This window comes from Poecile atricapillus, chromosome W, assembly GCF_030490865.1.
Source record: "Poecile atricapillus isolate bPoeAtr1 chromosome W, bPoeAtr1.hap1, whole genome shotgun sequence".
Taxonomy (NCBI): Eukaryota; Metazoa; Chordata; class Aves; order Passeriformes; family Paridae; genus Poecile; species Poecile atricapillus.
The window spans coordinates 21,462,175-21,750,532 of NC_081288.1; the positions used below are offsets into that span (position 1 = coordinate 21,462,175).

Consider the following 288,358-nt stretch of genomic DNA (forward strand, 5'->3'; position numbering starts at 1 on the left):
GGTTGTGGTGCGGTCCTGCATAGAAGCTGAGAAGTCTTTATGGATACCACCTGTCTGGACACTAAAAACTCCGGCATCACCCATGTATTATTATTTCCTGTTACTTAGGACCTTTCCTTCTCCTCTTCTTCACCTCAAGTAAAGGGGACCTGTTGATTTATTCATGGGTGTAATACCTGCTGGTCCTGGTAGAACTTCTCTGGTTCATTGTACATTAACATTGTTGATATTTTTTTATGCATACGCAATTAATGAAAATTGGGCAAAGCATTAAAGCTTTTGCAATATTCTGGACAGATTATGAATTTTTTTGTTCTCTGTGAAGTATTGTTAAAATTTTCTACCCACAAGGATTAACTACTAAGAGCAGATTTTACTCTGAAAGGAGAACTTTCTCTCATTTGCACAGCCTTGTGTTAGAAAAACAAACATTCACAGTTAGGCAAATAGGGCCATGCTCCCAAAGGTTTTTTTGGTGAGTCTCATGGCATTTAGCGATCCTATTGATTTCCCAAATTCAGGGCAGCAGTCACTGTGTGAGAAACTTCACCCTCAGTTTTCAAAAGAAATGCCTAGCTTTTAGGGAACAAATGCCTAAATGAACACTTGAACACAAGGTAAAAACAGAATATGCAGTTTAGGCTCACCTTGCATCAGTCCATCAAAGGTAGCTTGTGAACTGAAAGCCTGAATAGGGCAAACTAATTCAGAATAAAGCAGTGTTAGTGTGAAATACATGTCCAGCACAGGAAAGGAGAGTTATGCAAGAGAAGCTACTCTGCAGCAACACCCAATGTGGATAAGCCCTTAATTACTTTTAAAATCTCATCATTAGTAAGCCATGCTTATAATTTCTAGAGGCCTTGAGTTTCTGGAACAACTGGAGTATGAGATTCAATTGCATGCACTTCAGTGGAGGATACAGTTAAGTATCGGCACGTTTGCAGACTTGAGGCCAGTCATTAACTAATTAGTGTATGGGAACATTTGAGTTTTTCCCATCTGATTTTGCAAAGCTATTCAGCAACACTTGCTTATGAGCTTTCACTTTTCACTTTTTCCCTTTTCCCTTCACTGCAAACCAAAAAAACCCCACCAGAAGCAGAAAGACAATTGGAAGTACACTAACTTCCCATTTCCCCCTTGCTGGAGATAAAAATATTTGCTGAGTCTTGTGCTTTTTTATTTGTAATGCAGACATACATACAAAGACTTTTTATAAAAGAAACGTATTAAAGGTCTCAGAGTGTTAGCTTCGTTTGCGACCATGCAAAGCCTCCTTTCCCAGCCAAGACCACGTCAGCCGGAGCGGCTGGGGGTGATGGTGGAACTACAACCCCCAGAGGGCATAGCGGGGGGCAGCCCAGGGGGACGGGGCAGGGAGGCGCGGGGACTCCTGGGAGTTGTAGTCCTGCGGCCCTGCCTGGCAGCTGTCCCAGCACCTGTCTGTTCTGAGGGAGGCGGCGATGGCTCCGCGCCCCACTGCTGCCCTCAGGCTGCTTGCTGCAGGGCAGCTGCGGCTGGCACCCCAACCAGGAACCGCTGCAGGAGGCATGGGAGACCTCTGAAGGTAAGGATCTCCTGGGGTTTTCTGTGTAAATCCTGATAGGGTCCATCCTAGTCCTCCTTGCCCCGGGCTTGTGGCTGGGAAGCTTTGCCGTGCCGGTCCTGTGGCACATCCTTGGGCAAAGTGGTGGGAGTTTGGCTTGGCTGGCAGCGCTGTCTGCAGTGTCAGCGTGTGGGATCGGGGAGAGGTGCCATCCTCCCCCGCAGCCACGGTTAGATGTGTTGGCTCCTTTAGGTAAAGCTTAGTGGGACAAATAATCATTCAGTCTTAGAAAAAGTGAGGGTAGGAATCCCACTCCCCTAGAGGGGCTGTAAATCTTTCTCTAGTCAATAATGGTCTTTATAGCATCCAGTTTTCTGTTGAATTTAAGCTTGCTTTTTAAATATTTTTTTTTTCCTTTTAAGTTGACTTCCTAGGTCTTAGTAGAGGGAAATTGACAAATACACATTTTGCATATTTGGCTGCAATAGACTCTGCCTGTGTACATTTCCTTCTTCCAGTGTATCTGCTGTTTGCTCAACTGGAGGTAACTCCAAGTTTCGGGCTGTTCAGACCACTACAGTGAAAATCCTTGGGAATGCTTCTGTTTTACCCTGCTGCTTAATAAAACAGAGCAGTGGTCAGATAGCAGAGGGAGAAGAAATGGTTTTGTGTGCTTCCTGGGTAAGGTAAAACGCTTCAAACAATTTGGCTGTGATCCTCTGGCAAGCAGGCACCTGGGAAACTATTCCAGCCTTGCTGTGGGTCCTTACACCTGAGTGTAAATTTGCCACATAGCTGTGGTAAATACCTAGCAAAAGGATGCATTGCAGACCTCCCAGGGCTAAGTGTACATGAGATAGTAATGCCCAGTGCATAGAGACTTGGTTCAATGACACAATTATACCCTTGTGGTCCTTTCCCACAAATAATTTACTTATTATTCTGAAGACCATAGATTCATTGTATGCATTACTTATGGTCAGGGTCACTGGTTCTCAGCTACTGCTTCTGAGGTGAAGCAGCAGGCAATGGGCAGGCTGAAAATTGTGGGAGTAGAATGGGAGTTTTTAGCTATGGCTACTGGTGCAAGACCCTATCTATTAAAAAAAAAAAGGTGGAAGTGAAGATAGGAGACCTTCCAAGTAAAGGTGTCACCCAAGAGAAGATCTGAAAGGCACTTCTCAGTTCTGCTGGGAATTTCGTTGCCCTTTGCTGCTGGTCTCTGCAGAGGCTGCCAAATACTGAGCTGAACAGGTCAAGGAGGCAATTCCCTTCCTGTTGAGAGGCTTGGCAGCTCTGGGTCAGTGTGAGGCACGGTTTTGGGTGTGTGGGGTTTGCACACCATGGCGTCAGAACTGCTGTCATACGGAAGGGCAGGAACAGAAAACAGAAAAGCTGGCGTCCTTCATGAATCAAACATGCAGAAAGGTTAAACACAGTGCCCTCAGATCTGAAATGAGGATGATATAGCTAGTGTTAGAGGTGTTGGTAAGAAGTTCTAAACCTTCAACCAATTAATCAATTTTTGTAAAAATCCCAGCAGCTGTAATGGGGAGGTCTTATGGGCTGCTTTCCAGGTGAAGTTTTTCATGTATATCATAGGCTGATTATTGGCACTGCTGATATATTTGTAATAGAAAATAACTTATGAGCACATCTGAATTGGAATAAAAAATAATTTGTAGGGGCATCTCAATCTGAAAGACTTCCCTACAGATTCAAAAAACTTTCTTAAATGTAAACAGCACTGATATGAAAAACAGGGATCATACCTGTGTGCAGCCTTGCTGAGCTTTGAGTGTTTGTCTGTACATGGACAGTCCATATGGCAAGTTAAGCCAGGGTGTCAGAACTCCTGCAAGAATGTCTCCAGGGAAGTGTGACGGCTGGGGATGCCACTGAAACCCTGGGGCAGGGCGGGAGACCAAGGTGGAAGATAGTGATGGAGGCACGAAGCCCTGTGCAGGCAGCAGCAGTGGTGGGAGCCTCTGCCCCCTCCCTCCTGGTACTGAAGGAGGGATGGACCTCCCTACTCTATCTTTCCCCATCTGACAGTCAGGCTGCAATATTTAAAACAGGCATGGATTTCCCTGTTTACCCAACATCAGCACTCCTCCCAAACGGCAATTGTGTTGGTTTTGTTTTCCTTTCCTCATACACATCAGAAATCACACAGCGTGGTATGGCTAATGGGATTATATTGACCCACCTCTGCAGTTGCTATTAATATCTGAAGAAACCTCCAAATATAACAGTGGTAGCACACTTGTCTGCGCATCTTTCTCTTGCCAAACAGAACAGGGTTTTTTTACGTTAGCAGATCCAGTAATTACAAGTCCAAATTTTGCTTCTTGGTAGTGTTAAGAAGATAGGGACCAGATTATATACAGAAGAGAATATATATAGAATATCTGTTTTTGAATGGGTAGCAAGCTGATTTACAATGTCCTTTAAACAGCATCCAAACAGCCAAGTCTTTTTTCAAAACAAAGAAGGCTGAGGGGGTTTGACGAGGCTCATGTCTTTTTCTTGCTGACCATAGGAATGTAACCCACCCTTTTCTAAAAAAACTGCATTCAAAATTCAGCCTTGCTGCACAGGCTACTAAATTTCAATTGCTGGGTTTATGTCATCATTGCAGTTGCAGTAACTCTGTAAAACACAAGATGAAAGGTTGCTCTTTCCACTCTGAGCTCTTTCCATCCTCCACCTTTACAGCAAAGGTTACCCTGAGTGCGTCTGTCTGTTGTAAGTGTAGAAATACGTATTATTCATAACTTGCCAAGTGTATGCTGGAAAAGCTGAATTTATAGCTGTATTTCCTCTCTGCTGGGGTTTTTAGAGTTGTGTGTTTCAGCATTTCCATTATAAACCCCTGTTTTCTGAGGTTTATAACAGTCTTGAAGAGTGGAGTGGTCTTGAACCATAATAGAAAGCGTGTAATGTTGCATTTACGGTACAGCTGTAACTGCACATTAAGGAGTGTAATCTTCTCAGCGTACCCTCACTGCTTCAATAAGGTTCATTGGAGTTACACATACTGAGAGAAAAACAATATTTTATGTTTGGAGTTGGTGCTCTCCATCCACAGAGCTGAGTGCATCACACGAGGACAGAGGGCATCTACCTGCACCAGACTTTCAAAAATTCTTTGCTATACCCTTAAAATACTCACATGCATCTGCGGGGGCCCCTCTGAATTACAGCTCATCATAACCTCCCTTTGTCCCTGGGAATTCCTGAGCTGCCACAGACAGAGCTGGGGCTCCTGAGGAGAAAGTTCCCCATACCCTGAAAAGGATACATACTCCCTTTTTGTACTAGCCCAGCTACAATATGAGGCTGAGCTTATTTGCCACTTGGTGAAAGGCATCAGAAGGTAGCAAAGAAGCTGGACACTGTAAACTTTAGGCTCAGATCCCAACTACAGTACACTTTGAGAGATGAAGTTAAAAGGAGTGTCAGCAGGGTTGAAATCTTGTTTGAGGCTAAGTTTTTCTTGCTGTTTCAACTCATAACGTCAGGTTATTTAGTCTTCCACTTAACCTCTCTTCCCTTGGCTAATAGGTCATCTTATTGGGTTCATGCCCTTTTACAAGTACTGCTAACCTCAAGCATTCCAAAATCACAGATTTACTCTCAGATCCATGAGACTTCAGGAAAAACATGCATTTTTTTTTAATTGAGAAATTAAAATAGTTTAATTAGTATTTTAGCCCTGATCCTTTGAGTTTCACAGCTTCTGAGCACTTTTTTCCTCGCTTTGAGCTTGACAATCCCTGTCCCCAGTAAAACTGGTATTTATCACAATTGCACAAATGAACAATCAGTGCTGTAGCAAAAAACTCAACTAAACCAAGAGTTCAGAAAGAGCTTGAGATTTGGAAGTGTTGGTTTTGTGATTGCGTAATTTCTTCCCCCCCCTACCCCCCAACTTTTTTCATCCCCCTCACTGGTTATGCATGTCACTGTTACAGCTTTGCTGCTGAGAATGAGATAGCTGAAGGGATTCCTGATTTAGTGAATTAGTGTACAAGTGGTCAGCAGAAACGTCTGCAGCAAAAAAGTCCAATGAATGGGAAAGTACAAAAGGATGAACCAGAGTAAATCTGCCCCTATGTTGCATGTGCTTCTCTGCCACATATAAGGGGGCTGCAACTTGCATGTTAGTTAGCTCTGCTCCCTTTCATATGGTAAGAAGCCCTTTGGGAATATTTGGCATGATCTACCAAGAATTATTCATCATGTGATGCATACATTTAGGAAACAAATACACTCTGCATGAGTGAAAATAGGACATTTCAAGGTACTTTATATTGTCCCTGCTTTTGCCCTGTAGTGTGAAGGTTTGATGTGTCTTCCTCCCCCAGCTTTGTGTGTTCCAGCACCCCACACATTTTGTGTTCTTACTGTCATCTGAGAATATTCATCATGGTTGTTCACAGTGCAGTTATTGTCATTTTGAAATGCTTGTCATGGAGAACATTTTCAAAGGCACGAGAGGCAACAGGGCAACAGCTTCCCCTTCCACATCTGCTGGAGTCAGAGCAGCATTACCAAACCCTGCACATGGTGATCTCCAGGACAGTGTCCTGTGAAGGGATGTTTCTGCACCTTAAGAAGTGGTTCTATAGATGCCACTAAAGAATTGCTGAAGAACTGGTCCTTAGTGATTTCTTTTGCTGTCAGTTTGAGTTTCTTTGCAGTTGGGTTGCATTTCTACATGTGGATGTAAGCTAAGAGCTTCTGGGCTTCTTGAGGTATGAGAGCCATTGCCGTGGCAATAGTATTAGTCTGACTTGCTTCATTGCCACCTTTATTTTTCCTTTTTGCCTGTTTACTGCTTTTTCTGTGCAGAGACTCGTGGTGGTAGTGCCTGAGATGTAGTACCTGTTCTGGTTTTGGCATGTTTGTATCATCTAATGCATTGCACATTCATTTGCTCTCGTTTGCTGTCTTGTCCATCTCAGAGGGAGAATTGCATCCAAACCCTCTGGTTTTAGACAGAGATAAGGCATAAAGGGACAGCTGATACTGCCCGTGGTTTCCAGATGGGAAGAATTCTAAAGAATTCTACCATTCTTGTCAGGCTGCAGGCCATAGCCCATGGGGACATTCTCCATTCACATCTGTGGAGCTTCTTCTGGGTGCATGAGATATTTGAAAAAAACTCTATTGGACCTCAGGTGAAAAATAGTTCTTTACCTTGTCTGAAGTTCAAGTTTTTTGAGACATTTGGTGCATTTCCTATTTGTCATTTTGAATTTTGACAAGGTACTGATAAATGTATTGTATTAGTCTGTAAGTTTGTTTAATTAAGTTATAGAACAAGGTACTTCTGTTGAGTTTTTCACAGTTCTTTTGACCTTTGATCCACTACCAACATAGTTTTGATAATTCAAGCCCAGAATTTGTTATTTAGAGTAGCTTTTCAAACAGACAAAGAAGGTTAGGTATTTTTCAGGTATTTAAAAACTGAGCTCCAGAAAAAAAAAAAAATTACAACTTAACAGCTCTTACCATAATATTTTTGCAAACATTTGTATGTCTCTCTGCAACTACAAGACTAGTTTAGGCAGGGTTTTTTTTGGCTTTTGCTGTGAATGTGGAGCTATTGATCTGTGAACATAAATCCTTATTTATCTCCAGTCAAGTTTATAGTACAATGAAATTATAGGATTGCTTAAATCAATCAATGTTTCTAAAGCAAGCTATAGAAATATAAACAAGTTACCAATTATTTAATAAAGTCAATTTGCTTAGAAATGCCTGGCAACGGGCAGCAGATGTTATACTAATTTCTGCTTTCTCTGGAATTTCACAGGAGCTGCAAGATCTTAATGTCACTATTAGCAAAGGTAACTTTATTTTAGAAACTCATTCTGAACTCTCACAGCAAGAGGAAGAAACTGTCATTCTTTTTGACCACAAAATCTGTGCTATTTCTAAGAGGAGTTCTTTGAAATAACTAGGATATCTCACAGCTTGTTGCTTTAGAGGGGACTTAGTACAGTGGCACTACATATAGTTAGCATAATGAGTTTTTTAGCCCCTAAGATACTCACTGTGTTTGAAGTACCATAACTTTTGGGCAGCTAAGATTAAATTTGTTAGTGAAGTACAAGCTTGCATAGTATTTTAGCTTTCCTAGAATTTTAAACTGTATACCCGTTTCCTGAGAAGCATTTAGGTTAATGTAACCAGCTTCTGACTTGGCAAAACAATTTAAGTGTAAGAGTGTGTCTTTCTGCTTCTCAGTTGGAAGTGCCATGAAGGTGCCCTCAGTGTGGTTTTACAGTTACTGTGTTTGCCTTTTGAGATCCACTTTAATGGAGTGATTTTATTCAAGGTGACTCAAGAATCTCCCATGAGCTCATGGTGTCCTTTTGGTGCTCTTGTCTGTTTTAAATGTAGACAGGATCTTTATTAGTAGGCTCTGATGCCTTGGTGGTCTGTCTGTTGGGTAGTTTGTCATAGTTTATCATGCAGGAGTACAGAATCATCTGATTAAACTGCTTAATCAATCCTTGAACAGGGATAGCAATAATTAAGTCACAGATGGCTCTGGTAAATCCCTCTATTCCAATACATTATTATTCCCAGTATCTTGAATATTAAGGTTGTTTACAATAAGATAAAAAAATAAAAGAAAATAAAATAAAGAAAATCTCTGTGAAATGTGCCTCTGGAATTTTTTGGGTTTTTTTTCATTGGTCTGCCTTCAAGAGAGTTGAGAATTCATTTTGGGTCTGGAAAGGTTTTTGCTTCAAGATAAATGGTCATCATATATACTTATACATTTTGTTACATGGGCTTTGTTAAAGCTTATACATAAACTAGTGCCTGATTAATCTCTTTTTTAAGCTGTTCTGTGGTATTTTGTCTGCGGTATTTTGTGGCTAAGCTGTCTGTAGCAGAATTTTGTTGATCTAAAGACTGTGCTATAAATTTCTATAGACACAAACTGCTATAAAATTAAAATGTAACATCTTCCTGGACTTCCTTCATCTATCATAAAGTTGGTGTGGCTCAGCCTTAATTAGATTATTATAGACCTAAAATATATGAGGTAGAATAGCACAGGAGGAATTGAATTTGGTCATTAGCAGGAGCGTGTGGTTCATCTAGCTGGTGTAGTCAGTAGCTCCTGAAATACGAGGCTGCTCTTTCCATTTGATATGCTTTGAAGACAGTCAAAATCCTTAACGTGATTTAGGTTTACTGGGAAGGTCTATAATCCTGCTTTTTAATAAACTCTGTATTCCATGTTGGAACAATACTTGTTTATGTCAAGCATTGCTGAGGCTCACAGCCACGGTTGTATTCCTTTGGAAGTTGAAATGCATTGTTTTGGAAGAGCATTTACAGAAAATATTACTGGACTCAGACAGGGCTCTAAGGCACAAAGGCTTCCTGTAAAACCTGGATTGTCTGGGTGCCAGCTTTTTGTCCTTTTTCAGTTGAGAAACAATTCAGCCTCTCAGACTGGATGCTGTTGTGTACTTCCCTGTTTAATAGCTACTGCTGCGAGTGTGTGTGTGCGGGCTGCAGCTCTGGCTGCTCAGCACTCAACTCCTTCTGCCATTTCCCGGGGAGCTCCCAGGCAGTGGTGGGGAATGAAGGATGAGATGGGTCTCTTCAGTGCAGGTTTTAGTCAACATCTGCTTGTGATGAACAAGGTGGTGATCTGTGGATTTTAATTGCTACGGAAGAGAGGACCGTGGATGGCACCGTGTCAAGGAGCTGCAAACCTTGGTAGATGCAATCTTGAGGGAAGCCTTGTGGATGCAAATGCAGGCGCTGCTGCTGACTCACAGCAGTCTGACAGGAAAAGTCTCTCTTCTGCTTGCCTCTGGCTTCCTCCAGCGTGTGGTTAGGGAGGACTTTTTATCTGTCTCCCTAGTTCTTACTGTTACCATGCTGGCCAGCGTGACTCCACAAAAGGAACTTGGAGGTTGGTGAAAAATATCTGTGTTATTAAGTGTTAATTAGGATGATATTTCTCACGTAAAAAACTTGTAAAGAGAGTTCTCAGGATTGATAAATAGCTTGTTTTCATGGCTCTCTGCATCCCTGACTCCTTCTCCCCCCACAAGTATCATGTGGATTTATGTGACTCTTCACAGAGCTGAGGTCCCTAACTCCAGGATGATAACTGTAAGTGCCTCTGTCTGTGATGAGAAGTGCTCCAGGCAGGTTTCAGAGTCAATGTTTGCCACCCTTCCTAATGGTTGGAGGTGCCAAGTTAAAATCCTTCAGCAAGAAACAGGTGATGAAGCATAAAAAGTAAAACAAAAACCCCCACCATCAACAGCAAAAAAGGATTAAAAGAAAAGGAAAAAAAGCTTAATTATGTGTTCTCGTCCAAACTGGATTCTGATGTGAGACCCTATTTTCTTTCTTAAGTATATGTTTAAGAACTATTCATATCTCCTGTCTCTCTGTGTGACTGGGAAAAGACTCCAGTGCTTCTTTAAAAACAAGTGAGGTCTGTACTTGATCTGTGTGTGCTGATAGGAGTTGTGCAGTTGATTTTAATAGGAGAACATCTGTCCTCTATGTGCAGAAAAATGTCTTTTTAATAAAAGACAAATAAATTAAAGTGAAATTGGAATATTATTTCTTGTCTTCTACCCTTGTAGTGGTTGCTTTAGTTTTTACAAAAGACTTTGGTGCATATCAATGTTTGAATTTTATTTTTTAATTCTGAAAGTCCCTCAGGATTGGTTGCTAGTTGGGATTAGCTTGTGCCCACTGATTAATTCCTTGTGTCACTGGTCTTGAATCTTGTTGCAGTTGTTCTTGGAGAACTTGCCAGCAGCAGCAGTCCAGCAGAGCTGTTATTGACCTAGAATAGGAGTGGAGTTGTTATTACATGAAGAAAGGTTTTCTGTGAACTACGTTGCTATTCTGTGGAGCTGATGAGCTGGTTAACACCTTTTACTTATTCTGTAAGGATGTGAGGCTGGAAAGGAATTAATGCAGTTGTGAAGCATGGAGAACCAAAATAGCAGTGATTCACTTAGAGCAGAGCCAAATCTTCTTAAAATTAAACTCCATTGTGTTAGAGACTTTACTTTTTTGATACCTATATTATTAACTTCTCTGATAAAAGCAGGAAATGTAATACAGTGATATTGGAGAAACCTTGCACATTAAATCTAAGCTATTGTCTTGGGGTAGTAAGAAAAGAAACCACTCTTCATCAGGTGTGTTATGAGAATCAGATTTTACAGAATTTCTGGTTCTCAAGGTTACCATATAATTCACAAACCAAGTTTTTGCATAGCATTGATTTCCTTATCTTTCAAGTAGGTTGTTTAGGATGGGTGGAAACTCTGAAGCACATAAATGAGAATTTATGATTTCATAAGTAACAAGCAATACTGGGCAGTTCAGTTCAATTTTTTCATGGGCAGAGGTGTTTACTTGCAAGCTGCTGCTTCTGATGTTGTTGTCCTGAAGATTTTTTTGATTATGGAATTTGGTCACTTTAGTGTACAACAGGTTGGTGGACTTTTCTCGTAGAAGTGCTTCAAGGTGTGTTCTTTAGTTTACCTTTCTAATTGGACTGGATCAGATGCTCAAAACAGGCTTGAGGTTTTGTCTCCTTGCAGGCAGGAAAATATGGAATAAAGCTGAAGAGTTCCTATCCAGTGAACAAACCATTTCCAGAACTACGGTCAAAACTTGATTATTGTGTGCAGCTTGTTCAAAGGGCTATGGCAGCCCGACTGTACCACAATAGAGATATAGTAAATTTGACCATATTGGTGTAAATCTGATACTAGAAATACGAAGTAGGGGTAGCCAAAGTATCTCTGGAGAGAGTGGTTAGTGATACCTCCAAGGGGGATAGTGCACTGAGCCAGGAAAATTTGCTGTACCCTCAGGAACTTGAGATGATACAGCCAAACAGCGCTGTTGGTGTGGACTCACCAGTGTGGCAGATGCTGACTTTTGGATCTGGTACTTCTCAAAAAAATTGGGGTTTTCTGCTCATTAGTTCCTTCTTTATATGCATTCTAGAAGTCACATTAGACCAGCTTTCCTCTAATTCCTCCTTTTAGTTGTGGTAATTTAAAGTTTACTTTGTTCAGTCTTTACAAGGTATAAGCAGCTTGGAAATTAAGTGCCAATGAAGTTTTATATTGCAAAAATGCTCTATTTTAGTTACTTTAGGGAACACCACTGTTTGTATGTCAGGGCACACCTGAAGTGCCTTTATATTTTTCTTCTGTGATCTGTAACATGGTCAGGCTGTCTGCACCATTTCTTTTCCCCACACATTCCCCAGCTTCCCATACTTGAGGTCTGAAAACCTATTCAGCAACACTGATGTCTCAAGCGGTGGGTATGTAAATATTTACTGGCATGACAGTCAACAACAGTGGGAGGGGGGAAATTGCTACATTCTACCATTCAGGGAACCTTCGAGTTCTGTCTCAGAGTGTGCAGTTGATGAGAAGAGGAAAGGTTTGCAGTTTGTGCTTGACATGTTTTTACTCTCTCGGTTCCTGTTTTGTTGCAGATGTCATTCATTTAGCTGTGGAAGGCTTTATCAGCCCTTGAGGAGGCTTTCCCCTGCACACAGCACTCAAGGCTGGAACTGCAGAGGAGGAAAATGGAGCCTGTAGATCTTCTGGCACTTGCCTCCCTAGAAATGAACAGTACCACAGTCACCCTGGCTTTGCTGGCAGTCTTCCTGGTCCTGCTGTATTGGTAAGTGATAGCAGTGAGATGGGTTGCACATCAGACACAAACCCTGCTGAAGCACTGCCCGCATCTGTAGAGTCTTTTATCCATGAGGGGAAACTGGAAGGTAATTTCCTAGGAGGGAAATGGAGGGGGAGTTGGTTTGGATGAAAAGAGTGCAATAAATACTCACAAAACTCATGATGCTTTTAGAGAATTCTTTCCTTGCAATATTGTCTTGTAAGTGCTTTACCAACTGCTAACAAAAGTTGTCTTCTAAGTTAAGAACTTATTTGTTGATTTCTTAATAATTTCTTTGGCCAGCAGTAACATTGGTCCAGGTCAGAAAGAAACCAAGTATTTGCTGGACCTCTTCTCTCTATTGTGCTGCACGCTTATTCTTTGGCTTAAGTGTACAGACACTTTAACTGCTGCTTGAATTTCCTCTCTTGTTCTTTCCACACTGACTAGTGGACACAAATCAGAATAACAGCAGCCCTAATGGTTAGCACAGTAGGCACTGCAGTGTGCTGTGCTGAAATAAAAGAAAACCCTCCCCCCTGTCCTGACAATTTATTTCAGAAATTAAATTAGCTGAATTGGGAGTGTTTTTTCTTACTTTTTACTTGCATATCTCTTAAAATCCTGCCTTCCAGTAAAAGAATGTTTTTTTTCTGCATTACATGAGTGTTCAAGAAAAGGTTTCAGGGACTGTTGCAGAAAAAAACATCCAGCAAAAATCCAAAGCTAATCTAGAAGAGAATAGGGATGGCACCATGAGTTTAGCACAATTGTTGTAGCAATGTAAATGATGGACTGCTTTGCATATATTTTGTCATTCTTTCACCCTGTTGAGCTTTGTTCAACTTCCTTCTGTGTCCAGGGAGGATCTAGAGAAACCAAAGAGTCAAACCTGTATTTGATGTGTGTTGCTGTATAAAATAGGTGGCTGAGCCTGCTTTCTTAACAAGATCTGCCCAAATCATCACAAACATCCAAGTCCTACTTCCTCTGAATTTTACTGGGAAAAAGAACGGTAGCTCTAGATCATTAAGTAAGACCATGCTGTTTGCTGTAGACCTGTGCATCTCTGGGAGCTTAAGGGGGAGAGAGGGAGGAGAGAGGCACATCCACCATTCAAAAAAGCAGCAGATCAGCTGGTGAGATCTGGCCACCTGTGGTTCGTTTGAAATAGCCTGATGCTTCCACATAGCACATGTTCAGATGTGCCGAGATCTCCCACGACCTGGAACTGCTCCTTGTAAATGTTAGGTACTGTCTGGTGTGTGCTTGCCCAGGACCTCATTTTATGGTTCAGTTTGGGAAAGGCTGTTCCTCCCCTTGAAGTTAAGACATGGTGGTTTAGTGCACATTTGGTCTTGCCATTAACAAACCTAACTCTAATTGCAGAGTTAAACCAGACTCGTGGTTGTGGCCAGTTACTGCTGAATTGAGTGCCTACCATAAACATTTCAAAAAGTTCAACTTAGCAGTGAGGTGGGAAATTGTCTAACACTGAGACATCCCATTCAGTGTGTGCTTTCCTGAAGGTGAGTTCTGTGAAAACTTCAAGAAAAGGAAGCAGAAGTTTTAGATGAAACAAGTGTTTTATACTTGTAACTGCCAATGGTTACTACTAACCAATCATTTTGATCTACAGATTCAAGATTATTTTTAAGTAGCTTATTAAGTACAGGTGCTTATAGATCACTCTTCCAATGGGAAGCTGGTGACTTTTAAATTTGCAATGAAATAAGTTATGGGCTGTTGGTAGGTTTGCCTGGTGGCTGAGCTGTTCACATGTATTTATCTCAGTAAAGTGCAGTGCCTGAGCCTGTAAGGTTAAAGTCTTGAAGCACATATGGAAGTGTAGTAGTTGCTCAGACTTGTCAACTTTCTAATTTGAGTCTCTTTTGTTAAAGTTTTTTATATTGCTTGTGTGTTTAAACAAATCAGTAAAACTCAATGCGTGCTCACATCTTCCTTTATTCATGCCTGAAACCTTGAGTTCAAGGAATTATTTAAACAGTGAGTAAAATGGTTGCTAATAGAAATACAGGTCTCTAATTCTAGAGAACGTTTTTATTACAATCGTGTTGCATACCTGATTATCTGGCTCTTCTAGGAGTTAGAAAACATGAGTGTTGTGTATGGCAGGAGTAATAATAAAGTAATATCTCTTAAGGTTCCTTTGAGGTTTTCTTTATAAGCTTCATCCTATTTTTTTAATAACTACTGAATTATTATTTTCTTAGCTTTTTCTGTCAGGATTGTCTTTTCAGAAGGGCAGTCCTGGGGAAAGGGAGGAATGAATATTTGCTGTTGTAAATTTTGTTATGGTAGTAGTGTATGATTGATTGGGGTCACGTTGTGTCAGCTGTAGTGTGAATACAAAGAACAGGCATTTTGTCCACCCTGTTGGCTGTAAAAGGCTTAGTAAGGCTCAAAAGAAGGCAGTTGCAGGTAGAGGAGAGAGTCAAAAGATCTCATGCACACTAGAATAGGAACGTGGTGATGGCAGCATTCGTGTTATTGAGGTCTTTCCTTAGCACGATTTTTGTGGCTGGGGGTACTCAGTGGTTTAAATGATGGCCTTGAGCTGCTGTCCATCGTTTCAGCCTCAGTCCCTGTTAGTCTGTGTGTTGTAAGGCCAGCTGGGATTTGTCACAGTTCAGCTGGCAGGTGGTATCTTGCTAAACTGTGATAAGACCAATCTCTTCACAATTTTGGGTATGGTGAGGTCATATGAAAGAGAGAGAGAGAAAGGGTTGATGGGGAAAGGGAGGAGAGGCTGTAGCTGCATAAAATAAACGTATAGGGAAGATGCAAGTCTTAGGAAGAAACTTGGATGAGTGGATAATTTTTTGTCTGGTATTTATAGTATTATGAAGATCATCAATAACTCTTTATAACAAATCATGTAATAGCACATCTTTGGTTTCTCATGTGCTTTCATCAGTGTAATATGAAGGTGGTGCTTGTAGTGTAATGTGTCAATTTTAAATCAGTGGAAGCAACTATAACCTCTCAGTGCTTGTGTTCTACATGACCTTAAGTCAGCTCTACGGAGAGGCTTTGTAAGGTAGTTGATTTAATGTTGGGAGTAGAAAGCTTTTCAAAGTAGAAAGGTTTTCAGGTACATTGTCTCATAGTCTCTTTGGATTTGAATGGGAAGTTGCTTTTTTGGTAATCTGTTAAACTGGGAGGATGCTGAAGCTTCTTTGCTATCCCCCATTCCTGAAGGATTTAGTCATCTGCTACTCTCCCCATTCTTGCTACTTGTTCTCTGTAGGTAAAAATCTCTTCTTGCAGACTTCTTATATTGTATTCTTGGATGTCTGTTGCTATATCATTGTTATTGTGATGGACAGGTTACTGCTTTATTGACCACAAAAAGGCATAATATGGCTGACTACCAAAGTTCAGTAATACCAGTGACACAACACTTAGTGTCCTCCCCTGTGATTTCTTCTACCTAAACTGATCAGAGTTTCTTTTAAGAGCTCTTTCTTTTTTAGTTGCAATGACTGCTGTCTCTATTTGCCTAATCTCTGTGAATCTCAGGGGGTTTTTTAGGCATGAAATAAAACCAAACTCTTAAGGGAAGAATGAGGTTAACTTTTACAAATCCCAGTGATATTCTCTATTGAAAAATACAGTAGTTTATCTATGCAACATATTGTTCATTTTCATTTCAAACATATGCTGAGTTGGATATCCCATGCTTGGCTGTAGCTGCAGACATTGCTTTTTGTCTTTCTTTTTGCTGTCTGGGTAGATGTTTGATAAAATGAAAGCAGGAGTTTATCTTGCTTTAAAGTTTAATGTACCATAAGCTGAGCATTATGAAGAAGCTGTCACAGCATTCAGATACCTGTGTTCAAACTGGATTATCAACCCCTTGTCTAAACAAACCTGGGGATTTTTAGAAACATGGAGGTTGGATGGGAGTGTTTGTTTATGTTTGTAAGATCCGTGTCTAATTGCATGCTTTCAAACATAGCAAAACATAAACTAGTGGTGTTCCTGCCTGTTTCTGAAAAGCTAAGTAATTCAAAAAGATGTCATTTTTATATTGAAGTAATATTAATGATTACTCGTGCTAGAGACAAGTATAGAGAGACTAAGAGATTGAGATTGATCTACCTTCCTAGATCAAGGTACTAGCCACGCAGTGCAGAACAAGTCATTCCTGACCCAAAGAATTTGCAGTCTCTGACAAAAAAGAATGAAAACTAAACTTAATATTTTTTCTCCTCTGACCTTAAGTTCGTTGCATACAGTTGGATGGGGGACATACTTAGACAATGGGGCACATGTGTTAGAATTCATCATTTGGTCCCATACCTGTACTAAACCAAATCAGAAGTTGATCTCAGGGCAAAGTGGTATTTTCATACAGGTGACTTCAATATCATTGCTTGTTTGGCATTACTTTGCATCTGTAGTTTTGGAAAGGGCTCTAAAGGGAAAGTTTAGAGGTAATCTTTCTCCAGCAAAAACTTCATTCTGGTTTTGCAGAACCTTGCTGTTTGGGGTTGAGTTAACTAAAACTTCCTTTTTTCTGAAGTGAATGCCACCTAATACTAGATCTTGGACCAATTTTTGCCCCTCAAAAGATCACTATTTGACATATCAGATATTTGACAGCTACAGCTCTAGCTTTATGGTCTGAGTGCAGGCATAAGGGAAGTAGATTTTCCCTAACACATCCAGATAATACTTCTGGACAGACTCAGGGACAGGCAGTACAAAACTTGCATACTTTCTGGATAGGTAGACCCAGATTTTCCACCTGCCACTGCTGCCATCAAGAGCACAGGGAGCACCAGGCCTTGGTGTGGAGCATCAACAAACACTCAGAAGGACGTACAGATCTGCTCTTACATCAGGCTCTTCGAGGTGAGAGGTTCAGAGAGGCATCCTAATGCTCAGGTGTCAAAGCCTGCTCATTTCCCTTTCTGGCAGAAGGCACAGCTTTGTAGACACAGAGTGCTCAGGGGCTGGTGCTCCTGTACTGCTGCTGGACTCTGGCTGCTGGACTTGTCTGTCTCCCACATTCTTTTGACTAGCAAAGTCTGACCTCTGAGCTGGGATCTCAGGTTATGGTCCCTAATGAGACTTCCCCTAATACAACCTTGTAGCTTCTCAGTTTGCAGTGAACCCAGCATCAGGTTTACAGGGTCAGAAGACTGGAAAGTTTTGGAGTTTTTAATATTCTGTTAACCCCAGCTGGTGGTTGTTTTTTTAATTTTTTTTTCCCTAAAATGATCATTATCAGTGGAAATCATTCTTCTTCTCTCCTCTTCATTTGAATGTCCCATTAGAAAAGCTAGAAGGATCTGACTCAACAGGAAACATCAGCAAACTGCTGTTGATGACAAAAGAAAACCCAAAAGATTCTGAATTGTCTTTGTCATGCAGTTTCACATCAAGCAGTTCTGGAATTCCCACTAATGTGTCAAACATAGTTTGGTTCCACAGCTGTGCAATGTATGGCCTTGTCTTTGAGCTAAATCAAGCATCTCTAGGTAAGCTCAAAAGGAGCAGAATAAATTACTGAATTATAATTTGGAAAAGTGCCATATCACATATGACTGAATACTTTATTTCTCAGAAAACAAAGTAGATTTGTGTAGATTTGATCATCCAGAATGAAGTTCAATCAGTGCCCTGATTATGTTGCGTTTAGGTAAACAAAGTTATCTTACTTTTGGAGGAAGAAGCAGAACAGTTTTCTCTTGTTGCTATTGCAGCTTCAGATCCTTGGATTCTCTGGGATATCCTCAGAGGCTGTTGTAACACCTTGGTTATCCAGACAAGTGTTGAGCTTTTCGTGCAGTGCAGTTTTGGTTTTGCTTTCTTGCACTGCGCTGCAAAACTCAGAAACCACCTCTGCTCAAGTTTCGTTTTGTTTTCAATTTAGAGATTACATGTCCAGCAGTCTTTGTTTTAAGGCCCTCAAGTGGTTGCTGAGTTTTTTGCTTTTGTGAAGGTGCACTTCACCCTAAAAACTGTGTAAAAAAATCAGTCTCCAGCCTAACCTTGTGGTTTTTGTTTTTCGCTAAACTTTTTCATGCCTTTCCCCATTAAATCCCAAATTAAATCATAGTTTGATTTTAATGAGTGGAGATTGGAGCCTTAATAGTATGTAAAGGCAGACCTACAGGGATAGGATGGCTTCCTATCACAAAACACGTATATTTACCTGTTTCTACTATCGTCTCCAGATCCATGTCCAGTGGAGTGAGCTGCAAAGCTGGATAATGCACACAAATAGCTCAAGAGTAAACAGGAGCTGGACTCAGCCCCTGAGCCATCCCATTTCTGCTTTCACCTCCTGCAGGGCTTGGAATGGTCTGGGTCTCGTCTCAACTGGGTTGCATAGGCAGGAGAGACCAGCAAGGGAGGGAAGTACTCTGCAACTTCTGCCTGGGAGCCTGCTCTGGAGCTTCACTGAGCTCTTCTGGACCAGAAGTTTGGTTTTAACTTTTGACCTGGTCTTTGCCTTCGGTCAGTTTACTTTGTTTAAGTTGGGGATAGTTGGGCCCCTCCCAAAGTGAGTTTGGGTACTCCAGGTTATCTTCTAGGAACTCCTGCCTCCATCTACTGACAGTATTAGGAATATGAGGAACTTAATACCCAGCTGGTGGTGCTTTAAATGGAATTGAAATTTGATGGTGGGAGAAAGCAATGTACACAGCTTCCTCAGAGACAAGGCCCTGCAAGCAGCGCAACACTTCATCCATTGCACGGGGCTGTGTGTTTAATTGCCAGGCTCAGAGAGGCCTCTCAGGTCTGCTGCAAAGTCTTCAAACACTGCCATGAGCTCTGCTCTTCCCTGAACCCCAGGGGTGCATTCTGCAGTTCCTGTGACTGCCCTGCCCTGGGGGGAACTTGTTGGTTTTCCAGTGCTCCAAGGTGCGTGGATTTTTGTCACTCCACTTTCAGATAGCACGCAAAGTGTCCTGCCAGCCTGCCTGTGCTCCCTCTTAAATGAAAAGTTAAAACAGTTTGTATTTTTGACAGGTTAGAACTCCTTAGAGTGGTGAAATATAGATCTGTGTTCTTTTTTCTTGTCTCCTTTAACATTGTTCCCATAATTTAAAAAGAAACTGCCCATATTCTTCTTCACCCTTTTTTGTCTTTGCATTAGATTTCACCCATACCAATGTTTGTTTTGTACTCACTGCTGGCTCACAGGTAATTTATGCCTTTGATTGTCATGCCTTGCTCTTCTGTAGGGAAGTTTTATATAGAATTTAATGGAGATGTCTAAAAAATATTTTAAAATATTGGCATGTTATTGAAAGATTGTTCTTTATCAGTTCCCCTTGACATACCCAAAATCTTTAGATGGATTTTTCTCTCTCTTATCTCCCTAGTTCTGTTTTTGGTTTTTTTTCCCCTATTGAAAACAAAGTTTACTATTCCATGAGCTCAGTATGTGCTAACTGCTGTGAAACAGCTGAACGAGCTCAAAATATTTTCTGGTTTGGGTTTGGATACGCATTTATTTCATTTTCCCAGGAATAGCAGAGGAGCTTGAGAAAACGATTTTCCATGTCTGCCTCTTCCTTCCCTTGCTTTGTATGCAATTGCTTACACTGGTGACAATTTCTTTTAAGCTTTACTTGTTTATTTGACATGTGTTACCTATGATTGGAGTGATGGGCAGGTCAACAGGAATACAAGAGTTTTAATGAAGGGATCATCTAGCATGCGGGAGATTCTCCATATCCATTCCTTTGGTAGTTTCTTTCCTGGCTAGGTGCTACTTTCATGGTTCTGCAGAACCTGTGAAGATGTTGGGGGAGCAAGGAAGCAACAAACAAGGAAAGGGGCAAAACTTGTTATGCTGGTTTTTTTGCTTGGGTACGAAAAGAAGCTGGATGCCCAGCAATGGCTGGGAAAGGACTGGAAAGAATGACTGGGAACAGCAGGATATGTCTCCATATGAATTTGCAGTGGGTTGTTATAGATTGAAGTCAAGTATGTATGGGCAAATTGAGGTTGGAAGAAAGGAACTGAACTGAGCTGTATGTTGGGAGTAGGAAATGAGACATTGGCTGTGTGCTCGCTTGTATGGACAAAGTAAAGTCTACTTCCTTGGAAAGAATAGTTTCTTTCATTCACTAAAAACCTTGTGATGTTCTTTATGAGTTGAGGGGCATGGGAAGGATGAAAAGGCAGTGGACTTTAGAGGAGATGAGTAATTGGTAATTGTATGATCACAAGCTCCTGCTGAATGAATGCTCTTGGATGAGAACTCTTGGCAGAGTTCTGAACCTGTAACCCTCAGTATTGTTTTAACTTACTTGGTGGCAATAAATCTGATGTAATCTGTGCATGCATGTTTGTGGTTTCTCATCCAAAAAGCTCCAAAGAGCTTTTATGTAAACACCCTCTCAGTAGAGCTATAACAATTGAAGAGGTCGTCGAGGCATGTGGTTTGAAATGTGGGAAAGACATGAAATAAAGCCATCCTGGGAGAGGAAGAAGCAGCTAAAGGATCTTTGGTGGGTTGCATGCTAGCATGACAGACAGAGAGTGATGGTGGTCAAAACTGCAATGGCCCTCTTCCATCTTTAAAATATCGACATGATCTGTTTGTTCTCCAAAGACTTTAACAAATCTCTCTTTTAAGATGTTCTGAAATACTCATCATGCCTTGAGATGAAGCAATCTCTCCCAACAGAGTTCTCAATATAAGCTTCATAGTAGCAAAACTGAGAAGCTGCATATTTATGTTAGGATAGATTTCAGTGTGTGTAACACTATTGTACTTGATTGATTAATGTCTCTGAATGCTACAATGAACTGTACTCAGTATGGGACCCTGAGCTGACCAGTAGCTGCTAAGTAGCCATTCAGGTCAGAGCTCTGGCCAGCAGCTTCAGGAAGAGCAAACACCTCTTGGTGATTCCGGAAAGGCTTCAGATCCCCTCTTGTAGCTCATGAAACGGGACTGTTCTGGAATAACATTCAGCAGCCTTCACTTCCATGTATCTGGCTTGCTCTCTCTCGTCTCTTCTTCAGAGCTAGGAATAGCTGTTACAAAGATAAAGAATCCTCAGTTTTATGAGAGCTATTACTAAAGATGGCAACAAACCTTGAGCCTTTCCTATTTCAGAATAGTATTTTAAAATTTGTTTGTCTATTAGAAAGTTTTAGACATCAGGCAATTTCTCACAGATTGTGTAGTTGTGTCTCTCGGTGGTTGTCTTTTAAAATTTTTAAAAGTTTAAATTTTTAGCAGTCGTTAAGGATTCAGTGGCTTCACAATATATTTTCTTTCCTGAGACGTAACTTTTGTTTAGTATAAATGGAAGGGCTCTCAATTTGAGTGGAAAAGCAGCCATCTGGTGTTCTTCTAGGACACAGAGATGTTGTCTGTTATTAACTGGAAGAGACCATCAGATCTTGGGTGTCAGGCACAGGGGAGTGAGGAACCTCCCCAAGCAGTGCTGCACAGCAAGCTTGGAATTTTAATGGTGCACACAGTGTGGTGGAAGGACTGTAGGAACCTGTGCCTTCTCAGGCCATGGATCTTATAAAGACTGGTGTATTTACAATGCAAGTATGTTCATCCTGCCAGGACTCAGTTTGGGATTTGAGAATTGGGATTTGGGCAGTGTATACCTAACCTGCCTTCTTAGCTTTAGGAGACTCTAACCATTAGCAAGCATCGTAAGAAGGCCTTTATTTCCATGGTAGCTTGGTGACTTAGTTCCTCTTTCAGGCTTTAGCTGTGTCACTGGTGGACATTTTCTAATTAATTTTTGACATTGCTAGGGATTCTGTGCAGTAAAGCCTTTTTTCTCCCTCCTTCTCCCCCTTTTTATTTACGTTCCTGAGTGAGAGCATAGCCAAGCAGTGAGCTCAGTGCCATGGAAGCATTTTATATTTTGAGCAGAGATAAAAATCTCATTCCTTCTATAAACAAAACAAATCAACAGATGATGCCCAGGAGAACCATTTCTCTATAGCCATTTTCCTCCAGCTGCTTTCTATTCCGTGCAGCTTGCAATGCACCATGTGAAATACGTGTGTGCCTTTCTGTGTGTGCAAAGCACAGGTTTCCTCCAGACAGTGGCAGCTTCATCATAGAAAAGAAACAAAAACCACCAAAAACCCACACTTTTTTTTTCTTTTACAATACTGTAATAATAAGATTGCTAATAAAGTTGAGATGCTTGGTTGTTTAATAGTGTGTAATTTAGCAATGCTAGAGGATATGCTGGAGGAGCTCTGCAGTCACAGCCACTGCATCTTCCCTCTGAATGGGTTTGGACTATTGTCCGTGGGAGGATGAGGGACAGAAATAATCTGAGGGAGGCTGAGTGCCTCATAAACATGGCTGAGATGAGAGTATAATAAAAAAAGCTCATTTGGAGTTTGCTGCCCTGGGTGGGTTTGCATGTGTCCCTGTGTCAGTGAGGAGATTCTCTCCAGTGCTGCAGCATCTTTGTGGCTGGGCACGAGCTTCTTTCAGGCATGAGACTGGTGGAAGGCAAGAGGAATTGGCCCATTCAGCTTGTTGTAAGCATTTGGCTGATGGCACTTCTTTGCTTTCCTGCTTTAGTTTGGCCATGGTGAACAGCTCGAAGGCTGAAGTGGATGGCCAAAAGGTGCAGGGGGGTGGGGTTGAGACCCCGAGGCACCATGGAATGAGATCATGCAAGGGAAAGAGCAAAAGGTTGTCTGGATGACGATCTGGTAGGTAAAGTGTATGGCAAGATCTCAAGAAGCTTGGGAATAGTTGCAGGTCAGTCCTTGGCAGAGGTGCAGCTGCAGGGATATCTTATCTCAGCAGAATCTTTCTGCTCACCTCCCCCTCCTGAGACGTGCTTCTGTACAGGAGGAGGGTGGCTAAGCCAGATGTTCCTAAGCTGGAGCCTGAGGGAGTAGTATCTATCCTTGCAGGGGCAGAGAAAGGTGATAAAAGTTTGAATATCACTAAGTTAATGGGCTATTTTTTTTCCATAAAGAGTAGCCTCTGAGATGTGAAGGAACTAGCAAGGGGGACAGGAGGGCAGTAAAATTTGGCAATTTTACTTTTGGTTGTCTTGATGAAGCACGGTTTAGAACTGAAGGAAAATATTGTGGTTTCACATCCAAAAAGCTCCTGAGAGCTTTCATGTAAACAACTTGTAAGCATCCATGTATGTATACATTTACACTTAAATATAAACACATAGCAAGTGACTCAGAACAAACAGCTTCTAAATAAGCAGCCAAAAGTAACTGATCTGATCATTGGATAGATCATGTTCAGAGCCCAAAGCAAACCCCTTATCCCATCTCTGGCCAAATGACTCCTGGCAGCTAAGGAAATAACCTTGGGTAAAACCAATAGAATTTTTATAACAGAGACGTTAGCTATTGACCCCGAGCGTATTTTATGACACTGCCTCGGTTTTGCCTTGTATATCTTCATTCTGGTGTTGATGTGTTGTTCTGTGTTTTTGAAAAACTGCAGTCTCCCCTCAGCACTCCAGGATCTGACACTGCAGCACCGGGCTGCGGGTTCACACTCATCAGCTCCGGATCATTCTCTGAGGCAGAGCTCATCCAGACAGGGCTGGGCACATGAGACAATTTGATTTATTTAACTGGAGTGCAAGACAAGTAATTGGTACCATTTCTGCTATGCTACTGGGAGAACAAAGGCACTACCTGATCTGGTTTGAAGGTCACTTTCCCATATTAACAAATTTCACTTCAAAGAACTTTTTTCTACCACATCAATTCTTTGTGTAGTATGGCTGAGATAGTTTTGATCAGAGGCTTCTTGCCCTAAACCTGAGTTTGCTGAATCATTAAAACAGGGTCTCAAACTTGTGTGAGAACTGAGTTCTGTTTACTTTGCTCAATTGCCCTGGTAAAGTTAGGGAGCAGCAAAAAATGTTCAGTAGAAATTTCCCTGACTGACAAGTGCACATGAATCAATTTTTTTTTTAAAAAATATTGTATTTATGAAAGTGTTTCCCAAGGTGATTTGCTTATGTCTGAGCATTTAGGCTTGCAGTATCTATGGAGCTTGAACTCAGAGCTTTAAGGAAATTAAAGCTATGTTGTAACATAGCTGACATTGTTGGGTTTTTTTCCCCTCAAAGAAGTAAAATATTTTAGGTCCTTAGTTCTTTTGAAAAATCTGGATTTAAAGGAGGTAGTTAACAATGGGAAATCTTGCCACAATTTTTGGTAGCAGTGTCTGATTGTTTTTCTGGGTGACACTATTTTGGGTCGAGTTATAGAGCTGACTGTAAGATGTGAAACCATTTGGGTAAAGTTTACATGGACAGCCTGTCTCATTAATTATCCAAGAAATTCTGACCTCTTAAATAACAGCTCTAAGCTGATTTACTAGTGCAAGCCCTTTAAATTCATGGGCTGAATTTGGCTTGCATTGCTTAGACCAGTGATAAAACAGTATTGTGGGGTTTTTTCTTTCTTACCTGAGAACATAATTCTCCCACCATTCAACTTTCACATGGACACTTTTTCTGACCAAAAAATGTTGTTAAACATAATATTGACACAGTAAAAGAGCAACCCACACAGAAACCCAAGCTGCATCATAAATCCTTCTCTGAAGTTGCTCACACTGGTTATGTAAATAAAAGAAAATTGATGCTGTTTGCAGAATGTGATGATATAGGGAAAATTTCTCTTATGTGAGAGAAATTGTGTATGTCTATGTGTGCCCCTGTACCTGTCTCCCCACCCAGCTCTTTTTGTTTTGGTTAGCTCTGTAGCTGATATAGACACCAGAGAACCACCCCCCCCGAGGCGGAAAATGTCCTTTCTCAAGGTTTCACGGAGGATTATTACAGTGATTGTTTTGTCTTTTTCTTGCTTGGGAAAGACCTTTTGACTGAAAAATATATTGCTCAGTTCAGGACGAATTACTGTATGTAACCAAACACTAATAACTTTCCTTTGAATGTGGTGGGTTTTGGTTCCAATTCCAGATAATGAATTGTATCTCCACAAACTAAGGGATGTTTCAACCCCTGTGACTGTTGATCCCCAAGGATGCAGCTGATCCATCTATGGGGGTTTTATTTGTAAATTGCATTGCATTTGTAAATAGCTGGTGGCCAAAATCATTATCATTGTGTTAATTTAAAGATCAGTCAGCATTTTCAAGGGCTAGGCAGTTTCAAGAGCTTTCTCTGAGCAAGTTGGAGGCTTTGTCTTGTAGGCTGTGAGCAAATTGTTACAAAACACAAGAGAGCTGGTAGGAGTTTATGGAATCATAATTAATTGACAATGGTTTTTCAAAAATGACATTTTTCAATTTAAAATAAGCTGTTAAAACAATTTAGAAGAGTGTTGTGATAGTCCCTTGACACATGTGGGGAGCTTTGGGTTAAACATATAAATAATGCTGAAAAGACTACATTTAGTTTCAGACTGATCCAAGGACAACTGAAAAATTGAAGGTCAAATAACAAAACGAAGAAAAGAAAATTATAGCCCTCCTTGTTCTGTTCTGCAGCATGATGCTTGGCAGCCGTGAAGGTTCAATACTGGGGAATTTGTCACATACAACTATTTATGATTTGTACTTTAGGCAAAGCAAGTAAGCGTGAAGTGTATGTACTTATTGACAGCAGCACATCACTGAGTCCTGTCACACTGAATCTGGAGAGCAGCTCTGGAGTACTGCAGGATTTTGGGGGGCTGGATATCAAAAGATCTATGAAAACCCAATTAATTCAATCAGTCACAGCTTTCCCCATTCTCTGTATTGACCCTTAGGCTCTAGCAGTTTCTACTTGGAACTGAGCTGAAGTGTAACCAGGTGCAAAATGGTGGGCCAAGACCAGTGCTTATTTTACTATTTTTATTCATACAAGCTTTTAAAATTATGGAACAGGAAGAACTTCAGTTCAGTACTAGCTTGGGAGAACTTTCAGTCTGTGTTTGAGCAGGAATTTGTTATACAGCCAGCCCAAGTGTGGAGCTTCCAACAGCAGAGACAAGGCCATGAACTTTGACCCATCTAAGTTGGGTACAATGGTGGTAATGGTTCTTTTCCTCCCTTGTGGAGACACCTCGTGCATTGCTGATCTGGTCAGGATCCAAGGTAGGTGCCAGCTGTGTTCACTTCTCATGAGAATGGTATCCCACTTGAGTGGCTGCAGGTAGCACAGGCACTGTTGGAGACACAGGACCACAGCTCAGCAGGTCATGCCTGTTTATTCAGCTGAGGATCTGTACAAGGACAGCAAAGCTCTGGATGCTCAGCCTGCTGATGCATTGATGGAGATTGTCAGTGATGTGATTTCTGCAATCGTGTTTACGCGATGTTTCACTTGACCTAATCTTGCCAAGCCTGATCATGCCTGCCTGTCCTCTTGCACAGCTCCCAGCATGCCCAGAGCACTTTCCTACTGGCCAGCCAGGCCACAGTCCTGGGGCCAGATCCCTTCCCTGGAGTATCTGCTGGCCACTTTGCTTCAGACATGTTCTGACTGTTCTGTTTCTATTAGGAGATTCTGGTAGTACATGGTGTAATTAATTATTTCAGAGGCTTTATTTCTTTTAAACTAGTCTCCCACTAGCCTCCCTCTTCTTGAACTGCTTAAGAAACCTTATGCAGTTGAAACTGCAGGGTATTATCTCACTGAGTAGTACAGTTTTCAAATTGACTAATATGCTTTAAATTCAATGTGTGCATTGCATGAACAATGTCTATTCAGACAAAGCTTTGGCTACCAGTTGTGTGAAAATCAAATGCATTTTTAGCAGTGTTAAAAAACGACTGGGAATACATATGGTGCAACTTGGCTAGCAGCATGTCCCAAGATGAGTACGCTCAACTCTGAAACTGCAACATTCAGAGAAACAGTCTTCTTTTGCTTAGATGGAAACCACGTCTTGCATAATTTGTGTTTTTGCAATTTCACTTTAAATCTAGGCTTTGCCTGTCAGAGATAATGGGAAACAATTATTTCTTTCAATTACTAGCTGGCTGTTGTTTACATTTCCTATGAGCATCTCTCTCTCTCTCTCTCTCTCTCTCTCTCTCTCTCTCTCTCTCTCTCTCTCTCTTTCTCTCTCCCCTTTCCCTCTCTCTCTCCCCCTCTCCTTCCCCATTCCCTCCCTCCCTCTCCTCCTTAAAAATATTTTTGTGCATGCTATATCTAAAAAAAAAAAACCATCCAAGTGGAGGCCCAGTAATTGGGGTTATTCCTCTAGCAATGAGTTAATGTCTTTGCAGAAGCAAAAAAAAGAAATTGGGATTGTACTCAGCCGAAGTCCCAGATGATGCATCGTTTTTGGTCTGGTTATTTCTTCAGCTTCTGAATTTATAATATGTTTAATCTTGATTGTGTTTCTGAATAAGGTGTAAACTCAGTTATGGTTTAGAAGATTGGTTAAAGTCTTATCCTGGTGAAGGCAAATATAAACTGAAATGGAAATTTAGCCAAAGGAAGTTGTGTAAAACACTGATTCTTGCAAAAGTGCCTCTTAATAGACACGTTTCTAACAATTGTTTTCCCATTCATTTTTTCTTTCAATATTACAGGGAGCAGTGACATGAACAGTGTATCTTTTCAGTAGTTCATTTGTTATGCTCTTCATTTATAGCTTCATTTCCTTTACCTCCAACTTATACACATTACTTACAGACTAATTCTGAGTTCATAAACTTGGATATGTAAGCGTATGGTTTTTTGGTTATTTTTGTTTTGTTTTATTTTGTTTTGTTTTTTTAACCACCAAGATATTTATGATTTATGTAAGGAATCCCTGGGTAGAATGGGGAGTTCAGCAGTGGCTCAGGTGAATATGGGTACAGCTCTGGCTTTTCTTTAGTATATGAGGTTTGGCACTTGGATATGCATGCACAAGAAGATGGAGATAAATTACTGAAACCATAATTTCCCTTACTGTTGACTACCAAAAAAGAAATTTAAAGGGAATTCCTAGCCCTCACTAGATATGGAATGTCACCACAGCATATTTTGGAATTGTTTTTGAAGGATCATTAACTTCACTATCTAAAAGCAAGCAAGCAACCAGCATTCTTCTAGCTGTCAAATACAAGTTAAATTATTTATTTTAAATTAGTTTTTGTCTCTGAAGAACATTTTGTTGTTTATGCTTAGTCTGTAAGGGTGCTCACATGCCTCAGTTAAAGTCAGAGCCAGCCACATCAGGAGAAATAATCTTTACACAATGTGGTATCTAGCTACGCATGCCTTTGTGATGAGAGGAATATACCTTTCCCAACATGATCAAGTAAGAAATACCTTAGCAGCATAGAAGTCTTGATTATGATCTTTATTACCTTGCTGTAAAGCAAGAACAGCACCGCTGAACTCTGTAGAGTTGCCCTAAATTGAAGTGTGAACTCTGAAATACAGAGCAGAATAAATTCACTTTATGCACTTTAACTTTGAGAAGACAAGTCAGTGTGGCAGTCCCAGCAGGGTTACCCTGCATTCGATCAGTTTCAGGGCTTCTATATCCCAGCATTGTAGATAGGCTTGGGAAGCTTAGTTAGCAGCAGAAATGTCACTGCTCTTCCACAGAATGCTCTGGTAACAGCCAAACCTCCTAAATAATCATCATCCCTACTGTTCAGTGTGTGAATGCTGGGAACAGAAGTGTTGGGGGAATCTTTCGCAGTTCTGGCAGGAAACGTCTCTCTTGGAGAACAGGAGACTTTCCACTGGCGCAAGTCCTTGCTTTTCAAGACCTGTCTCTTTGCTGAGACAGCCATCTGGCCATCTCAGAGGGCTGGCAGTTTGCGGTGCAGTGCTGCTGGGGGTGGGTGTTATCTTTCCAGGTGGCAAGGAAAGCCTCTCATGCTTGCATGCCATTGCCATCGGCAGAATGCACAACTGTAGGGTTTTGAATGCTTAGATTCATTATTCAAACTCCAAAATATTGTGCAATCTTTTTGCAGGTTTTTTTTTTTTTTTTTCCTTGGCAAGGAGCAGGGGTAACCCTAACCCTGGTGACTCCCATTTTTGCTGTTCAAGCCATATGCATGTCTTTACTTGCTCACAGCTTTTAGGACTTTGAGATTGCTTTTGGTTCTACCAAGCAATGACAAGCCTAGAAATGAGCTCTGGTTAGGGCTCTTTATCTGTGCCCAAACTTCACTTCCTTATGCAATCATGCAGTTTTAATATTGATGCTTTCAGAAAAATCCAAATAATGAGGGATTCACGATAAAGCTGTGAGATTTTGTTGCCAGGTTTATTCTTGTGGAGCAGAACTAATAAAATTTTCAGGAAGAAGCCTTAGCCAATTTTTTAAAAGTAGGTTATTTTTATTGTGAAAAACAAAATTAAAAACAAAGAAAGAAATCCAAAGCTTGGAGATTAAAACTCAAATTAATTTAATTTGTGTGGCCAGTGTAGACTTTTTGGTGAGCTGGAACCAGGCAAACACCTGTCAGGTGCATAGAAAACAAAGTAGTATCAGTATGTTGGCTATGAACTGATCTTGGCTTCCTCCTCCTCGCTTGCATGATATTAGAATAAAAGTTGGCAAAAGGAAATACAATTGCACGTGATTAGATGTTGACAGCCGAGGAACCTGACTTTCGGTTTACAGAGGGGAAAATGAGAAAAAAAATCAGCAAATAAAGCTTCCTATGTGTCTTTACACAGTCCTGGAAAATATGAGGTAAAAAATGTAAGACAGGCTGTAATACCAATCTGATTAAAAAAAACCAAAACAAAACTCCAAAATGCTTTAATGAAAAAATGCTCTAATTCAAATTGCAAAGGAAAATCCTTAGTTCCTCCGTGTGTGTGCTGTATTCCAAAACAATAGAAAAATGCATGCTAACAGGAAAGGGGGGATGAGTATTTGTCTCTCCTGGACTTTTGATATAATTATTTAGCCAACTCTGAGAGAATCTCTGCATACTCTAAAACTCCAGTCACTTCTGAAATATTGATCTGGGAAGGTCACTAAATTCCAGAGCTGGTGAGATCAGGGTAATGAGATCAGGTGACAGGCCCAGTGGTACCCACTGATTTAGTTGTTTAGATACTGTAACCAAACCATGACCTTCTTGATCCACAGCCTCTTTGATCTAACTGTGTGAAAACACAGCTGCTTTTACTGGTTATTGCATGTTAGTGTGCATGTAGGCATTAGGGAAACTTCTCGTGACATTTATGTTAATTATTCTGGTGTCAGTTTATAAAAATGAATATTTCCCACTGGCTGGACACTGGAATGGGAAGTGGTCACAGCACCAAGCCTGACAGAGTTCAAGAAGCATTTGGACAGTACTCTTGGGTGCATGGTGTGACTCTTGGGGATGTCCTGTGCAGGGCCAGGAATTGGAATCCATGATCCTTGTGGGTCCCTTCCAACTCAGCATATTCTGTGACTAACCGGGGATCAGAGTCTCTTCTGATAGATGGGTGACTTCAGGTCACTGTGGCTCATGTGGTGTGCACTAGCAGAGGACCCTCTGGCTCCCAGGATTTGCATGCAGAGACTGATGGATGCCCCATTCCCATACTCAGTGCCAATTCCTCAATGCCTGCTTTCCTCTGCACCTCTCTGTGCAATTCAGCCCACATTACTGCTCTTGAGCAAACAGAGCAAAGCCTCCAGTGTGGGACCTGGGTCTGCCCTGGGTTCCCCTTCTGTGTAAAACTGCCTGTGGTCTGGGTCTGTTCAGAGATGAACCTGTGCTTTGCTATTTTTTTGTAAATCTTTATATTTCTCTCAATTTTGGGCAGCTGTTTGGTTTTCAACATCTCTATAACAGTGCTTCTCTCTGGAGATACTCTGCCGTCAGCTCTCCACTGCCTGTGCCAGAGTCCACATGGCATTTCCTTCCCCAGCAGAAAAACAGGTATGGAGCAGAAATTAAGCCTGCTAAAACTGTACCATGCTCCCATGGAAATATATGCCCAGATCCATATGAGATCATACACTGGAGCCCAGCTGCTTCCTGCCCCCAGCTTAAATACCGTGAGCACAATAGTAAAGTTCCATGATGTATGGATGTGACCTGGAATCACTTAGAGCAGAGGAGCGGGATGGAGAATTTATGCCTAGCCTAAGGCAGAGCACGTGGGCTGCTGGCTATTGTGTACAGTTGCCTTTTCACTTGCACACAAGCTTATCAAAATGTTTTTGCAGGCTTGCTCCAACTTTCCTGTGCAGCATTTAACTCTTCATTTGGGGATCTTTGTGAACTCAGCAGCAGCAGGCAGTGCTCAGAGAGGGTGAGTAGTGAGAGCTCAGTCAGAGCCAGGCAAAAAAACCAGGCTGCTGCAGAGCTTGGCAGGAGCTGGGAGCCCACAACGCTGTCTCTGCAGGCATGCTGGCTTGTCTCCTTTCCCCACAGGCATAAGAGTAGAACATTTAAAAATAAAGAGGAAGACAGTGTGGGATGCCAGTGTTGTGTCCCTCTGAACATGATTTGAAAGTATATTCTAGAGAGGTTTAAAGCTGATTAGACATGTGGACTGGCATTAGAAATAAAAAGTGCATCCAAAGAGGCATCACAACTCCCTATAAAGTCAAGCAAAAATAATCCCATGACACTTTTTCTCCCCGTAAACAAACACTTCCATGGAGACTGTCCATGGGGTAAGCAAACCTGGCCCCACAGCACTGAGTGTGAGTACTGAGAACAGAGCTAAACTAAAGATGAAAAGATGGTTGTTGGCTCAATAATCTTGAATACATCGAAGTGAAGGTTAGTTCATACTCTCTTTCATGTGTACAGTAAGCAGTGAGTTACAGGTCCTTAAAGTATATTTTGTGTTTAGTAGAGAGATGGTTGTGTTTTTTGAGGAAAACAGACAATACCTCAAGCTTTCATCCAAACTGAAGTAAAGAATTGAAGCACCTCCTTTTTATGATTTTTCTGTTTGTTTTTAAAAAATACTCTCATCCAATTTGTGTGTAGCATTTGCACAGTGCAGGCATAAAAAGTGATCAGGAGAACAGTCTCTGCAGGCACTGGCAGGTTTTTACAGTGTGCACAAAGCTCTGGAAGAAGCACTTCTGGGAACGTTTTCCCCTGGCCACAAAATAGTCCTTAGCTGCAGAGAAATAAATTACTTTAAGGTGGGAGCTTTTTATTTTTTTTCATGAGTGTTTTATGGTAAAATTAAGTAATTGAAATGCTCTGTTGTTTTGGGGTTTTTTTTCCTGCTTTATTTCTTGCTGTGGTTACCTATTGAGCACCAAACCAAATTGCTAAACATAGTACAACACCAAGGCAAAACTGCCAAACATAGTCCAAATTCACAGCAAGACAACAAGTAAATTTTTTTTATTTTATTGTGAATATCTGAGGAATCAGCAGAGCACTTGTAAAGTACTTGTTTGAGCTCTTTTCAGGATGGCTTCTAATGTGGTTTTATATCAGAATTTGTATTTTGAAGGAGTGTGGAAGGAATTATTTCTGCTGCTTAGCATTATCTGTATGAAATACTCACCTAGAACAGAAGACATAGTCGAACATTTCAAAGAAAAATAGCTTTCAAAGTATGCACTTTCTCTTCTAGGTTAAAAGAATTATGTAGAGGCTTAAGCAGTTAGCTGTATTCTGCCTTTTCATATAATGCAGTAGGGAATGATAATTTACTTTTGTGTTTAATATTATGCAGCTGTGGGTTGGCTGTAAAGTCTGGAAACATGCTTACACCCATACAAGAGGCGTGCTCCACTTCCACTGTCTGTTAGAGAGATGGAAGAAGTATTGCTAGAAAACTCCACAGAGTGCTATAAAGCTGTGTCAGGGGTGTGTTGCTGCAGGGATCACATAACTAAACCTGCAAAAAGCTGCTGTCTGTTTTTCGGGTAGGATGAACGTAGATAATAGCGTATTTTTCAAAGAAAAAATTTAAAAGGCCAAATTTGGCTGGGACTCTAAAGTCACCTTGAAAAGTAATGAGCACTTTGTGTTTACTTGCTTTATTACCTGTATGCAAATTGGGTATGCACACATATAGCTGGAAGGGTACGGCCAGCACATTTTCACATGCGACTCTTGAGGTGTTAAATCAGCCAGCACCTGCAGGGCAGGAAATTGGAGCTGGGTCCTGGAGCAGTGCAGGCTGAGGCTGGGGTGCCTAGGGGACTTCTCACTGGAGTCAGATGGAGCTTTCATGGAGCTCTCTGTAACACGTGGTATCATGGCATAGTATTAGTCAAAGAAATGGATTTCAAAGATTGTATAGTCAAGGGAAAATTGGGAGAATCAAGAAAGGAAGGAAGTCAGTCAATACTGAGGTGCCTGAGCAAGTCACTGAAAAAATGGTGTTTCAGTAGAGGGTGTTGGGTAACTGTGGGGAATGCTGGTAGTATTTTCTGCTTTACTAAAATGGAAACAGTTAAATTTAAACTCCTCTAACTTTCAGCTATCTGGTTCTTATAGCAACCCTGAAGTGCACATGTGATATTGAAATGGATTCGATGGGTTGTGATGGAGTCCGTGGGATTAGAGTTCACTTTCCCACAATTATCCTCTCTCTCTGGGCTGAATTCTTGCAGCCAGTACAGCTGTACTTGGCTATGGACATGCTTTTTCTGAAACTCTCCCTGGAGTTCAAACTGCCACAGTCTTGCTGGCATAACACTGCCAGCCGTGGGCATGTGTCAGCCCAGCAGGATGTTGGTATACCTCCTTTTCTTGGGATCCTGGTGCTAGGCAAGAAGTAAACACACAGTGGGAGTCAGGCAGGAGAGAGAAGGATGCTCAGGAGAGAGGGTGATGCCATGAGAGGTCACTTTTCTGTAGGTTTTCCTGTACACTTTGTTCTCCCCAGTTTACAAGCTGTGCTGGAGAAAAGGGCTGATGTACAGAGATGTCAGATTGTGCCAGAGCAGAGCTGTGTTCTTACATAGCTCAATATAATGCTGTATCTGGGAAGAAAGCCTGAATTATTCACTCACTTGCATAACTGCATGTAATAGTGTTTATAATCAAGGACTTGGGCTCTGTCCATATTTATGAATGACCAGGGCTGAGTCTGGGCGTAATTCCAGCACTGATACTGTGTGTGAGTTGCACAACTGTTGTGAATATATGACATTGCTGCTCCATGCGAGGCCATGGGATGGATGGGACATCTGGCAGAGTTTGTGCTCCCTGCTTTGAGCAGCTCGTGCACAGAGGGGACCGCTACTGTACAAGCGCAGAACCCAGCACACTTAAAAGTCCTTCCACGGATTTAGCCACTGTCTTTGGCCAAAGCAGAGATCCTTCTCCTCCAGACATTTTAAGTAGTTATGAGCCACCCCTTGAATTTACCAGGAGCCTATCTCCAGCAAAAATAATAATCCCCCCCACTCTAATTTTTAACTCCCTTGAGTACTAATTGTTCACTCTTTTTGACTTTTATTAATGGCATATGGATATTGGGTCCTTACTGTAGTTGATGAAATGTTGGGCAAAGTGTTGCAATTAGCTCCCCAGCTGCTTTGGTCATTGATGTGAAACACTTGTACTTCTCTAGAGGCCACTATAAATGGGAATCCGATCCAGACCATTATTACCAACCCCTTTTGCTTTCACCTTCAGGTGAAGGAGTTGAAGCCTTGATGTTACCTTGGGGAGAAAATTAGCAAAACTGCCGTGTTTGTTTCACTCACACCTCAGGATTCTGCTCCGTAATGTGCTCCCACACCCCAACTGGACTCCTCTCACAGGGGATCATTCACCCCCTAGTTACCACTTTGCAGTGATCTAGTCACAGGCTGTCTTTTTGTTCTGTTTTCCTCCTCTTCAAGGTCCCCTGTGTCAGGTGACTGGGTCAGAGCCCTTGCTGACAGGAGTAGTCCCAGAATGGGTCTCCAGTCCCTCCTGGAAGTAATGAGGGCCCTGTCAGGCCCCTGTGTCTGACTGTGTGAGGCATGAAGCAGCAAGACCTTCCTGCTCTGCAGATCCTGTGGTCTAGAGCAGAGGACTGCTGCTGCTGTTGTATTCACTATCAGCCAGTAGCTGCTGGCCAGTGTTCTGGATGAAGGCTCTGCCTGCTGTACTGACATCCATCCAATTTGGGTAAATGCTGGATTAAGCAAGAGCGGCAGTGAGAAAATGTCATGCTGATTTCCCAGGAACAGCGTGTGATGTATAACTTCCTTGCCTCATCCTAAATGAATTAACACTGCTGTAGAAAATGGAAAAAACCCAAGCTTCTCTATTCTTTCTCATTGTACATAATAGGAGAGGGAATTTGCCTTCCTGACCACATGCTGGCAGGTCAGTAGATCCCTTCTGAAATTACACAGAATTAAGGATGTAAAATAATGTTCCTGTGGTTGCATCACATACTCTAATTTCACTTCCCTACCCAAACTAATCTTTTTTCTTAGGAAATGGAGTTTTAAGTTAGTGAGAAGTTATCTTATTTTTTTCTAGCGACTATGTGTAACTCTGGACAATGTGAGGAATTTGTTTTGATGAGGAAGCTTGGTTCCCAGTTGTAACATGTGATGGGGCACTTGGTCATAAAAATATTCTGTTGTTTTCCTTTTGGAGATACAACAGAGTTCCCTCTGTTGCTTCTAGAAATGGGCAGATGCAAAACACACAGCAACAGAGCTCTGAAGGAGTTCACCTTCCAAACCAGTTGCTTATTCAACTCCTTTTCAATTATATTTTTTTCCAAAGCCGGGACACAGCACGTTGTTCATGAGCTCTGCTTGAGGAGTTAAATTCCTCATCATTCCCCAATGGCTGGACCAGGGCAGCATGTTGTTGTATGCATCTGGCAGCAAGAACACAGTCCAGCTCTAAATGGTTAACTTCCTTGGGATAGTCCGTCACCAGTTACCAGGAATGGCACTTCTCTTTGAAGACTAAATCTCTTTGGCAGGAAGATGGTGGCTGCTGTTTGTAGAAAGCAAAAAAAATGCAATTACCTTTACCGAAGGAAGGCAGCAGCTCTAATAGGATTTTTTTATCAGACCATTTTTTTAGACTATTTGAGTATTTCAGTGATTATTACTACACAGCTCTTTTTCCTTAGGGGATACTAGACTGTTCCAAAAGCATTTGTTAGTTTACTTAGGCATTAAAAGGGTCCTTATGAATTTCTATTATCCTAAAGTACTTCAAAGTGTCCCTAGAGGCTCAAGCTGCTTTGAACTTAACCTTTTCTGCCCAGTCTTGTCATATGTGTGAGCCCAAAGATTTTAAGCAAGAGGTCAGTGATTCTCAGTCTTTTTAATACTTCGACCCATGTTATAACAGGAAAAAAAAAACAAACCATATTCATTCTAATCTACCCAGGAAAAAGAGAGGAGATGGTTCCAGTGGGCCTTTTGTAACCCTCTCCTTAACCTGCTAGCTCTCCTGACCCATTAAATAGAACAAGCAGGAAGAAAAAAAACTAAGAAACCCCAACTTTTAATACTCATTGCCTTGCTTCTAACAGCTTTTCTTTAAAGTGTCTTTGGTCCTCAGGGCACCTTGAGATCTTAATGGTTTCTTTATATAAAATTTGAATAATGAAGCATGTGAGACACTTGCGATTGGAAAAATATGAACTTTAATAAAGCTGGTCACGCTGCTTGTGAGCTGTGTATATCACACAAAAATATGTGGTGAGATCCTCCACTGGGACTGTTCAAAATAACTGCAATGACTCCAGCAGTGCTCTGCTGATTTATGTGAGGTGAGAATCTGGCTCACATCCCGTATTATCTTGCAGTGTGACTGTGAAGCCGTAATGCAATCTTATTCAGCTCTTTGGGTTCGGGGGTAAAAGGAGTGCTCATGGTTATTTTTGGAAAAACACGTCATCAGAGAGGTTCATGTGATTCTCTCATATACTTATTTTTTATTGCTGTTGACCTGTTGTTGTGGTTTAACCCCAGCTGGCACTTAAGCCCCAAGCAGCCACTTGCTCCTTCCCCACTGGTGGGAATGAGAAAAGAATCAGAAGAGTAAAAGTGGTAAAACTCGTGAGTTGAGATAAAGATAGTTTAACAGGTAAAACAAAAGCCATGCATGCAAACAAAGCAAGGCAGGGAATTAATTCACCATTTCCCATGGGCAGGTGGGTGTTCAGCCATCCCCAGGACAGCAGGGCCCCAGCACACATAGCAGTGACTTGGGAAGACAAACACCATCACTCCCAACGTCCCCTCTTTCCTCCTTATTCCCCCAGCTCTATGTGCTGAGCACAGTGCCCTATGGCATGGAATGTTCCTTGGGTCTGTTGGGCTCAGCTGTCCTGCCTGTCCCCTCCCAAATTCTTGTGCACCTCCAAGCTCCTTGATGGTGGGGGGTTGTGAGGGGCAGAAAAGGCCTTGACTCTGTGCAAGCACCGCTCAGCAGTAACCAAAACATCCCTGAGTTATCAACACTGTTTTCAGCGCAAATCCAAAACACAGCCCTGTGCCAGCTACTGTGAAGAAAATAAACTCTATCCCAGTCAAAGCCAGCACACCTACATGAATTATTTTGGTGTTTGGAGACTAAAAAAAGACTACTTCAGTATTTTTATTCCCTTAATGGAGCTGGATAATTTGTCTTTTCCTCTTTCTATTGCTTCATGGTGTTGGTAGCTATACAGGTAAGGCAGTATTTTGCACATGATGCAACACAGCTCTTACTTTTCTTGAAAGGTATGCCTGACCACACCTCTTTTCACTTTCTAGGTGTCTCTACACAGCCTGCATTCTCCTTCACTGTTTAAAATAGAAATTGGCCTGCTTGAGGGTTTTGTGGGTCACGTACTTCTTATTTCCCCATCTGAAATCTGAGCCCTCAGACCTTACAATCATCTTGGCTACAGATAATTCTGACAGTTCTTTTTCCCATTTTGACCCTTTGCCTCAGTCCCTGGGCTAAAACAGAACATGAGGGCTATTGGCGTCCTTGGTATCAGGGTCTGCTACTGATCCAAAAACCCCCTGAACATATGCATCCTGTTTATATGCCAGTGTCTCCTCTGATAGCGTTAGGCAGGAGGAAATTTGGAAAGTCAGTTACTTTTATAAGCACAAAGCGCTGCCTATTTCCCTGTAAAGCACAAGCAGCTCTTAAAGAATGCTTGGAAGCATGAAACAACAAGGTACAACTGGGAGTTATCACCAGCATTCTTCTTTAAACTATTTTTATTTGCATGCACTTTATCGCCAGCATTTCTCCAGTCTGAGAAGATCAAGCAGACTCCACATGTACCGTGTAGCCTAGACAGCCAGATGATACAGTACCGTTTTGATTTGAAAGTCAGACTTCTGCTAAGCATCAAGGGGCAAACCTTTATCTCTGTACATAGTGCTGAGGGGTGTAGGGAAGAATTCATTCCCTCAGTCAGTGGAGCTGATCTGGATTTTCCATTGCAGTCATGGACTGCAAGTCTACTTGCTACAAGGCTCTTTTCTCCAAAGCAGCTCCCAGAGCCTGCGACAAAATGGTAGATCCACCAGCCTTGTACGGGTTCCTCTCCCTCATCTATTTCTCCTATGAAATTTCATGGCTGTGAAGCATGTGCAGAAGCCTCCCGTTGGTGCTCACATAAAGGCAAATGAAAAGGCTTTGCATTCTTTCACCATCCTACATCCTTATGAAGTGCAATCGCAACCTTGGTCTTCTGGAATGAAGATTTCCAGTGCCCCACGTTACTGGCTTGCTCCCAATAAATATGTAAAGTGTAAAGGTGGTTCTTGAAATGAAGAGCTTTGAAATAAGATATTATCAGATTGTAATGTATTTAGTCATTTGGACTGACATAGGTTCTGGGTTGTAGCTTGCTGTTAAGGGCAAAGTCTTGTCCCTTACAAAAATCCTTAAAATAAAATTTATTTTCAAAGCATGAGGTCATCTAATTCTGTGGAAAATTTGGTTCATTTGTCTTCCCTGCTTCAAGGTGTGCATAAATCAGACTGTGTTATGATAGAGGTGCTCACTGAAACAAATTCCTAATAAAAGAATAAACATGGAAGCAATCCATCTGTACCCTCCACATTCCTTGGTGAAGCCTTCCTAGAATCACAGCCTGGAAGGGAACTGGTGGGGTTGATGGAACATACCACTTGCTAGTAAGGACAGAGAAATTAGGAGATAATTTTAAGTCAATTATGTTTCCCAGAAAGTAAATCAGATTCCCAGTATACTTTTATTTTGCCAGCCAGACTAATCCAGCCCCCACAGGTCTTTGCTTTCACAAGCTAAAAGGGGGAACTAAAGCAATGTGGAAACCTCCTTCTATTAGCTCAGGTGTGTGTCATCTGGTCTTGTTGGTTACAGTATAGTCCTGAATTTAGCTGTTGAAGCTGGCAACCCAGCATGTTTATAAATACTTTTGTTAACCTCCTTCCCTGCTTCTTCTTTCTCCGCTTCCAAGAAAATCCTGCTGTCAAAAAACCCCACCTCTTAGCATGTCCAAATACAAGTATGCCATTCTATCTAGGTTAAATTTTGCATAGGCTTTGCCTGGGTTTGTTTCTGGATTGCAGTCTGTCTCATCCAACCAGATTATATTTAAATAACACTTGATAAATGGATACTTATGACAAATGTCAAGAACTTACAAGGTATTCCTTGTAAACCATGGAGGAAGCATAGCAGAAGCTTGACCAGTTTCATCCACATTTCCAAGTTATTGATCCTAAAAATTAAATTGAATACTGAAAAGTGTTTAGATTTGAAAGTGTGGTGATTGAGAAAAAAGAGAGAAGTGGTTGTCCTTTAGGGAAGAGGAGTTACTCTAAAGGAGCTTTAGCATAGAATTGTACTTCTTATGCAGTGCCTTTTGCTTTAAGACTGCTAATAGACAAACCAGGAATTCTTGCAGGAGTGGGGTTTTTCCCATCTAAGGGTAGGAGAGCTTGTACACTGAGAAATTATGTGCCACTAGTGCACAAGCCCATGTCAGAGCTAAGAGTTTCAGGCTTTCAAATTCAGGCTTTCTTGGCAGTCTGCTAGCTCTTAAGCACCATATTGGGCTTGTGTGAGGCAGGAGTAGCATGGAGCTATCTCTCCTCTCCATGTAGCTGCTGTGCTTCCTGCACATTGACAACAAAGTGAATCCTCTATAATAAATTCCATAAACCTTATGTCAATTGTTCTGTGTATAGTGATTACAGAATGAGGGGAAAGTTGTGGTAGCAAAGAATGCCTTGTCACTTTCCAGAAGCTGCCTTGTCTTGTCTGTGCCTTTCCTGCCCTCCATCATAAGGACTCAGGCAAGTTCCTAGTGAGTTTGATGCATGTTTGGTCCCTATGCAAATGATGTGAACTGCAAGGAAGAATACACTGTACTCACCCCAACTTCATGCCCATCCTGGGCTGTTTTTTGAAAAGGCATTGCCAGCATTAAATGGCTGCTGTTAGAGAAAACAGATTTTTCTGATGTTTCACTGCCTGCTCATCTGCTGCTGCTCTGTGCAGCTTGTTTCCCCATGAGGGCCCCCATGTTGAATGATTAACACAGGCATTTGCCCTCGCAGTCTGGGGCAGGTTCCCAGAAGAGGTGGTCTGGAACTACAATGGGAAAAGGATGAGGTTGTAGCCTGGGGTTTGCTGGTGCAGTTTATGCTTCTGCACCCATGTGAGTTGCCCAGAGGAGCCTCCACGGACCCTCCAAGGTGTCATTTGTGCCATGTCTTTGTCCTTCCTGGCTCTCAGCTCTGGCACAGCAGTGCCCATCCCTCAGCACTGAGGTGTGACTTCCAGCTGGGCGTGAATCCTGCCTCACCAGCTCCTTTCTTAGTAGGATCTTCTGGTGCACTTCCAGCCATGCCTCACAGTACTGAGAAACCTTTCAGAAACAGCATCTGTCTGGGATTGGGGGGTGTGGAGGGAGAGAGGGGGGAGGGTTGTGTAAACTATCTCTAAATAAAGATTTGCTCTCGCTGTCTGTGGTTAATATTGATTTAACATATTTTTGCTACAACTCAATTTAGTCTTTAGTCTCATCCAGCTGTGGGAGCTCTGGTTTGCAATTGCCTGTGCGATTAATCCTTTTGTGCATTTCTTTCATTGTGTGCATAGTGTCAACTCTCACCTAGCACATCACGTGCTGAAAAAATCCAGAAACCTGCCTTGTTTTCATTTTCTCTGTTGCATATACACATCAGTGTTTTGGGGTTTTTTTCCCAAAAAAAATCATCCATGAAAACAATGCTGTAGTGTTAAACTTATATCCCTCCTTCCTTCCCCTTCTCACACACCCTTCCATCCTTCCTAAACCCGTTAAAGGTATATATAATCATTTGGCTTTCCTGGCTTACTGCCCTATTTTCTACATGAACAGCAAGGCACAACAGCACCTGTGAGCTTTATAAAGGTCTCATTCATCTGATGGGCTTGTGCAGCACTCGGCATGGAGAGGAGGAATATATGCAAACAGAGCAGGAGGAAATACTGAAGGTGTGCTTATGGGAGAAACTATGAGGAACACGGGAGGTAGGGTGAGGGTTTTTTTGAGCTGAAGCCTTCTTTGTGTACTTTCTACTGACTGATGGAGTGCTCAACCCAGGCATCACCCTTAATTCTGCCACATACATGCACATTTGTGTCTGTAGATCATTTCCCCCTCTTGTCCCGTCAGCTCTGACTTCTGTCCTGTGCCTGCTGGGCAGGGACTGTCCTCTTGCTGCCTCTTGTGCTTGAGGGAGGTGGCAGTGGGACACAATGTTTGACTTCATGTGCACAGTCATGCTGGTGCGTCAGCAGTCAAACAGGGCAGTAATATTTGTTGTGTTTTACTCTTCCCTTTTTTGGCAAATAAATAGGGGATCATATGGACAGGAAAAACAGTTTGTGGAAACTTCCTGTGGATATGCACATCCTGCACGGGTTTATCTCAAAGTTTGACGTTCTTTATGCGGAATTATTTTAATAGTTGCACGTTTTTGTTAGTAATTTTGAGGAAAGTTCTTGAAATTATTTTTGTCTGTCCCTTTAAAGAAAGCCAAAATGGTGTAAATTAATCTAGCTATGAAGGTTCCCATACTATCTTGTCTGTAATGAATTTAATTAGTGAAAGTTTCATGTGAAGAACAAGACCTATGAAAATTAAATGCTCAACACTCCTCCTGTATTCTGCTTTGCTCTCACTGTTTATATGCAGGTGACCCTTGTTTTAAGATTAGCGAGATTCTCTTGCTTGCAGAGAACATGATTAATTAACTGAGGGGCAGTTATTCTGTAATCAGTAACCAGTGCAGCATTAACAGCCCAGATGAGTCAGCCTGGTTGTTCATCTGTAAAACCACCATCGTGGGCATTGCTCCTCTACAAAGGGAGGCTGTGCTGGTGCTCTTGGGCACAGAGTCCATTTCTGGAAGGGGCAGTGAGAGCTTGTGGTAATGAAATGCCCGAGAGAGACACTGGCTTTGCCAGTGGGAAGCTGGGCCTGAGTCTGAAGCTCTGCAGAGTTGTGTCACCCCTCTAGTATGAGTTCAAACTTTGATGGAGGAGTACTTTAATTTGAGGCAAAGTGATTAAAAGGACTGGATATTTCTTCCCCTCTGCCAGAAGAGAAGCACCATCTGGCCAGGGTAGGATGTGTCCCACCTTTTCATGTCAGTGCTCCTATCATGCTCTTGGAGAAATAAACTGTATGTATGATTCTGTACTACAAGGTGGTGATGTGCAGGGAGGATGAAGATGTGTGGTCCTTGATGGATGCAGCTCTTCTGTCAGAGTTTTGAGTGCTCTGGTTCCCATAGCAGAGTTCCCCTTGGTCGTGAGCACGGTGGCTTTCCTATGCTGCAGTGGGACACAGCTTTGCCAGGACAGGGTGTGTGGTCATTTTGGCATACAGGTAGTCCTGTAACAGTATGGATTTTGTCCTACAATCATACTTTTGCCACTACTGTATACAGGACAACAGGAGAACAGTGTAGGTTGCCTCCTCTCCCAGCCCAGGGTCAGGCCAGCTGTAGTTCTGGGTTCAATCCTCGACAGGAAAGAGGAAACTGCTTAGCACAGGGAGTTAGATAATATGAGGTTGTAGAGTTTTTTGAGAAGCTGTTATGTATTTTTTTTCCTTTAAAAACATATCAGGTGATTTTTTTTTTTTTTTTTTCCTACAGAAGTCAGTGCAGCTCTGTTGCTATAAAATCATATTAAGGAAGATCATACTTGAACTCTGGCTTCTGGTATTAGTGGGGCTTTTTTTCCAGGTCTTAAGATTGTGTTTCTGTTGGTATGTCAGTAACAGATGAACATTTAGAATCTCATGTAGTTTAAGAAGCCCTGAAGGTATTTTCCACTGGATAAGGTCTGTTTTTGAGAACATAATGTGTTTATCACAGGTTATCAGATCACATCCCTTATAACTTTCTCAAAAAAAGATCAAATTCTTAGAATAAAACAGCACTGAAAAAAAGCATTTGAGTGTTTCCTATTATAGTGCCCCTTAACCTATCAAAGTCTTTTTTTCCTCGTAATATGTATTTGCATAGTGCTGAAGTGCTGAAGTGCATTTTCCTAGTGTTATGGATTGCATGAAATGTAACTAAGTGCAGCACACCTTCTACAAAGGCTTAATACATGACTTGAGCGCTACTTGGAGTCTAATGTAAGCCCTGTTTTGATGGGCTGAAGTAGGATACCTGCTGACTCTTTGCACAGTGATTAATTTTACCTCTGAGGTTGGAGTCGCAATTGATGTTAATAAGGGGATGGCTTACAGGGAAGCAGACAGCATGAGGACAAGTGCGGAGGCCCTGCCTTCAGCTGGAAATGGTAATAAATGTGGTGGGCTAAATTTGACACGGCTTTTTTATAGCTTGTGAAATATAGGAATGGGTATGGTTGTGAAAATATAAATGAAGGCATGTTTTCTGCTTTCCACTCCTTAGAATGCAGCAATAAACAGCAGTAAGAAAGTCAAAGGTGTGGATGAGAAAGAGAGTGTCACGGTAAGTCTGGGAATCTCCTGAGATGCCGAGCTCAATCCCCAGTGACTGCAGGCACCTAAGTCTTTCCATAAACTCATAAAACTTTAAGGCTCTGTCTTATTAGGTGAATTGCATAGCTCCCCTATGCAAATAAGCTCAGTTAACACATGCTTGTCTTCGTGCCTCAAACCTCATTAATTTGAGGCAATTTATTTAGGAGACCAGTAAGAGATGTGGTTAGGAAAGAAGTAAAAAGTCCAAAATATGCAGCATAGTGGGCGGATTTTGTGAAAACTTTTGCAGAGTTGTAGATTTCATTCTCATATCTATGGAAACAGGAAAAAAAAAAATGATGGGAAGACTGATGCCTTTAGTAGAAAAGAGACAAGACACAAAAAGAGAGTAAGTGAAAGATGTAGGAAAGTGTTGTGTGATTTTTCAGTCCATAAAAACAAAGATGAGAAGACTTAAATTTTTAATCCCGTTTGCAGAATATAAATAACATGTTGAAGGGGAGGGGGTTTTTAATTCACTGATTATAGCTGGAAATTCAGGCACAGTCTCATGAAAGCTAAGCGCTAAGCAGAAGCCAGCACTGTGGAGCAGTTGTGTGATATGTGACAGCCAGCAGATGCAGAAAGCAAACATCTGTTGTATTGCCCAGCACCCATGAGCAGCTTCGTGCCTGAAGAACAGGGCAGAGTCTGCATGTATATGATAAGGCTTCGAAATGTCACTGGCAGTGGGGAAGGGAGTATGTCTGAGACTTCTATGTCACCTCCATAGATTACTACCAAAGTGGGGAGCATACACCCCGAAGGATGTGCAAAATAATCCATTAAAGTGCACAAAGAAAATACTTTGTACCTCTAATTAAAACAAAACAAAACAAAAAAAAGGACTAATGCATCTTTATCTCACCCTTTCTTAATTTCCGTTTTTGCATATGCTTTATAATGTACATAATTTGTTAATAAGGTTCGACATGTATATAATTTATAAATATGTACATACCATATGTTGGGAGGATGTGATCAGAAATGTTCTACTGAGAAACAGAAGAAGTAACTAATTGATAAGCTACAAGTTGGACAATGCATTTTTTAATGCAGATCTACAGTGTGCTGTGAACATTACTTCTCGGAAAGCATTGCATAGGGATGTTCATCTGTCAGAGAAGGCCAAAGCTAAAAGGGCTTCTTCAAATTGTTTTGGGATATGGCTGAGCCCAGCAATGAAACTGGAACACTGGCATTGTACATTTCTACATCTGGTGCATCAGTGTTGTCACAGTAAATTTAAGAAGTGGGTTAAAACACTTATTTGTTAATTAGTAAGAAATATTCATGTTGCCCAAATTGTTCACATGCTTCACCCTCCGTCACTCTACCACCTCTACACCAGGGGCAAAATCCATATATTGCCTTTATGATACTAAAGCTTACTGCTGCTTTCCAGAAATCAGATTTTGTCAGCCTTTCTAATGCTGTGCGATACTTTTTTATTCTAGCAGTACAGCCAATTAACACAACCATATCAAATGAGATTATGTGCAGGGTGGGTCTGATCCAAACCCCACTGAGGTCAGCGGAGGAACTCCCGTGGTCTTCAGCACATTTGCTGTAAGGCCCAGGATAAAGAGCTTGTTGAAATAGAGTAGTTGAGTGAGTCCCTATCCCTTTTCAATAGGTTTGATTGAGCTGTGCTAACAATTTTGCCCCAACTGGGAAAAAACAGATAACAGCATGTTTGCATACGCGCTTGTGCTCCCCTCCTTCCTCTCCCCCTCCTCCCTGCGGGCACATGTATTTAGCACAGAGGCAGACGCGTGGTTGTGTCAACTCTCTGACATGAAGCAGCGTATCTCTGATAAAACTGGGACTCTGTTTGATGTAGTTGCAGTCAAATGTGCTTGATTTGAATAAGAGATTTTTTTGAAATCTATTTTTATGCAGATTTTTAAAGCCTGTAAGGTAATGAGTCAATAAGACAGCTATTAACACTTCAATCTTTCTGCTACCCAGAATAAGAGAAAGAGATGGATGAGATCTGGCTGTTGTAGATTTAGGCAGCTTTTCATGCTTCAGTTCAGTTAGCCCTCGTTTTATATGCTGAGTTTTATATGCTGAGTTTTGTGTTTGAGTAGTTCCAGATTTTTGCAAATGTGAGGTTCAACTACATGAAAGATGGTTTAGGTGTGCTGAGATGTGCATCCTCCCTCCATTTCCACTTTTATATTTCTCTCATAATGTTTGTTTCTTGAGACAATCGCACAATAACTTTCAGTAACCTAAAATATCATGTGATAGGACTGCTGCTCATGACTGTCCTCATGTGTCATTGGATTCATCACAGCAGGCTTGAATAATGAGCTTGAATTTCTCTGTTCAGTGCAGGCCATGGAAACACTGTATCCAATTATTTGAAAGAAAAAAACCCACAGAAAACACTTGATGATATATTTTAGAAAGAAATTTTCTTTTTTTTTTTTCATCTATGGTCCTGGCATAAATGACAGACACTAAATCTTTTGTTTATTTTGCTTGCCCCTTTCAGGGTATGATCGTAGTTATACTCACTGGGAGTTGCCTGTGTACAAACACAGGATGCTACTGAATGTATGAAGTCTGCCTAACATTCACATATTGATGAATACTACATGTTCAGATTCACTAATTACACATGACAGTGCAGATAATTAGGGGTTTGTGTAGGCATGCTCTTGGTAGAATGGTACAGACAGTTGTGAGTTTCAGCTGTGTGAAAATTGTGTCTCCACTCTTCAAATTACAGCTTTTGAGGGCTAAAGAAATTTTACAGACAGAGCAGGTAGGGCCAGCCCAGCAGTTCACTTGTTGCCTTGCAGACACAGAGCAGACAGGCAGCAGTCTGCTTCCTGCTGACTCAGCGTTTCTCAGGGGTGACCTACAGGCCTGTGTGTTGGTGAGATGCTCTCTCAAAGCCCTGTCCTTCTTTCTCAGATGCAGACAAATCCCTCATTGTTCATCTCATGCTTCCTCTCTTACATTTTCCCTTCCTTCTATACATTGTTATTTCTTCCTGTCTTACTAGTACAGCAGCCAGCAGTTTCAGCTGGGTTTCTCTCAACTCTTCTGGCCAATGTGATCAAAAGTTACTTCTTCTGCTATCTTCAGGTACCTGTATTTGGACACATACGTGTACCTAATGTGATGATTTCTTTTTTTCTTTTGAAAGAGTTGCATGCCTGCAACTTTCTTGAGAATTTCTGTGCAATATCTGATCGGGAGCCTCTTTATTTGGGTAGCTGAGCGTAGATTTAGGAGCTTTGTCTTTTGACACCCAAGTTTTAAAAATGTGGCTGCAGGCAGCTATCCAAACTATATAATCTTTCTCCTTTATTATGAGAGAAACACTGAAATACGTTTCTAATAAGTGGGGATAATGTGATGTGGAATATGTAGCCTCTGGGTTATTTCTTATTGTTTTTTAATTAAATCCAGGAAAGTTTGTTTTGCTTAAGATCTTTGTAAGCTGAGAATTGTGGTGTACCATTTGTGTGCAGAACTGCTGTTTTGCTGCCTGAACAGGAACAAGACCGCCTCCAATTCACTGGCAAGGGGGATAAGCTGGGGCAACTAATATGGATGCTGTAATTACTGCATACCTGGGGTTCCTTGGCTTCCTGAGCTGCCATGCCATCTTCCATAAGCACTAAATTATCTCTAAAAACAAAGAAAAGCTGCCACACGCTCGCAGCATTTGAGAGATGCAACCTATTTTATCACCAGCCACAACTTGCTAATGGAACAATAGGAACCACAGTAGCCTCGGATGACTGGTCTGAGGATGTTTCATAGGGCCTCTGAGTCATCTCCCATCTATTTGCTGTAATGTTTCACCAACCAGGTGCAGGCAAGTCCCAGATGCCCTTTGACCAACATGCCAGCAGCTGTAACTGTAAAAAACTCCTTTTTGTAAGCTGAGCCACAAGCAATTCAGATCAGCCAGTCCCCAAATTTGGTCCCATTGCCATATACTGCCATCAAACTCTTCCTTTTTTCCTTCTTAGATGCTTGTTTCTAACATCACAGGGCAGTCTTTTACTGCTGTGCTCCATAGCAAGAAAAGCTGTGATAGGCTGGGTGTATGTATTTGAATGCCTGTGCCAGTGCTCAAGCAGCCAGGGGCACACCTGCAAAAAAAGGACTGTGCTCTGCCATAAAATACAACTGCGTTCAAACAGACTTACTTCAGAATCAAAAAGCAACTCTTCTTCTGCCTTTGACCTGTCAGGAGAGGAGCGTAATAACTTTAATTTTCAGGAGGTTTAAGCCCACAGATGGCCTGGCCATAGTAACAAATCTCAGGTGCCATATATGCAGTAATGGAATAATTAATCCTGTTTTCCTGTGTCTCCTGGAGTAGTAAACCAGTGCAGGCATGGCTCCTGAAGGGTACATGGTCTCCTCTGGATGCTCATGTTTTGAAGGTGAGACTAGGCCTTCAAAGGTATGGTATTAAAAGCAGGTTAGACAAATGTGCTGTTTCTTAGTTTGGACAGGAAACTTTGTTCGAGATTCACGATATCAATATGTCTTTTAGAAAGTGCTCTATGTACTGGAGAGTGTGTTTGGGTGGCTGACCTTGAAATGGTAGGTTTTTGCTACTTTTTTCCTCCTTCCTTAAAAAATGCTTTAGGTTACTGGCAGTTACTGTAAGTTGGAAATTATTCTTTACAGTTGTTCATACATCCAGACATGCTCATTCCTCTGTACATCTAGAGGGTGGCACAGAATCCTCTAATGATGGTGTACTGGAGTTGTAAACATCAAAATGGTGACTACATTGTGGTCTGGTATCTCTGTGTCTGTGCTCTTTAATAATAAATATTCCACTGTGAGCATGAAGAAGTTTCTTTTGCTTTTTCCTGTTCAAAGAATTACTATTTCCAGTAATTTCCTGTTTGTGTTTTTGGTTTTTGGGTTTTTTTTCTCAAATTTTTTTATTTGATAGTTATTTTTGTTTTATTTTTTAAAGGAGTAAAAGATTTGTGCAATGATTTGTTTCCCAAATACACTTTATTTGGTATAAAGAAGAAAGACTTTCCTCACAGATGTTTTTGTGTTGTTTAGATACAAGGCTACCTGTCCTAAAATATATTTAATAAAATTGTGTGATAGGATAAGGTAACAAATGCTGGATTTTAATAAACATTTCAATACAGAAAATCCTAAATTAGTCTGGGACTGCTTGGCTAATTGTTAGCTGGCTTGGTGTCTTTGCTTAGGCTTCCATTCAAAGAGGCAAAGTATTTGTCTTTGCAGATAAGCTGTGGGAATTTTCTATCCAAAGCCTTTTTGTAGCTGCTTTTAGCTGTGTGACTGTATTGCTGTGGAAGGGGCCAGTGCCATGACTTTGTCACTGCTTTGTATTGGTAGCACAAATTTCTCCCTGATGGTAGAGGAGGAAAATAGTCCCTTTTCCATCGACAGCAAACAACAATTAGAGCAATAGTTAATCACTTGTTTATTTATAGACCAGAATGAGCTATGCTCCCGTCTAGTTTGACTTCCTGTTTTTTAAGGTTCTGTATTTTCATTTAGACTTTGTAGGGGGAAGTGCAGTGTGGCATGGGGTCTTGTTTGGTTGTAATTTTTTTTTTTTTTAAAGAAATAAAGAGAATGCTTCTAAAAGCTGAAAGCTGCAGTGAGTCCATTAGCTTTCCTGGTAGACTGTTTTAATCTTTACATGCCCTCAGCCCCAAGAAATGGCATCTGAATTCAGGATTTCATTTCTGAAATGCATATACCCAACTCAGTGAATATTTTGTCTTTGTCCTGGAAGATGGGGAGCTCCTTGTGTCAGAGCTTTTTCCAGTGTAAGTATTTGTAGGCAGCAGTCAAGGAACTTCTCAACTTTCTATTCAATATACTGCACTGACATTTAAAATCTTGTTTTATTTTCTCTTCCCCATCTTTAGATCTCTTTCAAAATGTCCTTTGAGCTCCACCCACTACTCCCATGTCCTTCCTGAACAGTACTTTGTGTAGCAGTAGAGTAGTTGTTTCACCAATGCTCTGCGTGTTGTTTCCTCACTTGCACCTGGTGGCCCCTTTTTGAAAGGAGGTGGTGGTGGGGTGGGGATCAGTCTGTTCTCCCAAGGAACAAGAGATAGGACATAAGGAAATGGCCTCAAGTTGTGCCAGGGGAGGTTTAGGTTGGGTATTAGGAACAACTTCTTCATCAAAAGGTTTGTCAAGCACTGGAACTTGCTGCCCAGGGAAGAGTCGTCATCCCTGGAGGAATTTAAAAGGCACAGACATGGTACTTAGGGATACAGTTGAGGTTGGAATTGGTGGTGGTGGGATGGATAGTTTGCTGGTTTAGTGGCTGGATCAGATGAACATAGAGAAAGTAGCAAGAGGGAGTATGTGAGGTGGGTGGTAGGGAGAAAGTTACAACTTTTTTCAGCAGCTAGTCAGCTCTCAGATTGTCTCAGCTGCCTCCTCCAGTCCTACTGTAATAGATGACCAGCCTGAATTGTACCCTTAGAAAAGCCATGGCCAGGGTGGATTGATCACTACTCAGGTGAATGGAGTGGGACCATTGCTGGTAGTGGTTGATGCCCAGTAGCTGTCAAACAGCTGATGGAACAGATTTCTGACAATCAAGTCCTGTGACCATGCCTATGGCCACAGCTTTATGGCAGCAGGATGCTACAGAGAGGCTGTGGACACATTCCTTCACACAGAAAATCTGGAGTCAGATTTAAGTACCTGTAACTCATCATTCCTTTTACTTGTAAGTAAGAAACTATGTCTGTATACCTCATGATTAGGGGTCACATTTTGTAGTCAAGCATTGAGCCAGCTTTTGGCTTGTCTAGGTTGGTTTCACGTTAGTTCTCTGTGTAGTGTGTAAAGTGTCTTTCAGGCAAGATGTTATGTGGTCTAGTGTTTCCAGCACATTGGTCTAGCTCATGCAGATCCTGTTGGGAGAGTTGTATTTATCATCCATACCTGTACACCTGTCAAGAAACGTAACTCTAAACCCACCCCAACCCAAAATGAAAAGCTTGTTTGACAATATTGAATGGCATTTAATTACATTATCCTCAATTAATTCTTCTTAAACTTCTTGTTAATGGCATTCTAAAATGATAGTTCCATTACTTCACAGAAGGATTATGTCAGGCTTATTGCTACCTCTGTTTTCCTCTTGCCCCTTTAGATTTTGGATTATGCTGGTCATCTTCCAAATGTTCTGAGTTGTGCTAAAAATCAGTATTGTTGGTACAGAGTGCCTTAGCCATTTTGTTAGGTGTATGTTACGTGATGCTTCTTAGTTTTTGAAAGTTTTTGAAAGTTTTGAAAATGTTCATCTTCAGCAGGATGCTGCCTTGTTTTTTCTTCAGTTATGAGTCGTACCTTTTCTATTGTACAAGTACAAACTATTTTTGGAAGTTTTGTCTAAGTACTGATGCCTGTAGATACAAAAAGAGGAATCAGTCAATCTTCTAAACCAATTTATTAAGTCATCCGCCCAATTCCTTCCTCACATAACTTCCTTTTGCCCCTTTCCACTTCTGAGAATCTTTAAGGTTTGTTATCTTTTTTTTTCTTTTTCTTCTTCTATTTTATCTCGAGGACAGGGAAATTGCTACAGTAGGGAACCTTTACTCCAACTTGCAGACTCCTAGGCTAATGTGTAGTCACGGTTGGGTTCTGGTCCTTTGCATGGATTGGAAATATCAGGAATTGAAAAGGATTAGGTTCTCCAGTGGGCAGCCCAAATACTAGAATAGAACAAAACTGACTGGAACTGGTGGGAACATGGAAGATCTTCAGCCTTGCATATGAATCTTTCCTTGAGCATTACTCAGTAGGGGAGCTTCCCAAGGAGGAGGAAATCAGTCCATTCTGGAAGGGGATGGTGGGAATGATGTATAGCAGAATGTCATCTACACCTCTGCTGCAGATGCATCTGTGAGGGATAGATTAATGTTAAGGATGGGTATTCAGAGTGAAAAACCCATCAGTGGTGTATAGTAACCCTTATGGAAAATGACCAGTGTCCAAAACATAACAAATGGTTGAGTGTTAATTTTGCTCTGTGGGAAAATGAACAGATTTAGTGTACACATAAGCACATGAATGTTAATATATGGATATATAAATAAATATAGAAGTATGATTTCCTAAGGGATTCAAAAGTATCTCAGCTCGACTTAGCTATGCCTAATATAGTGTTAAAGTAAATAAAGCAGCCACTGTGCAGTGTGGTGTGCCAGTATGGGACTGCACCACCTTATGTGGGCTTTGTCATTACAACCCCAGTTTTCACTTATCACTTGGAAAAGACATTAAAAGTAAAGATTATTATTGGAGCTCTGGCAGTGGCCAGGGAGGGTCACCTTTTTCCAGGTTGCACATGGTGTATTACATCTGTGCATCACTGTGCTTTACATGGATTGATCAGATTTTGTTAATGCTTTCCTGAGTGTCTTTTTTCATATTCCTTCAATTCAAAATTTTCTATCCGTTGATTTTTTATTTTTTTTTGGCCATCATTGGATCTTCCTATCTAGCCTCTCTTACAGAAGGCACTAAATTTCAACTCCCCAGAGATAAGTAAAAGTATTTTTCTTCAGGCATCCAACTTCACGTCTTACAGTTAGCTCCTTGGAGACAAAGTAAAGCTGGAAATAATGATGCAGATCTGTAATGAGCCTTAAAAAAAATTTAAAAATCATTGTTTCTTGTTAGGACAAGAAATATACAAATTCGACTGCAATAATTAATGTATTTCATAATATCAGAGTCTCTTCCTCATATCTTGCTCAAGGTGGTGTTGAGATCTTGTGTCCCCTATCCAGTAGGTAGGTGACTTCTCCGAGACTTCATCTGCCTAAGAGGCCCTTTCCTTTCCCTCAATGAGCCTCTTTCTTCCTGCCAGGATTTCTGTCATTTGTATCACATCTTGCTCTCATTCTCTTCTGCCTAGAACTGCCTAGTTCTGTTGTCAGCCCTTTCATTTTTATAAACTTTCTAATCTCTTTTAAAACCCCTGTGTATCATCATCTAGTGTCTTTGTTCTGCCTTGGAAAAGATCACTGATCTGCACCCAAGTGCTTGCAGAGACTGTGAAGAAAATCATCTTCTCTGGGCTTCAGCTCTCCTCTTGCCTCTCTTTGAAGGTGAATGGCTCATGCTAATGACTCGCTATTATTACTTCCCTGTGGAATTTTAGTTTGTTGTGGTAGTTCAAAAGTAATCAAATGACAGTGCACAGGACTTCCCTCCACTTTAGGGGACCTGGTGCTGATGATTTATTTATCGTTTCTGTTTCAGCAGGAGCTGCGAACCCCTGTCAAAGATCAGGGCTCTGCTGTGCACATGAAGGGTGTGCAATGTAATGGAAAGATGGTCTCTGTCTCAGTGAATTTGCAACTGAGGTGTTGAAGCATTTTGCTTTCATGTGCCAGGAGCGTTTGAGGCTGTTTCACTGGAGGAGGACAGGGGTGCAATAGCAGGTCCTTTGAGAGATGATGAGAAGGGGGTCTTGAATGGATTCACATGCCACATTACTCATGCAGCGGTATGTCAGATGTTAAAAACCCCAGAGTCAAAGGGACAGGCGACAGTAATAGACTTTTTCATTGTTAGCAGGGAGCAATGATTACAAATTGCATCCAGGAGCCTGCCAGATAAACAGGTTGAGAGAGAACACGACCAATACAAGAGCAAAGACTCTTCATTAAAATTAGTTCTTCCTGTCATGTGCACAACTGCTTCACAGAGAGGGGGACTGCAGCTGTCTGGATTATGGAAGATCCAGACAAGTGGGCTGCAGACTAAGCTGTCATGTGCTATGACACCGAGTAATGCAAATCAACTCTGTTCCAGGAAAGCCATTTCCATGTCAGCCTCTACATGAAAATTATCTGACTTGAACAAGGGTTTCTTTATGAAGTTAAGAGATTCCTAAGGATTGGAATTTGTCTCTGTCATGGAGAAATGGCCAGAATGGACTTCAAAGTGCAGTCAAAAGATGAGTTAATGTGAAGCAAGCACTTTTTTTTTTTTTTTAATAGCCAACAGCCCAGAGAGAGGAACATATCAGCTTAAAAAGTATATTTCTGTCTGAACCCTCCAACCTGCTGTTTTACAAGTAATGCACAGCGTTACTGCATTTTTCAGTAATTAAAGAAGGAAAACACCTCTCAGTCCATTCTGCTCTGGGTTTGACATTTCATGTATACCCAGTGTTGCTATTCCTGTGTGTAGTCGGTTGCTCAGTCTCCTTAGGCTTGAATGGGTGATTCAGAGCTCCAGGAAACCCCAATTGCCTTTGTTTTGCTTTTAATCTGGATGGCACTTGGGAGTAACACTTGAGCCTGCTTTTTTTAGGCAGTTTTTCAAGTTCAGAGGATCTCCTTGAAGTTTGCTTCCTGCAATCCTTTCATCCAGTCTGTTTGAAATTCTGCTTTTCCTTTGGCTTTGTTTGGCATCTATTCAACTATCTTCTGTTTTGTAGGAATGATTTTCTGCCTTTGTCAGTGGCCCACGATATCTTACTCGGGGTGGTGATGGTGGTGGACTGCTCAAGCACACTGAAAGGTGATGGAAATAATTTCACTGCTCCTCCTGTCTCATGCCTGTGGTTGCTAAAGAGTATTCTCCTTGTCCTTAGGTAGGGAATATGCTATGCATATTCCTTGCTCTGTCCTTATAAGATGTGTCTCTTTATAGCATGAACTCACATTATGGAAAGGACTGAATTACTTGTCTTTCTTGTGAACTCAACTCTTGCCAGTCCACAGGTACTCAAATCATGAATAAGATGCAAAGGAAAAAAGGAGGCTGAGTTTATGTTTTGTATTGCTACAGGGCTTTGAACCCCACTTCTATACTTCCTCTCACTGTTCATGTGTGCATGAGCCCTGAGGTTGGAAGGATTTTCTCTTCTTCCCTTCAGAAATTAATGATGTTTCTCCCTGGTGACTCCAGTTCTGTGCTTTGCTTTTCATGAAAGGAGCTCCAGACACCCTTTACTTTAATTCTAGTGATGTTAAATCATGCAGGAAAGCAGAGCTCTGGATTTGCACTATTTAGGTACATGCATGGTAACTACTCTTGTTCAATTCTGAGGCTTTGCAGCCAGGACCAGTGCTACTTTGTGATGTAGCAGATTGTCATTTGTAGCTTGAAGCAGTCTCGCTTCCAGTGGGTCTTCCTGTGCTGATTTGTGTGCCTTAGTCAGTCACCTGCCAGGACATGGGATCACTCATCCAGAGGTGCTTGTGCTTCCTCTGTACCCTAAAGATTTGAAAATGAAACATGGCTGTGTGAAGTACAATTTAATAGTTTGTGGTAATGTTTTGTTTTGTTTTTTGTTGTTGTTGTTATATGGAAAAATGAGAGAAATGAGGGAATGTAAATTTGAGCAAGAAAGATAAAGATCTTATCTCCTCATGGCATCACACTACTCCTGGTTTTCAAGTCATGGGAAACTGGCAGTGTCTCCATTACTGATTTCAAGTTTATCATACGCTGTCTGGTATGTACAGACGTTATAACATCTTTCCTGTAATTAAGGGTCAGACAACGTTATCTTTGTCACCCCTGTGCTATAATGGATTAGACCCTTCATAAAATAACTAGCCATGAGCTGAGATTTTATGTGTGCTCTCAGACTGAGAGCCAGCACTTCCTCTATTTTAAGTCTGGCTTACTTAATTATAGGTGGGTCTATGAGCACCACAAATTAAGGTTGTGTAATGCTTCCATTATACAACTCTACTTTAAATTACTTATTGCTTTATCAAACTCCAAGAAGCTAGGATTGAAGTTTTCTGGGGATGCTGTCTATCTTAAGTGGAATTATTGAAAAATTTCTGTTAAAATGAGCTCCAAAATTTCTGAGACAAATGCTAAAGAAAATTGTTTGGTTTTATTTTGGAATTCACTTAGGGGTTGGGTTTTTTTCATTATTTTATTATTCTTAAGTGCTATTCTGATTTTTATATTATCTTTAAAGCAGGGTTTCAATATTTGGTGAGAGGAGGTGAGCTTTTACACATGGGTGTACTTTTTGCCTGTCTCATGCAACTTTGGGCAAATTGTAAGTCTGAAAAATTACAGTTATCATACATTCACTGGAATATCTTCTGTTAATATATAATTTTAAGCTAATGTTTCTGATTCTGTCTTTGCAGTGCATAGTCCCACCCTTTGTGTGTGTGGAGGGCTGACCAGGCAGCAGGTCCCTGAGAGCATTTGGTTGCTCTGAGTGCAGGGACTGAAAGAAGCCTTTCTCTAACAGGACTGTGTTGGGGTGTCATAGCAGCAGTGAGATTTGGGCACAAGAAGTGCAAGTGGGGAGCCTGGGGAAACAGTCCGATAGGAATGAGGTTAGACAAGGAGAAACTGGGATAAATTGCTGCATGAAGGAGGGTGAATGGCTGAGACAAACCGGTGTGGGATTGTTGGGAAGGGATCATTCGGGGAGCTCATGACAGGAGGTGATGCAGGGTCTGGGTGAGGGTGGCAGTGCAGTCAGCTCCAGTGGGAAGCAGAGGCTGGGGCTGGTGGCAGGTCCATGCATGAGGAAGAGCAGGGGTGTGGCAATAAATTCCAGAAGAGCAGACAAGGACTCGCTGGTTAGATGTCAGCACCCAGAAAGAAGCCTAACATTTTGGCTTAGGAACTCTTCGATTTTGCTGTTTTTTCTTTCTGAGGAAGTATTGAGAGACTCTCTGGCAGGCTGTGCCTCACAGCTCCCTTGTGTAAAGGACAATCTGCCTCTTCCGTCAGCTCTTCCATTAGCTCACTTGGCAAAGGTCTCTGCCATAGTCTAGGGTCTTTTGATGACCCCTGTGGATGTAAAATGATGCGATGTGATGTATTTTTAATGAGATTTTTTTCTTTTTTTTTAAATGAGAACTTGCAAAGAAAATTGCATTAAAGACACATTATTGAGGTTGTGAAGTCAAGGCCACACCAGTTAGAAAATGCCAGAACAAAGTCAGGCTGTGGACCATTAATTCAGGCTCTCTGAACACTATGAAATGATCTCTGGTGCTCTGATCACGTATGTCTCTGGTCGATAGGACCTCTGCCACGTTCAGTGCACTAGATGGATGGTGGCTCCTTGGTGTTAACTTAAAAATAAATAAATAGAATTAGCTTATATGCTGTGTAATCATGAGGTCTGAGCATTTATCCAGAACTGTCTTTAGGGAGGTGAATTGTCCCTGCAGTCTGTCACTGCTGCGCATTTGAGGTTACAAGGGGGAAAATGATGGAGTTTGCTCCAGTTACTTTGTCCCTGCTTTGGTACCTGCCACACGTATGCTGACAAGCTGGTCCCAAAAAAGGGGATAGGACTGTGTTCCCCACCTCACCTTCAGTTAAGGGAGATGTCTCTGGCCCTAAAGCACTGGGAGGCATTGAGCCTCTTGAAGCAATTTTGTTTTTCCCAGGGCTTTCCTGGCAAGGTGTGATGCCATGTAAACCTTGTGCCAACTGGTTCTTAATGGCACTGAGTGGCTCTGCATGTGCTGTTGCTGTTGTGGAATGTGGCACAAGCACTGAACTCTAAAACCAGTTCCCTGACAGCAATAGACACCAGGCAAGTTGTGTGATAGACTACAACTACACGGAATAAAATATGAAAGGCAGCTGAGGTTGGTGGGCTCTAGAGGGAATGCAATGCAACTTTGCCTGCACCCACACCATTAATTGATGTGTTGCTAAATAACATTTTGGGAGTTCAACCACCATAGCACTGCAACCCCTTTTTGGCCCTATGAAATAATGGGCCAGTGGCCTAATAAGTACCTTCATTATGTCAGTGAAAAGCCACAATGATCAGGCTCCCAAACAGACTTTTCTCCCTCAATTTAAATATGAAACTGCTTCCTGCATCCATACAATTCTTCCCAGTGTGTAGGAACAGCTGAGGTGCATACAAAAACTGATGCCATGTTTTCTGCAAATGGAGTTGCATCACTAAGATATGAACTTGCATAACAATTAGGAAGGCTGATAAGGTTGGAACTTCATGTCCTTTTAATTAAGATGCCAGTTTGCAAAATTAAGAGATGCAATTAGTTGAGGAGAGAGAAAAAAAAGTAATGAAATTTTACTATTGTTTCTGAACACTATGTTTCTAGCAATGCACCTGTTTTTGCAAACTTCAGTCTTCCTAAAACAAGAACATCTCTGGCCTTTGGGTGGTACCATTTTCTTCTGTATGCCCCACAATATCTGTCTGAATAAACAGGCAATTGAAGAAAGTACTCTTTAATAAAGGTGGGGTACCAGTGGTCCTAGGGAGTTGAAAGGACGGTTTGGTGTGGGGTTAAAGCAGCAGGGCTGGGACATGAGCTGAGCTCAGCTATCAGCTCTGACCCAGCTGTTCCTGCAGATGTCATGTATGGCCTCATGGATGCACCATGCCTCAGATCTGCTGTGGACAATCCTTCTGGTGAGGAGACTCCTCTTTGTGGTCACGTGGGATGGCGCTCCCACCTCCTTTCCCATGGTTATATATTGCCAATAGCAGTATATAACAGCCAACAGCCTCTGCTGCTGTTGACCTCCATCGTTTTGTTTAAAGGTGTTGAGCCAACAAAGAAGGCTGAAGCTGTGGATTTATGACTCTTGTTCATTTGCTCTTTATTTGGAAAAGTCACCGCCCAGTGTGAAGGGGTTGCACTCTGAGAGAGGTGATGAAATATTGTCATTGACCTGCTGTACAGACCATCTGTCTCTTGCAGGGCTACTCTGGAATATGGTGAAGAGTGTTGCTTCTTCTGTGTGGGCTTTTTCATTTAATTGGCCTTGATTCACTGCTAATTTTTTAGAACTTAAATCAAAGCAACCCCCAAAACTTTAAATACACTGTGACAACCTGAAACTTTATTATAACCAATCTCTTGAGACTCTCAGTTCTCTTAAGAGACGTGAAGGAAATTGTTTGACGGACCAGAACAGTATGGATTAAAAGATGATTGTTAGCAGATATATGAGGCATAAATTTAATATTGGGCATATAATCTTGCCTTTCTGCACACTATTCCTGATGTATTAGCAAATACAATAATGCCCTGTGATAATTTAGGTTTTGCAGCTGGGAAACCTCTGCCCCTGTGGAGGCAGATGGTGCATGTTTGTGCAATGTCTTTCCTTTTCTTGTGCAATTATGTCAAAATTAAGGCTCTGCGAGTGCATGCAAGTGATTAGGAGAGCAAGTGTAACATGGAAGTTCTGATTATCCCTGAAACTGTTATTACAGCCCTACAAATTCATGGTTAAAAAGTGTAGATTTGTTGAGCTTGAAAATTAAATTGCAGTACTCAAATATCCTTATCCCAAACTGAGTAAAGTGTCTCTTGAAGATTAATTTCAGCTCATTCTTAGAGGTATGCTTGTGGATATTCAGGATCTCTTTTTGGAGGTATAGTAATAATTCCATACTCTGAGCTTGACATTCTACACATCCAAGTGTATTTTCATTCAGCAAATCCCTCCTTTTCCACCAGATGTACTGCTGGGTAACAGTAAAGGGCAGTTTGGTATCTTGTGTTGACCAAGGAAGAGGGATTTACTTTCTCCATTTTTCTCTCTTCTGCTTTCTGAGATTTTGGGGATGGACAGCTGATTTAATTTTGTGGTTTTGTTTTGTTTTTTTCTTTCAGTGAGTACACTCTCTGGAGGTAATAATCAGCACAGGTTGCATTCTTCTGGGATGGTATCCACTTTGGCTGCAATACTTACCCACTTGCAAGACCTGTTTCCTGTGTGTTCCTTTGTCAGAATGGGAGCTGATAATGATTTTCTACCTTAAATATCCTGAGGAGCAGACAAGAGGAAAGACTTATGTGATGGCAGCTCTCCAGTGACCCTGCTGCAGTATTCATAATGCAAAATTTCCCAGAGAGGGCTGAGAACTGAAAGTCTGTAGCCAACTTTGGGAGATTATGTTTTGGTGAGACTGGGCTCCCAGGGATGCTTGTATATTTTGTATACTTTTTCATGAGCCATCATTGTAATGCTGGGGAGGCTACCTTTATTTTGTGCATTATCTCTACTTTGTGAGCAAAATGCATCCCACTGTTAACTGGAATCTGGTATGGGAATATGTAAATAGAGGCAAATAGGTAAAAATGCATGGCGATTGTCTCTCGTTTGGCAGGAATGATTTCCATTATCTCAGCAAAATACTTTGTTCTCCCTGTCAGTCTTGCAAAATAATGTACCTCCCAACTCCCAACAAAGAGATTAAATAACATCACGGATTTTTTTATCTCTGTGTCCCAGTTTATAGCTTTTTAGTTATTATTAGGTTGTGTATTACTTAGATGTAGAAGGAATGATGCACTTTCTGTACTGGGTGAAATCTGGGGTAATTTCAACAGGATGCTGAGCTCCACGATGCAGAGTTGGAAACTCTGTAGTCTTGTCTGCTAAACAAATTGATGACCCTTAATGGTAGACTGCATAATACTTTTTCTTTCAGTAGTGACCTGACTGGACAGATGGCTAGTTCTGTTGATAATATATCCTTCACAACTTACATTACTTATATTTCTTTATTTCTTTTTTTTCCCCATTGTGTTTTGTGGAGAAAAGTTAGTATTTAAGAGAGTTTGTGTCTGCCATGCTGGCCTGCAGGAATGTGTTTGGCATGTTAACATTCTTTTAACAGTTGTGTTTAATATATACAGAGAGCATTTTGCTCTCAGAGGCCACCTGAATGCCTTCAAAGGGTTATTGAATTGTTTATTGATCTACTTCATTGCTGCTGTTCCTCTGGTTCTTTTTGATGTCTTGTCACTTAATTCAAAATGTAATGCCAAGCTTTTAAATTCAGGGTTGTGCAGGAAGCCTTACTTGTGTAAATATTAGGGTATGTTTCTCTTTTGAGTGAGAATGTACTAGATTGTCCAGTAAATATTGCTGCCATCAGAGTTTTATCCTTTTCATGCCCCTCACTTCACATAGACTCATCCCTCTCTTCCTCTTAAGAAAGCTGAAGTGTCTGGGGATATATCTTTTGGGTTTTATAAAAGTCTAATCTCTTATTATGCAATTAGAAGCTTACAGACTAGTTCCCTGATTAAGAAAATAAATTTGATTAATTTTCTTTCCTTTAATATTTTCCATGTATTTCTCTTACATTTGTTAAATTTACTAGCTAAAAAGTGTCTGTTGATTCCCTCCCTCTGCCTCCCATTAATTTATTCTATCACCTTTTGAAGCTTTTTAAACTTATTTTTAAAATCATCAGTGGCAAGGAGTTCCATAGTTAGTATATTTATTTCTTGGAAAAGTGTTTAATTTTTAATCCTGTCACCCGAATATTCATTTGTGGACTTTCATACTATATTTTAAATTTTTGGGTAATAACTCTTAATTATTTTTTAAGCCTTGCATGATATTAAATATATTTGTCATAACCTGCTTCAGTTGCTTCTTTTTTCCATGATTAAGATTATAGCCTTTTAGCTTATTTCTTCCTTCACAGAAATGGTTCCATATCTTTGGTTATCTTGGTATCTCTTAGTATATCTTCTGTTTCTAGATTTTGCATTTGATTTAGCCTTTCTGGTCCATTGGCTGATCTTCTACCATCACTGTGTACCCACAGCAACAGCAGGGGGTTTCCTGATACCAGATTAATTTTTGTGATAAAGTAATGTAGAAGTGTGTTCAGTGGCAGAGTGAGAAATAAGACTTCCCACTGGCGATAAGGCAGGTTTGGAGCTGTTTCATTTAGGTGTACAGCTTCTCCAGACAAATGGCTTTGCCAATGAGGCCACCCTGCCTGTTTGCACTTGCCCTGCTTTTAGCCCATCTTCCCTTCCCATAAAGGAACAAAACTCAGCCACTGTTTTCCCAGTGCACTTAGGATGCAGCTCTGAGTTAGTTACTGGCCAAGTGTGTGTCATGGAGGTGCTGAGTGACCAAATCATATAAATTGGCCTGTTTGAGGTATCAGCCTCATCTGGCTCAAAAGGCAGAGGTTTGTGCCACAAAGCTGTCAGATTCATATATTGCTGGTGTTCACTCTGTGAAATGCAGGACAATTTTTTCTTTTTCCTTTTCCTTTTTTAAAAGAAGTCCATAAGCCACTCTTTCCTCTCTTTGCCCCCCACCCAAAATAATGAGAATGAGCAGCAATATTGCAGAGATTGGGGGGGGGGGGGGGGGGAAGTTTTTAATATTTAAGGCTGCAGAAAGTAAGCTGTTGCATTAGAAATGGTCAAAGTTAAGGCTACGTGTGCAATGTTAGATCCTTCTTTTGTGCATGCTGCCCCGTCAGTCTTTGGTCACTTGCATACTGTTTTCTTTTCTGTAAAACATCAGGTATTTCAACAGCACCAGAAATGCTGTAAAATCATAGAGTAGAGCTAGATGTCTTTATTGATGAGATTCCTGCTGGCTTCACCCTTTTGTTATTATATTTCAGTCTGTAGCTTGATGACACTGCTTCTCTCTCCCATCTCATTGTAAACTGTCATTCCCTGCCTTTCGAAAACCTGCTTCAAATGTAACTGAATAAAAAGCAGTGGAGAAAACCACATGAGGAGGGGGAAAAGGAAAGGAAATCCTCAGCTGTATGAAGCTGCCACTAATGTTCAGAAGCTGACAATGACGAACTGTTCATCTAAGTACAAATAGTCTTCACAGTCTCTGTGTTTCTTGCCTTGTGAAACAGTACTCATTATTTTTATTTTTTTTTCTTTTTAAATATTTGGTGATCACATCATTTACTTTGTCTAGTGTAAGCCTCTGTTGCAGTCACTCTTCACTTTGCTGTACATGAAAATCAGGAGTCTGTAGACTGGTGTGCAGTGAAATGAGCAGTTAGTTGTAGCCCAGCCTGGTGTTTTGTGATCTGCCATGTATTTTACAGTGAAAACATCAGGATAGGATACTGAAAAATTGACAGGTTTTCATTGGCAGGGATTTTAATCTTTTTCACTGTTTACATACTGAAGATGAGGACTTTGCTATGACACAAAGACACTTCAGGAAGACTTCAAACAGCAGCAGCAGCAAAAAAAATATTCTCTTTGGGGATGAAAATGTATCATGTAGGCTGTTTTGTCATTTTAAAGTTAAAACATTTCTTTTCCCAAGAGTATTAGCTGAGGAAAATCTCATCTTTTTTAAAGCAGTTAAGTAGCCAAGAAGTCAGTAATATGTATAAAATGTGTAATAAATGTTGACTTCTGTGCCTTTACTCCATGATACCTTGTCATACTTGACATAGTGTCCGTGCATAGACTGAGGACTCATCAGTTCTATTGGGTTTGTGAGAGGGCTTGTGTTTGTGACCGTTTGTACTGCCCCATTAAAAAAAGAAAATGGTTGCTATTCAAAAATGATTAAACCTCTATCTCCTGATTATGATTTTTTAAAATACCTTCACAAAAGAAAATCCATTAAGAAAATAGGTACTGTGCTGTAGGAAATCTCAGCAAACAGAAGTGCACAACGAAAGTTGTGTCTTTGGGTAATCAAAGCTGCTGCTGCTAGCTCCTGCTCTTTCAGGTTTCACTAATTGAAGTCGATCGACTTAAATCCATTGTTTGTATTAAGAAAGGGGGAGGGGAGGAAAAAGAAAGGCTCTGGGGTTGGGTTTTTCTTATTTTCTTTTTTCTGGTATTGTCTCTGTCAACATGCCACAGTTTCATCTGAAACAAGGGATGCATGAAGCTTTTCAGTCTGGGTTTTGTTCCCCCATATTTTTTATATTTGTTTAATTTGCTGACTGGCAGCTTTAAAAAAATCACTTAATCAGCATATCTGGCCCAAATACTAGGCTTGACTTGAACATACTGACAGTGTCTTGGCTCATGGACAACTGAGACTAGTTTGAATTTTTGTTCTGTGATCTGTATAGGTAGAGGTGACAGAAGAAGAAAATAATAATCTGAAAATCTGTCTTGCTCCTTTTCTAGCAATGCTGCAGAAGTCAAGCCCCAAATACTTCTTTTGATCTCGTTTGTAGCCTCATGTAGCTTTGGAGAGTCACTTCTGACTTTTAAGACCCTCTGTGGGAAGAGGAGCAGCTCTCTAATTCCACTGCTCAGTTTTGCAGGCTTGCGTTTGAGTCACTTGGTCCTTTTGCCCTCTCTGAAGCAGCAGTATATTGCATTTACTTTTGTGACCTGAGGAGCTGCCAACCAATGTCATCGCATTGGAAGTTCTGTCTGACCAACACAGAAAGCATCTTTTCCCTCTCTGAATCCGGGGAAGTTATCTGAACTATTACTGTGACAAGATACAAAATTAACTTACTGCCTTATTGTTTTCTAGGTACTCCACATCTGCATTCTCCAAACTAAGCAAAGCAGGGATCCAGCATCCTCCACCTCTTCCTTTCATTGGAAACCTGCTCTTTTTCCGTGAGGTAGGGTATGTTTTCCTTTGTATCAATCAAAGTGATGGGAAAAGTGGATAGGAGGCAGGAGGAATTGAAGGGAATCCTACAGTTCACTGGTACCACCTCTTCAGGCATGTCCCTCTGGAAAGGACAAGCAAAACAGCTTTTTGAATGAATTGGTAGAAACACTTGTGTTTAAGCAGCTCTAATACCAGGGTGAAGTACTTGCGGGAAAGAAAATGTGTAAGCTCCTGCAGTTAATTACTTGAGCTTTTCCAAGAAAGTTCATGCCCTCAGTGAAACAAACTTAGTTACGTGAATAGAGCAGATTATGTTAACTAGCCCCAACTGGTTTGTTCTGAGTGGTTTTGGCTCCTACAACCTTTCTGTTTGTTTGCACTTTTGCTGATTGTACACATGTATTTTAAAGCCTTTAATGTTGCTTGCTCCCAAGCAGTAACTGGAATTAGGTACTGCTGAACTTTGTTGCTCTGTGACACAAATATTAGGGCTGTGAGGAAGAGGAAATGGGGTCATTTTGTCTCCAGATTTTATTCCCTTATTTTTCTTACCCATACTCTTTCAATAGACTGCTGATGCTATGTTTTGTTCCTTGTTCCATTTCAGTGGTATTGCTGAGGATATCTTAATAATGAGGAGCTGCCATTTCTCTGGTTGGATCTTACAGTGAAATCTCTCCAGTGTGTCTCTGTTCCAGCCCAACAACTTTTCAGGAAATCTGGGCCAGCTCCAGCTGCTGCCCAGTTTTCCCTTTTAAGTGCATGGTCATCAATATCCATGCTGAGATTTGAATTATTAACGAGAATATATTGCCTCTTACCTTGGTCTTCATGGTGATTGTTCTGTCAATATCTGACTCATTATTAGATAAAACCTTTTTAAATACCAGTTTTACATGTACATCTGATTTCATTTAGAAAATAGCATAAAAGGTAGACTTAATCTGCTCTAGATTAATTTGAACTGGAATTGGCAGGGTGACTTTAACTTACAAGGGATTCTGATGGTGTAGAATGCAGACCAGTTTACTCTTTGGGTTTCAATTCAGCTGGGTGGCAGAAAGCCACTCATTCTGTAGCTCTTTAGTGGTGAAATCTAGATATCATTAGTTACCTGCTAACACTTGCTGTTAGGTAAAGGTGCCTAGAGACTAAGTTAATTTGGTATGTTTTAGATGGGCTTGCCCTGTACCAGCGTAGAAGTGTAAAGGTTTTGGGAAGTGACCCAAAATGATCGTAAGATCCGTTAGGCAAATTTCATTTTTAGAATAGCATTCATTAAGTTAACTTAAATAAGACTAATGCAAAAGACCTTGATTTTTCTACCCTTTAGGAAGAAAAATAAATTAAAGGTAGCTGAGAAATTGTATTTTGGGATACCAAGAAATAACCATTTTGGAACAGAGTTGAGTGGTGCAAAGCCACAAGCACTGCCAGGCTGTGTGTCCAGCACTTTGGCACTTCACCACCCATCTTCTCTACCATGCTATCGCTGCCAGTAGGAATGGGAAGAGAGGAGCTCAGGCTCTTGGTAATTTTTCTTCCTCCCCTAATGTATTTTAGCATTTTTTCTGGATCTGCTGCTGAGGCTGCTTTCTTAGAATAATGCCCATAGCAATGGGCCAGTAATGGGAGCCCTGCTTTTTATACTGCAGGCTCTTGTCTATGAGAGCACTTTCAGGGACACAGATGCTCTCACTGCAGTCAGCAGAGGACATCATCCACTTTCCCTTTCCCAGCGTGGGAGAACCATGGCCTGCCCATCACCTTACTGGAAAGAGGGATGGTTTTAGGGGCTTAGCTGCAAGGAGCACAGCTGTGCATGAGTAGCAGCATGTTGGGGTTGGGTTTATTATTATAAATATATATATATATATATATATATAAATACGATACATTTTTTTAAGAGGAAGTAAAAAAAGGTTGATTTGTTTGTTGCTCCATCTATAACATTAAGAAGTTCTTGCCTCTCCATGTTTATGCAACCATTCTCTATTCCACCCCCGAAATAGCAGTTTGGAGCGTCTCCCTTTTAAACAGGCTGGCTCTTTCGTAGCATTGCTAATCTTGTGCAGGAAAAACATGAGCCACACTCCCATTAAATCATCAAACTAGCGCTTTCCAACCATGAACATTTATTTCAAAGGAATTAATGAATGGTGACTAAGAGGAATGAATTGATATGTGCTGTGTGGGAATCTGCATATGTGTAATTCGTGCATTTCCTGTGTTGAATTTGGTCTGCAAATTAACACAGGTTGAAAAGCCCTGCACACAAGTGAAATCTGGAAGATAATAGGAAATCAAGAAGCTTCAAAATATAAAGCCTTGCAGTCTGAAAAATGTCCTCATCTCATGGATTCAGGCTTTTCTCCTAGAATACGATTGCTAGAAATGTAAGGAAAAAAATAAAGCAGGAGATGAAGTCCCTTTGACATAATAGAGTAAATCTAGGACCTGGGAATTTAAGAAAGAACATTAAATGTCCAAAAATCTCAACAAAGTTGTGTAAGCAGTATTTTACAATTTTTAAGGGTATAAATTCAAGGGTTTGCTTGTCTTCTCCCTTACTTGTGTGTAAGTCACTTCCACTGAAATAAATGGAGTTTCCTATTTTGCTGCACTGTGCATGTAAACAGAGCTTCAGGCCTTACCCTTTTTTTGCAATTCTTTTTTAAATGTGCCTGAAAACAAGGGAACTGTGCAAGCAGGATTTGACCAGTAGTGCTGGGTTGTGGGGTATTTAATAAACTTTCAAAGGTATTTAAAAAAAAAATAAAAAAAAATTCATGAGATTTTTATTTTTTTTTTAAAGAATTATTTCAGAGATTTCTTGAACAGTGTATTTTCTTTGAGTAAAATAATAGTAACTGTTAATATAGTGTCTCTGAGAGAGGAAAAGGAAGTGTGCAAAGGAAAGGGGCTAAGGAGAATGCAACAGGAAAGACCTATCTCCATCACAGAAAAGGAGAGTTTAAGAGCTGGCTTGGGGAAAACAAAGTTATTTTACTGTAAGTCACTCCTTCTCTCTCAAGTAAAATAAAGGGAGATAATCACACTCTGAAACTAAAACATATCCAAGTTAATCGGCTTATCTCAACAATGAGAAGATAGGAAATTATTGCAGTTCTGCAGCTGGGAAATTATCTGAGTCCAAGATATTAGATTAAAAATTCTTCCATTGCATGAGAACAATTTGTGGTGGGTAAGTCTGATGTAATAGTAAATATGATTAGGCTGCTTAAAAAAAGCAGCATGTTCAATTTTTTCCAATAACTGAGCAGACTTGCAGCCAACAGACTGCTGTTTTGCTACAAATTCCTGACTGCTCACCTCTCCATGTGCTGCATTTTTCCTATGAGTCTGGAAAAATGTGAGGGTTGTGATAGCTGTGTAATGGTTGATGCAGGGGTATTCACAGCATGGACTTTCACACATGGATCTATATGGGCTTTATAGCAGTAGGTTGCAGAAAAATTAAACCAAACTCTTTTATCAATTCCCAGGCTAATGATTTTATTACGTGACAAATGCTCTGAAAACTGAGAATTCACATACCTGCATCACCTTTTCTCTCACTTGACCTGTTGCTATGGCTGTGCTGTGCTTTTCTCCCCCTTTCCTATTCCATTTGTAAAATGACAGCTATACTGTTTTTAAATGTCATTGACTCTGACATTTGCACGGCTCTGGTCACCTGGTACAGTACCTGTGTGCACTGCTCCCTACCCAGCCTCCTGGAGAGCTGCAGCAGCTTTGGGGCTGCCCCTGATGTTTTGGGCTGGTGGTAGGTGTGTGGGTTGCTGCCTTGTTTTGCTCCTCAGTAGGTGGGGATGTGCAGTTGCGTGCAGCTGAGTGATGTGCTTTGGGTCCTTACAATGGCGTGATCATGTGTTGCTTTCCTCCTATTACTCCTAGCAAGCTCCAGTGATGCTTTTGACTGTCTGTGTGCTTGCATCCCTGCCTTGCATGTTAATGAAAGACATCACTCTCTTTAGCCCCTCTCAGCTTGGACAGGATACTCTTTGTTTACTCTGTTTATTTCAGTCTGGCCTACTTGTAGATTCTGGGCTACCCCGGGGCGGCCCATTTCTGCTGAATGGAAGTGGGGGCTGTGTGGGTGCTTTGTCTTGCTTTCAGTTTGGGATCTGGCTGGGCTGTGTTGTTTTATGGCTGATGGGTGGGAGTGAAAAGGGGGGAGTGCAGGGAGGAAGCAGAGAGCAAATATTATTTTTTTCTTTGCTACGTATCTGCCGAAAGCATCCTTTGAGTTGGACGTAAAGGAAAATATAAGGCAGAGTCCTTGCAGGAATGAAATTACCCCATGTCTAATTTTTAGCCTAGAAAGCACTGTGTGGGTGCTTAGAGAGAGAGGCTGCAGTGTTTACTGCTCTGGAATTTAATGACACAGCATTCAAACCTAAACAAGGTTGAAGAGAGGCAAACGGTGAGGGGAGCAAAAAGGGGGGAAAGGGAGGAAAAGGAGCTCTCGGCCTCTGGACCTGGATTGAATTACAAGAATAATATGACTTATATTGACAGTGAAAGCCTGCATATGGTTTTGTGTTTCTTTGTGCAGATAAACAACAGAGGAATGAGATAGGGAGTGTGTGTTTTGCAACTTGATAGCTATTTGTGTGGAACCAGAAAGGTTGGCTGTGCCATCACCAACCAACCTGTCTTTGTCTCCCCCAGATGCCTGTGTGCATCTGCTGTGGGCTTCTGACTGCCAGAGCAGACCTCTTGGGGTGATCCAGGTCTTCTCTTATATCCTGGGAGTGCCACCACCCTAGACTGGGAGGCATGTACATGCATGTGGTGCAGATCTAAACCTTGCCATTTCACTGTCTGCAACATGACAGAAAACCTGCAGTTAGATGTGGATTTATGTGTATATTTCTACATCTATAAAGCCAGTCTTTCTTCCCTTTAAAGATGTTTTTTTTCCTAGTTTCATCTGATAGTCTGTGTTACCTCCTTTGATCAGATGTTAGCATTGTCAGATAACCTGACAAAGTTGGTGCAGTGTCTTTTTGTGGGAACCTAAAGCAGGAAATCAAGACATTAAGACAATTGGCTGTCTCCCACTTGACTAAATGCTGTTTGCAACCTTCAGCGATAGTGCAGCCTTCAGCCTCAGTTTCTGAGATGAGCATCAGGTAGAGCTGTGCTGTAGCTCACCCCAGCTTCTCCCTGCAGTGGTGGGGGTCTCAGCAGGGTGAGCCTGTGTCTGGGGGAGCACTGTGTGCACATCAGAGACCCTTCTGTAGAGACACAATGTCCTCAGCTTCTTTGCACTTGCAGCATTTCCCATAACTGTGTTTGCAAGATACACCTGAATGTGACGTCAACTTTAAATAACGTTTATGGATGCTGAGACAGTATTAGGGTGCACAAAGCACTGGCAGATTTCATGTGATAGAGAAAGGGGATGAATCCTCTCTGTCTTGCTGGTAAATAATGGTGACTCATGCAGTGAAGGTGGTAGTGGTCACGACAGATGCCTTTGCTCTTCTGGACTATACAATTTTTCCTTTGAGGGAAGAAACAATTCCTTTTTGTATTACAAGGAATGGTGTGCTGATGATGTGGCTTTTTCCTAGAGCAGCTCTAACATTTATTTTTGTGCAGGACTGTGTGCATGCTTCCCATAGACCACGGCAGTTGCCACTAGAAGGAGATGCAGACTTCACTAATGAGCATCATCATGTTTTTGGTATCCCTTAAGCCATGATTTGGCTGTTCTTTTTGACACACTTTATACTTGCCTTCTTAAATGCTGCATGGGGGGTGGGGCGTGGTGGGAAGAGGCAATGGTTGAGGCAGTTGGTAGCTCTGAGGTGGAAAGAGGATGATGTTTTCTGTGGCAGCACAGAAAGTGAGAAGAGACTTCCTAATCATGCTCCTGGCTTTCCTCAGATTCTCAGTGTGGTTTTCGGCAAGTCTGACTGGGGCAAAGGTTTCTTCTTTTCTGGGTAACCAAATCTCTTTCTTTTGCTTCTCCTTGGGCCTCTTTTATCCACCTGCAAAACAGTAAAGATGGTGTTCTTGAATACATAGGTTTGCTTTTTGATCAGGTTATGGTGAAACATTTTGGACAACTTCTCTGGAGCCTGTTAGGTTTGGAGAAGCTGATATCACTGTCTTGAATGGACTGGGACACTCCCAGGCCAGAGGGAATTTATATGTTTTTGCAATATTCTCAGAGCAACTGGGGCTGTGAATGAATGCCAGACCTGAGTTCTGGCCTATGAATGAAGGTATTTGAGTGAGGTGGTCCCCAAGATAGCAGTGCTGAAGGATACTTCTCTTCTATATCATCCTTGACCACTGTTCTTTGATGGGTTTCTGGTGGCAGCTGCCAAATGACTACCCAGGATCAGTCAGAGCAGAGGTCTGCATCATTAAAATGACACCTGGCTTGTGAAAATGGTGTAGGGAAGTTTGCCACGTGTTATATCTGATGCACGTTCATCACATAACCCTCTGGAATTTGCTATGCAGCCTGCTCTTCAAGCAGCGTGTACTGCTAAATTAAGGCCTGACATGCAGCAACAGTGAACCCAAACAGCTGAGCACACAGTGTTTGGGCTGAGAGAATGGGATAATGTGTAGTTGCAAAGGTAGTAGCATAAAGGTAGAGCCAGTGTAGTCACAAGCCAGACTTTACCTTGGTCTCCAGAAGTAGGGACCCTCACCTTGAAAAGCAGCAAAGTAGGGATATGTTTGAACAGGGGAATTCCAATAGCTGTTGGAGTAAACTCAATGGGCTTTTACATGTGAACTTATATAAGCAGGACTACTTCTTGGGTGTGACTGCCTTCTCTTCAGTTTTGCCTGTAGTTGCATTGGCCTGGAAGGAGTGGGGTTGGAATAGATAAAATCTTTTAGTCCTTGAAATTAAGAAAGAAAGCAACAGTCAGAGATATGATGAATAAGACCAATTCTTGTTATTTTACATGAAATTGTAATTTGCTCACATTACCTGTCAATTTGGAGTTTGGAAACATCCTATGTTGTTCACCTCCTTATTGCATGTGGAGAACCCCGCATCCAGAAATCCAGTACTTCTATGTCAGCAAGACAAGTACGTATAATAATGGCCAGGTATCAGTTGTAATGCTAAAATTATAGCAGGCTCAGATTGGGTATTGTGAACAGTTGTTATCCATGAGCCAACAAATTTAGCAGAGTCTTAACTTCATTAGCAGTGTCTAAATGCATTAGCCATATGCTCCTCAGCATATGGGTAAATACATAACAATTTATTTTCATTAGGGTTTTCTTACAAGTGCTGCTAACCCAAGCTCCACTAGAAATGTTTACAGCACGACATGTCTTTTCAGATAAGAGGCTGGCTTTCTGTACAGCAAGTCATCCTGAAAGGGTGACAAGCAAGATACATCCCTGTCCTTTCTGGGAATAGGCAGGTACAGCTGCTGTGGGTCTGATCCACTGCATATAGATAGGCTTGGTTTCTGTAAGGCTTTATATTAAAATGAAGGCTTTGAAGAACACCCTGTTAAAACATGTGCTGGTAAATCCCTGGTATTCATTGTGTGCTGCCTTCTGGTTGCCTGCAATGCACCTTGGATGGCATCAGCACCTGGTAGCTTTGTAAGACTCATGACCTTCTGGGTTCTTCCCACTTTCCCCCTTCCCAGGCAGGATGTAGAGTTGAAATATAACTTTCCCTAAGAGGGACTGAGTGTGAAATCAGGTCATACTCATGGCCTGTAGTCAAATGAATGTGATGGAAAGGTAGGGAGAGTTTGTAGGGTAGGCACTGGGCAGGACTGTGAGGGCTTCAGTAGCTGCAAAGTGGCACTTGTAACTTGGCCACTGTGTGCTCAGCATTCTCCTGATTTCTCAGAAATAAATGAAAAGCTACTTTCTTTACAGCTTTTTTTCTGAATTTTTGTTGGTTTTTTTTTTTTTTTTTGATAAGCATTTATGCAGCTTGATCCAGAAGAACAAGTTGCCTAGAAAGACATTGAAGAGTAAGAAAGGGCAATCTTATCAGAGAGGTAGAAAGTTCAAAAGTTAAACTGTTTCTCCACAGCCTCAGTGGCTTCGGTGCATGTCTAAATTTGGATGGTAATGTGAAACAAGAATCAGCTAGAGTTGGAATCTAATCAGGGTTTTTTGAGACCTGACTGGATTTTTTATTGTGGTTGGGTGGTTTCTTGGTTGGTTGGTTTTTAGAAAAGAAGGATCAACAGAAAGTCTAAACAAACCTGTGTGCTTTAAAAAGAAATGTATTTCAAATTGCTGTATTTTCTTTCTGACTTTGTCATCATGCAATGCTGATGAATGGATGAATGAATTGAATGATTGTCTTTGGTTGTTCTTGGACTTTTAAACTTTTAATTTTGTTTATTAATTATTAACTTTTTTCCCCCACTTAGATTCTTTAATTTTGTAATATTCTATGAATTTTAGGAGATTTATAAAAAGGCAGAGGGAAAAGTGAAGTGAAGAACTATCTTTGGATAGTTGTCCTGGGAAGTTTTAAATATTCAGGTAGCAAAAAACCCTCACTAAACATTGGTAACTTATTTTATGTTATTACAAGAAAATTGAAAATGATCAAGAGAAAAAGAAACTGAGCTACATGCTTCAAAATATTCTTAACTATGTATTTTCATAATAAAGTATGCAAGAAATAAACATTAAAATAAGTGTAAATTAGTCTTTGCTATTTGCTGAATTTCCATAGTTTTTATGTGTTATATCTGATGGCTTTTGTTTCATTGAGTATAGAAAATTGTTAACTTTCATAGGCAGGATGATGCCTGAGTTGATTTAAGCAGAATTAGTGAAAGTTAAGCTAAGGGAGCCATAAGAAGTCACATACATTGATGAGTTTAAATATTCTCTGTGAAGCTGAGTGGGACTTTAAACATGGCTGTTATTCTTCTGAATGGCGCTTTCCCTGTTCCACTCAAAAGTAAAAATGCATGGGAAGAGAAAGTGTTGGAGGGAAGTCTCTCTTTGGACACATAGAGAAAGGGGATGGTGAGCACCAAAGTCTTCCCTAATTTGCCTTCATTTGCTTTTATTTCCATATATTGAGAGAAAGCAGTGGGTGATAAGCCCTAGATAGGATAAGGGATGTTGTGGCCTTAGAGAGTTGTCTAGGAAGGAAGCACAGAGGGGGGTATGAGTAAGAAATTGGTGATTGATACATGATTTTTGCAGAGACGTGAACACATCTGCCTTGATCTGTTAATATGCTGCAACATGTGGTACATTGTCAAAAGTGTGTGATGAGGCAGAAGGAGGAAGGGGAGCACTTGATTTATCCTTATTTTTGTTCCACTTCTGAAGGCAGTCTAGGGAAGAAGCACCTTGCAGCCAAGGTGAAATGGAAAAGGCACTTGATCACAGAAAAGGGGGAAATGGGAGAGCTTTGGGGGGAAAAAAGCTGTTGGTGACCTTATATCAGAGGTCTCTATTTTAATAAAGAGTCTCATAAAGTTCATCACAGATAGAATTAGGGACCTTGCAAGTATCTTGTAGTTATATTTGTGTTTATATTTCTCCCTACTTCTTTTGTTTTCCCCCCAGTGCCCCAGGGAGCCATCTCTAAGACCTCATAAACGCGAGATTTCATTTTCTAATGCTATTTCATTTCCTGGATGGAGGACCTGCCACGAGAAGACCAGACCTCAAATTATAATAGCCCTATAAATAACTCCCTAAGGCAAAGGGAAAAAAGGAAGCCTTTGAAAGACAACCGCAAATGCAAAAATGGAGGTTTTGGGTTCTTGCAGAACCAGACTAGGCAGTTCTAGTTAGAACATGGTTAATTTTTGTGTTTCCTTGTTTATCTCTTTGCATTATTTATGTACAAAATTATATCTCAAAAGTCCTCCGTGGTCTTTTGCTTGAGCCTAATTTTCTACAGCGTTTTGATGGCTTTTGGCCTGTCTTTAGATCCTGCTAAAAAATGGAATTTCCAGGTAAAATTGAAAACAATCCAACAAACTGACTAAAACAAATACAATGATGGATTGAGTAAAAGTAGTCTAAAAATGCAACTTCTTTCTGGGTGAAGTAGTTTTAATTCAGCAGACCCAGACAGTCTGCCTGCTTTCTGCTGGAAATCTGTGCGGAATTGGCACATCGACTAGAATAAAAACATTCCCGAGGAATCGGCGTGTTCTGTCAAAACATTTGAACAGCTCCTGTCTCCCAGAGCACAGCACTGCTCTGGAGCCGGCAAGGGAGCTCTGCAGCGCGTGGTTCAGGCTTCCCCTCCAACCTCCCATCTCAAATCCACCTTTCTGCATGAGCACGGGCCAAGTGTTTCAGGTTCAGTTATATTTAGCTGTGGAGGTAGTAGAGAAGGCAGTTTACAAGAGCCCTTTGCACTGTGTTTGGACCGGTGTAAGGCTGTCCTTCCCGCTAAGGCTCTGTTGTACGTGGAATCTTTTAGGTTGCAAAAGATTTTTGGGTCCAACCGTTAACCCAGCAGTGCCAAATCCTCCACCAAACCATGTCTCTAGGTGTCTCATCCACAGGTCTTTTAAATACCTCCAGGCATGGTGACTCAACTACTTGCCTAGGCAGCCTGCTCAGAGCTTGACAGCCCTTTCGGTACAGAAATGTTTCTTAGTGTGTGAAGGAAAAGTCACAGAGTTAAGGTTGGAGGATCCCAGCATCCTCCTGGAGCAGACTGGGTCAATACAGTGGCTGGGGACAGATAGTGTGGAAATGTGAGCTCCAGGAGAAGTCCTGCTGTGCAAGGATGGGACTCCTCTCCAACAGATGTCTCAGCGCCATGTCTTTTGCTGCTGCATGACTCTGCTACATGTGAGGTTACCCTCCAGCAGCAAAGTTCAACCGCTGTATTGTGGACTAATAATAATAGTAGTAATAATAATAATAATAACAACAATAACAATAATTTTTATTATTTGATCAATTAAAAAAAATGTAGTCTTTGGCTAGAAAGTGGTACGCAGCAATTACAGTGTTTAACAGAGCAAAGTGTGATGAAACTCAACCTTTATAGCTTGACACTGATTGCTTTACTTTTGCTAAGGAGCATCTTGGTCCACCAGCACCGAGATGAAGGAGGTCTTGGTGGTAGGCTCTGCTTGGTATGAATGAGACTGGTAAAATCAGGCCTACAGATGATTTACTAGAGATACTGTCTGTCTGTTACTGAGACTAATTGCTTAGGAATGTAATTGTATCATTCCTGTTACCAAAATTGATATTCCCTGCCTGCCTCTAGCTAAATTAGTTTTATTTTTGCAGAATTTCAGAGCTGTTGCATGCTAAGGCGTCGTGGTGGACAGCAGGCAGTCGGTGTGAGAAACAAATGAGGTTTTTCTTTATGCTTGACAGAAAGGTGTGTCTTAAGCAGTACTTTACTGTGCGGATGCAGTAGAAGATAGGGTCCTTTAAGGCTGTACATGTGCCAGTAGCCTGTCTGAATGAGTATCCATGCTATTCTTTTAACACCAGGAGGAAATTAAAACCCAAATAAGCCACTTCTCTTCCCCTGCCCCTTCCGGTAAGGGAGAGACCAAAAAAGTGCCTGACTTTTGCTGCTGAAAGCACTCCTCACAGTGATGATGTGGCTGGTATGGAGTAACAGCACGGTCACACCCACACAGTGCTGAAAGTCTACACCCTTTCTGTAACCAGGGCAGTCTCATACCTGCTCGTCTAAGCCCATCCAGCAGAAAAAGCATTTATAAATCAGCATAAAAGTAAACAAGGTGGGAAGGCAAGCAACCCGATGTATGTGGTTATCTTGTATATGTGCTTATCTTGTGGCACATGCCCAGGTAGCAATTTGGTATCCTTTAGAATACAAGTAGCATCACTGATGTGATGGACAATGACCTGTGCCAGCCTGAGCAGGGAGGACAGAGGTGGCTCACAAACCAGCCCTAGATCTGCATGGATTAGTGTCAGCACAGCAGACTTGCAGGGGATGGGCTGTGAATGTGCATTCCTAACTCTATTACTTATCCCCTGGGCCAGATGGGCCAGATGTGTTGCATTGCATAGGCAACATATTTAATCTGTGAATGATCTGGATCCCCTCCAGATAGTCCAAAAGTTACATTACTGAGCCCCAATCTATTTTACATAGAAAGACAAGACCACCCAATCCAGTGCCTTTAGGGAAGGGAGAAGGTGGAATTGCTGTGATTTCACATTTTATCAAGCAGCTGTGTGCTCCATGGACAAAATGCTTATGTACTGGTGTCTAATCCAAGGAAGCTAAAGCTGTGATTTGGTACCCAAAAGTGTAACCATATGATTTGTCACAGGAGTTAACAGGTGTTGGCACTTCTAAATGTTTCTATAACTACTTTTATTTAGTTATGCAAAGTCTAGCCCGCTGCACTTAATTTTGTCTTAAGCATATACTGTGCTGAAAAAATATTGTCACCTTTGGGACTCAGGTTTCTGGAAACTGAGGTTTCCCATCCCTGAAAACTTCGGACAGGGCTCTGAGGAAACTGAACCTATTGAAGGTGTCCCTCCTGACTGAAGGTGGCTGGACCAGAAAGCCTTTAAATGTGCCTTCCAACCCAAGCTATTCTATGATCAAAAAGCTGAAATGGTAATTCATCATAGTATGGCCATGGGAGTGGGAAAACATGATAAAATCCTTCTCTGAACTGTTACAGCAACTATATGTTAAAAGGCTTTTTGTTATTATTGCTGTTATTTAACTATATGTTCAAAGACGTTTCACAGTGATGAGCCCGTCTTTTGATAGGTGAGGTAACAGACTGGAACAACACTGTCAGGATTGAAGCCTCTTAATATATTGTATTACTGTCCTGTAAAGGTCTGGAACTCAGGTTTGTGCAGAACTTACCACTGTCCTAACACAGGAGCATTCCCTTGATATGCTGAAAGCCTATCCTCTGGAGAGGGAGACTTGAAATAAAGGAAGTGTGCTTGCAGTTTTCTGGGCAAGGAAACTGAGGGCTGTGGCTGTAACACTTTTGCTTCACCACCCACTGAGATGAAGACCCAAGTGTCCACTGGGCATGGGAGCAGGTAGCCAGTGGTTCCTGAGCTTGTGCAGGAAGAGGTTGTGACATAGACTGTGGACTTGCATCTGCAACCAGTAGGCTCTGGCACAGTGCCACAATTGATGCCACCTTCCCAGAGTCCCTGTTGCTGCAGGAAAAGTTTATGTTACACCCAGGAGGATAATGCCTCAAAACATCCCCTCTGGAATAAACAAGTACCTTAAGCTGAGAGTTCAAACCCAACTTGCTTTTCTACTACTTTTGTAGTCAGTTTGGTAATTTTCATTTGGTTTAGGAAAAATAGAAATAAGTGTAAAATTCATGCTTAAAAGATTACATCTCTTCAGACAGATTTGTTATCCTTTTTCTCATTTTCAACAAGTAAACTTGCTTTTGCAGCAGAGATTTTGACATTAAGTGTCTTGATAGAATAATAGGCATGAGATGGATTGCAATCTATTGCCTCAAGACTTTGCCAATCATAAACTAAAATCAGTTAATGCATTGAGTTAAATCTTGCTGTATTGGGCAATGTGCTAGTAGTATTAAAAAAATCAATCCAGAAAATATATTGATTATATTATCTCCATAGCAACAAACAATAATAGGATAATGTTAGCTTAATAATTGTGCTTTGTGAAAACCTTTCAGAATAATTACTGCATTGTGGTCTTTTCACAATGTGGAATGCAATAACGCTTCTTCCTTGACTGCAGTCACCATCAGCACTGCGTCAAGAGATGTTGTTTTTGTGTGCATGCATATGTATTCATGGGTAATTTTGCTCCGGGTGAAACAATTCAGCAGACTATTTTGGGATCCATTTTTAAATGGTCAAGACCACAAATTGGCAATTGTTTTCCCTGTGGCTTGTTTTCTCCCACCCCCTCTGACAACTGGCTACTGTAAAAAGAGGTCGTTAACATTCCTTTCCTGCCTCTTTCTTTACAAGGCACAAAGATTTTGGCATGTAACAAAACTAAATGTCCAGCTACTCTGTTAAGGATTTGTGGGAGAGAGGAACTCTGCTCTAAAGACTGCGCTTCATATCTGTTCCTTTAATTGAATTTAATCTATCATCCTCTAGGAATGACTTGTTCTGCAGGAGCTGAGATATTTGCCTGTATTTTAGGGGACCTGGTTCTCTTGTGCATCCTACATTGTCATATAAATAATAACCTGAGGTTGTTACGAATATATAGAGATACTTTCCTACATATAAGTAAGGAGGTGTACATATAACATTTTTAGCCTGAAATTTTGGCAGGAGAGTCAGAGGACTGATATATACACTCTTCATCTGGGTCTTGCTCTTCCACATCAACCCTGTAATTTATATCTTGAGTTAAAAAGAGGCATTAACACAAATCCATGATGAAGAAGCCAAGTTTTTGGAGTGGCTCTGCGTAAGCTCTGCTCAGCAATAACAAAAACATCTCTGTATTATTAACCCTGTGTTCAGCACAAATCTAAAACATAGCCCTATTCTAGCCACTGTGAAGAAAAACAACTCTACCCGAGCCAAAACCATCACAATTGGTAAAACCTCCCAGCTTTATCCATGAAGTTTAAGCAAGGAAACCATCCTGTGTCTATGAAAGGTCCTTGAGGTCCTGGAGTCCATTCTCCTTCTGGTCATGCCAGTATTTTCCTGTTGATCAAGGTCTGGGTTTAGAGATCAGCTAGCACTGCTGCTGAATCTTGCACTGGCCAGAGCTTCCCCATGACTTTTGTAGGGTGCCCTGTGCTATTCCCAGTGGTATGGTAGGATTGCCTCTTTACTTCAAAGGACATAAATGGATGTCATGTTGTCTGGTGGTCACTCCTTCGTACCTTTTTCCGTGGGACAAGCCTTGATGTCAGGTTAAACTTTTAGCACCTCTTCTCACTGCGCATCATTTCATTTTGCATCTTACTTCTGGAGAGATTTAGTCATTCAAATGTCCCATAATTTGTCTTAGTGTTTACCAAAGAGGGGTCACCTTTTCTTTGAGGACCTTCAGAAGAAAGCCCCTGCTTTGAAAGCACTACCTAAAACAAGTGACCCTCTTGGACCTGGGAATCTGCAAACCCTCTGTACAGGTGTACCATGTACATAAGAAAAGCAGGAGAGTGAAAGAGTGCTGACAGTTTTCTGTCTGAGATGATGTCTTCATCAGGAGCTTGGTTGTGCTGTTTTTCTTTCTAGTCCCTCCAGGTGGTTGCTTTATGGGGAGGATGGGAAGGTTGTTTTATATCCCTGGCAGTGGTTACTTTCCAGCAGTGACCCAGTCTCTTAGGGATGTGGTTAATTCACAGGGAGAGGGAGGAGCAGTGGTTGCTCTTGACTTTGTGCCTTATGCCAAAACATCTAGGCCTGCATTAAGCATTGTACTGAATAAGGGTGCCAATCACCTTTCTCCTTTTCCGTGTGCAGATGAATTCAGTTATAAAAGGACAGCTAAATGCATTGGTTCCTCTGGAAAATATCTGGTATTTGCAGGTGTGTAGCATCATTCATTAAAAAAAGAAGCAAACCCAGATGGCTTGACAAGTGTTTTTTTTCCCTGGTGCTGCTGCAGAATCCAGCCTTGAGTGATGATCTAGAAACAGAAATGAATGGTTGATAGGAGCCAATTCAATCTCCACTTCCAAACCTGAGTTCTTCTGTCTCTGAATTTGTCATAGTTGAAACTCTGACTTTGCTTGTCACATCCTGTGCTAGCCAGTGATCTTACTGATTGCTAGAGCCCCCAAATTCTCATTCCACTGCAGTCTCCTGTTTAGTTTCCCTGTGCTATCTCAGCTCCTGATGCTCTCTGCAATCCTCTCTCCAGCCCACACAGAGATTGGCACTGTGTGTTTCTGTCTGCCTCTTCCTAATCCTTTTCCAGGGAGGCCTGATATGGCTTTCTAGTGTTTCTGGTTTTTGTGCTCAGATCCTACCAGCTACCACACTGGTGGCTTGGGTCTAAAACAGTGTTTGGCTTCAAGACAGAACATGAAGACTAACTTACCTTATGAAAACAACGAGATTTTGCTGGAACAGTTATTTTAAAGTAGGTGAAGAGTCAACTGCCTGCTTTAATGTGGCTGTTGGGGCTACAGTTTGTTGTATTCCCAGAGGGATAAAACTATTCTATTCTGCACATAATTTTACAGCCCATCTCTGTCCGTAGTGCTTTGGGGTAGTTCTGTCCTACCTGGTGGCGTGTCTGCTCTGGGAGCAGGATGAAGCACTGGGAGTGTTTGTTCCCATGGCTAGGCTGAAGATGCTGCTCTGCAGACACATTCCCCCCCCTGCCCTGCTGAATGTATGGGATCACCCCAAGCCCTGTGTGTGTCAAGCTGATGTATCTACCCTTAACCTTGTGGCTTTTAGAGAGGTGTCATGTGATAGATAGGCGCAAAAGGGTCCTGTCATGCCTATGCCTGGCCTGTCCATGCTGCAGATAGCAGCATGCTCTGCTCTCTGTCAGAGGCCAATACAATCTATGGGGATATTTTTCTCTTTTCATGCTTGAAAGCTGCATCCATATGTGGGATCCCATCCAAGGTGGAAATTGGACAAAAGGAAGCCAAGCTTGTCTGGCCATGTTAAAATACAGAAATAGTCCTGGTATCTTTCAGTAATGCATTAAGTGGCATGATTAAGGTCTGTCACATGTAATGATCTTTCCACGTCTCTTCCCTGGATGCAGTACTCTGCATGCTGTGTAGAGCTTTGGTTTGGATACCGTTTTGTATCTTAGTGTTATCTCAATAAAAAAAATCAAACTTTGAGAGCTAAATTTGTGATGATCTTAAGTTATTTCATGTGTGATTATATTAAGTGTATGTTTCATAGTTTTAAACCTGATGGTCACAGAAAATTAAGTGGCATGGACTTTATAACCAGTTAATAAACAAAGACAGAGACCCCTAGCACTACACAAGGGGAATGTCTGAGGAGGCCAAGATACCACCCACTGAATGAGGGATCTTGTGTCCCATAGATGAGGTTTTCTTGAAACCTACCCAAACGGTACCCACTTAGGCACTAGTGAGCAGAATGAGATGGCCTAGAGTTTGCATCAGAAAAGAAAGCTTAATCATTGTCATCCTGATTCTGTAGGTGAAGGGGCCAAGATTTGCACAAGGATGTGTAATTTTTCCAATGCTTATTTCAAAGTCTGTTTGCACTCTGTGGCACCCAAGGCAGACTTTTCCACAATGGGTTTAGTTAAGATATTTTATGCTTTAAAATGACATTTTCAAAGTCTGAAGGAGTCTGCTCTTGATAGGTCTGAGAAGGAAGGGGACACTCTTCTGAAGTGGAAAATCTCGTTGGAAGAAAGATTCTCTTACTTCCTTTCTTGGGAAAGAAGTCAACCTTCATTTCTTTGAATGGCACTTTGATGCCCTCAGAAACAGTTCTGTGTTGTCAGAGTGCTCCCCAAATCTTTGTTTTCCTTAGATTTAGCCACCAGGTCTGTATGTCCTACAAAAAGTTTCCATTTCTTCAAATTATGCAGTGACTGTTCTGCTTCTATTAAGGAAGGCCAGCAAAAATAAGTAATGAAGTTCATTAACTGTTAGTGAGATGTGCTGAATGCTTATGCTAATCCATCTGAGACATTGAGCTCACAGTGAAAATCCACATTGCAGTGGTCCTCTATTGTACAATGAACTCCCTCCTATAGAGAGCACTGTAATTCTCTGTTTTCCTGTTGCAATTTGAGGATACAGTAATATTAAGGCAGCTAAGGTGGTTAGCAATCCAGTGGAATTACATGTAAGTAGAGATTGTGTAGGAGAGAATTACACACAGTTTGGAAAGAAGACAACTTAGAAGATGTTTAGTGGAAATTACATACTTTAGTAAAAAAAAAAACAAAACCCATTGTTCCTTTCTATTTTTTTTCCTAGTTTCTGGGCTTATTATAAATATATGTTTATCAAAGGATCAGAAACTGCAGTGAGTCTGCAAGACCTCATATGGAGCCTTTCATGGGCACACATTGAACAAATTGTAATTGTCTTTGTGGATGTCTTCATAATGACATGTTTTCTGGTTTGGACAAAGGTTCCTAGAAGCCTGAATAGGTGTCATCTGTGACATTTACTATGAAGTAAAATAAGGGCCTAGCAGGGTTAAGTGTTATTTAGACAATAGTCTTAGTAAAAATAGTAAGTTTGCAATTTTATCTCTGTAGAGGGTATAAACAAGATCTAAGCTAACAGCAGGTAACTTTCAAATAGATGAAAAGAAATATTATTCTAGCCAGTGTCATCAGGCTGGAGAATTCATCATTGCAATAATCAGAGAGTTGAATACAGCCGCTGGAATAATTTAAGGGTCTGGATAATTTTATGACTAATTACATTTGTAGCTATGCATACTATAAGAGTAATTCAATCTTAAGCTAACAGTTGGGTGAGGAAGAGACCTCCCTCTACTTAAAGCATTTCAGAGTTAGCCCTGAATATTGGGTACTTTTCCTCATGCCTTCCTTAAAAGCCTCAAGCATGTGATATGTCTGAAAGCTCAGAAACAGATCAAATTTGTTGATATTCCTTTCCTTTCTCATATACTGCCTGTGTTTCTGTGGCAGAGAAGGAATGTTTTTGTAAGCTACCAAGGAGGAGGATTTTGTAAACTTCAGCTTGACTCTGGCTCTACCACTGACTTCTTGTGTGGCATTTGGCAAATTGCTTAATCTTGTGTACTTCCAACTCCCCACCTGTGACAGATGGGCATTTAGCAGCCCAGAGATGTTGTGAAAATGAACTTTGTAAAGTGAAATGAGATTGAAAAAAGAGACAAAAAGAAAGCAAGAATCTCATTGCAGTGTGCCAAATTAATGTATGAGACTGTATCTATATGAGAATGAGTTGGAATGTTAAGGTGAGTCAAGAAGTGTGAATGCAGTGTACACATGTGAAAGTGTAGTAAATCTTTTCCATGAGAAGAGTCCATCTTATTCTAGAAATGATTGTAGATCTCCTTGAGGTGTAGATGACCTGGGTTATTCATCCTACACTTAAGTTTTATAAATATCCAAGTCTTGCCTCCTGCGCCTCAAAACCCTTCTTGAGGTTCTTCAGTCACTGTGCTGACTAAAAGGCTTCTAAAACCTTGCTACTTCAATAGTCAATAACTTTTATCTAATTTCAAGCAACATTTATCCCCAGCCAGTTTATGCTACTTTGATCTTTTAGTAATCTAGGCCTTTATATTAAATAGATATTTTTCTCTCCCTGGTGATTCCCCCCAGTACAGTTCTAGGCAGCAACCATGTCTCCTCCCTTTGGTCTGCTAAAACGAACCTTTGGTTAGCTAAAATGGACTCTACTAATTATGACTTGTAAGACAGGCCTTCTGTTCCCCAAAGATTCTTGTAACCCTTTTCTCCCCTTGTTCCATTTTAATTCATTCATTTTGAAAGTGGCAGTTCATCAGATTTACATGCAGCATTCCAGAGGAAGCCTATCCCAGATACTCTACGTCTGTAGTTTCCGTCATACTTTTTTCCATCATACATTTTCCATCATCTTTATCTTATGGTTAATGTGTCCATCCAGGTTTTTCACTTCTGTCTTATTTTCAAGCAATCACCTACTACTGCAGAAATTCTTGGAGTTAACATAGTCTCTCTCTAAGGGCATGAAGCTTTGCTTTCCACTAAAGACTCTTGTTACCGCTGAAGATGAACAGATCACACGGACACAGGTTGAGGTGTGGTGAAGAGAAGAGAGAGTTTATTTTTCCCCCCAGGATTTATAGGCTCCTGACCACAGCCAGGGATTGGATGGTCAGGATAACACTTTCTCACTGCACTGGCCATGAGAGATGTCCATCACAAGATGTCTAACAGAAAGAATGTACACATATCAATGTGTAACCCAGTTACTGTCCTGGGAAAGTCTTTAGAAAACTATGTTAGCAAGCTCAGAAGCTGAGTTTTCAGGGCGACAGACTCTCCTCAGTTGCAGTTGTTCAGGTTCTTCAGGTCATTCAGTTCTTCTAGTATGACAATCTCAGTGTCTCTGCTTGCTGAGGAAAGGATCTGTCTTTTCAGAAACGGAAACTCCACTGAAGCCAGGCTCCCTTTTGTGCCAAACTCAGTCCTCCAAACATTGAACAAGGTTTGTCCCCGATTGACCCTTGAGAAAACCGTGGATTTCCTCCTTTTCTGGCTGTATCTTTTCTTTCTACTCCATCTATACTCACTTCCCTACAGCTTCAATGTTTACAGTCTTCTGGTTTTTATCTTGGTTTTCATCCTTTTGGGTGTGACAATGGTTCCTCAGCCACCAGACCAAATGCATTACTGAAAGCTGTGTGCATCTTTCATTGTTCCCTCTCCTAGAAAATATGTTATTTTCCTAAAGAAAGATGACAAGCAGTGTATCCCATTTCCCATTTCTGTGACCCTCTTTCCATTAAGTATTTGCTGTGAAGTGGGGTGCCACAGGGTGCCTGAGGGACTGTGAACTGGCTGGAGCTGCTCCATCCAGCCATCCACTTGGCCAGTGCAGGTGCTTTCAGTTCTGATGTTAAAAACACATGGTGGGTTTTGTGAGGAAAATCTGAGGACTTAGGGCCCCATGCACTGAGAAACCTTGCATGCTGTTGAGGTCAGGCTTTCCACTCTGTGTTTGCTTCCTTGGCTCCCCCTCCTTCCAACACTTCAGCCTATTAGAATCAGCCATTAACCTAGTTAATGGGGAGAAACAGCAAATACCAGAAAAGATGATGTGCTTTTATTAATTCCCATTTGGAAACTTGACTGGTTTAAACAGTAAATGTCTCAAGAAAAGACAAACCTCAGAAAAGGGTCCAAAACACATCTTGCTTTTGTAAGGCTGGCACACCCAGGGGAAGAAGGATGAGATGAGTACTTCAGTGGTGAATGGTCTTTGGGGACAAAAAGGTAGTGCCCTGCCAAAGCTGCCAAAGTGGCTTTAAGCTGGGATGCTGAATGGGCGTGACCCAATTGTACTGTGCCATCTGATCCTTTTGGGTGATAGGATTGGTTAAGGTGATATCCAGATGCCTTCTTATCCTTTGTGTGATGACTTGAACCAAAGAACCTTTGTCCTCTCTGGGTGGGAGAGGTGACAGAAGAAGAGGGCAATGAGAGGCATGGGGTAAGGGCAGAAAGGAAGAGCTCACACAAGAGGAGAAATATCCATGTTTCAGGGAGGGACTAAAGCTGTTTCTCTGAAGTGAGAGAACAGATCTTTGTTAAGGACAACAAGGACTAATGCAACTCACAGAAATAAACCTGCCTGCTTAATTTTTATTAAAGATCTGGAAAGGTAGAAGGAGAGAAATTTACAGTTTGTTTGGTATTTAGCTCAGGTAATTTTTTAAAAATTGTGTAATGAGAACACATTGTCCAAATTTTCATATGCAGATTCAATTAGTGTTCAGTTAATTAGCCTTTACAGATGAGATTAACTTAATTACATAACACTAACCTCTCTTAATAACTATTAAGGGTACGAAGGCTGCCTTTAATAAATTTAGAAGGGCTATATGTGTTTTTTAAAATCTGAAATGACACACACATAAATTAAACCAAATTGCACACAGAGGACAACCATTAATGGTAATGATCAAAGGAAACAAACTATGTACATAGCTCAGAATCAGTCTGCTTAGAAGTTCATGCTGTGTTCCTCCTCTTGTCTGCTGGCATCCTAGTGATTTCACTAGGATTATTACTGGAGATGATGTACAGTCTGGGGTTATTCCTTCAAAGAAGGTTGCAGACTGATACAAGGTTACTTTAATTAAATGTTAGCTTATGTTAAAAAAAATCATTTTAGGTACTAGGTTATTAGCAATTTTCTTTTTCAGGTGGTCTAAATAAAAAAGATGTGCGAAAGCCCATTGAATGCTAAAAATCTGATCCATAAATGTTGTTTATTGTCATTATGTACCATAAATAACTGTATGGATTTTTTTATCTCTTGATATGAGGTGTGCCCTTGAACAATGACGCTGTGATTATTACTATCACAATGAAACAGAGCATCACATCTGATATAGGGTGGTAAATGTGGAGCATATATGGGACTACTTATGGGATGTGGCATCTTTGCTTTCTGAGTCACAGGTTTGAGTCCAGGGTGTCTTGGTAAAGTGACTGACATCAGATAATATCTGATATTTTTCAGAAGGGAGCAACAAAAGCAGCTTTTTTCCCTTGGCTATTCTTCCATGGGTAATGTTTCCCACTTGTAGTGAATTTTGATGGGCCCATCACATCCATCTCCACAGAGCTCAGTAGCTTTTGTGATATCCAGTACACTACAAAATGCACGGGCTACCCTCATTGCATTCTTTAGGACCCGTTTCGTAGTCCAAATTTTGAGTTACTGTCAGGAGCATGCATCTGCTGGATCCCAGCTTTGTGGACCTCTTCAAACCATTTTTCTCATGACCCTGAAGGAGCATAGTTAAGTTCATAAACCACATCATTTGTTTTCCGCCTGCAGTAAGATGAAACGTTCAAAGCAACCTCCATACAATCTGAGTAACTTCCCATTTACAGCCTTGAGATCTGCAGGTATTGAGCAACTAAAAGGAATAGGTTGAATATGCCTCATGTTAAACACCCCAAAAATCAAAATGCCTGGCTTCTCTATGAAATACTGCCTCTTTCTGAAAACTTTGGCTTAGTGCCTACAACCATTTTCAGCAAGGAGGGAAGATGACATTGCCACAGATTTTTTCCTTGCTGTGAGGAGCTAGCAAGGTGAATATGCAATGAGGAGGAAATTGCTGAAGTATCTGTCTTGGAGTGTCAGAGTCTATTGAGAAAAAGGAGAGGGGATACTTGAGCAATTTCAGCCCTTTCATGTATGCAGCTCAAGCTGAAGCTTCAACATTCAGTGTCTCAAGAAAAATGGCTGGCAATGACCAGACTTTGCTTTGTCTGATGCAGACACAAATCTTGTTCTCTTCCATGGGGTTTGTGCCTGTATCCCTGAGAGCAGGATTTGGTCTTGTGAATGATTCTATCCACAGATGCAGCTGATGATACACACTCAGAGGGTGCGGAGAATGCAAATTCCCTGCAGGGAGGCAACCGCCAGCCATGTAAACAAAGTACCTTCTGGGTGTGCAGCAGTCAGCCCACTTGAGCTGCTGTTTCCATGGTGTACCAGATGTTGTAAAATATACTTTCTTCAGGGGAAGAAGTTTTCCCTACTCCTGCATTATCCTGTTTGATGATGGACTGTCCTCAGGCTGGTACCTCACTGTATGGGCCACACGCGACAAGTCCCCCTGGCCCAACCATTTTCTGAGCTGATGATAGCTCATATTCTGCAGCTTCCAAACAAAGAAAAACCTAAGTGATTTTTTTAAACTTGAAGCATCATTGCTAACTATGCTTTTAATTGTTACTACTGAAGTTTAATGCACAGCAGTTCTTCCTGATGCACATGGTGTCATACCATAATACTGGGTGTTGTTTTGATTTTCTGTTTCCTTCTGTTTTTCTAAAAAAACAGAATACATATGTTTCCATTTCTCCCTGATTATTCTTTTCCTAATCCCTATGTTGCTTTGTTACAATTCCTGGTTTAGGGAGGTTAAAGCCACTGGGTACAAGTCAGCAGGTGCCGTTTCTGAGTTTGACTGCAGATCATCCAGCGGATAAATATGAGGAGAGGAAGCAAAGATGGGGGTCTCTGCTCCCATTTTCTTGTAAAATAGCAGCTGATTGTGAGCAGGTGCTTGGCTATATCATAGATACTAAGTACAAGTGCAATTATAAAACGTGGACAAGTCTGCAATAGTTGGTTGAAGCAAACCAAACTCAGCCAGTATAAATAAGTTACCAAAAGCACTTATGAGGCTTGCTGTGCTTCAAACATGAGTCAGGAGAGGAGGAAGAGGATGTTTTCAGAGTGCCTGTCTACCAGAGGCCGTGTTTGGGGATGAGGCCGCAAAACTGGCAGAGCTGCGTCCATGTGGCATTATCCCCTCACTCTGAGTTCTTGCAGGTTCATTGGCTTTCCTCGTGACTATCAAGAGCAAAGACAGGGGCCTTTTTATGGATCCAGCTTCCTCCAGCTGAAAGGTGTACCTTGGTGTGTAAGGGATGCATTGACATGCTCTCTGCCTTGTCTATGGTCTGGCCACCGCAACGCCGTGGGGTCCTGCGTGTACTTGTCTTTGCCAGGCCTGCTACCACAAGAGCTGCTATCAGGTGCTTACCAGGCCCCTGAGGGAGGCCAGGACAGCAGTGGGTCCCAGGGGGGAGCAGTGGAGGCTGGAAGTGGCAGGTATGTATGTGCAGTGCTGCACGGCGTGAGAAAGTATCCTGGAGTGTAGAGAATGAAGGCTGCTTCTATTCCTGAGGATGCTTTCTTACACTCTTTCCCGGGTGCTTTTCACCTCCTTCTCTTTCCCCATCCTGCAGCCTAGTACTTCTCACTTTAGGGATAAACAATAAAGTGTGGTTAATTTTAAGCCAGTGCAATTATTTAGGAGTCCTGGAGGTGGAAAATCAGTTACTGGTTAACAGACCTGATTTGAAATGTGTTCTGCCTGACCCCCTCCTGTAGTGAGCCAGAAGCAGTTCTTCCAAGAAGCTGGCTTTCTGGAAGGCATTTCCACTGAATCATTTAAAGCCTAGGCTTCTTGAAAATGTTAATATCCTGCTGGCTCACTGGAATGCAGCTGGTGGGTACAGCAAGTGCAATACCTATGTGCGTGCTTGCAATCCAAAGCACAAGCGAGCAGGCAGGGTTCAGGCTGCAGTGTGGGTGTCCCTGCTGAAGGCTCAGGCTAGGAGGGGAGTGGGCTGGAGATCAGAGCTGATTTGGCATGGTCCCCCAGGACTGGAAGTTCCTCTGCCCTGCCCAACCAGTGCGGCTGTGATACAGCAGTGCTTTGCACCCTTTGTGGGACTGTGCCCGGTGACCTCGAGCCGTGCCCTGCGTGCCGCTGGTGCCGCAGCGTGGCTGGAAATGTCAGTGTGTTTGTGCAGATTGGGGCTGCTCTCCTGGGCACAGCGGTCAGAGTGTGCCCGTGGGCTGAGCCTGCTGTACCAGCCTTAAACAGCCGCCTGGAGAACAGTGCTGGGTGAATCTGACCCCAGGATTCCCCCTTGCATCAGCAGGCAGCCTTTATAGTACTGAAAATTCATAGCAATTGCAGGCTGAAGTCCTGCAATGGCTGGAGTATCTCTATAGCAAAAATGCAGGTCGGTGTGAGTGTATGTGTGCCTTTTCCCCTCCCACGATGTCTGCAGGCAAAAGCCTTTTTGAGTTAGCTGTATGTTTTTGTGGTATTACAAAGGCTTTGTCCACCTTAGTTTCTGTGTGCTAATGCATGAGAAATCTTTTCTGTTTACCTTAGTAATGAAGAACTTTTCAGGGGAGAATATATATTCTTTTCAGGCAATACCCATTCTCCTCAGGCCGTCATCTAATCCACCTCTTTCATAATTTTATCTTTAGTGTGTTTTCTTACATGTCATCCTCTGATTTTTGTAGCTAAAGGAAAATTTAGAGTTCTTGCCTTAAACTGGAGACATATTGTCCTGCAGAATAAAGGTATTACAAGTCCAGGATTTAAAAAAACCACAACTGTACTATAAGAATAAAAGAAATAATTGAGGGACTCTATGACAGGAGGACTGTAGGTGGTGGCAAATGTTTGCTAATTTGGACAATAATTTAGCACCCAAGGGTGGTAAGTCAGATCATTACTTTTGATTACCAGATTTTCTTTTGCTCAGTGTGGTACAATACCCTCAAAGTATACACACATTACATGGGCTTGTTTATTTATGTCAGCAGTAGATGTATTTACAGGAGTTTGTATTGTTCTAGCTAATATTCTGTGGTGTGTCATAAAACACAAGAAAGATTCAATATGAGACATAAGTATCCTACTTTGTTAGTGAATTTTCTCTTAAGAATGAAAACAGATCATGATAGTCTGTCTTCCATTAATATAAATGCAGATTAATGCAATCAAATGTGTTACTTTTTCCATATACAAGTTGCAAACACAATGGAGTACAGTCCTCAAATATTGCAGTTTTATTAAAACAGATCCTTTATTGTTCATTTAAGGGGATATATTTTGCACACCTTCCTTAGATTGATCAATTTGAATTCATTTAAAACACTAACAATTGAGTACAGTGGCAGGTTTATTTAGTTAAATGGATAAAAATATTCATCAATTATGAAAATGAAAGACAGTTAAAATACTAAAAATTTAAAATATAAATCTGCTTACTATTCTGCAGAGTGTACCAGCTGACTGCCTTGTGCTAAACTCTGCCTTGGCAGGTTTGGGGCTTTTTTTAATAATGTGAGTAAAACCAAAACAAGATGACCTTGCCATATTCCCTGTGCTTCCCTTTTGTGTAGTAACTCATATGCTTATCCCCTTATTAATTTCTCTGTTAATTTTCCTTCCATTTGCATATCTGAAAAAAAATGGAGTCAGGGCCAAAATGATGAAGTTAGTTTAAATATAATAAGTCATGAAATGGTAACAAATTTTGGAGCATTGGTTAAAATGTGTTTCATGGCTGTCCAGATCTTTTTTGGGGTTGAGATTTGTTTTTCCAGCCATCCTTTCTAGACTCTATGGTTGTCACATATGAAGAATATTAGAAAGGTGAGGTTATGAGTTAATACCATGGTTCTCCTGGCAGTGGTTCAAAGCTTTGGGGGAGTGGTAGAAACAGTGTGTAATAGAGCTTCTGCTAAGCATTTCTCTAAAATACTTTGTTATTTTTCTTTCTTCCAGGGTTTTTGGGAAAGCCACACAAAACTAATAACAGAGTATGGACCTGTTTGTGGGTAAGTTTAATAGTGCTATCAGCTTTCTTTTTTCTGTCTTTTGCTCTTTGAGTTTGTTGGTTGGGAGAGGAGAAAATACCAAGATAAGATGTTCATCAGAATGCACAGTGCAGTGTTTCAGTTTGGGGGACAGAGGTGGAGGTGGTTTGATTACATGCAGCAAATACTCTTAGCTTATTTTAGTTCAGCATTTGGCATTGGACTTCATTTTTCTCTCTCTTATTTTAATTATGCACATAAAGTTTAGTCCTTTTCAGAACTGTACAAAGCTACCAGCCTTCAATATTCTCTTTTCATATGCATATTCTTTATACTTACACTGAACAGTGGAAATAATAATTTGTCATCTTAAAAACCCCTCAGTTTATGAAATAGTATGAATTTGGTTCAGCTGTTGCTATCTATATTTATGCAAAATTCCTAAACTTAAAATACAATGAAGTACAGATTAGAAATGAGGCATTCCTCTCTCTATAGCTCAGCTGTGCTATCTTAGCAGTTTATTAGAAGTAAAGAGGGTTTAAGCAGTATATCTATTCGTAGAAGCCCTTCCACATTTCTGTGAATGTCATTTCTGTTCCAAGAACTACTTTCCAGTTGTCATCATTTTAAGTGAAAATGCAGTGGTATATTCTATTGTTGTGGTCAGTTGGCATTTGTAGCATAACTATTATTTCAATGTATAAGTATCAGGCAATATCCACAAATTATGAAAATGTCGGGTTGTTTCCCCCATAGTCTGCAAGGAGTTTAAGATACTTGTAATAGAGCACATATGAATGTCTCTGTGTGTGTGTGTGTATATTTGATTACAAAAGATGCCAATATGCTCTGCATGCTCTTCCAGCAAAAAAAAAGCTCTAGCAGAAAGAAATCAGGCTCAGGCATTTGGTGCTCCAGTCACAACTGCCTTGTGGCATTTATGCTCAGCCCTAAGGACAAAGTGCTGCAAGAAGTGATGGAAATAATGAATTCCAAGGGTTAGGTACTTGTCTAGAAGGAAATAATACAGTGTCTTGTCTGGCCAGGAATGGGAAAATATATTCATTAATGCTGTGGCAATTTGTATGTTGTGTAACAAATGGAAAGTGACTGTGGCTTATTATCTCTGTGACCTTTGGTGTGATGCCCTTAAATGACAATAATGTAAGAACACTGGCATTTATTCCTCAGTATACTTCCCTCCTTATTAATATCATGCCTATTTTTTTTCTGAGCTCAATTTGAGACAAGTTGCTATTTAGTCATGTGTCTGCTCACTCAGCCAGGCAAGACTATGTCATTGGAGAAGGAGATGTATAATTACGGTGTGTGAGCAGATAGAAAGTTTCATTTCTCCAATCTACTTACAGACTGCTAGGGAATGAAATCTCTGTGAGACTTGAATGGACTGCAAAGCTGGATGGTGATGTTGTGGTCAGCCAGGAGAGTTCTGCCTCTTTGGGATTCTCTAGGTAGGAAGAGTGAGCACAGGTGTACTTCATTTATTGCATGCATGGAAAACTCAATTTGTGGGGGATCTCGGAGTCTGACAGAGAAAAAAAAATGCTGTTTTTCCTTTTCTCCCAGGAAAACAAAGCTGGATGCAAACAGTGCTGTGTTTGAGGTAAAGTCTATTTGCAGTTGAAGGAGGATATTTTAAAACCTGGCTTGCAAGCTGCTGTTCAATAGGTGGGGTATATGTGTCAGGGGGTATTTATCACAGTCCTGTCAATTAAAGAAATTCCTTCTTCTTCCCTATATGTCTTCAGTGTGATTCTTTCTGTGGTTCTTTGAAGTAGGCAAATAAATGGTAGGTGTGTTTATGTGTATATTCCCAGCAAAGTATTGGATCTGGCACATGGAAGAAGATGTGGCATTTTTCTTTTCCCAGATTGAAAACTGCTTTCCAATAAGCATAAAGAGCAATGATCTTTATTTCTACAGTGGTGAAGTGAGTTGAATACAAATCTTTGGAACTGAAGCCTTTTTTTCTTCCTAAGGTCACTTGAATAGTCTGAATGATACCATCACAACTGTTTTCTTTTGTGTGTGAATTGGTTTCCTTGACAACAGGATGTCAAATCAACTTTTCAGCTTTAATCAAGTCAAAACAATATATCCCTTCCATTCCAAAAGGCCTCAAGTCGGAGAGAATTATTTCAAGTACGGCTTTTGTAGGTCACAAAAGCTTTTTTTTCCCTTTGCTCCCGTGTGCAAATCCAAAGGAGAGGTGATGGTACTGATATTTTATAAAGAGAGACAATGCAAATAGTCATCACTTGTGAGTTTGTGCTGTGAAAACTGTTTTTTTTTCATACAGAGGTGGTGAAGATGGAGGCCAAGGCAAAAACAAACAGCTCTGGCTTGGTGCAAAAGCAGAGATGGAGCATTTCTATTCAGCAGGGTAATCTAAGCCACTGATGTGACTTTTGAAGAGGTCCTGCAACAGAGTGAAAATCTTTGATTTAGCTATAATTTGGAGTACCTTCTATAAAAATAAAATATGTGTGCTATTTCTTCATAACAGAAATGAAGTTGAAAACAATTCTATTTGGAAACAGTGCACTAATACATATTAAAATTTGTCTTGAATATTCCCTATGTCACATAAGACTTCTGCAGGAGAGTAGCCCTGTTTGCTGTGGAAATTATTGATTTATGCCACTCATTCTTTTGATGAATATTAATGCTATGTTACTTTATTTTCACCTCCGCCATACCCAGTTGTTCCATTTCGATTGTCAGTTAATGGCTACTGATTGGAAATCTGTGATAAAAGCAGAGAGAAATAAATAGGGACAACATATTTTATGGAATCAGAAAAAAACAACTTCTACAATGTGAGCGCAAGTTACTTTTGCTTTCTGTGAGCACCTGATATGCATTTGACTGCTCTGCTGCAATTGCATCATTATGGCCTTACAGAACCGTAAACATGTATGGCTGATTTGGAGTAAAAGAAATCTGCCAAAATAACTAGTATATTCTTGGCCCAGAACATGCTACCAGTGATTGTAGAAAATCACTGACACAGCCCCAAGTGGGCAGTTGATTGCTCTGGGATGAAGGAACTGCTTGTGATGGTAGCAGTGCATTTGGATGTGGGGCAGAGTGTAAGAGATCATAACACAGAACTCACTGTATATAATCAAAGAGTGAGAACGGATTAAAATGCAGTGCAGTTTGTGGGGTGACAATGTTTCTTCATGTTGTTTTTAATCTGAAATAATTTGCAGCAGGTCAAACCCTATTCTTACTCTGCCTTGACTTGAACACTCAACTTTAACCTGCAGTGAGGAACTCTGAAAATGTCTGTAGTAGAAGGTTGTCAGTGTAAGGGCTTGGGGCATTCCACTTTTGTGGATGGAAGAGGGACATGTGTTTCTGGGATTTGAGCATGTGGAATTTTACTCAAAGTCTTTTCCTTCCTTTTGCCTCCATCAAATACCTTGGGACAAAGCTAAGGTGGATAGGGCAGGATCTCCTGCAGGGAGCAGCTGATGTCTTCATCATGGGCTGAATTTAACTGAAGAAACAATGCTAAAATTTATTGCTATTTTAATTTCACAAAGTTTTTTAACTCCTCTATTTCTAGCCTTATTCTGCTTTCTGTGGAAAAAAGTAATTCCAGGAAAAGTATTATCTTTGTTTCTGAAGGTTCATATAAAGGAATAACTCAGTTTTATGACAAAATGTTATCCTATTTGATTTCCTCTTTTGCACTGATGGTAGGGAGGTCTAATGGACTTACTACCTCTCTTATGGTACTTCTTTTAGTTTGATATTTTGAAGAATTTACTTTTTATATTTCAACTAGAGGAAATCATACCTGGACAACAATAGGGAAAAACAAGCTTCCTGTTGTTGTTTTATAGCTCCTCATAATCTCTGTTACCTATATAACCGGATAGGGAATTTTGGTAGCCTCAATTGCCTGGATTTTTGTCTTCTTAAAAAGCAGCATGTTTTTTGACCAGTGTTGGATCTTTCATATTTCATCAAGATTTATTTTCTTCTCACTGCTTTCTTCTTTAGGTGTTGTGATAAGGCTCTTTAACTATAAGATAGTTGACCAGCCCCAGAATTGCTGATGTGGGTTAGAGTTATCTCTTTATTCCATTAACTACCTGCAAATTGTACAGTACAGCAGAACCCCTAACTTTGAGCACATGAATAATCACATTAAAGTCAATGGTATTACTCAACAGGCTTCAAGTTAACCAGAAGTCTGTCTACCTCTCTGAATCAGGGCCATAAAAAAATAAATGTGCCTTAAAAATATATTTAGTGTTGTTGGTACACATAAGCACCTAGTTCTCTTGTTCCTGGAAGAAGTTAATGGGGAGAAAAATATTTCTTCTCCCTCCCCACCCTCTCTTTTGATAGCATTTTGCATGTAGACGATTTAGTTGCTCTTCTGTGAAATGTGTTAGCCATTCCCTCTGAAACTGAGAATATTATGGCTTAAATGGACAGAACAGTAGAACAATCTTAATGCTTTTAAGTTAAACTTTCAGATGCCTTTTTAATATATATATATTATTATCATCATCATCACTGTGAGAATTTGTCAATAGTAACCTGTTTTTTTAAAAGTTGTCTTTTAAAATGTAACTGAAACACAAAGATACTCCTGGCAGAAACTCCAGGGCAGAATTCATGGTACAATGCTACATCTCAATCTGAATCTCCACACTTGACCATAATTAGGTATTGGTTATAGTTAGCTCCAGTGGTTAAATCAAGCTGCTGGAACAAGTCTTGTGAGTTACTTTTGGGTGTATTATCATCATCAATTTCTCCTCATGTCTCTAGAGTTAATTGGTCTTTAAAACATAGCCTTCTGTGGGAATGATGCCTAAAGATTTACCCAAAAGGTGGCATACCACACTGTTCTGAGAGCTGGAATCTGTGCCACTGTTACAGGTAGAATAGTTTTTGTGACTGCCTCATCATTATTGGAGTATTTTACATTCTGCATGCACAGATCTGTGGGCTGCAGTTTATTGGCAAAATTTATGGTAAATTAGTTGACTGGTTTAATTCTGGCATGTTTCAAATGTTCTTAGTCTCTGGAACATTGCAGATTGATACCTAGTGTACTAGTAATGTCAAAGGTATTTATTGATGAGCAGCACATAGCCACAGACAAATCTGCTGTGTGGACTGTGATCCCCCATGAGAACTGTGCAACTTGAGCTTGTGTACTCTGTGATAATTCTTGATTTGTTACTATAGCTTCTGGCCGTCCCAGTAAGGTCCAGGGATATTTGTGTTCTATGCATTCACAGACAGAACTCAAAAGCCCACAGAAATGTTACAATTCCAGCCCTGAGAGCAGGCAAAGCCATTTGGATGGAAACCTTTCGTGCAAGTGGTAATCTTTGCTCTGCGCAAAGCTCTCCCACTCCTCTCTGAGGCTCCAGATGTTGCCCTGGAGTGGCTAAGCTGCAGGCATTTGCTCACTGTTGTGCTTTTTTCCCATTTGTTTCCTCCATCCAGTCCCTTCATGACTCTGCTGCAGCTGCTTAAGCCAATATTAGTCAAAGACGTGATGTAATCTTTTACACTTCTGGAAAGAGAGTGTGAAATCCAACTGTATGAGACCGAGAGCATTTTATGTGCTCCTAGCAAGGCAACAAAGGGCACTGTCTGTCATCTGCATCATGTTCCTGATGTTTGTTTCTGTGCTCACAGGGTGTGCACACTGCTGTGATTGTAGCTCCAGCAAATTACTCTTTGTTTAGAGGAATATCTCATGGTTGGTTTTGCCTCACTGAAGGATTTGGCCAGTCACAGGACAGCTCTGTGAGGTTGGCCAAAACTGTGACAGCTCCTAAGATTGACAGTGGAAGCCCGAGCAGGCCCTTGTACCGTATCTTAGCATCTGAGGAGCCTGATTAAATCTTGGTCTGCTTCTCTGTGTGCATACAGCAGCCTTGACTAGGAGGAGGTTTGAGCTCCATTTTCTCCTGCAGAAGTGTTTCTCTTTGGTTCCTTTCACACTGGTACTGTGCAGCATTTAACTGTTGAAGCATAGTCCTTGTGAGCTCCATCCTAGGATTATTTGAAGTTTCTTTTGAAAACATGCTGTCTGAGGAGTGTTTTACAGCTAATATACAGCACAGGTGATCTTTGATCTCTGCTGCCTGCTTCCTAGCTAATTAATGGTTAAAATGATAGTTTTAAAGGGAGTGAAACTGCTGAACAGATTGCTTCTTATCATATTACACCTGCATACCACAATGTGTCATCCTCATTCAAGGAAGGGGGAGGAAATATTCTGAGTTACAAAAACTAGTTCCTTAGACTTAATATCACATTGCTCTACCGTCTTCATTATCTATTGGAGCCTGTATTTGTTAAACTTTTTAATAAGCTGTCACGTCCACCTTGTAATTTCCCCCCTACCCCTTTCCATCATTTAGAAAGAAGCAGGTGGAGGGCTTTTAAAAGACTGAAAAACCTGAGGCATTATTTCAATATACCAATCCTCCTTTTGGATTGGTAAGTATGGGAAAACAGGAGTGTTGTAGATTTTGTTGTGCATATTAAATGCTTTCATTAGAATTTCCTCCAGCACTCCAGAAGTACTGATGCAAACCTAAAGCAGATACATGCAATATGCAATGTTCAGTAGCTATTAATGGTCTCTGACTTCACTCGCTATGTATCTGATTATGAACTGGTGTTCCCAGTGTCAAGCATGGTAATTTTTTAATGCATTTCTTGAATAATTTCCCCTTACTCTACACAGAGGGAGGAAAATGCATCATGCCTCTCAATATGTGTGTGTGTGTGTGTGTGTGTGTGTGTGTGTGCGCGTGTCTCCTTTCTTGGCAGCCTTTGAAGCAGATCAACTTTAATGCTCAGTTCAGGAACTTCTGCCTGCGTGCCTTGCTTACTCCACAGGAGAGTCAAATTCCTGCCTCTCCAGGTGGCTCCCTAATGCCAGTTTCCCCTTCTTTCTGATAGTCCAAAGAAATTCAAAAGAAGCTTGTGACAGTTTTGTGACTGTGCTATGAGAAGCACTGGGCAAAAGGGATTTTCCTTTTCCACAAATCCCACACTGGGTCTGGAGAAGGATCCAGAGAAGAAACTGCAGATCAGCAGCCTGTTGTCTTCAAGCCTAGCACGGGCTGGAGCATCCATGGCTCTGTCCCTTTCTCACCAGTAGGAGCCACCAGGATGCAGTTGCTTGTTAGACCCTCTCTGCACATGATGAGGAACCTTTAGACAAGACCTCGTGGGGCCTCTGCACCTTCGGACACCAAAGCATTGGCCAGGAATGGATTGGAGATGTCTATTAATTAGTTTCTTAAAAACAGTTGTATTTTCCTTTGTGAGGGCAACTACACTTTGCAAGGTATCTACAGAGGTGTTTCCAGTCAAGTGCTGCCTTCAATGTTATTGTTAAAGTGGTGCCTTCAATGTCATGGTTCAGTTTGGTGGGGTTTGTTCCGGTTTTGGTTTTTTTCTATCCATGACCTTGACTTGTAGGCTCTGTGTTTATGCTTTTTCATTCTTCCTTCCCTCCCCCACTAAATATTTGCACTGTGTTTTTCTTTCTCTTCTCTCCATCCTCTTTAGCTCTATGCTATCTTTCCTCCGTGCTCTAATTTTTATTCCTCCCTGCTTTTGTTATCCATGTTGAGTTGAAAACAGTAACATGGCCTGACAATTTTAACATCATTCCAAGGTTTTTATGTAATTCCATAAATCTCTTCATTACTTTTTTATTGTTTTGTCATATATAGGTTTTAATTTTTCCCTCTACCTTATTAGTCTGTGGATCAATTTTAGTCTACAACATTTTATTAGTAGAAAGGGGAACAAAGTATCTCCTTTTTCTTTGTTGGTTTGGCACCATCCTAAAATTACCCCTTTTCTCTGTTTGACTACCTTTTTTCTTTCCCTGAAGACTCTGCTTTATGTCAGATCTTCTGCTGGAAGTGAACTGGGTATGACTTCATCAGGCAATAGGCAAAAGTATACCCCACTGCAGAGGAAGAAGTTGTTTTCACATGTTACTATGTTCATTTTTTTTTCCTGTCTTTGGGAACATGGGATGAGCTGAGGCACCATTACCCTGGGGATTGTGAATCTTTCTTTCCCTCCAGTAAATTTGGTGGCTAAACCTGAAGGCTGGTCTTGAAGGAGGATTTTAGTCATACCAATAAAATTCTACAAGTATAATTAAAAGGCTACAGTAATGTCAAAAATCCTTCCATGCAGAGACACAGCAGCTCTGCAATGACAGACACTGCATCAGGGAAAAGACTGACCGTGTCCTTCAGTAATTATTGGGGTATACTCCCACAGGAGTTTTTTCTAGTCTAACCTTATTAAGATTCAAATCATGTCTTGTCCCAGAATCTCCTCTCTGCCCCATGCAAACAAGCCTAAAAATAGTGGTCTGGACCTTCAAGCTGTTGTTTACTTCAGCGTAGCTTCATTACAGATACAAAGTTATTGCTATTTGAAGATCTTGACCCAAGTTTAGGTCTCTCTCATGTTATATAACTTCAATTTTTGGATGATGGTACCTCCTGAATAAAATTAGGTTTTGTGCAGCAAATTTGAAGGCATACCCAGACCTCTTAAAGTAGTTTACAGAAAAAGGAGTGAGCTGGGAGCAATGTTCTGACTCTGTAAGGTCTAGCAGCAGACATTTTATCACTCAACAATAATCCAGGCTTTTCTGTCAATGCTGGAATCTATTTTATTGAAAAAAGATCTTGGCAAGGACGCTGGGAATTGCAGCAGTGTCTTTCACAGTGATATTATGAGAGGATCTTGGTTCTTCAGGACCGTTTATTGTATGGAACATTGTATGAAATACTCTGTGTGAAGGGCCGAAGTAAAATGTTACCAAAGCAGCCTAACAATTTTATATGTGCACTGGCTGTCCATTTAGGCCAGTAGGAAATAAGCTATGTTTGGGGCAGGAGAAACTAGGTCTCCAAGTACAGTACAGAGGCAAATATTAAACTAGGTCAGATGGTAATGTAACATCACATGGAAAGACACTAGTTTTTAAATATTAAATTCTATTAAAATAATTTAAATTTTTATTTTTGAATTAGAGAAGTATATTACAAAATGGGAAGATTAATATTTGAATTACCTAAACTTACTACAGACACATATTTTCTCCTGTCTCAATGGCATTTTATTTGCTTTTGTTCTGTAACTAATACAATTGGATTTTCATCAGTAGTGAAGAACAGAAGTTTGTGAAACTGCCATAATTTTCATCCTGTTCATTTCCTTAACAAAATATTTAAACAATACACAATTTGTAAGCGTTGGAGCAGACCCCTTTGATACACCACTGTGTTTACACTACTCACGGGACTGCTCTGGGCATTGCATTCAGTGTATTTCCCAATCTTTTGCCTCTTTGGGGCTCACCATTTTGGATATTGGATTTCTGCAGGCAGCTGTACTTGTACTTTCAGGGGCTGGCACCTCTGAAATCCACAGACTGTCCCTGCTGCCAGAGGAGTGGAAGCAGTGGATTATACTGAGGTCAGAGGATGGGGAGTGTTGCTGGCAGTGCTGACCCTGCCATGCAGGCATCATTGCCTATATACTGCCAGGTCTCTGCTGGATTTAAAAGGCTCCAGGTGAGAAGAGCATAATCAATAATTGCAGAAATTAAAAGTGGTGCCTTCCCATGCCTTCCTACCTTTTTCCCCTTCCTTCTTTGCCTACAGGACACAAAGCGTCTGAATCCCCCAGACAATTGCTCATGCATTTACATTTTCATTTGCTTGGTTTATAGCAGGATTGTTCCAGCTTTTGGGAGGGGCAGCTATCAAAGATGTACAGGCACTGCCATTGTGTTTTATTGTTCCAGTCTATTTTTCCCTGTGAATGTAGGTGGGAGTTTTTCAGTGGGTTGGTTTTGTGGTTTTTTACTTTCTCTTTCTTCTAAGAATTTATAACCCTTTTATTGTCAGTCTTCAATCATTTTTGATAGATCAATATATTTACTTCAATGATGGTTCATCCTACAGTTGTGCTTGTATATTTTTTATTTATTTTTTTGCTTTGTTTATAGGGGTTATGAATAGATTCAGGGGGTTGTGTCTCTGCTATACCTCTGTCATTGCATGAGGATCAAGTTGCTTGAAATTTGCCCAGTTCATTTATATTTAGAAGGAATATGAGGTGTTTACATTGGTCTGTCTTCAAATCTATTGTTTATCCCCTCTTTTCTAAGTAAACTTTGAGCATTTAGAAATGATGTTTTTTTTCAGAAGTGTTCTCAGAAGTCTTAATCATGACTGCTGGTGTTTCATGTACTGCTGCATTGAACTGTTTGGAGGCAAGGGCTCTAGGAGACTGCTCTAGCAGAATCCAGGGATCCGGAGGGTTTGGGGAGTAGCACAGCAAGGCAGAATGGTAACGAGGACTCAGAATTGAAGCAGGTCCATGGGAATCCTGTGGTGTCCAGCCAAGCAGCTATGACTGAGGCAGAGAGGAGAAATTCTTGAGTCTACATCTCACTCATGTCCCCAGGCAGCCAGATGTGGAGCTGGGGCAGCTGTGAAGGGAGCTCACACATGTTCAGAGCAGTGTCAGTGTGATTTGCTGTGCTCTAGCTGGGGGTCAGTAGAAGGGGTGGGTGAACAAGACTCGCCAATGAAGGTGAAAGGATATGGCTTTGGAAGAGAGGGCCACATGTATTATTCCATCCCCAGTGATTTGTGTTGTTTCATGATAAAGTGATGTGTATGTCATTTGTCATGCCTTTCTTCCACCACAAAGAAGGGAGCAGCAAAGGAAGTGTGTTTGTTACAACTGATAATATGTAGAACTTGGTAAATGGAAAATAGGTCAACTAGGCAGTGCTCTCACTAGTATTACAGTTTGAAACATGATCTGTATCTTATGACTACACATTAAATATGGTAAAAAAATCCCTGAACCTGCATGGATTTCAGTGAGGTTTAATAATTTAAACCAGATGAGCATATTAGCTGTTTGTAGGATGTAATCCCCATAGTTGCCTTACCAGAGCCATATACACCCTGGGGTTTGGTGCATTCATTCTTAGGCTGAAATAATTTGCCATGTTATGAAAGCTGTGACTCAACTACTTCTCAGAAGCGTGTTGTCCATTTGTAACAGCAGATTTTCCTGGAAGTCATTACTTTGGAGTACCATTGTCAGCTGTACACATCACTCCTGCTCTTCTTGTCCTTTGTGGTACAGATTTGCTCGTTGTTGTTAGTGAGGATGTTTCTGCTGATACACAAGCTATCAGGTTTTTCTGTTCTCTTCTTTCTTTTCTATCTCTGTTGAATTGCAGTTTCCTTTGTCTTCTGTGTGGTGCACTGAAAGAGGCTAGGAAATTTATCATGGTTATTTTTAATGGGTTTTTAAAGTTCTGCACGACACAGATTGAATTGATTCAGGAAAATTTCCTGGAGCTGTAGCATTGTACTATTAAAAATAATTTTATCATTGCAATTTTTCTGTAAGAAAATACATCTGTTTTTCTCCCTCTATCCTATAACAAAGCTCTGCTTTCTAATGTTTCTGCGTGGTCAGATATTAACCATTTCCCTAGATAATTTAGGTGGGTCATGTGTACTGCTAGCATTTTTATTGTAAGGAATTCTGCTAGTGGTTTCATGATAAATGCATCAAGCATTGGGAAATTACTTTTATTAGTGTACATTTAATAATGCTTTTACAAAATAAATGGGTTTGTGTGTGTGTTTGTCTGAAGAATGTACAGAAAAAGTACATGCTGCTATAGGTAAAAAATTCATCTTTCCTGTGTGCATTTTGTATGCTGTAGCATAAAAAAGTACATTCCCAAGAGCTCAGTAGGTGGTTACTATCTTTTTTTTTCTTTGTTAAGACATGTTTTTTTAGGTAGATTGTGCAAGAAAAATGTGTTCCAGTGACTGTCCCCCTCGTGGCCAGTCTGACAAGCCTTTCCTTCCCTGAGTAAGGCTGTCCATTGTTGGCCGGGATCTGTGTCTTTATTGCACACAAAACAAATGAATGAGTTGCTTGTGGCTTCCCACTTATGAAACCCTGCTTTCACTTGCTTAAACTTCAGATATTTTCAGGCTAGTAACCAGGACCAAGTCAAAGTGTTGCTTCTTATTCTACAAGACAGCCTATTGCATGTGTAGTTACATGAAATTAAATTTGGCTTACTCACTCCATCATGCTATGTTTATGATGCAAACCCCCCCTCCCCCCGTCTATTCAGTCCTATCTATTATTGAAGAATTAAAATATTCTAATATCAAGACAGTTTTATTTCAGAAATGCATGCATCTGCATTAACATAAGCAGAGCAAAGGTATTAAGAGGGATGGTGTACAATATAATGTAACTCTCATTGATTTAAGATCAAAATGCTAGTAAGAAGGAGTAGACTGAAAGAAAATTATGTACATGTTTATTTCAGATACATTCAAAAATAAAATATTGTTTTGTCCACCACTGCTGATTCTATTTACAGGAGGTAGATGAGCTGTCATTCCTATAAAGAAATGAAAGATAAAGTGCAGAATTAAAACAAACAGAAATAGCCTACTGATTTTGAATGTCTCTGTTCTGAATGCTGCTTTTGAAGACATGTATGAGGATATGTCTTTTCAGCTGATAAGAATACTTGGTGTGTTCTGAAAGCCTTTTCTCCAGGGCTAAAATGGCTAAGCAAAACTGGAGAAGTGAAGAACTCCAGTTGCACTTAAGTTCTGGCCATGATAAGTAAAGGATACATGGGATGAACCTTGCAGAAAGACAGTTATGGTTGGTTTTTCTGTGTACCCTGATGTCAGGTCTCGGGGAGGAAAAATAACACAAACCTCAATTTTATCATGGTCAGAAAGGGTTTATGACAGACAGCAGTCAGATCACACAGGCTTTGTTTTAGTTGCCCTAGAATGTTTGCTTATATGAAGTTTAGTGATGGGTGTGTAACTATAAACTTTATTACACTTGTGTTTTTTTTGTAGTCAACCTGCTTTATCATCTGTTGTATCTTGTGATGTCGTAGTATCACAAATTATATTTAAATCCTTTGACCATCTTCCTGTTTTGTTTTCTCCGTATGGTCGCACATATGCTCTCCTCCTTTTGTCTCCTGTCCCCAAATTTTTCTTGGATTCTGCACTGTGACACACACATGCTTCCCTGTTTTCTGGGACACTGAGGATCCTCCTTGGCTTCATGGGCACGTGTTTAGATAGGTCCCCCATACCTTGCTAGAAAGCAGCCCTGCATTGCATTCCCCTCCTCCACATGTTCTCTCAGCCATATTATTCGATGTAGCATCACAGTCGTATCCCTCATCTTCTGCAAGTGTGCTGCTCTGTCTCCATTTATCTTGTATGAAATGGCTTTAGCCCTGCCAGGGTAATGCTGCCTGTTGTTTCCCAGAAATTGCTTACCTGTCTGTCAAAGGAAGCTGCTTAGAGCTCCTAACTAGAAATCGGGATATGGATTCAGCAGATCCCTATCCCTTCCTTGCATGGGGAAAAAAAACCCAAAAGGACAAAAGGTTACCCTTGTTTAGATGAAGTAACATTGTCTGCTTACCCTCCCCCGCCATCTTGTAAGTTTTTTCTTTTCATTCCACTGTAGAAATAGGTAGCACTGTTGAATATAAATAATAGGCTCATACAAATCCATACAAATGAGCACTGTGTTCATAATAGCAAGTAGAGTTTGGAGACACAGAAAGTTTGCTATCTTTCAGAGGTAGCTTTCCCTAGAAATAATAATCCAGTGTTCTGGAAAAAGTAACCTGATGGTTTTTCCCTCAGGGTATGACAAAGGAGTAATTTAGTAGTGAATTAGGTGCAAAGAGCAAAAGATGAGACTGTTCTCACGCTGCATCTCGAAAACCCCCAGAAAGGCCAGGCACAGAAATATGCTGAAAGCCACAGGAAACGCCTGCTGCACCATCACATGAGGTCAGTCAGGCATAGCGTGCTTTAGCGAGCGCAGACAAAACAAGCTCTGGTGAAAATACCACAGTCTAAACACGAGTAACAAAACACAGACTAATACAGCCCAACTTGGTGGGAAACGCCATGGGAAAAGATTTAGAAACATTGTTCTGGCACTCTTGCTGAGGTGAAGAGCTATGAGGACTTCCAGCGTCACCCAGTCACAATAGCACCACGCACCCACGCAGGAGGAGTGACTGGTTTCTTATTAATATCACAGTACTTCTCATTTCCAGTAGCATCCTGTAAAAGCAGTAGCCTATTTACAGCTTTCATTTGGCATTAATGAAGTGGAATACTGATGTAGCTAATCAGCGCTAGCGGTATGATGCGAGCACGCGGAGCGGCGGCGGCAGTGGTAATCATCTTAGCCCAGTTGGCAGGATAAAAATAACCCCTGCCAGCGCTGGGAAGTGGCAGCTCCCCGGCTGTGGAGGAGCACAGCCCACGACCCCGTGGCTCTGCTCTGCCCTGGAACCCGCCTTCTGCTGCAGCCCACCTGAACAGAGAAAAGAAACAATTGTTATCCCTCTCCTTCCCTTTTGCTGCTTCTCTCCCCAACCACTGAACGTGGGTTTGCGTTTTTCTACTTACACTTAGGTCTGGACTCAGATTGCCCCAAAAACCAAATGGATGTAGATTGCCGAATATGCTTGTATAATTCAGAGGTTTGTTGTTTTTTTTCTTTCCCTCTTCGTGGCACTTTGTGAGCTTAATTTAATCTCTGTCATTTCTTATATGTGGGTAAATGTCATCTACTTCATTTCATGAATGAATTAACACAGCCATGCAGAGGCTGTGTCTCCTGCACTGCTCACTTGGAAGGGGGAAGGGATTAGTAAATGTGTGTGACACCCTCAAGTTGCTAAACCCTGGGGTTAGAGATGCTCAGAAACAGATTTCATTTGCACCCTGGTATAAGTTACTTGAAAGAGTCATCAACTCTGTACATTGTAATGGCCTCAATCAGCCCTCCTTCTCTTCACCGTCAGCGTTAAATATATTACTTTAATACCCAAGTCTCTTACTGGACCTGACAAGGGAGGAGCTCCTTTAAAAATAGCTGTGCTTTTAGTGGTGGGGAGAAGATAAATAATCCCAGAATTTTCTTCCCTTTTTTTGATACTTCCTTAAGCATGTCAGAAGGCAGAGGCCTCCTGGCAAGGTGTGAGTTTGAGATAGCGCAGAGGTTCTTGGTATGTAGAAGATAGCATTTTTAATCCCGAGTGTGTGGACAAAGAGTTGGGTGCATAACTGTACAGAGCAGCACAGGAAGTGTGTGTGAGCAAGCATTTTAGGTTACATGATATTTTTAATGCACCCAGGAATTAAATTAATAGTCCCATGTGCTTATTTTAAAGCTTTCACAACATGAAATAAATGTAATTCATTGAAAAATGAAATGGGGAACAATTTATTCTTAAATAGAAATGAGTATGGCCGTGCCTCTTTTTTTCATGAATTTACACAATGAGCAGGATTAGTCTCTAGATGAGGTGTGTGAGTGTGTGTGTGTTGGCAGAGCTGTGCTCTGAACCTTTTCTCTGTACCTGAGACTTCTCAGCATTACCAGGGCTTCATTTTAATGTGAAGTAATTTCACCTGGTTATAGGGTATTGTGTTTTTGGGGTGGTTTTGTTTGGATTTTCTTCTCTTAAATTAATGTTAATGTGTTAATGGATGTTTTGTAGTTCTCTAATGTGGAGATACTCAATTTGTGAGTGCTTTATAAAAAGTCTGGGGAAGCATTTTGCCAACTAGAGTCACAGCCTAGGATGCAGAACGAATGGCACAGGAGTTAGTTCCCAACATTCCCAAGGAAAGCTGTAGTGCAATTTCCAGGTGTTTGTAGCAGCTGAGAAGCTCTGTTCTCACAGGGTGTGAACAGAAAAAAAAAAATAAAAAAGGTGATTGCTGGCAATTCCCATCTCCTCCATACTTGACTGTCCCCCAGTCCCTCAGATGGAAAATGGGAGATATTATTTGTTTTCCTTAATGTTGTTTCAGGTTATTTAAGCTGTAGCCTCTACAGGCCTAGAATAAGATTTCTATGTATGAATATCTCCTGTCAAATTAGGATATGGGGCTCTTGGACACCTTTAGCTGCTAATATAACATGAATAATACTCATGGTACTTGACAAATTTGTCCCACTGCTTTCCTTTCCTCTCAGCCCAAACCAGCCCTTTCTGTGCAGACTGTGTTTGGGGTTTTACAGCTGTTCATTATGTATTGCTTAGTCCTACCACATCTGAATTGCCTTCGAGCACTGAAAGGGGACAGTGCTATGACAAATCAATTTTCTGACCTCTGAAATAATTAAGTAATTAAGGCTGGGCTGCAGGCCTATTTTAAACAAGCATAGTGCTATTAGTTTTTACCTTTCTCTGCCTGCAATGAAAGGGTGTCTCTAAACAAGAGGCAGAGTGATTGAGGAACTTCTTTTAAGGAAAAGTCACCTAAAATCAGCCTTTTCCCACCATATCTCTGTTTCTTTTAACACCTCTCCTTCTCCCTCCTGTCTTTTTAAAAAAATTGTTCTTTGCTCTTCCCTGAAGAAAATAACGATAAAAAAATATTCTGTTTTCATATGGCTCTACAGATGATCTTGTGTACTTAACCAGACCACAGCATAGAAAACAAGGCCTTGCTTATTGCCTAACAGCATATATATGTTTTATGATTTATGTGGTTGTAATACATGGGGCTGATAATAGATAGGAAGATCAAAGTCTTCTGTGAATTGACAGCAGTACTGTAAACAAGGTGAAAGGGTTGCAGGTGTTTCCCACATGGATGTTACACAAAAACATATGGCCCTTTGCCATAAGGTACTGTATGTGCTCTCCACCTTTTCCTGTGTAACAAAGCAACGTTGCTTTGAGCTTTGTTCAGAGAGCACGGCCATGGTCCGTGCAGAGTGGCCAGGATGATCTTGGGAGCATGGAAAGGCTAATGCTACATTGTTTTTTCAAATTAAAAGTAGCTGATTAATCCTCTTTGTCGTCTGATGACAGAAATCTGCATTCTGGAGGGATCCCTGTCAAACATTGGGGAGGAAGATGATGGGCTGAAGTGTTTCAGGAGAGACTGTGCAATCCAGTGTGCCTTTTGTCTCACCACTTCTACTTGCCAGGCACTAGATATGGGGTTGAGACACCTAGGCCACATCTCTGCAGAAAGTGGCGGTGGTTCATGAGCAAGCCTGCAGATATCATTGCTGGATTGCTGTTTATTCTTGCAGATAAAAGAAAAGATGTGCTTAGTGAATGACTAAGTCATTGTAAAGAGGACTGCAACATCCTGGGTGAACCCTGAGCACAAGAATCTCTGTCTTTCTCATTAATTGCCTTAAGAGGGGTGTTTGTCTGCTCTTAGGAACAAAGCTGCTGAAGCTGGGTGTGGTGGGTGTTTGTAGACTCTCCAGTTATTGAAACACTTTTAATGAAGTTTGGCCTATTTTCAGGTTCAATACCCTGTGACAGAACCACCTCCTTCACCTGCGAGCCCTTTGGCAATCTCTGCTGTTTTCACAGCTTCTGGGAATATGCCCTCTTCTGAATGCTTGTGAAAGCCCTTTTGCCTGGCCATCCTGGGGATGATGTGGCACAAGCCAGCTGGCTTGTGCACCAGCAGCCTGCTGGGACAATGGCTTCTCATCCACGTTTCCATCTGCTGGAGGTAGCTCACACTGTACTTGTGCTGTTGGTGTACTGGTACCAGGCCTTTCCTACCTCACCTTCCAATGGAGCTAAAGCCACTCGTCCAAGATGGGAACTTCTTTCACTGTTCTGGAGGGCTGCAGTTTAAACTGAAATATAATAGAAATTTCCCCAACAGCATAACTTGATTAACTAATGCCTCATCTACACAGGAAAATGTGTCTCCATGTGTGGGTCATGAAATTTATTTTTGCTGATGTGGCAGTGTTACAGCTGATTTCCATGTGGACAGAGGTGCATCGCCCCAAGAGTGTCAGTGCATGAATTCTTCCTTCTCTGCAGGAGCAGCCTAGGTATTCCCAAGTATTTGCTTTACACCCTGAAAGCCCTAGATGAAAATATTATAAAGTGTTGGGTCAAGCAGTGTAACGGTACAGTAGCTAAAGGTAGGGCTTCTGTGTGTGAATGAGCCCTGTGGAAAGATTAACCTAGGAAAAGTTAATAAAAAGTGCAGCCCTAAATTATTCATGAATCCATTTGCAATGTACTTGCCCAGAGGCTTTTGTTTTTCTCAAACTCTTATTTATTAAAATCTGACAAGAATATCAGGTTTTGTTCAATAATAAATCTAAGTCTACATAAGACTAGTGATATCCTCATCCAGTAATACAGAATCAAAATGAAGTTACATGGCAGGGGTGAATAAGTTATTTACTTGGGAAGAATAGATTATTGTTCAGGAGGATTTTATCTTTTCCTTGCTATTTCAAAACAAGTGAAAAAAACCCAAAACACCTAGTTGTGAGATAGCCTCTTGTTTTGTGACTGAGGCCTTGATTCTGCAAAGGATTTAAAATATATTAAAACCCAGTTAAGATCTTTCTGGCAGCTTTTCAGGTTCCAAACACGTGTTTGCTGAATGAAATAGCTCAGGTGATCTTGTTTTGTGCTTAGTTCTACTTATCCTTTTTCCATAACTTCAGGGAAAGACCATGGAAGTCATGCTTTTGGCTTATGGATTTTAACTTCCAAAGTATGTCCATACACAGCTTCATCTTTTTATGTCCTAGAAAAGGTTAGAAAGATTGTACACAAAAAGTAGGAGAATGGAAAAAAGGAAGAAGGAGAGATTTTACTGTTTGGGATCCAAAAATGTGTGTGCTTTATAACAGTCATGGCTTAAAAAATGGCAGAATTTTGGATGAAAGTCAATTTAAGTAGTTGTTTGTTTTTCTTTTCCCCCCAGCATCTTCAATTTATTATTTGTAGGGGATTTTTTTCCCCCTTCTTCTCCTTCTCTGCCCTAATTTCTAACTGCATAAAGAGAGGAGAAGCTGGTGCCTATAGCTAGAAAGTTAGAGAAGAGTAAATGACAAAGAAAGAGCTTAGCTGTGGAAAGAGAGCTGGGAGTTCAGGTGACGGGTCTGAGTTGGAGGATGATGAATAGATTTGTTTGCATAAGCTTGGCTTCTGAGTCACTTTCTCATAAAAGCAGCTTGAGTAGGAGATGCTCCTGTCCCAAGTTTTTAGTCCTGAATGCTTTCAAGCACAAAATGCACTGTGACTTAAAGACTCCTGCTGTGGGTATCATCCTGTTATCCCAGTGGATGGGAGCTGGGGCTTTGCAATTTCCCAGGTTTGAAATAAACTAGAAATGTGTCTCCCTTACACACACATGCTTTGCCTGAGGTATCATGTGGTGCCCCTTGCTGCTCAGAGTTAAACTGAGTAGACATAACCAGCTTCTGATTGAGATTTGGTGTCAGGAAGTTGGTCCCTGTGAAAAGCTGTTTGTTGCAGGACCATCAGTGACAACCAATAAATGTGACAAGGAACTTGCTAAACTTGGAGGGAAGAAAAGCGAGGTATGAGCATGAGGGGTCAGTATTCATGGCCGGTCATTCTGAGTAGGTTCAGAGCAACACATCTTTGCCTTGAGAGCTTATGTTGCCTCTCTGATGACAGAAAACTGTACAAAGTACATGCAAAAGTTCTGTGCTGAAGTTCTGCTGAAGTCTGTGATCAAAACCCTCTTTAATCTGAGGCATCAGCTCTTTTTTATGCACCTATGAGGATTCTGAATAAAAGTTTGGCTGTTATAGACAGCTACTTTTGCTGTGATTGAGCATACTGGGAGGGGTGAAAAAGGTTTACCTTGATAGACCATACCAGCCATATCTAATGTTTCAGTAGAGCCTGTGGGTTGCAGTTGGGAAATAAAAGTTCTCTCTGGAAACCCACGAGAGAAGAAAAGATGATGTCTTCCTTCTCAAAGAACCTTGTGTTCTTGTTCTTCTCTGCCATTTGTTTGTTACAAGTTTTGGTGGTAGGGAGGTCAAATTGGACTGTGAAATCTTACTTTGGAATCAAGATAATTGTCTGATTTGTTTGCTCTTGAAGAAATCAGGCTGCTGCAGCTTCATTGCCATGGGAACCCCTAGTTACTATATTTAATCCAGCCTAGGGTTTGCTTGTCTATTTGGTTGCTGCAGTGTAGACAGGTGATAAGCAATATATCGATACGGAGCTACAGCACCAAAATTATTAGGCGTGGATATTACTGTGGTATTGCAGCATCTGTGGTATTTCTCTTGTCTTCTGCTGTGAGCTGCTGGCCCTCCTGTGCCTGCTTCCAACCTCTTCCTCTCTCCTGGTGGAGAAAAGACAGCTGGACTTTTTGGTCCAGCGATCAACAAAGGTAGGGACTGCAAGCAGCCTCTGCTTGCTGGTCGTGGTTCTTCCTCCCCCAGCATAGCAGCCAACCATCAAGTGCCTTCAGGCCTTGCAGGAAATGGTGCTGGAGAAGGGAGCTCTTCACCTGTAGAAGTTGTAGGCTTGGCATGGGTCCCAGTCCCTCTGCAGCATCCACAATGGTGTTAAGAACCAGAAGGGCAGACCCTGGCTCCACAAGGTCATTTTAAAATGGGAACAGGGAGATAAAAGGTGTACAGGCAGAGACACCCCTATCACCTATTCTTCTTCTGAAGTTTTACTAATTCCCTTATACTTGGTAAAACCTTTTTTCCCCTCCCTATTAGTGTAATGTAAGGTTTGTCCATGGCAATGCAGAGCCTGAGATGCACTCAGTTCCAGTGCTAATAGAAGTGGTGGAAGTGTGCTTTACTGCAGTCATGCTGAGGGGACTTCTTGAAAGACTCATTAGAGGCTGGGCTTAGCCATGAAACAACATTTCATGTGGCTGATGGCAGGAAATACAATTTTGTAGGTCTTTCATGGTTATTTCAGTTGGTTCCTAATGTTTTATTCTGCTATAGTTCAGTTTAGCGATACTACATCACTTGCACAGAGTTCAGAGTGAGCATAGAGTGTGTAAACCTTTATGTTAAAATGTTGGCTACGTATTGATTAATCAGTAGAAGATTTTAAACTGTTTACTTTAAATTCCAGGGCCATGCATCTTAATTTAACAGTTGGGAGGGCTGGGAAAAGATGCCGCTTTACCTAAGGGAATAAATTTTCTGTGATATTGGTTCACTGCAAGTATATTCAAGCAAAAAGAGATATTTTAGGGAAGGAGATAGTTCTCTGTGGTCATCATCTGCTAAAATGATTCTTTGTTTCTTTCTAGGTATTATATTGGTCGCCAGATGTTTGTGGTGGTCTCCTCACCAGAGATGATCAAGCAAATCTTAGTGACAGATTTTAGTAACTTCACCAACAGAATTGTAAGTACATATGAAAGTTGGCTTTGTGGATGGAGTTGGTAGCACTGCTAGTTTGAGCTCAGACCAAAAGTAGTTACAAGGAAGCTGGAAATAGAGACGCAAAATTATACCATGGTTCAATAAGACCTTAACCTGTATACATTCAATATATACATTGAGTCAAAGACTCTTGGTACCAGAGCACTCTGAGGATGAAAGGGAATGTCCTTAGAAGAGACACGCTGTCCTTGTGACTGAAGCACCAGATGGATGTTGAAGAGGGGGTTTCAATATCCAGTTTTGCCACTGACTTCCTGTGAGATCTCAGGAAAATCACTTACCAGCTCTCTTCCTCGGTTCTCAATCTGTACCATGGAGATGGTATTATTTGCTTTCTTCCACACATGGTCTGTTTTGTGCTTTTAGGCTGTACAGGGCGGGAGCGGTCTGCCTGGGACAAGGACATGCCTCCCACAGCTATTGTATATTAGTCACGCCTGAAAATAATGAATAGCAAAGAAGGAAGTTGGAGATAGAAAGAATTTATACATGTGCTCTTGGTTACACTCACCTTGGAAGGCTCATTTTCAGAAGGTGGTTAGAACAAATAATGTGGTTGAATGGCCAGAGTTCCATCAGTTGCTCAGCATTTTACAAGGAAATATCGTCACTGCGTGCTGCCTCGGTCCCATCCATTCTGATTCCCTCTGGGCCCTTTGTATGCTCAAACCTGCTCAAACAAACTCACATGTATTCAGGAGGGTTGTTTGTGCCCTTGGGAAACATTTTTTCTCTGATCAGCTGTCTGTCTCTTCTGTCCCTCTGATCCTCTCTGCACCCAGTCAGTCTGTTTGCAGACTGCTTGTCTCCTTTGCTTGTTTCTTTTGGTACATGAGTTTCATCTTGTCACTGCCTGTATCTTACTAACTACTGGTACCAGCTGCCTCCCATTCTGCCCATACTTGGAAGGAAGAATCTATTTTTAGACTTCTTAGACTGAAGTTGTTATATGTGACAAGGGGGTTTCCCCCATTTTGTCTGTACTTGAAGAAATTTTCCATCCCTTCCCTTCTTCCACCCCAAGCAGGAACCCTATTTCTTCCTGTCTGTAACGTTCCCATGTTTTTCTTCTTTATATTTTTACCCACTACACCTAGCAGTAGCTGGTGATCAAGCAGCACTTCCCTGAAATTGGAAAGTTTCCTTTGAGGGGATCCTTAGAGATTTGTTCTGTGCTTAACTTCAGTCAGCTTGGTCATTTGGTTATATCTTTCTCTGTATTGTCACACTTCTCAGCTGGTGAAATTTGTGTTCCTCTCCAGGCCTTTTGCATTCAGAGGTTTCTCTCTCTTTCTTGTGGTTGTATATCCATGTCATGGTCTGCCTGTAACATCTGTGTTAATCTCTAAAATTCAGGTAGATTATGTCACTATAGTCACTTTCTCCTTCTCTCTCCTTTTCTTGTTCTTCATTAGGGATCTGTTAGGTAGAGCTGTCTCTGCAGGTTCACATCTTGCCCTTATCACTGTCCCCTGAATCATTTGTGGCTTTTCTGTACAGCATCCTGCTTTATTGATGAGGAACTGAGACACAGACAGAGTGACATCCCTGCCACTAACCAGAAAACCTATGACAGATGAGAAAATTTAACTCTTAGCCCTCCCTTTAGCAAAATTAGCAGTTTCCTGCCTGTGCCTGTGTTGCTATTTCTGCCTTGCTTAATGCCCATGAGTCTAAATCAAATTAACTTCATTCATTGTATATGCCCTCATCTGCTTCTTCTCTGGTCTTCTCACATTCCCACAATCTTTGATAATTTCTCACTTTCCACTTTGTTCTTCCCTCTTCCAAGCCATTGTTTTTCACTTATTGAATATAGCAACCTTCTGTTTCTGGGTCTTTCCATATCTGACCTGGTGATTTTTTCTCTGGAGGTTTCACACTGGAAGCTGTCTCCACTTCAATTTGCGTCAGCTCTCTTGGGAAAGTATTTGATTATCCTGTACACTAGTAATCCTACATGAATATAAATAATGCTGGATGGTATGTAAGGAAGGCCAGTGGAATTTATTCGGATGTGATTTGGCTTGTATGCAAATAATGACTGAAAGGTGAGAGTGAGAAAAGCTTACTTTCCAAGTAATAGAATTCTGTCTTATCACATTGACTGAATAAATGTCATTTTAAGACTTTTAATAGGGTTTCTTCTGTTTGTATATTTTAAAATAAGTCAAAGCAAGCTCATCTACTTCGAGTGAAGGTTTCTATTTGCTAGTGGAGAATTCAAAATGCAAAAAAGACCACCCTGCTTTATTCTACACATTCCTTCCCCAGTGAAGAGTGGTTATAGAACTGACTTTTGAGTCAGTGCTGTTCACAAAACTAGGCTAATACATTCCAGTCCAGACATGGTACATGCTTATTATTTCAACCCATATTTTTTAGCTGAAAAGTATCAGCCTTTTAGGCTTGGAGGATGGGAATACATATGAGGCCATTGGGTTTGAACAGGTCACAGGAACACACACTTGTGCTTTTCTTTTCCAACCTCCCCATGTGCATTTCCAAAATCAAGGTTTGTACTTCATCCAACAGAGTGAAATGTGAGTTCTCTAACCCAGAATGCCTCAAAGTGAGATTATTCTCTCTGTAGCAGTTGTAGCAACTGTATGTTAACAAATTGTCACTGAGCTTCAGGATGTGCAGGACTACTTCGAAAAGCTAAGTGTAGAAAAAGTTTATATACCATGTTTATACCATGTTTATTTCGCCACTTTTTCAATTAATTGTAAAATATATATATATTTGATTAAGAGACAATGGGAAATCAAACTTGTGAAGGGCTGAAAACAGTGGATATATTGGTAGAAGCCAGTAAGATGATGATTCAGTGAATTCTGACAGCTTTTATTAAAGCTGTCTGTAATGTGATGTCATGCCTTTGAGTGTTCGTTAGCAGGATGATCTTAATCTGGGATTGTGAACTTGTGGGCTTCCTTCTGGGAAGTCATCAGAAGCCCTCTATGGAATGAGAGTGGTTTTAATCTGCTGGGAGGATTCTTTTGGAAGCATCTTGTGTCCTGTCTCTGCATCCTGAAAGACCTAGACCATTTGTGCACTTCTCACGCATTGAACCTGTCTGCTCACTCATTATATAGACAAAGTAGATCCTGCATGTGAACACATGCAAAACTACTCTTCATTTTATGTTTCCCTTTGATAATATATATTTCACATCTTTACTATGGTTATCTTTTGAACATTGCTGTAAGAAGTTTTTTTATATTCCCCCACCATCATCTCTTGTTTCTGAATTACTGGTTAATAATTCTTGAAAGAGAAGTGTATGATGACTGCAGATCAAATCTGCATTAAGGTTAACTTCCCTTTAGAACAAGCAACCAAGTCTTGCACACAGGCTGTTACTGCCTTGTAGGCACAGGGTATAGGTATTGTTAACTATATAATCACAGGAAGGCAATAATGACACTCTGCTTTCCCATTTAATTTGGTCTCAATTAATGTAAGCGTTAGAGACATTCAAAACAAAAAAATGTCTGCTGTAATATACCTTCATACTTGAGGCACATGAAGCCTTTTTCTCATGTTTTTAATTTTTTAATGTTTTAGTTGAAGAAGAAAATATGAAAATTACTTTATATACCTTCTGCCAAAAAATATGGAATTAATTTTAATTTAGGTTAACCATGGAAACCTCAGCCAGCATTTAGGAAGAACTGTGCTGGAGTAAATGATACCTTTTTCTCACAACTGTGTTAAGCTGTCTCTTGAATAGAATTGTCCTTTTAAGAGCACTAAGACCATTTTTAACTTCATTACTGTGTTGCGAGTGAGATAGGATTATTATGTTAGCTGCATTCTTCCACATGGGATAATGATACATAATCTGTTTTCAGATTGTTTTTAATTTCTGCATTGAAAATTAGTTTTTCAATTAGTACTTGAGAATCATTAAAGTGTACTTTTAAAAATGTAGGAGCAGAATGTTAAGATGGAACAATGTGAAGAAAAACATTACCTGGTACATAATTCAAATAATTAAGGTGTCTGTAAAAATATTTCCTAGAAATGTGGATCCAGTGAGCCCTAAGGCAAAGGTAAGTACTGGCTAGTCAAGGTTTGCCAGGCTGCTGGATTCAGTGCTCTGCCAGGATTCATGTGGCTACCACAGGTGGAAACTAGTGGTTGATTCAGACCAAATCCTTAAATCGACCTGCCAATCAGCTGGAGGAGAACGACGTTTTTAAATTCAAAAATCAACACCAATTCCAGTAGCTGTAAGAAAACATCACCGTTTTCTCATCAGAAGCTTTGCTGATACAGTGTACAAATAATAATGGATTCACAGCAAACAATAATGAAGTGGTAAAAATAAGAATAAAAAAGTACCAGGAATATAATGTGGTACAAAATCCTTTTGAAGGAAAAGTGAGCTGCTTGAGCTTCTTTTATTTTTGCTTGTATATTCTATCTCTTCATTTTTGAGTTGATCCACATAAGATTTGATTATTCTTTTCACATGTAGAATTTGCCTGTTACACTAAGCTGTTTCATCATTATCATCTTTATTTTGGAAAACCTATAAAGCTGCAGGCTTATCTAGAGCATTAAACAAATAAAATGCAACAACCAAGTAGGAAGGAACCTATTTTCTGCATTTTGTTCAGTTGTGGTCTAGGATGCCTGGCATATCCCTGAATTGGCTGTTCTTTCTGGTCTCTTGCTAGGGCAAAGAAAACTGTGTATTACTGTATCAAAAGATCTATCTAAATTTGATACAAGATGCCCTCCGGAGGTCCCTTCTAAACTCAACCATCCTGTAATTCTGTGAATTTTGGGTCAGGCCCTCAGTCAGCAGAAATCAACATATTAACTTCAGATGATTCTACACTGACTGATAATGATTATGTGTCTCCAGAGCAGGACTGGGATGTAACAACTGGCTTCAAACAGATCAGCTCAGGAACTGACTGGGGTGCATCTGTATTCTTCACCTTTTGCAGTTAAAGGATCCCTTGCATGTCCTGTGCAAGATCTTTCTTTGTGCTTTCTGCCTTGACTTTTAGAGAACAGGCATCAGCCCCACTGATGTGCTGACTTTCAGTAAACAGTGGTCATTCGGTTGTGTATCCAAATGTGAAGTCTTACCCAGCTTATGTGCTGGGCTGTTTCTTCTGTCTCTCCCACAAATGCAGTTTTTATTTTGAAAAATGAACCCACCAACATACTCATTTGGAAGCATGTAATGTAAAAATAGTTAAGCAGAGAAAAGTTCTATTCTGTTGCCAAAAGACAACATGCTGCCTTGACCCTGTGCCCTTTGGTTGTTTGGTTTAGAAATGTTTCTTTTCTTCAAGTTAAACTTCCTAGGATTATTTCTGGTTGTGTCAATGCCATCGTCATCCTTTCATGTGAATTTCTTTGTTTACTTAGAAATTGTTGTTGTAAAGTGTAATGAACTCAGTTTGTAGGTAGATGATGAATGAACTTTGCTGGAAGGTTACCTTTGCATGAGCACAGGGTTTGAAGCACCAGTGACACAGTATGACAGCAGGCAAGTCAGTACTTGGAAAATGATTCAAACAAATGAGAAAACATGACAAATTATATGTACACACACAAATATATATATATAAAATATGACGTCTTCATTTTTCCATGCTTTAACATGACCATTCAATGCGTTGGCTTAGTAGACAAGTGATGATCTGGTGTATGCAAATAGTTTAATTGTGATATTAAATTCTGACTATATGCTGGGTTTCGTGGCTTCAGAGAGAAGGAATTTGCTTTAAATTTTTTTCACTGCTTCATTCTGCTTAGATATTTCTTTTTTCATTTTTCCACTCCCTCATCCTGTTTCAGTTTGTTTTTTGTTTGGTTCATATAGGACATGGAAGGGGACTGGCATAAGACCTCTGGAGCCAACATGTCCCATGATTAGTTGCTACGTCTGCATGTGAGCTTGAATACATATCTGTATATATTTATGGATGCATACAGATGCACGTGTATTGATTTGGGATCTCCTTGTGATTTGAGGAGAAGTTGAGTCTCTATTCCATTCTCTAGAGCACTGTAGACATCAGTTGTGCCATATCTTATTATGGAAACTTCACAAAATATGTCTCTTTGTGCATGGCATGGTGGCATTTCAGTTCCTGATGCAGTAAAGCCGTCATGCCTGATGGCAGCCTGTGCCTTGAACATCCAGTTCTTTGTGATACAGAGCTGTGATGTTCTTCCCTCCCTCATGACTTTGTAGGACAAATCCAAGCATCAATCCTGCCACATGTACAATAAGCCGTGGTCTCACTGAGCTGAGAGTATTCGGTGCTTCCAAAAATCACTCTGTGCCTTAGGAGGATAAGTGAAAAGGTGTCCAAGCAGTGAATTTATTAAGATTTTCTTTTTTTGCCTACCAGTTTTATACAGCTTCTAGATCATAGCTGGTTTGAAATCTTGTCTGGTACAGCATTGGTATAGAAAAAGAATCATGTTAGCAGGGAATTAATTTGGCTGTATGGCACTTATCTGTTTAATATTAATTTGTTTGACTGCATATTTGTGGGTGCTGTTGTACAGCCACGTGAGCCCAGATGCCTGAGTGATTTTCCAGTGCCAGGAAGCTGAGCAAGGACTCTTACCCTTGTTTTGACCTGATGGTTCAGGAGCACTGAGGGTATACAACCCTAATATCAGCTTTCTTTCCCAAGTGTATCTCCTTGGGTGTCTTCTAGACGTACTAGAATACCTTTCTAGCTTGGTCAGTATATATGTAACTATTTTGTTGCCTTCTATATCTCATGAAATAGTTTTTAATTCAGGATTTCCTTGTTTCTTTCCCCTTTTTTGCTTTGAGAGCTTGCAGGTTAATTTTTCTGAGCAATTAAATTTAGTTTTGTTTAAATGTTTCGAAGTAGCGGTGCATATGCTTGCAGTAGACACTTGAAAATTAAAATAATAAATATTGTGAGGGTCATTTCTTTCACACTGTATAAGTATTTTTATGCATGCACAGCAAATTGTCCCTTATTCCCCATATGCTGAAGCTAATAGCACAAAACTAATGTTGTCAAATGATCACTGCTATTGACTGTAAAATTAATCAGACTTTGGCTTCAGTTACCCTTAAAGAAAGCACTAATGTAGTAGACCATGTTCTGTGAGCCACCTGATCCTCTGAATCCCAGTGAGAAGAGATCTGGTTTTGTGATTAAGGCTCTAGGTCAGGATTTAGGAGCTCTGAGCTCAGTTTTTGGCCTTGATACGCAATTCCTGTGTTCACAAGGGCAAAGCATTTAGGAAGTGCTTTGTCACCTTAATAAATGTAAAAGAGTATTTTGGGAATTTCCAGCTGAAGAGTATCATTAGTGAATGTGAGTGCTTCAGGACTGATGGCAATGGGTTGGGATTTGGTTTATCTGTTAATTCAAATGGTTGTGGTGGGAGGGTTTTTTTGTTTGTTCTTAAAAGAAGCTTCAGAAATGCAGATTTAAAAGTTTTAATGGAAAGCTCTTTTTTATTCCCTTTTAAGTAAACTTCTATTTTGAAGTATTAAAAAAGAGCTAAAGTAGAAAAGTTAGTATTATCAGATTTGAGTGTATTTGAGGATCATCATCTCAAGTTTGTAATTTTTATTTGTGATTCTAATTCAGAACAGGAAACCAAGTGAAACCTGGGTCCTGTGAAGTGGGAGAGCTCGTTTGTCTTTACCTTTGGACCACCTGGCACCTGCTTCTGCTGACCACTTGTCCTTGTTCTGGCCAGGACAGGGTTAAGTGTTTTGAGTACCTGGGAGGGGGGATGGCCAGGACCCTGAGGTTATTCTATGCCACATCATTGCCAGGGGTGGGGGGAAGGGACTCTATTCTGGGGAGAAGGGGTTCCTTCTGGTCAAGTAAATCTGCTGGAAGGAGCCATCCAGTATTGTTTATTTTCAGGATGTTTCCACATGAATCATTTCTTTTCTTGTACCCTCTCACTGATATTGTTGCTGTTACTGTTCATTTTCTTATCTCATTGCTGTTTCTAGTAAACTGCTCTCTCTCAACTTGTGATCTTTCCTGCTTCCAGTTCCCCTCTCCATCCCACTGCAGGGAGAGGGGAAAGCAGGAGAGCAGGAGTGTGGCAGCATGGTTTGGGGAATCTCAGTGGGGGCACAGAATTGGGGAGTACCACTCCTAAACCACAATTCCACAATTCATAAAAAGATGTCAGCGTTTGCTTATGTCCATGCACATTCTTACTTCTCATTTAATTCAGTGGGCCATGACTGTGTATTTACACCAGTATGTTTATTATGTCCAAAATTGGGATATTCCCTTAAATGAGAGACTTTGTTTTTTCTTTGCCTCTTGTGGAAAAGAGGGTGAACACAGTCTCTTCTCAAACATTTGAGTACTCAAGAAAGACTTGTGAAAGTTTAGGAAGATATAAATAACAGTAGGCTGGAGTGCCACAGAACAGCTTACAAGCAATCAATCTTTAAACACTGACTGTAGTTAACTCCAATTAATTTGAGGATGGTCCTGTTGACTGACTTGAAGATGCCTTCTAATTGAGAATGTATTTCCTTTGAGTGGTGACTTAGGTAGTTTGCTATTTGAGGAAGGTTTCCTGTGTTGTGGCTGGAGGAAGACTTCAGCATATTCCCCAGCATTGGGGGCCAGGCTGTGTTTGGAGAAAGCCACACTTCCAGTAAGGCTGCTATTTTCACTGGCTAACATATTGTTGTCCAGGTAGGTCATATGAATTTGTTTTCTTGAGAGATATGAATCTCTAATTGAGTAAATGAAAACTAATATTTTTCACATTTCCAGATTACAAATAAAACTGGCTGATTCCTCCTGTGTGGAGGGCTGGTAGTAATGGTGGAAATGGATCAGTTACACACAGCTGAAATACAAAATAAAAACTTTCCACTTTTTCTCTTTTCCAGGCATGGATTGTCTGTTTTCAAATGCTGTGGGCCGTAAACCTTGGTAATATTAAAGCAATGCAGTTGATTGTAAGGAGGCTGGAAGACTTAAAAACAAGTTTCCTCTTTCCTTGTCCCCCCATGAAGAAATGACGAGTCAGCAGTTGAGACCACAGCTGATGTTGAGATGCACAGTCCTCTTATTTTTCACAAGAGTTATTATGAAATGAGTTATTTGTCAGCATGGGTCTAAGTATTTGAATCTATCCCTGAGCCTTTCTCTGGTTTATTAATGGGCTGCAGTGCTGCCATCACCATGGTATCCTGCTACCTCTTCCCCTGTGAAGACTACAAAACCACATGATGAAATTTACATTTTTAATTCTCCACTCTCCATGCCTGTGCGCATAAAAATGCTTTGCAAAACCATGGGAGAACACAAGTGCAAGGAAAATCCAGTATCAAGAAAGGACTTGGGTTGCTGTGTTGTTTTGTTAATTTTTAACACTCTCCCTTAATGCTGTTATACTGCAGCCATCAGTGGTTCAATACCTGCTCCTAGGTAGACACCACAACACCAGATGGATTACGTACTTTACAGCACTAATGATAGTGGCTGATAATGTGTGCAAATCTCCCTTTCACTGCTTGTTCGAAGCAGTCAAGAAATACTGAATACAGCTGTACATAATTACGCTTCTTTTGAAGCTAAATCAGCCTGTGAAATTTCTGTTCCTGGAAAACGGTCAAAATTAGTCAATAAAAAACCCAACAAAACAAACAAACAACAAAACCCCAAACCCTTTGCATGTGCTTAGTTAATGGTATATTGTGACATTTTGTTTCTTAAATGCAAGGCTTCCCTGCCAAACTATTGAGATTTAAAGGGGGTGAGGGGGGGAGAATACTGCATAATGAAAGTACGAAAAGGTGATTTTGCTGCAGGTGTATGAAGATGCTGATTTGACAATATGCAGTGTGTATGCACTTGTTTGTGCCCTGAGGAGATAGTGTAGGACTATGTATGTGTGTGTCTTAATGTGTTGCAGGTATGCAAAGAGTCACTCCCTGTTCCTTTCACATATTTTTTTCTGTTACTTTAAGGTCAGCTTTTGAAATTGTCTGTTTTGGCTTGTTAATCCTCACCTTTGTTTTCTTCTTTATTCTATCATTCTGCAAGATTTCCTTTTCTAAGCAACTGAAGAGAACAAGATCAGAGTTTTATTAGGTTTTGCCTTCCCTTCCCCCAATTTTTTCTCCTGTTGAAACTTGCCAATCACTTTTGAAGCTTACATTGGGCTTTTCTGCAGCACGGGAGATATCATTAAGGCTTTAAACCCACTAATGAGGGAAATGTGCGCTGCTTGAAGGCTCCTGCAATATTAACTACATCCAATTATGTTAGGTAAACGTATGAGTATAGTCAAAACAGGATGAAAGCGTCTATTTCTATTCAGGCCAAAAGCAGTCTTCTGAGCCAATCTTTCATCAAACCTACATTGGCTATTTATTTACTAGGTTTACAGCACTTTTTTTTAATACTGAATAATAACATTGAAGAGAAACAACACTTAAAGGCAGGAAAGGACTATCTATTCCTAGGGCTCTGTTCCTTATTTAAAGAGCATGTTTTACTGTTGGATAAAATATGTGAAATCTTAAGTCTGATGAATATTTTTTCTTGTTTAAATATGTTATTGCTTCCTTATCTAATCCTGCCCTTAGCTGACTGTGTTATGAGTAGGTGGAGTGCAAATGCAGTTTTTGCTGGTCTTTTCTGGTCCTGACCTTTGATTTCTGTTAATTTGTGTTTTTTTTTTTTTAAAGGGGGATTCAATTTGTCCTACTTCTTTGGACATATGCTGTGAGAATATTTTTTTGGAAACTTATTCAGTCTTAATAGCACAGGTTTCTAACAGTCCCTCATTTCTGACTTCTGAAATGGTTATTTGACAGTAGCAGACTGGTGTTTTTGTTTACAATTTTCTTCATTTCGCTTATTTTTGACATATAGTGGAGTGTCATGTCCTTTGATTCTTGCCTTTCCCAGTCTGCTTTTGTTTAGAAGAGTAATTAGTTTGTCACTTGTTCCACAATTGACATAGGCTCAGATCACAGCATCCGAGTTGGCCTTTTTACATGCTTGAGCAGAGTTCAGACCCGGTACTTTGCTTTGTTTTCATGTCTTTAACCACATTTGGAGGTAACTCAGCTGCTCATGTACAAAAAGTTGTTTTGAAGCATCTGATGATACAGAAACCCTCTTAAGTCTATGGAAGTGACATTTCACAGCACAGAGAAGTGATTTACATGCACGTACCTGGGAGTCTGGTAGCTTGGCACTGGGGTAGATGTGATATGGCAATATGTAATATTTGAATGGTTGTCATGTATCATGCCCAAGATCTGTTTAGACTGGTTGAGTGTCCTCTTTCAAAGGTGGCCAGCAGCAGAATTCAAAAGAGAACAGCAGGACAGACAGTGACAGTAATCTTCCTTCTGGCTTATGTGCTCACCCTCCAGGGGCAGTGCTGTGGTGACTTCCAGTGACAGATACTGCATCTGAGCATCATTTCTCCCATTCACTCAATTGGCTAAAAATCTGTTCCCACCCCACCCCATCACATCCCATTTTCAATCTTTTCTCTTAACTCTTATGTTAGCAGGTAGGGGGTTTGGCTTGGGTTTGTTTGTCTTTTTCTCATGGATAAGCTTTTTGTTTTGACTGTGATAATTCTATCTGGGGGCTCTTGTGTGAGCACAAGTCCGTTCCTCTTCAGTGAGAGTTGATGTGATACATGTGGGCATTATTATACTAATCCTTGCAAGATTTTGCTCTTCATTTAAAGTATTTTAAAGGTAGCATCTTCAATATATCTTCAAAATAGAGGGAATAGGTCTCTCTTTAGACACTCATTCAGATATCTTAGTCCATTTGCCTGCCTTTATGTTTATATTTTAACTTAAAAGTATGAAAGGTCCTTTTTATTTATTTATTTATTTTAATCTAATGATAATGTTATTAGCGCAATGCTTACAATCTTTTGTTAAGATGTCTGAACTGGGCTCACCATTTCTACAGCAAGGCCTACAACATGGATCACGTGAGCATTCCTCCTCTGGTTCTCAGAAGCTAATTCATCTTGGTTTATGTGACAGTGTGGACTTTTTCAAAACCATGCAGGCTGACTTAGCACTGAAGCAGATGAGTGCCCACAAGGGCTCTCCACCAGCTCCATTTCAATGTTGGTTATCTCCAATAGACAGGGAATGGCGAACAGCTGATGGGGTCGTAGCATCTTATATTGATGCAGCTGGTTTGCAGTGGTCCTCTGACCACAGCCTGGAAAGGTCTCTTCTACCTAGCAATTAACTCTGGTAGATCTGTTCTAAGTGAAATTTTTTGCCACCTTGTTCTTTTTCACTTGTGACCTACACTATGTAAGTTTCATTCTGCAAGAATGAAGCCTCCAGGGGAAAGGATGTTCAGAGACCGTGCACTCCTCACCACTGACTGCGTGTTACAGCTACAAATCCAGAGGATCACAAGTGAAGAATGAGTCGGCAGTGTTATTTTACTCTCTAGCGAGAATTCTTCTTTATATAGTAACCACATATCTTGGCACCATTTGTTGTGAATAATTGATAACAAATAGTTGGGGGATCAGAGCCTTGGGAAGGTGCTGCCATGTGTTGTGGGGCTGCCACGGAAGCGCCGCGCTGTGAACGCACAGCTTCTGACCGTGACAAGGAAAGTTGCAGGATACTTGCCAGTGCTGCTGATGTATTGTCAGCATTTAATTCACCATGCTTGGAAGGGAAAGGGAAGAGGATGAGGGGTGTAAAACTCAAGTTTTTACACTGCATGTCTCACTTGCAGCTCTCCAGCGTATGAGTGCTCTGTACTTTGAGCACACCTGGCCACTGCACATTTTCATGTTCATTCATCTGTTTCTGAAGGCTCAGTGGTGGCTTGAGGAGACTCCATTTAGCCTTACAGACACATATTCAGCAACATATATACAGAGATCAGGAAACAGCTGGCCTGCAGCAAAAGTAAGGCCTTGTCAATTATTGTTAATTATTTACTCCTGACAACCTCCTCTTGCTAGTGTTAAGCAACAGAAACAAAAATAATTACATTCTTTACTGAAATAATTTTCATTCCTCTTCTTTTCCTTTTATGCTTGCTCTTGGAGTAAAGTGTTTGGGGAAATAAGTAGTAAAAACAAGAGCTATCTTGAAGTCTTCTGCTATATTAATTGTAAGTTGAAGGTACACAAGATATTATTTTTCTCCCTTTTCAAGGCAATTGCAACTGACAGTTTCCCCATTTCCTTTTCCATTATCAGTGTGTGCATTTAGATGAAGCTAAAACTGCACTCTTGCACTTTTTATGCAGCTTTCCTAAAATAATTCTGAATAATTTAACAGTGGCTCAGAAGCATTCCAGTTTAACCAGTCATTGACCTTCAGTCAAGTTTAAATGTCATCAGGCCTATGTTGGTATTTCATCAGTACCAAAGAAGCTGTACTGTCGCAGAGGCAATGGTGAGATCTATAATTAAAGTTGCCCAATGTCTCCCATTACAATGTTTTCCTTTCAGAAGATTATCATAGTTTAACTGCTTCAATTAGTATTTTCCATTTAGAATTTTTCAGTCAAAATGGTCTTGCTATTTTGGAGACGATGCCTAGGGAAAAGTTAGGGTTATTTATTGATTGTGAGGAAAATAAACCCAGAGTCTATTTCTTTGGCTTTGGCTTTGTTCCCTCTAGTGTTAAGGGCTGGATATAAAAACCACTTTGAAAATCTGACCAAACTGCTTAAGTTTATAAGCCCCTGAAGAATCTCGGCGAACACAGACTCAACAAAAAATTATTAAAGGAGGCTGACTTACTACTATCGCTCTCTGCTGACAGAACTCTACAAATGACTAAGAGTTTCTACAAGTCATCATGTGAGCTTTATGTCTGAATGAGGAGAGTCCTGTGCTTGTGACTGATTCATTCTACATGAAAGGTTTTGGGGTTTTTTTATCTGCAATGTTAAAACTTTTCGGGATATTATTTCCTCTAGAAATCGTAAATTTGAGAAATCAAATCGAGACGCTGTGGGGGGAAAAATGGTATATGATATCATAACTAAAGGATTGGATCCATTTGGACCCATTTCTGCATATGCTTTAGGATACAGAGACTGCACTAAGCCTAAGATTTTCAAACCTCTTAATGCTTAATTTTGCTCTCTAGTATCCTCCTAATATAATTGTAATTGACTGCAGTAGGAATTGATGGCATACTATATTGTCAACAGCAAGAATTAAAAAAACCAACAAACCTTTGCCCTAGTGATTTCTGAGATTTGATTAGGAAATGTGTGGAAGACAGAATTTTCATGTCATATCTGAATCTGAAAAGTTGAAAGCCAAAGTAAAAATACAGTGTTGATTGAAATAATTTGTTTCAGTTACAGCTTTTAATGTAAAGAAAAAGTAGTTTTAATTTACAAGGTAAAGTTATTTTGTTCCAAAACCATCTATAAAAAGGTAGTTTCTTGGAACTTTTCTTCTTCTTTTCCTCCAGAAAGCCTAGAGAAAGAAATTGATTTTGCAGTATTGACAGTTTCTTGCAAACCTCATGGCATTATTTAAGTTTCTCTAACCAGCTCTGGTTTTATTTTTGTTTAATGTTTGATTTGAATGTTTAAAAGGAATGTACCTTCACTACCTGGTGTTTCACCATGTCACATTACATGTTCTTTAAATGCCCTGGCTGCTGGAGGAAGCTCCCTTGTTTTGTCCTATTTGTGGTCAAGTGGGGCAGCTCTCATTTTTTCACTTTTTTCAGCTCTTCCCTTTGTGGTAACACTTATCTTATATTGGCAGTGACAGTCACGTTTGGTTATAAAAACAGTTTTGTTCTAGGGTTGAGATTTATTCTAAGTAAAAAAATCAGCAGGGTTTTACATGTCACAGAAGGTTATTTTTTTCAGTTTCAAAATCCTTTTTATTTTTCAGGCTGCTGGATGCTGGGAGTGTTCAGCATGAACCTCAAGTGTGAGAGAAACAGCTGTACAGATGCAAAACGAGTTCTTGTGATGTGGAAGTGTGTGTTGTGCTGGCCAACACTGATGGTTGGGAGCTACCAATAAAGCTGGACTTGGAAGTGCAGATTCTAATAGCTTGCCAGTAAAAATAACACGCTGGGTGCATGCAGTCAAGTGTGATGTGTGTGCTGAGTATGGGTACAGCCTGGCAATTTCACTGGTGTCTGGTCCTTCCAGAGAGTGAAGCCTTGTTCCTTTTTCAGGTAGGAAATCCCAGCAGGCAGAACTAAGGCAGCCTCCAGTCAGGTTGCTCACTGCTGTTCTGTGTGTGCCTGGCTGTTGGGGGGTCAGTCCTCAGTGGAAGGCTGCAGGTGTCTCATTCTCATGGCTGGCACACACACTCCTTCCCCAGACACTTGATAAAAGAGACACCGAATCCCAAATCTCGCTGTGTCCTCCTGTGCATTTGCTGAGCTTCCAGCTTGTGTGTGCCTGAAATGCTGGTGCTGCCTTCTTGGGCACCATGAGTGGGGAGAATTTGGGCTCTGATCTATCCCTCTGGTTTCATGTCATGGCAAATGCACTAAAACTGAAGCAAGAGTTGTGAAATAGGCCCACTAAAATACTGCATTGGCCTGTTTGGCTGGAAAGGGATCTGTGAGCTCTGTGGTGTGGACTTCATTTTGTGGGGTTTTCGTTGTTTTAAACTTTTCATTTATCCTAGAACTCTTAAGATAACAAGATATGATGACATGCTTTGTTTCATAATCCACACTGCTTCCTATTACAAGTCCAAATGTTTTAGAATGTAAAAGTAGCTGATACTGTTCACTTATTTGGATGAGGTACTTGCTGATACTCAGAGGAGTGTTTCAACTTCTTTCCTTGAAGAAATCAGTAAGAGTGATGGGAGCAACAGTCTGCTTACAGGTGGTTTGTGAAGTAAGGCTGTTTTATAGAAATTGTGAGCTCCAGGGACTTATCCAATGATAAGTCCTGTAATGTTATCTGTGTGCAATAGGACTTTATTATTGTTGAAATTATCTTATGACAAACATTTAATTCTAGATATGCTCAAATTAATATGTAAGAGGCAAATGAACAAACATTATTTCATATAAGCTTGTCAAAACATGCTCTCATAAATTAGGATTCTTTTTTGGTTTTATTTGATTGAAACTAGGCAATAAACACAAGTATGACATCTTGGAAGATAAAATGCTGAAAGTATGCTGTGCAACTCCTGAGAAAGTTTTATAGCTTAGCTCTTCTTGAGGGACAAATAAATGAGCAATGAAAGCAGCTACTGCTATCAGGGAAATGCATTAATGTTTTGACAGATAGATGTGGAAATCTTAATATATGAAGCTTGGAATTTTTTTCCCTGATGTGTAAATATCCACTTAATGTAATTAGAAAGTATTGTGAAGTAGCAGGCAGGGAATTCAAATTCTTCAGCTAAGCAGATACTGTAAATATGATTTGTTGACAGCTTGTCATTCTGCCTTTATGGCTGACCTGGAGTTTTCTTTCTGAATGACTTTTCAAAGGAAAAGTAACAAAAAAAGTAAAGCATTTAACCAGGGAGTGTTCTGACCTGGACTAACAGCATATGCTTAGAGAAAGAGCAGAAGAGCAGAGCAAGTGAAGAGCAGTATTTCCTGTAGAATATGCCCCTAACATCTGACTAGCCATGGTCTACTTCCTGAGCTGAAAGCTGTATTTGTGTTTTTAATTTTTAATAGCCCTTTTCTTCCAGTAGTTTGATTTCTATATCATCTTGAACCCATTTTTTGTTTCTTAAACCATTAGGAGGCTTCACAAGAAAACTTTTATTGGCTTTGCTAGACATTGTTTTGAAATTTTCTTCTTGGCATTGGGGGGAAAAGGTGAAGTACTTTTTCCTTGGGTTGTTCTGCACATATTGGAGATCACTGGTTTATTGTATTAATCCCAAATCTCCTGTTTCAAATTAGATAAATGTCAGTTTGAAGTATATTTTGTGTGTCAGGATGTTGTCACATGGGAAATGGGGTATTAGGGAACAAGTTTTAGGTGCTACGTGGGAACTTGGAAGACTGATAGAAACCCTTTACAATGTGTTTCACCTTTTGGTCATAGTTTGCCTTAGCCACTTGTTTATTTTCAGTGTTTCTCTTTGAGATGTTAAGCTAGGAAGGCCTGTATATAATTTTATTTTTGTATTGCAACACCTGAGTGGAAAAGATAAAACTAAAATCCCTAAAATATGAAGTGCATGAAGAATTGACATTTCTTATATGTACTTTTCTCCAAATAAAAATGTTGCATGCAAGTGATATTTTTAAGCTAAGCCACTGGAAAGCCTCCCCTTCACCTGCCTCGCTTACCTCTCCTAGTGAACAGAAGGTCCTAAGCATTTAACCCCTATTTGAGGATCTTAATTTGACAATACAGATTTAAAACCGTTGCTTAGCCATAGCTAATATTCTGAAGTGTCTTGAATCCCTTGGAGCTGCTGATTTCAGCAGCTGAAATCACCAAATGGAAGCTTAGCAGTTTTGAATCTTGTCCAAGATAGGATATCTATGAATATGATGTTTTGAGAAGAGATGGCCCTCACACTTGCCTTTGAAACTGGCTGGCGGCTCAGGCACTGCAGAAAATGTAGCAGCAATAAACATGGTTCTTTGAATCACAAAGTGGTGGAGCCAGGCTGCTTCAGTGCAGTCCCCCATGACAAGGGGAGCTGCTCACAGTGCAAGAGAAAGGCTTTCACATATCTACCTGCTGGAAATCATTCCAATGCACTCCTCTCATCTCTCTGTGAGGTACCCTGCCTAGAAACTTACAGGTGATTATTTGAGAAGATGCCCTTGCAACCTTATTTGTTGAATCAACGCCAAATAATATGTAGTCCATGGCATTAGTGAAAGAGAAGTCAGTGAATGTCTGCAGCCTAATAGGCCTCAAACTATCCCTCCCTCCCCCTAACCTGTACTCCTGCTGTAATAATTCTTTCTTTCTTTCATTATTCCTATTTCCTTATTTTTCTTCCTATACTTATCCACAGGAAGGAGTTACAACTTTTTTCCCCCACTGTGAATTTTGTTCTGTCAGTGATCATTTGAAGGCGGTTTACTACCATGACTTCCTTCACTTTGCAGTTGTAAGAAAGGGAGTAATCCCTGATCACGGCTGTGGTGACCCCTCTTCTGTGAGACCTTAAGAAAGCATAGCACTCTTCCTACATTGCTGTCATGGCAGCTTGGATAACTCTGTGCTCATTTTGGTGAACTTTTTCTGAGGTATCTAGTTGCATACTCCAGGCATTTGGGTCAGCAGCCAAGAGGACAGGCAGTAGGATGGTGAGTAGTACTTATAAACTCTCTTGGTATTCCCCAATACCAAGCTTTAAGGTTGCTGCAGGTATGTCCCTGGATGAGGAGAGCATGGAGTACAATGGTCCTGTGTAAACAAAAGATCTAGCCAAGTTCTTATGGACATTGCCTGTCATTTCTACATATGCCAATGACTGAAAGCACAGTGGTATATGTGTACCAAAAGTTATTGGGGACTGCTTTTTTCCAAATACTTGTTATAATCTGTAAAACGAACATTCTGGTCCTCTACCTTTCCTCGAGGAGAAGTGTGTATAAACAGAGAGGCTTTTAATAGTCTTGTAACTTTATCCAGTATTAAAAAGTCCAGTTATGTCAGCTGGAGAGTGGATTTAAATGTGTTTAAAAACTGCTTCTCAGAAGAAACTGTCTATAGTGTATGAGTTCTGTAGTACAACCTGAATTTGTTTATAATACCAAAATTCGTTATTAATTAAGAGCAAGTACATTTTTCTTTGGTTTGATTGTTTTGATTCCAAATATGCAAACTCATGAATGCATGGACTTAATTTTGGTGTTGCTTACACCAACAAATGGAATGTGTGACTTGCATCAGTTTGGGTCAGACTGCAGGAGGCCATATGTGTTTATTTTAGCATTTATGGATGGTTATATTTACCTCATTGCAATGAATAGCTTTGGTTTCTATTGACAAAACCATGACTTAAAAGAATGTTTGCAGAGACAAGAACAGATGTTTCCAGGCTGCTTGCCACAGAGGGGAAAAAAAGCCAGTATTTGCTTGTAAGCTGGGGTTGGCTGTGCCATTTTTCCAATGAGTAATTAGGAATAGTAGTTATTAGTCAGTTGCTGAAGATCCTGACTTGATAACAAAAGAACCTGCTTGGAGATGTCTTTTTGTATAGTCTGATCTATAGAGTAGTACAATTGCTGTAATCACTGAAACCAATTCTACCTTGTCACACACTTTTGAAGAATCTTAATGACCAAGGAGAACCTAAAAGCTTAATGAAATAGATAATCCATGGAAATTTTCTCCTCTTCTCTGCAAGCATGTTGATTTCAAATTAAACTGAAAACTTTTACTGGACACTTTTATGAAACTGCAAAGCAGCATGAGCTTTTTGGAGTTAGTTTGGTGATGTTTTTCCTCCTCTGGAGCCGTAAGATCACCTTCTGAATCCTACATACTAAAATCAAATTTTTTTTAGACTAACAAAGAAGAGGGGACACAAGTGTAATAGACTATTTGCAGGGTTGGTGATCTGGAAGGGTTTTGAGTAACGCGTTTGTGAAGTAGTGTCTGTGCCCATAGTTTTAATGGGCAGAGAAAGACGGATTTCAGCTACCTGGGAGTAGCAGTGTGGGATGTGTGGCACCTGAGGATTTGGAAGTGGAGTTTTGGAAAGGAAAATGAAGAGGGAGCCTGCTTAGGGAGAGACAACTCCTGCGTGTAGTGATTGCCTCAGATGTTATATGGGTGGGAGGCCTCTCAGAGTCACAGAAGAGGGGTGAGAGAGGCCCAGTGGCCCCCCAGACTGGGACACACCCCTCAGTGGGCAATGCCAGCCCTTTGCCCTCTGCAAAGACCTTGGTCTTGGGTGAGGAGTTGGTCTTGCTCCATTATGAGATGATGATTTGTGAAGAGAAGAATTTTACATGCTTTGAAGAGATGTGGCTATAACATCTGTGTATGCAAGGGCCTTCCAGATGGAAACAGCAATGAACTACAGGGACTATGACATAAATGAGCTCTATTTTGGGTTTTAAAAACATGCAATGCAGTGCTTTCCTGGCTCAGTCAAAAGCCACTACACAATATGTCATTGAATATCATGAATACAGGGAGAGCTGAGCATGACTTAAAACACCAAGGAAGTTGGAAGGAATATACTGCATCAGTTTACCAATGGAGAATTTTAATAACTAATATATGGAGGCATCTCATGCCTTCCTGATTTCATGATCCACTTACTGCAATCTTGGTAAGATGTATTCCTGGAGATATCTCAGGGATTTTTTTTCTGTTGCTTTTTTTAAGAGTAAGTGTTGTGTTGATCTGTTAGGTGTCATGCCACTGCCATTGACTGGATGAAATACCATATGGGCAGTTCATGGGTTTACTGGTTCCATCTGCTGGCTGAACTGGTGGTGGTGGCCTGTCAGTCAAGGGGAGTTGAATGAATAATCTTAAGAAGAGATTTTATTAATAATTCCTGTGTGAGGTATGGGGATGGTGTCTTGTCTTCAAGCTAAAAACTTTCTGTCTCATTTTTTATTAACTTTCATTTCATTAGATTCAGTTTAAGAACGCAATTTCTTAAACAGGATGGTAATGCCTAATCACAAAGACATTTTTATCAAGAGAAGAACATCAACCTTTTTTGAAAATAAGATGAACAAGTTAACCTGGTGATGCGCAAGCACTGCTGTCTGCTCATTGCTGCTGGAACTTCCCTTGAGGAGAAGGCCATCCCCCACTAGAGCTAATACAGATAACTGCATGGCATTCATGAAGACTAGAAGAAAGCTGACCCCTCGCACTGGGAATGTACCCTAAAAATTTCCCTAAAAAGGGAAAAGGGGAGGAACTCAGAGTTAGACTTAACTCTGGATACTGAAGTCTGCAGGGGTACTGAAGAAAGGCTGAAGAAGAGAGGAGAAAATGGCTCTCATTAGTGTGGGTTGTAGGGTTGAGATCGGGGCTAAAGTTCAGAGGAGCATGGGCATGGGCTGGGTCCCACCACGGCCGCAGGACTAGAAGAAAGCTTACATGAAGGCAAATGGTGTTTACTAGGGATAACTAATGCCTGAATTAGTGTTGGAGTTATTGTTTGGATTTGGGATTTTGGGTGCTCTAGAGCTTCGTTCCTTGTTTGAATCTGAGCAGACTGAGTGCTGATGTTTGACTCATGTAGAAGTAAATTGTTTTTGATTGGTTTTATTAGGAGTGGGCTATGATTAAGTCTAAGTTTAAGATAACAAAGTGTCTGAGATTTTGTTTTATATACAGTTTTGTTTCTCACTGTGTTGTCAAAGAACATGGAGAAGAGTAGCAGCTGGTTCTGTGGAGGTGAGTGGTTTTTAAAGGTCTTTAAAGGTACCCTTTAGGTTCTTTGAAAATTCATCTTTCATGGTACTTAAAGAGTGCATGGCTGCATTAACTGTCTTCTGCTGGCAAACCTTTATACCTCATTTTTCTATCAAAAAAATAAGAAGATGTGTCTAAAGGAGCATCATGGTGCTGTTATCTCTCTTTCTGCTCTGGGCAGTCATTGCTGGCTGCCAGAGGCTCTATCTAGCCTGCTACAAAGTTGCTAGCCTTTGACAAACTTGGGAAAGGGACAAATATTGTATGAAATACAGAAGGCTGCAGTTTTTACTCCAAGATAAAACAGGGACTCTGTGTTACTGCATGAATAGGTCCTACAGAAGTCCATTTTGACATGCTTCTTAGCACAGTTTTGTTGTGTATTGATTAGTTGTCTCCCAGGCATGGTCTGAGCACAGTTCAGAAGAAGAACATGTACCATGACCAGAAACAGTTTGGATATCTCTTTTGGTTTTGGGAAAGGGATTTAACTTTGGGGACAGGGAGTGTTCTGTTCCACTTGGCCTCAGAGCCAGATTCACTTGCCTGAATTATTTAGTAACACGGAGGAAACCAAATTGACTCATGACAAGCAAGCCAATGACTGGCTCTGAAGGGTCATCCTGAGGAACACCTTATTGGGGAGGGAATTCTTGCATCAGTTGCGGAGATGCCACTCATCTGCAAATATTGTTTTGCTTTCTCTTTTAAAAGCAGTGATGTTTTAAAGGATTTGTTTGCAAGCAAATCCCTCCAATTTTCCTTGCTGTGGTTGATGGCATGCCTGTGATTGTGGGAACTCAGCTGCACTTGCAGGTACACTGCGAGAGATTACCATGCTGCCAGTAGTTCTCATGGAGTGTTGCTGTACCAGAAATGGTTGATTACACAGGAGAAAAAAGCGCTGAGCAGTTGTTCGGTGTTTAGATAATGCTAGATGGAACATGATTCTGATTGCATTTGACTTAAAAGCAACCTCCTTTGCTGCCCCAAAACCGAAATCCCACCCCTGAAAATATTACAGCTGCCTCATATGGTAATTTTTTTTATGATTTTTATAAGCTCAAGCATTTTTAGATGCATCTAGATACCTTGTCCATTTGGAAAGGGGTGGCACTTCATCTTTCACTGAGATACTTCAGGCTCATTCTCATGCCAAATCCATTTTCATTCCTGTTATATGAACCAGTAACACAGGTTATGCAATTAGGAGGAAAGTGTTTGCAGAAACAATAAGGAAAACCTGATAAATGAAATCCACTATACACTGTCAGTCATGCTGATGGTATTCCAATAAACACAAACATATTTTTGCATGCCCAGTTTTAAAGATACAGAGTAAAATAATTTATGGCCAAAGTTGTTTTTCTTTTCTTTCAGCATTTATATGTATATAATACTGTACACATCAAAAAAATGTTAAGGGAGCATTACTATCATAAAGTAGAGTGCTAAAAAGGCAATGCTATAGTTAGTGTTGTAGTTATAATATTATAGTTAACAGGCTTTTTGTTCAGTAACTGGGTCCCTCTGTGAATGTGCTGTATACAGTCTTTATGCAATTAGGAGCACTTTTTAGGGTGAATGTTTGGTTTTAGGAATGGAATTGGTTTTCAAGACAAATGCAGTGAGATTTATATCACATCTGTTGTTATATAAGTGGAGCTTTGCCTTGCAAAGGAGATTTGTCTCATAGAGTGCACAGTTTGGGCAGCCTTCAGTTTAGGACTGGATGCAAAATTTTTTTCCAAGTGTTGCCCTGTAATTTTTTCAGGGTTTTTTTTTTTGTTGTTGTTTTTTTTTTTTTTTTCTGTATGCTATTTAAACCTTGCTTGGAAGACAAAATTGGTAATTTCCTTGTGGGAATTGTTGTTCTACTCTTTCACTGTCGTTTCTGAGTGCCTCAGAAATGTTAATGTATCATTAGCATTTCTGAGGAGGTGACGGGATATCTCCGCTTTATAAAGCAGAAGTGAAGGCTGGTGGTTGAAACATGGGTCTGAGAGTGTTTGCTGATTTGGGGGCTGCACTCAATCAGCTGATATCTTGGACTAATGCATTTCACAGGATCAAGGCACATTCCCTGTTGTTGAGTGTTCAGGAGCGCTGCAGTCAGAGTCTCAGTGTTTGAAATGAAGACTGAAGATGTAAGAAATACTCATTTTGTGACCAGCTGAGTCAAGACTTAGTGTAAATGGCTGCCCTAGCAGCACAGAAGACCTGGGAAGCAGAGAGGTAACATACGGTACTTTCTGAAAGGATGACGCTCATTTCCAATTGTCTAGAGGCTCTTTCTCCTGATTTTACTCTGCCTTTGCATATCTGTAACAAATGAAGGAGTGCTCCACTGAGTGATGGTCTTTCTAGCTGCACTTGTGATCTTCAGGAAAGATACCTACTGAAAAGTTAGAACACAGACTATTTGTTTAAAGAGGCTATTCAGAGAAAACAGTCCAAGATGTTTCCACTCTCACAGCCTGTCCAAGGTTTTCTTTGTTATTGTACAAAATAGAATAGTCTATACATATATTTAACAAGTGCCCTTATTTTGTTTTACAGTAGTTGTCTGATGACAGTACCCAAGTCAATCTCTTCCTTCAGCTTAATATGTGCTTTTCTACTTGAAAGCTGCTCATCTTTGCTCAAAACTGGTCTGTAGTGTCATCCCAGTGACATTAGTTTACTACTCTGGATGGTGTTGCTGAGAATGTAAAACTATCCCATTAGCCTGTTTGCAATATAAAATAGGCTTCTGCATTTTACAAGCTTATGCAGTGTAGTAAGAATTTGGCAAGTGTAAAGGAAAAAGGTGTTAAGGAGAGCTGGCAGCTCCTTAAAGAAACGATATTAAGTGCAAACTCTTCCAATAAGGAGGCAAGCTAAGGAAATGTAGTGGAAGACCAGCGTAGCTAAATTGCCAGTTCTTCATGGCTCCTGAAGAAAAGTTGTTTTTTGACAGAGTGGAAAGTAGGTCAGATTTCCAAGAAAAAGGATAAAAGATAGCATGTAGTGGCAATAAAATCAGAAGTAGTGAGGCACAAAAGTATATTAAAGTATTCAGGTGTGTAACAGGTTGTAAGAATTCATTTTTCATGTACTGTGGTAATGAAAGAAAGGCTGAAAGGAAAGGTCAGAGGATAAAAGGGATCATCAGATGGCATTGGGATGGCCAAAGCATCATTGTTTTGTTTGGGTCTCTCCCAGTAAAATGGATACTGTTGCTACTGATAACATGGGGCACTGTACTGCTGCTGCAGTATCCAGATCTCACATGCACAAAGGAATGTCTCTGTACCTCCTGGTAACTAGAGAAGTGTACACCTCCTGCCCACACCCACCAGTCTTAGGGTGGTTTTTCTGGAGGACATTGCTGTACAATGCCTGAAATGTATTCTGGAACAGTACACTGTTGGAAGGGAAGGGAGGAGCACAGGGTGCCTTCTTTGCAAGAATTATTCTGTACTTTTGTTAATGACTTAGAGGATGGCACTGAGTTTGCTAACAATTTATGTAGAAAGCTGGTAAGGATGAAAGATGCTATGAAAGAAAGGGCTGAAATTCAAGGTGGTTTTATTCAGTTGAACAAATCATAAAGGGAATGGTCATAGTTCAAAGAGACATGTTCCACATGTGACTCTGGGGAGTAACCAGCTTTAATGATAAAGGCTGGGGAATAACTTCCTAGGGAGTGATTGTTCACAAGGAAGTTTGAAAGTTGCAAGGAACCACAAACCAGTTCATGAGCATGTATATATAACCACTTATGCTGTGGTGTTTAATATTCCAGGGTGAATAGAGAGGAATATAGCTCGCAGAATGTCTGGGGGAAAAAAAAAATCCTTCCTTGACCAGAGTACCATGTTGGTTCACAAGGACTGTACCTTGAAAAAGTAAATGAGCAAGACTGTGCAGAGGAACAGTGCCAACACTGAACAAACAGTCCTAGAAAACATAACTGATTAGTAGGTATTGAGAATGTGGGGTAGATGGCTGCAATATGCTTAGTGTTTGTTACAGCCTTTTGTATGTATGGGTTGCTGCGAAGATGGAGAGAATAACCCAGTTTCTATGCCTGTGACAGCACAAAGACTAAAGTTCCAGCAAGAGAGAGAGATGGTGCTACCATGGTAAAAGTAGTACAGCACTGGAAGAGTTTGAGTGGGGAGGTTATTGAGTCTCTGTTATTGGAGATCTTCAGGAACAATTAAGAAACATCTTCTGACATAATATAAGATGTGGTATTTTTTGCAGTGGGGCTGGACATCTGATTCTTCTTCCAGGGAGAAGCATGTTTTTTTCTGATATGCTTACTCTTTTTTCTTTTATTTCCTTTTACTCTTTGGTGAATATCACTGTTCTCTGGACAAGAATATCTTAGATGGTGGGGGAGATTTAGTAAATTCACAGCAGTCATTTTGGTACAGAACTTCATGGGGCAGTGCTTTAAGCTACTATATTTGACCAACTGCTGCAGCTGGAAGAGTCACAGGCCACAACTTCTTAGTGAGAGTGTTGCTTATAAACAGAGTAAGGACAGGGACTTGCTTTCTAATCAACATATTTTCTGAAGACTTTCAAAATGCATGTAACAGTCTGACATACCAGCTGTCACCAGAAATTGTGTCCCCCACCAACACCGGCATGCGGTGCGTTGGCACTCTCATGTCACATGGAGAGGGAGTGTTGACAAGTCCTCTTGCTAGTCACCTTAGAATGACAAGGAAGAAGCCAGGGTTCAGTGAAGGCAATCTCAGGGGAACACCAGGAACATCAGAACCAGAGCAGTCTGAGAAAGGAGTTGCAGGGCTGGTCCAGGACTTTCACAAGCCCAAGAGAAAATGAGTGCAGCAAAAGAGAAATTTTCTCCAACCTCATCCATGTTTAGCTTGGTGTTTGGGACTGATTGGAACCTCTCTTGGTGGGACAGCAGTGCAGTGCCATTCCTGAGCAATCTTCCCAAGTTCCAAAGCCTTGAGCAGCTATGGTTGCATTTGTGTTAAAATTGAATTATGTTTTCTTTCAACTTAGAAACCGAACTTGATATCCAAGCCAATGCTTGATAGCATCCTTTGTCTTCGTGATGACAGATGGAAGTATGTGCGGAGCCTCCTGACCCCAGCCTTCAGTGATACCAAACTGAAAGAGGTAAGGTGTTATAAGGTAATATTGCTGCTTTCATAAGTTTGAAGACTTGTGCAGGCATCTGCTTTATGGATCCATGTTAAAGATATCCATATTAAGGATAGGTAAAACCTGATACTTTGTGCCATTGTATCTAGACCTGAAGAGCACATGCAGCAGAGCTTCCATAAGGCATCGTTCAGATCACAGACTCGTGAAAATCCAAATAGCTTATCTGAGGATTTGATTCTCTGTCTTCCTCTGTTTAAATCAGTTTGTTCATGAAAGTGTAGCATACTCAAGAATGACCCTTATCCCTTTTTCTCCCCTGCCCTGTTAGGAGTAAGCTTAAGTCCAGGAAGAGTTATTGCTCCCAGTTGGAACATAGCTTTTCTTGATGTGCAGAGTCAGCAGCTCTCATGTTAACACAGGAACTACTGTCAGTCTGTTTTCACTTCTCCATCTACTTCTCCTTCCCTCCTCCTCTTATTCTTTAATCCTTTCATATAATAAAATAAGTCACTGGAACAGAATGTCGTTGCCAGATAAATACCTCTGACTGAAAATAAATGTCTCTGCGCTGACCTGCTGCTAATTTCCTATGAATGTATCAGCATTTGCTCAGCCATGGGAACCCATTACCCAGTAACAAAGTCCTGTTCCAGTGATACGATATCTCTTAATTAAATGTATATAAATGATTGACTGGTTAAAACCTTCTTTCAAAGAAAGCTACAAAAAACCACCCCAACATAGAAAAATCACCTCTTTTTTTTATGTTTTATTCTGAAAGGGAATCATGCCTCACTCCAGTGCCCAGTCCTGGGTTGTAAAATTTTCCACTGGGCAGACGCTTGTGTTGTTTTGACATGCCGCTGTCGAAATCCACAGTAACATCTAAATGTGTCTGGCTCTCCCAGCTCTATAGACAGCGGTCGCTTAGCAACGCCGGCTGTCACCTCCTTATTATGGTAAATTCTAATTGGCTGCGAGCCTGCCGGAGATGCTGATTAATCACGACTGACAATGCCATTGGTTATGCGCCCTGACATTTGCTCTGTCACCGACTCCATCACGAAATTTCAGCAAGGCAAGGGTGTTTAAATATGCAAGCGATTAGTTGCACATGGCATGGTGGGGAGAGGAGAGTTTTGCATTTTCCTAGCGGAAATTAATCTGCCTTACCGCAGGTCATCGTCTCTTTGCTTGTGGACTAACAAAAGATAACTCTGCACTCCCCTCAATTTGTGGAGAGCAACCTCTGCCGGCACCAGCCGGGCAGGCTTGGCTGAGGAACACAGTGAGGGCAAGAGAGTGGAGCCTCAGGGATCCTGCTTTGGAGCTGGGCATGCACAACTGCAGGGTCTGGCCGATCAAACCAGGCTGGGAGGAGAAGTCATGGTGCTTTGCACGGCTTGCTGGTGGAGCTGGACTGCAGGAAGAATGGTAGGAGGTAAAATGGAGAGCTGGCCAGTGCCTGGTAGCTGTCTTGCATGCAAAGATTGAGATCTTTATTTTTAGCCTGATAATCAGCTTTGCCCATGCTGCCTCTTCCAAGCTCTGTGGGAAGGTGTGTGACTGTGCATGGGCTTTGGGTGGCCTGGAAATTGTCACTTTCTCCTCCCATTCAAAAGTAAGTGGGAGAAAGAGGAATGGGGCAGGTCTCTCTGAAAGGTTCAACTTTGCTTTCCTCTCCCACGCCTTCACCAGAAGTCCGTCCATCCCTACACAGACAGACACTTGCAGTAAGCCTGTGTGAGATTAGGAGCTGCTGTTGAACGGATGTGCTCCTCAGCCTTGCATTTCATTTCTACCCAAATATGTTAACAATCCTGGGATTTGAAGTTAATGCAACTTAAGTCCTTGCCCATGTGCTTTTCCTGCTGTTGCTTAATTTAGAAGCCATACCAACACTTCTCAAAGGAAATGAATGCTCATTAATTATGATCTCACTTTTTAACTCTCCCATATTTGGTACTCAGAACCTCTACAGCAGCATGGAAACAAAAATACCATGTTCTAGTATTGGCCATACTACAGAGTATCTAGCATTATCTGCAAGACATCCTGTTTATAATAAACCCTTCCTCTCTACTTTAAATTACAAACACAAATTTGGTACTAATTCATTGCCTAAGAACCTAGATATGCTATTTTATACATGTTTATAAACACTACTAGGACATTCCTCATTTCTTCTTCCAAGATAACAATTCCTTTGACAAAATCCCACACCAAAGTCTTCCACTCTGTTCACTCTGGATTACTGCCTTGACTTTGTTCTTCTATGCAGACTCCACAGTGACACTGGAGAGACTGCAGACCTCATGAGTGTCTTTGAAGAGTGGCTCCCCCTGAGTGCTGCAGCCCCTAGTGCCACTCCAAACATAGACTTGTCTGTCTGGGTGCTCTGAGAGAATTGGGAGCTATTAGCCTGTGACAGAGCAATAAATGTTAACAACTCCTTGTGCTCTCCATAGCAATCACTTCAGACAAAAGATGCAGCGAGGGACAGAGAGTTCAGCATAGGCTCCTGATATCTCCGTTTCAGAAACTCAAGAAAGGACAATTTCAGGGCTAGCAAGAGTGAGAAGAAAGAAGCTTCTTTGGCCTGGCTGCTGGAGGACAAGACTCAAGACAGAGTTAATGTGTGTTGCTAAGATTTAACCTGCAGTGTTTCACAGAGGCACGTGGGTCTGTGGGTAGAGGCGAGCTTTGCTCTTGTCACTTCAAAGAAGCGGTGTAATGTCACTGAGAAGTTCACTGAGCTTGAGGAATTTCCCCATAGCATGGCAAATATCTCCAACAGCCAGCCAGCAAATGATGAAAAGATGATTCCAGAAATTTTGAATTTTTCAAAGTTACAGGAAATGAACTGATACTAGAGGTTATAAAGTTGTTGGGTAGCCAATATCATGATTTCTGTGTGTCTGCAGAGAGTTGTTTTTGTAACATTTTTCAAGAGTTTCTGACATGTTCTCCAGCTTTCTCTTTTCTCAATTCGTCTTTAAAAGCTGGGCACTGTTTCACTTTGTTTTTATGGATTTCGATGTCTTGGGTGTTCTCCCTTTTTAATGTTCTTTTTCTAACAAGCATGTAAAGATTACTAACGGAGTCCATTCCAGCTGAAGGAAGGTTTGGCTCTGGATAACACTGAATGCAAATACTGTAGTGGTGATGAATATAGCATGAAGCAATAGACTTGTAAGCTTGATCCTGCAGTAAGATTGGGAAGCATCCCATGTGAGATGCCACTGGAGTTGGTAGCAGATCTAATAATAAGCTCTTTCCAGTAAGACCCCTGAATGAACCTCATAGTGCCATTGCTATGGGAGCACTAGGAATGGAAAATGAGAGATAGGAGGCAGGAAACCCAAGAAATGTCACTTCCAGCTCTGCCATTGACTGCCTGTGGGTGATCTGACAGAATCTACTTAAATTCTCTGCACATGAAACAACTTTTTTCTGTTAAGTGGGAGCAAGACCAATCACTGAAAGTTGATCCAAGATGTAATTCATGAGGAATTGGTGAATTATAATACCTAGAGGCTCTAAGTAACAGAAACATTTCCCAGTGTTCCTGTCATGCTCTCCTCAGCTGTTACGTATTGAAACAAGCTGACATGTTAGTGATCTTGCTGTACCAACCTTGATTCTCTATTTAGTATTTCTTATTTTGTTCCTCTTCTTTTTGCTGTGGTGCCTATGATGATCCTGCAGTTCTGGACTCCTTGTCAGACTTGATAAATAGCTTTACTCTCTTTTACAGCCAACACCAGCAGAAAACCTATTGATTTTTATTTATTCTGATGGTGCTGCAGTAGTCTTGTCATCTCCTATCAGTATGCCAGGGATCCTTTCCTCCATTAACAAACCATTTAAACAAAACAGAACACAAAAATTAAAGGAGAGCACAGCTTAATGTAGTATTGTCCTAAATGACCTGTGAAGTGGAGTTTGTGTTGAGGCATTTCTTTCAAACAAAGGGAGACATAAAGCAGAACTGGTAATAACATGGCAGAACAGTGAAAAAAAATCCTCTAGTGTCACTCTCAGGCATGTAGATCTTTCATGTCCCACTAGGACATTAGATCTGGCAGTCCAACCATTAAGTTTTACTTGATTTGCTGTTAGTCTGTGCACATTGGTCAAAGGCATTTTGGGAGTGTCTCTGGAAACTGCTGTTGCTGCTGGACAAAGCAAGTGTGCTCACCTAAGGCAAAGCAAATCACTAATGTAAAAACTGATATGTGAAATGTGCATAAACTTGAGCCACAGGCCAACATCTTGTTGAGTTGCTCATTTTGGCTAAGTTGTGCCCAGGAAGAGCAGGACTTCACTCTCAGGTGAAACAAATCATCTCATAAAACATCTTTCTGATACTCTGCTCTTTTCCTGGTTTTGTTCAGGGACTTGAATTCTGGAAGAAAAGTGATTCTTGTCTTTTTTCTCATTCTCCTTCCTTTACATTTCATAACACTGGTGGGACAGGAGGCCCAATATGACTTCTGCTTGCCGTCTGTGAGCAGTAAAGTCTCCAGTGTATCTGCCTACAGTGAATATGATCCAAATTTCTAGTTTCTAGTTTGGATGCTAATAATAAGGGGAATAATAATACTGGTGAATACTGAGGGCCACATCTAACTAGAGGAATGTGACTCTGATGCCTTTGAATAGTGCAAAGATCCACATGCTCTGTGCATACGGAGAATCAGAAGCTAATTGTTGTTATGTGCCAAATAGCATATTGGCAGGATTCATACAGCAAAGCCCCTGGCATCATGAAAACCCTAACCCCAAATGCTCTTCCTTGGCAAAAAGAAAGAAATTTGGACTCTGGGCTACTCTTGCTATTAGATAACTGTCAGATCAAATATTTACAGGGACCATATTGTTTAGATCTTTCTTCATCCTGTACTCTCAGCCAGTCTGAACACAAAGCAGCTGGGTCTTATTTACCCACCAAGAACTGAATCTCAGGCAGGTTATGCAGGTTTTATGTTCTGACTGGCAAATCAGAATGTATGGGAAGTCACTGATATCCAAGGCAGTGTAGGTCAATGTGTCTGTTTCTGTGCCAGTTTCTACACTTGGTATAGTTTACCTCCCCTGACACTACTTTATTTTTCTTGACAATCAGACAAAGATTTTGAGGTGTTATGAGACTTGAGAATGTTTCAGTCTGTGGTCTTTTTAGTTTGCAATCTTGGACTAATTTATGTCCCCCAGGGGAATAAAAAACCCAAACCTAACCTAGGATTTTGGAGCAGATATCCCCTGTAGCTTTCACATACAAATAATTGTGTTATTAATGTGGCTGTTATTATCATGCTAACAGTAAATCAAATCCATGTGCCCCGTTCCTGTTTTCCTGGTTAGATTTCCTAATAAAAATACCTTATGGCTAGGAATGAATTGCAACAGTATTTTTAAAGGCTGGTGGAATGTGCAAAGTGCAGAGGTGCTGTGGGATGCCCTGGCCAGACATACATGCCCCTGACATCTCTGCCAGCTGTTGAAAAGTGATAGCAACCAGCTGGCTGGTTACAGATCTGGTGGTGTGATGAAGAATAAAAGAGAAAATAAGGCAATAAAGGGAAAATCTGAAATGATCACCATCTGTTTCAGAAACATCATACCTGTTAAAAAAACGGATTTTCATTTTGCTCTCCTTGGCTGGTTCAATTCACTGGGGGGGCCTGGACCCAGAGATTATGAAGTATTTCACCTTGGTTCAATCTGTTGAACAGAAATGTATTAATTTGGTTGAACCATTTGAGAAAAAGCTTGCTGCAGGGGACCTTCTTTGGATAGCCAAAAGGGGAAGAAGACTGCCACATACTGCAGTGTGCACCTCCCAAAAGCGTAACAGCTACTTTTACCAGACACTAATCTGGCACGGAGTTGCCTTGTGAGACTGTGGCAAAGCCCAAATCGACCTGGCTTTGCTGTGCAATTTCTCTCACATAGGCACGGGACCTCGAGAGCAGCTAGACACATTCTTGAGTCAGACGTGTGCCTTCGGAAAACATATTGGATGCTCCCGCGTTGGCCTTTTGACTGTGTATAGTCGTGCCCATGTGTTAAGATGGCAGTGTGCCTGTGCACAAAGTGTTATGCCAGTTTCACAGAGGTAGAAGTGCCAAGCAAAATGGACTTGGCTGGGCAGGCTGCATAGCTCTCAGAGTGTGCTGCGAGGCTGCAGTAAGTCTTTTTTGGTAACAAGAATGTCAGAGGAGTAGGATAAGTATGTTCTCATGTTTGTTGACATCTGTGTGCTGAAGGAGGTAGTTCAGGAAGGAAAGGCAAGTTTCTGTGTGTGTGTTGCTGATACTTAGCATAGTTGTTGAGGCAAGACTCTGGTATTAAGTTGTAGGCTGTTCTTGGTAGTCTATATGGAAAGAGCTATAGGATATAATTCCTTTTGGTTCATGGCTGGATTGTCCTCCTTCCTCTGTCCCCCCATTTGGTGCAATCAGGAAAGTGTCTGATTCCTCATAGGTAGGAAGCTAGAGAGACAGAAAGTGAGACCTTAATAAGGCCTTGATGTTTTCCTGTGCTAAGGTTTCCATGGAGCCTTAAGAAGAGACTATTGCACTGTTGGCTACAGCCAAGCTGTGGTTAAATCTACCTGACCAGCAAGTGTCAGTGACTAGAAAGATGAATAAATTCACACAAATATCCATTTAATGGCATCAGCACTTCAGAAAAGCCTTTCTTCCTGTACCAATAGCAGTTTGCCCTTAGCAGCTTGTAGTGGTATCCAGGGTCATTTTCTAGTGTACATGTTAAGCCCCTCAAACTGAGAGACAGCAGGATAGAACTGATGCCAGTGCCTTTACAGGACTTGGGAAAACATTATTCCTTCTGCCCTGGAGCATATGTAACCTAAATGTGATGTAGTCCAAATAAAGATCATGATAAATCCTTGTTTGGAATAGGGAGTGATTAAACAGAGAGGGGGACGTTTTTGCCTGATAGCACTCTGTGTATGTACTGGGGCAAGAACTATTGGTCAGGTAGGTGACACAGCCCCTTGTATTTAGGCCCAGAGCTGGAGAAGGGCATCCCTGTAAGTTGTAGGTTTATTTTGAGCAGAAACTGCCAACATTTCACCTTACCTGTGCATAAGTGCCTCACAACACCTGCAGAGGAACCTGAGCTCTCTATCCCATTTATCCGATAAAAATAATTTAAAATCATTATTTTTGTTTGTTGTTCTTTTTCTTAACATTTTAATGTTTTTTTCACAATTCAATATATTCCTTTCCAGATGACACCACTGATAAATCAGGCCTGTGACATCCTGCTGTGTAACTTGAAGGTCTACGCAGATTCTGGCAAAGCTTTTGATATCCAGAGGTATGTTCAACATGCCAAAAATTAGTAGCAGTTTATTAAAAAAAAAGAAAAAAGTCAATAGCAGCAGTTATTCTAAATTCACACTTACTGTATAAAAGATTTTTTTACCTCCCTCACTTTAAAAAGTGGAGATCATAGTTTAATAGAGAGTGTGTCTGATAAAAGCCTTTTCTTCCTGGGGACAGCCATTGCATACTTGAAAAGTAATTTTGGTAAAGCATCTAATGTATTTCTGGCAGTTATTTAATGAAGTTTTAACAGCTGGAAGAACAAAGGAAGGCTGCACCCGTCCCTGTCCAGTCTGTTCTCTACAGGCTGCCAATAATGTACAAACATAAGAATTGATCTAGTATCAAATATATCTAGTCCATCACTCTTTTACTTTTTTTCATATGAAGTTTCTTCCTGCACTTAATCATTCTTACCACTTTTTTCATAACCCTCTCTCATAGCATGCTAGGTTTTTGTGAAACAACAGGATCAGTACTCTAAATGAAAATGCACCATTGATTTATAAAATGACATTTTAATATTTTCCATATTGTACTTTTTCTCATTTGTTATGCATTTAATATCCTATTATCTTTTCTGTTGCTCTTTCATCAGAGGTCTTCACTGAACTGTTCACAACGCTGTTCTGAACATCTACTCCATTCTCTGAGTAGATGCATTTCCTCTAAGATCCTGGGTAGTAGTTCAAATGCATTCTTTCTAACAGGCACTATTTTTGCTTCATTTTGCTTACACTTCATTTGCTGGGTTGGTCAGTGCCCTCTGAAGATCTTCATGATTTTTACCAAACTGAAGCAGCACAAATAATATTGTTTCATCAGAAAAAATGGATATTTAGCCACAATTTATTCATCTTTTTTTCCAAGTACATGTGCACATGTACATGTGCATGTTCACACGGGCACTTGCAAGTGTGTGTGTGTGTGTGTGTGTGTGCGCATGCACAGAGATCTCTTTATTAAACAGCTGAAGAGATGCTATGAAGCCTCAAGATACATTATACTAGCCTACTGCTGGGATGAAAACTGACCTTTTCAGTCCTTCCAGTCTTTTCCCTTATTTCCATTCGCCCTTTGTCTTTGACTGGTCTTTTAGCTATTGATCCATTATAGGGTTTCACCTCTCAAGAGACACTTTGGAAAAGACCCTTTGAAAGTATAATGGAATGATGTTGACCATCTCGGAACATGATCTTCCAGTTGTTTTACCATAGTACCGTTTCTGCAGGTTTGATGTGTTTATAAATGTGATTCTCATTCCACTGCAGTTTTACAGAATTGCCTTGGGAGCTCGTTTTTTTGGATATATCTGTAACCTCCTGTGACCTTAGTTGTCTTTAGATGTTTTGTGTTTGCCAACAACTCAAAATTCAGTTTTTAAGGTTGGTTTTGTTTTTTTTTCAGTACCTTGGAGAGGTAGATGATTGAGTCCTTCTGAAATAATTGCTTTATAGCAGTGCCCCCTCTTTTAACATTTTAACTTCTAATGATGCTTTTTGTGAATGTGTGTGTGTTTGAATGAGTTGAAGACCAAAAGAACTTACTTGGTTTTGCATTGTTGTTGTTATCTTCTAAATCTTCTCTGGTGTGATCAGAATGAAAGATCACAAAGATCATAGTTTAAAAATACTGATTCATGTAATACATACAGGATATAATGGGCCTGACTCCTGTTCTTCTCTTCATATATGCTCACTCAGATTAAACCCCCAGAGATTGATATTAGCCTTTTGTAAGGATCATGGAAGTACAGATGTTGCTTACTTCACCACAGATCAGAATTCCAAGGATATTTTACATTCTCAGTCCACTTATCTCAAATCTTTATAGAGCTGCCCATTAGGAAAATAAAGATGGTAAGACAACTGGATAGATGTTCAGATATGCAGGGAGCCATTTAGTAAGTTCTGAAGTTTCTAGATCATGGTCCACAGATCATTTGGCGTTCTCAAAACACCGTCTGCTCCTCTGCAGAGATACAGATTTCGCATGATGTCAGTTTCTCTTGGTTTTGTCCAGAGTTACACTACAAAGGAGGTATGAAGAAGAAGGAAATCCTTAAAGACCTTTAAGATTAAGATTTAAGATTAAGAGCTTTGACTGGACTGGAAGTAGGTGTGGTTTTTGCAGTTAAAAATGAGAAAGGAATGATCTCATTTGTTAGGATGAATGCTAAGAAAATGCTTATTCGTCTCTGATGTGTTACATTTGATTTCTAGGTCATAACAAATGAAATTGTTTTTAATAAAATGTTAGTGGAACTACTGAGCAGTATGAAAATAAGTTCACTTTGTAGATGTGGAGAAAGTTATCATTATCAAGCATCAGCATTTGTCAGAATGATGGAAACATCTCTGGTTGGCACAGCTCAAGTCTGAAAGAAAAAAGAAACTTGGTGGCAAAAATTAATGTTTTATGATGTTTGTAGAAGCAAGATATTAATGGTTATGTGATTTGTAGATAATGATTTATCATTTTTCAATTAAATGCAGGTGTTACAACTGCTTTACCTTGGATGTTGTTGGTAGTGTAGCCTTTGGTACTGAGGTGGATTCTCAGAAAAATCCTGATGACCCCTTTGTTAAGAATTGCAGAACATTCTTTGAAATGTCTTTGTTTAAGCCTCTTCTCATTCTAATCCGTGAGTATAGTCTACATTTGTCTACTTTCTTGTGTTAAGTTCATAAAATTCATTCTCAAATTTCAAAATATGCTGAAGCCAGAGCAGAAAGTATTATAACTGACATTATTCAGAGGGATTCAGAATGCAACCTACAGGCCACTTCTACCCTTGAGATTTCTACCATATGCTCTACAGGTCTTGTCACCATTAATGAGACTTACTCCAGAAACTGAGAGTCCAGGAACAATACTCCTGGTTCATCTGACAGGAAAGTTTCTGTGTCCTGCAGTTTCTACAATACTTACATAATACACTTCTTACTAAAACAGAGTAATTGCCCTTTGGGACCTAAGTGTAAAGTTTTTGTGCACTTGGTTTGCTTAGTAGAGACTGAAATCCCATCCATTAAAAACCCACTAAAGAAAAGACGTGGAAGAATATAAACAGATTGTGTAAGTACTCACAATTCTTTTTTGAATACTGTCCACAGCCTGGTTGATGTTTCGAAGGATAAAGATCACAAGTGTCATGAAGAGAATGCATTTATTTTAGATTAATAGATAGGCAGTGCAAGAGTAGGGTATATGGCCATGTAGTTGTAGGGCATGAAAGCTTAAGGCTTCATGGTGGTGATGATCTTGATAATTCAAGGGCAGTAAGAATCAGAGCTGAGGTAGCCATGGCATAATTAAGGCTTTTGAGGTTTTATCATCTTGTTATCTAGACCTGCACACAGTAGTTTCAGGTGGCACAGTGGCGAAGTTTCCTGTGCCCATCTGATCCTGCTGGCATTACAGATTGCACCTGTACTTGCAGTGCATCAACTGTTTCCTTCTGGAATTGTGTATCCAAATTGCCCTGGGGTTCACGTTTAACCTGATTGCAAAATGTGATTTGTAACCAATTTCTTAAGGGACAGAAATGTGCACCTATACATCTAAGAGTGTGTCCTTCATTAAAGAAAGTTTCTGTAGTGTTTGGACTTGGATTCCTTGGTTCACCTCTTTCTGCTTGTTCATTAATGTGGTGAGAATTTCCACGATGTAGTTGCCCTGTTGGCAGGACAGGTTATTTCCAACGATTGATTTGTTAGTCATAAGTTGTTCATAAGTTAATGAGGAGTTTATTAGGATGTAAGGCTTCACTCAGGTTTCTAGGTTGTGACTATAAAAGTCAGGACTGGAGACAATTCTTGTGATAACATCCCACTTCCTGAGTCTGTGGCTTGTTTAGAGAAGCAAAATAAATAGATTCATGTAACAGTCTGCGTTGGAAGACTTAAAAAGTCATCTAGTCAATCCTCTGAAATAAGCAGAGATGTCTTCAACTAGGTCAGTTTGCTCAGAGCCCCGTCCATCCTGGTCTTGGATGTTCCCGGGGATCTTCCTGGGGATGGGGCATCCACCACCTCTCTGGGCAACCAGTGCCCCTGTTTTACAAGCTTCATTGTAAAGAACTTCTTCCTTATATCTAATTTGAATTGGCCTACTTTTAGTTTAAACCCCATAGTCTTTGTCCTACTGCAAAAGGCCCTGCTAAAGAGCCCCATCCTTCATATAGATCCCTAATACTGGAGAGCTGTAAACAGGAATGAAAAAAATACCCAATTTCAAGCTGCTAGGCCAGTTCAAGATCCCCCCCCTTCCCTATATAATTATCTGATCAGGCAGGGGAAATAGTGCTCCCCTTTGTTGTGGTGGCTTTGTGACACCAAAAATCTGAAACAAACTCCTGAGGCATTGTGGAAACAAGATTGGAAGGCATCTGTCTGGAGAGTCCTGGACAGCAGGACATCTCTAAAAGGCAATCCTCTTTTTCTTCCACCCCCACAGGTTGCTAAAGGGAGAGGAAAAATCAGCTTTCGTATAAGGAACACATTCCTCTTGATAAGTTTTATAATATTAAGGAAGAGTGAGGGGGACTATTATATGCCCTCTCAGTCTGATTCAATGTTTTCTTCCTTAAAATCTCTTACAGTTTCTTTCCCATTCATAATGATCCCATTGCTACGCATTTTTCCCAACAAGAAACAAAAGAAACTGAATGGATTTTTTATCCAAACCATAAAAAATGCAATTGTCTACAGACACCAGCAAGATGCAGCTGAGGTAAGACTATTTCTTTGATAAATATATGGATAAGCAAATGTTTTGAGAAAAAAATAGAAGTGGCATAAGCCTCTGTTTGAAAAACAAACTGAATCTCTTTGAACATTCAATGTATTTTAATGATGATTTGATTAATTTTTAGCTTCATGTACCATCAGGCAGAATTGTTAACACTTCAATTCCAATATTGCTTATCTTAGTATTTCTCTTCAAGTAAGGATGTGAAAAGGTTACATCTGGGATGACTTCTTAGCCTAGTTTCTAGAACCAGAAGAAAGGACTCAAGACTGTGGAATTTTTTCTCACCCTGAAGTCATATGTCATGTCTACACTACTTTTCTTCAAGGACCAGAGAAAAAGAAGCCCCCACTGAGTGCTTCAACCCAGTCTCTACCTAAGAGCTGGGGCAGGTTTTCACAGAGTCCTGTGACAGTTCCTGCTGCTTTGGAACATGGGAAGAACCTGAATGTCTGGTTAGAGCAGTCACCTGATGCTGAGATGGCTAAATGGAAGGGTAGTAAATACCACCTGAAGTGTGCAAACAAATGGCTACCCATTGTTAGCAAATAATTTGTTACCTCTTTTTTTGGACATAAGGAACTCTGAGGAGGTTTTTTGTGTTTGTTTCTAATCACTCTTGTTTTATGAAGTCTGTGAAGGCACATCAATTTTTATGAAAGTCTCTCTATTTTTGGTATATGAAGCATTTGGAACGTAGGCCTGTGCTTTGGGTCTGTGATACAAAAGTTCTTCTTTTGTCCAAAAAAGCAAGCATGAAAGGAAATTAAATCCCAAGATTTCACTAAATTTCATTTTATTTTTCCTTTCTTCTCCTTTCTTTCCACTGAGTTTTATTTCATTTCATTTCATTCCTTGTCATTTCATTCCTTTCATGAAATGAAATCCCAAGATTTCATTTAATTTCATTTTGTTATGTTTCATATAATTTAATTTTTTCATTTCATTTAATTTCATTCTTTGATTTGGCACGTCATTTCTTTTCATGAAATGAAAACTCATTTTGTGAAAGGACATGAAATCTTGAGATTCCATCTAATTCCATTTTCCTATATTTCCTTTAATTTCTTTTAATTTCTTTTAATTTAACTTCATTTCATTTCATTCCTTAATTTTTCAATATAATTTTCATTCATTCATGAAATCCCAAGATTTCGTTTAATTTCTTTGTTTCATTTATTTTATTTTAATGTTTTTAAAATTTAATTTCCCTTTATTCCATGATGTTTCATTTAATTTTATTATTTGATTTTTCATTTTATTTCCTTTCATGAAATGAAAATTCGTTTCATGAAAAGAAATGAAATCTTGAGATTTCATTTAATTTCATTTCTTTAGGTTTTCTTTCATTTATTTTCATATTTTTTCATTAATTTTTTTTTTCATTTCACTTCATTTCCTTTTACTGCATGAAGTTTCATTCCTTTTCTTTTCATGAAGGAATATGGATGTGTAGTGAGAAACAAAGAATATCGGTGAGAATTCCATTTTTAGGTAACTGAGACAAATTTTTGCATAACAATTGGCATGAAACACAACATCCACATGAAGGAAACCATTAATATTGTATCAGCATAGGTGAGAATGGATTCTCCCAACTTACTCTCACAGCTTCGCCCCATGGAAGCCATTTTCAGGGTAAAATAAATTTTGGTTTACCCTACATTACTTCCAGGACACATTTAAAAATAACATTTATATTCACACATATTGCTGCTCTTTGACTTTCTGCAGCGATATCTCATTTCTACATTTGTTGCAGTTTATCACATGCTGCTTGTTGTTCCTTCAGCCCACCTTCATCAGTCTTTGCTTTTCTTTTCACCCAAAAGATGGTAAGCACCACTGACTGGCCACAAACAAGTCATGATTCATAAACGTGGTTCCTGGCCCAGGCTGAGTGCTGCAGGAATATTTTCTGGCAGTGATGATGTGTATAAACTGCTTGTAGGCATTTCTCCTGCATAGGTCCAGCGTGAACTTCTAATGGCATACAGATATGGCTGTAGGTATGGACAGCTTTAAATCATGCCAAAGGGGTCTGCATGGAAAGTCTATTCTGTGGATGAATTATGGATGGATAAAAGGGGCAATGAAACAGCCTAATGTGGATTAAAAATGGTTGCTGTATTAGCCGTTATTAGTGAAATGCAGTTGTTTCTGTGGCTGTAGCACTGAGGGGATCAATCCTTCCACTGTGCTAGAGCTGATCACTCCCTTTAACAAGGGAAAACTCAGAAGAAGGCAAGATTGTAGTGAGAAGATCAGGATGCAGAAATCTGCATGATGCAGCCTGTTTGCAGGTTAGAGTGGCTGATGGAGCAGAGGCTTATGGTTCTGTTGGGAGGGATATTGGGAGGTGCTGTAAGAGATAACACGTGGCAGTAGCTGCCCAACACCAGGACAATGTGGAAGGAAGTGCAAGGTCCATGTTTGCCTCAGCAGTGTATGCACAGCTCCATGACTACCTGGGGACCTGTCTGCTCATGGACTTTTGCTTAGTTTGCAAAATTGGCATATAGGAACTATTTCAAGTGCTAGGCTTTAGACACTTAGGGACAGATTTCTAAAGGCAAATTAGGTCCCCTTTGCAGTTCAGGATCATTATTGTTCAAAAGTGACTGGAAAGTTTGGAGCTTTCTTTTTTCTCTTTTCACTGCCTGTCTTGTTATATGCTTTTAGAATTTTGAGTGTTTTAGGTTGGTGGCACATGAGTCTTGTTACAAATATAGGCAACTAATATTTGCCAGAGACATAAAAATGGTGTGTGAAACAGAACAAAATGCAGGTTTTTTTCATTTTAATGCAGAAATTAAATCTGTAGAGATTAGGTGCCCCAGATAGCCCTGCATGTGAAGGGGAATTGTCCTCTGTCCTAGGTCTCAAATGATGAAATGTACCCACTGAAACCAGCTGGAGTTTTGGCACTGAATTTTAATAAGGCCAAGATATAACTAGCAGCCACTGGTTCTTTGTGCTAATAATGAGAGCTATAAGCAAAGTTTTATGGTCTCCCTGAGGTGCATTAGGCCAATGGGTATTCCTTAGTTTGCCACATTCCTAGATGTTACATTGTGTGCATCTTTTACTCCCCATTGATTTTATCACCATTAAAAATGCTTTGGGATTCTTTTCTTGAGGGGAGGGGGTAGGGAGGATAAAAAAAGCCTTTGGAACAAACTGTAAAACAATGAAAAGCTCCACGACAGTGATTCAGCTAAAGCTTGTCTTCCTCTCATCTACAGCTAATGTGAACAAAGAATAAAGAAAGGCCAAAAAACAATGTGACAAGCAAAGTCAGCCTGTTATCATCCCTGTTCTATCAGTAAATGAAACAATGCTTCTGAATGCCTAAAGATAATCCCTTGGGTAGATAGTAATTTTACAGCCAGGTTTAGATCTAATAATATGCTTGCAGTTTATATGAGATCTGTGATGTCACTTTCTCTCATCCCATCAGTTAGTGGTGCAGATGTAATTTTAATTATATATTATCATTCTGTGGTCACTCAAATAATTTTAGTCCTGGATATTCCACTCATTTGGCTTATGTACAAAAACATTTAATGCTTGTACTTTAGAAATTTTAATACATTACATTTATTCATGGATTCAAATTATTGTAAAAGGCTTTTCCCACTATTTACAGAAGAGCAAATTTACCCTGCTCAGAAGAAACAGCACAAATTTAATGCACCACTTAACACCTACTTTAAAGAATCCAGCAAGATTTAAATGTTCAAATACCTTACCCTGATTATCTGCCCAGGTTTAAATTTTTCCCTCAGGCAAAATGTTTCCAAAGACAGGCAGATAGGCTATTTGTTTACGTCAATAAATGATACTTTGATAGATTTTCATTTAATAATCTGATATGCAAATTGTTTTTGTGTTAGAGCTATTCTTATATCCTGTCATAGCTCAGTTCTTAACCTACGGGTTTCTTTTAAATTATGATGTCTAGATGAAGGAGTCTTTCATAGTCCTCAAAACTGAGACTCCTTTCTAAAGTTGTGGGTTGAAACAAAGCTCCCTGTCAGCAGATGAAGGTCCAGAGTTTCATCTGTAATCCATAGTAAAAACAACACCGGTAATGTAACAATTTAAGGCTATTGCAAAACATTATTTTTTGAAAGTCACAACAGATCTGTGAGATAATCCACTAATGAAAATACACATCCTTTAACAAGGAGAAGTGGAGAATTCATAGAGGCTTCAACACACTCGTCTGATATTTCCTGATTTTTCCAGTCATACTGTCTGCTATGAATGCATAATTCAAGGTCACATAATCCATGCCAGGCCAGTAGTGATCTGATTTTGTTTCTTATGACCATCAGCTGCTTCTTGATGCCAATTTGGAATGAGAGGGTGACAAAGCACAGGCAAGTATCACCAGAACCATACCCTGGCATTTGCTGTTCAGTCAATCTGGCTGGAGTCTTAGGGACTACTTGGGTGCTTTTAATGCAGATGAAGAGCAGACAGAAGGAACAGGGGAAGAGTGTGAAGGCTGTGCTTCTGTGAGCCATGCTTCCCTTTTAGCCCTGTGATGTAAAGTCACACAGAAACTGCACACTGGTGTCAGTCCTGGTGATGATTTGGCCTCTTTTTAATTGGTGTGGCTCTGGGATGCTCTATAGTCTACTGTGCCAGGTGTAGATCAAAAGAGGCCGTCCTATGGTCAACAAGTGCAACCTCCTCCAGTTTTCCCTGCTTTCCATCCTCATTCCTAGCCAATCTTTTCCCTGATCACCAGTAGCTACGGGCAGTGTCTGCTTTTCCCAGGTTGCCCATACACCTAGGCAGGCATGAGAGATTCCTAGAGAGTGGAAGTCCTTTGGTTTTTCAGCATCAGCCATGGGAGCCTAAAAGGGTCAGAGAACTGAATTTTCAGTAACTCTGAAAGTAAGGTATTTAAATACTTGCAAAGGGGGTGGACTTCTCTTGCTCTGTGGACTAGCAACTGAAATGTGTTATAAAGAAGAGTTATCTTTTAGTATCTTTCTGGGAAATTATGGTTGGGTTAGATTTTTAATCTCTGGAACACTGATTCCCAGGGGAAAACATGCAATGATCTCCCCTATAGGGAAGAGGGACGTGTGCGTGTGTACCTGCATTCTGGAGGATAAGCGACAATCTGAAAACCTAATTACTGTGACACTGTTCTTTTCTCTTCCTTCCCCATTAGTTCCCTGGAGTCTTTCCTTTTCATGAACTAATGAACTATTTTATTCAAGAGCTGCTTGAAATGAGTTGAGCAGAGGTAATCCTCCTGAAAAAGTCTGATCCTCTCCTTGTCAAGGGAAAACTATACAATTACAAAGAAAAGTTAGTTAAAAATTTGCTAAATACTATGTACATTCCAGGAGCTGTGTGTGTGTTTGAACTGTGTAAATGCAATACAGATGTTTAAAAGTAAATATTTTTCTACAGAAACAGCAGATGAGAGGATTAGACACCTTGTAATAGTGTGCAGTATTCTTGCCCTTATAGAAAACCAAGCAAAATTCGTTTGTGTTAGGAAGCAGGTGGTGTCCATTTAAGGATACACACTATATGGCAATATTAAATAATCTATTTCTATTGATTAATAAAGTCAGCAAAACCAAGGAGCAGTCTGGTCCTTTTGTTTTTCTAATTCTGTTGGAAGGATGCTGTGATTCTCTTCTGGGATGTTCTCACAGTTTGATCATCCCATTATCCACTGCCTTTGTCAGGTGGAAGTGTGGACTTTGCAGAAAAGTAAATGTGTGTTTTAAAGATATAGAGGAAATTTGGGCTAAATGTGAACACAGTTCTCAAATCTCTATTTCTGCTGCTTTTAGCAGAAGGGTATGATTGCTCTAGAATAAAAAACCTTAAAAAATCTTTTGAACATTAAATCTGGTGTCTGTGCTAGGGCAGCATGCAGTGATTCTGAGGAAAAAAAATGAGTAGCATGACATTAAAAGGAATTTTATTTATTTGCCTTCTTTTAAAAGTCAAGCCATTTGCTTGCTGTTTAAATTGCCTTCCTTCCTTCCCATATTTGAAGAAAATTTTTTAATTTTTTTTTATTTTATTTTTTTAAAGATCTAATGAGTTTTATAACTTTCTCAGGGTTTCTGAAGTGAGTATTTAAATATAATAAAATCACAAAACTTTGAATGGAAATGAACTTGAGGTCCCTATTACTTTTGGGCACCTGTTGAAATTTCTTGATCACCCTGTTGTTATCTTTCCAAGGAGGAACTGCAGGCTTACCAAATGTGATCTTTGGGCTTCAGGCCTGGGCTGAAGTGTCTGGCTGAGGTTTATTCATCATGAAATGCAGCTCTGCAGTCTCTCTGCTCAAAAGAGAACAAGGACAGAATAAATAACGAGACTGGTGGCTTTCTTGCTTCCCCGAGACGTGCAGGAAGAGTTTTGCATTACTGCTGTATCTGTCACAGTTCTACAGCTCAGAAAACCTGTGAGCCACAAGAAGTTAGCAAATATCTGCTTGGCTACCTGCTGCAAGCAAGCACAAGCAGGTCTGCCTGCTATTGCTCACCCTTTGCTCTAATGCACCGTTTTACTGTGTCCTTGGTTATGGCTTAGGGTGCTTCATGGACTCTGGACAAGGTATAGGTGTCAGGTATATATTGTCTGCCCCACTGCAGCAAACCCTGCACCAACCCTGACAATATAATCTTGACATCTGTCATTCTTTCTCTGATGCCTCCAGCTCTCTCCACTCCATTTTGGTCTTTCTCAACCACTGCAGTGAATCTCCACTTCAGGAGGTGTCAGGAGTGATGTCCCTGTCTGACATTTCACACATCCCACCTCAGCTACACTCTGGGATTCAAAGTGCCATCATGCACATGAGCCATCTCCATGACTTCTTGGAGCACTGCTCACACAGAATCATTCAGATTATAACAGGCCTTTAAGTTCATTAAATCCAACCCATTCACCCAGCACTGTCATGTCCACCACTAAACCATGTCCACCAAGTGCCACATCTACATGACTTTTACATACTTCCAGGGTTAGTAATTGAACCCCTTCCCTGGGCAGCATAGTCCAACAGCTGACCACCCTTTTAGCAAAGAGATTTTTACTAATATCCAAAGTCTTCCTTTGGCACAACTTGATGCCATTTCCTCTTGTTGTATTACTAGTGAAAAAAAGACCAACCCCTACCTAACACCCACCTCCTTTCAGGTGATTGTAGGGAGTGATAAGGTTCCCTCTGAGCCTTGTTTTCTCTAGGATAAATAACCCCAGCTCCTTCAGCTGCTCCTCATCAGACTGGTGCTCCAGACCCTTCCCCAGCTCCACTGCCCTTTTCTGGGCATGTTCCAGCACATTGATGTCTTTCTTGTAGTGAGGGGCCCAAAACTGAACACAGCGCTCAAGGTGCAGCCTCAGCAGTGCCAGGTACGGGCGATGACCATGCTTCAGTTTGCAAGAACATAGACTTGTGCTAATGGACAGCAATTAAATTGAAGCACCAGGGTGTTCATGGTGATTAATCTGGTTAAGTCTTTGCATATCCACGGTTGCCAAGAGTCATCTTGTGGATAGTACCAGGAAAATGTGAGTATCTATGCAGGAGAAGTTAAGTTCACTTTCTAAGAGATGTGTGGTGAGGTTCCGTCAGAGGGCCTTCAAAACAATTGCAAGTTTGGCCCTTTCTGGGCAGACCAGGGGAGGTTCAGATGCTCCCTGTAGCAGCATTAATCCACAGGAAGTCAGTAAGCCAACAAGGATGCCTTCAGAGGTGAAAGGAGAAAGGACTTAAATGTTTCTGTCAATAAGTTTTGTGTGTATTTTCCTCCTGTTTTCACCAGCCAGTGTGGGAAGTGAAGATGGACATTTGGCTTTGCCAATCTACAGCATATGAGAAACATCTTTTATTTAAGAAGGGTGGGATCTTTAGCACTGAAAAAAGACTTTTTCATCTTGAGTAAAAAGAAATAAATTCACATGCTCAGTTGTTGGTAATGTCAAGGATTTTAGTGACTTTTAAAAACTGTGTTTGCATGTTAAAATAATTCTCTTAAAATATTGTTTATTGAAAATCCAGGTCAAAAGATAGCTTAAGAATGCTTCCAAATAATGTTTGCAGTAAAATTTCTCTGAAAAACTGAAGAGGAAAGAATTGAAAAGCAAACCTGCCTTTTTCAAAGAAGCCACCCCCATCACTGAAGGACAGATGAAAAGTCTTTTTTTTTTTTTTTTTCCCTTTTTTTTCTGGGTGCTAGTTGTTGTGGCTATATCCTGTTTTTCTTCTTGATACTGAAGGGCATGGAGTGGTCACAGCTCTATTTTATGTGTCCACTAAAATAAGGTGAGCAAGACCTCACTGTTCTTTGAAGGTAGGATCCAGAGCAAACTGGCCTCTGTCACTGAGTTTTGTGGTGGTGTGACCAGCACAGGCAAAAAAACAGAGGATAAGAAAGCAAAAGAAATTAGGTGGTTGCTCCTTATAAGGGTCTAGGTCTCTTGCTTCTCCTCTGCAGTGTAGACCTGGTCTACCTCATCATGAATTTTTTGCTTTACCCTCCTTTATGATCAAGAAGGGACCCTGTGCTTGCTATCCACAGTGAGGTTCAAACACTGCAAATCCTGTTTATGCCTGTGGTTATTCCCTGTAGGCAATAACGTCAGTGCTGGCCACTTGTCCCAGCCTGATCCTGTGCTTGTAATGAGTATTCGCAGCATGCATTTCAGTGTCTGATTAAATCTTTCTGAAAGGCCATCTGTTTGAGGAGGATGTGGCATTGGCTTTAATACTTTTTATACCTAGTACTCAGTGCTGCTCTTTCATGACCTTAGACATAAAGTTTGTCCCTTTGGTTGGTTAGCAACTTTCCCGATACACTTATCAGAGAAAATAATTGAATCATGGCTGTCGCAACCTGGTGGGTCACTGTATGTATTTGGGGAAATGTTCCTGGGTGCTGAAGCCACAAAAATTTCACATACCTAATGAGACTTTGTTGTGTATGGGGCTCAAAAAAAGTTCTCTGTTTTTTGGAAGGCAGTAAAGCACATCCAGCTGCCTTTCTTTTATAGCACTCAGAGTAGAATCTGATGTGGTCATATATCTGTTGGTACATGCCAAGTCAGTAAGTAATCTGGCCCTTCTGCTGCATGTTTTCATCTCTGCAAAACAGCCAGTCTAAGTAGTGTTAAATCTGTCTTTCAGGGTCATCTTTCCTATAGGCTTGGAAGCACAGTTTTCCTTTGTGATTCTGTTGGCATAAAGCAAATCTTGCCCAGCCTATCTTTTCCTGCTTCCTGTCATTTGTTTTCCTTCATGGTATGGTCTCAGTATTTACCCCTTCAGCTGATAGGGAATATTGTTACCCCGAGGTTGTGTGCATTCCCTTTCTTATGTTATTTGTCTCTCTTACTCTCTTACTTCATCTCTTCTTTATGTTACCCTTACAGTGTGCTCTCACAAGTTTCTCAGAAGATTCTACTTGAGTTCTCTGAAAGTCCTTCCTTTTCCTGCTTCATCTGTGATCTGGGTGTGGGGTTTTCAAACCAGCTAGCAAAAGGAATCTCGCATTAAATTATATAATCTGGAAATTAACTTTCTGCACAGCAGACTAGTGGTCTTTAATGCCAGGGTGGGACATAAGATCTAATCTTTGTTTACACAGTCTTTTTTTTGCTTGTATTTACTCTTGATCTCAATCTGCAAGGGGTCTATTGACTGGGACTAGGAATTTCAAATATTAGTTTTACCTTGCTGTTCAGAGCAATAGCATGTTTGGGTACTTTCCCACTACAAGGAGGCTTTCCTCTGACACGTGTAACTAGAGCACAGCATCTAAATTCTTAATTTAGAAAAAAATCACAGATTTACTGACCTAATTGCAGTTAACAGAGCTTTCCCTTGCTCTGTAGGTTTTGAAAATTTCAGTTTTGTCTTTCGCATTTCATCCTTTTTTTCTTTCTTTTATACGCTATTGGTTCACCATTCTTCCTTCCTGAGTCACCACCAGAACTAGATGGGGGGTTTGCAGCATTTGTAGTATTAGTAGGTGATCTTTGAATTTGTGTCTCAGTCTCTGTGTGTCTCTGTTTGCCTCTGTTTGACCTCTCTCAGCCCCATGGACTGCCTTCTTTTTGCAATACAATATGACCTTTACTGAAGCAGTTATGAAAAAGCTGTTCCATGATATTTCATTCTTGTTCAACCATCTTGTCCATCTTTTGGTGTGTTTTGATCTCTGGAGGTTTTTTCCTTGATCTGTCTCAGCTGTTGCCATCTACTTTGTACTCCTTTGATATTTCTCCCTTTTCTCTCCTGTCTACTTACCTTAGCAGATCCATACTCCTACTTACAAGAGGCACTGTCAGTCCATCTTGCCAGCAGGAGAACTGTTTAAGTGGCCAGCATTAGGATGCCAGGTGCATGAAGTTGCTTTTCTTTTGTGGTGACGCGTCGTTCTGACCACCTCTGTGCACAAAGGCAATCGGCTTTTTTTTTTGCTGGGACAATTCTCTTCTTGCCACCGTGTCCAGGCAGCCCTAGGGACTGCCTCTCCCTGCCTGCTCCCACCTCCCCCCAGCCTTCTGGAGCCAGCAGAGCCAGAGGCTTTTGCTACACCCCATCCACTCATGACCGTACCTGCATTTTGAGGAGAATTTAATATTAGAGTTACTTATTATGGAAAGCGACAGATTGTCTGTCACTGGTAACCTCGAGGAGAGGCTTGCTGAAATGTGCCCTCGATGTCAGCTGGCTACGAGGCAGGAATCCCTGCGTGGTGTTTTCCGCCTGCCTTTTGTTAAGAGCAGCCTGAATGGTGATGGAGATTCCTCTCCTTCCTTAAAATCCACCTAGAAAATCCTGCGTCTGTGGCAGTCAGTGCTGCCTTGTCCTGGCTTCACAGCCTGTGAGTGTTCAGGGCTTTCTCCTCTTCCTTCACAGCATCTACCCTTCATTTTTCCCTCCCGCTGGGATAAGCAAGCTATATCTAAGGGAGACAGAGACTAAAGGGGAGCTGAGCACCTCCTTTCTCTCCTCAACAGAAATTTACACTTTTTAATAATGTAATCTCAATTAAAAACATACCAATTAAAATGGGCTTTTTAGTAGCTCTCTGGGGAGAGGGAGCTATAATTCACATTAAAATGTAAAGCTTCAGAAGCAGGGAGAGCTAGGTGCATTGCAAGTGCCCGAATATTCAGTGATTTTAATTACAGTGGAAACTTGATAAATTGCTTTGTGCCACAATCCATTATTAACAGCTTAATGAATATCACTGCTGCCTCTTTTAAACTGCTCCACGGTGAAAATGATTGTCAGTATTCTAGTTGTGAACTCTGATTTTTTGGCATGCCTGTATATTTGTTCCTTAAAGAGAGAGAAGGCGGGTGAAAGTCTGCAGGCTTGGCTTTGGGGCTAAGTTCTGCTGGCTGCAGTCTCCTGGGAGAGAGAGAGACAAGTGGAAAGATGGAGCTTTGGTGTTTCACCACGACTGGGACTGGTCAGGGTTTAAATCTGCTCCATGGAGTTTAAGAGCAGTGTCTTTGAGCATGCAAAGAGCCAAAGAGGGATCACCAGATGATAAGGCTACCTTTACTCATGCTGTTTCTCGGCATTACACACATCAAGGATAGAGGGCTGCTTGGGGTGTCAGGGCTAAAGGAGAGCAACAGTGTCACAGCCTCACGCTCAAGCATGCTGCTGCTGAGCTTATTTTGGAACAAGCAAGGGGCCAGTTGGTTTGAATTTTCCAGGTTTGAGCCAGAGAAGAGCTGATTTGAGGCATGGAATTAGGCAAGTCCTTTTGGAATGCTGAAATGAGACCAGTGATTGTGCTCAGCTTTGGACAGGGATGAAACAGTTTTTTTTTTCTTGATGGTTATTTTGGCTGTAATTGTGCTAATGTTATGATGTTACATATTTATATGTGTGTATTTATATATATATATATTTATATTTACACATATTTATATACAATGTGTATTTGTAGTAAAATAGTATTTTTCCCCCACTTTTCAAGGCAGCTTAATATTTCAAGGATAAAGGTTATTATTAGGAGTGATATTATTTTATTTTATATTATTTAGTGATGCTAACAGCAGATATAGGGGCCTTATACTTAATTCCCATTGAAGTGTTAAATCATGGGAATTTAAACAGCAGTGGTCTGGCTTCTGTTCAATTTATTATTTATTATTTATTGTGGGTGTTCTGTTTTCTGTTGATCATGTGGTTGGATCATTGGACCAGAGGGTCATAATCCCAAAGTTGGGTTACTGCCAGGTTTTGACAGGATCTTGCAAGATCTGACTGAGATGCAGGATAGATCTCAGGACAGAAATGACTGGAAACTTCTCTTCTAATTCAGAGAAGTCACAACTACCTATACGGGAAAAACATGATTTTTCTGAATATCTTGGGGGTTTTTATTCTAATTATGTTTTTCTGTAAAACAACAAAAATGTATTCACTTTCACTGTCTCAGAAATGTTAACATTACTCATGATGATGTTAACTTGCACCCTGCAAATTACACAGAACTCTTCTGGGTCATTATATCGATAATTACACGCAGGATTTTTTTTTTTTTTCTTGTGAAAAGTCTTTTGTTGACAGACTAGTAATGATGCCTGTAAGTTCCTTAAGTATTGCTCAGTCAGGGATATGTAAGATGTGGGAGATATTCTCATATTTTTGGGGAGAAAGACAGCTTGTATTTGGTGTGCTGTTAATGTTTCTATAGTTGTATTTTTTATTTTTTTTTAGTTTGACTTCAGGAATCATTCCAGGCTATAATTTTTCATGCATCCCCGTGCTGGGAGAGGACAAAGTGGCAGGCAGTAATATAAAATGTCACCTAATTTTTCTTTTGTTCTTTAATTCACGCACACATGCTTCTTCTGTGTGTTTATCAGTGTGCACAAAATGCCTATATTTGCAAGATAATAGCTGTGTAAATATTAGAAAGTCATATTGAAACTCTGTGAAGGAAAGGAGAGCGGGGGAGAATCCTTCCTGCTACTGAGGAGCCATCTATTGGATAAAACCCATAACTGAACCGAGCATCCATGAAACTGTGGAGGATAACACAGTTTGTTATTGGTCACTGGTTAGTTGAAAATAATCCTTTCCTTCCCAGTGCTTTCACCCACTGTGTTAGAAACCTGTACCCCTTCATGCACACAAGTCATGAGAGTCAGATATAGATGTGATTATGTACTTTAGGTAAAAGCCAGTTTAATATAGCTGAAAATCCGGGATAAATCCTAATGTAGGGTACAGGTGTGATCATGAATGGATAAGCTGGCAGTAGGATTGCCTGCCAGCAGTGGAGAGCAGTTGCTTGAAGAAGTGATAAAGACAATTTTTTCCCCCATATTGCTAATACAGAATATAAATAACATAGACTGTACTTTATTTTTTTTTTTTTTAGTAGTTCATGCCATTTATGTCAGTCACAAAACCATGATCAACTTAGTTAAAAGAAAAAATTCTTTTGGTTGCCTGAAATTACTTAAGGACATCACAAAACCAAATAATGAGGTGTTCCCTCAAATTCAATCTATATATTGTGTGATGCAGAAAGAAAGGATCTTGAACAAACCCTGGGTAGAGATGAGGGATGGCAGGATGTGAGCAGTAAATTCCCCGCATGGCCCCAAAGTGTCCTGATGGCTCTTCAAAGTGAGTGGTGGGGCTTTGCAAGAATGATAAAAGGAGCATATGGGGCAGGAAGAACAAAGAGTAAGAAAGAAATAATGAGATTCCTGTGCATTTTCTTGAATGTCAGACAGCTGCTAAAACAAGAAATTGTTATTAATCAGGAATTAAATTTAAGCAAATGAAATTGTATTTTGTGGCAAGTAGAAAGGAACAGAGGGCTGCCTGCAACAGCAGCCTTTAGTCAGCAATCTGAGTCAGCAGAGGGTCAAGCTTCTGGGTGTCAGACGCTTAGCCTAAAATATTCCCTTCCTGCATCCTCCCTTCCTCATTCAAATAGCAGAGGGAAAGAGTGTCAGATGGTTTAGTGGGAGGCCAGATGAGCTTTGGGAGAGGATGCATGCATGCAGTGTGAAGTAGGGTGGACAGCTTGCTGCTGGTTTGGGGATGGGTGCCTGCTCCTCATTCTGGCATGCATAGCAAGGCCTGGCCTGAGCAATTCTTGCCCCCCATCACTCAGTTATTTCTTTTCTTGTCTTCCCACACTGTGTGTTCTGATAATGTCACTCCTCCCCCTTCAAGCAGCAAAACACGTGTGGGGCAGGAGAAGCTCAGCTACCACACACACAAATCCAATATTTATTGGTTGCACTGCAATAATGGCAGGAGTCATTATCGGAGTGGTGTTATCCTAAATGTTTTGCAAATACAGAACGGGGAGGTTGCTGTCCACTGATATTTGCTGCCAGTGTCTCTTGCTCACCACAGTGCAGAGGCTGGGGAAGCTGGATGGGACTCTCCACCTGCTGAATTTTGGACTGTGTTCTGATCCTTCCCAAATGTGCGTGCAATGGAGGAAGCTGTGCTGGTTATGCTGTTGTGCTGTGATGTGGGCTGACACTGCCAACCCAGTGTGGCAGAGCTGCCAAGCAGCTGCCACAAACTCATGATGCTTCCTTGCCATTAGACAGAATTTAATAGTGAAAAACTTAGTGCTTGTCTTAGATACCTGAACCTGATACTAGGGGGAAACTCCCCAGAGTCAGAAACAATGGCCATTGGAGGTGTTAATAGACCTGGCTGCAGACAATCCCTTGATTTTACACTGAACAGCTACAGGGAGGGTTTCCAGCTCTCAAAGCAAGCTGTGGGTTTCTTTGTGGACCCACACTGCTAATGAAACAACCAAATAAGGGCATTATCTCATTTTTTCCCCACCCAAAACTGTGGTATCTCCATATCCTTCATATCACTTCAGCCAAGTCTGGCTTTTGGCTAGTATCTTAAAACCAGTCTGCTCCTGAAAGAGTTGTCACCACCTGTATTAAGATTATATCAACTACAAACAGATCAGTTCTTTCTCTTTGCTCACTAACAGTTAGATCTGAAATTCAAATTGAAGAAGGAGGCTGCTGTCTTTCAAGACCTGAGCCCTCTAGTGCCACTTTCAGCAGTGTAAACTGAGGGGAGATGGGTCACTAACAAAATCTTGGTTTTAAGAATTCCATTTAGCTTTATTTTCAGGTTGATTTAGGCTTAATCCTTCTCTATGCTACTAATGATTTTACTTTAACTTTGCATTTTGAAGGTCAGAAAGGTGCAAAATTTTTGACAAAGAAACCACCAGTACGTGTGGACTCTTTCCCCTTGTGAATGGAGGCACTACTCTGAAAATACTTTTATATTTTTCAGCAGTTTGATTTTTTTATGCTATCAGCATGCTTTATTGAAGATATATTTAAAATATATATGTACACATTATGGATGTAGGTGGTGAAATCTAATGATTTACAATATCTGTGGTGACTCACTGCAGAAGGGGAAACCTCTGCAGTGACGGAAAAGGTCCAGTGCTGGGGTGGACTGCCTGGGGATGCTGTGGGAAGTCAGGGTTTGCTGGGTTTTTAAGAACAGGTTAGACAAACAGCTGTCAGTGCTGGTTTGGCTGATGTTGCCTTGTGGCAAGGGGATGAAGCAGATAACTTGCTGAGTTTCTTCCAGGGCTCCTTCTGCTCTATGATGATGCTTTTGCCTTAAACTCTTTGAGTCTGTGTAAATCTGTTTTTATCCTAGGTCTTAAATGGTTTTCTGAGATCATCATTAGCTTCCCTTCACGGTGTTTTATAAGATTTGATGTCTGTTGTACTGATTTTCCTCGTGGAGAAGCTGCACCAGCTATAACTGTGCTTTACAGGCAAGAAAGGGAGCACAGCTTAAAGCATCTCAGCTCTTGTGGAAGGGCAGTGCTTTAACCAGTAAAACATATTGGCCACTTTGCAGGTTTAGTGGCAAACTCAGCCAATAAAATCCATATCATAGTCTAATTCAGGCCTACTCTGGGCTTTATTTTTATTTTTTTAAAAGAGCATTGATCACATGGAGAAGATATGTTTTGTTGCCATGTTTAACCCTTTCTGTTGTCAGCTGCCTTCATCTATTTGCTGAAGAGCCTTCCCCTCCTGGGGGCATCTTTCATTTTGCCTTTTTGCAACATTATTGTATTGATACGTTTCTTTCAAGTAGCAAGCAAAGGCAATGCTGTGGCTTCTGACATCAAATGCAGTGTTATTGAATGCTCACAGAGTTCTCTTATAGATGTGGACTGCTGTCAAAAACTTCCATACAAAATTAGTGATGATAATATAAGAAAATATCGAGTCCAAAGTTATACAAAATGTTCTCAGTTTGGGGTTTTATTATAAGCATTAAGATCAGATCAGACTGGCAAATGGCTACTCCACTTTCCAAATCAGCACCCAATGAATTTTTCTTTTTTGCTTTAAATTTAGTCATTCTTTAAATGTAAGTTATATTGCTTTGTAAGACCTGCCTGCCCTCAGACACTTGGCCCATTCACAATAAAACCATTGCAGTGTTTTCCTCTGCTGATCTTAACAAATGCAAACAAAAGGGTTTTGTCTGCCAGACTGAAAAGTCTCCCAGCCACTCTTGAGCAATGGCCATACCCTGCAGTCCAACAGAGTCCAGGTCCTTCCAGAGCTGAGCATCACCTGTGAGAGCACCATGTCCTCAACCTTCAGACACACAAGTTTGAGGGCCTCACATTTGATTTGAGCTTCTGTGTTCAAACACAAGGCAAAAGGACACTCTTTCTGGAATGTTTTGGAACTGGATATACTGGCAGAGAAACTGGCTTTTTTTGTGATTTTGTTGAGAAACCAAATGAAGCCTGCAAGTGTTAGAGGTTGAATCTGATCCTTTCAAAGAAGTTTGGCAAAATGATGGTTTTAGTGGGACTGTATTTTGTGCTTCTTTTTCAAAATTATCTGGGTAGCTACTGCAGTGTTTTACTGGTAACTTCAGGGTGATACAAGTTTGTCTCCCCTAAAAAGATGGTTGCCAAATCAAGCTTATGAAAAGCTTCCTGGAGATACATTGACACAACAGTGTTTGTACAATAATATATTAAATAATATGAGATATGAGCTTTCTACTTGATAGATAAGGATTATGAAATCTTTTTTCCTTTTTGAATGAGAGCATTTGAGAAAGACCAGGAGGGTCTGTACAGTTTATTGTGATTGGTGTTATGTTAGCAGCATCACAGTTGCATGACTTGTACACCATAGCAAGTGCTTTACAGACTACCGACCAATTATATAATTTATTTTAATTTCTCAACTCATCATAAAGTAGATTTTTGAGTTTCTGGGCTCCTTTGAACTCAAAATGCAGATCTGAACTATCAGAGCGGTACAAAATTTGAGTGTAATTTGCAGGAAACATGATTGAAATGAAAACATTAAGAACTAAAATTCAAACTGATATATATTTGGTAGTTTTCCTTAAGTATTTTTTTTACTGCAGCTTGCAGAGAAGTTAAACAGCTTAATCTCTCTCCCAAAAGCCTTAATCTCTCTACCAAGGGTCCCCTGGATCCCCAAAGCACAGTGAATTTGCCAGGAGGTCAGCTGGCATGTCAGTCTTAGATACAAAACCACAACTCCCTGTTTAGGATGGTGAGAGCTGGAGTCCTGCCTGCCAAGACTCTTGCATCCTGTGAGAAAAGTCATGCTGCATCTCGTGTGTGAGCAGTACATCTCTCTTCTTCTGACAGCTGTAAAACTTAAAGCCGTGATTTGAGGCGGGGAGGTGGATTCTGGCGGCCTGGCCTTCCCCGGCACCGCGCGCGTCTATTCTTCCAGCGCGGAGCACACCGCTCGTTACGCCTCTGTGCAGAGCGATTTCTCTGCATGGCCAGGTGATGTTTAAGGAGACTAATGAGAGGAATGATACGGCCCAGAACACTGGTGTCAGGAAATATATTGCAAGGTGTCTATCTTGGGGAAGCTGTAAGCGGGGCTTGTCTTATTATATATTTCAAAGGGGATGTCTGTGTCACCACCAAGTTAGACACTCACCCTGTCCCACACCACATTCAAATTATATATTTTTTGTTCAAATCGTAGCTTTCCATTCAATTATCATTGGCTTAATGGCAGGGTCTGTGTTGTACAGGGGCAAATCAAGTGTCCATCGCATTAGCACGCCATTCTTTTGTGGCAGGAATTTGTTTCTGAGGCCATTGTATCGTAACTATGCAAGCGTCAGAGGACAGGATGGAGGCTATTATGGGCTTCTGCTTTTTGTGAGGAAAATCAAACAAATATCCCTGATGGAAAAAGGAAGCCAGCAGCTGGATGTGATGACCAAAGAATATTTTTGTGCAGTGGCACTGTAAGTACCTGGTCTGTTGTCAAACTAAAAAAAAAAAAGCCTTTTTTAATGTGTTTTTTTTTTTCCTTCTGCTGTCAACTGAAGTGGAGAAACCCCCCCTGTGAATTTTCATGAGATGCCTTTTTCTTTATTCTAGCACTTAGCGATCCAATTATATTTGGGTTTATGCTAGTATTTGCCTCTATTGCCATTGTTAGGTTTTGGAATCAGAGCGATTTTTCCATCCTGATGGTGCGGAAAAAAATATGTTTCATTATGACTTGTTATAACCCTGGAAATCTTTTTCTCTCGCTTGGGTTGATGATGATTTTTTTATGTGGCACTCTATACTGATGCCTAAAGTGAAGTAGAATAAAGCATAAGGAAGAGAAGCTTTGCTGAAATATTGCTTCTTCCACTGTGTAGAATTATCTTGGAAGAAAGCTTGCTTCTCTCTAATGTTATGCTTTTTTCCCCCCTATTATTCAAGTTGTTTTTACAAATGAATGTTGTTTTTGCAAGGTTTGTTTATGAAGGCATTGCTCTTAGCAACCCCTGCTCACCTGTGAGCAAATTACATGGCACAGATCAGATATCCAGTTGTTTCTGGATAGGATGACCTTAAAAACAGATCCTGCAACAAGACAAGCTTTTAAATTCCTAACCAAATATATTACGTGAGTAATAAAAAGAGCTCCTCAAAATGGCCACAGAGGCATTTCAGAGCACATTCCTGGGAATATTCACTTGTGCTAGTATTCATTAAGTTTGCTTTCAGCAAAAATTCTCATGAATGAAATTTTATTCAGTAGTCATTATGATTATTACTTTGCTATCACAGCAATAACCCGGTGCTTTGTAAAAGGCCAGGACCTGATTTTGTTTAAGGCTGGAGAAACATCTTACAGGGTCTCCAGAGAGTGTATTGTCTAAATATAAGACCAGGCTCGTCTAACAGCTCATGACAGGGAACAGCAAACCCTTAGAGGGCAATGGGTTTGTTTACAAGAAAATTCACGGCTAGAGAAGGATGGATGCAGAACCATAGCAAATGATACACCTTTTGAGCTGCAGGAGGCTAACAGTGCTACAACTCCACTGAATAGGAATGTAATTATACATTTTTATGTTATGAAGGTAGTTTAGGTGATGGTGGCTAGTCTTGCAGATAAAGAGACTGTCTCTACAGATGGGGTTCATTGCTGCTTTGAATTGGTTTATCCACACACTAATGAACACACTGGAAGAGGACTGTCTTGGTTTTGGGGTTGGTTTGGTTGGTTTTTGTTTGTTGTTTTTTTTTGTTGTTTTTGTTTTTAATTTTAAAAATGGCCTAATAAGAATGAATATACCAGTGAAATCCCTGAAGCAAAAGCTATGCTAAAGAGTTGGACTCTGAGTTGTGCAATACATGAACTCCCAGGACATGAATAAACTTCTCCTTCCTGGAAAAATTAAACGAGATTTTCAGCTATCCACAGCTGAAGTCTGCATGAAGTCTTGCTTCCTCCAATCTACAGGAACATAATGGAGCAGAGGTATCCTATCATACTGGTGGGAATTGTGAGTAAGTCTAGGCTCAAGGAAGTGTTTCCAGAGCTACAGCTTATTTGCAGAGCACACTGTAACGTTTTTTTGTTCACCTACTGGTGGAAAAGCACGTCTCCTATGCCTTGGAGGTGATTCAGTCTGACTGGTGAATGTGTGGAGTCCTTCAGCAGGTGGTGACTGGCATTGGCTGCTATCTGGAGCATTGATTTTTGGGTGTACCAGGGTGAAAGATGCTCATGGGTACTAGGTACATAATGGAAAGGTTCTCTGGGGTGGAGGGAAGGAGCTGTTAAGGAGGCACTGTGCCAATCCCTTGTGTTATTCAAAACCCAAAATAACTATTCCTCTCTGCCTGTAGATCAATCAGAACAGTTTGTTGGCAGCAGAGCTAAGCACAGGACACTGAGTATTTCTTTTGTTTTCTTGTCTCACTGCTCTCTTTTCCCATGTCATGTGAAAAATAAATAATCTGATTAAGTCGTTTGACATTTATAATTAATTAGTTCTTCCTTACTCTTATTTTGTTTGCCTGTCCTTTTCTCTGGCCCTTCTTTTTTCTCCTTTATCTATCAGTCATCAGATCCAAGAAATCATTCAAATGTTTTGGGATTTTTTAACAGATAAATACAGTTTACAGCATATTCTTATCTTTTGAAGAAAAGCTTGGTCCGTTCTTTTGTCCATTCCACTGCACATGTTGTCATGTTCTGGCACCGCAGTCACTTCTAAGTCCTTGAGCTATCATGTATTCTGTTGGTATTTGAGGAATTGAAAATCAATCACACAGCCTTATGGCTTAGGTTCAGCACAATTCTATTATGCCCACTCGCAAAAGTCAATTCAAACCTTTTGGGCTATATTTCAAAGCCTAATCAAGCTTGCTGTCTGCCCTGGTTTGGAGTCAGCTCACTCCTGGCCATAGGTCTGTTTATTAGAGCTTTTGTGTCAGAAACTAGTGTAAAAAATCAGTTTTCATAACACTAGAATTATTCAGTGGGTATTTTGCAAAGACAAACCACCCAAACAAGCTTTGTCGTAGGGGAATGCTTACTGTTTTAATATGGTTCTACAAATACATTTTTTAAAAATTGTTAAAAAAAGAGGCTATCTTGGTACAAGTGTTCATAACTGTACTTTCTCATAAAAAGATGTCCCAATTTACTGAGATTAGATTTCAGCCCTGTCATGCTAAGCTGGTACAGAAAGATGCAACCCTGAACTTAGATGGTGAGTTCCATGCTTTGGACCATATGAGCAAACGAGGATGGTGCATCCAAGCAGATGGAGCAACTCCTCCAAGCATGATTTGTGCTGCCTCCATCTGGCAGGGGCACATGGGGCCTGCATGTACAGTGTCTGTGTCAATCCCCTGATTCCCAGCAAGTGCCAAGAATTCAGCCTAAGAATAAAATAAGCTCTGTGTAGAGCTGGCCATTAGCAATCCTCTGTGAAGGATACATAACATACCTGTTGTGAATTGGGGGAGATCAGTCTCATCTCACTGGGAAGAAAGCAATGACAGGCTGTTAGTTGTGGCATTTCCAGATGATTTATAGAAGCCTTCTCTTTTGGTGAAAGGCTGGTGGCCATTCTGTAGAAGCCAAGCATGTACTATAAATAGGATGTAGCTCTCTGCTTCCATCCCCCATGGAAGACATTTCTCTGTGACCCATCCTTCATGTTCCTTGTCCTGCTGTGTTCTGCAGAGGCGCAGAGATTTTCTCCAGTGGATGCTCGACGCCTGTGACTCAGCCGACTCCCTGGCAGCCGGGTGCTGGGATGTGCCCGGCCCATCTGCTGCTCTCAGACAGGATGAAGCGCCTCCGGTTGGCACGGCCCCATCTGAAAAGGCTCAGAAGACGCTAACAGAGGATGAGATAGCAGGCCAAGCTTTCCTGTTCCTGATAGCTGGGTATGAGACCACCACGAGCACGCTGTCCTTTGCCACCTACTTGCTGGCCACCAACCCAGAATGCCAGGAGAAGGTGCTTTGGGAGGTCGACGAGTTCTTTGCAAAACATGTGAGTATGATATGCTGGTCTGGGGCTTTGTGCAGGGAACAAGGCAATGTAAATGTATTAACACAAGAGACGGCCTAGAAACTTGGTGTCATAGGGAATGCTTAACCTTAAAAAAAATGTTACATTATTGCAATCAACCAGCCATTGTCAGGCTTTAAAATTACATTTTTATATTTTTTCCTCTTGTACAAATACTTCTATTGTTTTTGTGGTCAATTTTACTTACTAATCTTTGTAGTAACATAAATAGTGTTCTTACAAATAATAAACTTCAAAGTTTTGTTTTAAATCTTCTTTTTTTCTTTTTTTTTATATCTAGCAGCAGAATATATGTGTAAGCTTAAAAAAAAATCGTGGTATCTAATTCTCTTATACTGTGTTCAAATTACTTCTCTTTCACTATCTGCATTTGCCAAGGGCATTTTTGTTTCCGGGAGCTGGAGTTATTTACTTGTTTCATTCATACGTGGCAGTCCTAATTGTGCCCTCCTGTCTGGTGAGTTCAGCTGACTTTTTTAAGGCCTGCCAAGATGTGAAGGTGCAACTTGGCCTGGAGTATGGGCAGTTTACTGGGTAATGCTGGGGGCAGAGTTGCACACAGAACCCCCTACTATGCAGGCCCAAGGAAAATATGGTTAATTTCCTCATCAATTCCTGAAAGCTGGCAGCCTAGGAAACCAAAGGGAAATTGCTGGAAGAGGTATCCAATAGGATAGGTATGTGATGCCATTCATATCTCTCTACAGATGGGGATGTGAAATAGTAAACATTTCTGTGAAATTGTGTAGAAATCTGAGTTCAATCAGTCATTAGTGTGGTTCCTTAAGGATATTCCACATGGGGAGTCCATGCATATGGCCATGTCTATATAAACAAGTAGTGTGCCCATGTAGGCACAGATTCATCATCCAGCACAGCTGGTAGTGGGGGCTCTTGGGTACACTTTCTATGCACCTCAGAAGTTTATTCTGGGGTAGTTAAAGTCTAGCTCTGTGTGTACCAGATTTCCTTGAGCAGTTGGTCTGGTCCAGTTCCAGTTAAAGGAGGCCTTGCTGTGCACTTGAGGACTGCAGTGGGTGTGATTCTGATTCAAGCTGGAGAACAAAATGGACCCTGGCTTGTATATGGTCTCACTGAGCTGCCACTCACTATTAGTAATGTTTCAATAATAATCAAATTCAAATGCTTAATTCTTGACTCTCTTGGTTCTCTATGAATATTTTGCTAATAATTTCAGCTTTTGCACTATCTAGGAGAGGTTATGAAGCTAGGGACACTTGTGGCAGAGACGTCAGTGCAGAGAGTTGGCACTCAAATGAATTTTTGCTCTGTACAAAGTCTGTGTGGGTGCCTCAACTCAAAATGGTGTCCTCATCCCAAACCGTGCTGTGCCATGTCATTGACTGGAAGTACCTTTCAAATAACTTCCCTGTACTTTATGAGTTGTCAGGTTTAGCTTTAGATGGTTCCTATATGGCTGTATGGCCAAGGAGAAGAGAGGGAGAGAAGGATAACAATTCATCTGCAGCCCCTGAGAACAGGAAATTTGTAGAGCTGATCTGTGCAGCCCCATCCTTCAAAAGATTGCCTTTTATACACAGTTCATGATTTGGCAGGGGGTGGGAGGGGGCAATACACTGCTCAAGGAGCCCATCCCAGAATAAGGAAAAGAGTGTAGCAGTTCAGTCCCCTTAGTGACTGCAATTAACTACTTTTAGCCTAGAAAATGAGATCTATGTGAACGGTTTGCAAGTTATGGGAGCAGAAGCTATTTTGGAGCTGGGTATATATAGATGCTGTGTTCAGTTGTCATGCAAGAAAGACGAAGGGAGGGGACACAGAAGCTACAGGCTCACAGTTAGTTATCAAGTCACTTGCTAAGAAATTTGATTAGGTTATTGCTTGTACTCAGCAGATCAGCTTTGCTCTTATCAAGGTAATTTTCAGAAAGGAAGGGCTTTAGAGGGCCAAAACATGGGGAATGGTACAGTCAGATTGTTTTGACATGTGGTGGAAGACTGTTTTGATTTTCAGATATGCAAGTATTAAGCATAGTACCCCCTTCAGCCAAATTTATACTCAGGTAATTATAAATACAAAATGCTCTCCACCACATCCTGCTTCTGTCCTCCAACCATTTCAGGTGCCTGATGCAGCATGTTTTATTGCCCTAATCTGTGGTTTGGAGCTGCACTCTGATTTTTTACAGCAGCTGCTGTGTATCATCCTAGAGATGATTGTACTTTGGTGGTGGACAGAGTGATTTATATACTCATTTACCAAAGTTTATAAAGACATGTGAGAGCCATCTGAGAAAAGGTGCTATAAATGACAGGCACAGTTCCAGCTTTTTGGCACACCAGTCAAAAACACAAAGCATGGTGACCTTGTAATAACCAGTAATGGAGCAAGGTTGGTCCATCTGGGCATACAGCAGTGTTTTGGTGGCTCTGAGTGTTGTACTTGAAGACACCCCTGCCTTTGATGTGATCCTCATTTGTCTGTCTTGCATGGTGGGTGTGCTGGAAAAGCATAAAGAGGATGGAGAAAGCTGAGGCACTGCTGTGCTAGAGATCCCTGGGCAGGCGGGGTGCAGACTGCTGCAGTGTGGTGCAGAGATACAAAGCTAGGTGCTGGAAGTGTCTGGTCCAGTGCTGGGAGTCAGATACCCCGAGGAGAGACAGGACCATGCTATCCACCTCTGTTGTGTCCAGCCAAATTTGCTTCAGAGCTGTCTTGGGAGATCTCACTGCCCATCTCCACCACACAGCCTGAATACACTGTGGAGATGGCACTTCCAGGCAAGTGTTCTCAGAAAACAGTGTCTGAGTGAGCCATGGGTTGTCGTCTTTTTCTTTGTACCTCCAGGACCATCCTCATCTGCTTGCTAAAAAGGACTTTTTAAGTCTTTTCTTGATAGGTAGCTCAGTGTAGAGGCTTCATGGTGTCTCCCTCAAAGTGAGAAGAGGCACCTGGCCCATTTTAGAGTCTGGCAAGTAGGAGAAGCCTCTAATCTCAGTTATTGTAGAGGGCAGGACATTACCCCCTCACCTCTGTCTGGGTCATCAGGGTGTAGGGAAAGGGGGTACAGAGCTTTTAATCTCTGGGGAAGCAGAGAGACAAAGTACTGAGTGGTGACTACTTGCCACCATACACTGCATCTTCCCATACTACTTCTGAATCCCTGTGTGTGCTCCAACTGTAGTGGAAAAGACAAGCATAATTCTTCTAACTCACAAATAAAAATTCAAATTACGGAGACTTTGACCTGACCCTCTTCATAAATCCCTTGGGAGTATAGTGTGTGCTCTGTGAAGGGCAATCTGCTAAAAATAAGATGCACCTATTTGCTGCAAGCTTGTTGCTGGGTGTGCAGCTTGCTTTGATACCATGAAAGCAAAATAAACAAGATGAAAAGAGAGTTAAATATGAACTAGTGGGGGCAGGACGCCTACCGCTGTGTCTGTATAAAATAATATTACTTTCTGCAGAGACCACAGATCTGGGACAGCAGAGAGGGGTCAGATCCTCAGATGGGTTAAACTGGTGCATGTTTGGTATTAGTACAGGTATGGTGATGTGCATCAGCTGAGAACCAAGCCTGGTATATACCAGTAAAGGAGGGCATGGGAAAAAAAAAGAAAGGCTGCTATTTCAAGACCAGATTATTTTTACAGCATTTGTGGCTAACCCTGAACTGTCAGAGGCTATACAGTTGTGAAAGAGATGTTTTTTATCCACATTCACCAAGTGAGAAAGAATGCACCCGTGGTGTTCACCCTCTCCGTTTCAGTCAAAAATGATCCCTGTGCAGAGTTTTTAAAGAGCCCTTCACAAGACATATTTAGGAACAGTTTTTGCACATGTGACTGATTATTTTATCAATGTAAAAGCAAGTTGTTTATTGTTTGTGTGTGTGTGTGCTTGGCAAAATCATAGCAAGCCTGGAGCACACATTCCTTTTGAGCAGACGATCACTTGCTTCTGAGTGCCACTGTGTGCTCTGAGCTTCTCTGTGTGTTATGTCCTAAGCCCCAGAGCTTAGGGCATGAAAAATTCCTTCTTCATGCTGGGGATTCCCTTAATGTGAGGCCTCTCGTTTTTACCTCTATTCCCATTTTAGCGTTTAAGTGTCTCTCTCCCTTTCTTCTCCCTGCTCTCAAGCCTGAATAATTCACAATTATAAATTATTTTTTTGTTGTTGTTTTACTGGACTGCATAATTTTAGACAGGAAGAGTAGTGGCACAAAACAGAGTGCAAAAACACAGGTGATCAAGCTAACTTCTCATAAGAAGTTATTTGTTACACTGAGGTGAAATGTGGTGAGTGGCTGTAGGTATGTACTCCTGATCTGTTGCAAAGTAAACACAGCAGGTTAAACTAGTGAAACTGGATAATTTTCTTGAGCCAGGGGGAAAGCATGCATGCTTGGGGCAGCTAAGGAGAGCAAAAGAGGTATGAGAATGATATTCCCTGTCTCAATGCAATAAAGAAATCCATACTTGATGGTGCAGAGCATAGAAAAGCCTGGAGCAAGAGCTCCCTGAATTCTAATTTCACCTTCAGGAATAATTTACTGCATATTCTCAGTAATAGACAACCAAGCCTTGCATTAACAAACGGGCAGACCTGGTGCTACAAGTTTTGGGGATTTTTAGCTCATATCTATAAACACCTGTTGTTACTAAAAGTACCACAGGAAAAAGTTGCATTCACCATTAAAGAATCTGGTATGTGTTGCTGCACTGATATGTAAGGCTTCAGGTCTGGTGAGGGACAGAGTAGCAGCTCACTAGTCCTTGCTGCTGATGCCTAGGAATCTTTCAGGAGCTCTGACAAAGGTGAAGGAGAGCGCAGGAGTCAGGAGAAGTAAATAAAAATGAATGCATGAAAGAGCAGCTATTACTATAAGGTATTCATTGGAGACTGCAAGACTAACTGTGTTTTCCCTTCTATTTTAAAAAAGCTTTGTACTACTCTTACTTATCACTGCTTGATATGACATTTAGAAACATCAGTGTGAGAGGAATGAAGAGCAGGATAAGACACAGCATGTCTCTACTCCATCAAATTTCCTATCCACACAAAGTACTAGAGTAACAATTCAGTGCTGGTGTGACTTACCAATATTTTCACCTCTGTCTAGCGACTGTGAAGTTTAAAGAAACTTCAAAGTCCTGCCATACTCTCTCTCTATTTAAATGGAGACTTGGAGATTTTTCTTTGATATAAAGACATCTTCCAGTTCCTATAAATACTTGGTTTTGTATAGCTTTAGGGCCCAGGAATATTTTCAATTGAAAATGTTGATCAGAATGTTTCATCTGTATTCTTTCATGTCAAAAATATTGAATGATGCTACTCCAAAGTCATTGCAATCCATAATTTTGTTTATGAAAAAATACTGTTTAATTCCTTTTTAACTGCTATGTGTGGTGAGTTGTGAATAGCCCAGGTTGAACTGGACTGATGCATAAACTCCTCATTTATGATTAATGATTTTGGTAATTCATCAGACATAATGGGTGTGGCAGCTGCTCATCTGGGGCAATTGTCATCACTGACTTGAGTGGAATCGTACTAAACTTCACACTGGCTTTTGATTCTGTTCTTCACACTGAAAAGCTCCTTCACTAACACCTCTGCAGTCTAATGGAGATGGCTTATTGAAAAGAGATTTTGCCATTTCAAAATTTTCCCTTCCCATAAAATTTCTAGAGCAGAGCAGAGAGAGGTAGGACCATTTTTATGGTGTCTCTGTGCCTGATTGAGTAGTTTAGATTTTTAAGCAGTCTATGCAGAGAGTCTCCTTGGTAGCACAGACGATTTTCTTTGAGCATTAGTGAAAATGAGAGGTGAAAGTCAGAGAGATGTCACTGTCAGGGAATTACTACAACAATTTGCATGAGTTTGGTGCCTTTCATGCGGTATCTCAAGGCACTGTGCTCTCAGAAGCTTGCAACTACAGAGACTAAGCTTTACTAAGGAAATATTGCTGACGGTGAAGCCTTACATTTATCAAGGGAAACTGAATTGTAAATAGTGTGCAGAAAAAAGTCTACAGAAGAGAGTTGCTGTTACACATGCATACACATGCACACACAAAACATACAGAACCAGGAAGCACAGGCAATAATGTGTTTTGTTGCTGTTTATTCTCTTGAATGAAATGGCACTCTTTGATTTTTCTATTTGTTTAAGAAGGTGTTGCAGAGCCTCACATCAGTTATGAATGTCAGCTGTCAGCAATCAGTTTTGTTTTAAACAAATAGAGAGATGCTTTTAAACACGTAGAGACTGAGTACTGTTAGGTTATATTCCTACAGTTCTTCATGCAGTTGCTCAGTGTCTGAAATCAGTTATTTATCTCAGTCCTATGGTGCTTCTGTACATACCGGGCAAAGGTAGCTAAGGTAGAAGACAATAAGTCTTTCCCTGAATTTCTCCTCTGCTGTAAGTATCTAGAATATACTGATTTGAAATGCAGGCTTTGGGCTCAAGAGACCTAAAGTCACTTCTCTTGGGCAGAGGTTACTTTGACTTCTAACTCTTCTGGAATTTCAGCCACTTAAGCACCTTTGAGACGCAGGGCTTTGGTCTTTTTACCATCTTGTGTCTCTGCTGTATAAAGAGAGGAATCCTGAGAAAAGTCATGAGTCTAAGCTTGCCAAGTGTTTTTCCACTTTGCCCCAAACCTGTTCCTAGGCTCAAATGCTGAGGGGAAGCACCGAGGTGGAAAAGCATGGGCTCAGTTTTTTCATTGCGCGAGCCTTTGCCGATATCTCTTTGCACAGGTGGCTTACTGCCCCAGGCACCCTCCCAGCACCAGGCAGAGATGTTGTCCTGGAGGCCTGTCTAGAAGATCCCTGTTGCTTGTTCCTGCTTTGCAGAAGCTGTGCTTTGGAGGCAGCCACAGTCACCCTTTGGCTGAAGCAGGCAGGGAGAGCATGACCAGCCAGGATCCACATGAGAGCAATTCTTGCTTGCCATTTGTAGTTCTTACACTGTATTTACAGATGCCTGCTCTGCAAAGGAGATAAAGACTTTCAAAGACAGTAAAGACTTTCTGGAGAGCCAGCTTATTTATGATATGCAAAGAGTTCAGTTAATCAATTGGTAAGTCAGGATACCTTTTAGGAATGGCTTGGCTTTGCTATTTTGAAAAGTCTGCAGTTAACTTATAGGAACAAATTCCACATTTTAAACCCCAGTTATATCTTGACATTATACTTCTTCCTTGACTTTTCCAAACCTTACTTCTTTCCTAGGAAAATCCTTTTCACAGGTGAGAATAGGTGGCCTGGAATGAGGTGGTGTTGAGATGATTAATGTGTCTTTATTTCAAGGAACTTGTTGCTGTTGACACTGCAGAGTTCATTTACTCCTTTTCAACCAAGTAAAAGAAATAAAAAGAAAAGAGAAAAACAAAACCCTTTTATTTTTCCATTTGTTCAGGCCTACCAGTTTCTTGCCCATGAAGACTAATTTGTCTTTTGCTTGCAATGTCACATGTTGCTCAGTGATTCTGCCTTATTGCTATTCTTGAGCAAAGCTGAGTTTCAGGTAATGTATGCTAGACAGATATTCATTTTCACCCCTGAATTTTCTTGGTATTTTGCCGTCCTCATAATAATTGACCCACTATCACTGCTGCAGGGTTCATGTTAAAGAATAAATTTTTCTAGTGACATGGAACATTTAATGGTGGAGTTGTTAATAATGCAGCACTTTAAATGTAATTAGACAGATTTGTTTAAAGAGGAAGTAAAGGGGAGAATGCATCTTCCATGTATTTCTATTCCTTCTCCTCCTCTCCCCCTTTACATTTCAAGCTTTTATGGAGAAAAGAGCATATTTACTTTTAATTTAAGGAAATATATAACTGCTGAGCAAGAAACTGGTTAAAATTTTCTTCAGGATTCATATCCTACCTGCTCCTATATATGGTGATTAACAAGCTTCCTCCAGGGAAAAAGCAAACCAAATTAATACCAAAACAATGTCCAATTTTTATATTCGTATCAGTGTTAACCTTTTAGCTGCCGATAGTTTACATCATTTGCAGGGTGGAACAAAGTCCCAGGTAGAATTGGTAGATCCAATTTTTGCACCAAGCAGTTGAGCCTTGTAGAAGGGAGCAAGGAGATAAGCCCAAGCCACAGAAAATATCACCACTGCTCCTCTCCATGACTTTGGGAGGGACATACTCTCACCAGGCAAGCCAGTGATACATATGGTACGAAAAGAGGTGAACATGCCATGACTTCTCAGGAATGGGAATGCCTTCACAGGTGTAAGTGCCTGTTCTTTGAGTGGCAGCCTGTCTACCCCTCAGGAGTTTTTCAATGTGAAGTAGGAGTCAAGCCCAGAATTATTACTGGTATATAATGCCAATAATAACAGGTATTACACTAATTTTTTTTTTTCTCATGGAAGTTAGGCACTAAAAGTTTCCATAAGTTATGTACTGCTGTATGATAAATACTTAGCAGAGAAAGAGATCAGCCAGCAATAGGCACAACCTCAATGCAAAAAAACAGAAAAACTAAATCATCTGGCCCTTGAAAGAATTTACAAATGAGAGGGTGGCTTTGGATATCTGTGTCAGGACCCCACACTGTCTCAGCATTAGCAGCCAATTGAATTCATCAAGCAGGAACTTGTCTCCTGGGAAATATTAACTACTAAGCTAAACAGAGAAGCATTTTCAAGCTTTATGTTAGTTAACATTCATTTGGGATGAGATCTCTCTGTGTCCCCAGACTGACAGGGAGATTCTTCAGAGCAGGAAGGTGTTGGCCCAGCCCTGGCATCCTCCTCTTCTGCAGGAATCTCTACTGAACTGTCTGCTTCTGAGAGGCTTTCAAGACCAAGGAGTAAAATCTTGCTTTAACAGCATTTTTCCTTTTAAGTACAATAGTGACTCTTGAGATTTCTGAAAACAAGTGCCACTTTCATGATAAGGACTTTCCATGGGACCTTCTACAAGGGTCTGTAGTGACAGGACAAGTGGCAATGGCTTTAAAGTGAAAGAGGGTAGGTTTAGGTGAGATTATTTACTGTGAGGGTGGTGAGGCACTGGCACAGGCTCCCCAGAGGAGCTGTGGATGCCTCATCCGTGGAAGGTGTTCAAGACCAGGCTGAATGGAGTTCTGAGCAGCCTGGTCTGGTGAAGATATCCTTGCTGATGGCAGAGGGGTTGGAATTGAATCAGCTTTAAGATCCTTTCCAAGCCAAACCATTCTGTGATTCTATGGGCAAAGGAAGAAAGGAGAAGTATTGGGGAACAGTTGATAAAACAAATCCTATTTGTGCACCTGTGCTTGCAGGAGAGAGAGAAGGAGGGAGAGAAGAATGACTGAAGGAAAGAAGGTCTTTCATCTGAAAGTTTCACACAGACTCCTGAATTGCACGTATTAAATGTATAAGGTGCAAAAGTTGAGCTGAGGAGAACACATGCCTAATTTATTAAGAAACAGCAAATCCCCAGCAGCAACCAAAAATAAATTAAAATTGTATTCATCTTATTCATAGCCTAAAAATGATCTTAGCTTATATGAATGTGAGGTCAAAATGGAATTTTTCCTCCAGGTATGTACATAAATTAGGAAGCATTAATAGGAAGTAACCAGTCCATTTATTTGTCAATAAGCATTCAAAGGGAAGGCTGAATGAGCTGGTGCCAGAAGGAGTGGAAATTAGTTTGCATTTCATGATTATGTAAAGTAGTTTTGGGTAGACTGAACTTCTTGTGACCTTCTCTACTTTTTTTTTTTTTTTTTTTTTTCCTTCTTTACCACCCTGGCAGAACATATGTATTTAAATAATTTACATTTCTAACAATATGATTTTGGTACTTTTAATCAGCATGAAATGGCTTTTGTATTGTTTGCCTTGATTCGTCTTACGCTTTTTTTTTAACACGGAAAGAAAGGAAAGGTGGTATTTCTGGGTGTGCCCTTGCTCTAGAAATGTAGTGGTCTTACGGTGATATGGGTGAACATTTCCTTACTGCACCAGGTAGAAAGACTAGTGCAAATGGAGTAGTCAGGAAAGCACAAAGAAACATAGGAAACACATCCTGTCTGAAGACTGTTCCATTTCAAATTAATTAATATATTTTACTGGCTCAGAGAACAATTTTTCACTAATATTTATTGAATGGGTCAGGCTGGAAGGGACCACAGAGGGGGCTCTGGTCCAGCCTTCCTGTTCAAGCATCCTAGATGGGCCATCTTAGAGCATGTGGCACAGGATTGTGTCCAGATGGTTTTTGAATATCTCCAGTGAGGGAGATTCCACACCCTCTCTGTGCAGTCTGTTCTGGTACCTCGTCACCTGCACAGTGAAGTTCATCCTCAAATTCAGGTGGAATTTCTTGTGCATCAATTTCTGCCCATTGTCTTTGTTTTCCTTTAGTTACTGATGTATTTGAAAAAGCCTTTCTTGTTGTCCTTGATGTTCTTGGCCAGATTTAATTCTTGCCCTTAGATGAGCTTTGGCCTTCCTTGTCTTAGTCCTACTTATTCTGATAACCTCTTTATATTCATTCTAAGCGGCCTGACCCTGCATCTCCTGCTTTCTGCTCGTGCTTGAGTAATGAAAGGAGATTTTATTCATCCATGCAGGTCTCTTGCTCAATTTCTTGTTCATTCAGATGCATCTCTCCTGAGCCTGGAGGAAGGGATCCTCCTAACCCCTCTTCCCTGTGGGGCCTGCTCCCAAGGGATTTTTCCAAGAAGATCCCTGAAGAGGCTGAAGTTAGCTCTCCTGAAGTCCATGGCTGTAATCTTACTTATTGCTAACTAACTTGATGTCTGGGTTTTGTAAGACAGGTTATGGGACTTTCCCAAAATCAAATCCTCTAAAGCAATAAAGTCCACCTGTACCTCAGTATAACTGGTCATGTTTTGAATGTTTTGGTCAGTACCCCACAAGGGTTTCTATGCAAACAGTCTGGCCAGAAGTGGAATTTCACCCCTGCAGTGGCCACTGCGATAGGCATTTGGGGTCTTGATCAGGGGAGACCTCAAACTTTTACACTAGAAATGCCCAGAAGTTGCCTGTATGGACTGGAATGCTGGGGTTTTAACCAAGACTGAGTAGATATATAGATGCTTGCATGCTTACCATCCTTAGGCAGGTCTCAGATGTAGTGAGACTGAGAACTCGATTACTTTCTTAGTCCAAGGAATTATCATCCCTGGCTGTCACTGAGGCATAGCGCATTAAGGCATATTGTGTAAGCAATTCACTCTTTGGCCCTGTTGACTCAATGTTTTCCACCTGTATGGAAGCTGTGCTTTCAGAATTCAACAAAATACTCGTATTATTTTATATGTAAAATATTCTGCTTTTACGCAAATCTTAAAAAATGGATTTCAGGGAAGACTCTCAGGAGGGAAAAAAGGGTTTGGGGGGTTTTTGTTTGTTTTTTAATGCTTTACATATCATCAGGTTTAAAGATGGAATACAATAAGATTATACAATAAGATTATTTTGATCTTCTGGTTCAATAGAGGTTTTGCATAAACTTTAATATCTTTTTCAATACTCCTAGCTACACTTTAAATTTAAAGAAAATGGAGAAGTGAAGAAGGTGTGAAGATGGGGCTATTATCCACAACCCCTTGCTGCTGTTGTTGATCTAAATGAAGGAAAAAGGAAGAAACATGATGTCAAAAAGTCATTGCATAGTGAACTGGAACAAAACACTTTTAAAAGCTCTTGCTTTTTGAAACTTGTTTCAAGTTCATATGCACTCAGGATACAATAGGAAGACGATTTTGTGCAGTCATGAATTTAGATCTAATAGCCTGATAAGTAGAAAACTTTACAGCTAATTTCAAAGTGTTAATCTATCCTTGCTGTGCCTTTAATCTTTTGGCATTCTAGAAAGCATAAAAAACAAAAGCTGACTGTTTTAATATCATAGAGTAGTCATGGGGAAAAATTTCCTCCATCAGAGCAGCTTTTAAATAAATTATTATTTTTTTTCCTTTTAGTGGGGAAAAATAATGTAAGATGGATTTAAACAGAAGTGAATTTACTAAATGTCCTGCATCTTTCTATCTTGTTAATTAGTAACAGTCAAACGCTCTTGTTCTGCAGACAGTGACTACAAAGAAAAGGATAAAGAACTTGGGTAAGATTCTAGAGCTGAAATAATTAGGCAATTTATCATTCAGGGTAATTGGACTTGTACAAAGCAGCATTATTTACCATAGGTTTCCATTCCTTCTAACTGGTAGTGAAAAATACAGCTACATTGATTGGGAAATGTTCTTAGTGCTTTCTTTTTCCAATATGCATTGTGCCAGGGACGTTCAGTTCAAAGTGTGGTGTTCCTCCCAGTGATTTCTTTTCCCTCAGTGATCTTCAGAAGCAGCGTTCAGCTTCTAAAACCTCAAACCAAAATTAGATTAAAGTGCCCAATATGGGGTCAGAAATGGGAGGGAAAGAGAGAGGGGTTTCCACTGGGGAATTTTCACTTAACAAATGAAAGCCTTTGCTTTGTTTCAAAGAAAAAATTGCAAAGTGGAGGCACATCTTAATCACATCGGTAGCCAGCTGAGATGTTTATGCTAATTTCCAACGGTATGTAAGTATAGGAATCAGGGGGTCCAAAACTCCTGCCTCTCTAATGTGAAAAACACAAGCATTTAAGTACCACTGGCAGATATCTCTGATGTTGTTTCAACATCAGGGAAGATGGGGGAGTAGTCACAAGGGGTTACTTGAATTTCACTGCACAATTTTCAGGCTGTATGAATGCCCCTTCACCCAAAGGTGAGTTTTTCCACTGTTTTTCCACGAGAACACAGTTACTCTTTTGCAGTTTGTTGAATTACAGCACTCTCTAAGCTTCACACTGTTCCCTTCCACTCTAGAAAAGTACATCTTCACAACCAGCTTTTCTTGTGATGGGTGTTCCAGAAATGTTCAAACTCTTTGGATTTCACCACCAAAGTCTCTGGATGTGTTGATCCCAAGTTTGGCTTTTTGCCAGACCCCTGGGGTGGTCCAGGGTATCACATCCTGTTCCAGCATGTTTTGCTTTGAGCTGTAGGTACTTTATGGTGATGGCATCCCAGCATTCAGATATCTGTCACCAGGCTTTAGGGCAAGGAAATCAAGTTCTGGGAGAAGTTATTATTTAGAAGTGATCTTGCTCAACGTGCTTAGTAGAAACCAGCTCGCAGAGATCCCTGCTGGGAGGAGCATTCACTGGGGAAATAAGATGATGTTTAAAAGCATTTTACTCCCTGGCTGTGACAAATATGCACTGCCAGGCTGTCTTAGGTGGGTGCTGAAAACATGCCTTAAGTGGTACAGCTTGACACCAGTTGCACGGGTGTCTTCAGATAGTGTCTTGTATGTGTTTGATACCTTCTGCAATAAGAAAGTCATGACTACAAGCAATTTCCTATGGAAATTTGAGGAGCAAGAAGTAGTAGTTACCTAAAATACTGCCTGTTGCCTGAGCAAGCTCAGTGCGAGACAAAATGCACAATCTGGGTGCAAACTGGGCGTGCTTAATCCCTTGCCAAAGGCGTGTTTGAACTCCCACACTGAAAGGTGCACCCCTGTGGATGTGGCCACGTTGTCAGCTGAGAGAGATGCCAACGTTTGTCAGATTTTGTTCCATGTCATAATTTGCTGGCTGTTTACATTGCTCACCTGTGGTGAGCTGAACTGCTGGCTGAAATTTCAGGGCCTTTGGGTTGTTTGGCATAGAACCAAATATCTTTGAAGTGACCCTAGTTATTTACAAGGACTGTACACAGTCTCCTTTTGCCCATCCCAGCAGGAACTGAGCAGCAGGATAGGGAGCTCCTGCGCTCACCGCTCTGTGGAGCGGCATGGACTGTGGCAGTCCCTCGCCAAACCGTGTCTGCTGTATTGAGACGGCGCCTGGTGCTTCTTTTCTCCTTTGTTTTCCTTTTCTGATTGCTTTACTTCTTCCCTGAGCACACAGCTCTGTGCAGAGCGCTGCCTTGACAAACCACTCTGCCCACAGGTGATATGCACAAAACCTTGCCGATCATTTTGTACGGCAGCAGTCGCCTGCAGCTTTGCACAGGGGCTGCAATCCTCCTGAGTTGTCCCTCTGGATAAATATAACGAGCAGATAAGCTCCATTACAGAACCAAGTGGTTGCTTTACCTACAGGTTTCAACAATGTTTAACCCGAACAGTAACTGTCACACGACTGATTTTTCTTTCTTTAGGTTTGGTAACCCGGTGCCACTTGAGCACAACAGACCTGTTTCAGCAGGAGCAAAGATACCGTATCTTTTCTAAATAGTCTGGGATATTTTAGCACTTTTCATTTGTTAACATGCAAACAATACATAAATACTAACCTCTAAAAGTACCTACAAGTCCTGTAATATTAATGGTCCTTTGTCTTCAGGAGGCACAGACAATTTAAAAGTTTTGGCATGGGAAATAGAGAACTCACAAAACAGTATTTGCATATTCTGGTTAACTTATGTCCCACAAGAAATCCTTTGAAAGATCATTTGGTGTTTCCCCCATAGATTTAAGTATATAAATATGCTTATATAAAAATGCAGTGATTTTCATCAGAGATCCAAAACACAAAGTCAACAGATCTATTGGTGTGCACAAATTGAAGGATGTACAGGCATCACCCTCTGCAAGGACAGAAATGCAAACTGTTTCTCAGAGTGTTTTGAGTAGTCCCTACAAAACATACTCTTCTTCACTCTGCAGTGGGGGAAAAAGAGGTATTGTCTATGAGGTATGTTATTGTTCAGTCTAATCTTGTGTACAACCAAGGACACAGGACTCCTTTGTATTAATAAATTAGTGTATGTGTTTAAAAAAACAAACAAACAAAAAAAAAACCAAAACCCTCTCAGTTGTTTTAATTAGGTGGCATAAAATGTCTTTCCTGACTTGAACATGAAGGATCCCAAGAAGAACAAGCAAAACAAAATGCTTTAGTAATCTTTTTAATTGTTCCATTGTTGCAAATTCTGGTGTTCTAAAATATTGGACAAAACCTTGTTTAACATATTGTTTTCATTAGACAGTGGAGGTTTCTACCTTTTGCTCTAATTAAAAATATAAATCCTACAAACTGTATCCACGGTAACTGCAAAGCCAGATTCTCAGTTTACATTTATGCCCTCTTTCCTGTTCCTGTAATGGGAATGGACCATCAAGCCTCATCCTTCACCTGCAGCAGGATTATCATCACCTCATTTCTGCTGTTATGTTAACAAAAGAGGGCTTGCAACTGTGGTAAGGCCTGTCTCTGCTGCCCTGGTAGGACCTCAGTGAAACCAAGAATCAGGCTCCAGAGACACACCTCTTTCTTTTCACAGTCCAGTTATTTGAAGGAAAGGAGCAATACTTATCATGTTGGCTAGGAGCACAAAACAAAACCAGTAATTCAAAAAATGGTAAGAGAAGGACAAAGCAAAACATAACACACTCCATTAAGTTTTCCTGCCATACTAATGGGAAGAGTATGGATGTTTTCATCATGCTGTGTACTGAATTTGACATAAGAAGAGTAATCCATGCAAAATGAGAGCTTTTCTGATAGAGATTAAAGGTGGAGACAATTTTTTTTGTTCACACCACCTAGCTTCATAACCACTGTTGGACAGAAGAAGGAGCTTTGATAGAGGAATGCAGATAATGTGATTAAATTTTGGATCTTACCAGAGGTAAGGTTTACCTTGTGATATAGAGGTGCCTCTCATTTAGGAAATCTGCAAAGACTTGACCCAAAACCTTGGGAGGAGGTTGTTTTGATTCAGAACCTAACTGAGAGCAGGGTTGTGATTTTACAATCAATCAAGATGCTGCTGTTGCTGGGCTCAGGGTTGCAGTTGTGCCATCAACCCTGGAGGGCCAGCTGCTCTGCTGCAAATTCGGGCTGGTACTGAGGGGGAGTGAGAGGCACAGTAAACACACAGAGTAGCAGTAAATGACAAGAGGATATGATATGTAACATTAGCCAGGCTCACTGTTTGCTTAGGTTGTGGAATGGTCTTTTAAATCAATCTTTTACTATCAGTGGAGCCTTAGCAGTGCACTTAAATGAGAGAACAATGCAAGGACACAGAGACTTGCTGCTAAGCAAACGTCCTGCTTTTTTTCCAGCTCTGATTTTACAAGAAAAACCATAGATAGATCCAGGCCACAGCATTCAGATGTGAACTTTTTTAATGTTCTGAGTGACCTTTGGATTTGGGCTCAGTTTTGATCCCCATTGCTACTGTATGGGTTCATCTCACCACCAGTCCTGACATCCTGCATATAAATAGCTGGGGAATATGTCATGCCCTCTTACCCGAATCTTTCTGGCAAAAGTTTCTTGTGAATTTACCACAGTTTTGTTTCATCTCTTCTCAAAAGTTAATTATCCTTCTCCTAAATAAAGATTAGGATATCGCCTGTAAACCACAGTGATATCACCTACTAGTGTTTTCTTGTATTAAAACTGTGTGTTCCTAAAATTATTTCTTTTTAAAAAATTTACTTATATATATTTTTTGGAAGTTTGATTTCTTGTGTGCCTGCTTTCAGAAGTTCTCTTGTGAGTTTTTAACATCCTTTGGAAAAATGTGGGTATTAGAGTTGCATAGAGCATTCTAAAAGCAATTTTCCACCAGTGTGAAGTCTTACTGAGCTTATCTTACAGACCTGGTTTTGCTCAGTGTGCCCTTCAGGTTTCAAGTGTTGCAGTTACTACAGTTAAGTGTTTGTAAGTGTTGTTAGATCCTTTTGTCAATGTATTTATTCTCTGTTTCTATAGTTCTATAAAGGCACAAGGAGAAATTAGATGGGAAGCATTGCCTCAAGTTGGGGGTTAAGGTTTTGTTTTGTAGGAAAACATTGTTACCAGATCTTTTATCAAGTCAAAGCTAATTGCTATAATGGTTGCTTGAAACTCAATAGAAATCCAAATACTGTCCTTTGCATTTTCAGCATTTCAGGTTAAGGAAGTAATAATTTTAATCCCACTTAGACTTTGCAGAGCAATGTGGTAGCCATGAGACTCTTGTTGTGTACATGCAGATATGCAAATTCTAAGCAGTGCCTGCATTGGCAAACACTATCAAGCCCTCATGTGCATCTTTATGCATCTAAATATATGTACACTTGTATATCCTTCAACACTGGACTATGCTATGAGGTGATAATTATAGACCAGGTCATTTTTGGTAGTACTTTTTTTTTTAAAAGCTTTTGTGAGAACAGGTTTAATTTCAATTAGTTGTCCAAAGGGTACAATTCTTCAGTGACTCAGTACATCTTGTCTTCTGGTCCAGTTCTGCATTTCTGGCAGCAATGCAGTAATCAAACCACGGTATGGAATTTTAACTCTTCATTCTGCACTGCAAAAGGCAAACAGAGAATCAAATAAGCCCACATCACCAGCTGGAGCGAGCAGTTTCTCCACTGTGCAGAGAGATACTAGACTGAATGCTGGTCCAGCCAGTGAACACTAGAGATCTTAACTGGAGCTGTTTGAGTCTACTGCAGGGGGCAAAGCTGTAGAAAATGGATTTACATCCATTACAGAGTGAGACTGGAAACAGATCTCTAACCTGAAAGTCAAGCAGGGCTTATAGACAGCCTGGAATCAGAGCAAGGAGAAGCAGAACCACCAAAGCTGGTTTTGAGCTGTTAATAAGCAGTTAAACGCACAGCAGTGGTAGGGCTGGACAATCACTAGTTAAAGGTAGTTAATTATTTAAGAAAAAAATGATGAAGTATAAAATATTCAAAGTGTCTGTGCCTGATGCATGCCACTGCCACAATGGCATGTGCACCTGGGTTTTAAATTCTTGCTTGTTTATTAATTTTTTCTTTTGAAGCAAAGATATTTTAATTCTAATGATAATATTATTTGTCAAACATTAATAATAAACAAAATATAGGTTAGAAACTGCTATTTACTAACTCCAGAGGGGACTACGTCTATGTCTGTTTTCTTTAAAGTGAAAATAATTTACAAGGTTTCTTGGCTCTTTCAGAAATGAGTAACTTACTAAGTGTTGTGATAATTGTGCAGAGAGCCTGTTACGGTAACACAGTGTAGCTACAAAGTGACTGGGAAATTGGTGCCTTGAGTCTGAAATTAGATGTTGCAGTTACCAGGCGTCATTCCAGATTAGCGGTACCTGTCTCATGGGCAGCTCCTCGGGAGCCGCGCGGGTGACTCACAGGGACCCACTGTTCCCCTCGCTGAGGAGCTGGCCTGGCAGAGATGGCTTAACTTAAAAACAAAATAAAAATCGGGCTGTGCTGAGCTGTTGGACCCAGAGACAAGGTCTGCTGGAGAACTGGCTCGTTAGAAACCTCAGCAGAAAATAAAACCTGCCTCCTGCAAAAGCCTGGAGTTAGTGTGAGGCAGCTCACATACCCAGTGACAATTCTCGAGTACCTGGCACTCGCCTGAACTCGCTGTCGACATCTGTACACCTTCTCGTAGCAGGCAGAAGGCAACATTTCTCTGACTGTACCTAAAAATGGCATTTCTCACAAAAAAGAAAAAAAAGACTGTTAGTTGCGGTATCTTTGCCAAAACCCATTTACATGTTGGCTGCTTAAAGACCCATCTGCAGTGTTGATTGCCTGACACCAGTTCACTTCCTGTCCTAAACTGCTGAAAAATCCCAGGACGTAAAATACTGGCGCCCCGTTCTTTTTTTGAGTCTGTGACCCCCAAGTCTGCTCTGTGCACTGTTGTCTCACCTTCCTGTGGCCTGCACTTCTGGGTGCCTGTGATACAGCTGGCTTGGCTGAGACCTCAGGATCTGGGCCTGCAGACACCAAAGCTGGCGCTTCCCAGCTTCTCCCCTCGCCGTGCCGTTTATATTTGTATTTCTGTCATCATGGTCTGAAGTCCTCACCCCTAACTGGGAACCTTTGCTGGGTGTGCATGAGTAGTTCGAGTCACCTTGGGGAGCAGGACTATGTGGATGTGGAGGCACATGTTTGGAAATAGTACTGAGATCCTTCAGGGTGTAAGTTTTATAAATGACTGATATTATAAATCCTGACTGCATGATGGCAGGCACTAGAGTGGAACATTTTGTCATCAGTGCTTATTATCTCAAGATTCTTAATTAGTTTCATTGATAATTTTGTTGCACTTGAATGTTTCAAATGATTACATATTTCAGTGCTTCTTTAGTGGCAAGTCTCTCCACTGTGTAGAGCAGGACATGGTGCTGACTCCAGACAGTCAGTGGTGCTCACTGTTCCTTTCGCAGCCCCTTGTGGGAGTGGGAGCTCCTCCCTGAGTGCTGAGGTTGGGTCTCATCACGGTCAGTTAAAGAACCCTGGGGTTTAGGGGTACCAGATTTAGGGGTATCAGAAGGGGGAAAAGTGGGAATGCGTAGTTTTTCCTCTCATCTTTTAATGCAGTGTTTTTCCTCCACTACCTAGTCCATCGTTCAGGCGTCCCAGCTGAACATACAAGAGTTGTTTGCCCTATTCCTGCAGAGAAAGATATTTCAGCTAGATGGGTTTCCCAGATTTAAAGAATTATACCTGGAGGAGGCTGCCTGTAGTTTTCTTTCCATCTCCTTCACACTTCTGCTGATGGCAGCAGGTTCCTGTGCCGTGGCTGTGGATCAGTGAGTCCCCCTTTTGCTTTTGCTGTGCACATCCCCAACTCATGCCCACCCTCCTGGCCAATGTGAGATGTGCCTCAGCATCTGCTGGGGTCCTGGGAGGTGTTTGTGAGGTGGGTGTGCAAACACAAACACCACAGCCAGGAGAGTACAGGCCATGTGCTAATCCCTTGGAACACTAACCATAGCTTATTTCTAAGATAAAACCTGTCCTGAATCACAAGGGTTTTCAGCACAGCATGTGGCATGTCTAGTACATATAAAAGCAAAAAAAGATTAAAACAAGGCACCAAAACCCTTTAAAATGCCATGTCTCATAACTATTTACTTAAGCCATAGGCCTGAATGCTGAATGTGTGTTGTAAATTGATGGTATAACTATTCTATTTGCTTCACAAGACAATTTGGCTCTTTGCCTTGAGACTTGTAAGAAGGTAATGTTTTAAACCTGTGGTTGGGAGGTACAGTACATTCATATCATTGCTTTAATCAGATTATTGTTTTAATTTTTTTTTTTCTTTTCAGACCAAGCTGTCAGGTTTTTTCAGATTCCTGTTTCTTAAATGTTTCCCATAGGTGGAATGTAATCAAACTCCAATGGCATCTCCTCCTGCTGGGATTTAGGCTAGGGACAGATCTTTAGGAAGCATAAAACAAATAATGTGAAACCTTGTTAGAAGGTTTGCCAGAGAATTGGCTCTACTTCATTTACAAGCTGATAGTTTTGAAGATCTGCCCTTTTTCTTTTATAAATTGCTTTCTGGAAATTGTTAATTAATCATTTAAACATTGTGGAGGAGTAGCTTTTGTAGCTCTCACTCTGCTCATGGGCTGAGAGCTCACATGTTAAGAAGCACTTTCTGTCTCAAACCCTGGTTTTTGCTTAAAATAATTTGACAAGGAAGGCTGCATCCTGATGGTGTTGAGGATGGAAGGCTCTGAGAGCAATGCAGTGGATGGCTACTTGAGCCCTCACCATGCTGATGTGACAATGACCTGTCCTCTGGGAAGCTCCCCAGGCTGAGGATGTGGAGCAGCTCCTTTCACAGTGGGGTCAGAGCTTGTTGCCCAACATGCACGCCTGTGAGCATGACCTTATGTCGCTCCTGTCTATTCCCATGGCTATTCCCATGCTGTATCTCAGCTCCCTCCAGCTGCAGAAATCAAATTAAAATATGAAACCTACCTCTCAGTTCTAGGGGTATAAATATGGAATAACCTTGTCAGCTCAGGGGTTTACTGTGCTGTAACCAGAAGCAGAGTCTCTCTCCAGGTAATGCTTGACTAATGGCTATTGAAGGCAAAAGTGAAGTGATAAGAGTCTGGGATCAGTCCCTAGTGAGCTAATATCTATATTGCAAAACAAACTGTGGCATAACTTGGACTCCCTTTGGTGATCCTCCTGCCTTAGGATTTAAAATGTTCTCTTTAGAGTCAGGAAAAGACCTAATGCTCCAGGATGTATTTATCACCTGCCTGATATAATACTGCTTCCACTTTCTATAAACTCTTGCTACAATGAAATGAGTGTCTTTACTTCTTGGTTGGCCACGTCTGGTGCTTGGATGTTGATGTGAATTGTGTAGCAGATCTCTCATCATGGTAGAAGAGAAGAACGTTGTGCTGCTCTCTTCACAGGGCAGACTGCACTTGCTGAGACCTGAGGCAGAAAGTTAAGTTGTTTTTCAGTAATCCTTTGGTAGGTGGTGGTGGTGAGAGAAGCAGTACTAAGAAATTTTTTAATACCAGCTAGAGAAAAAGTGTACAGCATGCGATGTAATGGTTAGGAGCAGTAGTCAGACAAAAGCATTTTTTAGTGGTTTATGTATTACCTCTTCTAATCTGCTTTTTTTGCACCATCTTTTTTTATCTATACCAATTGCTTTTTCTGGGTGTGGATATGCAGGTGATTACCACACTGCTGTACTGTAAACAGAGTAGAAGTCATCACAAAATCCTTGCTGCCCCTTCTTCCCTCTGTTATCTGTCCTCACTTCCAAGCTCTGTACCTCCTTCATGCCCTCTTTTTTTTGATCTCACCATGACTCTTCATCCATGAAGGTGCTGGGCTGTGATCTGCTCCCAGTTTGGTGAGGAAGCTTTCTGTGTGTCAGTCACATGTGGCATCAGAATGATCATATAGGAGAATAAGAAAAAAAATAGGATGTTCCCCTAATTGCTGTGATCTGAAATCACACTTGCTCCAGAAACCATACATAATTTACAAAAAATAAGTACCCAACTTCAATATGGATGAAACAGTCCAGTCTGTGCATCTGCTTGCTGCTATTAGGAGTATTAGTTTTCAAGAGCAATCCATTATACAGTGAAGTACCTTACTTTGTTAGACAAACAAGAAAACCCACACTTTTAATCTCCTGAAGCTTTTAATGGCATCACAGGATGCAGGTACTTGAGATACTGATACCTACAGCAGAGGGATGAAATGGCCTTAGCTTCTTCTTACTGCTGGCCTGAAACCAGCAAAAACAGAGCTGAGCCATTTTAAGAGGATTTTGCCAGCAAGGACATTTTTTGTAAGCACATCAGGTGCATGCACTTGGGCAATAAAAGCGATAGAAGAGAGAGAGGTCTGTGCTTTGAGTGCTCTGGGTTCTCTATAACTGTGTGTTAAATTCAAAATAGCAGTCTAAAGAGTACCTTCATCAGCAGAGACTGCTAAAGGGGAGAATAAAGTGTTGTGGGAATTGACTGAGGCTCTGTCACCTCATAGCTACAGTATGTGGGGGCCGGGAAGGCTTCAGCATTGGCTGCTAAAGTACGGCAGGAGAAAGAGCAGCAGCAAGCCGGGGAGCCAGCTGCCCACATCTCTGTGTAGCCAGAGATAAATTGCTGCAGCAAAATTGTGAGCAGTGTCTTGTGAAGAAAACAGAGGGGCTGCTCAGGGGCTGAGGAAGATGAGCTGTTTTATAGGACTGTCTGGAGCAGAGTGAGTTCAGGGTGTTCTGACATGTTCCAGCTGCAGCAAATATACAAAATGGGGGCAAGCAGGCTCACCCACAGCCAGGCAATTAGTATTATAATTTTATTATAAGTGGCTATACTTCATGAATTGTCTCTTTCTCTTTGTGTACAGACTGTTTTTGTGGCATGTGCACAGAGTGGGGATGTTTCTGTGCACACGAAGTGCTGAAGCCAGGGTTTGCTGCCATGCTTCTGCATCTTCTCTAATGATTGCTGTAAATTTGCCTCTTCCCTTTTTCAACTATGCAGCCAGCACTGAAATAAAATGTTCTTTGTGAAGAGAATATTGAAGAGCAGAAGGGAAAAAAGAGGGCATGGGTGTGCTTAATAAAAAGAGATTCTCTGCACTATCGCAGGTGCAGTTGATGCTGTTTAGAGCAGTCACTCATCTCACTCCAAATAAATAGTAATGACTGTTTCCTGTGACTGTGCTGTGAATCATACTCAGTCCATGCAGGGGAGTAGAAAATAAAGCTGCATGCAATCCACATGAGATGATGGCTCTTGTAATATTCAGCAGTTGGGCCTGGTTAGAAGCGTTTCATTATCTCAGAATTAAGAGAGAGCTTCCTGCTGTTGCAAAAGCTTGTTTATTCTTCTGCCTTCCCTCCCTCCCCTCCCTTCTTTCTTTAACATCTTTCTAGTCTTCCTTTCTCCCATCTCTGAAATATTAGCTTAGTGTTTCTGAGCAGAACTACAAGGTCAAATTAGGGACAGTGGCCCTGGAAGTACATTAGTTGTTTATAGCATGGTTTTTGGCTTAATAGGAGGGTGCTTGAATTTTCTTTTATCTTTTGCCCTCTGCTTCTTTTCTTAGTTTATACTCAAAATTTATCAGGAAAAAGCAGAAGAAGCCAACCTTCTTTCCCATTTCTTAGTGAATTACAGAGGTTTTTTCCTTATCCTGGGCTTGCTCCCAAGTGAATCAGTGGAAGTCTTTCAGTGAACTGCAGTTGCTGCTGTTACCTTAAGCCACAGCAGATCCACCTGTAGCAAACAGGTGCTCTGTGGGTGCAGGTCTGTTTGTGCTTTAGCTGGATGTTAGAGGTCAGCCAGAAAATTCATGGTGAAACCAGTTAGATTCGCTCCTTGACTGGAGGGCTGAGCCAGTGCTTGTTGCCTAGACCCTTCAGGAGGAGCCCAACAGCCAGAGCCTGCTGTTCAGGCTTCGCCATCTCTGCAGAGTGGCAGTGTGGGGTGAATAAATCTGTGTGAGTCTCATGTGAACCCGTGTCCTGAGCTCCCTTTGTAATTGGTGGGGAAGGACTTCAGAAGCTGTAGAGGGTGAGACACACCATTTCCCAAACTCACTGTATGTGCTATTTAGAATAAGAATGGATAATGTGTCCTGTGTGCTGTGCCTCACTGCAGTCAGGGTTGCTGGGACACCCCACTTGTGTGTCAGTTCCAGTCAGCAGAAGCACGCAGCTGGGCAGTTGAAGGTTCATCTCAAACCAGGTGTGATTCATAAAGCATGTCATCTCAAGAAGAGCTCTGATTCAGATTTTCACAACTGGATGATTGCTTTGATTCCTACGGGTAAAGGAGGCCCCTCCAACATGGCCCTGCTGTGCTCAGTGACCAGCACGTTTGACACTGAATGGGTGCAGCCAGGGTCTTTACAGGGTATCTAATTCCAGCTCATAGCTGGAGTGATGGAGGAACCTGTGTGATCCTTCCTGGCTCCTCTCCAGCAAGTTCTGAAGCTAAAGGAAGAGGTGTGCTGCCTAAGGACGCTGACTTACATGGACAGTGCCCTCCAGGAGGGTGAATCTGTGAATACTAATGAATTCATTAGACCTCCTAAAGCATCTCTGTTTCAGTAGTGTTTGCCTCAGCAGCAGTCAAGATGGTTAAAAGGCAATTGCAGCCACTGAAATACGTAGCAAAACTATTATCAGAAGATGTCATTTTTTGTAAATGTCAGTATGTAGATTTTTTATGGAGATATGGTGACAGGTAGTGAATAATTTAACATAAATTTACATAATATAGTGCAGCTGTTAATTTATGGCCATATTAGACTACAAGGTTATGTATCTAATGGCTTTTGGTCTCCTTTTTTTTTTCTTCTTTTTAAAGCTAAAACTTTCCCTAAATTGTCCCACTTTACTCATAATTCATGAGACACCTATCTTCCCTTCCTCGTGCCATACAGAAGGCTGTGCACGTCATACCCTTTTTGCAGCCATGTGATTCACAGAAAACTCATTCCCATCTCTGACTTCAATAATTTCAATTCAGTGTATCTCTTTTTTTATTCAAAGCAGGCCTGTGAGGTCAAGAAGTGCTGTTGCTACTGGCTGACTTGTATTCCTCAAGGCTGAGCTCTTGGACATAGCTAGAGACATATATTGCTTCCCCTTGTTGGAAAAGCTGGAGATACGCAGCCAAAGCTAACTGCTCCATAGGTCAAGGTCTCCACCTGCCTTCCCTTTCCAAAATAGTCAGAGGAGCTGCCTTCCACTTACTGCTTGGCATCTGCAATTGAGAATAGAGGGTTTTTTCACAAACATTTGCTTGGTGGCTTTCCATGGTACAAATATTAGCCAAAATTTTAGAGAGGTGTCCATGCAGGATGCTAATACAGAGAAGAGGCTTTTTATTGGTTTTGGTAGTGGGGGAGACAACAGGGGTGGAAGAAGCTTCTGGAAGCTTCCCCCATGTACAACAGAACCAACATCAGCTGGCTCCAAGACGGATCCAGTGCTGGCCAATTCTGAATCCATTAGTGATGATGGTAGTGCCTCTGGAATAACAGAGTTAAGAAGAGGGGGGAAAGCCTGTGCAATAGAAGCAGCAGTCAGACAAAAAGAGTGAGATCATGAAGAAAAGCAGCTCTGCCAACACCCAGGTCAAAGAAGAATGAGAACGAGGAGGTGCCCAGGCAGCAGAGCAGAGACTCCCCTGCACCTGTGGTGAAGATAGTGGTGAGGTAGCTGTGCCCCTGCAGCCTGTGGAAGTCCTTGGGGGAGCAGAGACCCATGTGCAGCCTGTGGAAGACACCTTCTACCTGTGGAAGAGCAGGTAGATGTCCCCAAAGGAGTCCGTGACCCTGTGGAAAGCCTGAGCTGGAGCAGGCTCCTGAGCAGGACCCATGGAGAGAGGAGCTTAGTCTGGAGTAGGTCTGCTGGCAGAGCTTGTGACCCCACAAGGGACCCACACTGGAACAATCTGTTCCTGAAGGACTGCACCCCATGGAAGGAACCTACGCTGGAGCAGTTCATGAAGAGCCACAGCCCGTGGGAAGGACTCACATTGGAGAATTTAATGTAGAATTGTCTCCCGTGGGAGGGACCCCGGTGGAGGAGGGGAAGAGTGTGAGGAGTCCTCCTCCTGAGGAGAAAGGAGCAGCAGAAACAACGTGTGATGAATCAACTGTCATTGATTCATCATCAGTCTACTTCCTTGTTCCCCTGCACTGCTGGGAAGGAGGTGGAGGTCGGGAGCTCAAGGGTATTGAGCCCAGGAAGAAGGGGAAGGTGTTTTTAAAATTTGGTTTTATTTCTCTTTATCCTTCTCTGATTTGATTAGTATTAAATTCATTAATTTTCCCAAATTGAGTCTGCTTTGCCTGTGATGGTAATTGCTGAGTGATTCCCCTGTCCTTATCTTGACCCAAAAGCCTTTCATTATATTTCACACCCCTCCCCAACCCCTAGTGGAGGAAGGGAGTGATAGAGAAGCTTTGAGTGGATGCCTGGGCATTCAGATGGGCTTAAGCCACCAGAGGTTTGAATCTAGAGGGGTTGTCAGGGCATAAGTGGTGGCAGGGCCTCTCAGGAGTACTTGATCTCTGGATCAAGTATTTTTGGACCATGCTGCTAATTCCAAGCTGGCCTGAAGCTCCATCCTGCTGCCTTTTTACCTAAGTGATGTCCAGCTTGTGGGGCAGAGCAAGAAAGGTTTAAGCCTAGCTGTACTTGATTTCTCTAAAATTTTTCCCCACTTAGACACTCGAATGAGACGGGCTTTCAGGAGAGCTGTGTGCATTGAGCACACAGTGATACCAGTATGATACCAGTATGCCCTTTGAATCTCAGATCTTTGCCCTTGCAGGACATCTAGGTGGGAGGTGAGCTCTCCTTGGAAACCTGCAGAAATCAAACCCCCTGAACGCCCAGGGCAAACATGGATCGTAGTACAAATATTCAACTCTAAACTGGGGAATTAGGATTAGAAGTCAGTGGTCCTAAATAGGCTAGAGGTCCTTCTTGTGAGGCAAGTAAGTTTTCATCTAATTTATTGTGAATATTACTTGAAATATTTAAAAAATGTTCAGCTACAGCTTTCCTCCCCTCCACACACCTCCACCATGGAGGAAGCATGATTCATATCCAGAAGATAGGTTGGCACCAATGTGTATTAGAATAAGGTTAAACTGTGTGCAGTTTTACACATAAACTTTTGTGGGAGGTAATTGGGGAAAATGCAGATATTTGTCTTTTTGTCCAGGGTGATGAGGAAAGGGTGTTTTTTGTTGTTTTCTGCAGAGAATAATAATAATCAGCTATTTTTTTTCAGATGTTGTACAATGTGTCCAGTTACACACCCCCTCTAGAACAGTGGCATACACCCTTTCCTATTTGCAAGCCTGTGTAATCCTGGAGGTGGGGGAAAAGACTGGTTGTTCCATTTCAACCTCGTTCCTGCCTTCATCATTGTGTCCCACTGGGGACTTTTGGGAATTGGAAAATCTTGTGTTATTGACCTCAGGGACTACGTCAATTCTGTATGGAATCACAAAAAAAATTGTGTACTTTGCCAAGACAGGTAAAACACTAAGAGCAGTGTGACCACTGCTTGTTTTTCTGTGCAGCACTGTGGGAAGTGGTTGGTGTTTAAAAAAAAAAGTAAGAGAAGTGTCATTCTGCTCTACTGTCTTACAGAGGAGGGGAAAGCAAAGGAAGCATTTTTTTTACATACAACATGGAAGTTCATATTCTCTAAAATGAAATATTGTCCCTTTAGTTTTAAATTTACAGCAGACACTGACTTCTTATCTCCCCTCTTCCAACCAACAAGCAAGTTGCCCCATTTTGCCAAGGTGGTTTTCCATATGCTTTGTTTCCTCATGAAATATAAAGCATCATGTGCTCTGTTACCTCTCTGAGTCTGAAGTGTTATACCCATGGCTGTCCCCCAGGCTCTGCGCAGAGGTAAATTGTGTCATTGGAACTCTGCAGACCTTCTCTTGGAGCTCATCACAGCCTAGTGATAGCAAGGGAATGTCTATTGGCCTCTCTAGAGAAGTGTCTCAGTTAAATCCTCAGTATGTTCCTAATTGCTCCGTCTTGCTGTCCCACCTCTTGTTTGAGCTTCATAACCACACAGCCGAGAGAGCTGTGGTTAAACAAGATATCCCTGCCCCCCATGCCCACTGTGTTTCCAAAACTCCCACTTCAATAATGTATTAGCTTGATTCATAGAAAAACAGTGGACCAAATGCCTACCTCTCTTCTCATGTTTCCCAAAGGCTTCCAGGAATGAAAGGAATTAGCACACAGACAGCCAATTTCCCTAGCACACCACAGAGCTGTATTTAGTGTGGCCTTAACCTAGACTGAATTCCCACTGGACACCATACAAATGTTTAATAATTAATGTCTCTTTTTAAAAAATCAAAGAGGGTGAAAAGAGGTTGATCTATCACAGTGATTCTTAACTGAGGGTTGGTAATGGATTGAAGAAGCCTAAATTCATCCTACCCTCTAAAATGTCTTGTCAGGAACAGTAAACAAGCCCCGTATTTTTGGTACAGTGTTGCTCAGTGTTCCTGGAGCACTAATGGGAATATTGGGTATAAGACATCTATGAGTCACTGTGGTTCTCATTCAAGTCAAAAGCATAAATAGCACTTCTCATATATCCATGCTGTGTCAGTCAAAGATACTGCATTTCCTTTCCCCTCTGCCTCCAATAAACATCCGCCGACCTTAAGCTGCTATATACAGGAAACAGCCTGTTGGTTATTGTGTAAAACTGATAAGGTCCCCTGGGATGCTTTATCTGTCTCTGTTGTGCGTATAAATTTAGCTTCAGTCATTGTAGGTTTTGTTCTTTTACCCTTTTTCCTCTCCTCCTTTTTTAATGCCTGCTAAGTAAACAGGGCATTGTGGATAAGGGGATAAAGTAATTATCTAGCATAATAAGATCAACACCTGGAGACTTAAGATTCCATCAATACACTTTGCCTTTCACTTCTTTTGCCTGTATTTTTCTTGCAAATAATGGGTTTCTGTGTTTTGAAATGTATACCTGTTATTTTTTACACTACCCTACCCACACCCCCGTTTCATGCAATTGTAAACTGCAGCAGACCAGAGTGCCTGTCATGATGATTTTGCTCAGAGACGTGATGGTATTTACAGCAATGCTGTATTTCCTCTCCATTTATGGCAGGTTGTGGAGGTTTCTTGCTCATCACAGTGCTGTGAGATGGTAGCCAGAATTATCTTTTAATGTAATGCTCTCAGGAGGTTGAGTTCTTGGAGATGTAGAGCAATTAACACTCTTCATACTTCCAGTGCTTGTTGAGAGTTTGGTGTTGGGAGGGTGGAGCTAAGGTTTGGATTTGTTTCATATTTAAGAGAGTGTTAGCTTTCATTCCTTATTATTGATACACAAGCCAAAAATATGACCAGAGGTCTTTCAAGGTGTCTCCAGCTTCTGGGTGTGATTTGTGTGGTACGGTAATATTGTTACTTTTGTCTGCAGTGTGCTCCACACTGAAAGCCTGCTGGAGAGCTGAAGGATGTGTCTGGATGCAGTAATCCTTTCTTACTCTGCAGTCTGTCGGGGGCTGTTTGAATTGAGTTGTCCTGAGGTGACTCAAGTTCTTTTTAAGATTCACTTGCAGACTTCTGCTATCACTCATCTTCCATTCAGGAGCGGGTGAGCCTGATGCCCTGGAGTATGTCTTTTGTGTAATTCCTTCTTATGCAGCTCTGAGGTAAGCACATCAGGGTGCATTTTATGCTCAGCTTGTAAAAGTACAACTATTTTGGCAGGGTGCTGGACAGAGAAGATTCAGGCTAGACATTTTACCAGCTACTTCTTAAAAGCTGAAGTGGTAGCTGGGGGAGCAAGCAGGCATTCATGCCTTGAAAAATCCCCTGCAATGGCCTCATCCAGCTCTCACTAGTTACACATCCTGTGTGTGTGGTGAAGTGGTTGTGGCATAACCAACAGAAAGAGTTTCTTTAGCTTTTGGTTAGCTAAGTAGCCATGGTCCAGATGACAGGACAATTTAGTTACCTGAGCACTACTCTAGTTACTCAGGTGAATTTCAGCTCTCACTGACCTTTCTGCTTCTGGTGTGATTTGCTTTACTCTTAGCTGGCTCACAGCTGCCTCATCTGGTACATCCACAACAGTAGTGGCCTTAACTGCAGTATAGACTTTAAGAAACTCGTTGAGGTTTTCGGAACAAAGGGGGTAGGATCAAAAAGTCTTTAAAAATTGTATGCTAAAAACATCTCCAAAACATCATTTTAGCACCTTTCCTTATTTCAGCTTCCCCAGGGTAAGGGTTACACCTTCTTTAAGGGAGACCTTAAAGTTACACCTTCTTCTTCTTTGAGACACTTAGGAAATCTGAATGAAATGAGGATCTTCAGGAAAAGGCCAGATAAAGTCTTCACAGTACTGATACTTCACGAATTTCCCCAGCAAGGTGGTACTTGCATTTAGGCTTGCAAGGCGGCTGGAGATCTTCCATAACATTTGGATAGGAATTTGTCCAAGCCAGCCAGGGGTGAGGATCTTTCCCTGCTTTCTTCAGAGATGATTTTGTCATGAGTGGTAGATAAAAATGCATTAGCACTTTTTGTAAGTAATGAACTTCCTTGTTCATTAGGTTAACACTGGCTGCTGTCACTAGTAAGTACATTTTAATGAGGAAGAGAGCATTCTGAAATGGTGGAAACCTGGCACTCTTGGGTCCAATTCACAGCTCATTGAAGTCGGTGAACAGATAGACTCCCACTGAATTCAGGTCCCATTCAGAGCGAGGGCAATTTACCCTGGCTGAGGACCTGCCCCTGGTTTCCCCAGTGGCTACTCAAGTGTAAAGTGCAGCTGCTGCTGGCAGGTTTTTTTCTTCCATTTAGAGTTCTGAATCCATTCGGCATTATTTTTAAGGCAACAACAATGCGATTGAAATAAAATAATCCTCTTACATCATTTACTTCCACTTGCTGGTTTGCTTTCATTTGACCTGCTAGCCATGTCACACAGCATTAGTTTTGTAAATGCTGTCATGGACTTAGTTTGAAGGTTTGTGCCAGGTCAGTTGTAATTCCCTGTTTTTCTCTCATGTTCCAGAACAAGCAGAGAAATATATATCATGGGTGCAAGCCCAAGTAAAATGAACTTTGATAATTTAAAGATTTCTGTGCTGGTAAAATAAGTGAACAGCTTCTTGGCTACTGTCATATCTTAAATCTACTCTTTCTCTTGTAATTCCCTCATACTTGCTTTGTATTACTGTTTCAGGTGTTTCTGATTTAAAAAATACCTATTTTTGTAGAACAAGCAAAACAGGCTTTCACAGTAAATAGTTCTGGGTAAAAATTCCACTTGTTGCTTTGCAGAAAAATTACAGATGTGTTTTAAAAAGCCCCGTCTTCATGATTTCCTTCTCTTCTTAAATAACAATTGTTCTTATTTTCATACAAGCCTTCTTTTCCTGCATGGTACATCTTAATAATTTACACATCCCTGCTGCTTGGGAACCAGAGAGCAAAGCAGACTTCCTGAGGGAATGTCACTGCAATCCTTATTCCTGTGATTATTGCTACGGTACCACTGAGAATTTCCGCCCCAGATCTGTATTTTATTGTAGCATATGATGTTCAGAAAACCTAATAGGACAAAGATTCATAAAAGCTTACAGTGTGTACTTAAACTGACAAAACAATGTTGATTTAAGATTGTGTATTGATGTTAGAGATGTTGACTCTTTTCCTAATGCAGGAAAAGAAGATGGGTGGGCCATCTCTCTTCAGTAAAACAACACTGAACTGATGAGGACCCTCAACAAGTACTCAGATTTCCAGTGTGCCTAGAACAGATTCAAAAAGTTTAAGAAGGGAAAATGCAATCTTAGATTTTTAGACCCCTTTCTTAAGAACCCAGGAAGAACACATGGGTCATCATAGCATGTGCCTTCACAAGGAAGCAGACATCATAATCTCATTTGAAAAGATTCACAAAACTCCTTCTCCACACAGCACCAGCATATTGTGCATTATAGAAGATGTCCCAAGCCTTCATAAACAACTAGAAAACTCTATTAAAACATCACTAGCTGCAATTATAATGTATCACAGGAAGAAAGAAAAAGAGATCAAGATCTCAAGTCCTGGCAGTAGTGGGGCATTTGTTAAATAAAACCCATCTTTAATGATCAAAGCTTTATTAGTACATTGGTGAGTGCAGATATCTTTTTAATGGTTTTCATTTTCACATTAACCTTTAAAAAGTGAGTGAAATCTTTCTAAACTAGGGTGGGAAATTATATATTCACAGCTTACCAAGTCAGTGGAAGTCATAAAAAGAGGGTCTTTTTTGAGTGCTAATTTTTCTGAAAATTTAATTTCCAGGATGCTCCCATTAGGCAGTAGTTGAATCTGCCATCACACAATCTAAAGTGGCTTCCCCAAAGCCATCAGTTTATGTAAGGTTTTCCTTGGATTCCCATTGGCAGCTGCTGCAAAGGATTCTTGCTTAATTCTCCAGGCTCATGTGTGTTTTGGTTGCTCTTTTAGTACAGTCTTGACCTCCAAGGTCTTCAGATAGGAGCAGTGCACCTCACAGTTGGAGTATGTTTTCCTTAAGGATATTATATTGTGGCTCTTTTATATGAGTGGGTTGAACTTAATTTAGGGAGAGCAGGAGTAGAATGAAAGGGAAATTTTAGTTTCCTGAGGGAAAATGAAGTGAACTATGTAATCCTAACAGTTTGTTTTAACTCTTGCTACAATCTCTGGCTTTCTCTGAAGAAAGTCCTTTGTCTGCTGGCAGTGACTGCAGACTGGTTTATAACTTCCCATGCTTTAGCTTTGCACCATAAGAGCAGTGGCACATATAGGCAATTCTGTGGGCAAAACCTTTTATGGGGTGGGGAGTGTTTTCTTCTTTAAAAATGCCAAGTTTAATACAATGATGCAAAGGAGCAGAGCCCCATTAACCCTTCCCAACAAGGAATGATCCCAAGATCCTACTGATTCTTTATTAGAGCAGTGGGGTTTCCCCATAAGGCATCATTTGTTATATTACTTCCAACTTGTAAATTACATTTTTTTCTTTCTCCTTTTTTAAAAAATTATGCTCTGGGGAGGAAAGGGGAGGGAAGGGATAAGGTGTGCCTCTTAATTGGTGTTAAGGGAGTGTGGGGGAGAAAGGAGCATAGTGAAATACTTTTCATCCAATACTGGGGAATAGAGCAGGTTTGGTAAGGAGAAACTGTCCTGCAGAACAAAAGGATTTTAAGAGAGGTTTTGAGTCAACTGCATCAGGGTTATTTTTTCAGCCAGATTAAGTGCTTTTTTTGAAACCTATTGTGTTCACACCTTTATTTTCCATGTAATTGATCCTCTCCTATATTCTTGGGAGGGATCCCATCACTCTTTCATTCTCGACTACAGACAGCCAGTGGTGCTTTGTGTTAAATGAATGAACTGCTTTGTTGCTAGTGGTGAGATCTATGGTGACGGATCTGACATTCCTCTTCCCTCTTGTGAAAACACACTGAGGTTTTTGGGCTGCTTAAGGACTACTAAGACTGAGGATACTGATTAGCAAGCCAAAATGAAGGAATGGATGTCTTAAGAGAAATAATGCATGTAGCATCTGTAAGCCTGAAAACATTCCTGAACAGCCTCTTTAGCCAGTATCACAGTTCCTTCACACTTACTTTTGCAAGCAGAAATGAAAGCAACAGGGATAAAGCCTAGCCAGGGTTTTAGCAACATCTGTCTTCATAAGATGTTGACATGTGTTAACATGGTCACTTCCTTTTTTCCTTCCTGGATACTCTTAATGTAGATGTGATAGTGTGTTGTAATGTCATATAAATCAATCCTTATGCATCCATTGTTGATCGACTGGATGACAACTGTTAACTATTTATCTGGTATTTTTCCATTGATGCCATAATTTTGGCATCCAAGTTCCTTACAAAGTATAAATTATCTCGGTGACCTCTACTAGTGCCCAATTCAATTGATTTTTTTTCTGTATGTGTCACTGGTTTCAAAGGAGCTGTGCTGATTTGTGCCAGTTGAAACCCTGCCCCAAAGCCACAAGGCTCAGGGAGTTCATGGTAGAGAGGGATGTGTAGTCCAGAGGCAGAGGTCTACCATCTTTGCTGAGGCAGGCTTGGATTTTAATATATTAGAATGTTTCTGAGATCTTCTAACTACTTTTTAAAAATCATTGTGTTGAAATCATGAAGTTTAACAGTCATAGTCTTTCTTTCTTCATTGTCATTGAAAATAATGATTACTTGATCTTTAAAATCCTGCTAAGGCAGGTAAATTGTAATTAATCATAAGCCATTCATCAATAACAAATTATTCAATTACATTAAAGATAATTTTGTTTTCAGTGAATATCAATCATCAAATGAGCAATTATTTATTTCTAATTCATGAGATCAACACTATTACGTCTGTAATTGCAAGTGTCATGAAATGGCCACAGCATAATAAAGCATACCTGCCCTATAACCTCCATATTAAATCAGAATGTCATATTGACAGATACTGTGGCATTGCAAATAAGTCATCTTTTGCAGACACCTTTTTCCAATTGAAATAGCTGGGATTAAATGAGAAATAAATACTGTCTGTGTCCTAGTTAAGCCTGTTTGGAAAAGTCTAAAGAGGCAAACTATTAGTTAGCAGGCTGGTAATTACAGATGTTTAAAAATAGATACTCAGCTATTTATGCTGTCTGAAGTATTAATAACTTTATTTACCACTGGAATAAAGCTCAGCTGTGAAAGCCAACCCCATATGACATTTCCATGTGGTACAAGAAGTGGCTCTAATATTTTTAACTGGTGAAGATGTCACCAGCAAATTTTGTGGCAGATCTTGTGCTTGTATGCATGTACAAATAAAGTAGTGGAGATTTGAGAAGGAATTATTGTGCAAAACAAAAACATGCAGTTTATTCATTATCAAATATTGTAAACAAGATGAAGATAGTTTGTTGTAATATGCTGGCAGACAGGGAAAAAAAAAAATCCTTGTAAAGGACCTTGTAAGGTTTTGTAGTGTGCCATGTTCATGCTCAGGCCATGGTGCCATATGTTGTCTTTATGAGCTTGGAAGTGGTCAGAGAAAACCCTGCTGCAGGCTGCTCTGCAGGTCCTGCCTCCTTCCCACTGTTGTGGTGCCAGGCTGGGTGCTACCAGAAGCACTGTAACCCCTAAGGGGGAAATGGGGCTTACAAATGCAGCTTACAAAGATTTTACAGAAAGTTGCAAAGCTCTGGTGGGGTTGGACCTCACCTTGCTAAAGATAAGAGCCCACTCCATGGTGGGAGTAAGAAAAAGGATGAATTAATGCAGGATTATCAGTATTTAATAATTTGGAGGCTCAGGGTTTCGTTCAGGTGAGAGGAACTTGCAGGTCAGGCAGGTCTGAACCCCCAGAGCTCTGTTCCAGCTGTTCGGTGCCCGCAGTAGCAGCCCCAGCAGCACAGACAAAGAGGCCTCAAACTTCATCTGTTGTTCAAAGGCTGGTGCCAATGATCTTTTAATTCCTCTGTGAAATGGAAGTAGGCATACCCATCAATGCCTGGCTTTGCTGCTTCAGCAAGGCAAGCTGTTTATATTATTAAAAGTTGGGAATTTGAATCCCCAAAAGCAGTTTTTCCCTGTCTCATTCAATCTCTCTGCTGCAGCAGTTTCAGTCACTGAGCAGGGTCTGTGTGTGTTGTTAACAGCTGCACATGGAGAAGGTTGAGGGAGCAGAAGAGAGGGTTGCAGGAAAGGGAGGGCTGACCCTTTTCCATCCAGTCCTCATCACTCCAAATTGCCCCGCTTTAAGCACAAATAGCCAGATGCCATGTGGATCAGCTCTTTGCTTTCCAAGAGCCGTCCAGGACTGGTGTGCAGCACACTCTCTGCTCTGCTTGAGGGCATCTGCAGGACTTGGGGAGCTCAAACTCACCATTTGGGTTTGAACTATCAGAGCCAGCAGGCTCAGCAGCAGTGTAACCACTGGCAAAAACAGGGCTGGGAGGAAGTAGCTTCTTCTGTCCATCACACTGTTTTCCAGATGAGATGAGATTTATCACACTGTTAATGAGGACTTAGTGCATTCTCTGGGCCATGCTGCTGTAGTGGCAGGAGTTTGTCCTGGCCCCAGGTGCAGAGGGAGCCTCAACAGCCAGCATTGGATGTGTATCTGCTCAGATTGTTGAATTAAATGCACAGGTCTACTTTTTCACTCCCTGAAACTAGTCAGAGCTAAAGCTCCCACAGAAAGAGCCCAGGTGGCTTGCGATGGGATAAGACTGCCTGGCAGGACTGCAGCTGTCCCTCCACTGACCTAAGGATAGTCCCAGAGACGTTGGCAGGAGGCCCATCACACCCAGCCCTTCCTCCCGGCAGGAGGAAGGTGCCAGCAATGACCTTGAGTGGGAGTCTGCATGCAGCTCTGGCTGTGAGCTCCTGGCAGTCAAACTCTGATTGTACAGCTCCAGTGGGAAGAGAGTAAGATTTGAGGGGGGGTAAGCCCCTGTGTCTCGAGTTTCTAGAGTGTGTAAGAAGTCATGTAGCTGTAAAGTTAATGATTGCTGAGACGTCCCTGGGCTCTCTTCCCTACCTGATGCATGCCACTTTGGTGCTGTCAGTGTATCAAAGAACAACAAGGGCTTTGTTTGTTAGATTGATATAGCAGCATGTATTTTAACTGCTTAATCAACAGTACTGTGCCAGAAGCTGTAATAAGCTTGTCCTAGTAGCTGCAGCCAGGTGGCACCTAAGTGATTAATCCTGAAAAAGAGTGATAGCTGCCCAGAGGAGTGGTAAGTCAGGACACAGACCCACCATTTCACGGCTTAGTTGGAGGAAGTAAGAGCTGGAGTGCGTGACAGAGATAGCAGCATCTTCAGAGTCAGGAGAAGATGTGGGCCAGGCTTTTTGTGCATGACTGCTGCTCTTAGCCTGTGCCAGCTGGCACTCAGATCATCTGCAGAAGCATATGTTTGACCAGCCCTCCTGCCAGGGGAAGGTGGTACCTTGGGCTGGTTTAAGAGGAACAAATCAGAAAAGAGCACAGTGAGCAATACAATAATTTCCTTTGTCAGTGGGAGGGTTTTTTCAATAAACCCCAAGCTGAAAATATTGTTACCTTTTGATTCAACTTTGGCATGTCCTCAGGCCTGACCATGACATCCATGATCATAGAATCACAGAATTTAGGTTGGAAAAGCCCTTTAAGATCAAGTCCAGCTGTAACCCTAACACTGCCAAGTACCACTAAGCCACGTCCCTAAGCGCCACATCTATTAAATATGTCCATGGATGGTGACTTGACCTCTTCCATGGACAGCCTGTTCCAATGCTTGTTTCTTTTCTCAGGACCATGGAAGTATGCTGAGAGTCATGGTGTTCCTCCACCTCTGAACAGAGAGGGAAAGGGAAGTGGTAGCTGGCTAATGTTGCTTGAGCTCCTTGTTTCTTTCTTAACTTCTGACTTGCTCTTAGGCCACAGGCTGTTCATGTGGTAAATGGATCATGCTTATATTTATCTTAATGGGTGTTTGAGATTCTCAGATAAAGGGCATTAGGGAAGAGAACATATTATTATAATTTTAGTATTTCTCCTAGTCTTTTGTGACATTGTTGAAAGTTCGTGGTAGTATTTCAGCATCAGCCTACACAAATAGAATTTAGCAGTGGTATTTTCAGTCACGGGTGCCTAAAATTAGTCCCCTAACTCTATATTTAAGCACCTAAATAGGTACTGCGGTTTGTTAAAGGGACCAACCACCAGCAATCTCCACCAATGGGAATGAGAGCTTTACATGCTCAGTGCCTTTAACACCAAAAAAAGAAAAATATTTGCGATGGCTGTCTCAATCTGGCATCAGATTTTGAATATGGTATGGCATAGCTGATTTTGTATTCAACATCCAACTGCAAAGAAACAATACCTGAGTGTCAATGCAGTTTATGCAGTTATCAAAGACAGTTGGTGCCTCTTTGAGGCTTCTGCCTAAATCATCCACTCCAAGAAATACAATTCACATGTTTAGCAGTCTTAATGTAAAAAATACTGTGTATTTTTGAATTAAGCCAGGCCCTGAAGTGTTTTCTGATTCTAGTGTCACTTATCTTCCCCATCAAGGTGCACAGCATAGAGGGCAGCCAGGCTGTTATTGCTTTCACTGTATTCTAAACACGCACAGGCGTACACACATCTGTATCTTCAAAATCTGCCAAAAGTATTTGTTGTTGTCTCTAAGAAGGAGTAATGCTCTCCTGCAATGTGTAATTTATAGGCTCTAGTTTTGCTGCTTCTTATTATAAAAACAATTCATCTCATTGCAGAATGTGTGCTTAATTACAATTTGCTAATGCCCTTGAGTTTTTAAAGTCAAATTTATTGCTCAGGTATACTGTAGCCAGTATAATCTGGTGACAAAGCAAGGGAATTAGCTTAAGGAACTGATTTTTCTAGCACTGAATTTGGGATCTGTGACCTTACACAAAACATTTTACCTTTTTCATGAGTCAGCTTCCCCATCTGTTTTTTAAAAAATGGCTGGGGATTACTAGGTGAAAGATGCCATATTTTTATTTTGTTAAGCACCAGAGCACAGGATGCATTCAGCACATTATTTATAATATACATCCCTGCATTTAAAACACCTCATCATATTTATACTTTTAATTTGGCTTTACATTTGCTATCATTGCTAAAAGTAAACCACCCACACAGATTAAGGACACTGGTGTTCATAGTAGTCTAAGTCATATCAGTGATTCAAGAACCTAAAATTAGTGCTATACACAGTCAGTACTGCCAGTGATCTTGGGGCTCCATCACAACAAAGCAATGTGGAGTGTGAAACCCACTGAAACCCATTTTTCTCTTGGCTTCTGGTCCACACCTACTCATTCAGGGCCTGAGGCACATGAGCTGTGCCTATTTGGAGTGTGGGTCTTGTCTTTGCTCCTCATCTGCTGTGCCAAGGGAGAAGAAAAGATGGGGATGCTGTGCACGATAGAAAGGAGAGAGGTCAGCTTTTTCCTCCAAAGACATGAGCTTTCTCTGGTTTGTGGCAGCTCCAAGACGCATGCTAACAAATCGGCGTTGCTGCTTCTGCTGCAGGGGGCTGTGGATGTCATGTCAGTGACTGCTTTCAGAGCAACCCCAGGGGCATTTGAGCAAACGTTTTCTCCAACTGTTGACATCTTGGTGGCCTCAGAAAGCTGGTCCCCTGTGGCTCATAATGGGATGGTGGTTGCATGAGATGGAACAGGGTGTTTAAACAAGCCACTGCTGCTTTTCAGTTCTTGCTTGCATTCCTGCTTAGCTATGTATGCAGCATATCACACCGCGCATCTACATCCTGTGAGGCATTCGTAGTTGATAGAAAAATAGCTTTGACTATTTTTTAAGCAAGACGGCTCCAAAAACTTTGTTTTACTGCCCACAGCATGGAGATGTTTTCTTTTAGAGCTACAATATGAGTACCACTGGGAGAACAGTGTATGCCCCAGGGGTACACATAAACTCCTGACCCTGCTTAAACACTGTGGCACACAACACTGGGCACACGTCAGCAACATTTGTGTGCAGCACCAAACCGTGTGTTGTGATACATCATTCATGTCCAGCAATAATGTTGCAATCACTGGTCCTGATCGCTTCCTGCCAAATGTCAAACACAGCCTGTCCTCCCTAAAAACAGGGACTTTTCCCACTGCACTGTAATCCCAGTGCCAGCACCAAACCACACCTCTCCACAGTCCCTTCAAGCCATAAAAAAATTTTCTCCTGCTTTCTTTCTGGCATAAAGCACAGTTTGGAAATCTATTAGGGCCATTAATTTTGTTTCAGGGAGCGCAGGGGTGCTAGTGTTTTATTAACACAGTAGCTCTGCTCAATGGCAACATCTGGTTTTCAGTGAGGTTTCAGGGTTGGTTTTTTTTCTACTCCATTTTCCAGCTGTGTTGACTCAAGTCAGAAGGCAGTCAGCCACTTGTGAGACTGAGGTCTCCAAACACTTAAAGAACTGAGATATTCTTTGAAACTCCTGGATCTTGGAAAATTAAGGCAGAATCTGACAATACCAATTTTTCCTCCAGAGGCTTGCAGCATTCACAGTTCTGGTTCTAGTCAGGATCAGGAAATTAAAAATCACATGGAAACTTTTGCAGTGTTTTCTGGGTGGCTGTAGGTTACATCTCCACAGAGCAAAAAGTGCAGGAGGGAGACTTGGTTTTCCCATGCCATTTGTTTTATGTTGTTCGTGTATCCTGAAAGATGATTTACCTTGCTGGAGAAAACATGTAAGTCAAAAGAATAAAATCTAGGTTGTCTGGAGCAAAGAATGGAAATGCAGCTTTGGTGTCAAGGCATTAACAATTCATTAGGCTTACCTGTGTCCCAGCAGTGGGGTCATCACGAGACACTCTAACAGCTGACACCATGTCATTCTGATGTGCGTTATAAATCCCATGGCTCTGGGGCTTTTGTTAGCCAGGTGTGGCTTGAGCTCCAGCACAGCAGGGAATGGGTGGCCAGAAGGACCCCCATGCTCCTCACCAGCTCTCCTGCTCTCTGCTCCAGTGCAGCCTGGACCCCAGCCTTCTCCTGGCCCAAGAGCTGTGGTTCCCTGCTAAATCTCAGGGGAAGGCTGAGGTACCTGAAAAGCTGTGAGTACTGGCAGAGTGGCTTCCCTGCCACCTCCTCCACCTTTGCTTCTGTCCTTTCTTCCTTCCCTCCACCCCACAGCACTCACTTTGAATTCATCTCTCCTGTTTTCTGCTGCTGCATTCTCTCCTTTCCCTGCTCCTGCATTATTCAGCTTTCCTTCTCTGGCAGTGTTTTTGCCCCCTCTTTTTCACCTCTCAGCTCCCCATGCTATTTGTGCAGAAGGAAAACAGCAAGCGGTGCAATACAGCCTTGTGAGCCATGAGTAATGACAGAATGAAAGGAAAAGAGGGAAAGCAGCCTTAATGCTCGGCATCTGAAAATGAAATGTTTGTTTTTTCTGCAGTTAGTTTTGTTAGAGGTGCTCAGGCTTCCTTGTTGCTGTCCCAGTAGCCTGACTGAAGCAGGAGGCTGTGCCAGCTTGGAATGCGGACTTTGAGTACAGATTTTGCCTCTGTGGCACTGCCCGAGCCCAGAGGGGCTTCACTGATGCAGCAGAAATTTGCCTGGTGCCAAGCTGACCTAGCTGGTATCCATAGCCTGATGCCTCATATTTTAAGTATTTAGTGTTGTTCTAACTCTTACACCATTCTCAACCCTCTTTTTTTTTTTTTTCCCTGAAAAAAATGCCTAGCTGAACTGAGGAAAATCAGTCTACAAAACAGGAACTGTTGAGTTGTTTTAGGGTTAAGTTACAACTGTGTTGGTTTTTTCCATGCATGATTTTTTTTTTCTAATTTTATTTTTCCTTTCCCAGACTGCTTGAGTCCTAAATTCCCCCTGTAAATCTGCTTTCTGTACTATCGGTTCTCAGAACAATGAACTGCTTGATATACCTGATAAGAGTTAACATGAAAAATGAATAAATCATTTGCTGCTCCCTTCTCTTTTTTGCTGTAACTGGGTGTTGGTCTATAAAATGAAGGAAGTTACATTGAGCAGGAAGTTTAAAAATGCTTAGACAGATGTCATTAAAAAAAATATCAAACTTGGCTTCCTGCCAAGTGTCTGTAATTAAAATTATTCTTCTTAGTGAGGAAAAAAGCAGATGCAAAGGGAGGTTTCCTGTCTCTCAAAGTAGGAAATACAAATAACTGTTAGTCTTGCCTTTGTGTGTGCATGTGTGCACGCATATGTGTTTGTGTGAGTGTATGTCATGGTGTGGGACTCTGATGCTTATTTCTGAAGTGCCTTGAGATAGAAAACTTTAGTCAATACTGTGTGGATGGGTGCTTTATTATAATTTATGCCCTTTTTGGTCTTGTTTTTAAATTATATCTTTGTTGAAAAATACTGTATATAAATTGCCCTTTCCCTCTTCCAGAAATGGCTGGTCTTACAGAAAAGAACAGTGAATTTCTGTGTATGGTGTTGAAGGGAGAACAGGATGTGGGTGGGTGTACACATGTGTATATAACTATACTATAGCTATATATACACTTCAGCTATATATACACTATATATATGTGTATACTATACGCATCATATAGCTAGAGCTGATAGCTGTATTAGCTTAGAAACCAAAGCAGTTCAGTGTTGTGCAACTTTTTAGCATACGTGGAAGTATACAAATATATAACTGCTTCTATCAACATAATTTATTTTTTTTTCAGTACAAGTGTCTTTAGTTTGATGCCTTTAAATTATATTTTTATTTTGTTTCTTGTCTGATACACAAATTCTAAAACAGTCTATTATCCAAATTAGGCAAGTCTGCCATCAGGAAATGTGCTCTGTGGCTCTTTTCTGTCACCACTGTTTGAAAGGAGGCTGATTCCTTTTCTCTCCTGTGCAGAGATAGACTTACAACTTACCCAAGCTGAAGAAATTATATCAATCCATTTACTGTGGTTTTGCCCTGAAGTTTGTGGGTTTGCTTCTTTTTAAAAACAAGCTCTGTATGAGGAATGGCAGACAAGGCATGGGCACATGTTCCAATGCTGATCCATGAAAATAGGTGGATACTGGTGGAGCAATACCCCTTGGCAATAGTGAGAGCTCCTACCTATTTGTGTACTGTGCATTCCACATTTATATCTGGCTATGAAGTTGTTCGCTGCTTTTAGCAGCCTCACATTTACACAGGACAAATGTACTGTGTGGTTCTTCCACCAGCACTCATAACCAGCTTTAGTTATTGTATATCTGCACTGAGATGTGCCATAGCATAGATACAGTTCCCTGGTAATATTGTTTATTCTCCTTACTGTATTGGGATAAATAGGGGAAGGGGTCAGTAGAGGTGTACTTGTACTGACATGGAGTTTTCGTAATTTATTATGCTATCCAGTGTATTTTTGCGGACTGTGCTGGAATTTGCCTCTGGCTCTGAAAGTGAGGTGTAGCCCCAGCCCTGTTGTACCTTTCAGTATATATTGTTCTAATAGATATCAGATGGCTGATCAATGCAAACATGCCATACGCTGTACAAATAGCACAGGGTGTAGGTGTGTGGCTGCAGGGCCTCTGTCTCATCTTAAGCACATAAAATGAGGAGGAGACAGCAGATAAGATCCTCAGTGTGTTTTAGGTGTGATGACCATAGGGTGGCATATCTCTCCTTTTCCATGAGTCCACAACAATACATTGGAATGACTTAATTTTACTGCTTTTTCTTCAGGACTCCACAGCCACTCAGCTTCTGTTTGTGGGCTGACTGAGCTCAATGAAATTGCTTTCCTACAACCAACAAGAACCACTATTTACATGGATAAACCCTGACTGACCTGAGTATCAGGAGCTGGTTGTCATGCTGGTGCAGTGTGTGCTGACCTTTGTAAACAACTCTTCTGTGGTTTTGGCATCTTTGAGTGCTCCTGGAAAAACTTCCCATGGAACAGATAACAGAACTTGCTTCTGTACTTTGCGTTGCCAGATTATCTGGCAAGAGAACTGCTAAAAAGAGGTTCTGAGAACAGCTGAAAAAGAGCAAGTACATGCCTGCTGCAAGCAATAGAGCAACTGGTACCCACTGTGGAAGAGAAGTGGTGATCTGAAAACACACAAAAGGAAGGTACATGGACAGGTACCTCCCATGGGAGTTGCAGTGCTGTGAGAGCCAAAGAAAGTTCTTAATTGCTCAGAGAAATATAGAGGGGCTAGTCAGAATGGACAAGAACTAATGTAGGCTTTGGAGACAAGATCAGCTTACAAAAGCTAAGCCCAAGAATGCTGTTGGAAACTAGCAACAGCTAAGCTTACAGCTCCTTCAGAAAAGGGGAAAGAAACATTTTAAACTCACAATCCACTTCATAGCACAGCCCAAGGCTATAGGTAATCCATCTCTAGCAATCCTAGGATGTCCTCAGTAAACACATGTTGAAAAAATAGCATTTCAACAAATCTTTTTGTGTCCTCCTTGAAAACAGATTGCTGGTTCTGGAACCCAGAGAGCCTATGAAAAGGTAGGGAAGGTCAAATGTACTGCACCAACCATGAGAAACCCCTGGTTGCTCTTCCAGTCATGACTATACTCTTCTGGAGGGCAGTTTGCCTAAATCTAATCTGGTTGGGTTTGCAATTATGCCTGGTATTCCTGGGATAAGACTACCAAATGCATTTTTCAGAGGTCCCAGGCACGTAGCAGCAGAGGTTTTATTCCTGCTTCCCAAGTGGCCTAATCTGTGGCAGCACTCACAGCTCCCAAATTCTCATCAGATGCCCTACTCTCCTAATCAGCAAATGTTTAAACCCTTGCTTTACTTTAAGCTGCTGAGCCATTACACAGAAAAGATAAGGCAGTCTCTGCTGTTGGCAGTGATGATGTCTGCTCCTGCCTCCCCCTTTAGTGGTGTGGTGTGTCTGCGTTTGGGGAAATGAGCTTGGAGGGGAAGGCAGTGGGGAGTTTTACTTGGGCCAGGCAGAGGGAAGACTGATCCTTCTTCTACTAAGAGTGTCAGATAATATACCAATGGCTTTCACTCTTGTGCTGCTCTGCTGCAGACATCTTGTGAGTGGAGAAGGAAAGCCGTGAGGTTTTTTTTTGGCATCTTGACAAAGCATTTTCATGAGCAGGACTGCCCACTGAAGACGCCTGTTAAACTTCCCAGCCCGGGATAGCAAGCAGATCTGGGCAAAGGTTTGGGGCTGCATTTTTCCAGCAGGTTCACTAATGTTTCACACACGTGAATCCAGGGACAAGTAACAGATGCCCTGAGCAGGCCTAGCCAGTGCTTTCAGCTGAAATGCGTGTTTTGCGTCTGGCACATTCTCAAGGAGCTCTTTTGAGGAGGTCTGAGTAAACAATAAATCTCTCCACAATGGAATTCATACTGAGTGAATTATCAGGGTTAAAAAAATATTCTGTTGCTTTCAGCTCTTATCTTTGTTTACCGTATCGCCAAGGACAGTGACCTGTCTTTGTGCCCCAATACTGAATTTTCAGCAAGAGAGACAGGAAGTGCTGCCTCCTCTATAGGCTCAGCGTATAGGCTTAATGAGGAGAATAACATCTCAGCAGCAGCAGCAGCAGCTGTTGGTTTTGCTCAGTTTGGTTAATTCTCTTTTGTTGTCTTACTTCAGCAAACCTAGATAATCTTAGAGAAAGGCCTTTGTGCCAAGTTTCTGAACTCTAATTTAGTGACCTTCAGATATTTAAACATTATTAAGACCAAGTCAAGCTGACAAGCTTCTATGTCCTTTTCATTTCCCACCAAGCTGAGCCTTTTGCCTCCTGTGTGGAGCCTGGTTGTGCACAGCACTCTGAACATGAGCCATCTTTCAGCTTGAGAGAGCAGGGAGTGCTCCAAGCCCAAGCAAAATGCTGGCTCCATCCCTTACTGTGGCAATATTGGGTTACAGGGAAGCCCCACCACTCCTGGGCCACCTGATTAACAACTCCCCTTAATGAAGTAAGAAATGTATGATGGAAAAAATAATCAAATAGGAAAGCACCATCCAGGACAGAGCGGAGATGTGCAGGTAGCACCGCACACGGTGGAGTGGCACTGCCTTGTCACAACAGCCAACCCTCTGGGTTTTGGGGAGCAGGAGACATGAGAGCAGCACAGGCCTGCCTTCTACATCCTGACACTGTCTGCAGGACCCATCCTGGAGTCTGCTCTGGGAGCAGTTTTGGTGCAGTTCCTCTTCCGCAGGTCTAATAGCAGCAGTAGTTTCCCTGCATGGTTCATAATTTGAGAGGGCAGAGGTACAGGGAGCAGGGAGAATTCCCATGGATCCCAGCCTCTATTTGGACCCCAAGGACATCATAGGTGGCTAAATCTTGAGTGCAGATCCCTTAAACTTTAAGTTGCAGCTATTTTTTCCATTCGAGGGTAGGCAAGGAGTGTGTTCCTTTGCTGGTTTGTTGCTGGTGTGTGGGTGAATGTGTAACACACATTATGACCATTCTCCCCCAGCAACTGCACATTCTAAAGCAAAGCTTTAATGGCTTTAATTTTAAGTTCACTTCTTCATTTACACAGAAGGAATGTGTAAAAATTCTGTTCTAGTAGTCTGTCCACCATTTTGTTTTCCATTCAGAATTTACCTTTATTTTGTGTATCAGTATTACCTGCCAGGGCTTACCTTACTCATGACAAAATTATTATTTTTTTTTTTTTTACAGAGCAGGGGATTTGTTGTTAGTACCATGTAATGATCAGGCCTTCAACATGAGCATCATAAGCTGCTCTGAGCAAGCCAGCAGTAGCCACATGATTAGGGTTTATCAATCTTATTAAGAGTGGTGGAGGAGAGGAAAAGACTTCCCCAATTTTGCTTGGAAAGCTGCGTCAGGACTTGACCTAGCAGGCCCTGTGGTTTTGCCACACAAGGGCTACTCCCACACTCCTCCTACCCTCACAATAATGTGCCTGGAATCTGACCCCGCATTTCCCACTGTCATGTTGGTATCAGCTGGAGATAAATGAAGCTTTTTGTTAACTTGTTCCTTGCTTTGCAGGGTGCTCTTCTCTTCTGCTTTAAAGAGGAGCCAGCAGCGATGTGGCACTGAGGCAGAGCTACATATAGGCACTGTCAGCATGGTGTTTGTAATATACTGGCCAAAGCATCTCTTGTGGTAAAAATGAGACAAGACTCCATTATAAGGAACACAAAGAGGAATTTTCTATCAAGTCCACTGGAAGCAGGGAGCAAGCTATCATCTTCCCTGGCTCTTCAACTCCCAGGCTGTGTAGTACCAAGGAGCAAAAGTGGCAACAGGCATATGCAGAGCACAGAAAAAGTCTTCCCACATCCTGACCTAGATAAATAGGACTTGGAATGAATTTTCTGACTTCACAGCAGTGACACTTTGAATCTTCTGAGATTTGAAGAATATATATGTATATTTCTAGTCGTTTTTATGCCACTTCAAATAGGTGAATGTGTTACAGAAAGTACACATGCACACATGTCCATGGACATGAAGAGAGGCCAAAAGTACTAATACCAATTTCTCTCACTGTGCCATAATGTGAAATAGGAAGCAAGCGTGTTAGCAAAAGCTGTGGGTTTGGACAGAATGCAAGATGCTCTGCCTCTTTTGAGCTGTGTTGCAAATACCTTGGGAGCTGAGGCAGGAAAAGCTGTGAGGTTGCTCTAAGTTGTGCTGGAAGAAGGCAGGTCAAAGTAAGCAAGGGGTGCAAAAGGGGATCACATCCACTCACAGTTTTTATCAGCACATTTCTTATGAGAGGTGTGTAGCTCTGGAAGAATATGATCCCAAGTAACCTGCTTTCCAAAATCTTTTCTTTCATAATTGAGGCAACTTTCCCCCAAGTCTGGTTTGGTTTGTTTTTGGTTTTTGTTGTTGTTGTTGCAGTTGTTTTTGGTTTTTTGTTGGGTTTTTTTTTAATTTTTTTTTAGTGCAAATTAAGTATTATATGGGACTATGACTTGGGCTGCCAAAATGTTGCATGGTATGGTTTAAGCTAGAGCAGCTAAGTTGGAATATCAACAACATGCCATTGGCTTTTTGATCATCCTGCTGGTTCACTACAGAGTATTGTAGATTTCTTTACGCACATAGAAGTCAAAGAAATAATAAGCACCCTTCATCCATCACATCAGGGTAGGTGTGAGAAGCAAGAAGTCCTGTTTTTTTCTCTTTTTTTTTCTGCTAATTTTAATAATTTTTTTACTTTTTAATTAAATTTCTTCATTTACAGTCATGCAGCTGTCTGGGCTTCTGGCATAGATAAGTGGATCTTCATCTGACAGCAACAACCAAAATTTATCTTTCTTTTTTCTCTCTCCCCCTCACTTCTTCCCTTCCCCACCTCCCCCCTAGTACTCAGCAGAAACAAAATGCTATATATAAACTCAGCACAGTTCCCCCCCAATTACTTTGTCTGCGTGTTTCAATTTCATTCTGTGTCAAGCTTTGCCAAGGTACCAAGTTTGGCATTTTCAAAAGGGGGTTGAATGATTAATCCTTGAGGCCCCTCTTGTAGTAACACCCCTCACACACCCCCAAAATGTGTGCTACTGTACTGTGGGTACTCTGAAGGGAAGCTCATGCTTGTCTGATGCTTATTCACATGAAGTTCCTGGTCTTGTAGATTTTTTTCCTTTCTTTTTAAAAAGTCTGCATGATTCTAGCTGAGTGCTAGCAGCAGATGGCCAAAGGGCAGGCAGGGATAGCTCATGGTGCTCAGTAAATGGAATATTACCAGCATCCTGCCATCAGGCTGCAAGTAAGTCTCTGTTATTTGTTTTGTATTCTCTCAAATCACTCAATACTGAAGTCAGGTGTATAACCAGAATCTCATAGTTCAATATTGAAACAAAAGACAACCAGTAATGAAAAGAAAAAGGAAAAAAGGTTTCTAGCTGAAGAGGTAAGACTGAAAACATGAATCCCAGTTCGGAGGCCAGAAGGCGTATGAAGCTCAAAATACTGTTATTTGTCATTAATCTCATGTGTTTTCCAGTCACTTTCAAAGTATGGTGGGGCCTTGCCTATAATCTTTGAGCAATCAGGATTGTTAATATGCTAGCTGCTCTCCTGTGTGTGACAGGCCCTTTACAGAGAAAGCCTACAGCTGTGTCTTGTCTTGGTACTCAGAAAATCCCTCCCCACAAATTAGCCCATCTATAGATATCTACGTTTCTTTGTGTCTCAATACATGATAAAAAGGCAGAGTATACCATCCTTTATTAGGTATTTTATATGGGTAAAATTGCTAGTGAACCCCCTGCAGAACACTCTGTTTTATGCAATTTTCTGGCTTAAAAGCACTCTTTTGTGCTGAATGATTCTATCAAATGTATCAATTTGTGGGTGTCACCTTTGTGTCTCAGTGGTGTCTCGATCAAGTGGCTTTCCTGTCAGGGCTGGCTCAAACCCAGCTGAGTGCCACCATGTTGGCCAGGTTCCCCTGTACCCCAGAACTTTTGAGACTTGATGCTTTTGAGCTTTGAAAAATAAGAATAAAGGATAAAATACTGGGCATTAAAGTAGCATGGCCGTAAGTGAAATGACAGCACAGAAGTGAGGTGTTACAAATTTTAAAAATAAGGGTATTCTTGGAAATACAGAAATGAGTGATGTGGCCAGGCACTAAGATAGGAAAGGGTGAGGTTCAAGAAGCAAAAATATCTTTGGGAAGCAAGAGAGAAAGAAGGGAAAATTGGTCTTCACACCGGGACCATTGTGGGACTGTGACGTAATAAATAAATAAAAGCAAAGCAGCTTACTCGTAAAGCAGAAGAAATCATGAGCAATACTTTCCATTTGCCTTCCCTGTAAAGCCTTATATTATCCTAAAACATGCTGGAAATGACCTTGTTCAGACTACAAATGCATTCTGTATTTTCTCACTGCTGACCCTGTGACTCCATCCTGCAGCTCTTTGAGTTGTGCTTTTGTTCCCTTCGTTTCCATGCGCTCACGAGGACCAGTGAGTCAGTGCAGAAGGGAGGGCTTTACTACCCCTGGCAGTACATGGTGCCTCCCAAAACAGCTGCACTTTCCAGGCTCTGTCCTCAGCTCCTGCACGTGGGGGCAGGTCCTCTAACTCAGGTATTCACATCTGTGCTAAAGGAGACCGTGAAACTTGTAGCCTCCTGAAATGAATACTGCTCTTTATAATCTCTTCTCAAATATGCATCTTCAAATGTCAGAAAGGCCTAGGCCTTGGTTTCTTTTCTTGTCCTCTCTTCAGTTTTTGTGGATCACTTGGACACTGATAACTGCAGAAGAATTGCAGATAAAGAATTAAATTTTTTATTTTATTTCCTGGGCTTAAGGACAGGAAGCCTTTCCTCAGGGAGGATCCAGTGGAGTTTTTCCATTGGCCTTTTTTTGATTGGAAATGTTCCCACAACTTGGGTACAGTTTGAGTATCATTAGAGAGGTCCAGTTGGCCCTCAAATAACCTACTGTGCTTATCAGTGTAATCAGGACAAAGTCATTGTGAGAAGTAAATCATAAACAGATGGACAGTCGTGCCATGCTGGTCTACAAAGGGTAGAGGAGAGCAAAGACACAAAACAGCGCCAGAACGTGACACCACGATGGCTTCGCTAAATCTAAGCGTGAACAGGCTTAGGGAAATTTCTGTGTTCTCAGATGGAGAGTCAGGGAGTAAAAGGAGAGACCTTGAACAGGCATCCACCAGGATTCTTTGCAGACAGCTTTATCTGAATATCTAGACAAGTTTGATGTAGGTTTGTGTCAGGGTAGCAGACACCCCTGCTCACAGCCAGCTCCCCACTGAGTTTAGGGTAGTGCATTTTGGGTTGACAATTTGTGTTGTTTTTCTCAGAGATCTTTTTCATGCACTGGAGGAAGAAAACATGGAAGCTGTTTCAAGTGCTATCAAATTTTTTCACATGCCAGTTGTAAATTGCTTTGTTGTACCCAGGACAGTCAGCACTTTCCAGACGGAGCAAAAGAGGAAAAGGCACTGAATAGCTTTGGTTAGAAAATACTTTTTTCCCTTTCTTTGTCCATTGTTCATATTTTCAGTTGAACTGCAAGAAGTTTCAACAGGAACAAACTTTTCCTTTGTGCCTTCTAGAAGGGCCACATGCTGAAATTTGGAGCTAGGGCTGGATGTGGCTTTTACCAGTAAGTTTTACCTGTATTAGATTGGAGGAGCAGAAGTCTACAGCAAGGAATTGGAGCTTTGGCACCAGAAGCACTTCTTTACATTCTGTACTTTTAGTACCATCAGTTTCCCAAGGACAGGCTGAACCGTGAGTTACGATTTTGGCAGCTGAAAGCAAACAAAGCTCCTTTTTGTTTAAGTCCTATTTAAATGCTGTGCAATGGATTTCTATCTTTTTTGGTCACTTTCAGTCTATGCATTCAGAGCAGTATTTGCTAATTTATGAACAGGAGTCACGCTGAAGCTGAGAAACAAAAATCAGGCTAGTTAAGAAGACTTGAGCTGGTGGGTGCTCAACTCATAGTTATAAATCGATGGCCTCGGTCTTCAGCACCTCTGCAGTCCCCACGTTTGTAGGGGAGGGATTATTTACCAGGAGCACCTCACACATACATTTGGAAGATGATCAGCTAATTAATGTTTGCTAAATGCTTTGCGAGCCCCGGGGGAAAACAACTATGGAAAGGCAAAGTCTTATTGTCGTACTGCTCCCAATGCATGTTAGATGTTTCCAAGGCATTAGGCATTGCATAAATGTTGTATGGTATTAAAACTGACCTGCCCTTGTCGGAACAAATAATAACTCTGAGTCATGAGAGAATCTTGTTGTTTCTCTGCCACGAATGTTTTCCTGTTTACTAATTCAGAAAAGGTCTCATCCAGCAGTTTCTGAAACCAGTGACTTAAGCAGCCACTGGCTAAGAAGGGCGAATTACAGAAATAATTTATTTTGTGTAAAGCTCTGATCTCCTCATAGGTTGGACTGTGCTCTCCAGAGCATACTTCCCCAAACTGCGTGCCTGGGGCTGAGACACCTCCCAGTCTATAAGGCTGCCACAGAGATGAAGAGCAACCAAAGACAACTTCAGCATGTAGACCATAACATAGCCTCTATTTGCAGCATGAAAATTCATGCTGATGTCTTTTAATATAAATATAATGTGAGGAAATGAACATTTGATTAAACTAAACACACAGGCCTTTTATATGCAAGGCCCTAATTTAAAGCACTGTCACCTCCATACAGAAAATACCAGCTGGAGCAGGAATGATTAAATTAAATCATCTGGTTCTTATGTGCTACCATGAATGTCTACTGAGAAGGGAAAAAAAAAATCCCTCCTCTTTATTCCTGTAGATCTGCAGCAACCATCAAGGGACACTTCTGTGGCAGGAAGGATTAAGTCTTGCACGAACTTCAGTGGTTAATGTGCTTTGGACTGGTGACATGGCCTTCGGACAGACCTACCCCAGTTTTATAATTCTCTTTCTCAGCCTTTTGGGCCTCTGGCAGTCCTTTCTCCTGTTTAATTTCCTCCTTGCTTGCCTCCCACTGGGATCCTTCACCGTTCAGCATTTCTGCCACCCAAGTAGAAATTTTGATTGTGTCAGACAAGTGTAGAAAGAGAGACTTTCGAGCCTCAGTGGGCTGTGGAGAGAACCTGGGGCGGATTTCCTGGGGGCTGATTGTTTTTTAAGGAGGCGAGAAAGAGGAGTCTCTGTGTCTCTGATGATCTTAGCCTGCTGCAATGCATGGGCAGGGATTATACCGCATCACAAATAACTGGTCAAGGCATGCATTGCATACAGGTAGGGAGCCACTTCTAAAGGGGAGCTACTCTTCCCCACATAGCCTAGGTAAAATAATAAAAATTAGCATAGTGAGGGTACTCATGTACAAAACACTGCCTGGCCTGGCAGTATCATCACACTGGGGAACTGCATCTTCCTTTGCGACAGCAGAGTACCCCAGGCACCCAGTCTCACTTAGAGTTATTTAATCAATTTTCATTTGTAGGCACACACTTCTCTTGGCAATCTGGGACTAGATGAAGTTGACAAATTTACAAAACTTAAATAGAAACAGATTGCTTTCTCCTTTCTTTTCGTTTGTAGCTTGTCTCATAAGGTATTTCCTTAGAGATTTTCTTCTTTTTTCCTGACTTTCTTTTTTCTTGATCTTCTACCTGATGGCACACGTTCTGTTCTTGCTGATCACCATGTGTCAGTAGTAATGTAGGTGGAAGAGAATTTCTGACTGTTTTGGTTGCAGCTTTTACGTTTATCTTTTTGGCTTTGGGACATTGTTCAGTTTCAGGAAGTATTTTATCTCGCAGAAGTCTCCTCGTGAGCAGTGATGCTACAAAGACTTTGTTTTAGCACCATGGAAGCTACTGGAGGTACTGCAGGTCTGTCTTCTGTCAGAAGCTGGATTCTTTGATTCGAAAAGCAAACTAACATTAAAGTGAATTGACATTGGTGTAACCTTATACCCTCTGGCTCTTTCCCCAGCACTATTTGGTACATCCTTAGAACCGTATTTTCCTCTCCATTACACTCATACAGCCCCAGGGAGCTGCGTGGATTTGCACCAAAGTAATGGAGAGAATTTGGCTGCAAGGACTGCGTGTAATGTGGTTATGGTGGAAATGGTGCACCAGCCATTCCCCCCAGCTCTGAACTCAGCCTGCAAGTCGGCACCTTCCCCTGTGAATGGTCAGTTGACTTGCATGGTAGTGAACCAGAGAGAGGTGGAGTTAGAGCTGAGGGTGACTGGCGGGTGATTTGAACAAAAAGCTGTAAGACTAAATTTATCTGGCACTCACAGTCTTTAGCAGGAGCTGGGAGGAATTTGTTTGAGGTGTCTGAAGCACCAAATGCTGTCACATCTTGGGATGTGCCTCAACGAGCAAAGTAACTTTGTCAAACCCAGTGAGCAGCTACCAAGAGTGTGGGGTCAGAGCCTGATAAAATTCCATTTGAATAACAACCCAAGCAGATGAAAGAGGTGGCAGGTAACCCATATGGAACAAAGAAATAAATGGAAATCTTGGGAGCACATGTTTTGGATAGTTTTTCTTGCTTCTGGGGAAAGATGAAAGAGGGGATGGAGCTGAGAACTTCAATGTTGATTTCTGAGAGCGTGTGAGAAGGCACAATGCCGATGGCAGATGCTCTAGTGCTACCAAGGTATGGTCTAAGAATTTGAGAGGTGCTAGGCAGCTCAGAAAGTCTCTTTATCTGGAAATCAGGCTTGCAATCCTATTTTTTATTCCTGAACCTTGTCCTCAATTCTGTAGTCAAGAACTTAATATTTTGCTAGAAGGTTCTCTGGGCCTCTGTCACTGGAAGTGGCCAACAGACACTTGATGATTTTAGGCAGGCTTTTCTCTATCTTAAGGCCGTGATCTGTCTCCCAGAGTGAGTGGGACTCAGGAGCTTCAGGATCCTGTTTCCCAAGCAGCATGGGCTGGTTCTGCCTGGTGCCTTGGCTCGGAGACACATTGCACCTGGCAGGTGCAGACAACAGGGAGGGAGAATTTGCAGTTAGTGTTGCATGAGGATTGCCTTAAGCATTTTTTAAGTGTTTGGTCCAAGTTCTGGGGGTAAAGCTAAGAAATTTTACTTCATCAACTTTGTCCCTATCCTGCTGCCTGAGATTGTAGGAAGGCTTTAGTTTGGTTCTTTACAGGGGTTGCAACATGTTGTCATGGAAGTGGTCAAACATGTGACAAGCTTTCTTTAAGCAAGGATAGATGCCTGTTAAACCATCCCACCCCTTTTTTCATTGATATGCATTTTGAGTGCAGTCCAGTCTCTAACCTTTCCTTTCCTGACAGGGTTGTTGGCAAAGTTGTCATCCAAGAAGCCTAATTTGACTTTCTTGTACTTCACATTCTTACATTTCTTCCCCCTCTCTGAGGCCAAGTGAGGCACACAGGCTCTAGTTCTGTTAGAGTATGAGCAGCTCCTAGAGGTGACTAAGGAGAGGTCAAAACCACAGGCAGATTCTTTGATCTATTGGCAGCTTTTGATCCCTTCGATCAAAAAACATTATTGACCTGTTTGTGAATGGCTGTGGTCTGAGTAGCCCTTTTGGCAATTTGAAAGGGAGTGGGGTGAGAGTAACTGGGGGAGATGCAGCCTTTTTTTACTCCTATCCTATGGCTATCCAAAGTCTACATTTTGGGGGAGACAAAAAACCCACATGGGCTGTGTAGCTATGTATACACAGATAACTCATGGATCTACATCTGTGCTTAAGCATGTCTGCACGTCATCTCTCTGACCTGGACTTTGTCACAGCCACACCAGCCCATGAGCCGTTGGATTTGGATTGCAGTTTCTCAGAAACCTCAGCTGGTTCAGTATCAAGCCATGACTCAGCAGTGCTCCTTTTGAGGAATGTGGTCTCGACAGGCTTTGCTGCTTCTAAATTGATTTCAGGTGCACATACGCTGTCAGCTGCACAAATTTTTTTCTGATTTTTTTTCATTTCTGGATGCTGAGCATCACTAGAGCATGGCCAATAGGATAAGTGGAAATCTCTTATTCACTGATGTGTTCTTTGAATTACCATTCCCAAAACAGAGGCGGTAGAGGAGGATGATCATCAGCTGCTTTGGGGAAAAGTTAGTGTCTCGTCTTGAGCTGTCACTGAAGATGGGTTCATGCTGGATGTTGTATGGAAGCAACTGAGGTGCAGGCATATGTTCCATTCTGCTGACTTGGCTGTGGTGACACCAGCCACAGCCAGCAAAGAAGAGCCAGCAACTGGGAACAGTAACATCTCAAACTGCAGCAGAGTGATTGGCCAGACCGCTCCTGTCGGCACTTGGATTCCCTTGCTGTTCATTGAGGAATTAAAAGTTAACTGGGGGTGGTGGTAAAAAATAGGTTTGCCTGCCTAGAAAATGTTAAAACCAATACTGAAAAGCAGAGGTGGATCTGAAGGTAGTTATCTCTCTTGGAGTTTATATGGGGATTAAAACACGCGTCATCCTTGTAGCACATAGGCAATTTTATAATCACTGCTGGTATTTCACCTCAGGGTACTCTGTGGGAGGAAGAATTAATTTCCCATCTTTTTCTAAGTAATGGAGGCTTGTGATTTTCTGTCAGTCATAAAGGAGAGTCTGTGGACAAACTAGATGCCAGAAGTGATTGAATAGTCTGGGATTGGTAAGGGTGTACCACCTCACCTCCAGAAATCAAAGTGGGGAAACATGCATGTAGAGAAATTCCACAAGATGTTACATGGCCATTTCACTTCCACAACAACAGGAAAAGACACTACAAGGTTGTGCAAGGCATAAGAAAAACTGCTGTGCAAAGCAGTGGCTGCAAAATTAAAATACAGGATGTTTTATTATATGCAATCCTCCCTCACACCCCCCTTGTTAAAGACAGAAACCTTTCTTAGTGAAAAAAAACACCTCATCTTGACTACAAGGCAATTTAGACCTTTCTTTTTTTTTTTCAGGGGGTTAAAGTGGCATGTTTGCACAACATCACCCTCACCCCAGCAAACCTGCCAGCAGTTGATAGATATAAATAGGGACATTTAGGGAGAAAAGCATATTTACGTTCCTTTGAAATGTGCTTGGCTAAAGGCATATTTTTAAGAGAGGGAGTGGAAAAACAAATGGAAAATATTTTCTTTGAAAGGGAAAAAAGAAGCAACAAACTGTCCTTCCTAAACAGAGATGCTTGGCTTTTGTGTACTTTACGCAGCTGCAGGTCAGACCTTGCAAACAACTACTAAATTAGGTCCAGCTACTTTGATGCTAAAAGCATGGAAGTGCCAATAATTAAGTTGCATCAGATGTAGGAAATGATTGATGTGTCTGTCATTCTCATGATAGCAGAGTTCACTCTGCTGCCATTTGACTGACCCCTCCTTCTATATGTAAGCAAAAAGAATTTTCTTCTAAAGAAAATCAGCTGGTTTTACACCTTTGTTTTGTTTTCTGAACTGCTAATTCCCTGAAGGTATAGAAGCTATTTGAAAGAGCAAATCAAAGCTCCAGTAATTTAGTGTTATATTATTCGTTGATGTATGGTTTGATTTAGTGGCTACTTATTATATCAAGTTACCATATAATTATCTTAATTATTGACTCCAGAAGTAAGTAGAGGGATTATGAGAGAGACAGGAAGGCCCAGTGGAAAGAGTATGGTTCAGAGAATCAAACACAATTCGGTGTGCTCTTGGCTCCACCACTCATTTTTTCTGAGCCTGGACTCCTCTCTCAGTCAGCCTGTCCATGAAATCAGGAGGGATTGCAGGAACAGGACTCAGATGCTGACTCAGGATTCAAAGAGATGCAGGAGAGCAGTATAAAAAGGCAAGGGGAAAGCTCTGAAAGATAATTGTGAAACTGGCAGCAAAAATAAAAGAATGCACGCCACAGCATGCATTTGCACTGAAGAGTGGAGCACCTCTGTGGGCATGGAGAAAGGGAGTTGTGCCGTCAAGACCTGAAATTTGAGACTGCATTTCCAGCCTCTGCTACTGGTTTCCCCCACAAAATTAGGCAGCTCTCAGATCCCTTCCTGCAAAACAAAGGTGATAAAAATCATTCTCACAGCTTTGCTTTTAGCTATTGGAATTATTGGAGCACTATTCCTCTAATCATGGTTCTCACGTGGCTTTTAGGCTCCTAGTCCTTTGTCTGATAACTACTGACCTAAGCCAAAGGTTTGAGTTAGCAGGCACCACTACAAGATAAAAGCCACGCTGAAAGGCTGTCAATGCAGTCCATATTTCCTGTATTGATAATATTTGTCATATACTGACAAAATACTTCATCTATTGACAAGCCGAGTTGCATCTTTTCCCCTGAGAGAGGAGCACACACACTGGTTCTACTCAGCCTGTGCAAATTACTTTCTCTGCTTCTGCTTTTCTTTCCTGAGCCAAAAAATGGGGATAATAGAATGTATCTATTTCCTTCCTAGAAAAGATCAGTTAATGTGAAATGGTGCATGGTGGCTTAGTGCTGAATAAGTGGGATACCCTAATCCAGCAAGGTATCCTTGTTCTATTGTATGCCTTTTCTGCGTACCATCTGGAGTTGCTCTCTGCTTAGTATTTTCAGTATGTACCATATGTTTTTGCATGAAAATTCAATAAAATATGCATTATACATGAAAAGTGCTGTAGTAAATAAAGGAAGGATGGAATCCAGTCCCCTTTGTGAACGGCCAGGGCCCCAGATCTTCATAAAAGGTTTAGTCTAGTCTGACGTCTGTGCTTTTCTCCAATTTACTCTGTGTCAGTCTTTAGGAGATGCTCTAATTTAAAACAAAACTCTACTTTACTGATGAGGTTATTCGATGTTCTTTGGCTGCCCTCTGCTGAGAGCACTGAATAAAACAGGGAAGATGTCCTTTTTCCGAGGAAGGTAACTGTGGAAGAAATTCCCTGTTTGTCCATGTGCTGTGTCGTGTCAGTGCTGCTGTTTGGTGTCTCTCGTTGTCTGTTGCCAGTCAGAGAGCAAAGTCTACTGAGCTACAGCCCTGTTGGTGTTGTAGTGCCCACCACTCCTTGTCAAGGGCTGGATGGCTTTGTAGGATTGTGAAGATGTGGGTTCAGGCATTGACCATCATGAAAAATTAAGCAGCATTAAACAAGGGCTGGAGGAAACAGGCTTCTCTGCTCAGGCACTACTGCTGTCCTGCCAGGTGGGATTTGAGCAATACCTCGGCACCTCATCTCTTGGCAGAGCAATTTACCACTGTGTGCTGTTCCTCATCGGGGCTCCAGCGTCTTCCAGAGCCATCTCCACCCCTCCACAGGCATCATAGCACCAGCACTTTGCTTTATTTCTACAGCTGGGAAAGTGCAGAGGGGTTGTTCCAACATTAACAGGAGTAACTAGGGGACTTGCTTTTACTTGTGAACAAGGTGTGAGCCGTGCTCTTGCCCCTGGGAAGAAACAAGGGTCCTGTGCAGATGTTGGTACACGTGTAAAACAACAGCTTCTGTTATAGCTATTGATGCTCTTTGTAATGACCTGCTTTTAATACTTCCTAGCAAGTTGATTTATTATTATACCTTCAGCTGGGCTGTGCACCAAAGCATTTTGATGATGAAAGGAATGTTACACACACATTTAATTACTGCCCACATTTTTGTATAATTTTATCATTTACTGTTTTAGATGAGACATCGAGTTCTTCTACAGGAAAGATGCCCAGTAAAAAATAGATGATTTAAAAGCTAATCTGAGATGAGTTTGGCACTTACATGTGAGAAAACATAATTGTTCCTTTTGTCCTGCCCTTTCAGATGGTCCCTGATTACCAAAATGTACAAGAACTCCCTTATCTGGACATGGTGATTGCAGAGACATTGCGCATGTACCCACCTGCATTCAGGTATCTTTTTTTCACCCTTCTGATTACACAGGATAGATCCCTGGCTCTATGAAATGGAAATCTGCTGTTGGAAGACCAATGGTCTCTCAGTGTCTGTGCCAACATCAATAGTGCTTTGTGAATTTGAAAGATATAATGTGGCCTGTTGAAGGAAAGCTGGATAATTCTGGTATTTCTAATGCACATTTTTACAGTGAATTGTCCAAGGTTGCTTCCTCACCATTCTTCACATCCCCCACGGTTAGAGGACGGAGCCATTTTGAAGCAGGTCTGGCCTTAGAAAGACAGAGGCTGCTGCTTCCATGTGCCTCAGGCTTTGCACCAAAACCCATCCCTGCCCTGCTGGTGTTTATGGCCCTGATCCATGGAAGGGTTGCCCAATCTGAAGGCTGTAGTTTACATGTGTGTTTAACTTTGGCCCATTAACACTTAGCACTGCCTTATACTAATAGAGCTACACTAATGGTAACATCCATTAATTTTTGAAAGTTTTGTCCCAAATCACACATGACTTATTCTACTATATTGATGAACAGAAAGCAAGGGAAAAAGAAAGTCAAAAACTGATTGTTAAAGCTCCAAGTTATCACAAGCGTAAACACAGATATTAAGAAATACAATTTTTCAAAGTGATCAGCCCCTTGCAATGCTTCTCATGAAGCTCAGGGAAAATGTAGATGACTGGAAAGAAGCCAAAGCTGAACGTGCTGTGAGAGCTTTTGAAGAATTTAACCCATGACTGCAAACACCTTAAAACAAATGAAAAAAGCTTAAAATCGTATTTTCTTCTATATGTTCACGAAGATTGGAAGTCAAGATTTTTTTCATGGGCATCTGCAGGATTGTTCAGAGAGAAAATATCAAAGAGATCTGCTGGATGAGATGATGGAGCTTTACTATGTTATACTTGGGGTACAAGTGGAAGCTGTTCTGCTGGCTAAAGTGATAGGGGTCTTTGAGTTTGGGCTGCATCACTGGGAAACAATCTATGTTTGTCAGATGGGAGACAGAACGAGAATGGAACTAAGTTCTTCTGGAGGTTTGTTTGGCGCTGTCAGTGCTGTTTATTGATCTGGCTTTTACTCTGATGGATGTGGAATGGATAGGACAGCCCAGGGCCGCTGAAAGATGTTAATTGCCTATGACAAGGATAATGCTGAGTTAAGGGAAAAATCAGTAGCTGCCAAGTTTGTTATAAAATGAGTTGGTTTCATTTTTTTTTTTAATGGACTTACTACCCAGAAAACTTTCTCCCCCGTAACTGGTGTTACCATTATCACCAAATTCATGTAAGAAAGAGAAGGATGGCTTGTCAATGCTTTTTTTTTTTTATTTATTTTTATTTTTTTTTTGGCATGCCAGTGTTTTGTTCCAGGTTTGGAGCCTCTGTTATTTATATGTCTATGAGAAAGGGAGATGGGTGACAGAAAGGAAAGAATGTGTTTCTGTAATGATACTAGACTGAAAGCCCTGAAGCTGAAATCTTTGTTCAACTTTTCTAGCAGGGTGTGGAAACCAGCAAAAGAAGTTCCTGTCTCACCCCTGTGCTTGCAGATGGTGGCAGGGAATAGTTCCCAGACCGAGACAGCAGGGCACCCACCTGGGTCTGGGCTGATTTGGGATCTGTAGAGACCACTCAAGCACCAAAAGATCTGGATCAGAACCTACCACCACACATGCACACCCACACACAATCTTTTGTAAGAGACAAGCTGAGCTCTGGCAGGCAGCTTTTCTCAGTCTTGTCATGATGAGGTTCCTAAGGACACCTCTGTCACCTATCATCACAGGGTGGGAGAAAACTGCAGAGTTTTGGTTGTTAACATCATGCCCGTCTTTGATGAATATATGTGAAATGTGGCTTTCTGAGGCTTGTGAATTGGTTGTATTTCCAGAGTAGCAGCAGCAGCTACAGAACACTCAGCCCCAATATTAAAACAATCCCTTGCTCAGATTCAGGTGCTGCACCAACAGTGCTTCTCAGTTAAACAAACTCAGAGCTATATTTACTATCCTTTTTTCCCTGGAAGCAAACCAGCATTTTTTCTACCTGTTATTAGAGATGACTGACACATTTTATCAGCAATTTTCATAAAAACTGAGTCTAAACCCAACATCAACAATAAAATTACAGTTTAGCAGTTAATGCTTTGGAAAACAGTACACAACCAGAAATGCTTTTTTGAGAAAAGGGCAAAAGTCAACCACCTGGGCTGGAGCTATGGACTTCTATGTGGAGATGATTATAACCTGAGAAGACCTGAGGAGACACTGGCATCAGCAACACTTGTATTTATCTATGAGAAAACGTTACCCCAGAAATTGTTCAGTCAGATGAAGACAGATACTTTTATAGATGTCTCTTGCTGTGTTTTTAACCTTTATGAATCACATGGGATGTTGTTGCAGATTCACTAGGGAAGCAGCTAAAGACTGTGTAGTACTGGGGCAGCATATTCCAGCTGGAGCTGTCATTGAAACTGCAGTGGGACACCTTCACCACAACCCTGAGTTCTGGCCAGAACCTGAGAAGTTCATTCCTGAGAGGTATGTAGAGTAATGCTTTTCATCCTTAGGTTGAAGTCTTTACTTTGGCCTGTGGACACAGATCTCCAACCTGTCCAATGCAAGCACCAGATTCTTCTGCTCCTTCACAGCCACAGCCACCCCCATTCATTCAAAATAGCATTTCCACCAAGAGGAGCACAGTTTCATTTAGTCCATAAAAACACGTTATTTCTACTAAATCAGACACGTGATGATAGTGGTGTATCCCACAGAAGGTGCAAGGTTTGGTCAAGGTTGGACTGTGGCAGAGGTTTTCAGACCTGTTTCCAAATCAGATATTGTGAATAATGTTGCTTCTGGGTGCAAAAATTCTGAAGTGGGACAGTATATTCACTGGCTTGGCTGTACCTGGGAAACTCATCCCACTCCTCGCTGGTTTAGAGCACCCTTTTCACCTGCAACACAACAGTGTGGGTGCTCTGTGAGTGGGGAACCCAGCCTACTACCCCAACTCCCATTGGAAATTTGCTCTCTGTCTGTAAGTTAGGATCCTTGGCTCTTTCCTGGCAAGACTGTTTCACATGGAGCGTTTATATCTTCAGTGGGTGGGGGGAACCCTGTCAGGCTGTGGTTTTGTACATGTCCTGTGTTACAGGTGCTGGGCTGAGCTTACAGGGAGAGTTGCAGCTGATGTGGTGCCGTGTGAAGCACAATTTAGTTTCGTGGGCAGCTATATTTTTAAGCTGTTTTGTGGGCAGATGCATTTTAAGCTACCACTACATTCAAAAGTTTACTAAGAAAAGAAGTGGCTGCTCCATAAACAACTGGGTGTGAGGCAAGCAGCCTGAAACCATCTTTGCCAGTAAAACAACACATGTGTGATGTAGGTGGGTTTGCTTAATGCTTCTTCTGGAACAAATCTAGACATATGCTCCATCAGAATCTTTTGGACACAAGGAAGAGCAATGCCAGGGTTAGAGAAGCCCAGAGATTTTGCTGAAGAGAAACCTTAGCAGTAACTGGGAGTCTGGGGTGGGTATTTTTAGAAATGTTTATCTAGAAATGCTTTCTTAATTGTTTATTCACCATTTTACCAGTAGTTTAGAAAGGTAAAGTGGTTAGTGGGGGCTGCAGTCCCCTTGACTCACACAGTGCTGTTTGTTATGAATCTGAGATTAATTCCCTTTCAAACGTTCCCTGAGGAATGATCCATAGTTACTAACACTCTACTCAGCTTGAATAGTTGGTAAAAGTAGAAAGTAAATTAGAAAGTATTATAAAATATAATACTTTATATTTATATTTATTTATTTATATATTTATATAAATTATAGAAATAGATATTTATATATATTTATATTTATATAATATAATATAAAGTATTATAAAATAAGAGCATAACACACAATAAGATAATTCAGCTACAGCCTTCCCCCCCTTCCCCCCCTTCCCAACCAACCCCCCCCCCCCCAGTATTTAATTTTGAAATTTGCCATAGGAGTAAAACAAGGGAGACTTTAAATTTACCAGAATGATATTGGGGGTGGTGAGCAAAACAAGAATTGTCTGAACCTGTTTGCATGGGATATACAACAGTGTTTAGTACATGACTTAATGGTCCTTCAATCTCAAATAAGGTGCATCTACAGTACTTTTTAGAGTAGTGGCTCAATCTTATCTATGCTATCTAAGCACAGGGATGGAATTAGTGGAAATGCACAATATTATTTTTTTTCCAAAGCTCCAAATAGCCTGTATTACCTCTCATCTCTTTCTACCCTGCATTCCCTGGACCTTAGCAGTCTAAAAGTCTCAGAAACTGAATCCAAAGAGATGAAAGACTTTTATTAAAGATAGATTGAAAATAAAACTCGAGTCTCCATGTCCTCTCCTGAAATCACCAGCTGACAAATGCTGATGGCCATAAGTCAATTACCTTTTTACTTAGGATGTCAGGACATAATCTATCAATAGTCCCCTTGGCCTATCCATTAAGATCAATTGAAATAACCAACTTTTGAGATTTAAAGTAAAAACGTGGAATCAAGAGGAAAAAGCATTTCTTGAACTGGTTTCCATCTCTGCACCTTCTAGGTTTACAGAGGAGGCCAAGAAGGAACGACATCCTTTTGCATACCTGCCATTTGGGGCAGGACCCCGTGGCTGCATTGGCATGAAAATGGGTTTGTTGGAGACAAAAATGACTCTGCTGCGGATTTTGAAGAAGTTTCAATTCAAGGCCTGCCCAGAGACTGAGGTTTGTACATTCAGAGGCATAAAGATCACACTTGTTAATTTGAGGGAGCTGAGGGTGAGTCTTAGGCAAGACAATTGATTTGCCTTTGTGACTTCTCTTCCTTTGAGAAAACTGCTAGAGACACTTCCATAATAAGGAGAGATGAGGCATGGACTGCATGTTTTAAGCAAAATGTGATTTCAGATATGTAATTTTTCCAGCAAAAGAAATACACAGGGTTACACAGCCCTGCCTTAGTGGAGAGCAGTATGGCAAGACCACAGGCAAAATGTCATAATTCATAGAGGGTGAGAACATGTGTACATATTTCACAGGATCTCAGCACTTTAGTATATGCCTGTTGCTATGGACATTGCACCCAGCTCTAGAGCTTACAGAGTTAATTTCTTTCTGTTCAGATCTACAGCATTCCTGGGTAACCACTGCCTCAGCCTCTGGCTGTAAATTCTATTTAATATTATACCACCACAGCTGACTGTAAAACAAATACTTTACAGCTTCCACAGTAATCCTGGTATGAACTGGTCCTCCAGCAAAAATGTCTGTTTGTACATGGGGGTGTCATACACACAAAAACAAACATGTACAATTGCACGTAAGATGCTCTTTTCTCTTTCAGATTCCTTTGCAGCTCAAATCAAAAGCCACACTTGGACCAAAAAATGGAGTCTACATTATGCTGGAATCTCGCTAAAGGGAAATACACATCCTGAAGCTTTCTGGAATGAAACCCTTTGTTAGTAACTCACTGGGTATCAATATTTTTCAAAACTTCAAGGACAGGTAGGAGCCTAAATCCCACTGATGGTCAGTAGGTGCTTCCTCACTGCCCTCCTGCGGGACAGCCTTCAGTCACTTATTAAAATAGGCTCCACAGTCTTTTTTGGAGGTTTTCAAATTGCTCTGAATAGTATCTGTAAAGAAGCATCCCGCTTTCATTTGCTTCTCTGTAGCACACTTCACTTATCAATGAGAATGCTTTCCTCATGCTCAATTTCCACAATTTACAGTAGATTTTAATTTCAGTTCATTGTATGACACATCCTTCTCATGCACTTGCGAGTCCCTAGAGAAAGCCCCTAAGGCACCACAGTTACAGAAGAAGACCTGGGATGCAGTGCATTGGATTTTTTCATGGACTCCATTAACAATTAAAGCTGAGGCTCCTGTACAATGTTTAATCTCTACCTGTGTCTGTAAAGCCAGAAAAGTTGCACCTCCTTCATGCTTTGAAGTGATTTTAAATACATTTAGACTAACAATTTGCACTTGGCACATTCCATCAACATGACAGAAGAAGAATGAAGAGTTCCCTGACTTACCAGTAAAGTTCCATCAGCAAAGACCAAAGAAATTAAGTGCCAGCCATTTTGCTGGCTGCTGAACTGCTGTAGGAAAGGTGGAGACAAAGATATGAATTTAAAGCAAGCAGGAGAACTGGAGGAAATCTAGAAGTAATCAGAAGGTGTTGGTACCACATCTGCTTCATGGAGAGGCCTTTCCTTTCCAAGCATTGCAGTTGGCATCATCCCTGTCTAGCTCCTTCAATCGAGGAAATTAAGAGGATGCATGCACTAGAGCTAGTGGCAAAGGAGTGGGATCCAGGATCATCAGACCCAGCAGCCCTCTTGACTCCTGTAACACTGGAGAAGGTCATGTCCCAAGTGCCTCACCCCCTCAGGAAGGAACTTGTCTGACTGCCAGCTGCAGCAGCCCCATGGATCCATTCAGGCTGTGTGACTGTGCACCTGCATCTTCCCAGCCAAAACAGCCGTAGCTTCCACTCCTCACTTCCCTGTCCTACTCCTCTGCAAAGCCATCACCTGCCATGCAGCTAGTGTTGCACAAGGAGTTGGGAGGGGACACTGCTGGACTAGCTGACCCTCACTGAACACAGGGACATTCCATACCCTACAGCACTATGCTCAGCACATAAAACTAGGAGAAGAGGAAGGAAATGGGACAGCATTCAAAGTGATGGCATTTGCCTTCCCAAGTCATGGTTATGCCTGCTGGAGCTCTGCTTCCTGGGGTGGTGGAACACCTGCCTCCACATGGGAAATGGTAAATTAATTCCTTGTTTCGTGTGTGCCTTTTGCTTTACCTATTAAATTGTCTTTGTCTCAATCCATGAGTTTTCTCATTTTTACAATTCTCTCCCTCATCCCATTATGGGGGTGAGAATGAGCAGCTCTGAGGGGCTGAGCTGCTGGCTGAGGTTAAACTACAACAGAACTGTGAGAAGAGACTGGTGTAGTCCCAAGACCCTTTTTAAAAATTCATTTATTCTTACATTTTTTCTCTAAAATTTTTGCATATAACAACATTCTTGCGGCACTATAAAAATAAAGATGCATCTTCACAATTCTTGACCTTCTGCCTGCTTGACATAGTCTGCTTGAGGGTTCTTTAGGTACAGCATCTCTCTTGGTGGTGTGCACAGTGAAGTGTTGCAGCAGCAGGAGGAAGAGAATGACTGCTCAGCTTCACTGCAAGGATGGAGCCATCTGCTCACTGATGCCTGGCTAGGTCCCTGAGTTTCTCTCCAGAAAGCATCTTTTGCTGCCTTCTTCCCACATGCTGCCTGAACACTGATCAAATTACTGGATCTTGTTCCTCAAAGATTGTCTCTTCCTTTTTAATGTATTTTTTTTTTTTTAACAGATCTGTATAGGCAATAATGGTAATGTACTGACTGGGGAAGTCTTGGATTTGTTCCTTTTTCCATCGAGCATTTCTGGCATGCTAAACAGAAGTGCCCTGTTACAGACACACTGATTATATGAATTGCTGGTGGAGTGATTGTTATTTGTTTGGAAAGCAACATGCTGTATTTACCTTAATTTCTACACATTATGCATAACTTTTCCCCTCCTAAAAATAGTGTGCTGGAGGCTGATTTACTGAGTAGTTTATATGCACATTTGGCAAAAAGCTGCATGGGCCTTGCCTAAAAACTTCCCACCTACCTGAATGAGCAGGAAGTTTATATCATCTTAAGTCATCTGTCAAAGGCTTGTTTGTATTCCTTACATGAATTAGAAAGTTGTAATGTGCTTCATTTTTGACAAAATAAGCCAAGCCTAAATCAAGCTTGTTCCTTTCTTACCCATGATTTTGTATAAACTCTTTATCCCAGTTTGCCTCTGCAACTTGGGTGGTGTGGCTGGAGCACTTAGCAGTGAAGACTGAGGCAGGAATCATGGAGTACCTCAGCCTTCTTCATGTTCTGGGTAACCAGAGCTCCTGTTTCCTTCTAGATAGGGCCCACATTTTTCCTAGTCTTCCTTTTATCACCCACATACCAGTAAAAGCTTTTTTTGTTGCCTTTGACATCCCTGACCAGATTTATTTCTATCAGGGCTTGCTTTAGCTTTCCTAACCTCATCACCGATTGCTAAGACAATTCGTCTGTATTTCTCCCAGGCTACCTGTCCTTGCTTCCACCATCTGTAGACTTCTTTTTTGTTTTGCTCCTTATTCTTGACCATGAAGGTCTCCTGGTATTTTTGCCTCACTTCCTCTTTGTTGGGGTGCATGACTCCTGATCTCAGAGGAAGCAATCTTTGAATTTTAACAAGCTTTCTTGGGTGCCTTGCCCTTCCCTTTAATCCTGACCTGTAAGGTCTCAGCTCCTCATGCATCCCCAGGTGGAGCTCCATGCACTCACTACCTGGTCACTGGCAGAGGGTGACACCCCCTTCTCATCTCCTCTCCCCTTCCTCAAAAGCCTGTATATTTCCATTCCAGCACTCCAGTCACAGGAGCCATCCCACCATGTCTGTGTGAGGCCAGTGAGATCACAGACCTGCAGGGGTGCACATTTCTAGCCCCATTTTTTATTCTGCACACTGCATATACTTTCAGAGAGGCATTCACATTGGGCTGGAGTGGCTGGAATTCCTTTGTGCTGCACTTCCTGCTGATCTATAAACCCTTTCCAGGCTCTGTGTATCTCTTGCTGGCACTGGCATCAAACTGGTATGCTGGGATGCACTGAGGTGCCTCTCCACCAACACAATTTCAAATATTGATGCCACTGGAAAAAGAAGAGTCCTGAAGTGGCTGCAGGTGTGTGTCACATTTTACAGGCTTGGAAAATGAACCAAGAGTCTTTCCCAGCTGCATCTGTGTTGAACATGGACAGTATGTGTTCAAGTAAACTCACTTGAGTCTGTGCTAAGAGTCCTTCAACTGTTCTGCAGGCTGCTGGATAGGAAGTGTTATGTGTTTTCACCTGTCAGTTTGCAGCACTATGGAACGGAGAAATTATTTTGGCATTTGAAGTCAGATTTCTGGAAGTGCATCAACCCCTGTTCTACATGCAGGCTGAGACAGACAGCTAGAGAAGACAGGAAAAAGGCTGCCAACTTTCCAGTAATACAGGAAGAGCCCCAAGCCATTTGTTCTTTCTCATTAAACGCTGGTGATAGAATCACGACACTACAGACATTGTACCAGGACACTCAGTGGCGCTGGACCTCACCCTGGCTGTGAGCTCAGCAATGCACCTACAGAGTGAGCTGTGGCAGGGACCAGTGAGCCTCTGGAAGCACACATTTCCAGAAAAACAAGGCACTAGATTGCCAGCAGCTGTCCAAAACAGAAACTGCTAATATCACTGTAACCACCATGTGTTTGTGCACTTATATAACATGGTCCCAAACTGATCTTGAGTAAAACTGGTTTCAGAATTAATTAAAAAAAAACCCAAAATTCTCAAAAAAAAAAAAAAAAACAACAAAAAACAACCCACCAAAAAAAGGCACCAAAAACCCCTCCAAAACAAAAGCAAAACAGTAACAAGAAAAAACCCACCCCCAGCATTATGTTTATAGTTGCAATAGCAAAACAAAGCTTTACATCCTTAAGTAATGGTAACTGTTTAGCATTCTGGTACAACATGCTTCAGTCAGCAGCAGTTGGGTCTAGGGAGGAACCAGGAAACTGATTTAAAATAATTCCTTTCCTCATAAACAGCAAGTGTGTTGTCTTGCATTGCTGAGCTGTGAGTTTAAAATCAGGCACGTCTGTGTTACAAAAGGGTTTTAGTCATTCTCTGACAGCTGATACGAAGCAAAGGCTGCTTGGTAAAGGAAAGCTTCTATTAAATATGTCTTCTGGTCTTTGTAATGATGACAGAAAGCTGCCAGTATAAAATGGTATTTTTAATGAGGCTGCTGATAGAAAAAAACCTTCACAGTTTTTTACTTTAAAAACATTATTCCTAGAAAAACAAGAGTTGGGTGGCAGAAATTATGGAACTTCATGGAACCTTCTATTCTTTCCTGGCATAGAACTGCAGAATTTCCTCTCTGTGTGAGATACTTCAGGCAATGATCACTTTTTCATTTCCCTTTGTAAAGCATCCTGGACTTAGCTTCACCTGATTCCAGACTCTTCCATGTGTTTACAGCAGAAAACATGGTAAAAGAATTTAAAGATGATTTATAAACTGTCACTGCTTGGTTTATACTGGCCCCACTCACTTTCTTCTGACCTTGAAAAATCTCATGTTTCTAAGATATTTTTCTCCCAGCACCACTAGGGGCTGTGGCTACTTTCAAGGACTGATTATTCCCTCAATCGCTAGGATTTCTGCATGTGGAGATGAATTTGTGATGGGCCTGAAGCAAGAAGTGCAATGGAGCTATGGAGGCCATGAAGTCTTTTCCCTTGGCAAAACAGGGAAGCACCAGTAATGCTACCCATGTAACAGCTATCCCACCTGGAACTGCTGCTGGATGTACTCCAAATTAAGCAGCATTTCTGCAATTCCCACTTGCCCTTTGGCCCTAAGGCAGCTCTGAGCACCGGATCCTAGAAGCAAAGCTCCTTTTCCAAGCCCAGCACCGTAGCTGGTATGTGCCATCCACCCAAGTTCCTCTCACCCACCACCCCCTACTTTGCCAGGCTGCAGGTATCCAAACCAGATACTGCCACCTTTCCTGCCAACACTTAGGCAGGATTTTGACACCCACATCTCCTAAAATCCAGTCAGAAGATCATGACAAACCTGGCTCCCGGTAACCCTCACTAAAGGGTACAGTGTGTTGCCTTTGGCTGGCTGCCAGCCCCCTCCCCAGCACAGCAGGTGGAGGATCAGGGTTGATAAACCCCCAAGGTCCACACCCCACTGCTGGCACAGCAAAGCTGTTTGGCTTCTGCTGGCTGTGCCGTCTGTCTTGCCAGGATGGACCCGTTACCGAAAAAGGAAACAACCTTCACAGCTTATCTTTCTCCTCACATGGCGTGGGAGTGAGTGACAGATTATTGCACTCTTCCTGCCCAGTTGCTTGCCTTAAGTAGCCAAAAGAGATCCTCCTCACTCAGAAAAGAGGTTCAATATTACTTTTTGCCTAAAATTTGGACTTAATGTAAACATCTCTTTAATTTATTCATTTCCAAATGCAACCCAAACACCTGTAGAGGGACTCCTACTGCTTAACAACAGCCTCTAAACCCACAAGGTGTATTGAAATATTGTAATTTCAGTATTGAAAGAGAAAAGACCATCAGAAGGAATTTACTGGTTTGAGTACCTGTTTATTTACTGTACACAAAGTTACCCCTGCGGTTTCAAAAGTGGAAAACACAGCAGCTTTGCTTTTTCTGTGATAATGGAGAAATAACAGATGACAAAGTACTACAACCAGGCATTTTATTCACTGTTTTACTTACACTCATACACACACACAGGCATACACACATCCTCTCCAAGAATCAAGTTAGAGGTTTTAAAAATACAATAAAAAATGTCAATAAAAATATTTCAACTTTTTGTCTGAAAAGGAATGTTTGTTTCAATTTTCTGGCAGAAGATTAGCATGACTTTATCTATTCTAGTTCTTACCTGAAATTCTGGTTATGTTCAGAGGAAGAAATGCATATGACCAGTATTCTCATTTGCCATTAACATGTAGATGAACATGGTTTTTGTTTTGGCAGAAAAGAGAACACATAAGAAAGCTTTCCTTCATACCTGTTACCCTCCTTAATGAATGTACTATTTGCTGACGAGCTCATCTGCTGACATGAGATTTATCACTTATGTTCTATTACAAATTTTTCAAAAGTAATAATACAGTTAATTTGCCTTTCCCTATCCTGTGTTACACTGGGATTAAACACAAATAGGAGTTATCATCTTCCTTTAGGTATCATGCTTCAAGATTTGCAATTCACATAAAAAGGGGTCTGCACAACCTTACTCCAGCTAATCATGGCAAAGTTCCTGGCTCACAGTGCTGAAGTAATCGTTACCCAGTGAACACCTGTCAGTCATCATCCAGATGAATTAAAAAGAAATAAACAGAATGCAGCTAAATATGAGCTTTTTTAGGTCATACACAAAGTATTTCTTAAGGCTTCTGCAGTACAGTATACCTAACTTATAGCTACTTTAGCATGTAAATACTATGATAAAAGTCTCTATGCATCAGCAACTTCTATCTTAAAAAAATATTTGATACCTCAAGTTTTTTGATAGCACACATGTAAGATGACTGCTCAACACTATTATCTTCTTCTGATAGGAATAATTAAATATTTAACCTAATCTTCAGATTTTAAAGGTTTCAGTTCTCTGGCTGAAGACCACTTTCTAGGCAAGTACATTTTTCCTGAAAAAAGTCCAACAACAGTTTGATAACACAGGAAATCTGTGAATCTCATGGACCCAAAGAGGCAGAACACCTAATGAGAGACAGTCACTCACCATCCTTCCCAACAGCTGTAAGGGAACCATAAGGTTCATCCACAGGAACAAGGTACTGATAACCAAGCAGGACAAGCAGTATATCTCCCTCCTAAGTATGATATTTAATAACAGCGTGAGCTGCCTCCTCTGCTTCCTCCACAGCACCTGCCAGCACTCTTTTGTTTGTAGGCACAGTGAAAGTCATGAAAAACTTGTGTTCTCAGTAAAATACAGTATTTATTTGATATAGTAAATCAACTGGGTTACACAGCACCAAGCAGCCTTTTATGCTTGTATCTTTGGTACTTGTTTTAAATGAGAAACTCAACAAATGAAAATAAGTTTCTGTTCTTTTTCAACAAGCTAGTTTAATTTGTGAGGTTTTGTTGGTGCAGATTAAGTAGGGACAAAAAAGAAGAGGGCTACTAAGAATTTCTGCAATGAGTTGAGCACAGATTTTGTACAATCATGTTTGCAAACACCTGAATGTCTACTGTTACGGGAAACAGATTACTAAAAAACTGTGGTTTATTCAATTTTGACTTAAAAGATAAACAGATAGAAGGATAGTGCCTCTGATCAATGAGCACACGTAAAAATCTATCCTGAAACAATAACTAAAAACTGTTTAAACTTGGCAGTCATGGCCAATTCTCATGCTACAACCATCAGCAATTTCTTCTAATAAATTTATGAAAGGCTCTCACAATGTAGGGTAATGTGAAAGCTGCTAAAAACAGATACAGAAACAAGATTTTACGAATTCTAAAACATCCTCTATGTCTTTTTATGCTTTGTTTTCTATTGCACAAAAAACACAAAGGAAAAATGTTTCTGAACACTCGCCTATCTGATTACACAGCCTCTTCTAAATAATTTTTTTCTCTTAAGCCAAAACTAAAAAAATGTTTAAACCAGTTAAACATAAGGATGACAGGTTTTGCTGCTATATAAGTCTTGCAAATGTCTGGTATTCTATGAGATACTCTGGATATATCTGCTGCTTCTCAAAGATGACAAAGATAGAAGGATTTGAAGAGTTATTCACACAACTGTCATAGAAGTTTTGGCTGTCCTTCATGGGAGGCCGAACGTAATCAGAACTACCAAGAGTGAACTCCCCCACCAGCACTCGTGCCAGGAACATGGTCTTGGTGTGTGAGTCTGTCCCACAGTAGTTGTCAGAATAAGATGCATCCCTTGCAAAATAGCTTCCTGCAGAAGACACCAAGAGAGAGTTGATAAGACACCAAAACTGCAGGAGCAAAATGATACTGTGTGAAAATGAGTTAATAAGTAAATCCATTAAGCAATTCATGAACAGCCTTTCCAAAGCCTTCACTTGTCCTCTATGTCCCTCTTAGTGGAAACGACCGCTATGCACTTTGTAGTTTCCACAGCACATCTGTTAAAAAGAAATGTTTAAAATGTTATCATTATCCTCTAAAGCATTTCCTCCTGACCCTAGACATCCACCTTCCCCAAAACCACCGCATTTCCTCTCCTGGCAGAGGTTACTAATGTTCATCAGCACATTGGACTTGATGATCATTGTGGGTTCCTTCCAGCTCAAAATACCTGTGATTCTCTAATGTTTCTGAGAGTTATAAAGTATTCAAGCAGAAAGGTGTGTAGTCAGCCAGTCAGCCTGTCTCGGCTATTCCACTGGATGTGCTGGTACACAGCACAAGGTAAATGGATCTAATTTGCTAACAAGGCAAAAGCCTGTAACCAGAATGACATTTAGATTCCTGGGGGGAAAAAAATGCAAGACATTGCTTTCCTACAGGAGCTGGGGGAAACTGGAACAGCAGTAAGCCTGGAGTCTAGCAGAAACCATCCCTGCAACTTACCTCTCCTAAGTCTGTCTTTTCTGCCAAAAACTCAGGAAAGCAGAGGCCAAGGCCTTTCAGAGTGCCTTAGCTCCAAATGACCCTTGTGAAACTCAGCTTTGTTGCCCACATCACAACAGAGAGAAGCCCAGGACTGGCCAAGTACCACCTTGTACACTTTACCCCTCTGCAGTGAGTACTGAGAATTTTTTAGCAAGTCTAGGATTTCTGAAAGACCTGAAAAACAACCTTTGCCGTAGACTGTCCCATGAAGGCCGCAGATTCTCCAGTCAAAGTTTTGCTGACAGATGGCATCAATGTCTTTTTTACTGGTCCCATGAAACAAAAATCGCTCATCTGCGGCCTTTCCACCATTGCTCTTCTGCATTAGGTCCTTCTGCCTGCAATGAGAAGCAGAATCTTTGCAGTTCCACAGTGGCTGTCCCTACAGTGTTCCAGCCACTCGGAAACAATTTTATACAGAGTATATTCTGAAAATCTTTACAGTAAGGCCTAACAAAAACATATTTTCATTATACATAAATGCTTTACTACAAATGTTTTCTTTCATTCACTGCCTCTGAAGAGAGAGGGAGGAATCTCAGCATTTTGGTTTTTTTTCCTTGAACACAGGAGTTTATATTAGCATGTAATTTTGAAGGCTATTTCAGTTTTGACCAGCTGCAAAAACATTGTGCTAGATGTGACTCATTACCAGCTTCAAGGTCTCACTAGAAGGAAGCTGTCACGGACACAGGCCTGGCAGAAGTCAGGAGCAAGGATTCCTCCCACACAGCCCTGAATGTGACTGTTCTAAGCTCTGTGTCTTGACTGAGTTTTGGATTTGTTGATACCTCTTTATCTAAATATTGATACTAGGTAGGTATTTCAATGGGAGAGTGGAAGCAGAGGCATTTCAGGAATGCATGTTTTGTCTTTAGCACAGAACATACAGCTAACTGCAGGAACAACAAACATCATGCATGCATACCAGAGCAGTGTTTTACACTTACCATTGATACAGTTCCCAGAGGGATGGGTTCTGAACTCTACAAATCTTTTTAATAGCTGCTTTGGGCATTGTGCGCAGGAAGTCCAATTGGACTTTCTTGTATTCCTCAGAAGAACAGTCAAGCTCAATCAGCTGCAAGGAAAAGTTTGAAAAGTTACTTTTGCATGCTTTTGTGCAGCCACTCAACCCCTCTTCAGATCTGGGTCGAGATATGAAGATATTTGCATACATCAAAGAGTATCTAAATACATATCAGAAATGAGCACATAAATAAAAAAAGAATTGAGAATTTATGATGCAGAAAACCAGAGGATCTTTTTAGTTTATACTCCCTACAGCCAGTGAACACAAACTGCACTGTCTGTTGTGTTTCTAAATCAATTGAAGAGGCTTTATTTGAGCAATTTTAGGGAAAAGCATGGTCACACTACTAAAAATTAGTTCCTTACACGACAGTCCTGAAAGCAAGCAAAGTTTACTTGCATATTTTCATAGGAACATAAAAAATGTCAACATCAGTCTTTCCTAATTCTTAGTGACAACTTCTTGAAGATTTGCACTTTGCAAGTTAGTGATTTTTGAGCATCAGATAACTTTTCTGTAGGTACAGTTACTAGAGTTGATAGAGGAGCTGGTGGAAGCAGACAGGAAGTCAGAGAAGGAAAACCACACATATATTCATCGGGTGTGTTACAAAAGTAAACAAATTGACTCCACTGGAGTGAATAAAATAAAAGTAAACAAAATAATAAAAGGTCCCATCCTGAACAAGCTGTGGAGTCTCTCTAGAGATATTCAACACCCACCTGGACACAATCCTGTGTGACCTCCTCTAGGTGAACCTGCTTTAGCAGGGGGGTTGGTCTCTGATCTCCAGAGGTTCCCCATTCCATGCTCAACCATTCTGTAGGATTTTGTGAACTCCCCTGATTTCAGCACCTCTCCATAGATGTATAACAGTCTACAGCTAAGGAATGGCTGCTTTGAAGTTCAGAGGCATCACTTACCTCTAATGCTTTCAGCACATGTTGGGACTTCAAAACTGTGTATTTTGGGCAGCAGTAGCAGTCTTCATAACACAGCAAATATGCCAAGGCAAGGAAGTCCCTGCTGCCACAGTTTTACTGCCGCCATTTGTTTAAATTTGGGTCTTGTTTTACCTCCAGTCTGCCCAGTGTGGTATCAAGTTTGAATTTACCAATACCTTTGAATTATGCTACATAGAAACAGTCATTCAGAAGAAACACTGAACTTGGAACAAACATTACACGACAGAACTGACAGAAAGAAAAAAACTAAAAATCTCCAAACCTTGAATCCCAGTTCAGGCAGGGCAGATTTGTCCCAGTGAGCTGGAATGCTCTTAAACCCTTCTGTATGTTTAACACCCCTGTAGATTATAAGACATTACAAATAGGTAATTAAAATAAAACTAAACATTACATTTTATGCACACATTATGTACTAAACATTTTTGTCAAGCTTAGGGAGAATATAGGCAACTGAACATATTCAAAACTATTTCAAAACTGTCATTTCAGCACATGAAAATATTTGTTCCTAGTCATCGTGTCAAGACTTATGTCATGAAGCAAGATGCCAAACAAGAAAAAAAGAAATATATACTCTGAACTGAACACATAAGGATTTCTCTTGCAGAGTTGAATGTATATATAAAAGCTCTGCTACACTGGGGGAGGTAAATACAAATGCATCCAGTATCACATCAGTATGACAGAAACAGGATAGATACAGCCCTTTCCCTGTACTTCCACCCCAGTTTTAATTGGTGTGTTTAGCTGCCCTTTTCAGTGTTTAAGCAAGGACTGTGTGCTGCAAGTTGGGAGTTACATGCAATTCTAGCTCCTTGCAGGCTCCCATCTTTTGTTCTGCCTTTAACAACTACTGCTTTCCTTTCAGATTATCTGGCTGCTCTCAAAATAGTTTTTCTGAACTTGCACTTAGCTTTGAAAATTACTCATCTCAGAAAGAGCTAGTACATATAAACACATTGCTACATGTTGAATTATCTCCTATGTTTCCATACTTCTGTAGCCAAGCCCAAATTTTCTCCACCGCAGAGGCTCCTGAGTGATTGAAAACTGCTGGCCAGGCTGCAGCACTACCCTGGCAAGACATGGTTGTAGGAAAGGTATGTCCCTTTCCCTCTCCATGTCTTTCACAATTGCCTTAACAGCTACTTCTTCACCCTACTTGCGCCCATGGAGGACTCAGCATTCACAAAGCACTAAACCCATCACCTCAGAATGAGCAGCTGTGATTTACCTGGCTTTTGTCTTTTCCACCTCTGCTGGAGAGACAAATTTAGGTCTTCTGCAAATCTTCCTTTCTGTTCTGTAGCGAAGGTTTTTCTGCATCATGGCTGGGAAAGCAAACAAAGAAAATCCCATGAACAATCAAAGATGTTTTTAAAAGCCTTTACACTGCAGCCAGATTTTTCACTAAGTTGTTTTGTCAGAAACATTGACAAAAAGGCTCCTTCCTCCTCATTTTGCAACAGAGATACTTCTTCCCCACATTTAGTTGTAGATTTCAAACCCTGTAAACAGAACCCAACATCTATCACAGACCATTTATTTTTATTGACCTTGAGAGAAACAAGTCACAGGAACCTGAATTTTAGCAGCATTCCTTCTGGATTTTAGAACCTCTGCAGCTACTGTGATATCATACTAACAATTAAGAGTCAGTACCAGCCAGGACAATGAGGCCTCATCTTCACAGAGACATACACAGAAAAACAAACAAAAAAAATCTCTTGGCACTACCAAGAATGGAAATTAAGTTCTGGAAGACATCTACACTGTATATATTTTCCTAAGTTACTAAAAAAAGCTCAAACCTTAGAAAAGGCATTGATTCCCTAGGCAATCTTCGCTTCTAAGCAGGACAACTGATTTACTCACAAACAGCAGATAACGTGCCCTTTCTGGTTTTTTGGTTTGGGGTTTTTTTGTTTGGCTTTTCTTCATGCAGAATGAGATAGTAATGGAGAGCTGGATCAAAGACAACTACATGAAACTGACAGTCCAGGAAGACTGATTTCCACCACTGTTCTACATAATTTTTGAGAAGGATGCCAGGAAAGGCAACAGCTGAGAGAACAGTGCTGTCACAAGTGGATTATATTTCCTGAACTCTTGGGAAACACTTCCTCCTACTTTGACATAGTCAAGGTATTTTCTCAGCCTTTTCAAACACGATGAAAAGAAAATATCTGCAAAAATCTTGCAATGCTAAGGACTGTCTGGACCCCTACACCTTGTCCAAGTGTTTGTTTTCCAGCAAACCAGTGATTAAAGTAGAGCAGAAGCTGGCTTGTCAAGTCTTCTAGAAGTCCCTCACCATTTGTGTTTGTGAGAGCATCAGTGTCATACTTGGACTTTCTGGGAGACATTTTGAAACCTAGCACAAGAACTTCTCAAAACTAAAAGCTTTGAAGGAATAGAATGTCACTCTGCTTATGTAAATAGCTGTTATCCTGAGAACTTTGATAGAAGCTCTGTCTCTGTAAGCATTGCAAGACAAAGTCCAAATTTCTCTCTTCTATCTCCTGTAATAAGGTAGTTCAAAACCACAAGAGACCTGGGAGGGAGGGACAAAACAGAAGAACAAAGCAAATCCAACCTACACACAAAATTTATTTCGTATTCATGTCTTCCAGCTTTGAAGGTCAGCTTTGGAGAACTTTCAGCCAAATAAGCTTTCTCCAGGTCTTCACTGGAGATAGTAGCAGCTGCATGAAGATCATTCTGTCATGCCAAAAATAGAGAAAAATAAAGTTTCTCCTTGTCTGTAATAGAAAAGCAAGTTTTAAAACCAACAACTCTCATATGTATGGTGGGTGCAGTATAGATCAGCATAAGAGAAATCCTTGATTTAGAGTGAGCACCACATAGCAACAACTAGAACCTCACTGTTCTCTTCATGTTATTCTCATATTAAATACAAACACAGCACTGTGCAAGCTACCAGGGAGTAAATTAGCTCCAACCAGCTGAAACCAGGACAGACTACACGTTCACCAACTAGACCAAGAAAGATGGCAGAGTACTTCTGGGACTTCAAAGGAGGCTTTTCTCAGAAGCAATGGAAAGAATGTATTATTAATGTTATCCTATCTGACATGACTCACTGAATAGTTATCTGTTGATAATATTTGACTCATTAGTGATCAGTCCCCTACCTGAACCAATCAAAAACTGGGGAAAAGACCCCATGAGGCCTTTAATGTCCATCTGTCAAGTATGAGTGACAGGAAGAGGGTGACAAAAGAGGGGGAGGATATAAACACTGTGCACTTTTCAGTAGTTCTGCATTTCTCATACAGAGTTAGGAGTCTCCTCATTTCTCCACACTTACTTGTTTTCCATACTCCTGCCACGTGTCATATTCATCTTTCCAGTACCAGATCCATTCTGTTGTAAGAATGAAGTGAGGGGGTTTGGTCACAGAGGAGGCTGTAGAAAGACGTCTGACTTTTTGCAACCCGCAGCGCATATTGGCAAAACAGACACAGAATGGGAAAAAGACCTTTTCATGAGCAAGAGCATAATCAAATCTATAAAAAAAAGGAGGAAAAAAAATCAGAACTGTTTGTGAAGCTTTACTCATAGATTCAGAAGCCACTACAAATTTGCAAATTAGGTCAATCTCACCCAAAAGCACAACACAAAGGTGCACTTTTCACTACAATGTGTGCTTTGCACTTTCCACAACTCTGTATGCTAGCTCTGTTTCGTGTCTGTATATATTTTGCATTACAGTATTATGTCTCACAGTGGTTTTACGGGCAATAAACATAACCCACTCCTAAATTAGTGAGTTATGTAAGATGAACAGAAACAGTGGAAAACGGGCACCACCAGATTCTTCTTGCTGACCAACTATATTCTAAAGAGAATGATGACATAACTTAAGAAGAGCTTCAAAGAGCCTGGAACAGGTAATTTTCCAGCATGGGACATGGCATACTGGTATGAGCCCTTTCCAATACTCTCTTTGTGCTATATGACCAGTTCCAGACTCTGAAAGGTGTTTCCATATTATTCACATGCTCTGCTCCCAAGAGTATCTCTCAATTTCTCTCTCTCTCCAGGTATTCTGCCAGTTCCACAATACAGACTGTGGGCAAAGGAGGGGCAAATCTCATGCAAAGTGAGATAAGTAGAAGAATGCCAAATGAAACTACTTATGTAATGACTGCAATAGAATTGAAGCAATTTATAGCCACTAAGGATCTGGTACAATATAGCAAACTCCAAACATTATGAAGTTTTATAAGAGTTTATACCTGACATTTTTTGGGTCACAATATGCTTTTTCTATTTCTTCCATATTCATGAAGTCCTTCCAGGTATTACCCTCAGAGTACTGCCATCTATATGGCAAGTGAAAATGGGTTCTGGTACACTTTCCTGTAAAAGTTTTTTTAAAAAAAAGAAGTAGGAGATGCATTATTTTGACAAGCTATGAGAGAACTCCAGCATTTCAGGGCTTCATAGCCAGCTGGTGAAATCAGCAAAAGGATAGCTAGGGAAATTGTTCACCTACAGAACCATTACACACAGTAGTTCAGAATTTTTCAGCATAAGCAAGCAACACTTGAGTTTTTGGGCTTAGGTAGAAGTTCAACTTCTGTACTTATTAAACTCTCTTTGCACATTAAAATTTCATAGATCATTCTCAGTTTCAGAGACAAAAAATGAACCAAGATCACAGGCTTATACAAGGCTATTATTTCATAAATAGAAAAAAAAAAGTGTATTTATGATTAACCACTAAATCACAAAGTGGTATTACTGAGAAAAAATCCAAAACACAGCAGTGCTTCGTTTTAAGACAGGAGAAGGACTGTCATTGCTTAACCTCAGATGGTAACCAAGTACAACACAGCCCCTTAGTTCCATTTCTTTCAGTGAGTTGGGGAAAATAGGAAAAAGGTAAATCTGTGGGTTGAAATCAGAACAGTTTAGATATAAACTAAAATAAAATACAACACAGTAAGTGTAAGTAGAAGAATATCTACAAATACATATTTATATATATATTAGTATATATATCTGTATATATGAATATATCTATATAAGGAAGCTAACAAAAAGTGAGAGAGGAATAAAGCCCAAGAAATACAAGTGATGCACACTATGATTGCTCACCACCCACTGACTGATGACCAGCCCATTCCCAAACAGCAATCAGCCCCTCCCAGCCAACTCCCACAGTTTATATGCTGAGCATGATGTTCTAATGGTGTGGAATAACCCTTTGACAAATTCAGGTCAGCTGTCCTGGCCATGCACCTTCCCAGCTTCTTGTGCACCTCTTCATTTGCAAAATATGGGCAGCTGAAAAGTTGTTGACTTTTCAGTCAAGTGCTTGGGTAAGCACTACTTAGCAACAACTAAAGCATCAGTGTGTTATCAATGATATTCTCATCCTAAGTCTAAAACACAGCACTGTACTGGCTTCTAGGAAGAAAATTAACTCTGTCCCAGCTGAAAGCAGGGCTGTATCCACCACTTATTCCATACTATTTACACCATGTCTAGGTCACACACCTTCCAATATAACCCAGTTAACAACCATCACTTTTCCTCTCTTTTGATAAATACACAGATATCGTTCCTTCAGTCTCAATGTCCTTTGCCCTTCACTAAGTCTCTAAGAGGTCCAGGCCCCACAAAGAAGAGCAATGGTAGCAGTGAGCCAGGTAAGTGTTACTCAGAGCTCAAAGAGTCAGTGTGCAGTCACTCCTCAGTGAAGGTGACATCACCAGTGCACACGTGCATAAACCTGAGGCCAATTTCCACAGCGGAACAAAAGGAAACTTAACCACAAGGAAATTCAAGGAGAAACTGCACCACACTGTTCATATGAGCAGGTATTCAGTACACAGGTCAAGATCGTCAAGAAGAAAAGGGATGACAAAAATATATAGCAGCAAGCTGGAAAAGCAGCTTTTTTCCTGGATATCTTAGAACATTTTGAAAGGGAGACAGGTAAGACAGGCTGAACAGAAGAGTACTACAAGAAACTATGGAGAATGTAGAATTCAGAGTATCTTTCCTGTTGGAAATGGGACTCAATCATTCAGCAATCCCTTAGGTAAACACAGGTAGAGTAGCCAATCTTCAGCACAGGCAGATTCCAGAGCAAAACAAAACACCTTTGTTTGGTGTGCCAGGTCAAACACTTTCCTACAGCACTCAAGACAGCTTGTGAGATTTAACAAAACATAAGCATAAACTCTGAAGTTTCCCCCTTCTGTGAAAGATGTCTATCACTTCTACTTTATGAGAACAGAAAAACAGGCTGGACTTGACACAGTCTGTACTGATACTTGAGTCAACTTACCTTTAAAGCTACAGCTTCTGTACAGATGGTGTAAACATATCTGTTCTGATTCATCGTCCTTTGTAGCTGAGGAATCCCGTCCAGTGCTGGGTTTTTTATCTAGAGGGGGAATTATAACTATGAGTACCCTTTGTATCAGCAACACCTCTTATCCCTAGGGAAGATGCCTAAAGGCAATGTTTGTAACTACCTAACTGCACTCAGCTGCAGAAAGACAGGGATGCCTTTGATAAACTTGTATCCTCAAAGTCCCCTCCCTGTATCCTTCCTTTCCAAATTTGATAACTGCTGAATTCCTCAGATACAGTTTTTAGCTTGAGAATACAATCCAATGCCTTTATACTTCCAGATGGACCTGAATTAACTGTGCATTCCATACAGCTGATTACAGTTGCACTATAAAATACAAAGTTCCAAATCTGATACTTCTGTAAATTAAAGAACTTTAAGAAAAAGAAGAAGGACCTGCTGACAGAATAGTGGAGATGAGCATACACACTTGAATTCTCCATTCTGTTAGTCTTTTTTTTTTTCCCTGCTAAACTATAATTAACTTACAATTCTAAAGAATTTCAAAAGAAAAGTGCAAACAAAATATTATACTTGTAAGAAGTAACTAGGATAGTGCTATTCGTGAATTCTTGTGCTAGGCAATCACTCTATTAAAGAAAAACAATTAAATAGTTTATAATCAGACAATCACTACTCCTATTCTTAAACAGGTCCCTACCTTTATGTATTTTGCCTGAAAAACTCAAAAATTATGAGCTCCTTACTTCCAGTTCCTGTAATGATTTTCTAACCCCAAGTTTAAGAATTTCCTAAGCATCAGCACTCTATTTCTCAGGGACCTCTCTTGACTTCACTTGTCAAGACAAAGATCTCTGTCAGTGAGATAAGTACAAGGTCCCTCCTAAAAGACAAATCAAGATGTAAATTCAGTTTTCTTAATTACACCAGTGAAAATATTAAATTCACTACCATGATATATTCTGATGTATTCAAAAGATGATATTATTTACCTTTGCATGGTGAAGACATGGCATCTTCTATGTCATACACATTTTTGTTGCCATTTTTAATGTCATACATGTTTCTATAAGTGGAAGGTAGTTTCTCAATAATGTCTGAGCTCATTCCCTGTCTCTCCAGTTTCTCAAAACATTCTGGATTTAATAAGTCATGGGACCGTTTGCAGCTGCTGCCAAATCTGCACTGACCCCGCAAAAAGTACTGACAAACATGAAGTTTGGTGCAGGATGTTTTAAAAGAACAAGATCCATGAAGTCCATCACCTTTGTTATAATGCAAGCAGACCTTGGGAAGGAGAAAAAAAAAATAATTTAGAGATCAAAGTACAATGCGCTCATTTGGACTGTTTGAATCCATGATTGTTAGTTTTTTACAGTTATGTGCATACATTTGCTTTTGAAAGAAACATTTATTCTTTCTTCTTGTTTTCCCATTTAGTGCTAAGTCACACCTCTTTGATTTTCTAGTTTTGGAATTTTTTTGACCCCAATTTGATGGTAAGAGGTACTGGATCTGGCTGGGATGAAGTTAACTTTCTTCATAGCAGACATTAGGTTTTGGGTTTGTGACCAAAACAGTGTTGATAACACATCCCTTTGGTCTGTTTGGGTCAGCTGTCCTGGCCATGCTCCCTCCCAGCTCCTTGTGCACCTCCTCACTGGCAGAGCAGGGCAAGCTGAAAAGTCCTTGACTGAAGGTAAGCACTACTTGACAACAGCATCAGAGGGCTGCCAACTCATATTAAATCCAAAACACAGCCCTGTTCAGTAAGAAAACCGGTAAGAAAATTAACTCCATCTCAGCCAAAACCAGAACAGATAAACACCACACAGCCTCTCGCTCACTCCCTCCATGGAATGAAGAAAAGAATCAGAAAAAAACCTAAAACTCATAGGGTTAAGATAAACACAGTTTAATATGGCATAAAATGAAGAGGAAATAATAACAATGACAAAAGAATAGACAAAACAAGTGATGCACAATGCAGCTGCTCACCGCTCACTGACCAAAGCCCAGCCAGTCCCCACCAGTGTGCCACCACCCCTGAGCCACCTCCCCCAGTTTTTCTGTTCAGAATGATGTCATGTGATATGGAATATCCTTTTGTCCAGTTTGGGTTAGCTGTCTTGGCTGCATTCCCTCACAGCTTCTTGTGCACTCCCAGTCTACAGGCTAGCAGGGCAGTATGAAAAGCTGAAAAGTCCTTGACTTAGAGCAAGCACTTCTCAGCAAAAACTAAAACATGGGTGTGTTATCAACATTGTTTTCACCCTGAATGTAAAACACAGCATTGTACCAGCTACTACAAAAAAAAAATTAACTCTATTCCAGTTAAAACTAGGAAATATAGGAAATAGTCCAAACTGGCCAAAGGGATATTCCATGCCACATAATGTCATTCTCAAAAAAAAAAAAAAAAGGAGAAAATACAGAATGAAGGTGAAAGAGGAGGGAGGTGGGTCCTTCTTACAAGTAGCACTTGCTCAGATACCTGGGCAACAATCTGCTTCGAGGTGGTGAAGCAAAAGTGTTCCTTTGCAACAGTTTTCTCCCTGCTGTCCTCCATTTGCTACACTGTCTTTATCTCCATTCACAGGTTTTGTCACTTTTGTTCTTGTTAATGCTCACCTCTTCTGTTTGTGACAGGGGCATGAGGAGTGGGTGAGGGACTGTTCAAGAGCTTAGGTGCCAACTAGGGTCCATCCACCACGGGTGAAAGCAGAGGATGCAGATTTATTTTTAGATTTCCATTAAGCTAACTAAATTGACACCAAATATCTCCACCTCTGTAAAGCATATACCACTTTATGATGCTCACTGAAACATGAGGCTAAGAAGCTGTCAGAGTAACACTCACCTCTGGTAAGAGGGAAGGATCATTTTGAAGCAGAAGCTGGCAAAGTTCATCACGGTTTAAATTCTCAAGTCCATACTGCTTTAGAACACTGAGATTGTGGTCTGAGTAGAAGTTGTGAACAAACCTGCATCCCTTCCTAGAACTCAAGAAACCCAACAGCAAAATGACTGGCATTATTTTGCTACCCCACAGGCATTACACTGAACAGTTGAAAAAGCACACCATATTAGCTAGTTTCAGAAAAATCCACTTTGCTCCTCTATAAAGCCATTATGTGATTTGCAAAGCAGATTACATAATTACTCTGAGGATAATTGCCATGCTACTTCTTATTCACAGTCATTATAGCCTTACTGCACTCTGACAGTATCGGCATTTTTGACCTGCAGCTCATAACCACAAAACCACCAAAGCTCCAGAGCATCGTTCCCTCTCAGCCTCTGAGTACATCCCGCCGGGTCCGGCAGCACGGGGACATGCGGGGACACTCAGCTTTAGCATATTCCCCAGGTATATCCCATGAGGGGACACTCAGCTTTAGCACATTCCCCAGGTATATCCCATGAGGGGACACTCAGCTTTAGCATATTCCCCAGGTATATCCCATGAGGGGACACTCAGCTTTAGCACATTCCCCAGGTATATCCCATGAGGGGACACTCAGCTTTAGCATATTCCCCAGGTATATCCCATGAGGGGACACTCAGCTTGAGCACATTCCCCAGGTATATCCCATGAGGGGACACTCAGCTTTCCCCTGGCATGGCCCTGCTCACGGGCAGGGAAGCGCCAGGGTGATGAGACGGGGAGGAAGTGCTGCGACCCAAAGCTGTAACAACACCGCCCGTGTCTGCCTCCTTTGCAACAACGTAGGCAAATAAAATAAAAGGAGACGGGCAATGAGCATTTCCGAGGCGGAAAGGGATGCAAGGCCTTTGCTGAGAGCTCCTTCCCCTGCAGGCCGAGCTCCCCGCGAAGGCGCCCTCCCCGCCCCTCACCTGGCCAGCTGGTTGCGGCAGAAGCCCTTCAGGTGGTACTTGCAGAGGTGCAGCCGCCCGCACTGCCCCGGGCAGCCCGCGCCGTGCTCCGGGCACAGCCGCAGGGGGCTGGTGGCCACCACCACGGCTACCTCGGCCTCCGCCGCCTGGCCGGGCCGCCGCACCAGCGTGAAGCGCTGCCCGTCCCGCAGCACGGCCGCCAGCCAGTCGGCCGAGGGCCGGCTCGGCATCCGCCGCCGCAGCTCGCCCTGCTCCAGGGAGCCGCCGCTGGCGCACAGCACCTGCAGAGCCTGGGTCGCCAGCGCCATGGCCGGGGAGCCCCGCCCGGGAAAGCGACGGAAACGGAAACGAAAGTGAAAGCGGGCGAGAGGAGCGGGGCCGCCTCGGGCCGCAGCCTCCGCTCTGCCCCGCGGGGGAGGGGCTCGCTCCGGGAGAGCCGCCGCGGGGAGCGGGACACGGGCAGCGGAACCGGGAACCGGCCCTTGGCCTCCCTCCTCTGCCTGACTTCTAGGATGTATTGAGCGGTTTTTGTCACGTGTCACCGAAAAGGGACGGCAGCTGGGAGGTCGCAGGAATGAATGGAGCATCAGCCGGCTGAATGGAGCTTCACCACTTTAAATTTTACAGGGAGAAGGCTGGTGTGTGAATTCTGCCGTCAAAAAAAAAAAAATCTCAGTGAAGGTTTTTGACCTGTGCCACTTTTCTGATGATACATGGTGAAAGCTGCTCTCACACTCCTTTCAATATCTAAATTTAAGGCTCAGGCATGGTCACGCATCTGGACACACAACTGCCCTGCTCGCAGTACTCACCATTGTGGTACACCACTGCTTCTGCCTGCTCAGCAGCCATGGCACCAGTGCGGCCAAGAAATGTCCTCATCCTCTAGGAACTCACAAAGTCTTTAGAAGGTGCCCATCTTTTAATTAAATGCCTTTGTCTGGGTAGTTTTCACACTCCTGGCTCTCCATCACAGTCACTCAGAAGCATGCTTTAAATGATGGCAGAACAATGCTGTAAAGTGCCATCATTTTAGTCAGACTAGAAGTGGAAGGTATGGGGACTCTCACTGATGGTTCTCACTGAACAAAATCATGCCTTCTTCCTCCTTCTGCCAGTCCTGTTCTGTTGAGCCTTTCCCCTTGTCCTGTCTTACTTCCTGCTTGCCCTGTGAGATTGGGAAGGGAATGACAAAAAAGTAGAATCTAGACAAGAGCACTGAATGGAAAAACAGCTCTACCCAGTCACTTACAAGTTCAAGATCTATCTGTAGCTTGCCTGTGACAGGTCATCAACAAATGTTTAGGAGACAACCTGAGAGGCTGGAGTGTTACTGTCCTTCATCTCTCCTTTCCAGTGTCCACTGATTAGCTTTCCTGAAACAAAGGAAAAGTGCTATTTTAGTCATTTGCTCTATGGAAGTAATTCCATAGCTTGGACTGTCTTTGTTGTCCTTTCTTCCTTAGGACAGTTTTTCCTGAGGGGCAGACCTGCAGATGGTCACATTTGTCACTGGCAGTCACCTGGTAGTCAGGCACTTTAAGGAGAGAGATCACACACCCCTGGTAGTGATTGACAGTATCACAGAGCAGTTGAGGTGGAAAGAGGCTGTAGGAGGTTATCTGGGCCAAACCCAAATCCAACTGAAATGAATATGGGTGGAAGCCTATTAATGTTGGTGTTTTGTCTAATTGTCTCAAATTATTGGATAGCGGTATACTGCCCCATTAGTAGGAGATTTCTTGACTGAACCAAAACTCGGGGAACCCTCAGCATAAAAAACATTGAGGCAGCGTTGTACTCGATAATTCTCATTCTCCTCAGCATGCATTTACTTTTTCTGTCCAGTGCCCAAAATCCATCCCATCAAACCAGCTCCCAACTTTTTATATCTTCAAGACCTGTCCCAGCATCACTGTGTTGTCTGGGTAGCTGTTTGTATCTCCCATTCACACTTTCTTTCCTCATGCATCTGAAAAACCCCATTCATTTGTCAGAAATATGGTATCTTTTTAAATGATAAAATTAGTATGAATGACTAAGCCAATGTCAATATTATATAGAGAGGAGTACCAAGAAAGAAGACAGTGTAAGATCAAGGTTGGAGGGGTGTTTTCAGGTAGCTTTACACCGTCAAAATTCATTCCAAAGTGTTGGTGTTGGTATCACAGGGAAGTTAACATGGCTGTCCCTGCTTTGCAGGAACTCCTGAATGAGTTTTTTGAGGCCCTGGAGTAGAGCTATCATTCTGTCTCTTTTCATGAGAACAAAAGCAAAAGTATGAAAACAAGCAATGATTGATGCAAAGAGAAGGTTTGCAGAGCTGCTTTTGAATACACCTTCCCTGAATTCATATCCAAAAGAAATCATAGCTTATACTTTCTCACACAAGTTTCTTGTAGTTTGTTTTGTGGCATGTTCCTCAGGAAGAATAAAAGTACCCCTTTGATTTGAAATAACTTCCCCACCTATGAATTATATATAAGCAAAATTGTACTTCTTCAGAAGAAAAACTATCAGCTAATGGAAAAGTCAGTTTTCATTTGTAAAATTAAGTGCCATTAGACATGAAGGGCACCTAAGGCAAGTGGCTCCTCTTCACCTCTCAAATACTGTAATTAAAGGTAAGGGTGTTTTCTTAAATGTCATTGTAGCATAATTGCATATGAGCTATTCTACCTACAGGTAATGACTGCTGTGTGCATTGGTCCTGAAATAAGCTCCCTCTAACCAGTTCCTAAAGCTTCTGAACAGCTGCTGAACTCAGAGCATGTGGGATTTTAATAATTGTGGGATTTCAGGTACTGCAATTTCAGTGAACCACCTTTATTAAAATCCAGTGTATTGTGCTAAGAAAACTTTACTCTAGAAATTAGCGGATGTCAGTCATTAGACTAATATGTTTATTTTTAGGAACAGTTTATGGATAATTGTGTTAATTTGAACTGTGGCATCATTTCTTAATCTGATTTGCATCAATCTTCAAAATGTAGTATTAATGATTTTTCCTGCGAATTTTGATAAGCATCTTCAAAACATCCATTGTTGTTATGGTGCAAGGTGCCTCCATTTCCCACCCCATCCATGTGTTTCAGTCTTTCTCCCAGCTAGCATGGTGTAACTCCTAGCTTTGTATTGTCTGTCATGAGAGAGGATATAAGGAAAGTGGGCGAAAGAAGACAGAAGTGTGATATTTTTGCTTGCAGGTGTTTTTGCTTGCCTGTCAACCTACATTTAAACACACAGTTGAGGGTTATTTTTGACCCAGTGGTGGTCTGACAACAGGGTTAAACACAGCTAAACTTTCCATTATTTTGTCTGCAACTGGTTGGTTTATAATGGCTTGTATTTGCTGTTTATAAAACACATGTAATTTATATATGTCCCTTTTGTGGGTTAGGTAGAGGTGGCCCATCCACCTTGGCCAAAATCAGTAGAATTTTGTCCCAAAGAGTTGATATGTTGGGATTCCACATTGTTCTTTGCTCAGAATTGTTTTGATCGTTTTATCTGAGGACCATGCAGTCTTTGAGCTTGCACACTTGGAATCAGTCCCACCAACCTATTATTTCTGTGTACTTTGCTAATTTCTTCTATTACCAAAAAAAAAAAAAAAAAAAAAAAAAAAAAAAAAAATCAGTTTCTGAAATCTGTATTCATTGTCAGCATATGGAGTTTACAGTTACAATCCCAAGAGTATCCCAGTGACATGCTAATCTCAAAATCAGCCATCCAACAGGTAACACTTGCACCCACAACTTGGAAGCAAGAAATGGGAAATTCAGTTCTGTTGCAGTATGTGAGTAGCACCAGACTGTGGGGATGTTGGCTGTCCCTGGGATCCTGCAGCCTCTGCAAAGAGCAGGATAAATCCTCTTTTTTTGCTCTTGCTTCAGGATACAAATATAAACATGTATTTTCTCATGTGAACAGTATAGTCTGGGTAGGACCTAGGATGAATTGTCTGTTTTATAAGAATAAACCAGCCTAATATAACATGCAAAAAATTGTATTGTGTATAGTTTAGTTCATTACCTAAGTTTCAAGTGGTCTTGTTTGTGAAAATAAAAAAAAAAAATTGAGGCTGAAAATTCACAGTATAGTTAATGATGCTGTTATTTGTCACTGGCACACTTCTAGTCTTATTCTGTTGAACATTTTTTTACTTGGTGCCAGTGCAAACGTCTGTTTATTGTGTAAGCCTTAGGCTTTTTTATTCTTTTTCATGCCCTCAAAAAGGTAATGTATTCACACACACCCATCCTCTTGTGCAATGGCCTCCTTCACCTTTCAGAAACCTCCTAAGAGCCTCTTCCAAAACTACAGTGATCCTCAAATGAGCAGTAAATTGGCCAAAATCAGAAGCCTATTGATGCTCTTACAGTAGTTTTTCCTGCATTTGCCACTGTTTTATCCCCTGCCTGTATTTTCTACTGTTCTAACATACTGAATCTCAATGTGTCTGTTAATTCTTTCTTTAAACATTCCTCTTTCAGATGGCAGTGATCTCCCTGTTGACAGACAGTGAACAGAAATTCTATTTTCTTTAATGTAGGAGTTGCCACCAAACCATTCACTTTGCATCACAATGATTTCCTTAGCATGCATGAAGATCGAACAGCTAAAAAGTACTTTCAAAACTCAGCACTTTTTCAACGTTTCTTGTGAGTACAAATAAAAAGTAGGTTGTCAGGCACCAGGATAGTTACTGAATCCGGTCACATTGCATTCTGCACTGCAATCAGCAACAATACAGAAGTTGCCCTCATCATGTGGTGTTTCATCCTGTGTTGGACAAAATTTGAAATTCCATTGATAAGGCCTTACCTCTATCAGCTCCTTGAAGAGATGTGTTCATGACATCAGGCAATACTTATGAATGAAAATGCTATGTGTGCACATAGTAGCTCAAAAAACCCTTACTATTTTATGGCTAGATGGTTGTTATTTTTAAAAGATCAAACTGATGTGGAACACGAGACTGAAGGGCTCAAATAGATCCTCAGTTCTAGCCCCTCATAATCACAAGCAGGTAAGGTTTTAGATATCTAGTTCAGAAACATCCACAGCATAATCCACAGACACCCTGAACCTTGGGAAGTTCTTCAGTGCTTTTTAACAAGCATGAGACCTGGAGTCTGTGAGCACACCAAGGAAAAAGCAGGATCTTTATTACTGTAGGAGAAGACAATAGATTTGAAAAGGAGACAGTGTGTTTCTCAGTCATTCTGCCCAAAGCCTTTGAAGATGGCAGTCAACTCTATGTGGGAAAACAAATATTAAAAAAAAACAAAACAAAAAAACCCCTTAAAACTGTATTTGCAAGAATTTAGAAACTCCCAGCTTTATTTTCCAGCTGCTAGTCCCTACTTTTTATTGAAACATCCTTGTTTCAGTGAAAACTCTCCAGACTTCTCTTGTGACTTTTTCTTCTATGAGTTCATTTTCTTTTGTCTGTGTTCATCAGCTAAATTCATAAATGTTTGTGCACTGACACATCACCCAGGATGTCACAGGGTATTGATTTGGAGATCAGCAGCAGCTGCTTGTGGTAGCAGGGGATAAATAGGAGTAAATGAAGGGTCTGAAAGAATTAAAGGGTTAAGAGCTTAGCTAGGAGATAGAAGCAATACATATAATGATTAAGAATTAAGCAAGGAGAGTAGAAGCAATGTAGAAAAGTTAATTATTAGCAGATGGAGCTCGTTAGAGCTAAGACAATATATCATTTTCTTGGCTTTGTTGTGTCAGGATGGGAGGATGGGGTATTGTAAAGATGAAGAAACCATAACTACACCTGGGCCCAAAACCAGCCAGACCCAGGCTGGAGAGCTTGGACCATGGCCAAGGGCCCAGAGAACCTGCCAACAAGGCAAAGGTGAAGAGTTTAATGAGAAGAAAATGTCCCTGACTTCATCTTAGGAGACCACTGACCCATTTCCAAACCCACTGACTCATTTGGAATAAAGAACTACGCAAGCATGGAAAGACTTTGAACTCATTTTAATATGAAGTGGGGGTATGCAAGGTTAGGTAATGCATATGTATAGGTGTAGTGAATAATTATATGAGTATATAAGATTTTTGTGAATAAAAGAGGGCAAGAGCCCCATGGATTTTGCAGGTGCCTGTGGGAGGTGCCCAGCATGGTAATAAACATACACTTTCTAACTTTAATTAGTTGAAGAGTATTTATCCTCCCATCAGGAGGAACAAAGGAGCTCAACAAAACCAGGCAACGATCAGGTGCTTTCAAAAGCTTCTTGCAACAGTGCACCAAGATGTATAACTAATGTGTTCATATTGTCTTAAACATCTACCTAAGATTAACTGATAAAGCAGAGGCTTGATAAAGGGATACCTGACTTGCACATTATACTCAAGAATATATAGTTTAATTGGAAGTGAAGCAGTGAAATGGGAGTTTATTCAGATTTATCATCAGGTGAAGGGCATTCTGCAGAAAAGTACTTCCAGTAGGACCAAAACAAATATGCTCTGTAACACACAGTTCATTGCTGGTGTGGAAAAAAGCATAATTTCAGAAAAGTCTGCTGCATTTTTGCTTCTTTTGTTAAATGATGACACATGAGAAAGGGTTTTTTTTTTTCCTGGGTACCCATTCCAGCTAGCGAGATAGTCTGGCTAATATGAATTATCTGTGGTTGATTTGTGCAAGGCAAGTGTTCTACATGGACATACAGCAAGCATGGCTATCACCTGAATTGCTTTTAGCCCTTTTATTTAAGCCCTCTGGACACACAAGGGCAATCTACCTACATAGTACCTTAAAATTTCTGTGTAAAAATACATTGTGTGGTTTTCTTTGTCTAACAATTGCATTTACACCTTCAAAAGAGTCTTAAACTAAAAGTAATATGTCTGCTGAAATGCACGTGGAAGTAGTGCTTTTGTTCTGCAGGAACTATGCTACTGTATGCTAGCAAGTTTCAAGCTCTATTAAAAAAAGAGGAACTTATTTACATTAAGCATTATGTTGAGTCATATAAGTCTTCTAAAAGTAGGTTTTTCATTGTTTCCTAGCATTCACATGGGAATTCCGTACTTGCAACAGAGATTATTTTATTCAAAGCTGATTACATTTTTTTCAGGCTTCTTTTCCTTTAATTTGGTGCCTTTCAGTTTCCAAGTTATTATTGGTCTATGTAATTTTCTCAAGAAAATGTTTTTTTCATCAGCCTTTGTACTCTGTGATGGCAAAAAAAAAAAAAGAACTCTGACAGCTACTTGTGGGATTTATTATCACTGATGCTTAATATTTAACTATAGGTAAATAGAACTGAGTAAGAGACAGTCTGATTACCCTGAAATTATACACAGAAGAAAATACAGACATCTGTTTTTTCCTGCTTTTAATTTTGCTTATTGAAAAATAAAAAACAAAAAGATATTCTTTCTCTCTTTCCTCATCAGTATGTAAATTGATTGATTGACCTTGCAATACACATACCAAGTTTTTTATGTCATGTTTGTGTTAGAAGGCATGGGGCTGCTGCAAATGAATGAAAATATGAAATATGGAGAACAGATGTACCAACTCTCTGGCTTGTTAGCCACAGGCACATGTCAAGCTCCAACTGCATCCCATAATTAGCTGGAGTTTCTACAAAGAAAGCTCAGCCCAGACCACTTCAGAAATGGAACATTAGCAATGTATTTGTTGTGTTGGAACTCCAAACTCTCCCAGAGATTCCCCTTCCTACAATTTCCAGGATTATGCTGTATGTGCTTTTTGTCTCTAATTATTGAGATTTTGTTGTATTAGTCATTTTTTGAGATCAATATCTGAGAACTGAGGGAAAGGAATTTTTAGCTTGTTATAATTTTTTTTATGTTGTTTTATATAAATACATCTATCAAAGTCAAAAGTCTTCAAAATATTTTGGAAAAAAAATATTGCTGCTTTTAAAGCACGTCTGGTGACGCCCCTGATTATTTTTTTTTTTAAAGGAGGATGAAACTATTTTCTAAAGTAACAAACTAGTAAAAAAACCCCAGCCCTTCTATCTTTGCACGCATGAAATCTTTAAAAGGATATTAAGATTGGAAATAAAGTAATCAAAAGTTAATTACAACATGGCCAAATTAAGTTGACTGGTAAAACTTTAGTTTGTCCTCACTGAGTGCCATGTGTTGGGGCACTATTGTGACACAACCACCAACAGCTCTGCTACAAGGTTCTTTCTTTCATTCAGTACATAAATGGGCAGTGCTGTCTTAGTGACTAATGGGATTTCAATCCTGATTGCATCCCCAAGCCTTATCCACTACATAGTCAGATACTGCTTTCAAGAGAGAATTGTTAACCTCTTTGTAGATTTTTTTTATACTTCCTCTGTTACAATGTGTGAATGCTACATAAGGACTAAGATGCTTATAAATGCGTTGTGATATGAAGACAATTTTTATCCGTGCTTTACAGGAATGATGGCACAGTGAGATTAAATTGGAAAATAACCACCAATTCTGTGTATTTGATCTGTGATACCCAGGAACTCCTGTTTTGGAGAGTTTAGCATTTGCAGGCAGTTTGTGGGGTCAGGCCAGCACTCCGTGACTACATTTGCAGCTGGTCCTGCTCAGCATTTCTGCAAAAGTGATGCTGGGGTCTCGAGTCAGAAGTCCCAAAAATGAGGAACATACAGTTAGTGACCACCTGTGAAAGTTTGCTTGAAGGGACTTGCCTCGCATCATTTGGGAACTCTGTGGTAGAGGCAGGCTCAGAACCTAAACCCACTTCTCCAGGGTAGCATTCAGCTGCTTTAACTTGGAGAGCATCCTCTCCCTTCCTTGTTCACCAGACAGTTTATAACTTCTGCAACAGATGCAGCACGATTTCTGCGTGTGATAGTCTCATTTACTGAGCAGGACCACTCACTATTAGAGCAAAATTTATTCCATGCACATTAAAAAATAGGGGCCTTCAAAGGAAAATGTTAAAATATACAGCCATGGAGGAGGAAAGGGAGATGATTAGGTTTTGATTTGATATTTTTTGCCTTTGGAGTGCTCCCATATTTTCCTGGAAGAGGATCCTCCATGTCCCACTTTCAGATGACTCAATTAACAAAAATAACATTTGGAAAAAGCCTGGCATAAAAAAAATTCTCTTCAGTCTGCCACCTGCATCTCCACCATCTGAGTTAACTGCTCAGATGATGGCAATAGCAGGTGGTTATCCTCTTGCTTCACTAAGGAATTTCACCAATATTTGCTACAGCACAGAAGCATTCCCCGTCCAGGTGAAATCTTGGCCTCCACTGTAGTCTTGGGAGATTGGGAGTGGGAAGAGGACGCTTGTCCTTTCCCCTCCATTCCCCAAACTTGCTCCCTCCTTCCCTTAGCTTTGAAAATTCAGTCTTCTTCTTCCACCACTCTTCTTGCCCCCCTCAATCTGAGATACATTGGTGCAATCCTATGCTCTTCAGCCAGGTCTCACCAAATTAGTGCAGATTCTCATATGAATCTTAACCTTCCATTTATCACCTCAAAGAGAAATGGAAAAGAGTGTGAAGCCATCACCAAATGATAGTTTCATTTGAAATTCAAAATTAAAACCCTTTGGAAAATCTTCTTTCAAGATGGGTTTCAGGCCAGGAAACTGTTGTACTGACATGCCTCTTACCTTACCATCAAGATGCAGGATTTCTTTAACAACAATTTGTAAAAATCCCCAAAGTCTAAGTACTTCTTCAGCACTTTCCTGATAATATAGGAAGCATTTATTTGCTAGTCACAGCACTTTATGCCCACATTACTATTTGCCTCATCAGAGCATAAAACCCCATTATTTGGGACAGCTGTTTTTCAGTCACCGTCAGAGTTTAGTAGTGACAGGAATTCTATTTCTAAAGAATTTCCTTTGCTGCTTTGCAGTTCCTTAAAGTGTATTTTTAAAATCTAGAATTCTGGCAGAAATCTGACCTCATTCTACTCCTTCAAAGTCAGAATGTGATGGATTTTGTTGTTGTTGTTGTCGTTGTTTTTGTTATATGACAATTATAACACCAAGAATGGCTGTTAATAGTTTTTGTATTCTAACTACTTTTACACAAGAGCATTTGATTATAAGGTCAGATATATTTTTACATTCCCAAGTGAACTTGGTCAACTGGTTATCTCTCACAATTATTTATTACCATCTTCCTCACAATTTTTCATCATTTCAGATGGCCTGTTTTCTTGACTAATATTTTTTCATCTCAGCCCTGTGTGGGAAATATCTGCCTAACTCTCTGGTGGGACTTAATGTAGATGTCTGTCCCTGAAAATGGAGATTCTGTCAGAGGCTCAAACCACTCTGTTTTTGGTGGTTGCACGCTTAAATCTTTTGTTAACTTTGTGGTACCAGTTGTGTAGTATAGTAGTAACTTCCATGGAGATTCTGTCAAAATGTGATTCCACGTTTTCCTTTAAGAGGAAAAATAGGAGCTTGTTTGCTTTGCAATGGATCTGCCTGGGAAGGGCAGCTGACCTTCCTGTTGCATGTGGCAGAATTTGGTCCAGCCTGTCAGGGTACCCTATTTATAATTATTTAAGACAAAAGTACCTGCAGAAGGAATACCTGTAGAAAAACTCCTATGGAATATTTCATGTTTTGGTCAAAAGCCCAAAATATTTTCTCTTTTTAGTTTTGAGGAGGCTAATGCCAATATACAATCGGTTTTTCTAATGCTTGGTCTTCTGAAGAAATCACACATTTTCTGTGAAAGATAGCGCAGAAAACTTAGCATTTCCCAGTCTTTTTAAGTGACAATTTGTTTCTTTTATACTGTATCATACAATTTCTTCCTATTTTGAAGTTATAAATAAAATAAATGCACTTCATTGGCCTTATGCTATAATCCTGTAGATTGTTGTATTTCTTTTCAGGTGGAGGTCAGCTTGTATTCTTACAGTGAAAACAACATGTTGTATTCTTTTAATGCATAATGCCAGTATTTTCATTAATAGTGTCTTGTTATTTCTATCCCAAATGGACTTGGAGATTTCAAGCTGGCCCGTTGATATATTTCCACCACTTTTTCTTATGGGCATATTCCTCCATTGCTGGTAATTTCCAGAGGATTTAAAGATAATTTAGGGCTGCTTAATGATGAAAGTTGATTTTTCTTCCTATTCAACAACTACAGATGTAGTGCTTCAATAGATGCTTACATGGTCTGTCTGCCTGAACCTGGGGTGTATCTTGACTTAAAAACATTAGAACTCTGTTAAATTTATTCTGTTTGCTTCTATATGTCTGCTAAAGGTCTTTAATTCTGAATGGTTGCAGATGCTACAGCAGTTATTATGTCTCTCTTTCCAGCTTTTCCAGAAACAGACGCAATTGCTTCCTTCCATTCTTTGTAGCTGAAAAGGCTCTGTCACCTAGACTTAACATTTTTCAACTCTCAGCTTAATGGTTTAGAGCAAATGGAATTGAAATGGAGTGTTGAATTAATCCTCTGTGATCTAAGTGCCCCTCGAATCTGAAAGCATGTTTCTTCTACAAATAGCTCAGTTACTTGGAAAATTGTTAGTTTCTATTTGGCTTCCCCAGCTTCACAATTAAGGGTTATTTAAATACTGTGTTCTTCTTTTTATCTGCTTTCTTTTTCAGGGAAAGATTTTCACTTTTATCCCTTATCAGGCTCACCTCCTAATTGTCAAGTCATAGAATGGTTTGGGTTAGAAAGATCTAGAGTAGAACTCATCCCATGATTCTTTGCTATTTTTATGAAGTGCTGTCTTATTATTCCCATCTTGCTCTGATAGTTTTCTGCTGAAGTATTATTGTGTTTTATTTATCCCAGTATTTAACAGTACTCGTTATACCTGTAAATGAACCAAAATTATTCGTTCATATTTCACTTCAGAGTCTTTTAGTTAGGGCTGGTTCTTGGTTTTGTTTGTTTTTTTTTCACAATGCACTTTTTGATATTAGTTCCTTGTGCTTCTGTTGTGGTTTCTGGTTTTCTATCTCAACGGGGTTTCCCATCAGAAATTCACTTCCTTTGGTTAGATGAAGCCAAAGAAGAAGCTCCCTGAGAAGCCTTGCTGACATGAGCATTTGGACCAATATGCTGGGGCTTGTTGTAAGATGGGGGCTTTAGGTGTGGGTTTTCCATTGAAAAGATGATCTGCCCACTCAGCTTGAGCTTCCATGCTGCTCTTCTCTTTTTAAGTCCTAGAAAAGGTAATTCCACGCTTAAACCTAACCTCTGCAATAATTTATCCAAATATCTGATTTTATGATTGAAATTATTCAATGGTTCTTAGTGAAATCTGTTACAGATCTAATGTTAACCAAGTAAATAAATCTTAAAGTTGGATCATAACTTACAATCCACGTTGAGATGGCCTCCAATGGGATATGCAAATGTTCCATATTCAGTGGTAGGGACATGAGTCTGAAGGAGATAATATCTTATTTCAGGCTTAAAATTCAATTTGTAAAGCATTTTCAATATATTTTGTCTTTCGTAGGGTAAAAAGCTTCACACATGAGAGGTACTTGGAGATGATTGGGCAAAGCTCTTTCAAAAAATGAGGCCCAGTAAATAACTATAAAGAGCTCTTACGAGAATTAAAATGCCAAAATGACATTCTTTTGGTAACCAACTGCAATGCTTTATAAGACAGAAAAAAAAATTAAAACAAATCAGGAATTCACAGGAGTATGTGCAACATTAAGGCTGCACAGCGAGTTTCCCCTTACTGTAGTGAAAATAATAGTGGTGTCAACCTTTGTTTGCAGAAATCATCATTGATCCTTTGGCTTTGGTGGCTCTATACCAATTTCCACCAGCTAAGGAAACAGTACCATAACTCCACCAATTACAATAAAAGTCTATATTTTGCATTGCAGAGAGTTTGCAATTTGTAGAATTATTTGTAAGGCAATTGAAGCATTTGAACTTCTGATATGTCCTCATCTTTTCATATTTGAAGTAATAAAAAAATCCTGTGTTTTAAAGTATAGACTAAACTTTTCCAGTACAAATCAGACTTTTAGAGTCAGTTTCATAATCTGATTTGCTAATATGATATTATGCCATAATTTTTGTTTGTTTGTTTTTATGTTTCCCTTTCAGTTTGTTTGGGGTATTTTTATATGTGTTCTATACTAAATTATCTGACCAAAATAATGGTAAACAATAATAATAATAAGATGCATTCATTTCCTTTTTGTGTTTGTTTGGAGGTTTGACTTTAGTTTATTTGTTGGGGTTTATTAAAGAGAAATTTCTTCGTATTCCAGGGCTGGGAATGTGAATTCAGGGATTTTCTGAGCCAACTAATTTGAAATTCAGACTGCAGACTCATTCACTGTGAGATATTCATGCCTAGATTATCACTGCACACTACATATAAAAGAAGAGGCCTCTTCATGTGTTGATCCCTGTTCTTCCTGCGTAGAGCAAAGGCTTCATCCTTGCTCCAAGAAACTTTCTAGTTTCTTTTGAGCCTTGAATGGAGCACAATGGCAGAGACTTTAATGATCACTGGTCAGCATGGTTAGACTCAGGAGGTGAGCACAGGCATGTGATCCCTCAACTTTCCCACTTGCAGGGAGACAATATCTGTGGTGGTGTAATTATTGTGTAATCTACACCATGAGGATTCAAGACAAAGGTTATTACAGAGCTGCTTGGCCAGAAGAGTAGTGGCAAAGGCATCTGTCAAGGGCCAGAACAAGTATGGAAACACAGAAAATCTCTGTGGCTGTCACGTTGAGGATGTTTTTTATAAAGTACCCTCTATTTTGAGGGGTCTATTTGAGCAGTTACAAATTGCCTGATGTTCAAAAAACTTCAAGAAATCTGCAAATGCCAGGTGAGAAAACTTGCCATTTAAAGTTTTCAATTCCTTTAGGAAGGGCAAGGCTGGTTTTCATTCTATATTTGAACAATGCCTCATGGAAGAATCTTTATGCTTTCTCAAACTCTCTGACAAATGCTGTAATACACTATTTAGTTCTGGGTTTTATTCAGATGTGAAAATGCTTCTACTGTACCATCATTGTGAGGTATCTTTCATGCCAAGCAGAGATGGAAGAAAATTCTGAAGCTTAAACAAAATTCTGTTGTTTGAAGTTTATTTTTAAAACATGGGGGAAGGAGAAGGGCTCGATGTTGTGGTTTCTAACGGACACTCAAATTTTGTTATCAGGCACATCAATTGTTTGAGACATTGAGATGTGAAGAGTAAGTTCTCTTTCTCAGACATTTATCTGGAATCCATCCTCCCATCCAATTCAAAAATCAAAGGAGGCTTTCTCCTCTAATAGTATATCTTAGTAGAGGTCATCATGCTGCCAATCTTAGCTGCACTGTGATGTGTTACAGGAGTCAGCTGACAGTCCTCAGCTGCACCTTCCTCTGCCTCTTCTGAACACCTGCAGGGAGGTAGGCTGGGCTCTGGCTCTAAGATCGTGTTGGGCCAAAGATTCAATGCACAAATGGGCTGCAGAGTTTAAAGCTCCCCTACAAGACAGCATTTGCTCTTGCTCTTATGCTGTGTGCTTGTGCTGTGTATGGCACTCTCCCATTTCCTCTGAAAACAAACCTTTTGCTGACCTGCCTTCTGGTGTAACCTCTCATATGAAACAAGAAATTTCTGATAGAGAGATTTGATTTAGGAAGATAGATCATTTTAGTGATGGTAAAACCATTAGTTTTCATCTCTTGACCTTCACCCTCTTTCACTATGCCCAGCCAGCGCACCCTCAAGGCTGCTTGTGCACTTTGGGAATTTAGCTTAACTTATTGCTATAATATATTTAGTTGCTGATTTGGGTATTGGGAAGCAAAGAAGAAAAACATTAAAATATTTTTCCTTCCCCTTTCCCAGGCTCAGCTGCACTCCAGACACATCTCCTCCCCTCTTGTTATCTCCACAGGTTATAGTCAGTTCCTTTGGTGAGGCAATGAGTGGCACAGGGGTTTGGGGTCAAGACATCGTGGCTTCTCACCCTTTTCTTCCACTGCTGCTTCCTTCTTACTGATTTCCTCTGCTCCACTATGGTCACTCTGTGGGCCACAATCTCTTTGGTGTTGTGGCTGCTCAGTTATGGAGCATCTCCAAGTCCTCTGACCTTGCTGTTCCCTCATTCCCTTGTTTCTTTCCTCGTCACATTCCGTCCTTGTCGTCTCTGGTTGCCAGTTAATTTTCTTTTATAATCCCAAAGTCAGACCAGGGAAGTGGTGCAAAACAGAACCTGAAGTTCAAAAATATATACACATATATTAATGTATTTTACTAAAAAAAAGACAACCTGAATTTTTTGGTGCAATTTTTGAAAAGGCAGCTTGTATCTGAAACTAGCAGAAATGGTTGATGTCTTCAAATTGCTTTCACTGAGCTTTCATAACCAGGCTAGTTCTTTACTAGGTTCTTGGTTGAGAGAATACACATAAATAATGTAAGAATTGCTATTTTACAGCAGTTTTGTGACAAATGCTGAGGAAATTCTGCAAAATGTGCCTCTGAAAGACTTGGCTGGAAAGACCTATGGCACAGACTGGATTTTGTCAGCAATAAGAAGCTCTGAGCTAGAACCCACAGAGTTCTTGCTCCTGTAGGATACAACATCATGTCTTGGAGCTGCTTAGAAAGTGTTTGGCAGATCATCAACTACAGCTTGTCTGAATCTGTACTGAACCCTGTAGTCAATGCTTTAGAGCTGGGCATGGGCTACAAACATGAGCTTTGAAGCAGAATTCTGAAATTCCTTCAAACTCTTATTTTGAGGTCTAGTTTGGTCCTAGAGGTAACTGAGCTAACAAGAAGGTTCAGATGAAAGCTCAAAGGCCACTCCAGTCTGTGTGGGATGGATGAGGGATGTAAGGGCTTGCCTTAGATTCACCCTACCACAATACCAGTGACAGATTTGTTAGAAGGTGCCATTGACAAAAGGAATCTCTCCCAGCACTTAAAAACCACATGTTTTGGACATTAAAACATTTGATTTTATTTATATCAGTATAAATCACCCTCTTTTGTGCAGAATGAAAGAACATGCTAGCAGTTTACTGTACCTATACTCTCAAAAAAATCCCTAGGCAAAACACTTCCCTAAAATAAGCTATTTAATGCAGCCCCTTTGCCAGCCCTTTGCTGTGGGAAGTCAGTCTTTCTTTCATTTCCAAAACCAGACCAGTCTTGTGTGTGGAACTGAACTTCTAGGTAAGTGTCCAGGTTTTTGGGGTTTTTTTAAGCTTACTTAAGGTGTGCCTTTTTCTTCTTTGGTATGAAATCAATTGTGAAAGTGGTAAGACCATTCAACAGTACCTTGCCTATACTTGTGTGTTTTAGATTTTGCAAAGCATTGAGGTGACTGTAATGTTCTGTCAAGGTATCAGTTTGGAGTCTGAGCTGGAAAAATTCACTTTAAGGAAAGTGAATTACTTAAAATCATGGGGAGAATATGTGGGAATCTTTACAAAGCAGATTCCTGTCTTTAATTTCTATAGCTTTGGAATTTAACCCTTGGAATCTGTGGCTACTGCTGCAGCTAAAGGATTGACATTGCCCATCCTGGTTTTAGAATAGATTTGGATCAGATAATTCAAATACTTATTGCACTCTACTCAGAGAGAAATATACCACTGATTTCAGTGAGGTCAATTTACTGAGTTGCTAGGATTCCACCATTATTTGCCTGGTTGTCAAGATTTAAAAACACCTGCAAATTTTGACCATACCCTATAACATACTTACCTGAGGCAAAATTCCCAGCTTAGAACATTCACGGTCAATGTTGGATAAAATTCTTCCTCGGTAATATCTATGTCTCCTGTCTCTCCTTTGTATGCTGAAACATCACACACAATAATCAAGTATTTAATCAGTAAAATGTTGATGTATTGATTATTATATTTACAGTTTTGATGGGGGAGGGAAATCTGCAAAGCAACAAAACCTGATTCTGGTTTTCTTTAAGAAATACAAATTTAAAAGGAGGTACTAAGGACATATTTCCAAGTAATATTGTTCATATTAAACTGGCTGAAAATATGTCTATTTACACTGTTTATTAAACAATCAAATTCGCCTCTGGAAGTCACAATTAGTCTGAGTGCTTATGTATGTTCATATACAGTCATATGCTAATCTATATTAGGAAAAAACTCTAAGCTTGGTTCAACTGTCTGTGAATCAAAGGGACTTAAACACTTGCATTTAATGTAGGCCACTATTTTCTTGGGGAAATCTTATCTTGACTAGGACTCAAGTCAACAATAACAAATTTTCACTTCCTAATGTCTTTAAAAATGTATTTGTGAGGGTATGGATAGTAATCTAGAAGTTGTAGTATTAATGAAACTGTAAACTTATTAACAAAAATAATTTGAATTTTTAAAAAGGCAATGTCACAAGTTTAAATATCAGCTTCTAATAATAAATCCTTTTTATCTGTGTTTTTGAAACTTTTACTTTGTAAATGGAAACAATACTGAGATGTTTCCTTTAATTGTTTTAATTTATGCTCAGAGAATTATTATTTTTTTGAAACATACAATTTTTAAAATATTGGTTCTTTTAAACAGGATTCAAGTCTTGATATCTAAATAATGGTAAGTCTACAACACCTGTATTTCCTTTCATTATTGTTTCAAATATGCTGCAGAAGACTCAGTCAAACTCAAATTTGAGGGTATCTTTACCTTCATACAACAAGGTGTTCTAAAATTATAATAAATAGTTCTCTGAAAATCCACACTTGTTTTCCTGTATGGCATAGTGTAGTATTTTCTCTGCATAACTGCTTCAGAAAATATATGCAATTATTTTTGTCACGTCAATGTTATTGAAAGATAACTCTGGCTTCATAAGCAGTGTTACACAAGTGATACAAACATCTCTGTATCACAGACTATAAAACTCTCCACCAGCAGTAACACCCTTTATGTAAACTTCTTTTGCAAATTAAGGAAATGAACCTTGAAACATTTGACGAGTGAGTTGAGTAATGCTGCCCGTGTGAATTGTCTCACTGACCTCAAAGGAGTGAGAGCTTTCTCATAATAGTAAAAGATTATAGAGATGCCTTGGTGCCTGCCAAAGATCTATTCCAGGAGGATGTGTATCCATCACTGCATTTATTTAGGATGGGCTGATTGACAATGTTGAAAGAACCAGCCTGTTTTTTTCTGGGTCCTGACAGAAAAATGTTCTTGCAGAACTTTCCTGACCACGATGTGCTGGGCCAGGCTTTTGAAGATGCTCTAGAAGTGCTGCAGCAGCACTCTGACAGAGAAATGCAGTGTCCACCAGGTAACAAACACCCTTATTCTACTTCATTTCCCGGCTCTTATTTTTATAGGAAAGCACTTCTTGAAACATAGAGGTGGGAGAGTAATTCCCCAGAAGTGGATTAATGGGATGTTTTGTGAGGATGAAAAGCAGGAAATTTGTTTGGAGTATTTCCACCCCTCCATGAATACTTCCCAGTGTGGTGAGCATCTTCCAGGTCACAGCACAGGGAAACTGTAGGACTGGCTCTGTTCACCCTCTCTCCAGCACCAGCCCAGGTGCATTGAGCTCACTTTTCCCATAATCAGAGGATATATGACTCTTGTGCAAGAGCCTGTTTCCAATTTTAATGTTTTAACTTCAAAATGCCCTCCTGCTATGCCATGAATCCCAATGCAAAAAAAAACCAACAACAAAAAAAGAGCGAGATTAATTTCCTCATTTAATTTTTTTGTGCACTAATATATAAATCTTAAATATTTGTACTCAGGAATATGTCAGTTTGAATCTCGATAATTAATAGAATTTTTTTTTTCTTGGCTTTAAGAGTTGTATACTTTACAAGACCTAAAATGCAAGAAAGCTGTAAATTGTTCCAGTTCCGGCAAGGTTTTGGTAATTTAATTACTATCAAATTTAAAATTTGTGTTTGGTGTTTTTACACTGTAAGCAGAAATGCAAGGAAAGGAAAACAGGAGGCTACATTATAAACCCTCTAAGCCCAGAACAAAGTACCTGCTGTCTTTTGTATGAAATGCCTTTCATATGAGGAAGTTTATTTATATATTATCTATTATAAAATGAAATATAAATAAGACCAGTAGGGCTGTATCTTCAGCTGTTGTTAACAAATTTTTGGCTCCACTGCACTGGTAATTTACACATGCTGGAGGATTCACTATACATAATTAAGTAAAATCTTCTACCTTATATATGTTGTTGGGGCTGATGGAGTTATTAAACCCTTGCAGTGCAGCGTTTAGCCTGTCCACAGCTGCACCCACATTTCCACTTGAAACAGATCTAGCCATACCCTCCAATATCTTCTTCTGACCACCTGCAGTGGGCAATTTTTTCAAATGTCTTTAGTCTGGTGTTGTCCTCTGCTTCTTTTAAGCATCACAAGTTCTTGGGTACCTTCTGTGTCATTCTTTCAGGCAGTGTACATGTTCTGATGCTCCTTTACTTCATTCACCATTGGAGACTCTGACTTGCATTGTACTGAAGGCCTGCAGAACTGTCTGACAGTCGCTTTTCCTTTCTAGATGTACTGTTGGAGTCTATATTTATCCAATTCATTATGTCTGGTGGTCTATATGGCCCTCTGTTCCCCCATAACCAAACAATTTCATGATGTTATGAAATATCTAGCATTTTATCTTAAAAAAATTGTTTTTCATTGTGAGGGCTAACAAAACCAGCCCAAGAGTGTGACCATCAGCAGCAGTACAGATTTTGCTAGATAACCTGCTGATGTGGAATATCTTGGCTCTGGGCACTTTATTATCTAGAAGGCACAGAATAAATGCTTTTGAACAGGCCCAGCACCGTGTCAAATTATTTGTTGTTGTTGTTATTTTTTTTAACTTCTTGTCTCTTTTTTTACTCACTTGGTTTTTGCTCCCTCCTCCTAATTCAGGTTATAAAAACTGCCTGACTGTGATCAACCATCACCACCACCTCCGAGCAAGTCCCAGCTACTGTGCAGCACCATCTGTGGAGGAGCAAGGGTATAACTGGAGAAATGTGATTGTGAGTGAACTAATTTCTAATAAGAGTTAATAACTGGAAACTGATTGCTCATTTGGGATTTCTGATACAAATCATTATGCTAACACTAACAGAAATTTGGTCTGGCCAGGCATGATTCAGATGAAACTGCCTTGGGAAATATTTGCAAAATGTGATTAATAATACCTTTTTAGGAGTCAGCAGCTTGCTTCTGATTCTCTTCTGTGGTTCATCACATAACATGACAACTAACAAACAAATACTAGGGAATTAGTTATAGGAAAAAAAGGGCTTCTTTGTATTACCTGGGAACAGGCAGAGAGCAACAACTTCCCACACTGATGTAGCTTCTGCCACTGTGAAAAAGAACCATGACTTTGATTTCTCCATCAGCAATTTGTTCTGTAAGTTCTGGAAAGACCAGCATTATCTGAGCACAGCTTCAGCCATTAGAGTCCATATGCATTCTTAAAAGCACTGGGAGCGTGGTCTCCAGGAGTGATGGGAAATTAATATTGCAGGGGAGATAATTTCAGGGAAACAAATTCCACAAAAGCCCATTTTCAACCAGCAGATTAACAACAACACAGCATGGGAGCTAGAGAGTCTGTTGGAGCTGCTGTGCAGGTGGCCCTTGTCTTTTCCTAACTCTGAAAGCTGTTCCTGCTCTGCTTCCAGCAGAAGGGGTGAAGGCCCAGAGTGAGGCAGTTACGCTGTTTTCCCTCTCAGCTTCTCCTCTGGTGGGCAGCTCTTACCCCCAGACATGAACTAGTGCTACACTACACTGAGTGCCTTCATGGCTGAGAAAAATCTTCCATGGGTGAGATGATAAAAAGCTGCATTTTGAAGGCTTTGGGCAATTAGTTACCACAAATTTCTTTTTATTCAGAGAATGTACCCTATTAGTAACTTTTTATTGTCTTCATTCTTGAAGAACAGTGCAACGGATTTTTATGCAGACGAGACTGTCTACCACACACTGCAGAACACTCCAGAAAGTCAAGTGATGCATGCTGCTGCTAGCCAGCCAAAAGCAGGGAAAGGTCTGTAAAAAGATCATACTTTGATATGTAATTTATGTTACTTAAAAAAAACCCCTCTTGACAAATCATGCTTTCTCCTTTTCGTATTCTTTTCTAACTTTCAACAGGAAAAAAAAAGTGAGCATTTGCTAGTGACTAGGATACAGCTGCTAGTGTTCAATTTCCATCTGCTAAATCTTATGTGATAAATCTATTATTAAATTATTCCATCTTTGCTTAGTACATGGAAAACCAAACCAGAGATATTTCACTTCAAAACATTTAGGATGAAATCTGATGCAGAGAAATATATCTAGATATCAATAGCATCTTTATCCACTTACACAACTTATTTTATGTGGCCCAGCAAGCAGTGATTTTCTTGACAGTTTTTTGCATACATGAATATTTTTGCACACCCGATTTTATGCCTCTCTTAGTTTGCTTTTCAAATCACCTTTCAGCTTTTGTCACTTCCAGTGTGCATTTTTATGGTGATTTTTCTGCTCCTTCTGGCTGACTTTACTTGAATTGATAACTATTTTGCAAAGGATTGGTTGTGTGACATTGACATTGCAATACTTCATATTTTTATTGCATTCATTTTGTGGGTATTTGGCAGGCAGGGACTCAGCATCCTTTCTGTGAGTGCTGGATGAGATTTTCACAGTTTCAACTCTGAGCTGCTGTATCTACTTTTGATCATGAAGCCTTTTTAAGTAGCTTCCTGAATTAGCCGCTTTTTTGAAATCCCCTTTTCTCAGTTTTAACCACATGGTATCAGTGTTTGGTGTTGCCTCTGCCCATTGATGCTGAACACTGTGGTCTCTGTTGTTTAATACTACTACTACTACTACTATTGCTACCATAGACTCTTTGGGATGGAGGGAAGAGTAGCCTCTCTTTCTCAGTTTTCTACTTCAGATATCTGAAATTCTCCATTGAATTCCAAGGAAATGAAAACCCTTCAAATCCAGAAATGTTGCTTTTCCAAGTCTTATCCAGTGTTGCTTTGGGGAATTTTACATGTCACTATCTGATTTGACCTTCAGTTATTACTGCTCTGTTAAGCTTCATTTCCTGTTTCCTATTTCCTTTACACTCTCATCAATCTTTTTTTTTTTCCAGAAGACAACCTGCACCTATTTGCAGAGTGACTAACTATTCTTATGGGATTATTTTGTGTCCTCTCACAGATTTCTTTGTGCCCATGGTGATCTTCCTGCCAGAAACTGTGATTTGGGGGACTATTTCCAGTATACTAAACAAATTTAGTCCTTCTAGACTTTTGTTGAGACATAAGAGGTTTTCTGTACACTAGCAAGTAGTGTGGCCTTTTAGGAATAGCTCTGTAGATGAAACCATCAGCACTGAGGGCCCAAATCCTGTGTTTAAAGTGTTTCACAAAATTTTATTTAGGGCAATCTTTAGGCTGGTCACAAGTTCTGAAAGGTACACTGACTCAGATATGCTTTTGGAAAGCATCTTTTGAGACAAGTTTCCTCTGAAAAGAGTTCCAGTTCATTCACCACAAAACCATTCCATGATCTGAGCTAATGCACAGTGGAGTGGAGGTAGTCAAGAGAGGTACTTCAGAATTGAATTAGATGCATTTTCCCTGAGACAATTAGGCGGCTTTGGGACAATTCAGCACTGAAATCTAATGCAGATACTCTGAAACACCTGGAGGAACCTGCTTGTTTCCAATTACCACAAAGAAAACCTGCAGGCACTCATCTGCTGGCTTAGACTGATCTTCAGGGCCTGAAAGTGGTCACTGGCTTATGGAATGAGATACAATACAAAGATCTGTTAACTCACCCTACTCAAACTACTGTGTAGCACTTTGGGGATAACAGCTTGGCTCTGGAAACACAGCTGCATAAACATGTAAGAGCAAATAAGCCCTCTCTAACAAAGACATCAGCTAGAGGTGATGTGTCTAGAAATAAAAACATGGGCAGAAATGACCACTGAACTAAGAGGCCAAATCAGGTACTAAATCAGGTGCTGCTGCAGACATGGCTACACCATCCTTTTCCAGCAGAAGTTTAGTCCACAATAGTCCATGGATTTTCCCCTGGTCTTGTTTATTCTACCATCAGCTTGTAGGATAATTCAGGTTGTAAGGGACCTAAGGAGGCTGCCTACTTAGAATTGTCCACTGTGACAAGGCAGTGTCCTTCAAGGGTTTCCTTTTAAGCTTCTTAGTAATCTATATGTATTTCTAGTAGAATATGTATTTCCAGTCACAGGCCAGTTTTTATTTAGATAATGAAAGGTTATTAATTTTTTGGAAAGTACCTCTGATTTCAGACTCTTCTTCTTCCCAGCCCAACTTTTACTTCTGTCCTCTTTCCTTATCACCAGATACAGAGTTACTGTCATCCCTGACAGATGTCTTGACCTCAGTGTTCCCTAGCAACTGTCACTTTCCCCGTTTCTAGTTTAAAATAGCCACACAAGGCTTTATGAACTTCAGGTGCAGCTGCTTATTTCCACTTTGGTTAAAGTGGAAGATGTTCTTCTGCGTAGATTCTCTCTTCTGCAAAATGTTCCTCTTTGTTTGATAATCTTAAATTCTTCCTCCTCACAGCAGCTTCTTGGTCCCCACTTGGCTTTGGGAAGGGAACTAGAAGTACTTCATAGAGGAGAATCTTCAAGATCTAAGCGAAACTAAGCAAGCCTCACTAGGAAACTGGAGAACTGAGCTTGTGAGAAGAACTTAGTTAACTGGCAAATATTTCAGTATTAACCTTGCTTTATTCTGTATGGGAATGCAAGCTGATACTTTGCAGATTTTTTTAAACTATCACAGCTTTTAAATATCATAGCTTTTTGGCTACATGAGGTTTCAGGTTAAAAACTAACCTGCTTTTCCTGCTCACCTACTTGTCCTTTCTTCTATCAGAGGCTACCTTGCATCCCAAAACACTCCTGAAACAAACCTGACAAAGCTGAACCATCTCAAAATCTCTGAGTTTTGAATAAACAGGGAAACCATTTATTCAAGAATGTTCAGATTGGCTCTCCAGAACCTCTTTCTTGCCCTGTCTGAGGATATAATTTCTTACTGTGAGTTCCTTGAGTGTGCATCTGCACATCACGTCTCTGAAGACTGATGCTTCTGAGACCTACCACACAGTGAAGTCACCAGATATTTGTCATCATCCCCACATAACCTGCTCTTGAAACTTTAATGACCAAATCCCTTTCTGTCACCACAGATCTGTACACCCCTCAGAACTAGAGTGTGGTGCTGATAATGTCAAGGTAGTGGGTTTGCTCCCTGTATGAGCTGTTCGCTTAAGAGCTGGACCTGATGATCCTTCTGGGTCCCTTCCCACTCAGGCTATCCCGTGACTCTGCATTGCTCACATCTCTGTGATTCCATTTGCTGTTGCTGGTCTTCCACTGAACAGTCTATACTGATCTTTTAATTTGGGACAGTGTATTAGGTGTAGCTATGCTTTTGCCTGTAAGACCCTTTCCAGGAAAAAGACAACTGCTCTACTTTTAAAACAAACATGAGTTCTGTTCTGACCTTTTGTGGTTTATTTCTTTACAGGTAGAAAAAAGCTTCGACTATTTGAATACCTCCATGAGTCTCTCTATGATCCAGCTATGGCAAACTGCATCCAATGGGTGGATAAGCCAAATGGTGTCTTCCAGTTTGTCTCCAAAAACAAGGAGAAACTTGCAGAACTGTGGGGAGAGAGAAAGGGAAACCGCAAGATCATGACTTACCAGAAAATGGCCAGAGCACTGAGGAATTATGGAAGAACAGGTGAAATCATTAAGATCCGTAGGAAGCTGACATACCAGTTCAGTGCTGTTGTTTTAAAGAGACTTGCTCCATCTTATTTCTTGGGAAAAGAAACAATTTATCACCCCTACATTCAGTCTAATCAAGAATATCAGTGTGCAGATGACTGGACCAGTTACAATAGTTACATGTACAACAATGGTTATGCCTTACAGCATGCTAGCAGCTAGACTTACCTGTCACATAAACTGGCCTTTGTTATCCAGCAATTCTTTCCAGCACAGAAATTCGTCTCTCTACATAGCTTTTCCTTTAAGATATCATACAAACACATGAAGAGGAAGGTTTAAAAAATTATATTGGCCTAGTTTTGTTCCTTTTGAAGTTAGTGATATATGGTCATTGCCTATTGAAGAAATCCAGCTGATGTAGAACACATGCTATTCTCAATTATGCTAATCAAAGGAACTACTGTGGTTTCAAGCTGGTACATTCAAGAGTAGCACCAAGGCTTTTTTGTCTGGTAGTGGACATCAAAGATCCCATTGTGACAACACTCACTGGAAGTTTTATGCAAATCTCCAATCAGAGTTTAGGTGACGTACCATGATTGCTTCATCCCTAAACTAGGAAGGGAAGATATTTGCCAACTGCATGGAGCTGCTGTCTTCTTTTTTCACCAATGTTCTTTACGAAAGGACATTTTCTGTGTGAATCCCTGGCTGAATGATAGGAGTCCACATGAGGGTGCACTTGTTGATCAAGTTCTTAATCCTTAATTACTTAAATTAACATATCTTAGCACAAATCCTGACATGTGGTATTAGGATTGCCAGGTGCACATTTTACTGTTGGCAGTGGATTCATTGGGACCATGAGAGAGTTAGTAAAGGATTGTGCTTTTGATTAATTTTTCATTAAGTTTTGTACAGTTATTCCCCCACTAATATGGGGAGCTCCACTTTTATCCAGAAGTTCTGTACTGACCTAAAAAAATAGCTTTGCCATTTATTTTAGGACTTATTACTTTATAAATAAAATTTCACTTCTCCAGCTCTTTTTCTAAATGGGAATGTAGCTGGAAGGCTCAGTAATTTTACTCTTCCTGGGGAGGAAGAACTAAATTTAGGCAAAAAGAGAGCAGTGTTCCCTTATGTCAGGATAATACCTATAAATCTACTTCTCCTCATACTTCTGTTACCTGATCAACTTGTATCTTCATATGAGTTGTCTTTTGTGCTGAAATATTTCCATTTAATTGTGTTCAGTTCCAAGTTCTGCATTTTGCAGTGTATAGGCCTAGATATTAATAAAGACAAAAATAATTTCTGTGGAGAAGTATAAATGGTGGCCTGATACGTTTGATAAAACTCATTGGCTTTGGTAGTTGTCCCTTGCTCTGATTCCTGTTTACTCCCCTGTACAGGGCTGTAATTTTTTATGGTTGACACACTGCAATGCGCTCTGCTTAAGCAAAATTCAAGCTTTAGGCTTGGTACTTCGGTAAGATGAAGTATGTCTGCTCCTAGAAATATGAAGCACGTTAAATAGCACTGAAAAAAAGGCCCAGACTTTCAGTCAGAGGGGCTGGACCTCGGTGAGCTTTGCCTCTTTGGAATGGGCGGTGGCTCTGGACCCACAAGATGGCACCAGTGGACAGCTTTTCACACCGAGGCTGTGACCCTCGTGGGTCTGCAGGGCATTTGTTCTCCCTATGTCCCTTCAGGTTATTTTCCTTGCCCACCACGTGTAGTTTTTTCACCTTGGCGCACAGCAGTGCCGCAGGTGCGGCAGAAGCAGCACTGTGCCTTCGGACACCACAGCCCATCCAGTTCCAGCTGTGACAGGGACAGAAAGTGTGGTGGCACAGCGCTGGCACTAAACCCACCAAATAAAGCAGATATATCAGCAGATCACAGCTCTGTGCTGACTGCCCTGGATAGGGGCCCCTTCTACAGCTGACGCTCAGTGTCTTCTCCAAAATAAATCTGCCTCGGCCAATGTGGCTAGGGGTGATGCATGAGGAAGAAATAAAGCTGATCTTTCTGATTTAGACTTCAGGATTCCTGCAACTCGCTCAATAGCGAGTGCACCGTGCAGAAAAATCCCCGTCGATAGTGACAGCAGAGGGCGTTTGCCCAGAGGCATCGTTTCCTTTGGTTTCTTAGTTCCAGCAGATATTCCTGTGAGTTACCAGCTGGCCTTCTGCAGGTGACACTTCACAGGCACTGCCACCTGTGTGAGGACCTCTGCTGAAACCTACCACTGCCTCGGATCTTATTTCACTCAGCTTTTAGCTGTCTTACCTGCCGACTTGCTGTGAATTTCACGTGGCATAATTTGGACCAAAAGCTGGCAGCAGTACCTGTGGACTCATCCTTGGTTTATAAATGTGCATCAACCAGCAGCACAGTGCCTATCTTCTGCTATTTTCCTGTCTTTTCTTGTATCACCTTCACAGTCAGATTTCAAAGGGCTCTGTAAAATCCCGATATCCCCATGGTATCTGCAGGTAGAGCAGGGCATGCCTGAGGCACAGTCAGATGTGCATGGATCAATGTCAGGTGAGCAGAGTTCCAGCATCCAGAGCCTGTCCTGCAGATGACAGTCAGGCCTGCCATGTGCTGATCCAGTTTCCTGCTGTTTCTGAGGCATCAAAAGAAATAAAATTATTAACAGGATCCAATCCATGCATTGGAAGTGCCCAAAAGAGGAGCGAGCAGTGCCCTCAGCAGTGACTCATGCAGCACACCTGGAGGCAGCACAGGCTTTTTGTGTAGCTCATTTGAGATTTGAAATGTGGGATCATAGAACAGTGGAATTGTTGGAAAAGAACTTCTAGATCATCGAGTCCAACCCAGCACTGCCACATCCACCACAAAACCTTGTCCCTCAGCAACACATCCAAATGTCTTTTAAGTACCTCCAGAGATGGTGGCTCAACCAGTTCCCTGGGCAGCCTGGTCCAGTGCTTGGCAATCCTGTCACTGCAAAAATATTTCCTAATATCCAGTATAAAGATTCTCTGGAACATCTGGAGGTCATTTCCTCTTGTCCTATGGACACCTTCTTGCCTGAGCAGAGCATTTCTTTTGCTTTTTTTCCTAGTGAGGGAAGTTTTATCTAATTACGACAGTTGGGAACTTCAGGCCAGGCAGTTTTGATGCTGGGCATATATTTTAAAATACCACTCTCCAAAGGCAACCCAGCACCTAAGAGGCACCAGCCACCTTGTTAGGAAGTCACACATTGAACAGTCAGTGTTGATACAATGGATTATAAGGTGAATTACAGTGCAACCAGGCTGTATTAGCAAGATGCCATCAAACTGCACGCAGAGTGTAAACTGATGGACGGAAAAGTAAATTCCTTATTTGACATTCCAGAAACACATAACCTGAGCCAAGAGTTCAAGAACCACAATGAAATAAAAGAGACAGACAGCTGCTTGTTTGTCAGGATATCTCTGTGTAGAATTAGAGACTTTAATTACATATGGGGAATATTAATAACAGTTCAAAGTGGAATGTAGCTAATCATTACGGTAGGATCTCCAAGCAGAGTGGTGGTGAAGCCATGCAAGATTTTCTTTCAGAGGAAATGAAAACTCAGCAAATCTATTTAGAGTACTAGCAGTGTGTAGTAGTCCGAGAATCTAGGTTGACTTTTCTGCCTCATTAGAACAGAAAAATTCAATACAGTTAGAAGACACAGTTCTTTACAGATTTCGTTAACCTCTCTAGTCATCCTGAGATCCAGAAAACACAGAAGATGGCTTTTAAAAAAGAGAAATAATAATAATAACAATGATAATAATAGTATTTGAATTAGGTGGTTTGCCTTCTAGTTTTTAAGTTTTTAATTTTTATAATTAAAACAGTCTGTACCCAGCAATGTTGAGGCTAACACTCTTCAAAAAGGAACCACTGTCTGGCAGAGCTGAGATAGTTGGAAAAGCAGCACATTTGAAGAGATGCAGAATAGTGAGAACTCCATCTTCTGTACAAGCATCAACATGCTTCATCATGAGGCAAACTCATCTACTGCAAGTGGTTATTGACTTGCAGAGAGGGATGAAGGAATTGGTTATTCAGGTTTTAGTTTGGCATATGGGAAGCATTTAACTCCCTCTCTGATCTCTGTGCAAAAAAAGTCACTTCTTACATAGGTCTGGTCTGCAGAGCTGAACTATATTTACCAAATTTTAAATTTAAACCCCAGTTGTTACGTCAGCATTTCTCTCCTAGTGTGAGTTCTTATTCCTTATGGGTCTCTGAGAAATCCACATTTCTCTGGACTAAGCATTACATGAGCATACTGCCAGTGGTCAAAGGAGCAGGAATTCTTCATCTGGACTAAGCAAAGAAATGTTTTAATGAAACAGCTCTGCAGGATTTTAACTGTTGCAGGCTGCAAGGAACTGGAAACATAAGTCTTTCTGATTTCTGTATTGATTACTCTCAGCTACAGCACGCTTTAATTTCCAGTATGTGTCTGCCAGTTTGATTTCTTCTGTATTTTGGAGTCCCCGGGTAGCTGTAATTCAGCCTTGGCCTGCCCTCTGACATGGTGAGGACAGCAGCACACAATCAATGGCAGACTTGCTCCTATTAATCTTGTTCAGTAAGGGCCTGATTCTCCTTCTGTAAAGGGCAAGAGGACAGTTCACACCATCTTCAGAGTAGGCAGGAGAGTGTCCCATGCACTTACGGCTTCAGCAGCAGGTGTTCCAGGGTACCCACATTAATCTTCCCCTTTGCTGAGATTTAGACTTTTGCCACCCTCTACTTGGCTGAAGTCAAATATCCATGAAATCTGACCCTCCAGCATAAGGTGTGAAAGGTGTTGCCACCTGCCATGAAGGTCTTCATTCATTTTAATTGCAAGAAAAAATAACAACCAGTTCACTTGAAAAAAATGGCACCTTTAAAAGTGCTTAAAATTACCTTAAGCTCTTATAATAATGATCTCTTAATGAGACTGAAAGGAAGAAGAACTAATCTACCATGAGGAAGGTGAATTTCTTACTTTCCAGTGGCACAGGTCTGCCACTCTTATGGTTTTTATGCTCCCAGGTACAGATGTTGGGTTTGGGTCAGAGAAATGACTCACCAGCCTGAGACTTGGACCAGAA

At 40.9% G+C, this 288,358-nt stretch overlaps 3 protein-coding genes across 5 annotated transcripts; 2 read left to right on the forward strand and 1 right to left on the reverse strand.

The window, feature by feature from the left end:
- The first annotated feature begins 9,458 nt into the window (after nt 1-9,458).
- Nucleotides 9,459-238,756, forward strand: LOC131592364 (thromboxane-A synthase-like). Of its 3 annotated transcripts, none has more exons than XM_058863822.1 (14): nt 9,459-9,503; nt 12,081-12,271; nt 64,381-64,474; nt 91,234-91,286; nt 112,508-112,604; nt 139,034-139,150; nt 146,400-146,488; nt 148,992-149,140; nt 151,100-151,230; nt 172,819-173,133; nt 231,783-231,871; nt 234,281-234,418; nt 236,474-236,636; nt 237,256-238,756. In XM_058863822.1, the coding sequence occupies exons 2-14, from the start codon at nt 12,174-12,176 to the stop codon at nt 237,328-237,330; spliced, it is 1,608 nt and encodes a 535-aa protein (XP_058719805.1). In that variant the 5' UTR covers nt 9,459-9,503; nt 12,081-12,173; the 3' UTR covers nt 237,331-238,756. The 3 variants fall into 3 exon arrangements, with proteins under 3 accessions (XP_058719805.1, XP_058719807.1, XP_058719806.1); XM_058863823.1 differs by lacking the exon at nt 9,459-9,503 and adding an exon at nt 9,590-9,706; XM_058863824.1 differs by lacking the exons at nt 64,381-64,474; nt 91,234-91,286.
- A 4,405-nt stretch (nt 238,757-243,161) lies between these two features.
- LOC131592155 (protein mono-ADP-ribosyltransferase PARP12-like) lies at nt 243,162-258,853 on the reverse strand. The gene is made up of 12 exons (XM_058863470.1): nt 258,445-258,853; nt 257,447-257,588; nt 255,579-255,873; nt 254,557-254,655; nt 252,494-252,617; nt 251,563-251,761; nt 250,832-250,952; nt 249,466-249,562; nt 248,491-248,569; nt 247,181-247,311; nt 246,417-246,568; nt 243,162-245,550 (listed from the first exon to the last, which is right to left on the reverse strand). The coding sequence occupies exons 1-12, from the start codon at nt 258,750-258,752 to the stop codon at nt 245,282-245,284; spliced, it is 2,016 nt and encodes a 671-aa protein (XP_058719453.1). The 5' UTR covers nt 258,753-258,853; the 3' UTR covers nt 243,162-245,281.
- Nucleotides 258,854-274,565: 15,712 nt separating this feature from the next.
- LOC131592177 (transcription factor Spi-C-like) lies at nt 274,566-283,454 on the forward strand. Its single transcript, XM_058863505.1, has 6 exons — nt 274,566-274,635; nt 276,000-276,026; nt 276,633-276,726; nt 278,345-278,457; nt 279,371-279,479; nt 283,027-283,454. Exons 2-6 carry the CDS (start codon nt 276,024-276,026, stop codon nt 283,452-283,454), a joined length of 747 nt encoding a protein of 248 aa, XP_058719488.1. The 5' UTR covers nt 274,566-274,635; nt 276,000-276,023.
- Nucleotides 283,455-288,358: the final 4,904 nt, after the last annotated feature.

Bases quoted from the DNA above. Each gene is read 5' to 3' on its own strand.
- LOC131592364 (XM_058863822.1), top strand. From the start codon at position 12,174: ATGGAGCCTGTAGATCTTCTGGCACTTGCCTCCCTAGAAATGAACAGT. The intron at 146,489-148,991 runs GTATGTTCAACA...AATTAAATGCAG, and splicing joins AAAGCTTTTGATATCCAGAG to GTGTTACAACTGCTTTACCT. The intron at 149,141-151,099 runs GTGAGTATAGTC...AATCTCTTACAG, and splicing joins GCCTCTTCTCATTCTAATCC to TTTCTTTCCCATTCATAATG.
- LOC131592155 (XM_058863470.1), bottom strand. From the start codon at position 258,752: ATGGCGCTGGCGACCCAGGCTCTGCAGGTGCTGTGCGCCAGCGGCGGC. The intron at 248,570-249,465 runs GTAAATCACAGC...TATAATCTACAG, and splicing joins GTGGAAAAGACAAAAGCCAG to GGGTGTTAAACATACAGAAG. The intron at 246,569-247,180 runs GTAAGTGTAAAA...TTCTCATTGCAG, and splicing joins CTCTGGGAACTGTATCAATG to GCAGAAGGACCTAATGCAGA.
- LOC131592177 (XM_058863505.1), top strand. The intron at 276,727-278,344 runs GTAACAAACACC...CTCCTAATTCAG, and splicing joins AGAAATGCAGTGTCCACCAG to GTTATAAAAACTGCCTGACT. The intron at 279,480-283,026 runs GTCTGTAAAAAG...ATTTCTTTACAG, and splicing joins CCAGCCAAAAGCAGGGAAAG to GTAGAAAAAAGCTTCGACTA.